Source organism: Sparus aurata, chromosome 1 (genome assembly GCF_900880675.1).
Source record: "Sparus aurata chromosome 1, fSpaAur1.1, whole genome shotgun sequence".
Taxonomy (NCBI): domain Eukaryota; kingdom Metazoa; phylum Chordata; class Actinopteri; order Spariformes; family Sparidae; genus Sparus; species Sparus aurata.
The window spans coordinates 30,527,263-30,815,620 of NC_044187.1; the positions used below are offsets into that span (position 1 = coordinate 30,527,263).

At 42.0% G+C, this 288,358-nt stretch overlaps 11 protein-coding genes, 2 long non-coding RNA genes and 1 other non-coding gene across 41 annotated transcripts; 7 read left to right on the forward strand and 7 right to left on the reverse strand.

The window, feature by feature from the left end:
- Positions 1–13,093: 13,093 nt before the first annotated feature.
- Positions 13,094–15,479, forward strand: LOC115589694 (protein Hook homolog 2-like). Its single transcript, XM_030430767.1, has 4 exons — positions 13,094–13,169; positions 13,316–13,662; positions 13,801–13,866; positions 14,827–15,479. Exons 2-4 carry the CDS (start codon positions 13,606–13,608, stop codon positions 14,956–14,958), a joined length of 255 nt encoding a protein of 84 aa, XP_030286627.1. The 5' UTR covers positions 13,094–13,169; positions 13,316–13,605; the 3' UTR covers positions 14,959–15,479.
- A 2,536-nt stretch (positions 15,480–18,015) lies between these two features.
- Positions 18,016–24,806, reverse strand: LOC115589385 (bestrophin-2-like). Its single transcript, XM_030430231.1, has 9 exons — positions 24,655–24,806; positions 24,460–24,554; positions 23,275–23,508; positions 22,632–22,786; positions 21,468–21,545; positions 19,720–19,872; positions 19,534–19,614; positions 19,186–19,340; positions 18,016–18,951 (listed from the first exon to the last, which is right to left on the reverse strand). The coding sequence occupies exons 1-9, from the start codon at positions 24,804–24,806 to the stop codon at positions 18,177–18,179; spliced, it is 1,878 nt and encodes a 625-aa protein (XP_030286091.1). The 3' UTR covers positions 18,016–18,176.
- A 1,606-nt stretch (positions 24,807–26,412) lies between these two features.
- get3 (guided entry of tail-anchored proteins factor 3, ATPase) lies at positions 26,413–31,814 on the reverse strand. Its single transcript, XM_030431384.1, has 7 exons — positions 31,623–31,814; positions 30,568–30,715; positions 30,053–30,201; positions 29,776–29,926; positions 28,682–28,789; positions 28,025–28,222; positions 26,413–27,935 (listed from the first exon to the last, which is right to left on the reverse strand). Exons 1-7 carry the CDS (start codon positions 31,763–31,765, stop codon positions 27,807–27,809), a joined length of 1,026 nt encoding a protein of 341 aa, XP_030287244.1. The 5' UTR covers positions 31,766–31,814; the 3' UTR covers positions 26,413–27,806.
- Positions 31,815–32,598: 784 nt separating this feature from the next.
- Positions 32,599–34,092, reverse strand: LOC115592391 (noggin-1-like). Its single transcript, XM_030435052.1, is given in 2 exon segments — positions 32,599–32,839; positions 32,842–34,092. Coding segments are annotated over 2 exon segments (861 nt in total). The 5' UTR covers positions 33,635–34,092; the 3' UTR covers positions 32,599–32,771.
- A 143-nt stretch (positions 34,093–34,235) lies between these two features.
- On the reverse strand, positions 34,236–42,778 carry LOC115592383 (target of Myb protein 1). Of its 2 annotated transcripts, none has more exons than XM_030435028.1 (15): positions 42,548–42,778; positions 40,812–40,896; positions 40,342–40,420; positions 39,892–40,041; positions 39,184–39,318; positions 38,924–39,073; positions 38,388–38,504; positions 36,879–37,012; positions 36,734–36,776; positions 36,522–36,642; positions 35,928–35,994; positions 35,252–35,327; positions 35,059–35,118; positions 34,928–34,967; positions 34,236–34,821 (listed from the first exon to the last, which is right to left on the reverse strand). In XM_030435028.1, the coding sequence occupies exons 1-15, from the start codon at positions 42,618–42,620 to the stop codon at positions 34,676–34,678; spliced, it is 1,476 nt and encodes a 491-aa protein (XP_030290888.1). In that variant the 5' UTR covers positions 42,621–42,778; the 3' UTR covers positions 34,236–34,675. The 2 variants fall into 2 exon arrangements, with proteins under 2 accessions (XP_030290888.1, XP_030290897.1); XM_030435037.1 differs by lacking the exon at positions 42,548–42,778 and adding an exon at positions 41,043–41,061.
- Positions 42,779–48,104: 5,326 nt separating this feature from the next.
- Positions 48,105–94,460, forward strand: grk4 (G protein-coupled receptor kinase 4). 2 transcript variants are annotated; one of them, XM_030415890.1, is made up of 16 exons: positions 48,105–48,511; positions 62,175–62,270; positions 68,498–68,610; positions 69,695–69,772; positions 70,873–70,973; positions 77,742–77,834; positions 79,149–79,212; positions 79,550–79,690; positions 84,017–84,207; positions 85,606–85,643; positions 85,901–85,990; positions 86,155–86,363; positions 88,333–88,470; positions 89,213–89,350; positions 89,657–89,834; positions 91,039–91,253. In XM_030415890.1, exons 1-15 carry the CDS (start codon positions 48,460–48,462, stop codon positions 89,831–89,833), a joined length of 1,719 nt encoding a protein of 572 aa, XP_030271750.1. In that variant the 5' UTR covers positions 48,105–48,459; the 3' UTR covers position 89,834; positions 91,039–91,253. The 2 variants fall into 2 exon arrangements, with proteins under 2 accessions (XP_030271750.1, XP_030271742.1); XM_030415882.1 differs by having other exon boundaries at positions 48,106–48,511; positions 89,657–89,788; positions 91,039–94,460.
- On the reverse strand, positions 72,395–74,399 carry LOC115581063 (uncharacterized). The gene is made up of 2 exons (XR_003983985.1): positions 74,250–74,399; positions 72,395–72,686 (listed from the first exon to the last, which is right to left on the reverse strand). It is a non-coding gene; the product is annotated as an uncharacterized LOC115581063 (long non-coding RNA).
- A 645-nt stretch (positions 94,461–95,105) lies between the features above and the next one.
- htt (huntingtin) lies at positions 95,106–127,673 on the forward strand. 12 transcript variants are annotated; one of them, XM_030431452.1, is made up of 68 exons: positions 95,106–95,515; positions 97,505–97,588; positions 98,169–98,301; positions 98,550–98,609; positions 98,703–98,782; positions 98,930–99,068; positions 99,370–99,511; positions 99,679–99,857; positions 99,945–100,149; positions 100,474–100,521; positions 100,818–100,895; positions 101,010–101,413; positions 103,254–103,424; positions 104,287–104,413; positions 104,522–104,637; positions 104,746–104,857; positions 105,285–105,422; positions 106,738–106,896; positions 106,990–107,087; positions 107,164–107,303; positions 107,459–107,522; positions 107,616–107,716; positions 107,908–108,054; positions 108,310–108,430; positions 108,528–108,673; positions 108,854–109,038; positions 109,147–109,367; positions 109,491–109,617; positions 109,721–109,845; positions 109,959–110,069; positions 110,204–110,281; positions 110,828–111,051; positions 111,159–111,237; positions 111,386–111,547; positions 111,630–111,685; positions 111,778–111,926; positions 112,199–112,335; positions 112,436–112,552; positions 112,679–112,801; positions 113,281–113,540; positions 113,669–113,811; positions 113,952–114,180; positions 114,437–114,578; positions 114,704–114,883; positions 115,239–115,415; positions 115,679–115,755; positions 116,533–116,668; positions 116,767–116,889; positions 117,003–117,210; positions 117,401–117,546; positions 117,661–117,838; positions 117,948–118,046; positions 118,210–118,394; positions 118,472–118,598; positions 118,690–118,793; positions 119,062–119,216; positions 119,313–119,452; positions 119,536–119,621; positions 119,742–119,872; positions 119,985–120,117; positions 120,237–120,392; positions 120,492–120,682; positions 121,512–121,626; positions 121,864–122,077; positions 123,604–123,823; positions 124,055–124,217; positions 124,978–125,138; positions 125,256–127,673. In XM_030431452.1, exons 1-68 carry the CDS (start codon positions 95,418–95,420, stop codon positions 125,467–125,469), a joined length of 9,777 nt encoding a protein of 3,258 aa, XP_030287312.1. In that variant the 5' UTR covers positions 95,106–95,417; the 3' UTR covers positions 125,470–127,673. The 12 variants fall into 12 exon arrangements, with proteins under 12 accessions (XP_030287312.1, XP_030287388.1, XP_030287345.1 ...); XM_030431528.1 differs by having other exon boundaries at positions 98,181–98,301; positions 119,539–119,621; XM_030431485.1 differs by having other exon boundaries at positions 123,715–123,823; positions 125,256–125,520.
- LOC115593366 (small Cajal body-specific RNA 14) lies at positions 110,347–110,476 on the forward strand. Its single transcript, XR_003986299.1, has one exon.
- LOC115590307 (uncharacterized) lies at positions 123,962–131,017 on the reverse strand. 2 transcript variants are annotated; one of them, XR_003985743.1, is made up of 4 exons: positions 130,973–131,017; positions 128,614–128,699; positions 124,939–128,381; positions 123,962–124,210 (listed from the first exon to the last, which is right to left on the reverse strand). It is a non-coding gene; the product is annotated as an uncharacterized LOC115590307 (long non-coding RNA). The 2 variants fall into 2 exon arrangements; XR_003985742.1 differs by lacking the exon at positions 130,973–131,017 and adding an exon at positions 130,228–130,377.
- Positions 129,993–180,095, forward strand: rgs12b (regulator of G protein signaling 12b). 11 transcript variants are annotated; one of them, XM_030431538.1, is made up of 19 exons: positions 129,993–130,124; positions 131,323–132,624; positions 132,935–133,174; positions 134,113–135,096; positions 140,119–140,238; positions 163,061–163,082; positions 169,772–169,941; positions 170,476–170,568; positions 170,781–170,924; positions 173,111–173,293; positions 173,572–173,722; positions 173,981–174,069; positions 174,317–174,529; positions 175,580–175,653; positions 175,747–175,873; positions 175,971–176,067; positions 176,159–176,211; positions 177,400–177,571; positions 177,976–180,095. In XM_030431538.1, exons 2-19 carry the CDS (start codon positions 131,545–131,547, stop codon positions 178,578–178,580), a joined length of 4,617 nt encoding a protein of 1,538 aa, XP_030287398.1. In that variant the 5' UTR covers positions 129,993–130,124; positions 131,323–131,544; the 3' UTR covers positions 178,581–180,095. The 11 variants fall into 11 exon arrangements, with proteins under 11 accessions (XP_030287398.1, XP_030287454.1, XP_030287445.1 ...); XM_030431594.1 differs by having other exon boundaries at positions 177,523–177,571; XM_030431585.1 differs by having other exon boundaries at positions 176,162–176,211.
- A 2,810-nt stretch (positions 180,096–182,905) lies between these two features.
- Positions 182,906–186,822, forward strand: LOC115590294 (formin BNI1-like). Of its 2 annotated transcripts, none has more exons than XM_030431635.1 (2): positions 182,906–183,066; positions 184,626–186,822. In XM_030431635.1, exons 1-2 carry the CDS (start codon positions 182,955–182,957, stop codon positions 185,102–185,104), a joined length of 591 nt encoding a protein of 196 aa, XP_030287495.1. In that variant the 5' UTR covers positions 182,906–182,954; the 3' UTR covers positions 185,105–186,822. The 2 variants fall into 2 exon arrangements, with proteins under 2 accessions (XP_030287495.1, XP_030287504.1); XM_030431644.1 differs by lacking the exon at positions 182,906–183,066 and adding an exon at positions 184,226–184,539.
- Positions 186,823–186,997: 175 nt separating this feature from the next.
- LOC115581508 (protein Dok-7-like) lies at positions 186,998–214,945 on the forward strand. Of its 3 annotated transcripts, XM_030416648.1 has the most exons (13): positions 187,010–187,337; positions 187,457–187,502; positions 188,330–188,418; positions 188,997–189,147; positions 191,406–191,606; positions 201,029–201,148; positions 204,140–204,247; positions 204,798–205,681; positions 209,952–210,023; positions 210,575–210,620; positions 211,931–212,083; positions 212,246–212,461; positions 213,529–214,945. In XM_030416648.1, the coding sequence occupies exons 1-13, from the start codon at positions 187,284–187,286 to the stop codon at positions 213,663–213,665; spliced, it is 2,277 nt and encodes a 758-aa protein (XP_030272508.1). In that variant the 5' UTR covers positions 187,010–187,283; the 3' UTR covers positions 213,666–214,945. The 3 variants fall into 3 exon arrangements, with proteins under 3 accessions (XP_030272518.1, XP_030272508.1, XP_030272527.1); XM_030416658.1 differs by lacking the exon at positions 212,246–212,461 and having other exon boundaries at positions 186,998–187,337; XM_030416667.1 differs by lacking the exons at positions 187,010–187,337; positions 187,457–187,502; positions 188,330–188,418; positions 188,997–189,147; positions 191,406–191,606 and adding an exon at positions 195,737–199,821.
- Positions 213,121–223,473, reverse strand: lrpap1 (low density lipoprotein receptor-related protein associated protein 1). Its single transcript, XM_030416681.1, has 8 exons — positions 223,161–223,473; positions 222,216–222,360; positions 219,793–219,923; positions 219,054–219,174; positions 217,761–217,916; positions 216,789–216,871; positions 216,142–216,318; positions 213,121–215,742 (listed from the first exon to the last, which is right to left on the reverse strand). Exons 1-8 carry the CDS (start codon positions 223,320–223,322, stop codon positions 215,674–215,676), a joined length of 1,044 nt encoding a protein of 347 aa, XP_030272541.1. The 5' UTR covers positions 223,323–223,473; the 3' UTR covers positions 213,121–215,673.
- Positions 223,474–288,358: the final 64,885 nt, after the last annotated feature.

Below are 288,358 nucleotides of genomic sequence, written 5' to 3' on the forward strand. Positions count from 1 at the left end.
ATGATCCTTTGGCTTCTCTGCCTCAACTCTGTGACGTACGGAGTGTCCTGAAAGCAACCTGTAACGGCTGCATACTGTAGCTACGAGTTCGCTCTGCTAGCCTAGTGGACTCAGTTGGCGGGGATGGGCCAGAACGTTTCCGTTAGCTTGGCATGCTGTTCCCGTTCGGAGTCGTGTGTGAACTTTGACAGCAAAAAATGCCTGAGTGGTCATGCTTACTTGAATACTTACTTTCTCTAAACAAAACTTTTTGTGACACGCTGGGTTTGGTTTGTAGCTAGCACATGATGTCACACAGCATCTGACAAATTGCTACAGAAACCTGGGATTTGTATTTACAGTTGCGTTGCACTCTGAAACAGCGATCGGATGAAACATGAGTTACTACGTATTGTTCCTTTAAGGGTGCAATACGTAATAATGGTCCACCTTGAATTCATACTCTCAACAAATAGGAGCAGCATATCACCAGAGTAACAGCACACTGCTGCTGACTGTATTCTTTTTGTACATTTATGACTGTAGCTACCGTTAGCTTGTTAGCCCAGTTAACCATGCAGCTAGCGAGACTACCAAGGGTAATGTTGGTGTTGACGGGCACTGGCACAGGAGCTTTTCAGGCCTGGGGCTGGCTGATTAGCATGCTACCTTGAGTGGATATCTTTTCAACACAATACATCGATGTATTTCGCATAACGTCAGACTTGTTTCCTCTTCACACATGAGGTGTCTGGACTGCAACACATTCTGGCCTTTAATTCAACTCAGTTTAAATTTAACCTGCTCCTCCTTGTGTAAGCTAAGGAATGTAGACAATACGGGGCTCACAGCTCCAAGGGACCTTGGAGGCAGCATTCAGCTGTGTGTGGGTCAAAGGTTATCAGGAGACAAGGCCACTATAGGGACTAAAACAGAGCCTGACTCCTATGTCAGGTGGAGGGAGATATCTAAACGTGTACATCTCCAGAAAAGGATAGAGAGATCATTTAGGTAATTTTGGAGTACAAGACCCAAGGAGGGACAGTAACAGATTTAGCCATTTATGGGAGATGAGCAGGGAGGTAAACCACCTCCTTTTCATGTCGATTGGATAGATGGACCCTCAACCCACCGCAATGACCAATTAGGATTAGGCAGGTACAGCCCAAAGGACTTTAAGAAGGCCCCTACGAGGAGAGACCAGAGATTTGATAATATCAGAACGCAGCTGCTTCTGATCCGGACTCAAGGCGCTAGATTCTGTTTTAATAAAGATTGCTTCATCCTTCCACCCAGCCTTGCTTCCGCAGAATCATTTATGATCAAACTACACGCCGACACCTTTGAGAAGAGAAGCCCAGAAACTACACACACTATTCATATTTTTAGTTAAGTTTTGAATGTCTTAAACTTATATTTTTTACATATTGCACCTTTAAGGCAACAATAGAGTGAACTCCTTTATGAACCCCAAGGTTATAATCCTATGACCCTGTCTCTAACCCATTCTTGTATTCCCCCAATTGTCAGGTTTATATAAGATAAAACAAGACAGCAAGAACAAGGAGATGAAGAAAATGAAGGACAAGAAGGCGACTAATCAACAACAACAGCAAAAAAACTAAAACCCCTGAGCCAGCTGGCCCAAATCATGAGATCTGCCATTAATCAGGCTGCCTGTTGAGCATGAACAGATTCGACTGACGCCGGTCCACCTGAACTTCAGTGTGTGACTCAGTCCCACCAGCAGGGGAGTTGATAGAGAACAGATACCATGGACTCTTCCTCGGTGGAGTCAGTTAAGCTGTCAGCGTGTGTGTAATTGGAGCGAGACCCGCAGTCTTGTGACTCAGGTTGCTGCCTGTGAACCAAATGGAAAACCAGCATCATTTCGGGGTTTCGGTCTGTTTTCGGGGGGCCTCTGTCTGGAGTGATGGGAGGAGACGGAAAGATGAAAAGAAAGCGAGAAGGAGGGTTTCATTCCCACAACGATGGTGTTTTGCAATTCGACTTTACAGTAAAACTCTTTTCCTGGCATCATTGCGGGGGGAAAAAAAAAAACACGGCAGAGATTTATTGCAAACACTTCGCTGTGATTAAACGCGTGGCTTTCTTCATGGGTTTGTACATTATGTGTGTCATTTAGCGGTTGTGTGTTAAATGTTCAAATGTTCGGACCATTAAAAACGATAATAAAGACATTTGGCAAACCGTTCTAAAGTAAAGAAAAAAAGTATTAAAAGAGTGGTCTCTCCAGAGCTGACACTACCCACGTGACCTGCGGTTGAACTTAGTAGGTGATAAAAGAGACGATCGCTTTCAGGCAAGCCGCAGTCAGTGAGTGAGGTGTTTATTCAGCGACCGGGATGAAGCACCATCAACAACATTCGACTGAGGGGACCTACGGAGGTTTAAAGCTCCACGTGGAGACATTCAAAGGCGACACGTCTGAAACTAAAAAGGGCCCGTTTTCAAACTGCTCCAGTGACTCACTGCTCCTTCTCCCGGTCTTACGGGAAGTGGAATGTGTTTTTAATTCTTTTTTTCTCCCTCCCCCCTCCTTCTCCTTTGGTGGAGTAGAGGAGGGTCAATGTTTGTCTGTCTGTGTGCATGTTGTGGTGTGTCTGTTTGTTCATGTGTGTGTCTCGAGTCTATACTTTGGGCAGAGAGCCCAAATGATCTCATTGGTGTCTAGAGAGAGAGAGAGAGAGAGAGAGAGAGAGAGAGAAGCCACTCAGACTGAAAGTGAGGCTTCTGTGGGCCTGCTCAGTCCAAAACAGCAAGCTCAACCAACACCGATAGAAAGGAATGTTGTGGTGGGTCGAATAATTGATCACAGATAAGAAAAAAAAAAAATACAGGATGGAAAAGCAGGAAAAGGAAACAGGTGCTTTCTTCAAGAGAGTTAGCTGATAAGGTCAATATCACTCTTTTTTTCCTGTCGGTTAGATATAAAGCTCCAGACAAACCGGATTGCTGTTGCCTCGCCTCTTGTCGCCTGAGTCAAAAAACTGCTTCATCACACCGCAATGTAGCACCTAAGTTCTGCACCTGAGAATGACGGTTGTCTTTTATTGTAATTCGAAAGGGAAACCAAAAGTCCTCTAGAACTGTAGATATACAAATATCATGATGTCGTACAGAGCTGGCCTCTCCTGAATCACGGGCACGATTCAGGGCCTCACTGATCAACACTGACGATGGGAAACATTAGCCTGGTTCTGTCCAAAGGTAACAAAATCAACCCATAAAACTCAATAATTATATCTCGATTGTTAAATCTGTATAAGTATAAAAAAATTTTTTTTGTGTTTTTACAGGTTTGTTGTTGCTTGGGACTAATTCTTGGTCCGGAGCAGTGACTTTCTGAAGTTTTTGCTCGCTCCCCGACAGCCTCCCAGTGACGGCTAAACTTTTACTCTCAGCAAAAACAGTGAGGAAGTAAAGCAGAGGTTTGAAGCCGCAGCACAAGCAATTAAAAGCTTTTTTTTCTGTTATGGCCTTCAGTCCCAAGTCAAAAACATCCATCTGTCCGTCTCAAGGTCTCAAATTAGTCTCAAATGCGGTTAATAGAAAATGGAATATGGAAATTATGGATTAAAATTTGGACGAGACGATTACAGATTTAATTGCGGTTCGCATTTAAAAAACACTCACAATAGGTTGATTGATTCAAGAGGCGAATTTTAATTTGCTGGGTAATCATGAATATCCTTATGTAACGGTTTGGTTTGGTTTTGCCTTGAAAAAATTGAATTACAAAAGGCATTTCTCAGAAGCAGAAAATGAACCCATCTGAATGAAATCTGTGGTCTCATAACAGCCTTGTGATTTAAAAGTGAAAACAGGAACCGAACGGAAACATATTGATGCAACGCAACAACAAACACTCACTGAGATTTGACTCGAGTCGAACCATTAGACCAACCGTCGTTACGGTGGAGCAAACCCAGAATGTGAACTGAATCAAAAGGCCAAAATCACAGCTGTGAATTTGGGCTGAAATACGAATGACTCAGTGGAACAGCTGGATCCTTATTATAACAATGTAAATGTTGATTATGGTCATTTTAGGTGAGGATTGCCAGCCTTTAGTCGATGTCGCAAATCAGCTGACATTGTAGGGGATGCACATGAAAAGCAACATCTGTATAATTAGCCTCAATCAAATACATCAGCCCTCCATCAAGAGCTCAGATTGTTCTGTTGTTCTCCTTGAAGTTAGAATGTACAGGTGTGCTTTTATTGTTCTCCAGAAGAAGCCCAAGAATAATAGGAGCTTTTATTATATCTGCCTCTAACCGGCACCTTGCAGCAGTAAATGCAGCCTCTTGTTCTGTTGCCCCGTGGCTGTTGTCAGTCAAAAGCATCACCTCCGGCCCAGACTGGCTTCCTTGGAAACTCTTGGCCTATTTCTGTTTGGGTTTTTCCAGCCTGAGGTGGCTATTTTGGTCAGATAAATACAATGTTGTTTTGGGAGCGGGGGTTGAGGAGCGAGGTGCAGATGAGATCACCTCTCCTGGCTCCCGAGCGGCAAAACAACAGGCAGCAAGACAAGACAAGAACTGCCACGAACGGAGGCGGAAAATAAAAGGCTTGGGAAATTATTGACATCCCGTCCTGGATTCGGGCCGGCCTGAGGCGAGGAATCGAGAGAGAACCTGCCCGGCTGTCTCTCAGAAATATGGGGAGAAAGATCTGGAAAAAAGTGTTTGAAAAAAAAGTCTGTGGAGAAATACTGGTGATCATAAGAGAAGCTGCCTTGTGCAGCCGAAAAAAGAAGGAAACAGGTTAAATTGCCGCTGAGAGTATTTTAATGCCTAAACCACAGGGCAGACCAGACACGTCTGAGCTTTGTTACATGATTAGTTTTGTTTGTGTGCGGCTCTGAGGCCATGGGAAAATGAAGCTCACCACTCTTTTTTTCTCAAGGGGGAAGGAGCGCACTTCAGTCAAACTCTTATTTGTATGGTGAGAGCGTCTGTCGAACTTGCTGCCTCACTGTCTGTCTGTCTGTGTTTTGACAATGGGGATGACTTGTGCCACAGTTATCTTCTGATCAGTGGCTACGAGTGAGTGAGTGACTGTGTGGGTGTGTGTGTGTGTTGCCATGTACACTCATGTTTGTTTGCAAGTGTGTGTGAGAGACAGAGAGTCAGAGGGAGAGAGAGAGAGAGAGAGTGTGTTTATTGCCGTGCGGTCGTCTGCGGTTCCAGCCAGGTGTGGTGGTGGGACGGGTGTTTGGCGTCGCTGCCAGGTACAACACCTGCATGCTCTCAGACAGCAACAGCTGAAAACAGTGTGCAGTGTGTGTGTGTGTGTGTGTGTGTGCATGTGACCGTGTGCAGCAGTGGAAAGTACATTTATGCAAGTGCTGTAGTCAGGTATTTTAAAAGGTACTTGTGCTTAATTTGAATATCCCATTAGCTGTTTCTTTCCAGATTATTATTTTAAATGCACACCAAGAATAAGCATATAAAATACATTGCGTATGAATGTATTACATTAGTAATTAATGAGCTACGTCTTCACCAATGAAAATAGGACAATGCCAATAACTTAGGGGTCATTGTTTTTCAAATGTGGCAACTTCTGTCTCCTTCATGAAGTTGTGTAGCCTTGTTTTTTAATCCTTTTCCCCCTTTTTTGGCCTTCTCCATGCTTCATTTTGACAGCACAGCTTAAGTGCGACAGGAAGCGGGATGAGAGAGGGAGAGGATCAGGGCCACAGGTCAGATTTGAACCCTGGGCCGCCGCGGGGAGGACGCAGCCTCTGATCATGGCAGACACGCTCTACCGCTTGAGCTGCTGGGGCACCATGCCCACCTTGTTTCCATTTCATGGGTACTGACTCTCAGCTCTCGCATTACCGTGTGATGTACCTGATGTGTGTTGTTGTTGTTTGATCAACCTGCTGCACCGGCACAGCTTCACAGCAGCTGGCACATTGCATCTTGTTTGTTTTCTCCGGACAAAAACCGAACAAAATTTACCAAAAAAAACCCTGCTAAAATGGCGAGTTGGAGTGCCTCTGTAGCCGAAAGGTTACAGGTCTGCCATGTAACTGCAGCCTCTCCAGTTTGACTCCATCTGAAGCCAATCGTTACATGTTATGCACCCCCCTCTCTCCCCACCGATTTTCTGTCGGCTTCTTCACCTCACTCTGCCCAATAAAGCCAAACAATGCCCCTCGATAAAAAGACAGGTTGGGGTTATCTTGACTGCGTAGGGTCACTTCTTGTTGTCCCCAAAGACACAGTCTGGATCGTAGGGTTATCCTTTTTACAGTATTTGTGAAGACTATCAAGCAAGACATAACATCGATGCTAGGCAAAGCTAAGACAACTAGGTGCTGATGGTAGCATCATATTTACTGTAGAGACAAGAGTTACAAACATTTTTCTCAAATTAATCCTGGCAGGAAACCAAAATAAACATATTCTCCCATAGTGTCGCGCTAATCCTTTAAGTAAGATTCTGAATGCTTGACTTGCAGTATTTTTACTCCCTTTGTGGTGCTACTTAAGTGGTGGAGGGCGAAGATGGCCCTGGTGTAATACTTGGATTAAAAAGTGTAAAGGGCCGCTCCCTGCTATTCACATATTTTAGCTGCATTGTTATTTTTACTTTGTTTATTCAGATAATGCGCCGGGAGAGAGAGAGAGAGCAGAAGGCAGTAGTGCGCACATGTTACTAAGGTGTGTGTGTGTGTGTGTGTGTGTGTGTGTGTAAACCCTCATGCATCTGGAGCTCCTTAAAGAGTGTGTGGGCGGGAGGGAGTTATGCGGTAAAATGAGGTCATCATTGCTGTTGATTTATGTGACACACGCGATTACTTACACTCCTGTGACTTCACCAACGTCTCCGCTGACAGCATGAATAATACATGTCCCCACCGAAAGATGACATCCTCCACTTTCTCCCCTCTCATCTGCTGTTTTATAAAGTTTACTTCATCATTACTGACCCATGTCACCGTGGACTGCGCCGCGTGTGTGTTTGTCCCAGTTTCATTTCCACGTCTGCCGCTGTGCTGATTACCTGCCATCTTCCATCCAGTTCAACAAGTTCAGCCGCCACATTGGTAGTTTATGAAATTGCACAACAGGAAGTGGGAAGGAGTGTGTGTATGTGTGTGTGTGTGTGTGTGTGTTTCGATGCCACACCTTGGTTTAGAAGAACTGATTGACGCGTGGTCATCGTTTTACTTGTTTGTGCAACCGATGTCTTAACCCAGGTGTCAAACTGACTCATCCTTGCGCCTGATTTCTTTTGAGTCATGAGATAAGTATTGATACACGCAGCAGAACTCTGATTTAACTTTTTTCAGAGACATGCAGAGGTTCGCCTGCAGCAGAGAAGCACAACAGAGAGTGGTAGTCATGGATGGGTGGCGGATCACGTCCCGGATGTGCTTTTGACAGCCGAGCTCAGACGTTTCGCCCCCTGAGAAGCTCTGAGCCGGGCCGCGGGACGACAACTTCCAAAGCGAGGTCACCAGGGTCAGGGCCGAGAAAGGGGGCAGAGCGAAGGAGAGAGGAGGGATGGGGCGGAGGGGCGGGGGTGATGTGTAGGGGGACGGAGGACAGCCGTTACTGTCAGCATCCATCAGCGAGCCCAGGGGTGACGTGGGAGCAGGCAAGACGGAGGGAATAAAGGGATGAGGAAGAGGAGAGGTCAAGGCGGGGAGTCGGCCCTGGACTAGTCACCCCTCAGCCCTCCAGTACACTTGTTTGCTGTCCCACCCCTCCCCTCCCCTCTCCATCTGTTCTCCATGCAGATGCGTAACCCTGCAGCTGCCGGATTTCTCCACATGTCCTTCTTCTGGGCCGTGCCAGTTGGTTGGCATGTTTTAACTAGAAGTTATGAGCCTTTTATGTCCCCGAAGATGACTATTTGCCAAAACGTATCATTATGGATGGGAGGAAGGAAAAGGAAAAACTTGAATAAATGAGCGGAGAAACACAGTGGACACAGATGCTTTTATTCAGAGCGTGGAAGGTCACTGAAGGACCTTTGTAATGTTAAAATGCTCCGTAAATATGCAGGTTACCTAATTATTTTTCATAATCTGAGCACGTTGGGAGTGAATTTTGCACAGTAAATCAGCCAATAAAGGAACTTGGGATCTTAGTACCATTTTGCATACCAACAATACACGCAGATAAATATTTTTGGCCCGTGGCCCAGAATTACATTTCAGTTTTGTCAGCCCTGCTCTAAAGGCATTGTTTGGCATTTGGTGAATTACACATGCTCAGCACCATAAAGTTCACTTATTAACAAACTATCTCTAAGCAGGAGGAGTCTCCACTGGTTACTTGCTTATCAGCGAGTTGTAGAGGTGCCAGTCGGTGGATCTCGTTACCGCTGGCTTTAAATCCATATCCACAGCACGGACGTGACAGTGGTATCAATCTCCTCCTCTAAGTCTTGGTGTAGTGTATTACCCCAAAAGTGGAAGTATCTCTGTAGAGAATAAGATATAAATATGTCATCTTGGGTGCTTTAATGGACCAATTTTAGTCAATTTAGACAAACACACACATAATGAGCCTTCAAAAGATGTATTTTTACTGTCATCTGTATTCGTAAGAGATGGTTGGATTTAATTTCTGATATTTCTTTCTAAATGTTCATTTTGATATAATTTATCTGAAACCAGTTCCTAAAATCAAACAGAGGTCTAATATTGGAATTGATGTTTTTTAAATGTGATCATAATGATCCTATTTCGACTCCAGTTCACTAACTTGGTGTGGTAGAAATCCTCCCGTGCCTACAGTCTGCTCCACCTTACCCTCAGAAATAATAACATCTTCAGGTTGACTGAGATAATAACCTGCAGTCTGCCTGTGGAGTCTGCCCAGTTTTCAGATCCTCAGAGGGAAAAACATGTTTTGCCGCTGCTGGGCACTGCTGAGGGCTGCAGCCCAGACATAAACAGTGTTGTGGCTGGGCAGAGGAAGCTCGTGCTGCAGGTGGCAGCTGGCACTGAAACAGCCAACATACCCACCACTGCGCTGTCACACTCAGGCATAAACTCACTTTAAACTTACTTTTTAGCACATGGCAAAGAGAGACACCAGGGGATCCAGCATTTATTTGGCTAATCTGGACGGATTCTACAATGAGCTTGCTGTGTGTCGGGGCTTTCATGCCTTTTCATATCAAAGACTCTTCACCTCCGCCCCCGGCTCACCCCCTGCCAAATAAATTTCTACGCATTAAACCATGGAGCCCGTTTAATTAGATTTAAATAATGTTATCCTTTGGAACGACATCTGAGGAGACTGTTGTTGGTAAATATAACTTCATAATTATATAACTGTGAGTTAATGCCAGCAAAGTAAAGAGTGAACCTATGAGCAGATAAGTCCTAAATAGTACATATTGTGCTGATGATTAGGGAGTTAAACACAGTCACTTTTAAGCTGTATCCCTAATATTCAACCTGGAGCAAGTCCTGGGGCCTCGATCATAAAATGTTCTTAGATTTAGAATTGAACTCAGTTGTAAGACCTTGGTTTTTGGCTCAAGGGTTTATGAATAACTACGATTAAGTTTTCTGCTTAAAGGTGCAACATGTAAGAATTAAGTTAAAGACTTTCACCAAAATGAACAATAGAATGTAGAGGAATAGCAGTTTTGACCAGTGATCTCTGTGTAGGCCCACTGTGTTCCAATGTTTAACATGCTTACCGTTTAGGCCCAGCCCCACCAACACTTCCCCAGTGCTCTGAGCTCCCAGGCCAGACCACTAGTTGCACCTACAGCTAACCAAGCTAACTAGCTAACGGCAGCTTCAGTTGGCAGCAGTAAGCGGTTACCATGGTGATATGCTGCCCCCTATTTGTTGTGAGTGTGTGGTTGGTTCTTACATACCGCACTTTTAGGTCATGTTGACCATCGAACAGTGATTGTCAGTCTGTCTTGTCAATGAGGCCCCTCAACCACAATACATACATGTTGAAGTAACTGAGATTTTAAAATGTAAAATGAGAAGGGAGACAGCTTAGAGAGACAGCTTTTGGCAAAAGAAAGTTAATTGAACAGTTTTATATTTTGAGAAATACACTTTTTTGTTTTCTTAAATGTCTGTCAGCTCAACATGAGCCTCGGAGCCGGGAGAGGGTTAGCATAGCTTAGCAGAAAGAGTGGAAACAGTGTGCGTGGCTTTCTCTGAAGGTAACAAATTCTGCAAACCAGCCCCTGATGTTGTATATTGCTTCTTCAATTCGTACAAAAATGGAGGAAACACAGTTGTTTGTTTGACCGGTGTTGTGTGCTGGACTATTTCTTGGCTGGTGGCCCGCCCCGCAAAACTACAAATGGTTGTTCATACACTTTTGTACGGATTAGAGAAACAAAATATTCTGTGTTAATCAGTAAGATTTAGAGGTGCTGGCTAGCAGACTTTTGTAACGAGGCAAACTGTTTCCCCTTGTTCTCAGTCTTTATGCTAAGCTAAGCTACAGTAACCACCTGCTCATGGTAGCGCTATATTTAGAATACAGACATAAGGGTGGTACTGATCTTCTTCTGAACTTTATTGAGATAAACATAAAAAGGACAGTACCAAAATATGTTATCTACACATACACGCACACACGCACACACACACACACACTTAAATAGCGCTCATTAAACAAGTCTTTGTTACTGCCCTCTATCTTGATAACATTACCTTGTCAGACAGACCATTAACAAACAGCTGATTCATTCTGGATCTGACCGTACTGATAAGGTGGTCTTGTTTAAACAAAGTCAGAACAGCAGACAGTCAAAGAGGTAGTGTATGTGTGTGTGTGTGGCAGAGAGGGAGACAGCCAGCCCGTAACAGACACAGCTGAAAGACGGACAGATACACACACACACACACACACACACACACACACACAACCGGGAAGAACCAGACAGACGGGTCCTTATGCACAGAGAGTACTTCTTGCGGAGCTGGGTGTGTAAGACAGGGAGTGCCCGAAACACACGCAGACACACACACACACACACACACACACACACACACGCCAGCACACACGCACACCAGACAAAAACAAATGTGAAAGTACAGGGTTAGGATCAGTACAATAAACACTGAGTGGGGTCGTGTGTGTGTTTGCTCAGTTGAACGAGCGTGTTATTTTTCATGTTTTCGCATGATGCTGAGGTTGTAAACAGCATGCGTGAGCATGCATTTCACTTCACATTCAAAACAAATACTGTCGCGGCCATATTAATGACTTGTTTTTATGTGTGAGTGTGCCGTAAACTGGCATAGCTTTGTGAGAACTTAGATTTTTCATTTCCTTCGGGGAGTCAGGAGACTAGAAACAGAAGATAAGACACGACAGCTATTTGTTTATTTTGCAATGTTTTTAACGGAAATGCAAATTTTTCTGTTTGTCTGTTCTTAGGCCGTTTTCACTTTTAACTGACCATGTGTGTTTTGGTTGTAATTTCCCCTCCCAGTGTTTGTCTCTATTGTATCTAATGTCTTTTTTTAACAATCCAACCCTCTTTCACTTTCAAAGTGACCAACTGCATCCTGCGCCATGATGACACATCATGGATAAAACATTCATGTTTCTTTTATAGTATATTTAAATTAGTTTTAAACCATAATATGACATATTAAATGATTCCATTTTTTTTTCTGTCTTTTATGTAGCTGTCTTCTCTGTATTCTCCATTATTCTCTGTTATCCATCAGTACTGATTATCTGTTTATCTTGATGTCACACTGAAAAGTGACTATTTCAAGGGAATTTCCAGTTTTACACAATATCATAGTTTTGGCCCTTGTTCCTGCTGCTGATAACGACAATCTCTCACAAAGTTAATTGCTCGGGTTTCTGTTACGTCACTAAAAAGTCAGCGATGACCATCAGACAGGTTTTAAACAACCCCTTCAGGTAAGTCTCTGAAGTGGAAGGAGGAAACAGAGAGGAACAATGTTATCACGCAAACTGTCTTTTCTAATCTACCACAATTTAAAGTCCAACTTCCTGGCTCAACTTTGACCTAGTGTACTTACAGCACATGTACACGCACAAAGTGTTACTGTTTAATCAAAGGTTATTACTGATGTTGGGAGTGTGCTCACTTTCAGCTTTCCCTCACAAACAAAATGGTTTAGGTGATGTTTATTTCCCCTGTTGGACGAGAAAGGAGTCAGGGTCATCTTAACCTCCAAAAATGATCAGTCAAAACCATAAGAAAGAAGCGCCGAGAAGACCTAAATCTATCTGCAAGTTGATGCGAGCAAACAGACTGTGACGAAGTGTAAATCTTTAGAATCTGTGAGACTGCAGCTCAGAAAGTACAGCAGTAGGAGGAAGCTTTCACAACAGATGTTCAGGCCCTGCCAGCTAACAGGAATCTGCGACGCCTCGAGTGTCTGTGATGTGCGTCTCTTTCATAACAGAGTCAACATTTGCAGGTTTCAGATGAGGCAGATTCCAAGAACCATCAAAGTTTCTTTTCTTCCCACATTTTGCGTCGCTCTGTTTTGTTTCTTTCACTTTTTTTCCGTTTCAGGAGCGCGTTTCCTTTACACAAAGTCCCGCAAACTGAAAGTACGTACTCGGCACAAGCGCAGGGGGTGATGGGTGGATTGTGCAAACACGTATGTGCACACACTTGCAAACACGGGTTAGCATGTGGTAAATATGGTTAGATCATTTGTAAGGATCTGCACAGTAGATCTGAGTCTTAAATTAGACAGTTTCGGTAAGCTTGCCTGCTGACCTTAGATCTCCTGGTTCCAGAGAAAAACGTACACAAACACAGTTCTATGAAATCCTCCCCCGCACTTGTGCTTTCACACTTAATGACAAAAACATTAACCGCATTTCCCCTGAAGCTGGCGCAAAGACTGGAATGGGTTGACCTTTGTAAAAACTGACTCTGGGAGACAGGAAACAGAGATCCTCAGTAGACAACTGTCCATGTGTGGCCTCACATCTTCCCTGCTGCTTGATCTTGCCTGATATGCCCATACTGCAGACGCTTTGATGCTGGTCAAGTGACAAGTAGGGGAACTACAGTAATTCTGGGTCACTGAAACTGGTAGTGATTCAGCTAAACAGACAAACAAACACGCACGCTAACTCACAGATCTCTGTGCAAACATCAGAGCGTTCTGTGATGCAACTTAAAGAGGAATAAACAGAATTGCACCAACAAAAGTAAACTCGTTCTTGCTTTACGGTTTCCTCATTTCCATGAAGTATGATCCTGAGATACCAAACTTTAGGTACCAAATTTCAAAACAGGCTAACGCTACTGTCAAGCTAATTGCATTGTGTTTTGGTGATTACCTTCTAATCCCCAGCCCGATGAATGACTGCCCGACAGCGAATGTGCCCGAGTCAGCAGGATGGCATCTTTGACTGTGGCGAGGAGCCAGAGCACTTAAGCCTGCAGCACCTCTCCATATTGTTCTGTCTGCCACGCAACAAAACCAGGGCCTCCGCTGCAAAATACAGCCGAGAGCAGCAGTGCTGAGCCGCAGACAGACGGGGCAGGTCAGGGGGCTGATGGTGGACAAGCTGGACAGTCACGCAAACATAGCTTTGGCGAAATTCGGGTTGGATCTGTCTCTGCTGTGATATATCTGGAGTAATGACCAGCAACCAGGAGGCCAGACCCTTCGATACAATGACCACAGCTGCTCCAGAGGTGAGTTACGAGTGCGTCCAGACTGCAACTTCTCTGAAGTTCTTTCTTATTGTGTTAGATATTTCAAATGGATTGTGTTAAAGTGATTTGATAAAAGACTTCATGACTTTTCGAACTCGACTACTCCATAACGCACAGGGTGATAACACAAGGTCCAGAGAGGAACAAGAGGAGAAACTGATCCTGACAGCCTGGCAGAACATGGTGGGTACACCGGGATCCCTTTCAGGAAACTTTCAGTCAATTACAGTTAAGAACAGTTTTTAACATAATGACATTAAAGTTAAAAAAGATTTGTAGGTGTGAAATAATGTCCTGCGTTGCGTCCTTCACTGAAATGCACATGCTATATCACTATAAGTACTTGCAAAGATGAAACAACATCTGTTTTTGTCACATTACAACTCACCAAACTGTGAGCATTTCACAGCTTCGGCCTTTTTATTATTGCTGCCATTACGATGAAGGTCACCTGACTTTTTCCCTTCCTTCATTCCAAACATACAAATATATGAAGGGCAAAGAACTTCAGAGACTGTATTTTAGGAACGGGCCTGAGGAGCAGCAGGCTTTTATTTTTTCGGGATGATGAGCTGTTGGACAAATGGGCTTTCTGTCCAGTGGGACATTCTTTGGACTATTGAGGCATTAAGATAATGGGCCGTCAGAATAATGGGCAGTCCCCTATAAATAAGTAAGTTAAGTAAGATTTTTTTAAAACCTTTTTTAGGCATACTAATTGTGAGCCACTTTTTCTCCCTAATTCGGTATGCTATGGCATACTGCAGTCTTTGTCCACTTTTGACCACAGGGAGGATGTCAACAGCTTTCTGTGATACGGAAGGTATCCTCTTTTTATCTATAAGCAAAGAGCTTCATAGGGAGGGTGGATCGTACACATAGTTTCACATTCCCCCTCACTGGCTTCCCACGAGCAAGCCACTTTACAGGGATTGTGACGCATCTTAAACAGACATTTTATTAGGCGTTTAAAAAAGTTAATTTGCGGAGCTGATGTGGCAAATCAGCCATAAACGTTTATGCTGGTATTGTATAGTTAAAGTAGTAGCAGTAATATTTATTAATATTAGCGGCAGCAGGTGTCAGGTCTGGTTAAATCTGTGTTTCCATGAACAGCTGACATTTATTTTCTGCCTCTTGCAGTCCTCAGCTCTGCAGCAGCACAGTCTGTGTGAGTACTCCACAGCTCCAGGCCCGGCTCAGTCTTTCCTGTCCAAGCAGAGGCAGTCCACCCAGGCCAGGAGGGCCCTGTCTCCCCGGCTGCAGCCCAGGTAGGAGCCTCCACCTACAGGGAGAAGTGGAGGAGTGCAGCCCCCTCATGGGCAGGATGGAAAGCAACACTGTGGCAGGAGTCTATTTTCTGTCATTTTCTTTTCATTTCTTTTTTTTCAGTTTGGCTGAGTTCTTCAATCTCTGTGCTCTTTTTGGTTTGCTGCTATCGCCCCCTGCTGGACAATGTTGATACTGGAATGATATTTAATGTAAATACTAAACAGTCGTTGTCATCGTTATATTAGTCTATGTCTGTAAAATAACTCAATGTGTTTCTGCCAATTATCGCCACATTGTCTGCTCCATCCCTCGCTATATACAATATCTATACATTTCTTTCTGCAGATAAGACACAACTCCCATTAGAAATAATGCATAACCGTGATGTCACTGATGCAGAACTGTAATCTCGTTCATTTCATTGTTTAAATTATGTTTTTGAAAATATACAACAAAATGCATTAGAAATCATCTATTTACAGGGACACTTGTACTAACCAAAGAAATAAAGTGAACAAAGAAAATTATCACCCATTTTGTCTTAAGTTTAGCACCAGTTTCTTCCCCAAACTTGATAAATGCTACAGTACTAGCACCGACATAAGCAGTATGGCATATAACTGGAAAACCCCCAAAAACGCTCAGGTTCACTTCTTTCGTACTCCGGTAGCTTTGACTTAAAGCGAAACTCTCGCCAAACAGCAACCTCGGCTTTTTTGTGAATGTACCCGAGTCAAACCTTCGTGTAAAAGCATAATTACGACAAAAGAGCCACTTTTAAGATTTACCGTATTTTCGTTTTTGGGTCAAACTCATTATCAATGGGAGTGCTACGGGCACTTCTACGATAGCATCAAAATCGCCATTTTTAAAACACTAAGAAGGCTCGACACAACATGCAGCTTTGCTCGTAGTATCACCAGGGTCTCTATATGAACACGAGCATTGAGAACATTGTTAGTGTACACAGAGTTTACTAAGAAGAAGTAAGTACGTTTTTGAACAACTCACGTTAGCAGTTGCTTATTCTTCTAGCCACCGTCCTGCCAGCCGAGAAGTTTCAATCTCGAATGTGACGTAACATGGAGGTGAGTTAAGGTGAACCGCTCCTAAAGCTTAGTTCCATATAAATGCATGGATAATTCATTGTTTTGTCGTTAGCGGAAAAAAAAATTTGGCCTTGAAGTTGAAAAAGGAGCTTAATATAAGAAGCAATACTAAAATAAAAAGCCGGAAAAGCAACGTGAGATATCGCGTTGCGTTGCGTTGCTGTCGGAAGACAGTAGCGTTCCACCTTAACTCTCCTCCAAGTTACGTCGCATTTGGAATCCGATATTTCCCTGCTGGCAGGACAGCGGCTAGTGGAGCAAACAACTGGTAACGTGAGTAGTTCAAAAACGTTCTTCTTAGTAAACTCTGTGTACACAAACGATGTTCTCAATGCTTGTGTTCATGTGTAGATCCCCCTGGTGATACTACAAGCAAAGTTTCATGTTGTGCCGAGCCTTCTTGGTGTTAAAAACAGCAATTTTGATGCTATCGCTAAAGTGCCCATAGCACTCCCATTGAAAATGAGTTTGACCCGAAAACAAAAATACGGTAAATCGTAAAAGTGCCTCTTCCATCCGTCGTAATTATGCTTTTAAACAAAGGTTTGACTCATATATATTCACAAAACAAGCCTCAGTTTCATTTTGGCGAGAGTTTTGCTTTAACACAAACACCAAAAGTAGGGGAAAACATTTTGCAAGCTCTGACAATGGTATCATTCAACAAGTCTAAAGCCCCTTCAGTTGTATCTTCCAATTTTAGGGGAACAAAAAAACACACTGGAGTTGTAATTTGAGGAGCAGCTAGCTTAGACTCTTGAAGAAGCTAGCTTAATTAGCAGTGAAGTCAACTCTGTTCTGAAAGCAGGTGATTCTTAAATGCACCGATGAGTAGCTTGTTAGCATCTATACAAAAAGTGAAAGGTCTCTTCCTCTTTTTTTAAGGAGGCCTTTCTCCCCCATCTCCAGTCTCTGTTCCAAGCTGTACACATGAAACCTGTTTAGCCTAGCTTAGCACAAACATGTTATTCCTGTATTCTCTACGACATTGCTGTGTGACTGATATTTTACAAAAGGCAAGGTAACCTTCACTTCTGACTTTTGGTGATTACAGTGATTTTACATCCTTAGACTGGCAATAGACAACTTTTTTGGCATCTACTTGTCATTCCGAAGTAAAAACTGACTGTGCAGTGTAATGGCTGTAGAGAAATGACACCACCCACACATGGATTGGTCCACTATAAACCTGTCTTTCACTGTGCTATTCAGCCTGACCACCAGGCTGAAGCTTTCCTGCAATAATGGGGCTGAAATAAGGCGTTGCTCAACCAAAACAGAGAGAGGCATCATCATCCCTGGTCACTATCTCAAAGTAATGTTGGAGTAAGAACCCCGCTGATGGAGGAGGAAGAGAGAGCTAAGAAGGTGACTGATAGAAACTGAGTGAAAGCTGGCCATTCACTCGATGGTGGGCGTTGATTTGTTTTTTCTCCTTACCAGCAGGACTAAGAGATGGTTCAAAACTGCCAGTCTTTCTACTAGATCAGCAGGTCACAAAACCTGCCCACTTTAAATACAACTAGGTGTTTTTTTCTGATTTTTCATAGCTCTTAAATCAGATTTCTTTCTTCCTTTTTTTTCAAATTGGACTTTTTATGTTTGTTTTCTTTGCTTTGGACCGTAGCCACACTGCTAGCGGTAGCCATGTCACTAATGCTGTGTTAGAGTCAACAGTTATACCACGGGGAAAGTTGAAACGTCCATTTCCACTTAAAGTTAGTAACTTCATATTTACAGTTAGCTTTGGCTAACATTGGTGCTAAACAGTGACTAGCAAACATTCCTAAAGGTTATCTGAGACATCACACTATATACAAAAATGAACAGTAAATAATATGTGAACAAACATGTATATACTGTGAAAAATGAATTGACAGTCGTAAGGATGACTAAATGGGTTTGGGGCAATGGACAGGCAAGTTCCTCTGATTGTTAGTTTTTGGTACTTTTTTTTTTTTTATAATTCTCCAAGTGCTGCAGATTCAAAGTAAAAGTGGAAGCACAGTTCCACATCTATGACTAATCTCATTCACGACAACGTGCACTGAATCAAGCATTATGGTTTCATACAGTCAAAAGTTCATGGGAACATCACACCCAGTTATCCACCTAAGACCCGGTGAGCTCTGATCCCATGCTCACGCTGCGAAACCGCTGAGGTTCATCGCAAGACGGTACAGTGAGGAAGGACATTTTGTTTCCACCATAGGGAGGTTTGAGAATGGAGGGCACAGCCCTGTTCTGGTTGATCGCTGGCTGGGAGCTGCAGTGCTCCAGACTGGAATGGGCAGCAGGGTGGAACAGGAAGGCAGAGGGATGACAAGAGGCGGTGGGGATGGTGGAGGCCGGTCGGTTGGACGTGTCCCTTGAGGACTGGGGAGGAGGAGGAAGCAGAGACACAGCTTGGGTATCCTGTCTCTCTGCTTTCCCTCCTTCCTCACTCATCTGCCACTCTTCGTGGCTCTTTCCCTCCACTCCACTCACTTCCTTCTTGTCATTCTCATGCTGCCCCCCTCGCCTCTCCTGCTCAGCCGCAAACTCAATCTCCAGCAGAGGTGTTCTGGCGCTCTTCTCCTCCCTGAAACTGCACACTGTGCTCTGTGTTTCCTGCCCCAGCCCTGATGGCAGAGACCCACCTTTACCTATTTTACAACTGTCATCGTCTTCATCGTCGCTGGTGCATCTGTCAATGCTGGGGGAGTGGCGTAGCCTCTGGAGTTGTGCTGAGGTGCGGCGAAGAGCCCCTCCCATTAGGCCAGTTGGTGAAGGGGCAGCATTGAGTAGGCGGTTGAAGAGGGCCATGTTGGGGTGACGACTGCCTGACTCCTCCAGGTTCTCAGCAATGTCCTCCAGGGGCTGGAAGTGCATCTCCTCTTTGGGGATCCTGTCAAGAGATGTTGGGGAAATATATATTATATTGTTCTGAACATACCATACTTGGACATTTTTACTGTTTCTCAGCCTTTATTTCATCACACTACTTCTTGTATTCAGGCAGAACATTTTCACATTTTCTTTCACCCAGAATTTCCCACCCAGTGGGGGGGATTCAAACTGAAAGTGTCACAGTCATAATTCAAGCACATGTAGAATGAGAAAGTAAAACCCAGACACTCACGCCATGTCAAAAGTGGACCCTTGGAAGGAGGGTTTGCGGAGGACAAAGAGAGTGGCTGCCGTGTAGGGGGGTCTGGGGTTGGAGTCGTTCCAGTAGCGATCTCTCTCCATTATCGGCAGATCTCCATACATCTCGTCCACCGCCATCATGGACACCTGCAGAGCCAAATGCAGACAATATGGGAAAGCATTGTAACGCGGCCTCCAAATTCCCATATAGGATTGCGAAATCTCGGCCAAAACAGCAGGATTTTCAGTAAATGTCTTTGGTGATGAATCTAACCTAAAATATTGATACAGACAGAATTCTTTACAGTTAAGAAAAACAATAATTAAACATAGACAAAACCTGGAAATTTCTATCAATCAGCCAGTTGGTTTCAAAGTCGTCATCATCTTCTCCGAAAGGGTTGATCAGCTGCTCTGCAACCTTCGGGACGAAACAGAAAACATAACAAGCTAACTACACGAATCGCTGATATTGTTTGAGCTTCATATTGTGTTACAGTTTTAAATATGTGACCCTCTCTCTGACCTTCAGCCACCCAGCATAAAAGAAGAACTGCAGCAGGGTGAAGATGGGCACGTAGAGGTCGAGGTCGTGGCCTGGGTAGCCTTGAGTCGGGTCCAGGAACTGGCGACCGATTAGACAGACGAGGAAAAAACTGTAAACTGCCAAAGTCACCACCTGCGGGAAGGATGGAGGTCATGTTGTGCTCGTCTTTCAATGCTTCCTCTGAAATAACTATTCTATATTTGTATTTATCTCTTCCATAAACTCAGATAAAATAGGAAGTCCCACAGTGACCGCAGTCCCATATCCCTTAATCTAGTTGTGATTGACTCATTGTTTCAAGCTCAGAACAACCATCATGCATTGCAGATAAGTTTCAATGTCTAATTTATAACACTTAAAGATAACCCGAGCGACACGTCTTTCTCACGTTTTGTCCTTCACAAAAACACAAGTGCTACTAATAACATAAATAAGAGCTGTTTTTAGGCGTGCCAGTATCAGGGCCGAGGGGCTGTGTAAGCTGTCTCTTGCTGGGACAATTAAACAGGAACTGTCGTTATGTCATTAATTACGCCTGTGCCTTTTCCTGCTAGGACAAGTCTGATGCCTGCTGTGATAAAAGGTCTATCAAAGTGAGACTCAGCTTTATTAAGTTGATCTGTTGGACAGGAACGGTGGGGGGAGGACCATGACGTTAACAGCTTTTTCTTAAAGACAATGTGAGTTGGATGGGCTTGACATTTTTTCTGTTATCATGATATGCAAATAGCCTCTGCTATTAAAAAAATAATGATTTGTCAATAAAGAAAACTCAAACTGTGGGACTGCAAAACTGTGTAGTAAACTTTGTCTAGATTAAGGAAGAAACTTCCACAGGCCTTTTTTTTTCCTCTGTGTCCCATGAAGCCACGAAAGTGAGCCAGCATGCACAATATCAGAACAATAATTATTTTAATATTCACACCTGTTCTCTTCTTACTGTGACATGTCAAAAAGTCTGTTTCTGAGCTTAGAATTCAACAGACTTTAAGATATTTGAATCTTTGAATCAGGTAACTTTTTAGCTCTGATTTGTACTATATTTTAGGCTAAGGCTCATGGGAACTGTAGTCTATGTAGACATACATTGATATTTTGTATTTCAATAAACAACTCAGAACACTTTCTGTGTTTAAAGGTACAGTAAGTAAGATTTTTAGTCGTAAGCATTCAAAAGTTAACTCACATTATCAAGACAATGTGAAGGGACATTTTGACGTCTTTGTATTGTGTTGCAGAGATATATACTGAAGTTTGCATGCTAAGCAGCTAGCACCCGGCAGGTCCTGATCCAAAGCTCCTTTGCTTGTGGTGTAAACACCAACACAGATCCTTGTGTTCGGAGTTCACCGTCTTGACTGCTGGCTACACTGCTAAATGAGCCAGCTAGCTAATGGCAAGCCTCCCACTAGCAGCAGTTAGTGGTTACTCCGGTTGTATATGCTGCCCCCTGCTTGCTTTGAGTGTGAATTGGACATGTTGCCAGTTTTTACGTACTGCGCCTTTTAGTTTAAGTCATTAACAATTATCCCTATCACTGCATAGTCACAAAAAATAGTAATTCAAAGGCAATAACCGACAGCTCCACCCTCTTTACCATGAAACAGTTTGATATTAATGTTGGGTGGAGAAAACCAAACATTTTGAGTGTATTGGTGCACAGCCACAGATTTCCACTGAAGTTCATATCAAAGCAACAAGAACATTCAAAGCAGCAGAGCACGTACCTGAGTGTAGACCAGGGGAACACTGATCATGTCATAATGAAACAGCATGCTGCACTTCCCTCTGTACCCATTCAGCTCCTGCTCACATACAGACAGTGTTGGAAACATTACTCAAAAGTCTTGCTCGGGTAACAGTAATAATCATCATCAACATTACTTTGGTAAAAGTGAAAGTCACCTGTGATGGGTATGATTCGTGAGTAAAAGTGTTAAGTAGCTGACATTAACTGTACTTAAGTATCAGGAGTCATTTCTGGCAATAATTGTATCAAAGTATCAAAAATACAAGTAAAAGTAAATTAATACATACTGACAAGTGTGTATACTGAATAGTGTATACAATGGGTCGACTGGCTGGCCATGGGATTCAATATCAAGAATTTTTTAATTATCAGAATCGCTGTTTTTTTGTTTCAACGAATTTCTGATAAAATACATGCATTTAAAAATGCGCTTCTTTGGCTCTGATACAACGTGTAGTCTGCAAAGTAAGTAGTAACAAATGCAATCAAATAAATGTAATGGAAGTACAACTCATGTAAAGTACAAGTGCCCTTAAAGTTATACTCAAAGTGGCAACAGACACCCAGTGTTTCCAAGCGATATTATTGCTGGTGCCATCGCTGCAAAGACAACTGGAACTTTCGGATTTTCCTCAGAGTCACAAATACATTATTAAATAATTAAATAATTTAGTCTATGATAGAAATGGAACGCCTGCTAACTTTTCATTTCCTGGGTGACCGTGGCAGACATAACTGTGCAGAGATAGTGAGGTTTATAGGGAACTGATGGTTTCATTATTCTGTATCCAGTAAATTGTGCAATCAACATTTTACTTCATAATGATGCCCTGAAGCAGAAAACGTGACTTTTGCCACGTTAAATCCATAACTTGAGTGAATGTACTTGGTTACATTCCATCACTGGATTTGAACACAGAGACTTGCTGTGGTCATTGTGCAGCATTTATCCTGGCTCGTCTTTATTTACGTCTGCGTGGATATACATCTCCAACTGAATCTCTGTCAAAACACTAGAACTGAAACCTCATATCACCAGTGGGCCTGTGTAATGATGATGTGTGTGTGTGTGTGTGTGTGTGTGTGTGTGTGTGTGTGTGTGTGTGTGTGTGTGTGCGTGTGTGTGTGTATAATGCTGCACCTCCAGCAGTAGTTTGAGCGTGTGATCGTCTTTGATCCGGCCCTCGCAGCGGGCCACAGCCGCCAGGTTGGTGAACCAAACGCAGGGGATCCAGTATTTGTTATAAGGAGAGTGGAGACCCTCGAACTTCTTCCGTTCATCTCTCGACATGAATCCTACACAAGCAGCAAGGCCAACAGTCACAGATTCAATTCCTTTGTTTCCAGTGCAATATGTGGCAGAACGAGGGATCAATATTCTGTATGATTTCGCTTGAACTTTAACAGGCTGGTGAGTGAGAACTGATTTAATGTGTCAAGAAAAAAGGCCACTGCTGTGAGAATTGCTACACCAACGTCTCATGATCTTATAACAAACATATGATAAACTTCTTTTTTTTTTTTTTTATCACAAGTGAATTTCACGATGTGCCTGTCCTTGTGATTTCTCCTGCTCTCACTGCTGGAGAGAATGTACAGGAGAGGAAACAAGGCACACTCATGACGTTTGTCTGATCACATCGCTCCATCTACAACACTCCCTGAGTGGAGCGCGAGAAAAGTTTCATTCATTCCTCTTTGAGCAACTGTACAATATCATCCCTGGTTCTCTGCAGATTCATAGTGGGAGTTGTTTAATGAGGACGATTCTTGTGCCCACTCACCGGCCTCCACCACATGGTCCATGGTTGGGAAACGTTTGAACACGGCCGTGCTGACGGAGCGCAGGATGAGCAGGGCTGACAGACTGGCGTAGCGCATCATGGTCCGTCTCAGCAGGCGGCCTCGCTCGTCGCTCCCCTGCAGGCCCCCGGACAGGACGCACATGAGCCTGTCAGGGAGCGGGATGCTGGTGTACTGGCTCCACCACCGGTTCACCACCAGGGTCACGTAGAAACCTGGAATGGCAGATTAGAGGGGAGGAGACACAGGGGGGGGGGGGGGGGGGGGTTAGTGTGGAGACACAGATCAGACCTGGAAGAGAGCATAAGGTCACCGTAACTGTGACCTCAGGGGCCCCTGGTAAAACAGAAAAGTGCGTTGCATAATGTCTGCTTGGAGCCTGGATAGTACGTTGCAATACAGTGGAATTATTTTGATTTACCTCATACTGAATATATCAGCATTAGCAACTGTTTTAGTGGATTTACATGCATGAAGGAAAAGGAAAAAAAGTATATCAGAAGAGAAGAGCACCTACATAGTGAATAAAATAGTCTTGAAGAATGGTAAGTTAATGTCAGATCTCTTTTAAAGGACGCCTGTTAAAAGGCATATTCCTAAAAATGACTTTTCAGTACTGGCATGAACCCTTTCCACAATCACTCGCCCAAAATGTGTCAGAGTCAGACAATCAATACAGTAGATATGTCTACATCTACAATGCGGTAATGGTCATGTTTGTTCAGTGGTTCCCAAACTTTACAAGTTGGTGCCCCCAGGAAAATCCGGTTGGCATTCAGAACCCCCTCTCCCTTCTGTCTCTCTCTCCAGCACTGGGACTTTTAACTTATAACAATTATGTAAGGGCCAAAATGAAAAAAAGAGCACACCCACTTTGATTCTGAGATACACACTCAGTACAATCTATTTTAAGACAAATCATTTCACTGATACAGCCAGTGTTATGTAAACCATCTGGCGACCCCTGGAATTGAACTCGCAGCTCCCTTGGGAGGGTCCCAACTCCCAGGTTGAGAACAAATGATTTAGCTAATTGTACCGATTTAGAGTCCCAAAACAAAAAGATGCAAACACCATACATAACAGAGGTCTGGGACACACTGTAGCTCAGTTTCTGCCCCTCTTTCTGTTGTCCAAAAGCTGACGAGATCATCAGTAAAGCTTACCCAGCACGAAGGACATGGGGATGAGACTGGCGTAGTGGTTGCAGTAAATTGCCAGCTTTTCAAAATACCTCTTCTGGTCATCATGCAGGAAAAATCTGAAGGGATGAAAGTGATGCACAAGAATGAGTGACTCAAAGCACCGGACGATTGTGTCAGCCGGCCAACCCTCTCCTGAAGCTGTCCTCTCCGTCTCACCTGTAAGTGATGCTGATGGCCGTGTACATGGCAAAGAAAGCCAGGAACTCTTTGTACAACACCTTGTAGATGCTGCCTTTCCAGGCCAGCAGCAGCTTGGAGAAGCCACAGAAACGGGCGTTGGCAACTCTGGCTGTGTAGGTGACAGTCATTGGTGACAGGCAGATTGTAGGTCCTCAGTGAAAGAGCCGCGTGAGGGAAACAAGCACCTGGGTGATGTTTCACCTGCAGGGGGAACGAACGTGCCCATGTCACAAGTTTACCCGAAACATCTGAGCAACTCGACCGCTCACTTTAAACTTCTCTTAATTCACAGAAAGGGTTCATTCACGTTGCCTTTATCTAATGAAACAAAACAAACACTTATTATTTCTAATGTGTTTTTCTTTATAGATATATATATATATATATATCAGAGAATATCTCCTTACCTTTTGTAGTGTTTTTTTTTTTCTTGATGAACGCGCCAATTGCTCAGCGCATCTCTGTGCGTAATTGGCACCACTGGAGAAGTGAATTCATATTTTCACCTCTGTGTAGTATAGTCCTCTCTGGGCTGCGCTCATAACTCTGATGTCCCCTGGCGTCAGCTCGGTTAACTCGAGGATCGGTCGGCTGCATGGCAGTAATCCTCGGAGCCTCCACGTTGCGTCCAGTGGTCAGTGCGCCCCGGGGTAAATCCCCAAAACGAGGAGGAGGAGCTCGTTAGCGCGGCCCCCGACCGGGAGAGCGCAGCTCGGTGATGGACTACAAGCGACAGGCCGCAGCGCCGGGGCACAAGGAGCGCACAGGACCGTACAGTGCAGCGGACACTTATGAAACAGGAGCAAGTGGAGCATGGCAAACTGTCGTGTTAAGTGATATGAAAACAACAACCAATTTCCCCTGCTACGGGTTTATAATTATTCTGGTTTACAATAACATAAATATTTTTTTTCCCCCTACAATACAAAAAATACAGTACAGAAAACGCGTATTGTGTAATTTGGTCACTCATCATTTAAGATTCCAGTTTCTTCTCCGAACAAGAAAAATAATCCCAGTGCGGCGAAATAATCCCACTTGTAGCCTACATAATTTCTCACCAGGACTTTATTTTGAAAGGAGATCATTTTCAAGACTCAGCAACAACAAACTAAATGACTTGGTGGGAAGTTCAAGCAGTGACACTCACTGTGCCTATGATGTCATGCAGTGGTGGAATGTAACTACGTAAAGTTACGTAAAGGGGACTCGTATTTTCATTAGATGCGACTTCCAACTTCCACTTTATGCTATTTACTACATTACAGAGGGAACTATTTTACTGTTTAATTCACTACATTTAACAGTTGTCAGTTGTCAGATACTTAAAAAATAATGTTTATGAAAAAAAACAACATTATAAAATATAAAATCTCTTTCATATCTGTTATTAAAGAAAGGTAACTTGGAACTTCAAAGAGTAAAATTCTTAAACATTTCACAATAAAAGCCAAGATTCGAGTAAGTGAAAAACAACAATTGAAACACTTTATAACCTTCGTTCATAAATGGTAAATGTATAGTTAAATTAGACTTACAACTGTCTTAATGAACAGTTGTGTCCTGTTTTTTTGCTCCTGAACTGTTGAAGCTTAACTGGTGCTTGGTGCTCAGTCAGAGGCAATCTGCAAGTCTGGTAGGTTTATGTCCATGCGCTTCTGCTTCAGTCTGCTTCAATTACCAGAAGCAGTAAATAAACAGTACACAGATCAGAAGAATGACAAAAGTCTCTCGTCTGAGGCAAGTTTGTTTTAATTTACACTCGCAACATAATTTATATAGAAAACAGATTCTTATAGACTCAAAAGCATTCAGAGAGACAGAGAGGGGGTTATTATGCTTTCTCTTGAGTGTCAACCTGTCGTCTAAATCTGTTGGAAAACAATGAAGCATCAGAATAGCCAATCAGAGTCCAGTATTTCATTACTTTAAAACAACCCCATTCATTTGTTCAACATTTGATCAAGCAACATTCAATATATTTTAATTAACAATGCACTAAATAAGGCTATTAATGTATCTCAATAGTGTTCCCATAAAGTTCTCAGTAAACAGGATGGACACAAAATGATTGAAGAGAGTTGGATGAGTTTTATGAGCACTGTATGGGAACTTGGTACTGGGAGTTCATCTGCATCATAACAAACTCTTTCGGCTGCTCATCACGTCACACATTTTGCCTTTGAATCTCATAAACCTGGTGCCGTCTTCAACCACCTGAAGCAACTACAGTGGCCTAAAATATTTAACACAGGCCGTTAAGACTGTCTAGTTCAAACACTCACAGCCATATGTGGATATAAAGCTTCCTCAGTAACATTAGGTAACTGCATTAACACCAGGATCGCGTGGTGAGGTGAGGTCTGATGATTGGACAGACGGTGATGGACACTACAGACTGCTCTGGGTTGCTTTATTGTGGTAAGGATGGCCTTGTTCGAGAACCAAAAAATGACTAAAAAAAAAACGCAGACGTGTTGGACTTTTTTCGTTTTTTTTTTTTTTTTTAAGTATGTCTCGTTTCACTACCCTCCCGTCACGCCCTGAATCTGTAGAGATTTTGATGTAAGTTCCCGATGTGAGAGATGAATTTGCGTGAAACCATAGTCAAAGTCAAACTGGAGAACGGACACAGCCACCAAACCACACAGAATTAACAAGGCATAAACATCAACCATCTGAAAGCCGTTTTATCCTGGAATACATAGCACCGTCACTGGGAACACTTTGTTTTCACAACTGCGGCTGGACATTGAGCAGGATGGAGGAGGAGGAGGTTTTTGGAGAGAAAAAGTTAAATGCTTTGCTTAGGAATAGTACAACTGCCACACAGAGGAAACGAAGGGAAGAGGAGGTGAACGGAGAGTAAGGCGGGACAGATGTGTACCGTCTTATCTCTCTAACAATAAAGCAGGTTATGCATGTATGTGTGTGATTTTATCAGCTCCCCTTCAGTAAGGGCGTGTGTCTTGTAGCAGTGCTCTGCTTTGACTGGATGACGGGCTGAGGACTGAGTGGCTGTAACTGCAGGGTTTGAGGCTGGCTGGGGGGGGAGCTCAGAGAAGGTGAGTTCAGACTGTATGGGTGTGGTCTGTAGGAGGGAGAGAGGAGGTCCTGCGTGGTGGGATTCACTTATTTGGGGGTTTGTACGGTTCCAGAAGTTGCTTAGAGAACGTGTTGACCTTGTCGGCGCCTCGTACTTCATGGGGCAGCAGCGGTAACTTGACTATGTGGAAATCTTCATACAGGTCCTCCATCTGTACAGAGAAGACAGATTATTCATGAAAACGACGCGAACAACGCAGCTGGATTGTGACAACGCGAAAAACAAACCGCGATCTCTTACCTGGTCTAGATACTTGGACTGAATTTTATGGCGGGCTTCACACATTTTACACGGCCTCTCTGATTCGGGGAAAACGAGTTGGTTGACGATGATGTTGTGTGTGTCGATGCGGCACTTGGCCAGCTCCTGGATCAGCCGCTCCGTCTCATAGAGGGAGAGGAACTCGGCGATGCACACGCAGATGAAGGTGGTCTGTTCCTGATGGATGTGAGGAAGGAAGAAGAGTTACAACACATAAAAAAGCTTTAAATAGGACTCATTCGAGTGTAAAATCACTGGAACATACAGCGCAGTGGAGTGGCATCAGAGGTCAAGATGCAATAGAGAATAGGATGGCTGCATAATGCCATAAGCATCCTACTCCAACAGTGTAGTTATTAAAAAAAAACATTATACAGTGTACTGAAAACTGAAATTTCAAACCATGTTGATTCTCTTCAGTCAGAATAAATTGATTAATTCATTTATTCATTCATTCATTAACTGCTTAATGTGATCTTCACTGTCAACAATCACAAATGGTACCCAAACTCTCTGAGGAGCACATTAAGAGCCTCTGCATGTAGGTACAGACACAAACTCAGTGCCCTTTGATAAACCAGCACTGCACAAAGTATGTGGTAAGGGTAATGTGCTTGGTTTATAACTGCAACTTACAGGATCTTTGAACTGCTCACTGACTGAGCGGATGACCGGCAGGGTCTCCTCGAGCTTAGAGGCCAGCTGGTCCGCATTCATGTCTCCCAGACCGAGCATGTTACACATCTACAAACAGGGAAAGGGAAAAGGAGAGAATATATGTTTCTGTGAACTTTAACAGAGGAGCAATAGAAAACATCCTGACTGGAAACATCAAAAACTGGCCCAGAATAAGTCGGGTCGCGATGGGTAGGCCTGAACGACAATGAGGAAAATCTGTAATGTATGATTGATCAGTATTGCAATGAAAATATTACTTGCGATAAATTAACAGGTATTTAGGTGCCCATATTAGCTCTTCTCTCCTCACAGTCACCAGCAGACCAATTAACCTGAGGGCAGCTGATAGCCAGCTGGGGAGATGGTTGTGGAGATACATAGGTCGACAGTATACTGACATGGAAACTGATGGTGATCGCACTTTGTACAATTGCTTATGTATGGTACTGACCATTCTACTGTATCTAAATCCGAGGCCACAACCACAACCCTTTTGTTTTCATTCCTTTAAAATCAAGTCATTGTGACGACATATAATGATTAATTCTTATTTTAGGCACTGTGTTGCGATTTGTTTGTTGTGCTTGTTCTTATCATCATGACGATGAAAATACAATTTATTAGTCTGCATAGCAACAGGTGGTTAAAACCACACGGACTATTATTAGCACCCATCGAGGGAGCATCAGTGATATCGCTGAGGTGAGATGTCTGCACAGAGCCCAGACAATACTAAAAGACTAAGCCTACCCAGCCACAGCCTGCTCAACCTGCTGACATCTGGCAAAAGATACAGAAGTATCTGCAGCTGTACCCCCAACAGAGCAGCTTCTTTTCTCAGGCTGTGAGACTTCTTCAATCATAAAATATGTATTGTTTATTCCAATACTTAAATAAAAATTACTCTGAATGTTAAATATGAGCTATTTGCCACTTGGCTTTACTGTCTTTCTACTACGCATCTATCTTTCAAGTTGAATTTCAACATGAGCTTCGTGGGGCTTTTGAGGACGACTATCAATGAGCGACTGGATCTGTTTGGTCCTCCTCACCTGAGAGATGAAAGGGCTGATCTGGTTCTTTATCTGCATGAGGCGGCCCAGACCACGCTCCACAATGGTGGGAAAGTTGAGCAGCCGCAGTGTGTGACCGGTGGGGGCAGTGTCAAAGACCACCACTGAGAAGTTCATTCCTTTCACTAACCTGAGGGAAAGTTGTGCTGAGTTAGTCAAACACTGGCTACCATTTCTCTATTATTAGCTCAGCTGTGAAAGGTCAGAAATAGTTTTGTGAACAGTTTTTCTGTGATCTGAGTCTACTTTGTCTTACCTCATGACCTCCGCATAGCTCATGGCCTCGTCAATACCAGGGAAAGCGCTCATGGCCTCCTGCATCATCTTCTTACCCATGCTGAGCATGTTGTCCTCCTCGAAGAACTCATCAGGCAGCTCTGCCACACCCAGGCTTGGGTCAATCTCCTGCAAACCCACAAACACAACTAATCAGCCCATTGCAAACTGAGAGCCTGGCCAACTGCAAATGTTTTTAAGGCCTTCAGCAGTTCACTTTGTGAAAGCACAATGATGGTTTGTGCTTGAGACTCAGATGTGGAACTAACTATCCTCATGACTCTGAGGAAATGGTGACCTCATTTACTTTGTTAACAAACGTGGCTGTGTTTCCAAGTTAAATCCACACATTTTAAAAGGCTGTTTAAATGCTAAAGGTGTTATCTGAAACTATTCTTTCCATAAAAACTGGCTATGACATTCAACTTTATACTTTCACCTTTAGCGTCCTACTGCCCAGGGTTGCGCCCTGTTTCTTAATGTAGTACGACTTACCATCGCAAAGAGGTTGTCATAGCCCTTGACCTTAGTAGGGACCTTTGAGAACTTCTGGTCAAAGGCATCAGAGATATTGTGAGCAGGATCGGTGGAGATGATGAGGACACTCTCCCTGACAGCAGCAAGCTGGACAGCCAAACTACAGCTGGACAAAAGACACAGGAGAGGTTTGTACAGCAGGAGGCGACAGCCAGGACAGAGTGTTCATGTGCTTGATAACAGCACAATATATCAACAACACTTCTTCCACATTGTGCAGCACAGGATGTTTGATTTGTAGTTTGTGTGACAAGGAAAGACATCAGACTGGGAGCCACTGAAAGTATTGCTGATGAGTCCTGGATGTTCTGTGGTCCTGATCTTAATGCTTCGTTATGTAAACTGCCGTGAGCAAGCTAAGTGACACATTTCAATGGCTTCAGCTGTATGTGACGAATGTGTCTATGATGCTTTACGGTTATACATCTACAGAATTGTATATTCCCCTCGATATCGTAATGTTAACCAACAATCAATGGCTTCAAGGACCGCTACAAGAAATGTGAGATATCATCCATCATGCAGATCTGACAGCTAACGCTAGCTAGCCGGTGTATTTGTCGATTAGCTTAGTTACAAGCCAACAAACATTTACCTATTGAATAAACAAACGGAAGAATGTTGTCGTGTTAATCGGGGTAAACGTGTGAGAAGCAGCAGTCTGTCGGTGACATCCTGCAACACTTGAGAAAACCATGAATCCATGTGTCAGTTGGCTAACGTTAGCTGGTGACAGTGCTTGACAGCATTCTACTACCCGGCAAATTGACTACTAGCTTAGCCTAACTGACTTAGAAAATGCCAGAGCAAAAACATTTTAATGCTAGCACGTCTCAAGCTAACAAGCACACGTGTATTAGATGAGCTCGTCACGGAGCAAACACATCTTATTAGATAACTGAGAATGACCCACGTCAACTTATGGCTGGTGGCTAATATAAGCTAGCTTTGTTAGCTAGCGACGTAGGCTGACCCAATAGCACGGGGCTGATGAGCGTTTCCCTTCAACTTACCTACATGTCGTTTTACCAACACCACCCTTCCCACCCACAAATATCCACTTCAACGACTTCTGCTCGATGATATTCTTCAGTGTCGGTTCTAATGGCTCCACATCAGGAGCATCTTCAAATTCGTCTTCCAATGAAGCTGCCATCTTGTCTGTGTACAATGCAACGCAAAGCTCAGGTGGGATGTAACCACACTGCTGCCTTCAGAGCCCCTCGGAAAAAGTCGATAGCTTTATCAGCGAGGATATTGTGCTGACAAAAACAGAGAAGTACAAGGGTTGGGATCAGAATGGGCAGCTGAGTTAAAAATGTAAAATGTGCGTGCAAGTGAAATGTGTTATTCTATGAGAGTATAAGCACAGAAATACAAACACAATTCATTCCAAACACAACTCACACAAGACAAGAATTTCAAACTGTTTTAATAGGACGTCAATCATCATGAATTAATTAACTTCAACCTGTGGATTTATTCATGTCATACAAGAAAGGCAGCAGATACAGGCAGCTATTGATTTATTTAAACCAGCTTGCTGTGTATTAAACCCAGGATCTCCCATCTGTCATGAGCACCATAGATGCTGATAAAACGCTTGCGGTGTATCATCTTTGGTTACTTGAATGATAATATTAAAGACACAAAAGAAAACCATCCCTGTTGCAAAAAAAACTGATGCACTGAAGCCACTGATCCTTGAATTTCCGACGTCCATGAATGTAACACAACCCACAGCAGAAACTATGAGCTGTACCAACTGACAGTTCATTATCACTGACACTGGACTTTTACTTGTCTTTTAGAGAGGCAGGCCTTTAAAGGGTAAACTAAAAGGTTTACATTTTAACCCCTGGACCATCACAGTGTGAAGAAAGTAAATAAGCAGCCTATTCTGCAGCCTACTTTACCGCTGCATAGGCACCTAACTTTGTAGCTCCTTCCTTAAAGGTGTAATTAGTAAAATAATGACAGAATTCAAGGGTTGTTCTATAAACATTTATTTAATTCAGCCAGTAGCATTCAAGTTATATGCAGGTAGCTGTGATTAGGTATGTGAAATCAGTCAACACAATTTTGATTTCATGCAGAACATCAGCTCAGTAACAGCGTAATGTAGGAACCCATCTGTAGACGAGGACAGACAATCTCAGCATTCATTTACATGAACATGCACATGCCGTGACCACAGGGTAAGGCACTTTCTTCCATGCGCACCTTTTATGACTTCGCCTGTCCCCATCTCAGTGCTGCCATCAGGCCTGTCAGCTTTGTTCCCCCTTGACCCCTCGCCTCCGTCTCCGACTTCCAAGCAGAGCCAGATCAGAATGTTAATGTAAGTTGTCTCGGCTGGCACACACTCCATCCCACCAGGGAAGGAGCAACTTCGCTCCCCGTCTGATTTTTCACAATCGGTGTGCCGCAGCCAACGTGGCCAGAGCACAGGACCCGCATCCACCCACTGGTAGGTTAGCCCGCAAGTGGCCGAGCGCACGAACCAGTCTCTGACTAAACTGGCAACGTTTGAGGGCAAAGAACTGAGGTCCAGAGCTTTAGCTTCTTTCTCCAGCTTCTGGCGATGGTTCATAGCAGCCTCTCTCAGCTCTGGGGAGGCACTCAGGTTAAACCTCTCTTTGGCTGTGGTGTATTCGGGTATTTTTGCAGGCAGTGTGTCACCACGCAACAAAGGTTGACCATCGTCATGACCCTTAGAGGCTTCAGACGGCTGCTCTATGGACATCCAAAACGGGTCAAAAGAGGATCCCAGGAGACGCAGGAGGCGAGAAGGCCGTCGATGCCTGGGTTTGGGCATGTAGTGGTAGTCCTCAGGGTCTGTCAGCAGGGTGTATGGGTGCATTGGCTGCGAGAAGGACAGCAGATTGGCTCTTAGCTGAAGTAAATCCCAGCCCGTGTCCTCCTCTTCGACAGCGGTCACATTTGGAGGCTGATTCTGGGTTGAGAAGTCGAATGCCGCAGATCCGTAGAGAAGGACTGACACAGAAATGTACAGTCTCAGCATGGTCTCAGATGTGGATGGTAAAAGAGAAGAATGATAAAATGTCCTTCTTGTCCTCCTCCTCGACTGTTCAGTTCTCCTCTGGGTGCTTCAGGGACTCAATGTTCCCAGCTCCAGACATCCTTGAGCTCTTAATCAATAACATAGTGAAATTAGTGCCTTATCACACAAACAGCAGGCATATTATCGAGTATGGCCAGAGCACACCTGAGCTCGGGCCCTGATGTTTTGGCGAACTTCAATGCAAACACACAGGACATTTCTGAGAAGCTATAGTTTGTGTGTTGATTATTGGAAGCACCAGAATTTTACCGGAATCCTCTGTGTGCTAAATTCCAGTTACGACAGAAACTGAGCCGTCGTCAAGGAGATATTGGCATGAAAAGAAAAAGTCGCTCTACAGCAAACATAAAACAGGAGTAAAGTATCGTTTGACCTCGATTGGGTGGAGCCGTGTCAGAGACCTCAGACACAACATACTTCCATAGAAAGACTGAACTTCAGATCAGTTATAAAATGGACTTCAGGGTGAGTAGCGTCACGGCAGCTTAGATAACGACACAGCGCACAACATTTTTGAAAAAAGGGGGACGGAAGCAGCACGTTAGTAGGACAATGCAGCATTTATTCTCGTCTACACAAAATCAACTCCCTTGGGTCGAAGGCACAAGAAGGCGATATATCAAATATGTTTCTAACATTATACCTAACTGTAAACATTGTTCTCATTTAAGTTTTTGCTTATATCGACATTATAGTTATACAGCTCATAAATACGGTCACAGGAAGTTGCTTATACTTACATAAAGATAACAAACAGCAGAATTAACCAAGACATACAGCAGTTTTGCAATGGGTTGATTAGACAGCAGCTCTGTAGTGTCAGGTGGTCCCGTGTGTGTGTGTGTGTGTGTGTGTGTGTGTGTGTGTGTGTGTGTGTGTGTGCGTGCTTTCAGAGAACACCTGACTTGGCACAGCATGTGAGAGATTGTAGGCACATTTTAATGTGACGTGATGACATATTTCTCTGGTTTGTCCAAAAACTCAAAGTGAAAAAAGCTGGTCATGTGATCTGTCCTGTTGTCGGGTAGACTGAGCCGGCGGTCTGGACGCGGAGGGTTGCGCGCTGCGAACTGGCCCGCTGCTGTGGTCTGCCGCCTTCGCCCGGTCTTCCAGGAACTTATCGAACTCTGAAAGAGACAGGTGGCGGTAGGAGTCAGAAACACACAGGGGGTCGCCAAGAAGTATGGACAACTATTTTTACAGTAAAACGGCAGCAACGAGAGAAGAACGTACCATCACTGGTCACTCCCTCACTAACTGAAGACTGCTCTTCCTACATTTCCGAATACAGCGAAAAACAACACTTAATCAAATAGTTTTTACTTCAAAGAACATCATTTGTAGAGAGACGTGAGTCCTCTTACCATATCACAAGATAACAATTTGTCAATATTGTTCTGCAGAGGGTTTTTCGCTGGTGGCATCTGAGGGGGAAAATAAATCGAGAGCGGGAAAAGGTGTCAGTGTTTTAGCTATATTTACACACACTAGCACACAAATCCTAATGTCACAGGGCATATTTTGCATCAGTTATATAGTTATATGTGATAGACATACCCCTCCTGTGACCTGCAACCTCGTATCCAGAGCTCCAGCAAGGCCCTCCACAGCTCCTGGGTCCTCATACCTCACACTGGGAATGGGATGTATTGTAACTAGGGGCGCCACGATCCTCCAGATCATCATCAGATTTGTATTGATCAACAGACAACTGGTTCTATGCCCTTACAGCTGTCAAACATTTTGAAATTGGTCTTTAAAAGAAGGCCTACGTGGTATCAAATGTGATACAAATGCCTTTTTTTTGTATGTGTGTGTGTGTGTGTGTGTGTGTGTGTGTGTGTGTGTTATTCAGTCAAATCAAAGTATTTTTATTTAATTTAAATTAGTCACTAGATGGCAGAAAGGTACTTCACAACAACAGTTTGAGTTTCTGCACCTGTGAAAATCCTCCAAGTTCAAATACTATCCTGATGGGGTTTTACACATACTCTCTCTTAAAGATCCTTTTTTTGCATGTGTGTGTGTTCTTGACTTATTTGACCATCAGAGTTTCACGCACGTTAGGCAAAAACGAAACTGTAACAAAAGTAACATGAGGATCGCCACTCGGATTGTTAGTTCATTTCACCAAATTCATCTCAACCAGTTGCAGCTTGCCCCAAGGCTACTACAGCAGGATAAAGTCCCCGCAAGTGATGAGGCACCTCTATTGCACACAAAAACGACTCACCTTTTCCTTTGGTCAGCCAGGGAGCTGCCTCTCGTCTGAGCAAACATGTCAAACTCCTCCTCCTCCTCTGCAAGACAGAGGGTTAACTCACTGAATGAAAAACTGAATAAAAAACTGTATGAAAAACAAGTTCATTCATCTTGATATCTAAATTCTTGTGGCATCACAAATTAGATATAAAACCACAATCATCAACCAAATACTACTCCTCTATTTTCATACCAGAATGTCATTACTGGTGATCTATGGAAATCCCTTCTTACTTATTTTCACTGGCAGATTATTCATCACATTAATCTCCACATGCAACCTGTGGCTTCAAAACACATCCAGTGTTCTGACAGAGCATTAACAGTTTGGGGAATTTCCTCACTTGGTAATGTTTCTTATTGTATACCCTTTGTTTTTTTTTTTCATCATTTCCTGCCAATGTGCTGTCCAACCCACAACATCCTTTTTTCTGCCACAAATAAAAAAAAAATCATCATCAAAAAAAAAAAAAAAAAGACTTCCACTTCAAGCATGTCATACGTGTGGATTTGGTGTTTCAACACAGTGCACACATGATGCAGAAGTTATACAAAGTTCACACACTGTGGTTGGGAGATGGCTGTTGATTGGCCCGGGCGCTGACTGCCGGTTGGCTGGTTGCTGTGATGACAGCAGGTCTACTGAGTGTTGAAGGCTCGGGGTTGAGGTCGATGAGGCTTGAACTCTGCCGCAGTAAGAATATATAATCAGCGAAGATAAATAACCTTTACACCTCACAGTTTCCTGACCGCTACGGTACCCAAGATCGTTCCTACCTGCTGTGTATTTGTCATTTGTGCCTTGTTCAGTCTGTCAAACCTAAAACGCAATTACAGCACAATGAATGTTAATTACAACACACTGAAAAAGAACATTTTCTTATGAACATCATCCAGAGCACAAAGCTGGGCTCCAGCGCACCTCTCGTAGCGAATGAAGGAATTGTTGAGGTCGTCGTTGACCATGAGCAGCTCCTCAATGAACCCTTCGTCCATCAGCTGGGGGATGAGCTCCACCACTCGAGTCTGCATGTTCTTACACACCGAGTACAGCTGCTGCTTGGACACACGAGGAGAGAGAGATGAATTCATTCTCATCGCTAATGACACAGATGAAAGGAGAATCAACCATAACCAACAGTAATCAAGTTATCAAATGTAATTGAACTTTTTGGTATACCGAAATCTTGTTATGGTGCATCATCTACTTTTATAACAATCACTGGTTTCCTTCATTTCACAGAATCCCCTTGACGACTAACAGGATACACACAGGCACACATCTCTGCCTCTTCTGTAACATGTTATATCCATGTAAGATGAACTAACGTCACTGAACATGCACAGCGCACACAACAAGCTTTCAAAATCAATCAACATATTTTTACAAATGTAGCCGTCTCAGTTAATTATAAAATCTCCGTATCACCCAACATTCCCACTGCTTTCTGGCATCTCAGAGGCATGAAGGTCACTGATGATACATTTCACTACTTTTGACATGCCACGTATAAGACTGCCAAATCTGAATAAAACGCTCACAAAAAACAAGATGGAATCAGACAGATGTGGTGCAACGTCTCACAAGTAAGCAATGATGGGGTGATGACACGCTTGCGCAACAACTTGGATGATTACAAAAGACAATGTGGAAAATGCACACACCCACACACAATAACACCTGATACTAATAAGCCGATGAGTTAGATCCTTTTTTCATTTTGTTTTTCCACTTGAATCATACTTTAAATTCAATGATTTCCACTGTTACATTCAATTCCCGGAAGGCTTACCCTAACCCCTAACCACTGCACGCCTCATCTTGCACAGCCAGACCGTTCTCCACAGCACGGTGTCAGCGCCGGAGAAAGGTCGGGCTGCACCAATACTCATTCTGGTACAGGGGGAAAAAAAATCACTGGCTTGTTTGGATGTCTTTAAACCAATCACAATCGTCTTGGGCATTTGACCCAGGATGCAGTGACTGTGCCGCTGCAAAACAGTGTCTGGGATTCTTGGTCTGCACGTGTGTTTACTGTTAGTTACAGGTTAATGTTGGAGTAAATTGCCAGTTTCAGCGCGTAGGTTGCTAGCCTAGAGATCGCTGTTGTTGTTTCATGTAGCAATGGGGATGAAAATAGTACACGCAGACAGCAGACAGATTCTTGGGAATAGGCACCCAATGACATTTATACCGACAGTCTGCGTCCAGCGAGTCAAACTACTACTTGCCTGACCCTAACCTGAACATTAACCTAAAACTAACCTTACCCGATGTTTTTACCATGAAAGTAAGGATTTAAGGAATGGGAACTTTTTATTGTGGGTGTGTGTCCCCAAGAAGAAAGGAAACTCCCCACAGTGTGACTGTATAAACAGATTTATGACCCCACAGCATGTGTAATACATGTCTACACACACACACACACACCTGCAGCAGCTCCGTATCATCTCGCTGGCTCTGTCCAGGTGTAAGCTCGTTCAGCAATTCAGACATCACAGTGAGATTTCCCTTCACCAGCGCCAGCTCGCTACGTAGCTTCTGTTCCTGGATTAGAGACACATTTGTCACAAAATCAAAAGCAGTCGATAAAAGCGTGACACAACGACGTTTATTCTTAGTAACTTTGTCGCTGACGGCTTAACATTTTAGTGTTTGTGATACACTGCTGTACTTTTGTATGAAGATGCAGACATAGCCTCAAACTCCTGCAGTGCAGTTGTCACAGGTCACAGTATTACCTTCACAGTATTTCAATGACTCTGTAAACGACTCTGAATTGGCTTTAAATCTATCAAAGACCTATGAAATTTGTGTATTGTATTGTTTTTTATCAGCTCTGAATGGTAATTAGGGTTTTTGACACTGGAGTCTACAATTATCACTAGCTTTGCAACATCCATATCATTCAGTCTTTGCTTTTTTTCAACAGATCTATGCAGTCAAGTGTTTTCAGGCAGTGTTACCTGTTCTGCAGAGAGGGAGGCTGGTCCCTCACTGGATGGGACTGTAGGCGAAGTATTCTGAGTGGGAACACTGGCGGGAGCCTGTGGTTGTGACTGTTGTGTGGGAGTGACAACGGGGGTCGCCTCTGCAGTCCCGTTTTCTGGAATACTCTGCATGAAAAAAACAGCGGTGACATCTGTCACAGAAGTACAGCGCAGAGGAAGATAGTAACGCGTGCATTTCATATGCCGTGTTATTTTCGCTTTGTAGACAGTCTCACCCTATTCGGAGTGTGGATGGGGGACAGAGCATCCAGGTCTGTCATGGGGAACTCCAGACCTCGTCTCCTCAGGTCATCGTATACGTACACCACCCCCGACAGAGAGGGAGAGCTACGAAACGCATCAGCCCATGACTGCGTGTGGAAGAAAGAAGGTATGACGGCACACGATGAGAATGACTGATTTTGTATCGGAGTGCACGGGCCAAAACAAAGATTACATGTGAAAAGAACAAGACGACCAGAGGAGCCACATGCCCGACTCCAATGTTATTGTTCCTGCGAGGTATTTAAATCACGAAGAAGTCTAAAGATAACATTATTGAGTGAGTCTGTAGCCATAATAGAGTCCAACTTGAGTAAACTTTAAAAGCTGTAGGATGTCAATACACCGCTGAAGTCTCTCACAATAAACCTGTATGAGAATCCCAGTAACATAAGCATAAAAAGAAAGAATCCCAATAAAATAAAAATACAATTCAGTGCAGTGCAAAAAGGCCAAACTGTGCTGTCCAGACAAAACAAGCAATTTGAGGACATCCTCTTTGTTTTTTGTAAAATATAATGTGGCCTTTTTGCATAGACTTCACTGATTAATTACATTAGAGAATAAACAGAAGATTAATTGATAACATCTATAATCAGGTATATCAGTATATAAATGTAAAATCTGTAAGATGTTTACTATTATTATATAATATAACATACCTGTATGAGGCTGAGCACCCTGTCATGAAGGGCAGTGGGGGGGTTGTTTTTGGGCAGAATGGAACGAACCAAAACTCCTTCAACAAACTCCTGCGACGCCACCAGAACGTGGAAGCGATGGCCGCAGTTCTTCACACAGGCCTCGAGAACCTGTGAGGCAGTCAAATGGTCCACAGCATGAAAAAGGTGCAAATGTGATTAAATGTCTGTGACGCAAGGTGCTCAAAAAAAAAAAAAAATGCTTATTTTTCCCTTATGCTGTCTCCATACAAATGTTGGTTTAGCTACTTGCGTAAGCACACACAATAAAAACCATCTCCTCTAGGCCACCAGCCAATCGGGACAAGGGTCATTCTGGCCTTCACATTACACTCTCACACCCAACAATCCTCAGGTCATGAACGAATGAAAACAACTTTTACATACAATCACCCACTGATGATTACTCACAGTGAGAGCCAACATGATCTCTCTGAAGTTCTTGTTTCCTACGATTCTCTTCTTAATAGCTTTGACTGAATCTTTGGGCCTGGAAATACAAAGACACATTTGTATCACATGATAAGTTGGCTTGTTTGTCCATCTTGATATTAAAACATGACAAGAAGCAATAAATGTTTTTCTTTTTTGTAAGAAAAGAGGCGCAGAAGCATTAATGAAGGTAGCTCAGTCAAGATTTCATTTATGGCTCATGGGAGTCACTACAAAGAGTGTACATATTGCTACTACAAACTGCATTTGAGGTATGCAGTGACATTCCTCAAAGATTTACAAACCACACACTGCATATCTAAGATAAGTACGTCATTCAGTCGCATGCAACCGGTTGCATGGAAATGATAAAATAAAACCAAAAAAAACGAGGAAGTGACACAGTAAAAGAAGTACAAAAATAAAACGGTTGACTAATTACACCCTACCCCTCATCCGTCTCATTGATGATGTCACATATCTCCATGTTGAGCCCCCAGTCCTCCGACTGCAGAGAGCCGCTGGTCGCTCGTTCTGTCAACGGAAGAGGAAGCAGGGGAAGTTTCAGTTACACAGTAAAGCTGTTATGGGAATAGATACATTTCTGAGACAATATCATTTCTGCACAAAGTCACACAGGTCCATCTTATATAGCTGTTGTGGTGAACACGTTCACAAACCGTTGCCCGTTTACAACTCCAGCAGACGTGGAGCATCTGAAAAATGTAAAGTCTTTATTTACTCTTCCGGCTCTGGCTTTGCCTCACTCCTAGGAGGAATAGCTGTCTGTTTCGCTGCTAAATGCTTTACCATGTTCACAAGAAAACAGCATATTCTGGGGCAGCCAAAAATGACCTACATTAAATAAGTGACTGTGATCAAAACAATGAGCTAAAAGATGCTAAATGAGGCGAAGAGCTGAGGGAACTGTCGAGTTGATCGGTTACTAAAAGGCTTAAGGCAGGGTGTCAAAAATGCTCCCATTTAATGATTGAATTTGCTTCTTGAGGACAGTGTGGATGCGTCTGGATTGGATTCACCTGCCAAAGGTGTCAGCAGATAACACGTGTGATTGGCTGGTGGAATAACCTGCCACCACCTTTATCATAAAAGGCCTCACCTTTTAATACAGAGCAGATTTAATACCCAAAATCTCTCGTGTGAAGTAAGTGGTATCCTCCAGGTGACGGTGTTTCTACAGAAACTCTGGAATTGTTTATAGCATTACGCTTATTGAGAAAACTGGGTTTTTGGCTCAAACATGCATTTCCCTCCAAACTATTTAGCAATCAAAGCCAGCTTTCTTTTCACTCCAGCACTCACGGCCTCCTCATCATAAGTCTCTAAATCCCCTTCATTCCTTTCCACCAACACCCCCCCACATACACAGCTCACCAAACCCTCACCACTGCCTCTCTCAATCCCCTTCTTTCCCTCCCTCCCTCCCTCCTTCCCCAGCTCCCACCAATTCATGTGACTGTCAGCTGCTTCTGTTCTCATCCGCCTCAGAAGTAGCTGAAGCCTCTCTGACATTTAATGGGCGAGAAAGTGAGTGGATGAGATAAGAGGAAGGAAGGCTCTGAGATGGGTGTGGGACATTTTCTCACTACTTATGACTGTCCTGATTATTACACATCTTTTTTCCAGGCATCAGCAGCTGGCCTCAAGCGTTCTTCCAACGCGTTGGCTTTACAGTATTAAGAGTGGTGAACTGCAGCCATCGTGAGGAAACACAGCTGCCTTATGAGTTGTGCAAGATGACACGGGCTTGCTGACGAGCACGAATAACAATTACGCACAAGGTGTGAAACCGTAGCTCGAACAACACATCGGTGATTAAGGAAGTGAGAGGATACAGTCACTGCCTGCTTAATTCGCCAAATAAGTTGTCGCTTTACTTGCAGCAGCCAATCACACGGAAGATAGCGGGGACTAAGTCCCGCCTCTGACGCGGCATTGGCTCTCGACTTCTTTTCATGTTTCTGTCAAATTTGGAGTTCAATATTGAACATTTTAGAATTATTGAAGCAACATTAACAGTGCTGTGAGGTAGTTTTACATCCCTGGCAGTGCGATTATGAAATGCAGCGACGTGTTGCTGACCACTACTATAAGATTAAGTCAAATTAAATCAAACGGCGAACAAATCCTAGCATAAATAGTTTAAAAAGCAGCGGCGACTTACCGATTCTCTGACCGACGGGCGTTGAAAAGGGGTTTCCCATCAGAAACTCCATCTTCTCCCCGAGCGCAAACATCCTCGAAATGACCAGAAGCTCCCTCTACGTGTTCAAAGAACTTGGCAGCCACCGTGAGCTCAAAACTGCGGTGTTTCCTTTAGCTTTCGGTGTCTGCCGCTGCCTCAGAGGCGCACGGGCTCCAGAGGTCACGTGAAAACACACACAGAGGCAGGAAACAGCAGACATCAACACAGCAGACAGCTCAGGGGCTGACCACAGTCTCAGCAGGACAGACACAAAGTGTTAATGTTTAACTAAAGACACCTTAGTGGTTCAGCTGCAGCTCCCAGACCATTAAACACGAGACTCAAAGGTAATCAGGTAGAAAATACAAGAAATATGAACAGACTTTTTTTCACTCAAGTCTTTAAAAGTCAGGTAGCCTACATTAAGTGAAGGGACACAAGCATCAAGTGGCGGAAGATGAGTACCACAGCTCTGCTACAAGTAATAGTCTTTCACTAAAAGTCAACTTGATAAAAGTATGAGTATTATCAACAAATGTATACTGAATGTTAAAAGTAAAAGTTTTTTTTTTATCTAGCAGAAAGGCCCCTCCATGGTGCTTATTATAGGATCTATGTTGCTGGCAGTTGGTGGAAAAGTACCGGTATTGACATCTTTTAATTAAAGGTGCAATATGTAAGAACTTTGGTAACGAACATGAAAAAAAAAAAAAGATTGGGGCTGCACAATTCATCACAAAATAATCAGAATCGACGTGCACTATCCACATTGCAAGGACTACAGTTGTTTTATAAATATTTTATCAACTAAAATCTCATGGTGCTGAAGAGATGCTATAGCCTACAAAGCTTGTTCTCCAGATGTAATAAAAAAAAACCATCTGTTTGGCAGAGACCAGGAGATAATCCACATCATCATGATTTTACTAGTTTTTCAGTGAAAATTGTGATGTAGAATTTAATCATCCATTATAATCATGAATTTTATCCGTCAAAATAATCGCAATATCACTTTTTGACTATATTTTGAAGCCCCTCAATTTTTTTTTTAACAACAATTACTAGTTTAAACAAAAATGATAGCTTTTACGTTACAACGTTTATCTGTAGTTAGCATGCAACCCCGCACGCTCCAGCCCATCTTGGTCTCAGCTCTCAGCCTTGACCACTATCTGCACAGCAAGCTGAGCTAACTAGCTAACAGTAGCTAAAGTAGGCATCAGTTAGTATTTATTCAGGTGATTAGCTGCTCCATACTTGTTTTGAGAATGAACCCAACAGGATGCCAATTCTTACTTACTGGTCCTTTAAATATAGGAGGTAATCGCACGCTGAAAAGAAATATCTCAGTTAAAAGTCCTGGCTGCATTCTAAATCTACATGTACAGAGACTATGTGCACTGACAGTTAAATATGTATTCTATAAACTGATCACCATTTTTCATATCAAATCATGATCTGAAAAGTTACTAAGCCTGTGTGTCAGATAAATGTGATGGAATAAAAAATACATTTCCTCTTAAAGTAGAGAAAATGGAAATGCCTCTTGTTAAATTGATGATAAAATTGGGTGTCTTAGCGGAATATTTTTTTATGAAATACAACCTAATGGACCATGACACACGCTGTGTGTAAACATTACCCATTTTAGTGTCTCAGAATACACACTTTGATCCTAAGAATTAGTATTAAATTGAATTCCCCTGTGAAATTGAGGAGGATAAACTCCAGATAATTACTGACACATTTATGTATTGTGGGTCACTAGTGTACAGCTGTAGGACAGACCCTCTTTTTGAATCTGTGTGAGAATTACAGCCCCTGTAGATACAGAAGTAGAGGTCAGTATGACTAATATGCATATTAGGGGTATTTGCTGTGGTTAGTATGCTGGAATTCCACAACCATCATAACTGAATTGTAAGTGTGAAGGTCTGGTTTAGTTTCGACTGACACTCTCATGTCTCCAGCACCACCTGGTGACGTAAATGTAGCCTGCATCACAACAGAAAGGCAAACTAGAAATCCCAGTTTCAGTTAAAGTTACTTATGGTTTATGACTGTTGTTGACCAAGTACTTCCAATTTGTTTGTTTCTCATCAAGCATGTATCTGTTTCTCTGACGTTCTCGAGACAAAGTGTCCCATAGAGATTGTTTATCTTCATCTTGTCCATTTTTATCTGACCCCGCAGTAAATATCACAACAGTTATCTAGCACTGCTTTCCATACAGCTCTTTAGTGGGTGTGGAAACTGAAACGATATCAACCTGTTTTTACTTCTTTTTTTTTTTTGAGAATTTTGTGAGATGACAAGAAAATGTGCTTAAGTTGTACAAGTTTTTTTTTTTTTTTTTTTTTTTTAAAACCTCAATGAATAAAAATGCTGCCTGTAAAACTAATCCTGTATATCTAATGATATATTTTCTAAAACTGAGTTATTATTACTCAAGTATTATTGTGTAAGCATATCACTGTTGTAGCTGGTGGCATGACACAAAGCTACTATCTGTATCTTTAATGTTGCTGTCATAAAAATATCTGTATTTGTACCTGCATTTAGATTTTACTGGAACTAGAGATACATACTGTATATCTATATTTAGCTGTCAATAAAATTAGATCATATTTTACCAATGGGCCTGGATTAACCTAAAGATAAAATAAATGTAAAGTTGATTGTCGAAAAGATTTTATGAAACCAAGTCCAAATAACAGCTGTGTAGCTTTATGTTCATCAAGGTTTTTCATCATGTTTTGATTTTGGGATTATTCTCTGATTTTTCTTGGTTAAAATTAAAAAAGAACTGTGAGAAATGCTGTCCCAATTACCAAGAGCCCAAAGTGACACCTTAATGATGCCTGTTTTTTTTTTTCAAGCATTAGTCCAAACTGATCAGAAATATTGAAGATAAATTTAAATCATTGAAATATATATATATATATATATTTTTTTTTTTAAAGGAAACCATTACCGAAACAGCTGGTTAATGATTGTTTTTGTCAGTTGAAGTTAAACAAAATGTATTATTATTAGAAGTAGTAGTAGTAGTATTAGTATTATCATCATCATTAATTGCCTGCCTCAGTTTTACTTGTTAATATTGTGTTTAGAAGTGGCATTAAAAGAAAACTCAAGCACCTCAGGTTTGTTCTTATGTAGAGTATTCTAGTATTCAAAGGACTTTTAAAGAGATTTTAGCATAAAGGCATTCTGTATGACTGATATTTGTCATGCTCTTTTGTATTAATGTATTATCACCACTAGGCGGCAGCATTGACTCTACAGTTGTCAGATCATCTATGATAATGCCTACACATGTAGCAAAATTGGTTCAGCCTAGTGACGGTCCACACAGAATAGTTACACTCACTCGGCCCAAATTCGGCACTGAAATACAGTCCACAGGTGACCCAGGTCTGGTAGCCAGAACCAGAAGACCAGCTGTCCTTTAGTCGATCATTCAGTGGAAGGATGAACTGCTGGTTCGGTGACACATCTACAGAGCTGTCCGTTTTAAAGTTGATGTCTCTGTTCTGTCTTTCTGGTCCAACATATTGCCTGAATGGCACCAACTACAGTCAGACAGTTGACTGAGATATGGCCGTGTCCTAGGCCAAATGTTGCCTGTGCTCTGGCTACCAGACCTGGACCACCTGTGGACTGTAACTCGCCGCTGTGTTTGGGCCGACTGTAAGTGTCCTGTCACTGGGCCAGACCAATTTGGCAATGTGGGTAGGTTTTGTTGTTGTTGTTTCAGACAAACAAGCCCACAATGACAATGAAGAACGCATGTCCTGGTAGACCGTAGACTGTGGTGTGTTATACTGAAGTGGTGAAACAGTTACAGTGAAGTTGATATATGGTGTCTGTCTCTTTCTTTGGAAACTACCACAGATGTAATGAGGACTTATAGCCGCAGTTATAGCACCTGCTTGTCTAAACTGTACAAACAAACAGTTCTTGAATAAAAGTCTTCAAGTATATGATATTAAATGTAGTTAAGTAAATGAAGCAATGAATGGCCACATGTATCAAAAGCAGGACTAAAACTAAATTATACATGTTTATATGTAGGTACTTGTAGGTACGATGGGTCACCTGATTACCTGCGTATTCGGATAGGCCTATTGGATCTGATATTCAGCATTGTTCTGATTATCAGAATCAATACTGTAGATAACATAGATATAGATTTATCAATTGATAATCAAAATGCAAAATTTGGCGCTGATGCAGCATGGAACCAGCATGGAGTCAATGCACTTATCAAATAACTGAAGAGTAAAAAGCATAACATTTGCCTCAAGAACCTCAAAATTGTATTTAAGCTCAATACTCAAGTAGATGTACTTAGTTACATTCCATCACTGATGGTGGTTTGAGGAGTGCTGCCAATAATGATTATATATTATTGCTAATTGATAATAATTTCATGGCTGAGGACACACACACACACACACACACACACACACACACACACACACACACACACACCTGTTCACAAAGTCTTCATCATCAGTTTGATTTGAATTTCATCTTACAGAACACGTATCCCACAGCAAGCATGTATAAGATATTGATTGTTTTCCTTGATTAAGTAGCTCTACACGTGTTGTTTTGATAAAATCAGCAGAAAGTTGCTGACCTTTGACCTCAGAGTTCTTCAGCTCCCTGGTGCAAAGACACCCTCAGGCCTCGCTCATAATGCATTTATGACCGTCGTAACAAAGTGAAAAGTGAAATGCCTTCGTTCTCGGTCACTACGTTTAATCTCTGAACCTTTTCAAGAGCAAATTTTACACCTAAAGTAACAACAACTGCATCATCTCAGCTGGCACCCAAGCCTCTCCTTGCAGACTGACACACGGCTCTAGTCAAAGCGCTGTGGGCCCACCTGATCCAAAAGCCAGATTAGAAAGCCCGGCGGGATGCTGGGTCACAGCGTGGCTGGGAAGAGAAGAAAAACCAGTGTGTTATCTCTTTTCTCCAGGCTGTGCGACCTGGCATAATGCAACAACTTGAAACCGCCGCACCATTGTTCACACAATAAGAGCTCTGTCAGGCCTCTGTGGCAAATGGCATTCATGTTTCCTCACAGCGCATGAGCCAGCAGCACATGAAACAGCTGTAAAGCAGGAAATCATGGAGAGGAAAAGTTTACTTATTAGCACATCCACTCATGTGTAGATATCGAGGAATTTGAGAACGACTATTTAAAGGAAACATGTATTTTTCCTCTTCTGGATGTTTCCAGTGGGATTTCTTTTCTGTGGTTGGGGAGAATCTCACGCCTGAAGGGGAAACTTGTAGAAACACACACACACACACATTTTTTTTTTTTTTTTTTTTAATCCAACACTGCCACACAATAAATGGCGTAACCGTCCGTAATTTCAGGAAAACCGAGACGAGGAAATTACATGCATGTACGTATGAAGGCGCTTGTGTGTGAACGTGTGTGTGGTTGCGCTGGTTGTAAATTGATCCCTCCTACTCTCGCTGCTTCGTTGTGCAGAGGAGGGGCGAGGAGGAGGCGGAGGAGGAGGAGGGAGCCGAAGCAGGAAGGAAGGCAGGCAGAGAGGGAAGGGAGGCAGGCTGTGAATGCTAACAAGCCCCGTCGTAATCATACAGCTCCGTAGGTAGGGTTTGATACAAGAGAGAGAGCGAGAGAGAGAGAGAGAGAGAGAGAGAGACGAAAAAAAAAAGAAAAAGCCCGTCTTGCAATGGAGAGGAACGACGACCACTATTAAACACCTACTATGCGCCAGTGCCGCGTTCGCCCCGTGCGCGTGCAGCAGCCTGACCGTCGTCGGCACGTTTGATCAGAAAAACCGTCTTTTTCCGCTGAGTGAAATGTATCGCGACTGCTCGGGACTCACATTCTGACAATGGAGATTGAAAATATCGTGGCCAACACGGTTCTCCTGAAGGCGAGGGAAGGTAAGTAAAGCGGAATGTCTTTTTTTTTTTTTTTCTCTCGTCTTTTAATGAGAAGGAATTAAAATGTATTTTTTTTTCTGTCTCTCCCACCTCAACGACACGGTCATGAACGAGCCTGAGCTCTCGGCCGGCTGTCCTCCTTGGGATTTTCTGCCTTCTCTTGTCTCCCATCCCTTGCGCAGCGCTTTGTCTCCGGGCAAACGCCGAACATATTCCGTTGAAATCAGCTGTTTGTACACTAACAACACACACATTCACCGGGCAGGTTAACATAAGGCCCGAGCAGCGGGCTCCAGATGAACAACGCAGGGAGTGTTTGCAGCATCGCGGCTTTCAGACGGCAGCGTTGCATTAGAGGCTGTCGAGCAAATTTTTTCACACACCGAGCGCCAGTGGTTTAGTGGATAATTACAATTTACGGTGACATAACGAATATTTAATGGTATTCACGTTACATGGTGTTGAGTGTGGACCAAAATATAGCTGCGCAGTGGGGCTCTGGGGCTCAGCACAGTCTCGTCTTACCTGTCACTGTAGGTTTCTGTGTGTTTTAAAAAACAATTAGGAATGTAAAGCGAACGTGTGGTATAATTTGACGCAGATATATGTCACTGCATTGCCGTTTGACTGTTTATTAGGAGCTGCTAGGAGGGAGGAATAATATTACAGTGAAGCTGTTTAGATGCAGTGGGAGGCTGGAAGAAGGCCCAGCATGTACCCCGGCGGCCCAAGCGCTGTAGCCCCGGGTGTGCACGCTGCTCTGTGGGCTGGTGATCCCGCAGCTGCTCACCTGGAGGTGGCAAAGAGGCGAGTATCCATCTGTTTTCCAGGAGATGGCAGAGCAGAGAGGCTACTTTGTAGCCAGTGTGTGGGCGCAGGGTGGGTGTACAACACTGTATCAGCTACCAGAGGAGGGTAGAAAGGTGTTATTACTGCTCAACCATTTCCACTTGTGTGTTTTCTCTCTCTCTCTCGTCCAATCGGATTGGACACCAGCAGAAAGGGCCTGTGGCCTCGGAGGTTCTTGTGCAAGTTGATCCATTTTATTCGACAGCAAAGTCGCTCTCCGTGCGTATGGATGGCTCGGGGGGGTCGCGGTTCAGTGTGCGTATGCAGTGGCCTTCCCTAGCTGCTGATGGTTTGCATTATATTCGGACTGCGTTTCAGTTCAAGACTAAACGCCAACACTGCTGTGAAATGGATTATTCACAGCAGCGGTGAATCCATTTCGTAGCAGCAGTTGTTCCTGACGAGGCATCTGGCTTTCCTTTACCTGCCGTTAAATGGTGCTTGGCTTTGCCGTGAGTGTTACCCCGTGAGGTTATTGTACACTGATCGGATCTACAGGCTCACTACCTGCCAGTGTTTCATCCAAAGGAGCCTGGCGTGTTGTCCATGATATAGGCTACTGGTGGCACATTTGTTGATTTGCCAGTGGGTCATTTGGCAGAAAACTAATTGATAAGTCTGTAATGATTTGTAGTTGTTCATCAAGTTTAAAAAAAAAACAACAGATCTTTGGTCTCATAGTTTGTATGAGCAAATAGGTCTTATACAATTAATTGCATCTTATGAGAAATTTTTTAAATTGCAGTCCTCAAAAGGATTTTAGACATGGTATGGACACTCCTTCACCACGTCAAACATGTTGAGTGTACAGTCAGTATATTTTGTTTGTTTTGTTGTATTTCTCCCTGCCATACCATTCAAGGTGTTAATTAGCACCCAATTAACAAAGATTAAAACGCTAATGGCTCCCAATTTATCCCTTTAAGGTGCAAGGGAGACTAATTTGATTTCAATTAGCCTTTCCGGGGGTGGGTGTTTGCAGCTGTCAAAAGTGTTTCAATATGTCACAACACTGGCATTGTCACGGGCTGTGAAGCAAACCCCACCTTTTTAAAAACGTTGGATCAGAGGTCAGCTGCCTTTTTATTCCCCTCGATCAGCTTCATGCTGCATGGCATCAAAGCTTATGCACACAGCATACAGGGTGCAGGGAGGCAGTCCACCAGCTGCATGAGCTGCAGCCACTGAGTCAGCAAGAGTTTGCCCTGCTGATGTATCCTTGAGCAAGACATTAAATCAGTTGCCATGTAACTCTCTGACCCAACTGTTGAGACGGGAATTGACAAGCAGATTCTGAGCATGACGCATAAACAAATGTGGGTTTAATTTGCCAGTATGGAGCTTTCTTCATCCCAGGATCGACTCTTTAAAACAATAAGATCTGACACTTGTATGTTTGAATGTGGTCACAAGATGCTCGTTACATTTGGCATTTTAGTCAACTTTCATACACCTGTTGATGTGAAACTGGGTGGCCAGAGTGAGAAGTGTTATAGCAGGGTGTGTCCAGTCTGCCACAGTTGAAATGACACGTCAAGGGAAGTGGTTTGGTGTTGTAGAGATGACACTGCTCCCGCCTCAGCCTCTGTAAAAATGTGTATATATACATTCGGCACAAATGCGTTGAAAGGAAATCCAACGCATTTTTGCCTGTTTGCCTTTTACTTTAGGGCCGCTCAGACTATGAGAGGTGACAGTTTCATGTGGTGAACGTCTTCTACTTTCAGAGGAAGTCATTGCTACATCTCGTCTGAGAATATTTTAGATGGTTTTTGAAATAGTGAAGATGCATCCAACAGTTTAACACATGGTCTTATACAGTATAATATTAGGAGTATCTCATCAGTAGTTTTGTTAACAGTCTAAACTCTTTTCACATTAACGGTAACCCATATTCAGTATTTAAGTACAAGTGTTTTACGATCTGATATACTGGAGGGCCTTCGTTGGCAGCTAGTGCAGTATTTATCTCTGAATATATTGGTGCATACATTAGCTGATAGTCACAGAGAACTTGTCATACATAATGCAGTTAAAAGCACTTGAGATAATTTAGAAACAGTGTTATCGTAGTTTGTCCCGCAGACTGCACTGTTTACAATACTGTGCAGCACCTGAGTTGGCAGAGCACCCTATCATAGTGGAGCAGATGGCGGTGTGAAGTCTGTGGAGAAAAATAATGTTTACTCTTCGGCTGTAACATTACATGTATGTGTCAGAGCTCTTTAATAACCAAACTGAAGAGTCCTTTTGATCAGTTTCACATAAAATGACGGTTTGTATAAAACTGGACGGAATAGTTGATACAAACTGATATTTCTTTTGTAGGTGAATATGCACATGTATCTCAGTTAGGGAGTAGGCTGTGCTGAATAGCTCCTGGTCACTTAATATGTGACATATTTTCCTCTATCAGACCTGAAAAGTCAACAGATGCAAACCCTAATCTTAACCATCAAACCGTAAACAATTGCTGAAGTTGTACTTTTTTCTTCAAGAAAAATCCACCCCTGTATTCTCTGACATCGTTAGATATCAGAAGTCGGCATATAACTGATAGAAATAGAATTATTTTGTGAAACTGTTGTAATTTTTCTTTCTGATCAGGCTATAAAGCATTAGCTCTCACACTGCTTTGTTTCGAGTAAAAATGTACCACATAGTCAAGAGGACGATCTGGGTCTACCACCATAGAGCGCCGTGGCAATTCTTAAATTGGACAAACCAGTGAAATCAGGTCAGTTGGTTACACCGATTAATGAACTATGATATCTGAGGTTGACTACATTTCCCAGAGTGCCCTCTGACAGCCAGTGTTTACTTGTTGCATTCAGCTGTGAGTTATAAATATAGTGGCTGCAGAGAGCAGTGGTGGGTGCATGCATGGTCAGAGCACGACAGAAAGAGCTTCTGCAGTTGAGGAGAGTTGCTGTACCCCGCATGATCTGATATCGCTGTGTTGGTGTTGTTCCTACACCTAACATCAAAATGGATGTTGCTCCAGGTCCATCATTGCAACTGAACAATCACATTTCTTTGGTGTCATAGAAAGATAAGCAAATGGAAGAAGTTATCCTTCCCAACACAGGAACATAATAACATAATACAGGATCTTTTCCAAAACCTAATTAAGTATACCTAGTTTAGTTGTTTAAACCGAATCACACTGCAACAGAAATCGAAACAACAAAACTGAAAATAATAAGTCAACAATATAAAAGTCAGTTCCTCCCAGGACACTAACCTTGCACCTGCGGTTGAAAGCCCTGTGATTAACCCATTCATCCGTCACAACCTACTCCTAATATGGACTTTGTCACTCCTTGGTCAGTTGCAGTGATGGTCCTGGAGCAACATTAATTATGATGATCCAGGAATAACACCAACATTACAATATCAGATAAATCTTGCACCCCTTAGTTAAAATGAAAGGTTCAGTGGTGAACAGATTTGAAGGCACACTGTTCTATTAAAACTAGCCAATATTTTTCAAGTTTATATCAATATTCATGTCTGTCAGGACATAATATTTGATCCTTTAAAGGTTACTGTAACTGATAACAACAGGCATAATAATGTTTTACTGTGATACTGTTAAACCAGGATACTTTATGAAATGGAAAAACTCATAAAGTTGCAACCCTTGTTAAAAACTCAACATGTTGGATGTCTACAATGCATTCTGCTCTATTGTGGTTTACTGTCATTGAAGAACCTGGCCTCTGCTCAAAGTTAATACAAGGGGGAACTCAAAACCTGATGACTGCGCATGGTTCCTTAGTTTAGACAGTTAAGCTTTATTGTATCTGTACTAGTCAAGTGTTGATATTACTTTAAGTTTTTTTTTTACATTTGTGAATAAAGAACATGCACTATACAAAAGTTCACCATTGCAACAAAAGTGTTGTAAGATGAAATCAAAATGTAAGAATGTTTTACTATTCAACTAAATAAACTGGTGTTCCATTGTTTTACAGCCATCACTGCCAGATACTAGCTTTGTTTAAAAAAAATAGTACGTCTTTGCCAAGATGCAATGGAGTTATCCATAAGTTGTGTAGCTGAGTGTCTCTTTAAGGCCAACTCTTATGCAGCAGGGACAAGAACCTACAATATGTTCATCCCATATTTCATTTCAACCCACATTTTCAAATTCAAATGTACAGAGTGGCTGTTCATGGGGAGCATTTTGCCTCTTCCCTCTTGTGTCTCTTCCTGGAATCAGATTTCTCCAGATCTGTGTCTACTGTGATTCTTTCATCATTCCTCCTGTCTTCATAAAAAGGAAGGAATGTGGACAGTCCAGTGCTCACTGAAGAGACTTTAATCCTGTTTATGTAAGTCATTTCCACCTTACAAGCAAGAAGCTTTGATTTGGACTTTTTCATCATAGAACATTACAGATGTACCTGGATATATACCTCTGCTGTTGGTGTCACTTACCTCTCTCTGCCCCCTCTCCACCACCCTTCAGACTGTAGGCCTGCAGCAGGTCCTCTCAGACGACTTGTGAGGGTTTTCCTGTGACGTTAGCCAGTGTAGCTTTATTAGTTTTGTGGTCATAGCTGGGCTAACACTTGTTGTCATCACTCTAGGGTGTTTCCTCCAGCTGAGCCTCATAAAACACATTGCTTTGTGACTGTCCCTTGATGTGGGACCCATTTTACAGTTATTACACCCACAAATGGGTTGTGCGGAGAACGAGACGCAGTGTGTTGCGTACGCAGGCACTAGTAGCGACACTTAGCTGGGTGGCTACTGGGATGTTCATTAGCACAGTTTCTTGGCAAGCTGACTATGCATGAAGAGGCACTTTTCAGGTACTTTGTGAACATCATAGGGACGTTGTTCCAGCTGCCATATAAAATGTTAAACTGGTGTTGAGATCCCAGCTGTCAGTCTGATCTTAACAATGTGTACGGGTGTATTTACAAGTTCTTATGGTTCAAATAAAGTTGTTTTTTTTTTCTAAAAAGAGATTTTAGAGGTCTGGCAAAGTCTTGGAGCAAGTGTATTAAATGTCAAAGGTCCTTCACAATTTATCAGTTTGTCTTTTTAAAACATTTTGGTGTCTGCCCTTGATTACATTTTATATCATTCCTGCCTTCAAATATACCTTCAAGGTGTTGTCCTATCAGAGATAATCTTCAAGGAGTAACGTGTTCCACACCCAAGGGCTCAGAGGCAGTTTTTTGTGTGTTCCGGCTCTTTCAGCATGGCCGTGAAATAAGCCAGTGGGCCCTTCATCTGAAAGACAGCTGGAGATAACATATATGATGATTGACCTTTCAGTTTGTCCTCTTGCGCACTCGAACTCTGCGCGTCTGTCTCAAGTTTAGTCTCACCATGTTCCTGCACTGTCCTTCCCTCCCTCCCCTCCTCTCCCCCAAGACACTGTGAAAACAAGGGTCAGTTTTCAAGCACGTCTCGGCTCGATTTAATGGAATATCTTGAATGCAGAGAGATGGGAAGGAGGAAGGAAAGGTCTTGCAAAACACCACAGCGTGCTGCTGGAATGAGAGAAATCGCATGTGCAGCGCGTGCATGTGCGTGTCTCCTCTCTGCTCATGTGAATAATGGCATGTTCTACCTCGTGTACCCCCCCCCCCCCTTTTTTTTTTTCTTTTGCTGCTTTGCTCGTTTGTTGTCATGTCCTGGAATTCACTCTGATGCTGTAATGTTGTTCAGACTTTTACACGTGACCCAGGCCTTCTCTCAGGGCCATGTGGAGGGGGAGAGGAAGGTCTGGCCATAAAGAATTAATGAAGGCATAACAAGAGAAGAAAACTGTTTATATGGGGGAGGGGAGGAAGAGGCTGGAGTCGGAGGAAAAAGGGAAGGGGGCATGTGATAGAGGTGAGTGCTGCCTGATGTTCACATGTTTCTCTTTTTTTCCTCCCTCCCTCAGCTGATGTGTGTCTTTCAGTGCAAGTATACAGACGGATTACCTTACGCAAACACTGGGCCTTTGCTTTGAATAGGGAACACAGATACTCGCAGCTAATGTTTTCCTTATCAGGGGCTACTCCAGCCAATCACACACTGTACTGGAAAGTGACTGGGAAAGCAACAGGCCATTCATTTATCATGACCAGGCCTCCATTGTGCCCATGTGCATGCTCTTGTTACAATGGGCCTAAACTGAACGTGACCCTCTCTCTCGTTTCCTACCATTTGAGTCATGCTTTTTGGAAATTCACCGAAGGCCGTCCGATCCAAACCTCCACCTGCGCGACTGCGGCAGGGTGGGGGTCAGATTTGACGAGGTGTGAGCTGGTACCAAATATTTAGGGTATGATTTCTGTGGCCAAAAATATCTTGGTAAACGGTGTTATCAGTGTTTTGAAAGGTAGGAAAAATTCTTTCGGTGCCAAAATGTAGTGGAGTTACTTCACAGCGTGTTTGGATGTTGACATGTTCTTCCTCGTTTTTCTTTAACTTCTCTCTTCATTTTAAGCCCAGAGGATTTTTTAAGTGCAAACTGACCCTGATCTTTGACCCCCATTCTGCATTTTTGATGTCCGTTCAATGAGTTAAACCCTCTTGTACTGATTATAGGGCCCTAACCAAACTGCGAGAGACACATCGTGTGAAGATGTAAATACTGGCTGCTTGCTGCCGCCGTCGGTCTGTCACTGTCGCAGACGAGCTGGATTTTCTGGCCTTGTGGCTGTTATCCTGAGTGTCAGCATGTGACATGTGTTCATCAGATGGGCGAGTGGCTTCTCCCATATGGCGATGCAAAATAAAGACGGGTTGTGAAGACAGCAGCGCCGCACGGATCTGTGTTTCACAGTAACATCTGAAAAAGCTGGGAATCACAGCAGAGAAAGTTGCCAGTGATGCTGTTTCCCTCTTCCAAGTTTTTCTTTATCTTCTCATCAGTTCTCTCATTTTTCGACTGTATTCATTGATTGCGAAGCAAATAATAGTTTCATGTATTCGTTATATGATGTGTGCAATATATGTGTGTTATGTGCCCCATACAACACTTTGTTTTCTCAGTTAAAACAGAGTAGATTTGAATGTCTCATTTTGAAGGTAGCTACATAGTAATTTAGGGTTATAACTAATGATCCTTCTCTCTATTATTTGGTTAATCATCAATCATGATCATAATCATGGGGGCTTTTTAAATGTTTTGTATTGTTTGACCATTAGTCCAGATGCCATTCCGTTTTATTATCATCATGCAGAAGTGTGAGAACAAGAAAATGTTCACATTGTGAAGCTGGAACCTTTTCTGGCTGAGTTAGAAAATATCTCTGCAACTTTAATTTTAAGTCACTTTTCAAGTGTAAGAAGTTGTCGCAGTTGACATTTTAAGATCTAAAAAGGTTTTAGGAAAATGTGTTTGTGGGAAATTGTGACTTTTTCCAACACTTTTGACTTTACATTTTTCAAACCAAGACAGTTATCCATTGAATTGTCACAATATTCAACAAATTAATCGAAAACAAAAAGAAATTATTCGGTTAACAGAGTTTTTGCATATACATTTTTTGTTAATCGACTCAATTGTACTTTTATCTTTTTGGGGCTTTTATTTACAACTGAAATTGTTCTTTTTGTTTTTTTGTGTTTGACATGGGGGTGGGATCTACCCTACTACTAGGTCCACACAATTTGGTGTTATGATAGACACTAACCACATTGGCTGCCGATCGGGCTACTGTCAAGCTCAACAGGCCAACCTGCAAAGTAAACATTAAAGCAACATAAAAAATGGCCAAACTCACAGGTTCTAAGTTTGAACTCTGTAACGCTTCATCCTTGCGGTCGAGTTTTGAAGCTAGTCCTGCTTTTTATTTTTGCCGGGAAAGCAATCCAAAATAAAATGATTATGCAAACATAAAATAGTTTTCCAGTTTTTGTGGGCATGTTTTCATCCAAAATAAAGAAGATCCACTGTGTCTTCACTTCCTCGGATGGTGGGAGCAGTTGAAGACATTTGTGTTGGTTCTTTCAGAGCAGACAGCAGAGAAATGGGGTGCTTTGTTTTTATCTTCTTATTTTTGTTACCCACACCAGCATTAGCAGGGAAAACGGTAGTTACTGGGTGTTACTACAGTACTATAAGAACACGGTTAGCCCTCTAGCTGTACGTTATCGCACCCACAAAAGGCACATGACTTTTAATAAGCTAAAACATTTAGTTTTGCAAAATCTATGTCATAGCGGAACATGTCACTGTCACATTACTGCATAATGTATGCATTTTTTATAAGGAATTATCTTTATAGTCATTACCATGTATGTGTGAAAGATTTTACAGTTAGCAGTTGTTTTCTCAAACTATGTAAACTGTAATGTAATTACCTCAAACATACAGGTCATTTGATGTTTCTGTGTTGCTTATTCTTGTGACTTGTAAACCGATCTGTTTGCTGGTATTTCTTTAATGAGCTAATATTGGCTTCCGTTTGGAATGATCTGTTCTCCAAATACATTCATCAGATAGAAATCTTTTAAATGTTTTTTTAGGCAAATCAACAATTGAGTCACTAATCCATTGGTGACACAGAAGTTTCCTGTCAATTCTATCAGTATTTCAACTGTAACTTTTGGATGCAGAGTAGGTTGTGAACTCCATTTGAACTGGCTTCTTAAAAAAAATTACAGCTTGAGTTTAAATTTAGGAAAGCTTCAGGAACTCTTAAATGGTGAGGCAGGGATATCATCTCGTCCTGAGGTGATACTTCCGGAGTCTACTGTGTTACCTCCAGTCTGACTCCTTCGTGAGATGAGAGGGGATCGGGAGGACACGGAGAGGAGCATATTTGGGATCGTGTTAGACAGTATTTGGCCTTCATGCCCATTAAGAGCGTGTGAAATCTGCAACCGATCACAGGGGAGGAAAGGGGGACAGAAGAGAGTGTACATCCATTAATGCGCGGACAGACGGAGACGAGCAAACGCCGCGTGAAAACAGTTCACTCCCTCTGGTTCTCTTTGTTTTCCATACTCCCCCTTGATGCGTTAAACCGGTCAGACTTGAAAAGGAAAGAAAACATACCAAAATTCATGTCGGACACAAAGTGACATTGCTGTTGCTGTAACGATCCCAGCTGTAAGACATGCTCCAAGTTAGATAAAAAGTGATGGATGGTGATCACCGGGGGGCTTTTCAATATGTTGTAATAAGACAGAAATGCTCCATCAGATGTGTTGCAGTGATGCCACTTGGCATTAGGTGTCTCCTTAAAGAAATAACAGACTATTAGATTTTAACAGTGCGGAAGACGACAACTTTAGTTGGCTTCAGTTGTTTTAAAGGGGCCGAGTGTGGTGGTGGGTCATCCATTAATTCGTGGCCAGAGCTGTCTGCCACTTTCTTTTATGGCTATTACTTTTTGTGGTATTTCGCTTTTGTTAGATAGTTCACTGCAAAGGCGACAGGAAGCATGTGGAAATAGATAAACGGGGATGATGTGAGGTTGTGTCGGCCAGTCGCTGGTACACGTTTTGGACTGCTGTGTGACCAGGATGACCCCACTGTCTTCAGATCTTTTAAAGGAAAAGGAATGTGCGTCCTTGGAGTCGAGCACACACGTCTCGAGATTCAAGTTTTTCTCAACGTGTTCCTGCTTTTGAATCTCGTCACAGTGGCACATGCGCAGGCCTGTCTCGAGATCCTGCGCGATGATCTCAGCGCTGGCCGCAGCTCGGCTATGAATGAGCGAAACTGCTCTGAAGTCGGTGTTTATGGAGGGCCCCGTTCTCTCGGAGGGGAGAACCAAAGTTAAATAAATACTTGCTCCATCCTGTCTGCATTAAGGGCCTGCACACATGGCTTTGACGTCAGAGTGACATTAAACAGGGTGGGGTGGCCCAGCCAGCTCTGACAGGCACGTGCATACGCGCACGCTCTTCCGTAGCTTGCTATTAAAATCCCTGTCTTTCTTTTCATGTCACATTCTTTGTCTTTTTCCCTCTTTTCGTAAGATTAGTTGACATTTCTCACCCTTGTGTCCTTTTGAACAGTAGACAAGCATTGTCATTTTGATTTTTTTTATTGGGGCTTCATGTCTGAACGCTTAAAATGTCCCTCCAACAATATCAGCGTTTTACAGGGATTAAGTAAATCTCTGACAATTTGTTACTTTTGGTAGAGCTGCTTTGACTGTGTTCATCAATCATCCTGTGTTTTTGGCTTGAGTGTGTGTGCAAGGATTTCTCCTGCAATATAACCAGCCAGGTGCAACTGGTTCTCATCAGACAGTGTGTACGATAGCCTATCCAACTTTTAACTCCAACATTAGTCTTTCCTGCTCTTCCTTTTATTTTTATTTTTTCCTTTCCCTGCAACAGAGAGAGTAAATTTTTGTGCATGGGCCTGTGCGTCCATATCTGTGTGTGCCCTGCAGCTCCACAACAGGTCTGTCAACATGCCTGTCAACATCTACAACCCGAGAGCTGTGGGATGTTCTTAGCTTGGTAAACATCAACTTGTAACTCTCCTTTCAAGCTACGTGACAAAGTAAAGAGATGTGTCCCTGTCTTGAGTGTGTGTGTGTGTGTCTGTTATTAGTGCTTGTTCAAATAAATGATGACAGCTTGTAGTGCTGTTATCTGGCTTGTAAGTGTGTTTTTGGTTGTTATTGTAAACGGGACAAGACTACAAAGTATGATTGTGTAATGAAAGTGACGTGTTGCAGACAAAGAGGAATGGGGATGTTTTTGCAGAGGTGAGAGCATACACACTGTACCGTACAGACAGTGTGTTTGTGTGTGTTGGTGTTTTGCAGGTGTTTGAACATAGTGACCCAACGTATGCGTTAATGTTGCAGCCGTCGCACGTCACTGCCGGGCCAGCCGGTGTCTCGTGAACTTGGGGGCAGAGGATTTCCCTCTCTGTCATCCTCAAGCTATCACAGTCTACATGGTTCACTTGAGTTTATTTACTCAGTAATTTAAAACATGGACTTGAAGTGATGGGATGAAGGATGAGGGTTTAAATCTACTGACTCTGAAACCAGATGCCTGCCTGCAGCAACAGCTTTCTGTCCTTAACCCCAGTCCCTCATTAATTTTTCCGCAAACTAAATAAAAATTATCAATGCTGAAGAGGTCTACTTCCTGTTTTTTTGTGTTTGTTTTAAAGGAGCAGTATGTAAGTCTGTAGTTCAAAATTGAACTGTGAAGAAACGTGTATATGTCGTGTCTATGTACAGTGTTGCCGTAGTCACTGAAGTTGGTTGGCATGCTAACCAGCTAGCCCCAGCCAAATCCAGTTGAGTTGGGTTCCGTTACTTGTGGTGACTCCCTAAGTAGCTAGCGGTAGCTCGCTACAGGGAAGCTAGAAAAAAGTGGTTGGTAACAGGCTTCCACCAGTGTTTTTGGAGCTACCTTCAAAATCTTGTCTGTATTGCAATATACCTTTTTTAAATGGATTCTTAACTGTTTTTCTTTTTAATTTACATTTTATACGTAATGGTAATGATAAAAACCCAGAAAGAATGGATGCCTTGTGTTATTTTTTTAAAGTGAAATATGTTGCATTGACATTGTAAAAAATATTTTCAGATTCTTCATAGAGTGGTTTTGAAATATTCACTGTAAACAGTGCAGCAAATCAGTTTAAAAGCAATGGAAAGGGATGGCATGGCAACATTCACAAATATTCTTACATATAGCACTTTATGCCAAATGGCATCAATGAGTTTAAAAAAAAAAAAAAGTAAAACAGCCAAATCACAGATAGCAACTAAATGTTAAAGTTCAATATTAATATCTTTTGAATTAATTACTTAGTCAAAAGCGATTCAATGATTATAAAACCACCAGAGCCTTATGTTAAAAAAAGAGATAAATCCCCCAAAGGAATTAAAGTTAGTTTACAGTGAGTTTTTAGGAATTACAGTATGAAATCTAAATTAAGGCTTTTTACCCTTTTCGACAGAGGACTGCTTTGGATCCTTGTTGTTTGAACTTCCGAGCACTCTTTTTCTTTCAGATAATGTTTATTGTGTCCTTACCAGAAAAAAGATGATCTTCAGTTTTGATCATGGAGGCACCAACTCGAATGCACATTGACACTAGTTTCTATGTTTTCCTCATCTCTTTAAATATAACTGTGTGTGTGTGTGTGTGTGTAAAGCTCCTATTTAGCAAATCAAAGCAGCATCTCATCAGATCACTCCACTGACTTCTCCATGTTCAGTACCCCCGTCTGTCCTCAAGGAGTAAAATGCCTCAGTTCACCCCTGTTGAGACTATTTCTCTCTCTCACAGACACACACACACACACACACACACACACACACACACACACACACACACACACACACACACACACTGGTGTTGGGATGAGCATTTCAGTAAATATATTGAGTGATCCCAGTCCTCTGAAAGCGCAGTTGTGCCTAGAGGTTGTTCACCCCTCACATCAGGCTCATTTGGTGTGTGTGTGTGTGTATGTGTGTGTGTGTGTGTGTGTGTGTGTGTGTGACATAACTGATAAAATGTTAAAACTCTGTTTGGTTAATGTTTGACAGTGCTTCAGGGAAAGAGCCAACTTTGTGTGTTTGTGTGTGTGTGATTTGATGTGTGTATGCCCCATGATCTTTGAAGCTGTCAACATTCCTCACCACATGCTCTGTCATGATGCATAGAGGCGACTGGTGAGATGAACCAGCTGTCCCTGCCTCTGGTCACTGCAAGGTCAACCCACTTGCGCGCGCACCCACTCTGCTGGATGTCTTCCTCTTCATGTGCTGAAAATGCCAACTGTTGGATGCGGTTTAACTACTCCGAGCGCAAAAACAATGACTTGATTGATGGGCTTATATGAATCTCTCTCTCTGTGTCCCAGGTGGAGGAGGGAAGAGGAACGGTCGCAGTAAGAAATGGAAGGAGATGCTAAAACTCCCCCACATCAGCCAGTGCGAGGAGCTACGCCGCGTTATCGGTAAGAAACTGGGAGTGTGTGTGAGTGAGGTAGAAAGATAACATGCCATGCTGTGTCGTTGGGGTGGGTCTGACTGAGGGAGGAAGTTCAGATTGGACTTCCTTCCTGTTTCTACCCGTCTCCACCCGCAGTTACAGGCAGGGGACAGGAAACAGTGTGTTTATAAGTGTGTGTGTGTGTGTGTGTGTGTGTGTCTGACTCAGGGAATCCATTTGGACAGCCATTTCTTAATCTCAAAGTCTCTCTTAACATTCCATGTGTGTCTCACAATGCTGTCGCTCATATACCAAATCAAAGCGTCTTCACTCCTGCTTCCTTCCTGTTCTCCACATCCAGGTTTGACTTGAAACAGGGGCAGGGTTCTCTGTTTGTGACCCAGACAAATACACTACTCCTAGGCTACACTATCCCCCCCCCACCAACCTGGTCCCTGGTCCTCTGAATGCCACAGCTGTGTGTGTGTGTGTGTGTGTGTGTGTGTGTGTGTGTGTGTGTGTGTGTGTGTGTGAGATAGTGCGTCACAGCTAAGTGCTACCCTCCCCCACATACTCTCCCTCCCTCTATTCTGTCTCCATGCCTCCCCTTCCCACTATCTGTATCTCTCTCCCTCCCTCTTTCCACCACTTAAGAGCAATGTAAGAGTGGCAACACAGCAGAGTTATGGTAAGAGCAAGTGAAAAACGGAGAAAGAGAGAGGCTTTTACAATGGGAGGACAGGAGAGAGTGAGAGAAAAGTCAGGAGTGAAACACATGTAGATGCACGGCACTCCCTAAGGTGAAATCTCTTACTCGGCATCGATTTTGTACCTTGTCGTTTTGTCTTCATATAACAAATCCTTGAATACAGTTGTAATTATCATAAACTTGAATGCATCTGTTGTCAGCAGTGACCACTTACCTGCCTAAAACAACGCATCAACGCCACCTTAAAGGGATATTCCAGTGTAAATTTAATCCATGGTCTAAATCACTGTGAAACGACCGCAAGACAACAATACACTGCAGTAAATGGATCCAAATATAAACCACCACCAAAAAGCAACAAATAATGCTCAGAACTGCACCAAACTTCAGCAACAGTACTAATAGGGTCTCAGCACATAGTCCGGGGGATCTAACCTCCGCTAGCTTAGCTGGATTTCTATTGTGAAGCTAAAAACAGAGTTCAACTCTCCTCCATCAGCTTCCGGGTCGGGGAAGTCCCGACACGACGATTTTGTTCTTTTCCCTGTCCGCTCTTGATAATAACTATTATAAACTGGCAGGTAAGACACATATGAACTTTGATTGCTTTTCCATGGAGTCATAATCATGCATTTTCATCCTTGAGCCGTGGAACTCTACTGCACTCGGTAATCGAGTCGTCGGGACTTCCCGTCAACAGGAAGCTGCTGCAGAAGAGTGGTAAATTTAGTCAGCTTTTCAGTAGAAATCCAGCTAAGCTAGTGGAGTTTTAATGCCCCGGACTATGTGCTGAGACCCTATTTGTACTGTTGCTGAAGTTTGGTGCTGTTCTGAGCATTATTTGTGGCTTTTTGGTGGCGGTTTATATTTGGATCCATTTACTGCAGTGTATTGTTGTCGTGCGGTCATTTCTGAGGTTCATAAAACTCCGTAAATTAGCGGTCTGCTAACTTGATCTCTCGAGAGGGAGTGTAACGCAGTTTCACGGTGTGTTAGACCATGGATTAAACTTACACCGGAATATCCCTTTAAGTGTGAAAAAGCAGTGCATCCGTCATGTCTTGCATGTTTATTGTCATTTGAGTTATAACTTTGCAGAGGATTCTGAAAATTTGCCACAGTATATGTGCCTGCGTGTGTGTGTACATTCAGCAACTGTTGAGGGTTAGATACGTCACTATTACATAGACGCTATTGCGTAATTACCCTATCACACAGAACAGTGGATTAAAATAATCCCCTTTTGCCTACTTAAACACCCAGACGTGTAGGCATGTCGCACACACGCACACGCACACGCACACGCACACACACACACACACACACATGCTTGAAGAGATGCACATGCATGCCCCGCACACGGTGTAGCTGCAGCAGATGGAAGGACACAGTATGGCGACTGATAGCAGTGTCTTTGTTGTGTCTTGATAATGTCAGGCATTTGACCTTAGCCTTGACAAGTGTGCAGTACTTCTAGGAAGCACAGATTACATTATGTGGGCTGCAGCCACTTTGTCTGCCAGCCTTAGGCCACTCTCCCTCTCTATTCCTCTCCCTCTATCTCCCCTTCCCTTTTTCTCTTCTCTGATATCCATCAAATACATACAGAACATGTGCACCCGTTACATTGGATCATTGTGGGCTCTGCATTGCACATACTTACACTTGTGCACCATTCACTGTCTCGCTAACTCACTCAGTGTCTGCCTAAATTGGAGTTTTAATTAAGTTGTAATTGCAGCTTACTTCACTGGCACAGACAGTTACAAGTCCAGGCTAGTTCAAGCCTCAAAGCTCTAGCTTCAACCCTTTTATTTTCCTGTCCCATTTTTCAGTGACACCTTGCTGTCATGGACGTTCTTACTCCTTCTCTCTGTTTCTCTCTCTCTCTGTCGTCTTACTTTCACAGTTGTTTTCCTTCAGGACACAGGAGAGGCTTCTCTTACGCAAAGAGGAAATTTTTCATTGGTGGAATGCTGGCAGACGCTCTCATATTCAAATGATTTAGAGCCTGGAATCGGCTTGGACACACATACATGCTCTCGCACACTGACCCAGAGCCAGGCCAAAGAAACTCTTTTTTTTTCTTTTTTTTCAGGTCTTTGCTCAGCTGCAAAACTCAGGATTCTGTTCCCAAATGTGGACTGTGAACATAAAACCATCAATCTGTAAACTTTATCCAAGAAATAGGCAAGATAAAGAGAAGGAATGTGCAAAGACACACATGTGGTTAAGCATTCTTCTATCTTGACATTTGGACTTTACTGTAGTTAATGTTGTTTTTCTCCAACTCACTAAGGCTGCAAAAATGACAAGCATCTCAGGACTAAAGAATTCATTCAGATGCTATAAGATTCTGCTGTTTTTTTTTTTGTTTTTTTTTAAAGTGCGCATTTATCTTAATTTTACCAATTTCTCTCAGTAGTTTGGCACAGATTGCTTCTGCAGTAGTATGCTGTGTTTTGAGAAAATTGACGTGTTTAGCATTACGTTGCGAAAACATAGATACTAAAATAATTTGTGTGTCCCTGGGTGAGGATTGTTTCCAAGTCCCAGTTCTCTGCGTACCGTTAAATTGTAAACAGATTATAACAGAAAATAGCACAGTATGGACCAAACTGCTGAGACAACTCCCCTCCATTTAAAAACCAAGTAGAGGCCTCGCACCACAGTGGACAAAAATTGCAGCAGATTGTGTTTTTTGTATGTCCAGAGTACAGAGACACTCCTATATCCCTTTGTAAACACCTATTTGTTGTGTGTCTAAAACCGGTGGCCAAACAGAACAGAAAGGGTTCAATTACATTAATTTATATTATAAAACATGCTATCCTCATTTTATAAAAAAAAAAACATCGCTTTTCTTATTTTGGATTATGCTTGTTGCCAACCGAAGACACATGGATCATTTTGTTGTCACATACGTTGCTCAATAGTTCATTTACTTAAACACATTGAAATCAAGGACATTGCTCAATAGTTTCCGTGTGATTTTAGTTACGCAAAGTGGTGTGGGTCACCTCAGAGCGTGAGCATTTTGTGCTCTGATTCAGCAGAGGTTCGGATCATAATGGCCTCTGAAGTCGCAGGAAACATGAGGAATTAGAATAAAACTGCAGCAAAACCTGTTCTCGAGCAAGACAATGAAACCTTATCTGGAGGCTCATTGTATCCCAATGTATTTAAACCTGTTGGTGTAATGATATGTAGGTGATAAGCCAAATTCCTATGAGAAAAAAAATGTTGACTAAAATAAAGAATCTGTAATCTCTAGCTTTTTGGTTGCTGATGAGCAGCCGCCAATGATTCAACTAAGAGAGCAAAACTGAGTTCATTTTCTACGGAACCACAGTGGAAAAATTGACTTTGTTGCATTTGGTTTGTTTAGGTTCACGCTGCCCATTTGCAAACAAACCAGCTCATAAACAGAAGTCACGTGTACTCACAAGAAGCTTCTTTATTGAACAGAGTGTCGATAACCTGTCCAGCCAACACATTTGTTTGCATGTGACGGAAAAAGTAGTCATTGTGGCGCAGTTATTTGATCATACACAACACGAATGGCATTGTCCTCACCTGGCCAGGTGAATCAGACTAAAGGAGCAAATTACCATTTTTGCTGTACGGACACCTTAACATCGCCTTTGTGAGGGGCTTTCCCAGCTCCAGCTCACTGCTGAACACAGCTGATAGGGAAACGCTAAAGCAGGCGTCTACAAACTTGGTGATCAAAGATGAAAGGCAATGTCTGAAGGCTAGTGCAACAGCGCAACACAGTTATAGATCGCTCCGTGAGATTTTCTGAAAGGGCTTTTGTTCTTCCGATTTAAAACCCAGCAGTCACACAGTGGAAAGGGAAGCAATAAAAATATCATATCCCTACACTCTACTGTTTGCTCACCAAAGTGATAACTTTGTTTTTGCGGTCGTATAAGTGGTGAGTTTGAATGAGGAGCGCCGGGCTGCAGAGCGGAGGGGAATGCTGTGTAATAAACAGTGCAGCTGGGAGGGCTGTTGTGAAGATTTGATTTACTGTTGGAGGTTGTCCTGTAGCTGTCACCACTCAGAAATGTTCATCCCATGCATCCCTCCTCCTCCTCCTCCTCCTCGTCCTCCTTCTCCTCTATTCATAGTGTGCATGTGTACATGAATGTGTGTGGCCTATTTTTGTTTGTATGTTTATCTTGTGTATGTGTGTGTCCGTGCTGTCAACCAGTGATGGAAAACGTCCTGGGTCTTCTTCCTCATTTGGTACCAGAGGAAATATGACTCAAATGGACGCCATTAGTCCTAATAGTCGGGGGCCAGCTGCACAGGAGACATATATACACACACAGCTAACAGTCATTGAGCAGACAGAGACATGCAATGTGTTGTGTTTTTATGATGTTGTAGTCTATACATACGAGATTATGAGCAAGGTTTGGGTTGCTTCTAATCTGCTTGCATTAGCTTCTTTAACTGTCTAGGTCATCAGTATTATTATGACCATTAATGCATACATTTTCAGTTACAAGACTATCTTTCATTGTCATGGATAGTAAAAGTTTAGCCCTTGTCTGTTTTGCAATGATTAAACAACCTATTTTGTTAGCCTTCACAACTGCGGCTAAAAGCTATGGGAAAAGCTAATGATAGGTTGTTGCAGGAAAAATTCTAGTTTTTTTTGTGTGTTTTGAACAACAAGTTACACAAATGTAAGTATTAATTTAGCTTGAAATAAGGATATCAAATCAAACTTTTCAGCTTAAAAAAAAAAAAAAAAAAAACTCCTGGAAAATACAGTGATAGAGGCTGACATTGGCTAGTAGAGGTTGAGGACTGTAGCTCATATTTTTTTTGAAAGCAGTATTACAGTTTTTAGGACACGAACTTTTAAAATGATTAATAATCATTCTGATGTGTTTTGTGTATATTTGTATCGCTGAATAAAGCAGCTACTGCTTCCATATACAAGTAGGTTAAGCTAGTGAGCTAGGCTAAACTAACAAAATAACTGCAAACACTGACATTTTTTTTTTTTTTTTTAAAGATTTTTTTGGCGTAGACACCTTTATTAAGCAGTAGACAGATATGAAATATGGGAGAGAGAGGGGGATGTGACATGCAGCAAAGGACCTCCGGCCGGATTCAAACCGGGGTCAGCTGCGTTTATGGCATGCGCTCTAACCACTCGACCACCTGCGCGCCAGCAAACACTGACATTGAAAATGATCCATGGTTAATTTGGTCACTCTGAGCAAGGAGTTTTCACCCAAGCCTCTTGGGTGAGAGATGAAAAGTCTTCAAGAAACTGAAACAAGTTCAGTTGCCTACGATATAGCACATAGAATCACCAAACATAAATATTATATATGTAGAAGAATCGTTTTTGTTATTTCTTCTCAGACTTTTTATTATTTCTTAGAGGACTTTAAGACTCATCCCGTGACTGTTTGACACCACTGTTATAGTATATTTTTGTGTACTGTGGTGTATTTTTTCTGTTAATGACCTTTCTCCATCTGTGTCCCCCCTTGTCTCCTCCCCCCTTGTGCGCTCAGAGAGGGACTACACCAGTCTATGTGAGAAGCAGCCCATTGGTCGGCTGTTATTCCGTCAGTACTGTGACACCAGGCCAGAGCTGAAGCGCTGCATCGAGTTTATGGATGCTGTGGTAAGACTTTGAATGGAACTTCACTCTGCTTATTGTCTGATGTTCTATAGTAAACCTTCTTTTCACTGTCTGTCCTGCTGTCTCAGTCTCTCTTATCTGATTTGACTCTCTGGGATTTTTCCCATACGACTGGTCTGAATCAGGCCACGCAGAGCACTGAGTAGGAAAGGAAAGTCAGTACTTGGTCCTTTGCCATCTCTTGGCAGGAGCATAGGGTGGGCGTCGAGGGTGATTAGCGACTTAGACAGGCTGTCAGAGCAGACCCCTCCCCTACTCCGTGCACTCCTCCATGAGGTCAAGCCCACGTCAGAGGCAGGTCCCCTGGGTGAGCAGGCAAACACAGGCCTGAGCTTGTGTCTTGGCCCCTGGAGGTATGTGAGAAAGAAAAACGGGGGAATCATGCTGGTTCTTTGATAAGACCCTACATTATTTCTTTTAAAGGTAAGCCCAACAGGCGCTCAGGTACAAGCACTTGGATTGACACATACTCACACTTACTGACAGAAATACAAGCAATGAAGCGAAGCAGCATTTTAGTGCGCAACATGTGCAGCTAGTCCCACTGAAGACTTTATGCCTCGGCTGTAATGTGTAGTCACACGGCTCCGTTCCATTCCTTTCTGCCGAGCATGTTTTCAAACAAAACACACGGCTCGAACCAGCCAAACTCCAGACCTTCTCCCTGCTTACAGCCATATTTGACTAACAACACAATCTGTGATGGTGCGAAGGGGTAAATCTGAGGCCTTGTTGGTGACAGATGTAACGGACCAAACGTGAAGAAGAAGAACATGAATGTTGGTTTGCTGCCTTCAAGATGAGATGTTGTGGCACCAGTAAAACTCTATTTGCATGCCGTCCCTCACTTGCCCTACCTTTCTACTTTAATTTCATCCTCACTCTTGTTCATCATTAACCCCTCTACCCCTTTCTCTGTATCTCCCCTACACTTCTCAACCCTCCTCTCTGCAGTCTGGGACCCGTTTCTCTCTCTGCCCTTATTTGGAGAGATATTAAAGATGGCTGAATGAGTATGGCTTCCTACGCTGCTGCGGTTGTTCACACTTCTGTTCTTCTCTGACAGGCCATGTACCAGCTCGCTCCTGACGAGAAGAGGAGGGACTGTGGACTGAATGTTTTAGACACATACTTTAATAATGGGGTAAGACACTGACTTAATAACAGAGCAGGCCAATGTGGACACAAGAAATTATTGTGATATTAGATTAAGATACTATTTGCTCACATTGGCAGACGTACGTCTTGTACTACATTTTCCAGTTCATCTAATTGAACAGACTGATTTTATTACATTACAACTGCCATTTTGAAACACTGTTGTATTTTTGATCTCTGTATTGTTGTCACCCAAAAGTTGGGACGCTGTGTAGAACATAAATGAAAATAAAACGCCATGATTTGATGATTTTCCCTATAATCAGTTGGGAACAGCAGACAGTCAAGACATTAAAAAAGTTATTGTTTGTCCTTAAATATTCAGAAAAACAAACTTTTATTGGGAATCACGGTTGTATGCTGCCAATCAATGCAACTGCATTTATTAATGACTTGTTTAGCAATGATGCCGCATGTATGATATGTGCTAAACTGTATCAACTTTATACTTAATCCAAAATGTGGTTATCCAAAGATAGGTACAAGTGGCTTGTGTGGTTTATCTCCATCTGTAGCAGCATCAAGCAGTAGTAACATCACTGTTTTGGTTGTCTTGGTTGGTTAATTAGCAGTATTGGTCGAGATTTACTAGACTTAAATTCTCATCAAATAATCGTGGCGCACACCTCAAAATGCAGTGAAGGAAATGGGTTGTTCTTAAGAGCGAATATGAAGAAATGGATTTTGTGGATGTACAGTGTAAAGTTGAGTTTTTAACTGTATAGATATTATTGTATTCCGTTGTTGTCTTCTCACCACAACTACACCACAACATATTTATTTTTTAAACGTGGTGCACTATAACACTGTCCCCACGCTACATGAACGGGACCAAACTGTAAAAACAAACTGCAGTTTCTTTGAACCTGGACCCAACAGGTGAGGTGTGACCACAGCCATGAAGTTATGCCCCACTAGCCAGACTGTACACGTTCACACACAGCAATAGAAGAGCCGGTTATATGATAACTTTTTGTACCGTTTCTTAGGCAATTACTGTAGTCATATTACAACATCATCCACTTTGTTTATGTCCCTGACTGTCTGCTTATCTCACCCTCTGTCTATCTTTCTGTGACCCTCAAGTCGGCTGCCCATCTGCCAGACGTACCCCAGGATGTGGTGGCTGGGTGTCGGGAGAGGCTGGAGCAGAGTCCGTGTAAGGAGCTCTTCAATGACTGCACCAAGTAAGTCTGGGTTATCTGGTCCTCTTCATATTCTTTGTGATGATGATCTGAAATGCAGCTCTTCGCTGTGATCAGTCTATTAATGAAGTGCTTGTTTGTTTGAAGTGTACGGACTGTGTGCATTTGTTTTTATTAATTAATCGAGTCTGGCCGTCAAAATGCGGTGGCACCAATAGAATCCTGTTCCTTCAGAAAGCTTGTGTTTGCATGCGTGTTTGTACACTGTGCGGACCAGTGCACTCTGTCACTAGTGATGATGAGGCAGCTGGCACCTGGGCGCAGTATTACACACACATAGACACACATGCAGACTTGCAAACACACTCACAGTGGAGGCGAATGAAAAAGAGCAGTGGGCAGAGAGAGCATCCGGATGGCTGGCATGAAAACAACAGCCACCTCAGTGTTCCCCGTACATGCACGCACGCACACACACACACACACACACACACCCACACACACACACACACACACACTCTTGCAGGTGTTTCTGCTTCCTGCTCTGAGAGCCAGGAGAAGCAAACAGACCAGGGACTATTACCCGAATTCACACACCTCAGCGTAACTTTGTAATAGCCAAATAATTTAAGTCAGTCACAGTTTCTGCTGAATGATATATTTTAGAATATATATCATAAGTTGTCAAATTTGCCTTGGTTATGATAAAAATAATACTTAGTCGTATATGTGCCAGTGCATTATATTGTATTTTATTTCCAGATTTCCTGTCTCATTTGGGTTTAACTCTATGTGTTTTGTGTTGATTAAGTACATTATTAGCAGTTATATTATTGATGGCTGAACTGAACTGAACTGTGTGCTGATCTGTTGGCTGAAGTTCTGGTTTAGTATAATAGGTTGTTGTAGATCCTCTCAGTTTACAAGATTCTATGCAAATTACATTAAAACAAGGTCATCTGCAACACAACACATTTTATTTTGTCAAAGGACATATTATGCTGATTTTCAGCAATCAACAGTTTTCTTATACTGTCTAGTGCCGCAGTCCCGTATTCATCCTGCTGCCTGAGATGCTCTGTTTTTAGCTTCTTTCTTTTAAAGGCCCCCTTCCCGAAAACCCTGCTCTGATTGGTCAGCTCACACAAACCTGAGCCAGCACTGCTCACTTGTGTTTCTGGTAGTCTCTGTGTTTTTTTCACTTTGCAGTTAGATTAACTTCTACCGTGAATATAGGCATAGATTATGCAAATGTGTGACAAGGTGACATATGTGATGTCAAATATTAAAGGTGGGACTACCAATAAGGCGCTTCAGGAACTTCAGGAGCAGTGTTTTCTGTGGGAGAGAGGAGCTCCCGTTGTCATAAACTTTGGTCTTTGTAACTCTCAAGACCTTTTACATGCACAAGAACATATATAACACACTGAAGGAAAGGGAGAAAAAGGAAAAAGCACAATAGGTCTCTGCATAACGCATAAATATGGTTTATAGTACAGTACAGTCCATCCCTCTACAAGCCGGTTGACTTCAGTAAAACAGGCCTATGTTTCCTCAGTTCAGCCAGGAGTTGAGTTGCTGTGAAGTCCCATATATTAGCCACACAGGAAGACCGATTGGGTTGGAAACGCTGCGTCCACCCTCTGATTCACTTGAGCCTTCCCTCGGGGGAATACCGGAATCTGCTAGAAGGAACTCAGGAGAAGTGGGAATCATGGATGGGAAAATACTCAACTGTGTTCTCAGCCTGGGCTCCTGTTTTGACAAAACACATGTAGAGAGCTGTTCCAGACCTGTTGGATTTATAAAATCAATAATCACATATGGTTCAGAAGCTGGTCACACTGGCTGTGGAGAACAGATGATGACGGCGTGATGAATTTTTTTCCCAGGCATGGATAGATTAGTGAAACATGGTAATGTTGGTGTGACATCAGTCTGTTCGTTTTGTCTTATTCTCTTCTTTGTTGCTTGTGTGTTACTACGATTTGCTTCAGAGTTTGGAAGGTGATAAAATAAGCAGTTTGGAAAGATGGTAAGAGGTTTGTGTGTGTGTGTGTGTGTGTGTGTGTGTGTGTGTGTGTGTGTGTGTGTGAAAAGGAAAGCAAACAATCTGGTGGGGGGATTTTGAGGTGGGCAAAGTGGTGGCTTGTATGTGACTGAAACTGGAAGACATCAGTGGTTGAGGTTAAGATGAACACACACAAACGCATGCACACACACAGACACACACACACACACACCTGTCTTCTCTCTTTGGCATCTCAGGTCATGGTCTGTTGGCTCTGTTTCCTTCCCTTCTACCCTAGTATCTCTATTTTAACACCTCCGAGTAGTCAAAGGGCCACCGAAGAGGGCAGAGAAATAGTGTGAGAAAGTGAGACGCCACTGAATTATAGCACTGAAGCTGCACACTTTGTGCTGTGGGAAGAGCAGCATCCACTCCATTCAAAGTTGTCGACTGGACTGAAAACAGACTGCGAAGGAAAGTGATAGGCTGGCAGAAATAAGTTAGAAAAGAGAGTAATCAAAGGAGAGCAAAAGGAAAAGTGCAGAGGAGTGGAAAGAAAGTGTTAAGGAGAGCAAAGTGTACAAACACAGAACAACACAGGCACGTGTTTGTGTTACTGAAAGCAGCAACAGCGCTTCAGATGTTTTTGAATGGGATTCCTGTTCAAGTTGGGTCATCACTTCTTCCACTATCATTATTATTTATATTCCCTTGTGGAATTTTTATTTTCTTTAATTTTCTTATTCCGATATGTAATTCTGACCCTGGGGCTTATTCAGTTTTTCTTCTCGGAGGGAGAGCCTGTAGGAAAGCATGGTACTGCACGTGGAAACGTGACTTTTGGCAGAGCCACACACCCACTAGCAGAAATGCATTAGATCACTCATGGATTTTCTTGTGCTGCAGTGGAACATACGGGTTATGTCATACCAAGAGTAAAGCATGGCCTTCAATGCGTGTGTATCATTGGGTTTTGTTTTTCAGCCGGCTTGACAACGGCCTGTGTGCTGATCTTTCTCTCCTTTTTCTTTTCTTCTCCCTCTCCCTTCATGTAACAAAAGCCATATTGTAGCTGTGTTTATTTCTACTCCCAGTGGTGTCTGTCTGAGGCTCGACTCCAAGCCAGGCACGGCTAGGCTCCTGCCTTTCTGGAGCCCCTTTCTTAAAGTGTCCCGGGCCACTTTTGTCTCGTACGACTACGTGAAGCCAGTTGATCTGATAAGTGAACATGGACGGGAGCCTGAGCTGAAAAGAACTTAAAGGATTAGTCCTCCCAAAAAAAGAAAATTCTGCCATTATCTACTCACTCTCATGCTCGGTGGGAAGTCAGGTGAAGATTTGTAGTCCACAAATTATTTCCAGAGCTTCACAGCAAAACAGCATTGTAGCATTCTGCTAAGCAACTGCAGAAGATGGGAAACTCAATAAAGAGGCTGGTAACAGCCTGTCCAACGTTCTCCGAGTCCCTGGAAACCTCAAGATTCCAAATTGATTTCAAAAGACAATATTTACAGCCTGAACATGCTGTCGAGCTTGTGCAAATGTTTCAGTTGGGGTGTGCGCTAATGCTTTTGGCATAGCAGCTGAAGATTTCAGCTTTCAAAGGGTGTAAAAAACATATTCTCATATTATTTTGATTTTGTGGCTTCCAGAAACTTTAATTGCACCACACAAGCTGTATAGAGTCATATTTCTTTTTTTTTTTACATTGTAAAACAAGTCACCATCTACAAATGCAAAGCCGTTTTGCTGTGAAGCTCCAGAATTGTTTTGTGGGCTACGAAACTTCATGCGACTTTTCATCTGCAAGTAGCTAATGACTGCATTTAAATTTTCGAGGAACTTACTTTACTACTACTTTAAGTCATTTAGGCAATGGTTTTAATGGAAGCTTTGAAACAGAACTTAATGGCATAGTTCATGTTTTTTGAAGTGGGGTCATATAAAGTACATATCTATAGTCGATCTGTTTCCTACCGTAATCACGATCAGCGCAGCCTTAGTTTGGAGAAGTAGAGAGCCGCTCCAGCCCAGATGCTCAGCTTTGTACTGCAGTGAACGGGGTCCAGAGAAAAAGCGAAATTTAACCACCTAAAACAAGGCTCACCTAAAAAAACAGTTCAAATGTACGATGTATAGAGAAAATTCACACCGCTTTACATCGCCGTCAGACCGGCCTTTCTTTTGGCACTCCATTTTCTCAACCATAGAACCTCTGTATCCCTAAGCATTAGCGCAACTGCGTAGGGATACGGAGGTTCTACGGTTGAGAACATGTAGTGCCAAAAGAAAGGACAGTCTGACGGCGATGTAAAGCGCTGTGAATTTTCTCTATACAACGTACACTTGAACTGTAATAGATTTTTTTAGGTGAGCCTTGTTTTAGGTGGTTAAATTTCGCTGTAGGGAACAGATCGACTATAGATATGTACTTTATATGACCCCACTTCAAAAAACCCGAACTATCCCTTTAATACTCAGGAAACTACGTGCTGTATTGAAAACATGGCATGGCATGTGTGGAGTTTACAGGGCACATCACCACTTTTGAGTTTTGATGTACATGCTTTTAGTACAGACCAGTGGCGGTTCTAGACCAGTTTTAATAGGGGGGTCAGTGTTTACAATTTCAGCAATTTTGATTGGGTAGTAAACTGCTGAGACACTTTATTTCTGCCTTTCCCTTCAGAACAAAATCATAGCAAGAAATCTGTCATTGTATTATTAATGCAGACTCACTGTCAGGAGGGCCACAGGGGGGTCCAGACTCAGAGTTACGGGGGCACTGGCCCCTGTTGGCCCCCCCCCTAGAACCGCCCCTGGTACAGACCCCTGTGAGCTCAGGAATCTGCGGAGAACGGACTAATAAGATAGTTACGACACTGCACTTTCTCTGTGAATGATAGATGGACGTTCAGCTCATGTACAAGGCAATTTGGTCTCACGATGACATAATTCCGTTTTCTTTTACACAGCCGAGGGTGCTCCCCTCGTGGAAACTCGCTACTTTCGAGCCTTTTGCCAAGAACAGCCACCCCAGGGCTGCTGCAAACCACAGGCAGCTTTCCTCATCCTCCTTAGTGATGAAGTAATTTCAAAATATGGTCAAGGAAAATCTACTGGCCAAATATGAGCATCTCTTCAACATTTGGGTGGTGGAGGAGGGATGTGTGCTGTAACTTTGGTTTGCAGTCATGTGTTGTAGGCTGGCAGAGGAGAGTTTGATCACACTGGTCAGCAGGAGAGAAAGTAGTAACAGTTCTTGTCAGCCATGGTTCAGTTGAAGTGTTCACATTTACATGTACACTTACTATATATTGAACAAAATTCCAGACTGATTTAGTTTTGTTCTTCTACACCAATATTCAATCATAGTTTGGCCAGATATCTAGTTTTTTTAAGAATTCACTTAACTATTGAAGGCTGTATATCTGTCACAAAAAGTTATTATGTTATATTAAAGTTATTATGATTTTAGTGTTTTGAATCTTTATACCATACGTTTCCTCTTAACTAGACATTTCTGTAATCACTGAAATTTGCTCATTCACTTATTTCGTCACCGAATCGTCCCTTTTCTTTTCACCTGGCTCATGAAAAGGATGTGTGAAGTATTTTTCTGGCATAGAAAATACCAAAAAAAGGGCCAGTATCCAGACCATAAAGTGTCGGATCGACCACTGTGGTTGTCACACCACAGTGGTGGATCCGACTTGGATCCAACTTGTATTTTCCTCTGACATTCCTTTTGAATATGTTGTCTGTCAACAACACTGACAGCAACAACAGTAGATTTTCAAGGCGCTATAATAGACACACCATTTTTGCTAACCTGTATTATTTTTTTGCCAAAGCCCTTGAAGTACCTGTAGACCTGCCTCAGTACAGTTCATTCCATGTCTGTTTGGTACGACCGCGTGAAAGAGGACATTTTGTTTAAGTCAAACAACATCTGTAGTCGAAGCAGTGAAAAAGGACACTAATATGAGAGAGGCTGGCAGGGTCATGTCAAAGAGTCATGTTCTTACAACTCTCAGAGGAGTGACTGTTGATGTATGGTCAGGAGACGGTGAGCCTGTGACCTTTCACAACCCCTTCCTTTCCTCAAAGAACTGTATTTTTGTGTCATCAAGGATGCCGGTTCTCTCAGTACTTCAGCTTACAGCAGGTTTTTCAATGATTGTCTGGCACTATGCTCTGCATAATTATGACATAATCATTGAGAGTCAGAGAGACTTGCACGTGAATTTCATGTGTGAGGTGAGGTTAGAAGTTCCGCTCATTCTCTTGCTCAGTAAAAACACGGTTTCCCCAAAATCCCCCTGTTTCCTGGTCGCATTGAGTGGAATGTCTCTGTTCAAAGGCATTTTTCATTTTTCACGGTGGTGTATCAGCTTTTTCAGTCTTTCCACTGAGAACGGCTTTGAACTGCAACGCAGCCGGCAATGCATAAACACACACACACAAACACACAGACCCACACAAACATACACACATGTGTGATTCAGGGGTTAGTCAAATACAGAGGATGTGTGTGTGTGTGTGTGTGTGTGTCTGTCTGTCTGTCTGTCTGTTTGTCTGTGTGTGTGTCTGTGTGCGCACGCGTGTCTGTGTGTGCGCGTGTGTAGTCATTGTGAAGGTTAAAAAGCATTCTCTTGGGAATGCAGGCCAGCTGTGCGTTTGTCTGAACGATTTGGCAAGAACTCTTGCATACACTTGTGTTTTTTTCTGCATTGTTATATCTTTATTATCTTGTTATTAAATGATCATCAACCCTATTTCTCCCTCCCTCCCTACAGAATAGTTCGTGATTATCTGAGTGGAGCTCCATTTTCCTCCTACCAGGAGTCCATGTACTTCTCACGCTTCCTGCAGTGGAAATGGTTGGAGAGGTGTGTAGTTACTGCAGATTACACACTAAGTGAAGCAGACATGCAAACCATATCTTTGTCTTGCATAGAAATGACGACTGCGATCTTATATACAATACATTCTCTGTTTAGATTGCATCATTCATTCCACTTCTTGGATAGCACGTTTTAATTTTTTTTATAGGATGGATCATTATCTCTACAGAAGAAAAACTGCATATAATTAAGTTAATTAATAATGAATATCAGGATCAGGATAACCCAGTGTTAATAAATGGCAGAAAAAATGTTGACAATGAAAGAAAAAAAAATACTCATGCAGCGTTTTCTCTAAGTGTGTGAAGGATTTAGGTGCATGTATGTGGCAAAACTTACTTATTTTTCAATAGAAAAATCTGACTGTCTGACCACATATGTGTACAAAATGGTTGAAAAGAAAGCTTGAGCAGATAGTAAATAAGATTAAATACAAAACTTGCTAAAGAAGTACACTGGGACCACTACAACCATTATCTCAGGGGGTAACACTTGTGATAATCATCATTAATAAATAGTACATTTACAATTAAGCAACATTATGTAGAAACTGCCATTTTGTGCAATGTGGCACTCCCACAGTTTCTATCACTGTAATAAATCTAAATCCCAGGTCTCTAACAATTTGTCAGATGTAACGTAGGTGCTGACTACAAACAAAACTCCTTACGTCATGTTTTCAAAACTTGTATGTTGAAGTTAATGTCTGAAACACTGTGATCCTGCCCTCTCACTGAAGTTACATAGGGCAGAAACAAGTGACATTATTTGTTAAACTATCAACTAAGGTGTGATTAACAATAAATGTACCATTTGTTGATGATGGTCATTATAAAGTGTTACAAACCTGGTTAATGTCGTTTAAGCTTTTATGCTCTAAACACTGATACACTGATGTATTGCATTCAGGCTAAGGAGGTGCCCAAAATAGATTGGGTGCTGCGCCCAAGCCGTATAATGTGGGGAAAACCCAGCAAAAGCACAAAGTGAAAACAAATATTTCTGTACACAGTATATACAGACCAGAAGTACGGAAGGTGCACCAAAACCCAAAGGTGGTGCCGCCAACCAGGGCTTGTGTGCGAGTGATAAATAATTGATGATCCTTTGCATAATGACTGGGTAACTAAAGCAGGGTGGGAACAGCAGTCATCAGGGTGGATTAATAATATATTAGGGCATTACTCTGTCTGCAACATCACATGGTCAGAGAGAATGGCATAGCAGCTATTTAATGTCTCTTTTTGTCTCCCTCTCTTATCATTTCTGTCTTTGTCTTTCTTCTTTCCATCCCTGCAGGCAACCAGTAACCAAAAATACCTTCAGACATTATAGAGTACTAGGAAAAGGTGGATTTGGCGAGGTGAGTGTCACTGCAGTCCAGATGTAAAGTAGAAATAACTGACAGTGTAGTGTGGTGTTGTGTTTAATAAACTTTTTTTTATGATGGATACTGACCCAGCATTATGTTCCTTTACATTGCAACTTTGGAAATGAGAAGTTAGCGTTAATGATTTAAGCTGCTACAGAGGAGCCTTTAACAGTCAGTTAATGCTGCGCTGTTTATGTCCCCACTCCTGTAATGTTGGGTGGAGAAATCTGTGGTGTGACACATTAACTACCATTAGATGTACTTTTTAAAGGTGTGTGTTTTACGTGCATGTGTGTGTGATCATGTTTCCTCGCTGCTTGTTTTCCAGGTTTGTGCCTGCCAAGTACGTGCCACCGGTAAGATGTATGCCTGTAAAAAGCTGGAAAAGAAACGAGTGAAGAAAAGAAAAGGTGAAGCAATGGCACTAAACGAAAAACGCATTTTAGAAAAAGTTAACAGTAGTTTTGTAGTAAGTACTACCTTTTCTTATTCAACCTTTCAAGAGAAATGTACCTGTTTTGTGTGTGTGTGCGTGTGCGTGTGTGTGTGTGTGTGTATGTGCGTGTGTGTGTGTGAGTGTGGTGTATGTCCTGTGTGCGAGAGAGCATTGTTTGTTGTGGCTCCAGGATCCTGCAAAAGAAATTGAATGGCGTGTTTGCAAAGGCTGTCGATCAGCTGGTAAAGACAGTTGCTGTGACTCGAGTTCTGTTTGTTTAATGACGTCCGCCCCAGGTGGACGAGCTTGTAAGTCGCAGTGGAAAGAAAGGTGATGGGATAAAGCAACAAAGGGGATAGAAAAAAACATGTCACATGATAGTATTAAGCGGTTGCACGTGACATTTGGACAATCCAAATTCATTTTGTTAGTAAATCTAGTTTGCCGTGCAAACATGCCAAATTTGATTTCATTTGGAGCTTGCTGTTAGCCTTTAATTATCTGTGAATGTATTTTGAAATGTGTTTTGCTGTCATACAATGTTTTGATGTGTTTTTGACTCAAATATACAGATTGTTTGTGATATTGGTGTACTTTTTGACAGGTGCGTGTCATAGGTTGGAAGGAAAAATAGCACACAACCCCCCCACACACATGTGCCTCTGTGCCTACTTCGGTTAAAAAAAAAAAAAAAAAAAACCCTGTTTGATTTGACTAGCCTGTTTGTATCTTTTTGCTGTAGCCTGAATACTGTGATGCATAAATAACTTTTAATTGTCAATCTAAGTCACAGCTCATGTAGATTCCTTTAAGTGAGTAAGAGTAAAGTAAGATTCCTTTACTTGACTGGGGTTCATTTGAGGCCAAATCTAATGTTTAGACACTAATTAGACTTAAGCACATCTGTAATCAACTGAGAAGTACATGTCAGGGCAGTGACGTGAGCAAGACATTTGAGGAAGTGTCAGATTTCAGAGATAATTCTGAGAAGCACCACTCTGTACAGCATGATGAAAATGGTTTCCAAAGAAATTCATTAACCATCACACGTACGATCATGCGGTAACACTATTAAAACTGCTCTCCCTGGTCGTCTGGTAATTATTATAGTGCAGTATTGGTAAAATAATGCACGGTGCTTTGGCTAGACACCAAAAAATCATCAGTACCTCAAAACCTTTCAAAGATAATCACTCATTCCTTTAGGTCTTGTTTTGTCTCGCCTCTTGCATTGAATTTTGTGTCTCAATTCAAGCTATATAATATGGCAACAGCATGTAGAAGAGAGTAGTACAGTGTCCTGCTCAGAGCATGTGTGCTAGTCACAAAAAAAAAAAATCATTACCCTGCCACTGTACCACCATGCTTCAAGCTCTTAATGGTGGCGTTGCTCTTGGCTGATTTTCCTATGGAGGATTTTCATAAATCGAGTCATAGTCATGAGTAAGCGGTGTTTTTTTGGCTGGCGCTGTAATGCCAAGCTTGAGCGCTTTTTAGGGAGTCACCTAGCTTTTCATTTCTTCCATAGTACTGAGGGCAGAAATGTACAGTTGACAGTCCATTAACATGTAAGATGATACATCATAGCACGAGTTCAAGAAGTTCAACAATTTCTATGATAGCAGTGCTTTAACTACACTTGAAATAAGGACTATTGACCGTATTAGATGTATTATTACCTTTATAGATGTATTCTTTGTTTGAATACAATATAGAAAGATAAGAAACATGTAAGTTTACTGATTTTAAATTATGAACCTGCATGTTCATGTGTTCTGTTTTTTATCCTGCTGGGCGACACATGTTAACATCAGGAGTCAAACGCAGCTGGAAAACTAGTGAAGTGTGCTTCTCTTTCCATTTCATCCAACTGTACGCTCAAAAAACATCTCAGGTGCTCGGGCAGGAAAAGAAAACTTAGCTTTGGCTCATGGTTTTGCTCCTTTGAAAAAAATGATTGTTCCAAAGACAAGAAAATTACAGCAAGTGCTCATTTAACATTCTTGGAGTGTGGCGAGGACGGCAGGAGGGAAGAGCATGTTAATTTCTGGTCTGTGTGCAGTGTGTACTTTGTATATGTGTACATACTGTAGAACACGATGTTCTACTGTTAAACGGTACAGAGCTTTGATATTGATCTGCAGTACAGTGAGCCTGACTGTAAGAGAGCAGATCCTCTTGTTCTCCGTTTGAAGCTAATGGTTGTGTTTGAGTTGTACTACGTGTTGGATTAGTCGGTTTCTGATGCAGAGTGAGCTATATTGCGCGTCCTTGTTTTTGGGTGAGTCACGGCAGGAGCATGTGTATGGGCATGCATGCACACATATGAACGCACACACACACACACACACACACACACACACACACACACACACACACACAACACACCACACACACACACACAGAGGCTGGAGTGGGCTTGTTCCAGAACCTCAGACTCGCAGCTCGTGTCACCTGGGATTGGCACATGATTGTGTGTGTGTGTGTGTGTGTGTGTGTGTGTTCTCTGTGCTGCAGGCAGAACTGATGACTCTTCATGTGCCTCTCTACCTACGAGAGCAGCTCTGTTGCTTAGCAACACTGACCAAACAGCAGTAGCAAGGAGAAGAGTCAAGTGCTCTCTCAAACCCCTCATTTCTCTCTCTCGCTATTCTTCTTTACCTTTTTTTTGATCAATGCATCATACTATTAGTCAATACATACTGCTAGCTCACTGTATGTTTTAACCAATAACCCATCCACAGATTCAGTGTGTGGGTGTGTGTATATGTGTGAGACACAGGCCAGGATGACCCTGTTCTAGCAGGTGAGACAGAGGTAGAGCTACCTCGCTCTGATGCAGATTTGGCTGCCTATCATTTGAAATGTTTAAATATAAAGGATTCAAACAGTAGAGAAAGTAGAGCTACAACAATTAATCGACTCATCATTAAATTTTCTGTTAATACAAATAAAAGGTGCAATATGTAAGAAGTTTGTTTAAAAACATCCGCAACTAAAATCACCCGCAGACAAAGAATAACAGTTGAACACCTGTGTATGTAAGTCATGTTTAGCACGCTAACCAGCTAGCCCCAGCCAGTCAATGACCACATATCCTGTGCTAGCAGTGTAAACACCAAAACTCCTCCGGTGCTTGAGCTCTCTGTCTGGATCTCTGAGCCAACTAGTAAATGGCAGCAACAATGTGCAGCAGTTGATGCGTATTGTGATGTGCTGCCCTCTATTTGTTTTGAATATTCATTTGAGAGGTGGCCAAATTCTAACACATTTCACCCTTTTAAAGGTTAATCATGGGATCGTAGAATTCCATAAATAAAGAGTGTAATGAGATTTAAATATCTGATAAAAGTTCAAATAAGCACCAACTTCCACTGACTCTCCAGTCCGTTACCTGAGCGGACTAAACTCCAATGGGAGGCAAAGCAGATGTGGTGATGTTATGATTCACCTCATTTGAGTCATTTCCTGTCAACTAACTGCCCTCAGTTTTTTTTAATGTCGGTGACTTTTTGCGTTCTCATAGATGTCACTCATTTGTGGGAATTTGATTGCACAATACTTTGAGCTTCTTTCGTTGTTGGGAGGATTTTGGATATATATTTTCAACAATGTTTTATACATTTTAAATAAGATACCGACAGAGAGCCCGGTGTGAGAGGCGTTGTTTTGTTATGCCAACCAAGATTTGTCCATTGCTGATGAAAAAACCTGATTTTGGATGTGTGCATAAGACTGTTTGCCCTGGCTTGTAGTGCATATTTGTTCAAGTACAGTATGTGTATATATACGTGTGTCTGTGTGTGTGTGTGTGTGTGTGTGTGTTTGTGTGTCCACTTGGCCCATAAGATTTTTCCCATCCCCTCTTGTGGTCTGTCTCTGACTACATAGTCCAGAGCAGATGGGATTCCTCCTGATGGCAGTAACATCCTGCTTGTACACAACGGCACATGCACACGCACTATACCCTGCGTGTCACTGACCCACCAGGGGTGAGAGCGGAGGGGAGGCTGGTGGGAATAATGGGAGAAAAGAGAGATGGATGGTGGGATTAGAGGGAAGGGACATGAAGCAATGGAGTCTGGAGTGGAGAAGAAGCTTTGGGTTTTCCATGTCTGTGATATATCTCTCTTTTGTTTCTCTTTGTATACATTCCTGACATTCCATCGGGGATAATGGATGATTATTTGGGGCACCGAACAAACCATGTGAAACAATCATGTTCTTCTAGCCATCCTGTCTCTTACCGCTCCTCTTCCCTCTTCCTCCTCCTCCCCCCATGCCCACCTCTTCACCAACTCCTTGACCGGTCCCTCACCTCCCTCGTTACCACTTCCCCAAATTTGCCTCCCTCTCCAGGTTAGTCTAGCATATGCCTATGAGACCAAGGATGCGCTGTGCCTGGTGTTGACCATAATGAATGGCGGTGACTTAAAGTTCCACATCTACAACATGGGCAACTCAGGCTTCGACGAGCAGAGGGCCATCTTCTACGCTGCTGAGATTTGCTGTGGCCTTGAGGACCTGCACCGTGAGAGGATAGTCTACAGGTTAGGTCACACGAGGGTTGGACACAATGAAGGAGATGGAACGTAGAAAAAAATGCCATTGTCATAAAAAAAAAAAAATTACATTTTACATCACATGACATTACATTTTAGGACAGTCCTAAGCATAGAGGCTTTAAGAAAAACTTTCAGGGGTATTTTGAGGATCTTTGTCCCTGAAGACTATTATTGTGAGCTTTACATCCCTGAACCACATTATGTAAGCTTGTTGTTGTACAAGAGAATTTGGCTGCAACTGGCTTAATGTCCCTCACTGCAAAAACTAGAGTCTTAACAATATTTGTCCAATTTCTAGGCAAAAATATCTCAATACTCTTAATATAAGACACAGTCACCTGTGTTTTAGTGTTGTTGTTTTTTTTTTACTTATTTTTGAAATTTTTTTTAAAGGGACACTCTCACTTGAAATTCAGCTCACTTGTCATCGCACACGCCACCAGTAAAAAAAGTTGTCTGATGTCTTTTTGTGGCTTTGAAGGGAGCTCTTTAAATCAACCTTGATGATGTCGTAGTGGTGTCATCAGGGTTATCTCCGATTAGGCTTGCCTATAAGGCTTTAGGTGGAAAAAAAGATTAGGCTTGGGATGTGACGTTTTATTAACAGAAAGCCTGTGTTACAAACACGAGTTGTGAAGTTGTGTTTTTTAGGGTCTAATGAATGAAAGATGCTTCCCAGTTGCATCATGGGAAATTCGAGAATTTTAAGCTACAAGTCCAGATTTCTCAGCTTCTGCTCCTTCGATTTTGACCATTTGTTTTTTGTCTCTGTCTCTCCTAAGTTCTCAGATGTATTTACTAACTGTATGCCTAATTATTTATCCCAGCTCTGGTGTTATGTTCCATAGGAGTGTTTGCAGTCATGTAAAATTGGAACAAGTACAAGTAGAAAAGTTCTAGATGATGTTGTGCGGGTTTCACTGAGGTGCCGTATACCTGTCACACTTAATTAAGCCTTAGAGAAATGCTAACATAAACACTGATGCACCCACATACACATGGCCCATGTAGTCATATAAACACAGTGTTCCTTGATCGCTGCATGTGTTACAGTAGAGTCACAATTGTGTTTGAGCTTTCCGTTGGTTAGTATAGTTCCATGTAAAGCTTTTGTGATAAATAATCTGTTTTGGATGTTACCCTCTTTAAGCTGAGTAAGACAGTGAGTTAGCTTGAAAGAAGGTTGGCGATAAATAATCAAAAAAGTAATTCATGCGAATATTGTCAAAGCTCAAGAACAGAAAACACGGAGGAAATAAAAGCCAATAGATGATACAAATATTTTACATTTTATTGTTATATTTTTTGACTCAAATATTCAACTTTCTTACAAGCACAGTATCAACAGAATGGCTCTATAATGTATTATTTTTTTTCTCCCAGGGATTTGAAACCTGAAAACATCCTCCTGGATGATCGTGGTATGTTCACATTTTTTTCTTTCTTATTATTTTTTTATTCAAGTCAGAGTGGGCTAATATGTGGGCACACTTTTTGGCCGGAGAATATGACTTGTTTTCCACCGTTCTTTTGATGTAACCCATACCACGGAGAAAAACAGGCAGTTTGTAACAAGTCCATTTTGTAATGTGCAAAAAGCATATTAACCGTTCGTTTTTCTAAATGTGTACATTCTGCATGATCTCAGTCAGGTAATTCATCCATGGTTCTTGTTTAGGACACATCCGAATTTCAGACCTGGGTCTTGCTGTTCAAATCCCTGAAGGAGAGACGATACGAGGGCGAGTGGGCACTGTTGGATACATGGGTAAGAGTTTGTGCACTCCTCTTCTACTTTGCAACCATTCCTTTTCCTTCTCTGTACAATTTCCAGCTCTCTACACCTCCGTATAAACTTCACTAAATGTCTCTGATTCACTTGATTCAAGTTGTAACTCCTCTGAACCTGACCTCTACTTTCTCCATCCTCAGCTCCGGAGGTGATCCAGAACGAGAGCTACACTGTCAGCCCGGACTGGTGGGGGCTCGGCTGCCTGATCTTTGAGATGATACAGGGCCAGTCGCCTTTCCGCAAGCGCAAGGAGCGCGTCAAGCGGGAGGAGGTGGACCGAAGAGTGCGAGAGGATCAGGAGGAATACTCTGATAAATTCTCAGAGGAGGCGAAGGATATCTGCAGACAGGTGAGAGCCAATAGATGAAGGTGACAGGTGGCTGTGGCTTTTGGCCTTTTAGCCTTTAGGAGAAAGGGTGGAAGAGGAGAGAAAAGGTGGATATAAAAAAGAGAAAATTAACAAGGTTCTTTGAGGTTATTGGCAAATGAGGACATGGATGGATCAGATTTATGGGATGGTGGATTGAGAGGCCTTCAGCAGCTACTTTTCAAGATTAGATTATAATACTGTATTGAGAAGTTAATCCCAGTACGCACTGGTTGAGTGGCAGTCTAAGATATTTATACAGCAGTATATATGTTTTGCATTTATTTGGAGTTGGAATATTTGTGACTTTATGAATGCAATTCCAATTATACCTTCCCCTTTCTCTGTTATTGGTCTATTTATCAGCAAAGTGCTCTGCTATATCCGCCAGCTAGTTGCTAACCTTGTTATATCTGTTATTTGGTGCTGGACAGGTGAAATACTGTGGATTTATCAGAGGCTTTTTGTGGAAAACAGCTGCATGTTGTTGCTGAAAACAAAAATCATTAGTGCAATGACAGTGAATCCACACAGTACATTTTTGCTTCATAAAACCAAAACAAACAGCTGAAAGACACTGCATTGCTCTGTGGGGACGTGCAGAGCTGGCTGATCAAACTGTGAAGTTGTTACTGTTAGCGACTCCTTTTAAAGGATTAATTTTTTAACCCATTGTTAACATAAAAATATTTGTAAGTGCAGGATTAATGGTGCAGTATGTATGTTAAAAAAATAACCAACATTATCAACAGAATGAAAGGAAAACAATAGTTTTCATTATGTCACAGGCGTCTATATATTGTTTTGTCGAGATATCTACTGAAGTTGGCACGCTAACTAGTTGGCCTCGGGCCTTTCTCCCAGCAGTCTTAAGCTAGCACCGTAAACACTAACGCTCCCCTGGTATTTGCTATCATGGATGTATAAACAGAATAGAGTTAGCGGTTACACTGGTGAACTGATTTCCCTATTTGTTGGGAGTGTGACCTCAAGGTGGCCAATTCTCATGTATTGCACTTTTAAGGAGATCGGTTCGCTAACTTGGCTTGAAATATGCTCATTTGCCTGAGTCACCGAGCTGCTCGGCCTCTGTCCAAAAGGGGACAGGACCAGACTGGACGGGTTAGGGACCTTTTTTTTTTTTTTTGTGTGTGATGTGGTGGAACATTCTGACCCGAGGTTCAGCGGATTCTCCCCAGGGAGAGGAGGAGTGGGGGGGATGGGAGAAAGAAAGGGTTCAAAATGAGAGAAAGATAATAAGGAAGGAGGGAGGGAAACAGAAAGAGATGGCTATTACCACAGCCCGAAATAGACAAGTGATCTGAGTTGTCAAGAGCAGAAAGTGAGAGTCCGCTTTGAACCCTGTGTGTAAATTCGGCAGGAGTTGTGAAAGGAAGAGAGAAACATAGGGAAATGAAGTGAGAGTGGGAGATGTGGTGAAACAAAAGGCAAGAAGCCATTGCTTTGTTGATTGTGAAAGCCACCAGCTTTCGGGTGACAACAGGGCCAGTGAGAGCGTCCGCTAGTAGCCAAACCACTAAACAGCACTCATCCACTTCATAAGCCTGCTGCACTGTAGGTGGTGTGGTGGTAATATTATACAGGAGCTCTCATAGAGACAGCAACAGAGCTCTCTAATTCTGTCCATGATGGTGTTGCATTAACCCCTCAGTGTATGGATATGTATCTGTCTTTATTAGATTACACAGGGTCATATACATAAAGGCAAGAGGATTAAATGTAAACTACATCCATGTGTGTGCTTTGTATACATTGAACTAGAGGGATTAGTCATAACGCTGTCAGTGGTGGAGCCCCCTCCTCTCCACCTTTGATAGAGCATTCGAAACATATAAAGCTATAATTCACCTGCCGAAATCATTTGGTCTAACGCAGTGTTTAAATCTCCTCTCTTTCTCATCCTTTTCCTCTTCCTCCTGCTGCCTGTCAGCTCCTGGCCAAGGACCCCAAGGAGCGACTGGGTTGCCAGGGTCGAGGGGCCATTGAGGTCAAGCAGCACCCTATCTTCAGAAACATCAACTTCAAACGACTGGAGGCCAACATGCTGGACCCTCCCTTCAGCCCAGATGTAAGAACAGCACACACACACACACACACACACACACAAAGTCGAATGGGACATACAGGCTCTGTTCACAGCTTGTAGCCTGATCCTGGCGAGCAGCAAATCGGCATACAGGAAATACCATTGTCACAAGTAAACAAACACTTCCAGTATAAGCGAGTTAATCTGGTATGAGCCGGCGTGTGATTTCAGTGTCATCGTTCGAAATTCCGAACTGGCCGATGAAATGGAGTCGTTGCTATTTATGACAACTAAAGCAGAGTTGTCGTGTTTTTATGGTAATCATTACTAATACGTCTAGTGTTGCTTTAATGGTGGACAGTAAATGTCACATTAGAAACTGTCAGGTTTGAATATGTGTAACTATGGACTATAACACAAACCACTACCTAGCCTGGATAAATACACTGTAAGCTTTTATTGTTTGCTGCGCTCATAGATTGTTTCCCTGTACGATTAAACAAAGCTGTTCACAGAGAGAATCGTGACATTTTCAGTGTCATAAATAGCGCGAGTGAGGCAGAGTGACTGACCCGCGAGGTTAAATCAATAGCTGAATGCAGATAGTGTTATCTGCTTTTCTATTTGGGGTTATTCAGGTCAGTAGGGCCTCGCTGAGGAAATCAAGCAACAAGAGTCCTCAGGCGTCTGAAGATTTCCATGTCAAGTATTTCAGCTTTAGTATTCCTACTTTCTCCCAAAATAAACAGACTTTTGTCTCTGTTCTTCTTTCTCTCACTCTCAGCCTCGGGCCGTGTACTGTAAAGACGTCCTGGACATCGAGCAGTTCTCTACAGTCAAAGGGGTGAACCTTGACCCCACAGACGATGACTTCTACCACAAGTTTGTCACAGGCAGTGTCTCCATCCCGTGGCAGAACGAGGTACTGCATGCTCAGTCTGCTGAGATGATGTCATTGTTTAGTCCCACAACCGGCAGAAACAACGCAGTTCACCACTGGTGACATAGAAATGCCTCTATTAATGGAGAACACCTCCTTTTAGTATAATGCAAAGGGATTTATCATGTTGTAAATGTGGATATACTATTGTCTGCTCTCTGAGGAGTGGTTTGTGTTTTAAATAAATGGCACCCACCTTGATGCTGACCCGGAGGCCTTTTGTAAATCTACACCCCTAAAGAAGAGAGTGTTATTAGAACTAATAAGTGGACCTCTCATCCTTTGCAGATGATTGAGATGGAGTGCTTCAAAGAAATCAACGTCTATGAGACTGACGGGACGCTGTGCTCGGACCTGGACGTGAACCGGCCGAACCCTCCACCAAAGAGAGGCTTCTTCTACCGCCTGTTCAGAAGAGAGGCAAGTGCTAGTGCTCCGCCAACTGTCCGAGGGGGTGGGGGCTAAGGTACTTCCTCGCTTCCTTCCTTCCTTCCTTTTTTTCTTCCCAGGCCTTGTCCAAACGCAACGTGTGAAAACTTCACTCCCGTGAGATTTGTTGTTTCCAGTTATGCCATTCCTAGTTTAAGTTGGTTGGAATAAGGCCTCCCTTCTCCTTTCCTCTGGGGTTGAAAAATTTAGTCCCTTGTTAATCCCTTTTCATATTGTTTGCTGTATTTGTTGCTCTGCTACTCGGAAGTTATAACATGAAGAATCTTTTCTTGAGCTGGTGTATGGAGAGATAAAGTGACACATCAGTAAATGTTTGTCAGTTTGTCAATCATCTTTTATTTGGTACAGGATCTACTCAACTAACAGACTATTTCCACTATCTTTCACCTGTTCTTTATAACAAAGGACCTTTAATTTTGTTCTATACTTGTCTGAACTGCCAATGGGGGCAGTGGTGGACATTTCCCCCTCACTTTGCAAAAGCCTGCTGTTTGTCTGCTGCATTTCTTGTAGTTAGACTTTAGTTTTCCTATTAAAAGAAAGGGATTGTCTAACTTGCAAAATGCAGATAAGATTTGCCAGGAGTTGACTCAAATTCAACAACTGAACAAGTATTCAGCTCATCCCTGCCTCTGCATGTTTTTAAGGTAATGTTTTATATTTGCTCAGCCAGGTTATATCGGAGGCCAAGTCTACATACAGAGAGGTGACATGTTTTGAAACATGTTTTTTTGTGTGTGTTTATTTTACTCTCGTGAGTCATCCTTTCGTAGAAACGTGAAAACAAATTTGGATTATTTTTGGCACAGTTATGTCTGATACAATGGGATGTTTTGAGTATAAAAATATGTATTTTACCACAGATGTAAGTCGTCAGAAAATCTAGAAAATGGGGTGAATGAAAAAGGAACATGGAACATGAATCAAAGATGAAGCATAAATCTCCCCACAGTAAAGAAGCAAATACAACATTATTACTGTCTCAAGAATGTTTAATATAATTATGAGTAGAGTCATGCTTATAAAAAAATGATTGAAAGTGCAATAACCAATTTCACTACAGAGTGCTGTTTTCTACGAAACCTTTTTTGGGTTTTTTTTTTAAAACTTTGAAGGTCGGGGTTCTAGCAGAATGTGACATCCTCCTGCACATGTGAGCTGGTGTAGTGATGGAAGTTGCTAATGTCAGTGATATATCCTCATTTTCTGGTCCTCCCTAGGTCTGTTTTAAGAGCGGTTACAGTGACGACGAGATCGAAGAGCCCTCACGACTTTAAACCACTCCCTCCACCTGCCTCCTCCTCCCCGCCCTTGCCGCTGAACTTCACCACAAACTCCAACCGAGCGCAAATCTTAGGAACTCAGTGAATGTTGACCTGTATTTATGAGCTGTATTAAAAGTGTATTATAATTAAAGAAAAAAGTATGAGTTTAAAGATTTTGTACATTTGTACTTGAATTTATGTCTAGATGTATATTTTCACTAAAGGTTGTATTGTACAAAAAGCCATAAAAGTACCACTTGAATGCATACATTACATTTTTATTTCCTGTATATTTTTCTTTTGGAATGAGTTTGGATAATGTGTCTTGGGGAGTTTTTTTAAGAAGCACAGTACCAGTAGTCTTTTTATTTTTCTCAATGTAGCATAAGGCCTTTTTTGTTTTTATATGTGCTCTATGTTTGTCATTGATTTGGCCAATGTGACGTGTTGTTAGCACATCAGATCCAACCGGTCCAAATTAGCCCTTAGCCTCTGCACCCCTCAAGGCTCTGGTAGATCTGAACAAAACGCGTAGATCCAAGTAACATGGGGGGAAAATAAATCCAGTCTAATTTTGCTATGTTGATGCCATGCTGCTAAAGCCTTCCCATTTGTCTCCCAGATCTCCACCTGCCCCCTTTTGACTGAAGTTGGTTTTGGAAGTGATAATCCAGGTCCTTACCTGAGCCCCTGACTAGATGGCATGTGAAGTGAACGGCATTCTTGGCGCCTGTACCAACTTGATCCTAGCAGAGATGGCATGATTTGTTTCTGACAATCTTTTAGTCAGCATGTGCAACAATAAGAATCTTTTAGAATATGATGGAAATATTAGAGGCTTTTTCCCCATTAAAAAAAAAAAAAAAAGGCCTGATAATTATCATTCCTAGAGCTCTCCAAAAATCTCTCATCAGCTACGAAAGGCTCAGTACATTAATTTAAAATGCCAGACTGCGTTTCCAACGGGAACACAGCTGGTAAGTCTGTTACATTATTCACTCAGGCAAATTTTGGTGATTTATCTCTATTTCTCATCTCCTTTTCCTGCTTTTTTTTTGTTCTACTACCTGGCTTTTTTTTGTTTTATTTTTCCCTGATGTGTCCAGTTATTATATATCATGTGCGGAGCTAAAATCCTTTCCTTTTAAATACCAAAATGAATTACCACCCATGTTTTTTTTAGTATACCAGAAAGCCTAGAACAGGTTGACTGGAGAATTATTTGGAACATAGAGACTGATGATGATGATGAGACTGTATCGGAGATCTGACCAGCAGCTGACAAGGGCTTCATCTAGATAACAAATTGCTGTTGCATCGAGCTAACTTCCATTGATTCAGCTGTCAGCAGCTATTAGCCTCGGTGCTGAGTCAAGATACAGCCTGCTTTGGCCTCTGTGCCTGTTGATCATAGATAGCGCGGTGCCTGACGGCCACACATTCTGCTAGTAGACCTTCAGTTTAGATCGTGTGGCTTTAGCTGTTTGCACTAGATGAAAATAACATTTCTTAGTCGTATCAGCGCCCACCTTTAACTCTGACTTGAGACAGTTGCTTGTGTGTGCGTAGACGGGGAAAAATGTGAGGAATTGTGGTTAAAATTCCCGCCTGCAGAGTTCCCATCATCGGTGTACAGTCTGTGTACATTGTACACTCGACCATTTTCAGAACGACAGTTGTTGTGCACTTTTTGTTTCATCGTAAAAGTGTTTCCTTCCAAGTTAACCGATCATGAACAAATACATCTTCTGTTACGTGTTCTCATCAGAACTCATCATGTTCAATGTTTGTTTGTTCTCATGAGCATTTTCAGAGGCATTTGAAGCCATTTTGCTTTTGAGGCAGTTGCTGTTTACTCCCCAACACCTGTTTTAATGCTGTGAATACCCAATCTGGACATGTTAGCTTTGTCTGTGTGTGCGTATATATTACACTGTATGCAAATGCAGCTTTTGTTCAACCTAATGCATTTAAGTACAACAATACAGTAGTTCTAGATCACGTCAGGACTTGAATGTCAACTGAATTTCAAACCTATTTGAGACATTTGAAATGGTACGCATTGATATAATTCCCCATCTCGTTAACTAACCCTCTCTTGGAGAGGAGGCTTGTTTAAAAAATGTTGTCCCCTGTTGCACATTCCATTATCAAAAATCAGGAATCAAACGTGTGCATCTTGCTGTTGCTGGCTTGTCGTCACTTGAGTTTCTGAGTGTCTTTGTTTTTTGTTTTTTTTGTTGTTTTTTTTTTGTTGCTCTCAGGCACATTTTGAAGCTGATTTCTCTTGCCTATGTAGATTTTAGCCTTTTAGCTCTTTAGCCTAAAAAAAAAACCTTGTAAATGATGTATTTCTAACATGTAACTCTAAGCTCTAACACACATTCACTCACTCTCACAGGGAAACTAAACTGTGTTTGCCACCCATGCCTCTGTCATTGTTTGAACTTTACTCTCATACCATCCATATAGCAGTAAAGAAATTTCTGTTTAGTTTCATTGCACTATGGTGTGTTTTGACAATGACTATAGGAAGTGTCTTTAACTTTTTTGCCAATGATACCAAAAGCAACATCAAGTAAATCCAACTTGTTTTGTTATCCAAACAATTTACTGAAGAAAGACTGTCAGCCTTTATCGTATGTGCCAATTACCAACTTAAGTTGTGACATCCCGCCTTTTTTCAACCTCTTTATCATTCCGTCCATTCTGAGAGAAATTCCTTCACATAAAGGAACTTTAAACAGCTCAACAGTTTTGAATGTCCGCACTAAGTGCATTGTAATGCCTGTTTTAAAAAGAAATACATATGTTTTATTACTCAAGCATGTATCGGTTTGTAATACTTCAGGTTCCTTGTATATGTAAATGATGACCTTCTAGTGCCAACATATCTCACTGGTATCTGAGGACAACTTTATAAATGGCAAGGTGACCAGCTGAGTTGGCCCCGTCTGAATACACGACAAGCATTCCTTCTCTCCTGCCTTCCTCCAAGGCGGTGATGGTGAGTCCTCCCCTGAAAAGAGGGACGGCGCTCACCAGCAACGTTTAGAAGTGAGAGATCCTCGGCTCCTTGATGTCACTTGAGTCTAGTTTGGGAATAATTGACTGGAGGTTCTCCGGGGTTTCACGCTCCTCAGTCCAGATATGTCAGATAGGTGATATTTTCAAGGAAGGGAGGAATGACAAATGCATTATTGGTATTCAAACGGTGCCTGGGACTTCTTGATTTTTCTTCTTTTTTGTATCTGTACAGTCATGTCGTTCAACCACTGCAGTCATTGTTAATTCTTGTACAAGTTGTATCACTGGTTGTTGTACCATATCTGACATTTGTAATTATGAAATAATACACTGCCATTTGTATAAAAATACTTGTGTCTTGAATTATTTGCGTCAGATTCATTTTGTTTGTTAGAAATAAATGGGCATAGTAGGGAGGAAATACACCCTGGAAAATAAACATAGAAAAATGGTGTCATGCTGCTAAGATCTATAACATGACCAAGCCATACTACAAATATGCACTGGTGGCATTAGAGGATATTTGCTGCAGGTAGGACTCCATTAAAGCTCTCTACTACCTCCTGCACCCACCATGAAGGAATATATTACAAAAAAGTTATAGATTTCCTCCCACCCCCATTCATTCTCTGCCTCTCCCACCGAATCAAAGATGATGAATATTATAAACTACAGTGTATTTGTGCATGTCAGGGCGAGAACCCGTTAACTTAGATCTCCATCCACGTGTTTTTCTTCTTGATCTGACTCACAGGAAGCTCTCCTATCCTCCTCACTGTCACGCCTCCCCTTCATCTTCCGTGGCGCATGGAAAAAAGGCTCAGCTACAGCATTGGTGTTGCTCAAATATGTTTTCACAATCTGGATTTCAGAGGTCCCGTGACAGCAACAACAACAACAAAAGAAAAAAAGCCGCAGCCACTCATTGGATCTTTCACGTGTCACTCAACATGAACCCGCCATCTGATTGGCCACTGACTTTGCACCCCTGCCCTTTCTGTCAAGCGCTCACATATGCCACTTCCTGGTTTGATTTGTCGGGGGAACGCAACGCTGCATCAAAGATGGCTTATTATCAACAGACAATTTCTTCATTTAGGAATAGCATTGTGAAAGACTAGGAGATATCTTGCACGAAAAGAAGGCGGAGAGCCGGTGGTAGTTGTCGCGAGCAGTGTTAGCACTCTCGTCGCACTACGCACCGCTTGCTCTCTCCGTGCGCTAACTTGTCCCCACTGTGTTAGCTAGTTAGCTCCTATAGTAAATATTAGCTAGCAAAGCTAGCTTGCTTACTGTTGATTGCTAAAATGGCCACCATGGAGAAACTGATGAAGGCCTTTGAGTCTCTGAAGTCATTCCAGCAGCAACAGGGACCACCGACCGCCGAGGAGCTTGTCCAGAGGCAGTGAGTAGATATCTGTCTAACGTAGATTGCATGGCAGGCTAACAGCCGCTGAGCTAAACAGGTAGCTAAGCTAGCCAGCTAACGTTTGTGCCCGTTAAGGTGACCAAGGTTTAATAGCTGGCTTGAAGCTAGTAACGCTAACATGCGAGCTACGAGGGTCTAAGCTACGATATTTAAACTTCTCCGTTATTATACATTTATTACGACATTGCACTAATGCTCGGCGATGTTTGTTCGCCTGACATCATCCACATTTGAGTGTCAGCCAGGAATATTTTTTAGGGGCAGTCAAGCTGAAGGATGGCTGACGTTCAAGGCAACCGCAAATTGAAGCCCACGCACCTGCTAAAAGGGTCAGGGATCAATTAAGGGGTTCAGAGAGAAAAAGAAAGATGATCTTGAAAGAGCAACTCTTAGTGGAAAGCCAGGTCACCATTAAGCATAACAATATGTAGTTATTTGCACAGACAAGTAGACATAACTCCTTTTGCTGATGACCAGGTGCATTAATGTAGTAGCCTCCTGGAATGACGTAATTTACACCTGTCCTTCGCACCCTATCCTGATCAATAGAGCAAGAGGTGCTGTTACGACTGGGGCTCTACATACAAGCCTCGTTTTCATGTGCCCCCGCTCAAGGAACCAAGCTTTGTACTAAAGAAACACCCTCACCCATGACAGTGCCCTCTTTTCAAATGTATTATTCTGCCCGGTCAATCATTTGAAAAAATATCAGTCAAGTTCTAAAGTTATTATGGTGTTCAGATGTTTCAAAGTCCCCAGAAATGTCTGTTTTCACCTGTTGTCAGCATTATACTCTGTAATGGATTGTTTTCTTCTGATTAACATACAGTATAACCAACTTCTAAGGTCTTTATATTGTAATGCAGGGTACTCTTATGTTAAAAATGAAATGTCATTAATCGTTTTAATGTTTTGATGTTTTTATTGTATCGAATGAGTATCAACTTCTGGTCTATGAAACCACTGAAACCTTTGAAAGAGTAGAAGTTGAAACTCTATGTTCAAATTTGGTGAGCCAACAAGGACTTAAAGTAGCTTAGGGGAAAGCCAGCTCTCTCCCAGAATGCTCTTGGAAAGCAGCTGAGGTGCCTGGCTCCAAAAACTACACCTGCTTTGCTCTGATAGAGTTATCACGCTTGGTATCTACAGAAAGTCATGTGAAAGTTGGATAAAATCCTAACGGGCATGCATCGTGTTATGAACACGGGATGATTTTATTTCTGAGGAGTGTGCCATGTTAAAAGGTTGTGCTGTTATGCTTTCATAATGTTGGTAGTGTTAAGAAGGTTCATACAAGGAGGTCACAAGATTTATGTAGCAAGAAAGTAAGTAAGACAAGAAGTATGTAGCCATAGAGAACATTGCTACTTATTTGCAAAAACGACATAGTTTGAGTAAGCTACATAACAAGTATTGATCTTTCAACTCTACATCCTCAGCTTGTTATGGTGGCATAATGGTGATTACATATGTTTTGCAAATGTAATCACTGATGGAGTAAATTATGGAATATTTATGCAGTCCCCCTGAGGTAATTCATAAAGATGCAGAGATATCGACGTGAGTCTCCATAGAAGTGCCATGACACTTGAAATGGACTTTTTTCCCCTTTTGATCAAGAAAATGTATCTGGTCTTAAAGTCTCCACTGTCAATCTTTTCATGTCCCCATGAGGCTCTCTTTCTTCTTTTAGTCTTTCAGTGATATCTACAGTGTGACCAGTGTTGCAGTGTTTTATGTGGTCGCACTAATGTTAAGTCTTCCATCCATTGTGTTGTTTGGCTATTAAGAGATTTAACGTAATTAAGATTCCTGTTTAGCGATAGAATGAAATCAGGCAGTTGAATTCAACTGAGGTGCTACCTCAGTCTCTGAACACAATTGTCTCGCCATCTCTTTCCTTTTAATTGTGCTGCTTCTTGCCATCTGTCCCCTCTTTTAATCATCATCTTTCTTCTTTCACAGGAAAAAGGAACAGGCTACTACAAAGAAGGACAGGGTCACCCACTGCCTGACAATATGTGAAAACATTGTGGCTCAGTCTCTAAGGTAGGCCTTGCTGGTAACTTCACATTTACTAAAGTGTATGATAAAATGACCAGTGGTTAATAAAGTTTGATGTGGGTTGCATTGAGAAGGCATACAATATTCCCAATTCTGATTAGTTATTAATTTTGGTATTGCCTATGCTGAACAGAACAGATGCCTTATTTTAATAGTTTATGATTTGAATTGTGCATATTTTGCTAGAATAGCCTCATCTGGTATATTTATTCTGTTCCACGACTAGCTATTATAAATCCATAAAGTCTCATACAATTTCATTAAATCTGCGTAGCCACTCCAGGACTAATCTCTGTGTGTGTGTGATTGTGTGTGCGTGAGAGAGCGAGAGGCAAATGCAGGATTTCAGGATAGCCTGTGGAAAGCGTGTAATACAGCCTAATAGAAAAATGTCAGTTTTATGGGCATGTTCCCTTCAGTGTTTCATGTCCAAACAATTCAGAATAATGTGATTTAGAATATTTCCAAACAATAATAATAATAATAATGATAAGAATAATAATAAAGATAAGTTGGTTAGATATTTATGTGTGTAATGACATTTGCCTCATTTTCTTCTCTATGGTCCTGGGAATAGAACATCTCCAGAGTTTCAGAAACTGCTTGGCATCGCCATGGAGATGTTCCTGCTCTGCAGTGACGACAGCGAATCAGATGTCCGGATGGTAGCGGACGAGTGCCTGAACAAAATCATCAAAGTGAGTAGGACCCTGTATTCGTCCAGCCAGGCTATTCATGTTGTCCTTTTTTTTGGGTTAAATGATGGGCCAAAGAGTTGATCATTAGTTAATTGTCAGTTGGTACACAATGAGCATATGGTACATTTACAGAGTAATGAGCATAGATGGAGCATAGCATAGAGGGTTTGCTTGATGTGGCAAGACGTGTTATCACCAAAAAAAATCCAAGATTATAAGTAAATTTGTATCATTTGTATTATTTTCAGGCGCTGATGGACTCCAACCTGCCCAGACTTCAGCTGGAGCTATACAAAGAAATTAAAAAGGTAATTACATATACAGTACAGTTCTGTATTGATGGTGTCTTATGTTAGTAGAAATGGTGATGTTAATATGTGTGTGTGTGTGTGTCTCTGTAGAACGGTGCCTCTCGGAGTCTGAGGGCAGCTTTGTGGCGGTTTGCTGAGCTTGCCCACCTCATCAGACCACAGAAATGCAGGTATACAAACTAAAGCCCGGAAATTCTGGTGCACTGTAAACTGAAGAAGCAGTTAAAGTTATCCACATATGGCTGCTTCTTAACATTGCATTGCACTTATTTGTTCTGTTTCCATTCTTATATCTCCCTCCACCTCTTGTGGTCAAGACCTTACCTGGTCAACCTGTTACCATGCCTCGCCAGAATAACCAAGCGACAGGAGGAGACCGTACAGGAGACGCTGGCTGCTGCAATGCCCAAAATCATGGCCGCTTTGGGACACTTTGCCAACGACGGCGAGATTAAGGTATCAATACAGGGCAGGAGCATTGAAATTGTTGAGTATGTTAAATTGGGCTCAGATCATTTTTGTATTCAAATAGTTGGTTTGCTCTTTTGTCTTGGGGAACCTGGTGTTTCTTCTCCTAAGTTTGAGTTAGTTTACCTGGAAGTCATTAATAAAACAAGCTGAAAGTTTGTATTTCCTGTCTTGGTTCCATAAGCATGTCATTATCGAAGCCTGCTCCTTTTCAGCACTGTCAGTAATCTGCACAGGACACCACTTGTATGAGTTTGCTTTCATCTTAGTCCAACTGTTTTGGTCCCAGGTGCTACTGAAGTCATTTGTGGCCAACCTGAAGTCCAGCTCTCCCACCATCAGACGGACAGCAGCCAGCTCAGCGGTCAGCGTTTGCCAACACTCAAGACGCACCAGCTACTTCTACACCTGGCTCCTTAATGTGCTGCTGGGTAGGACACACAAAGACCCACACATACTGGATGTGCACCTTCTTACCTTCTTATTTTTTAACTAGCATTAAACGTAATGGTTAAAATGCTAGTTTGATATCGAACTGCCTTTTGCTCCAGCACCCTGAACAAAGAAACGCACACCCTGACATCTATACTTCCTTTAGGTCTGCTTGTTCCAGTGGATGAGGAGCACCCCAGCCACCTAATTCTGGGGGTGCTATTAACCCTCCGCTACCTGATGCCTCTGCTGCAGCAGCAAGTCAACACCACCAGCCTCAAAGGAAGCTTTGGAGTCATGAGGAAGGAGGCTGATGTACAGCCAACACCTGAGCAACTGCTACAGGTGGAGAGAAGAACGTGATTTTTCATGGGTGTTTTGTAGGATAATTTAAGATCTTGCGCTAAATAGTTCTTATGTGTGTGTCTGAAGGTGTATGAGCTGACCCTACACTACACTCAGCATTGGGATCACAATGTGGTCACAGCAGCTCTGGAGCTCCTGCAGCAGATGTTCAGGACTCCCCCTCCGGAGCTCCTGCACATGCTCATCACTGCCGGCAGCATTCAACACGCCGCCGTATTTCGCCAGGACACTGAGAGCCGTGCACGCTCCAGTAGCATCCTCGAGCTCATTGGTAAACATCCCTTTTGCACCATCAAATGTGAGCTCTAAAGTGCTGTAAATATTCACTTGGCACTTAGGATGCCAGTCTATGTACTTCAGGCAGCTTTTTAACTCATTAACCCTTACTGACCGACTTTGCCAGGTTATTAGTCGACCAAATTGTGGTTGCTCTGCTCTAGTTTCTGCTTTGGTCTGTGTTTGTGGCCTTTTTCTTTGCTTGCTAACTCATTCTCTGTGTTTAAATTATTGTTGTTTCCTACGAGTCTTTCTGAGCTTTTGCGGCTTTCCTCCGCCTCACCTCCTGTTTCTACTTCCTTTTTCCTGCCATTTGCAGCGGGGGGAGGGTCTTCCTGCAGTCCACTCCTTCTCAGGAAACAGAGAGGTGACTTGTCTATTTATCTCCTCTGCTCACCTCTACCCTCTTACTGATGTTGTCAGGGTTTGGGCAAATTTACCTCTGACTGAGTCACTCTTGGTGATTGATTATCTTCTAAATGTATAATATATCATTAAGAATGGACAGTATTTAGTATTTAATATACATATTAAAGAAAAGAGCCTGTTGTCTTTTATGCACTCAGTTAGAGTTGAATTTGCACCACCCAGGTTTAAGTCTCTCTCCCCCTCTTGAGTTAGTGTTGGTGCTGATGGTTGTTGACAAGAAACTGTTGTTTCCAGGTAAAATGCTTTCTGGGGAGGAAGATGGTTTAGAGGATGATGCTGAAAGGACAGATGTCACTACTGGTGCTTTCACAGGTGAGATGCACTCACCAGAAGGCAGATTGTAATGTGTGGCAGATTTGCAATGATACTTAAAACTACATGGCGAAAACCTGATTCAGCAGTAAAAAAGAGTCTGCTTTTCATCAGCGTCTGTGGTTGGTGCGGATGGCTCCACTGCGGCCCAGGTGGATATCATCACCGAGCAGCCCCGTTCCTCCCAGCACACCCTGCAACCCGGCGACTCTGTGGACCTCAGCGCCTCCTCAGAACAGGGCGGTGGTGGAGGCGGGACATCTGCATCAGACACTCCTGAGTCACCCAACGACAACGAGGAGGAAATGCTGAGTCGGAGCTCCAGTGGAGGGGCCAACATTACTCCAGAAACGGCTGACTACACCACGCCTGAGAACGCCACACCGGAGGGAGGGCCCTTAGGAGAAGGCGGGACTCTGCTCAGCACTAATGATCGATCGTTTCCACCGAGTGACTCCTCCCAGACAACCACGGAGGGACCAGACTCAGCTGTCACCCCTTCGGACGTAGCAGAACTGGTCAGTGTGTGTGGGCATGAGAGTGAAGTTTAATTTGGTTGGAGAGCTTGAACATACAGTACTTTACTATGTGTATGTGTGTTGGTGTGAAATATAGAGAACAGTGTGCCTCCCTAGACACTGAAAGACTTAATTACTACGTAATGCTTTAATTAACTATGAACCCTAACGTCCCTAATGGCATAATTCTTGGTTTGTGAATGATGCTACACTTTGAAAGGGACAGGTCCCCTCAAAATCCAAAATACTTACTTTGGTGAGTGTTGTCTTTTGGATATATCGGTCGCAGAGATGTCTGCCTTCTCTGGGATATAATGGAACTAGATGGCATTTGCTATGTGGTGCTCAAAACTGCATGACAAACACACTTGGAAAAACTCAACAGCAACGTCTCTTTTATGACCCAGATACTCAAGATAACCAGCAGACCTTGTTTTTAGCAGTTTCATAGGAACTATTGTATTTCTTCTGAACTACACCCACCATCGAAATCACCATGCAGATGGAAGTGCATCCACTCATGAATGAGAGGCTCGTGCTTGTGTCAGCGTGGGAAGTTGCATGAATGTGTTCTACTTGGCTGAGCTGTTTCGTTAGGTAGCTTTGTTAACTTTGTCAGGTAGCTAACCATATCTGCGCATGGATACAGTTGGCGGGTGTAGTGCGGCAGAAAGAAAATAGCTCCTACATGAAAGTGCTCACAATGAGGTCTGTGGGTTATCTTGAGTAACTTGGTCATGACTTCTGAGAGGACAATGTGGTGTAGAGTTTTTCAACAAGCATGCCATAAACCATTTCCCAAATCATATTATAATGCTTTCATCTTTCTCTCCTAATTGATAGACAGCCATTAACTTAAACTTATGTTGTACAATATGAAAATCAACATTTTATGACAGTACAGTGATTTAAAAAAAGATTGACAGTCCTTTTTGGGTATAATATGAAATAAAAAATATGGTACTCCTATCAGAACTTGTACATCGATGAATATTATATGCAAGCATAAACATTCACAGAGAAAGTTTGCCCTTCTTGATATGGCTGTTCACTACAGGCCCAGTGTACGGTGTGATCCAAAAGATTTGGTAACTTGTGGCAATTGATGTTTGCTATTCAATATATTAATTCAGACAGTAATTAATGGAGTAAAAAGTACTGATACGACCAGTTTTCACATCTTGCATGTGTTGATGAAAGTCAGTTAATCTGATAAGCCCAGGTGAGAAAGGTGATTCAGGATATAGTCAAGTTTGATCGAGGAGAGCATAGCTCAACAGTACATGTGGTAACACAATGCAATAATGCCAGTTCTGAATCACACTTCCCGGTCTGTGACTGTCTGACCTGCTACGGAATACTCTGTGGAAATGTGCTTACCTAAGTCATGTTGCATTTAATGGGAGAATATGGAGTTTGGTCTATGGTGGCGCCAGTGTGTCTCTCCTATGAAGGTTTGGATGCTGGAGGAACAGAATGTGACCTTGGTTGGTCTGGGAGGTAGTACCTTATCTCTACAGCTGCTCAAAACAATCTTCCAGTCTGCAAACACAAAAGCCTTAATGATTATAAAGTGTATAGACACAATTATGACTAGGAATCTACAAGACTTAACATATGGAAATTCGTTGATGGCGTGGTGCATACATAGTGTACTATTTGCTCATTGAAATTCAGATGTGATATCACACACGTTGTTGAATCATTTTGGTTTTTGGGAGGCAGCTCATGTTATCCTGCCCAACTCCAGAGACCTTTTGGTTTGAGTCCGTCCATTCTAATAGTTCTACCTCTATGGTCTCGCCCCCTCTCCTTCATCCTTCTCCTCACTTCATCACAGTCGCACACTCCATTGCCGCGGGTGATTGAGCTCCCCCCACCCTCGCCAACTCCCACTGAGGGTCCTGATGCAACAGACAGCGACTACACCGCTTCTTCTTCGTCCTCTTCTTTCTCTTTCTCCTCTTCTTCCTCTTTCTATGCCACCTCCTCCTCTAGCACTAGTGAAAAGGTCAGCCAATTGGAGACTTTGAACAGATCGGGGGAGGGGCTTGCTCGTCTGGAAACGTTTGGCTTTCCTCATTCTTTCTCCTTTCGTTCGCTTGTTCGTCACAACCCAGAATGCACAGAATTTGCCCTGCTTTTTGCTACTTTCCCCCTCTTGTTGTCATTGAAAGTACATGATGCTCCTTCCCCTTTTCCCCTTTTCCCCTTTTCCAGTGATTCCCTCAAAAATAAGATGTTTTTGAAAGACCTTTGTAACAACAAGCAACCCCAACACCCCTTGTTGATGGCTTGAAGTGAAGAGTTCAAAGTAGAAGCATGAAGGAGATCTGTACCTTCAGATGTGGTTCCGTCTACCTTTTGAAAAGGGAATTTGACAGGCTTTTGTTCCAGCTGGGGCCAAACCTGGAGAAATCATTATTTGTTTCTTTGTTTAATAGTTCTGTTGGGAGGAAACTAGTTCTTTACAAAATGTTGTGTGTATCTAATATGGATAACCAGTGAAAAAATGACTTCAAAGTTGAGTGATTTGGATCAAAAGCTTGCTCTTCCCCAGGTGGATCATGGCATCCACAGTTGTTGAGTTCTCAAGCCTGTGCTTTTTCTTGTGTATGTGTGTAGTTGATTTGCTGTGAATTGCGTAGACCCAAGCATGCAAGATGGGTAGAGCTCAAAGGGGAATGTTTGTTTGACTTGCAGTTTTAGTCGTGGTTGTTATGCTCACTGTTTGTCCTCAATCCAGCAAATCCAACTCAAAAATGAATAAGTGGGGACTCTTCAGGTATTCTTTGCATGCAGATTGTTTGTGTTTCTGCACAGTCCGTTTTGTTCCCCTCTTGAGATGTTTGCTCCGCGTTTCTGTGCATAAGGTGCTGGATGGCAGTGAGAGCCAGTACTCTGGTATGCAGATCGGAACACTACAGGATGAGGAAGATGAAGGAGCAGCACCTCCCTCCCAAGAAGAACCCCCAGAACCATTCCTGCAGTCAGCACTGGGTATGTTTGTGCACACACGCAAGCATAGAAAAACACTGGTTTGGACTGGAGAATGTGCTCTGTGTATTGATGCAAAACTTTGAACAAGCTCATTGTTTCTGTGTGCAGCTCTGAGCAAGCCTCATCTCTTCGAAGGCCGAGGTCACAACCGGCAGGGTTCAGACAGCAGTGTGGACCGCTTCATACCAAAGGACGAACCTGCTGAACCCGAACCTGATAACAAGGTAAAGACACTTGCATGCCAACACGGCCATGCTGGTATTTTGGACCTGAAGCTAAAGGGAGCAACATATAGCATGTTTCTGTGTCTAAATCAACTGCCTGCTTTTTAGCCATCACGGATAAAGGGTCCAATTGGACACTACACAGACCAGGGGGCAGAGCCGCTGGTGCACTGTGTACGGCTTCTTGCTGCGTCCTTCCTGCTGACAGGACAAAAGCATGGTGAGTGTTACCAAATGATCACAATATACCAAAGATCTGGTTAAAAACATGTTTTCCTACCTGCCTACAGATAGGATGATGTAGTCTTAACTAAACACAAGACCAGTGCCTGAGATGCCAATTTTCCATATTTCAAAAGTTACAGATGTTTATTGGTTGGTTTGATCCATGCAAGAAATGTCTATAAAGAAGTTGTAGATAAATTAACTCAAAGTTCAGTAAGGGTAACTCCATGGTTATTAATTTACTGACACTACAATGAACAAAAACCTTGTTCTTTGTTATCATTATCTTGTTACTTTTTTTTTTTTTTTCAAGATTTAGACACATAACCTATATTTTTGATTCTTTATCTGGTGTCTTGCTTGTTGTAGCTGACATCAATGTGTGAGTATATCAATCTTTCATGTGCAATTTTTTTATCCAGGTCTGATCCCTGACAAAGAGGTGCGAGTGAGTGTGAAGGCTCTGGCGGTCAGCTGTGTCGGGGCGGCAGCAGCGCTGCATCCTGAAGCTTTCTTTAATTCCCTCTACCTGGAACCGCTGGACGGCATTCCAGTAGAAGGTAGGGACATGAAAGAAATGGGGGTCATTCCATACCAGCTTACCTCGGACCTCCCAATTCTTGTCATTGGATTTACAAGTTTTTACAATAATTTAAGATAAAACACAATCCTATTTAGATGATGCGTAAAGAGGTCAGTACTTAAAAAGGGCTTATCTTAAGTACGGGCTAATTAAAAAAACTAATATTGCAATAATCATCACTCACTTCATGCCACTGAGTTGAGTTGGTTGTATAAGAAGCGTAATAGAACAGCACTCCAACACACCTGATTCAAATGATAAGCTTGTCATCAAGCTTTGCTTAGGCCTGATAACGACCCTTTCATTTGAATCAGGTGTGTAGGGGCAGGGAAACATTGAAAACATGCAGGGCAGGGGGCCACCAGGACCAGGTTTTAAAAACACTGTTCTGAAGCAACAAAAACAGTTTCAAAGGGGATAAACCATCAACCCTTCATGCCTACACAGGTGCTTGGTGTGCTTATTAAACTTCTGCTCAGGTTAAAGGTGGTCGGAGCCATAATGAGATTCATTGGACATCAGTTGACTGGATCATCAGTAAACTAAGAGGAGAGGGAGATGGTTATCCTGAGAAATGGCCCAATTAGGGAATAAGTGAAAACACCTGTGTGGGTATACAAAGGATCTGTGAGATATCACATGGTGACTTACATTTAAATGTGAATCATTGTATTGTCAAGTTGTCATGATATGACATTATAGATGATAATACTGAAAGTAAAAGCCTGAGGGCTGACAGACTGTAGCTGTTGAGTAATGGATCATCTCTCCAGCATCAGAAAAGTACTACACAGTAGTAGCAGTATTTTAAAGTTTTGTGCCCGGGAATCATTGCAGGTAAAAATGACTTTAATAACACTTATGCTCATTGTGAATGTTTTTGTCTATCTGTGGTCGTCAACATTAATTAATTTGGGTGCAGCTTCACTTGTTTCAAATAAGAACATTAAGCCTTTTTCCACAGCAGCAGTTTGTAACTCAGTTTGTTGTGGTAGGAAAGGCACAGGTGTTACTAACAACATTAACGAGGGCTGTGTTCTATTCAAGATTCCCAATAAGCCAGTACCAGACAGGTATAGTTGATGCTGGACAGTGATCCAGCATCAACTATACCATAACACTGAAACTGAATTGGCTAAACGGAATCCGGCCATCAAGAATTTCTTCACCTGTACTTTCAATACTGTTGTGTCAGAATACTTTTGACAAGTGTTGCAGATGAATTATCAGTCAGTTCCAAAATGCATTACTTGACAACTTCTAACCTCCTGTCTTTGTTTGTCCCCATGCAGAGCAGCAGTATATCAGTGACATTCTGGGCCTCATTGAGCATGGGGACCCCCAGATTAGAGGGGCCACAGCCATCCTCTGTGGAGCCATCATACAGGCAGCACTCACTAAAACACGTTACAACATACACACCTGGCTGGCCAGTGTGCAGAGTGCAACAGGTTGGTGTACAGTTGCTTGTCCCAGTGCTGACTTGTAGAAAGCTTTGATAGTATTTAGTGGTTGTCTAATCTGTCTGTCCTGCTGCTCTGCAGGTAATCCTCTGTCCCTGGTGGACTTGGTGCCTTTGCTCCGTAAAACTCTGAAAGATGAATCCTCCGTCACCTGCAAGATGGCCTGCTCTGCAGTGAGGGTAAGATGGATTTGTAGGAGCGTATCAGTAATCCGCGCTCCATGTGGGTTTGAGTCTGACTTTATGTGTGTTTCAGCACTGCATCATGACAGTTTGCAGCAGCACCCTGAGTGAGCTTGGCCTGCAGTTGATGATAGACCTGCTTGCTCTAAGGGACTCCTCCTATTGGCTTGTCCGTACTGAGCTCTTGGAGACCCTGGCTGAGATGGACTTCCGGTAGGATCCCTTTTCACTTTTTTGGCTTCTTTTTACTGGAGCAATTTTTATTTCAATTTTTTTTTATCTAGGTGCAGCTGTAGACATAAATGCAACTTAACTTGATGAATTACCTGTGATTGCAAATAAAGAGATTCACTCTTTTCTACTCGTAGGTTAGTTAATTTTCTGGAGAGGAAAACGGAGGCTTTGCACAAAGGGGATCATCACTACACTGGGGTAAGTTCTCCATGCTGTGGCAATGTCAGTCTTTGTTCTCAACTGGAGTTGCTGAGACTGTTGGCTCTAAATCTTTCAAAATCATCTACCTAGCGACTGCGGCTGCAGGAACGAGTCCTGAATGATGTGGTCATCCAGCTGTTGGGAGATGATGACCCCAGAGTCCGGCATGTGGCAGCCTCTGCAGTCAGCAGGTACACCTTCTCTTCTCCCATACACTGTTGCCATTGTCACATCTTGTGTATATACTTAACTTTATGGTAGAAAGGCACACTGATTCGATTTCAGTGAAATGTATTAAAACTGTATTTTCATTCACTACTGTCTACTCTCTAATATCTCCCCTCTCATGGAATTCTAACCTCTCCCCATACCTCTCTCACAGGCTGGTTTCAAGGTTGTTCTTTGACTGTGACCAGGGTCAAGTGGACCCAGTAGTGGCTATTGCCCGGGACCAGAGCTCAGTGTACTTGCAGCTGCTGATGCATGAGACACAGCCCCCCTCCCAGTTCACAGTCAGCACAATCACAAGGTACAGACACACTCTTTTGATGTTGCATCCCATTTGCTCTGTTGCATTCTTTTGCTAAGAAATAGTACTGAAGATCAATGCTCAACTCTCACCTACCTACCGTATGTTGTATTGTACAGACTTCTGTATCAGAGCTCTGGTGCTGGCTGTCTTAGCCTTGCTACCAAGATTTCTTTTCCATCTGATCAAAACTACTTTTTTATTTTAAAGTTCAAGCTCCTTACAAAATCAGTTTTATTCTTTTCTGTCTGCCAGGACGTACAGAGGCTTCAACTTGTCCAACACTGTGGCTGATGTCACATTGGAGAATAATTTGTCCCGAGTCGTTACTGCCGTCTCCCATGCTTTCACCTCCTCTACCTCCAGAGCCCTGACTGTGAGCTATCAGACCTGCATAACTCTTTAGCGTATTAAGTTTTTTTTAATTACATTTTTTAAAAATGTGCTTTAAATGCTTTTCTTTTTCTCTGCAGTTTGGCTGCTGTGAGGCTTTGTGCCTCCTGGCTTTAAATTTTCCAGTTTGCACTTGGAGCACAGGCTGGCACTGTGGCTACATTAGCTCAAGCAGCAACTTTTCTTCCCGCTCGAGTCTCAACCGCAGCAGGGGCAGGACTCTCAGGTGTGTGTACTATGTCTTTTGTGAATTAATCCTTTACCTGGACACTTGATGTCATCCTAGGTGCATAATCTGCCACAGAATTTCATGCTAGACATCAAGTGTTCTCGCTCTTCATTTAAATTCTTTATCTTCAGACACACAACCTTCATCATCTTCTGTCCTTTTCCCTCTGTTCTGCAGTATGTCACAGCCCAGCAGCACTGCAGCCTCTTCGACCACTTCCTCATCTGCACCAGAAACTGAGCGGAGGACTCTGACAGTGGGAATGGCCAACATGGTCCTCTCCTTACTCTCTTCCGCCTGGTTTCCACTGGACCTCTCTGCACACCAGGATGCACTTTTGCTTTCCGGCAATCTGCTTAGTGGTGGGTAAAATTATATAAATGTTACCTCAGCATGCTGTTCATTTTCCAACATTCCAACCATTCACTCAAACGATTATTCAGTAACCAGTTTCTTAATCTTGTTCCCAGCTGTGGCTCCTAAATGTATGCGGAACCCCTGGGCCGGAGAGGAAGAAGGCAGCAGCAACGCGAACACCAGTGGAAGCACAAATAAAATGGAGGAACCCTGGGCAGGACTGTCAGAGCGCACTTTAGTGGCCATGGTGGAGCAGCTCTTCTCTCACCTACTGAAGGTCCTCAACATCTGTGCCCATGTGCTAGATGATACACCCCCTGGGCCAGCGGTTAAGGTCACTATTCAGTCTTTGTGGTGTTTAGTTTGGTCAGCTCATAATTTGTTATTACAATTAAAAAATGAGTGACAGTAAAATTTTGGCTAAGTTCACTTTTTGTACTTGTTCCTTACAATTTAGGCCACCCTCCCCTCCCTGAGCAACACCCCCTCCCTCAGTCCTATCCGGAGAAAAGGCAAGGAGAAGGACGCTGCTGAGCCCAGTGTTGCCCCTATGAGCCCAAAGAAAGGCAATGAGGTCAACACAGGTGTGTACAAAACTGACCATGCTTTAGCACAGGTATGTACAGTGTGTGTGTATATCATCTCTCTGAGGATATCTAATGAGATCAGACTTCTTTTTGGGAGCAGGCAGACCAGCAGACAGCACAGGGTCAACAGCCATAAACAAATCGACCACCCTTGGCAGCTTCTACCACCTGCCACCCTACCTCAAGCTCTACGATGTCCTCAAAGCTACGCATGCCAACTACAAGGTCAGAACATCCATATAGTTCAAACAACTTCCTGTCGAAACTTGAGTGAAAGTTTTATAAGCCTAAATGATAGTTGGCAGTGGTTGGGGTTATTAATTGTGTTGATCTCCTAGGTGACATTGGACCTCCACAGTAGCCAGGAGAAGTTTGGAGGTTTCCTGCGTTCAACTTTAGATGTTCTGTCTCAGCTCCTGGAGCTGGCCACACTACATGACATTAGCAAGGTAAAGACTAGGTTCTTGATAATTTTCCTGGCTCGACACAAATTGCGTTTTGTCACGTTCATATAAATCACTGTATAACCATTCTTTACATTGTTAGTTAGTCGATAGAATAAATGATTTTATTTTTTTGACAGTGTGTGGAGGAAATCTTGGGCTACCTGAAGTCCTGCTTCTCCAGAGAACCAACCATGGCTACTGTTTGTGTACAACAGGTCAGTAACCTGTGTTTGTGTGTCTCATTATATATAACTTTTGTCGGATTTATTTTTGTGTGTGTGTGGCAGTCTTAATGGTTCCAGCACTGAGCAGTGTGCTGCAACAGGTGCGACTCCACACAGAGCGAGACTGGTTCCTGCCGACAGGGCCTGTAAAGGCATCGGGCTCCCTGTGCGATGGTCCCATACATCTTTATACACACCGTCAGAAATAGGCTAGCTGTATTATAGAATCTTGCATGTGCCAGATTCTCAAACTGTAATAGAAGCTGGATAGAATCAGCACCGCAAAACAAAGGATGATGCCATCCTCTGCATTGCGTAACGGTGAATATGATCTGCACTGAATTCATTTAATACGGAAATGCCTCCTGGAAACAAATTGGCGGCATTTAGTTTTTCTAAAAGACTAACATTAGCATCCTGGAAATGCAAAATATCCTACAAGACACCTTGACTCTTTGCAGACTATTCAAAAATACTGTAAATGTAAACAAACATGGACTCCTAACTTTAGTGACTGAAGACTTCTTCTTTCTGTAGCTGTTGAAGACCCTGTTTGGTACCAACCTGGCCTCCCAGTACGAGGGTGTCCTGAGCGGACCTAGCCGTTCCCAGGGCAAGGCACTCCGTCTCGGCTCATCCAGCCTGCGACCCGGCCTCTACCACTACTGCTTCATGGCACCGTACACTCACTTCACTCAGGCTCTCGCCGATGCTAGTCTGCGTAACATGGTGCAGGCTGAACAGGAGCAGGACACTTCTGGGTGAGTTGTAGCCACAGCAGGTAGACACTGACATTTCTGTGGATGAACATTGTACACAGAAATAAACCTGTAACATTACATAACCTGTCTTCACTTTCCACATCTAGATGGTTTGATGTAATGCAAAAAGCTTCGAACCAGCTGAGGTCCAACATTGCAAATGCAACACGCAACAGGGGAGACAAGGTTGGCTTCAATTACTCTGCTGCTTTCTTGAGTTAAAAAAATTGTTGTTTGAGAAATGTACTGTTTTTCATAGACTTAGATTTTAGTTTATTTGCTTGAATGAGGTGCTGCTGTACTAAAAGCAGTGGTCTCATCTTTGCTTCTCCAGAATGCCATCCACAACCACATTCGTCTGTTTGAGCCGCTGGTGATCAAAGCTTTAAAGCAGTACACCACCAGCACCTCTGTGGCACTGCAGAGACAAGTCCTGGACCTGCTCGCCCAGCTTGTGCAGCTCAGAGTCAACTACTGCCTACTGGACTCAGATCAAGTAAAACAAAACTTTACGTACAAGCTTTTGCTGAGCCTATCTTCTGAAATTTGGCTCAATCAAAAAATATATTGTGTTTCAGGTGTTCATTGGATTTGTCCTGAAACAGTTTGAGTACATTGAAGTAGGACAGTTCAGGTAAGTTTTCTTCAACATGTTACGTCTCAGGCCTTTCTGTAGTGCATAACTTGTGTTGGCTACATAAGTGATCGGCCTGTGTACTTCCACAGAGATTCGGAGGCCATCATTCCCAACATATTCTTCTTCCTGGTGCTGTTGTCTTATGAGCGTTACCACTCCAAGCAGATAATCAGCATTCCCAAGATCATCCAGCTGTGTGACGGCATAATGGCGAGCGGAAGGAAGGCCGTCACACATGGTGAGAGGAGCACGAGCAATACACACTACCACTTGTACATGTTTCACTTAAGTTTTCTCTCCGTTAAATTCAGGAATTTTCCTTCAACCTAACGCATGACTTCAAAAGCTCATCCTTACCGTAGCTGTAGGACCCAGCATGCTTGTTTCCTAGTGTTTGTCTTTGGGAGGGGACACTGATTATATCCATGTCTGTTCTTCTGCTTCTGGTAATTCTGGAGATTGAAATTGAGTCTGAAGTAATTATATTTGACTCTCCTCCTTCCTCTGCAGCCATCCCAGCCCTGCAGCCAATAGTTCATGACCTGTTTGTGTTGAGAGGCTCAAACAAAGCAGATGCAGGCAAAGAACTGGACACACAGAAAGAAGTGGTTGTTTCCATGCTGCTCAGACTTGTGCAATACCATCAGGTAGTCATCAATGGATTCAAAAAGTCACAACATGCAAATGTAAAAGTATTCCAGTCGGTCTGTTTTCTGCCTGACATTTGCTTCTACATGTGTGCTGCAGGTGTTGGAGATGTTCATCCTTGTACTGCAGCAGTGTCACAAAGAGAATGAGGACAAGTGGAAGAGATTGTCCAGACAGATTGCTGATGTCATTCTTCCCATGATTGCCAAGCAGCAGGTAGGAAAATGCATGCAGGTGTATTGTTTGTAATTAGCTGAAAATTCAAATCACTGCAATGTTAAGTAAGATCAAACATGTCACACACTGACAAACTACACACACTTTTATGTTGTGTCCTCATAGATGCACCTGGACTCTCCAGAGGCTTTGGGAGTGTTGAACACTCTGTTTGAGACTGTGGCTCCCTCCTCTCTTCGACCTGTCGACATGCTGCTCAAGAGCATGTTCACCACCCCGGTCACCATGGTGAGACATCTCATCTGATATCTCAACATGTGCAAAGATCAGGGTTTCTGTAGGTCCTTACAGTCTTAAGAGACCTAAAAAAAAATGTGACTGGTCTATAATGGATTGGGTTATAAAGTGAACATTATAGGTTGTGAGGTTCTGTTAACTTTGGGCTTTTTAAATGTTTTGGGGGGGGAAAAACTGTATAAAAAGAAACTTATAACCGCAGATCTACTGAAGCACAACCAGCTAGTTTTGTGTGTGTGTGCAAATGTGGTGTCTCCTCATTTAAAAAAAAAACAGAAAAGTTAAGACGAGTCTTAAATTGTATCCATAAAGGTTTTATAAATTTGACTTGTTGAAGCCTTCAGAGAACCTAAAAGATCCTGGACAGATTTTTGACTTGCTTTGCTGCTGCACGTTAGCGCCTATTTTTGACAAGTGATTGCAATATATAGATTTCTTGACTTGACATCAAACTTGTGCTTCTTCTTCAGGCATCAGTAGCTACAGTCCAGCTGTGGGTGTCCGGTATCCTGGCGGTGCTCAGGGTACTCGTCTCCCAGTCCACTGAGGATATTGTCCTGTCTCGGGTCCATGAACTCTCCCTTTCCCCGCATCTTCTCTCCTGCCACACAATCCGCCGCCTACATCAGCAGAGCCCCTCCTCAAATGACCCGCCCACTGCTGACATGCTCGGTAACCAGGAGCCTAATGGTGAGGCACAAAAAGCCCTGCCTGAGGAAACCTTTGCCAGGTTAGTGAAGCGCATCGATTTTAGAATGCGATTGATAAAAGGGTTGAGCAATGTTGCCACTTGGGGATGGATGGATGAATAGATTTGCTTTTTCCTTCTCAATAACGGTACATTTCGCCTTGTTCAAGGTTCCTCCTCCAGCTAGTAGGAGTATTGCTGGATGACATTTCCACCAGGCAGGTTAAGGTGGACATTACAGAGCAGCAGCACACCTTTTACTGTCAGCAGCTGGGCACACTGCTCATGTGTCTCATACATGTCTTCAAAAGTGGTGAGCTTAAATTGTTACAATAGTCATTTGTTTCTCAAAGTTGAAAGAACTAGTGTGCAGTGCATAAGCTTTAGGCTGAAATTCTTTCAATACACTTTACCAGTTGCATTTTTAGCTTTTGGTTTTCCTTTCTGTTTCAGGAATGTTTCGTAGGATCACAGCCGCAGCCAGCCGTCTACTGAAGGGTGAGAGTGGAGGTGGACAGACTGGAACAGAATCTGGCCTGTTTTACCCCTTAGAGGGTCTGAACAGCATGGTGCAGTGCCTGATCACCACCCACCCCTCTCTGGTGCTGCTGTGGTGCCAGGTCCTCCTCATTATTAATTACACCAACTACTCCTGGTGGACTGAGGTGCACCAGACACCCAGGTAAGAATAGATAGTCTAAGAATGTCAAGTTCGTTTGTGTAGATTTACACAACGAACTTGTGTCCGTTGTGGGGGGCAAATCAGAACGATGTCCTTTATCTGACGTCATTCCACTCGAAGAACTTTTTATTGAAATTGTATACAACAAAATGTGCAATTTTTCTTTTTTTCTTCATTTGAAAGATGAATCATTTGTACAATCAGTCTGTAGAGCAACAATGGTTGAAAATCAACCTTTTCTCCATCCCTCTCTCAGGAGACAAAGCCTCTCCTGCACAAAGCTGCTGAGCCCTCACTCCTCAGGGGAAGGAGAAGAAGACAAGCCTGAGGCTCGGTTAGCCATGGTCAACAGAGAGATTGTCCGCAGGGGAGCCCTCATCCTCTTCTGTGATTATGTGGTGAGACTCTGAAGCATGTTGTACAATGCCAAATAGTTAATATTTTAACACTGTTGGAATTGATCAAAAATGGGTAATGATTAAGAAATTATGGATGTAATTTTATATTTTTCTCATGTCCACAGTGCCAGAACCTCCATGACTCGGAGCATCTGACCTGGCTGATTGTCAACCATGTGCGTGACCTCATCAACCTTTCCCACGAGCCTCCAGTGCAGGATTTCATCAGCGCTGTGCACCGTAACTCAGCCGCCAGCGGTCTCTTCATCCAGGCCATCCAGTCCCGCTGTGACAACCTCACTACTGTGAGATTACACCTGTTTATGAATAAAATGAGCAATGAGGGGTGATGGAAACACAAAGTACATTTAAAAAGAACCAATATAGACCAAAGTGCTTGACATAATAACTTCCTCCTACTCTACCATGTGTTAATGTTCTGCTTTTCTATTCTGTAATGTTTAAAAAAAGTTTTTTTTTTAGTAATCAGAGTAATATAGACTTGTCTTATTTGGGCCTAGTTTGTTGTAACCGATGTGATTTCAACTTTTTCCTTTTTTTTCCCTCTCTTCCCCTTTCAATGCCCATCCTCTTCACGTCCTCCTCTCACTCTGTCATGACTTTTCTAACTTACTAACTGAATCTTGTCGTCCTTTGCAGCCTACCATGCTGAAGAAGACTCTGCAGTGTTTGGAAGGCATCCACCTGAGTCAGTCCGGCTCCCTGCTGATGTTGTATGTAGACAAGCTGCTCAGTACACCCTTCAGGGTACTGGCTCGCATGGTGGACACACTAGCATGTCGCAGGGTGGAGATGCTGTTGGCAGAGACCCTGCAGGTATAGCTTAGATTCATACAGATAATCTGCTTTTACAAGACGTATGAATATCCTTGATACATATTCGTAAGCTAAGGTTGTCTTTTTCTTTGAAACTCTTATCCCTTTCACACAGGGCAACAAAATCAATGTTTGTGACAATTGTAAGACACAAGGGTACAAAAACAAACAAAACAGGAAGTTGTGAACCTGTTGTCCTTTTCATGAAGCTTACTTGTGATTTCCCTCAAGTTGATCATGTGTTTTGTCCCTCCACCCTGCAGAACAGTGTAGCTCAGCTGCCTGTGGAGGAGCTGGACAGGATCCAGGAATACCTCCAGACCAGTGGCCTTGCTCAGAGGTAACACTCTCTGCATTGCAGCAAACTTCAGTAAATGTTTTGGCATTCTGTTAGACATTGTACTTGTGATTGTAAAGTAGTAACTAGGGATGCACCTGATACTGATATCAGTCTGTGACTCAAAAGATCACGAATCAGTGACAATGTGGCAGATTTTGGAGCCAATTCCAAATTTGACCTTGTTTGTTCTACTTGTGTGGATTGTGATTTTGCTCATTTGTTTGCACTAGTTTATTACCTAAATTTTGATTTAATTACCAAATTGCTAGTGCACTATTATTTCAATAATAACAATTCAGTCACTTTGACTACATTTTGTTTTGAAAAGTCAAGAAAAACTTATGATTTAGAATAATCCCTGTTTTAATAAGCTGTACAATTCATTGTATGAAACACTTATATTGGATTACGTAGTATTGGCATATATCCAAATTCAGGTATCATAATTGGATCGAAACCAACAATACTTAACAAAGCAAAAAACAAGATGCCAAAGACAAATTTAAACTGAACTTATATTACAAGAAAACAAGACATTGCCAACAAAGTACATGCAGGATTTAACTGACTGCCAAAATGATGCATAATCTACTCCCATGTAATTAGTCCTTCATGTTTACATATGGATTGTTTACAAATGTGGTATCTCTGGACTAAGATAATTTGTTGTCCTGTGTTATCAGGGGGCCATCTCTGCAAGGGTTGAAGTATCCATTAGCAGGACAGGTGGTTGTCACATTCAATAAATGTTTGGTATCTTTCCGTTTGTCATTACAGGCATCAGAGGTTCTACTCCCTGCTGGACAGGTTCAGAGCCACTGTTGCTGACACCAGCAGCCCCACACCTCCTGTGACATCACATCCCTTGGATGGAGATCCACCACCTGCCCCTGAACTTGTCATGGCAGATAAGGTGGGGGGATTATAGAATTAGTCTGGTATTACACATCTGTTTTGATCCTGCAAATTAAGGACACATTTAATATGTACATAATTACATTTTGTTCATAGGAGTGGTACGTGGCCCTGGTGAAGTCTCAGTGTTGTCTTCGTGGAGATGTTTCCCTGTTGGAGACAACAGAACTCCTTACCAAACTACCTCCCGCTGACCTCTTGAACATCATGAGCTGCAAGGTGACACAGGCTGCAGTGCTCACACATCAGACCTCAGAGATAAACATTCTCAAACATGGATCAATTAAAACATACAGCATATTGCATCTGAACCTTTTATGTTTCTTCTGTAGGACTTCAACCTAAGTCTGCTGTGTCCATGCCTGAGTATGGGGGTGCAGCGGTTGGCACGGGGTCAGGGGTCACTCCTGTTGGAGACGGCCTTACAGGTGACCTTAGAGCAGCTGGCAGGGGTCACTGGGTCACTTCCTGTCCCACACCAGTCCTTCTTGCCGCCCTCCCAGCGACAGCCCTACTGGGACCAAATTGCTGACGTATATGGTGAGTCATGAAATACAGGAGTCAGTTTTGTGATGTCTTGCACTATCTGAGTCTCAAATTTTGACCTGTTGTACAACTTGAAGTGACTTTGAGCTTGACTTATTCTATAAAGCTTTAACTTTGAGGAGGTTAATGCAGGAGAATTGTTCTCCCTCTGCAGTATTTATGTGTTGGCTGTCTGTTTTTTCAGGTGAGCCAAGTTTCTACCCCAGGGTTTTGTCGCTCTGTAGAGCTCTGTCTCAGTACCTGCTGATTGTGAGCCAGCTGCCTTCCTCACTACACATCCCCTCTGACAAGGAGCACCTCATCACTACTTTCACCTGCACTGCCGCTGAGGTAAAAAAAAAACACACTTTGCACGCATTTTAAAAACACTTTCAAAATTGAATCTTGTATAAGGGATTTTTCTTCACATTCATCTTTCACCCTTGTATGTCTTTCTTGGCCCAGGTGGTCGTGTGGTGTCTCCTTCAGGACCGCTTGCCCCTGAGTGTGGACCTGCAGTGGGCGCTGTCCTGCCTATGTCTTTCCCTGCAGCAGCCCTGCGTCTGGAACAAACTGTCCACGCATGAGTACATCACACACACCTGCTCCCTCATCTGCTGCCTACGTCTCATCATTGTTGCAGGTGAGGAGGTCACAAGGACCATGATTTAGTATGGTCACATGACACTAGTGCCTTTTGGACTGAACGTTTGAGTGTCATTTTAACACTGGTCAAACCTTTGTCTTCCAAGTGGCTGTGAGTCCTGGTGACCAGCTTCTGCATCCAGAGAAGAAAAAGACGAAGGCAGAGAGAGACGCTGAAGGAGACCAAGTGGACTCGCATGCCGACCGTGAGTGCTCAAAGTTTCAGTAAAACGGCTGGATGCTTTTATGTATTTTGTGTTATTTTGGTGTTAAATCTCCCTATTTGATGTCCAATGGTGGCTTTCTCATGAATAGATCTCTGATGGAAAGCATTAGGGGATATATGATGGAATTCCTTCTGTGTTGCAGACATGTTCGAGTGGCAAGCATGTGAGATCATGGCAGAGCTGGTGGAAGGCCTGCAGAGTGTCCTCGCCCTGGGTCACCATAGAAACAGTGCATTCCCCGCTTTCCTCACACCAACCTTGCGCAACATCGTTATCAGTCTGTCTCGACTGCCACTGGTCAACAGCTACACCAGAGTACCTCCACTGGTCAGTGTGTAAAACATATTAAGCATCGAGTTTTTCATAGATGAATATATTGATCTATTAAAATTATGTGTGTGTAGGTTTGGAAACTGGGCTGGTCCCCTCAGCCAGGAGGAGAGTACGGCACAACGCTGCCTGAGATTCCTGTGGACTTCCTGCAGGAAAAGGATGTCTTTAGAGAGTTCCTCTACCGCATCAACACACTGGGTACAGTCAAGACATGGGCTTTCCCTTTATCTCATTCTGATTCATTGGATCATCCTCTTATCTGTCATCTGATTGTTTTTGTTTTGTTTAGGCTGGAGCAGCAGGACACAGTTTGAGGAGACCTGGGCCACTCTGCTGGGGGTGCTGGTCACCCAACCCATCACTATGGACCAGGAAGAGGAGACGCAGCAAGAGGTATATGCACTATATACACTTTTGTTCACATCTGTTAACGTACTGCTAGTTAAGTGCTGATTCGACTACAGAACTGGTCATTCATACAGGCCTGTATAAACACTCACACAGTTGTTTACGTCAGAGAGAGATGTGCAAGAATTTCTGTCTGTTCAGAGAGAAATGCAGATGCAGAGCCACATAGGAATTAACTGTGGGAAACAGTTCTACAGCCCTCTGTTCCCAGTCTGTCTGTCTCATCTTCCTCAATGTGTCCTTTCATCTATAGGAGGACTTGGAGCGGACCCAGTTGAATGTGTTAGCAGTGCAGGCCATCACCAGCCTGGTGCTGAGTGCCATGACCCTGCCCACTGCTGGCAACCCTGCAGTCAGCTGTCTGGAACAGCAGCCCCGCAACAAGAGCCTCAAAGCCCTGGAAACACGGTAGCTATGCAGCCATTTTCCTTTCCCACTGTAGTACTGTCCAAAATAAGCATGCAATGATATTTGGATTATTTATTTTGGTCTGTGTGTTCCCAGGTTCGGAAGGAAACTGGCAGTGATCAGGGGAGAAGTGGAGAGAGAGATTCAGGCTCTTGTTTCAAAGAGAGACAATGTTCATACACACCATCCGTACCACGCCTGGGACCCTGTGCCGTCGCTGTCTGCAGCCTCAGCTGGTAACACAATCAGCATTCAGAAATTGTCTCTGTCTCTCCAATGACTGCACTTCCACTCTCATTTCTCGTTTCATTTGTTTCAGCAGGCACCCTAATCAGCCATGAGAAGCTGCTGCTTCAGATCAACACAGAGAGGGAGATGGGCAACATGGACTACAAACTGGGGCAGGTGAGGGAAGCATGGAAGGAGGATGAGGCGGATAACATGACACTTGAGGAATCTGTGTTTTGAATTCTGAATGTTAAGATTTTCAGTAGCGCACACACTCAAATGCATTTCTTTCGTCAGGTGTCCATCCACTCAGTGTGGCTAGGAAACAACATCACCCCACTGAGAGAGGAAGAGTGGGGTGAGGATGAAGAGGATGAAGCAGATACTCCAGCCCCCACGTCCCCACCGATATCCCCCATCAACTCTAGGTCAGCCACAAAAAAATGCAGTTATGTGCTCTCACACATTTCTTCAGTCTCAACACAGGTCATGTTGTGCATTCTTGTTTTAATACAAACACTGTCTTTGTGTCTTTTTCAGGAAGCATCGTGCAGGTGTTGACATTCACTCCTGTTCCCAGTTTCTCCTGGAGCTTTACAGCCAGTGGCTCATCCCTGGCTCCCCGAGTAACAGGAGGACCCCAACCATCCTCATCAGTGAAGTGGTCCGATCGGTGAGCTGCGTTGCACATACTCGCTTTTAAAGGATTACAGAATAAATCGGAAGTTCTTGAAAACAGGAATCTAGTTTTCCTTAACCTCTCCACTGTCGTCCTCCTCTTCTTCTCTGTAGCTGCTGGCAGTGTCGGATCTGTTCACAGAGAGGAACCAGTTTGACATGATGTTCTCCACCCTGATGGAACTGCAGAAGCTCCATCCGCCAGAGGATGAGATCCTCAATCAGTACCTGGTGCCTGCCATTTGCAAGGCTGCTGCTGTCCTGGGCATGGTGAGCATGGCTGTGAGGGTGGAACAATGTAATTGGATGTAGTGGTGTATTACAAATCTCTGATGTTCTACAGTTTATGAAAACTCTGTTTATCTCTAGGATAAGGCGATAGCGGAGCCTGTGTGCCGTCTGTTGGAGACAACCCTACGCAGTACCCATCTGCCTAGCCGAATGGGGGCTCTGCATGGAGTGCTTTATGTGTTGGAGTGTGACCTGCTGGATGACACAGCCAAACAGCTCATCCCCACTGTCTCTGAGTACCTGCTGTCCAACCTCAGGGCTATCGCTCAGTGAGTATCTTTTGGATTCTCTTTTCTCCAAAACAAACACATTGACCTTATTTCAACATTTAATGAGCTGATGAGGGCTAAAACCCCTAAGTCAGCAACAAACAATCAGCAATCTGTCCTCTTGCCCTTAAGGCCCTCCAGTTAAAACAGTTTAGCGCTGTTTTACACCTCATCACAGGCTTACTAAAATGCTAACACTGTTCTCAAACATGTTTTTGATGTTTCTCTTTTGCCAAAAGTGGATCAATTGTAGTTATGGCCCCTTGGAAATGACAGGCTTAGACAAGAAAAGGAGTATCCAATGAGGAGAAAGTGTGGGAGGCACTGGACACACAGCATTATAATAATGAAACGGGAGTTATTAAATGAGCTTCATGTTATTGATATTCCTGTAGATTGACTGCATTCAAATTTCTTAATTTACCCTTGATGGCTCAGATAAATCCATTCTGTGCTAGGTTTATGCCCTCTTTTAATACATACTGTAAACCACATGTTGGGGATTAAATTGTCGCAGTATTACAAGATAAATACATGATGTCAATATCAGTTGTTTGTGCAATGGTGACACATCCTTCCCCTAAGTGAAAAATCTTGTTAATCAGTATAATAAATCAGGGATCACATTAAAATGTCAAGTTGGGGTCAAAATGTCTTGTGGTGTGAGAGCAGTGTTGTAGTGTGTTGGGTTTCAAGTGTGCAGTGCAAGACTTGGCCACTAGGTGCTGCCCTTTACATTTTAACAAATGCGTGCTGGCCTTTCTGTTTTTATTTCAATGTTGATTTAGTTCCACTTACTGTGTATGTCTCCTGTCTTTGTATCCTGCAGCTGTGTTAACCTGCATAACCAGCAGCATGTGTTGGTAATGTGCGCGGTGGCCTTCTACATGATGGAGAACTACCCTCTGGATGTAGGCGCTGAGTTTATGGCCGGAATTATACAGGTAAACAGTCTGAGTGTAGAAATAAAACATTCCAATACATGACTGATTCTGATCTAAAAACAGAAAACGCTGTGAAATTATGTTTTTAAGTAACAAATTTAAATTTTATTGAATCAGCACTTAGTGATTTTCTTTTTTTAACTTCATGTATTCAAAGAGTTGGTGTGTTGGTCTTAGCTATTCATCTCATCTATAATGCATCCTGGCATAATTTATGCCCCTGTCCCCGTCTGTCAGTTGTGCGGTGTGATGGTGTCTGCCAGCGAGGACTCCACTCCCTCCGTCATCTATCACTGCGTGCTGCGCGGTCTGGAGCGTCTCCTGCTGTCGGAGCAGTTGTCCCGTGTGGACGGAGAAGCGCTGGTCAAACTCAGCGTGGACAGAGTCAACATGCCGTCGCCACACAGAGCCATGGCTGCCCTCGGCCTCATGCTCACCTGCATGTATACTGGTAAGATAGGCACTAAAAAGACTGTTGCACTTAAAATCCACTACAAATGTAATGATGCATTCTGGCTAAATCATTAGCATGGACTGTATTAGGACTGCTTCTTTCATTAGTGCTGTTTGACTTTCTCTCTGCAAACTCATCATGGGATTGAGTGAGGTGGCTAACTCGCCTGCATGGACATTCAAAAAAGTAGTGGGCTATATTATCGTCCGTTGTCCTCGCAGAAGCAGATGCTGCACTGATATTGGTTAAGCTTGCAGACCTGCACCATTTTTCTTTCTTTTTCTTTTTTTACTTTACAATGCCATAGTGCCGTGGCAAGGTTGTGTCCATTTCTTTCCTGTGCTCTGATCCCCTTCCTTCCTGGTAGTATGTACACTAAAATGTGACATTGTCCCTGCTGCAACATAACCCGTCCACCTCTGCCACAAGTGATTTGCACTTGCTATTGTAAATGGCACTGATTCAATATTAAAGTGGGATACGTTCTGCTGTCTTAGGTGGTGTCGCATTAGTTTAGAGCTAATTTTCCAAGCAAAAATGTCAATTTGCTGGTTTCAGCTTCTTAAATTGAATTGGACAAAAGAGAAATTGTTATGAGCATTTTCACATTTTTGGATGAGACTATTGTTTTTAGGATTGCCGCAGTTGATTACTAAATCAACTTGTTACAAATTGTAGCCCATAAGTAACTGACTCACTTCCACCTGATCGTGCATGTCACTCTTGCATGCAGCTCACAGCTGTGCACATACAGCATATTATTTATATTAAGCAATGTATGGACAGTGTCATAAAAATCTCTGCAGTCTCAATCTTTATCATCACTGTTTAAAGAAAATACAGTAGTTACTGTACTTTCTTTAAAACGTTATTACCCTTTCAGTGTACAGAGGCAACTGAAAATACTTTGTTATTCAAACTGTGTACAATGGCCAAGTTCACATATTGGCTGTCATAACACCCACTGCCTCGAACGCCTACTTACTGTGAACCTTTTATTATGGTGACTAATACGACCGGCTTGACTTTTTTTTTTTTTTTTTTTTTTTTAAACTAACCAACCCTTTCATGCTTGCTTCCTGCATGTGATACATATATTGTATGCATACCTCTGATATACCCTACCTCTAATCCCTACGTCGGCCCCTACTAACTATAGCGACTCTTGGCATGCTCTCGTCCATATGGTGACTGGATAATTTGTTGCCAAGAGCTAGCCAGCAACCCCTGTAGATAAACACCAGCTCCGACTCCTAACTTCCTGCATACTTCCCTTTTTTTAATGTGCTGCACAGCAAAGCAAGCTGGAGCAGATTCAGGTCACAGGAGAGGTTAATCTAGTATGTTATGTACCCAAGACAAATCTGATGCGTTAAGCACCAGTCACTTACAGAAAACCTGCTTATTAGCTCCAAGAAATTCACCAATTTTCAGTTTTGAGGTCAACAAAATTGTGATATTGGTGTCCCCACTCCCACTCTAACCTCTCCCCCACTGGTCCAACCCCCCTCTCGTCCTCTCAGCGGTGCTTGCGTCGGGTTCAGACGTGACAGGGGTTAGAGGTCAGGTTGACTCTGGCTCTGCCGTAGCAGAGGCGGTGGGCGTCACGGCGGGTCATGTTGGTTTCTCCTCAGGCAAGGAGAAAGCCAGCCCTGCCAGTCGCCCTGCCCACTCTGACCCTCAGGCCCCAGACAGCGAGTCGATCATTGTTGCCATGGAGAGGGTCTCTGTGCTCTTTGACAGGTACGCACACACATGCCATCCATTATGCAAGGGTTTATATAGTTGTATGATTTAAAAAAAAAAAACAACAAAACAGATTTTAACTCTTAAATTTGCAGCTTTCTTCATCTTTGACCTCCATGGGTTTGTAGTTTCCAAGCTGATTGGATGGTGGCTGCTTTTTGACATACAGTTGTAGCAATTGTCTTATTTCCCCTCGTCATTTGCTCTTCCGGGGTTTCTTGTTTGCAGGATCCGGAAAGGTTTACCTAGCGAAGCCCGGGTGGTCGCTAGGATACTGCCGCAGTTTCTGGATGACTTCTTCCCACCACAGGACGTCATGAACAAGGTCATCGGAGAGTTCCTGTCCAATCAGCAGCCTTACCCTCAATTCATGGCCACTGTCGTCTACAAGGTCAGCAGCAGCACAAATCCATGCAAATGAGAAAGAAAATCACTCAACCATTTGAATGCATTTTATACCAAATAATGGGATTGAAAACTTGGTTACATTAGGCTCACAATACCAAATTGGGTCTTATGTTTCATTCTTTAATATGTAATTGAGTTGTTTGACCATAGAAGAGTTGCAATACTCAAAAGCATTTTTTTTCTTTCGTACCCATACTTGCAGTTTGCTTCGCACAGGGAGCATTACAGAATTTCAATGAAGTCCAGTCTCAGTAAAGTTGCTTGGTCCCCTCTGTTTTTACCACCCCAGCCAGCTCATTTGTTTTACAACCAGACAATAAGTTGTCAAGGCAACATCAAGCTGGAGCACAAACGGTGGGTTCCTGTTATACATGGATGTTAAAAAAACTGACATTAACTCCATTGGAATTTGGAGTAGAAGAAAATGTGAAGCAGCATAGTTCAGCCATGCTTATACTGAAATGTTATCCATAGGCAGGTTTTGCAAATCACTGCATCATGCTTAAGTCTTGCAAAGCTGGTTAACTGTTTTGAGGTAAAATGCCAACTGAGAATCTGCAGCCTTTCTAGCCTGAAATGCCAATATTGGGTGCTAATTTAAAAGATGTTACATTTTCCAGGATAGTAGTTACAATCAATTTTTTTGATTCCAATTTCCAAAAGGGGGAAAAAGGCTGAGTTTCTCTGACAGTCTGATTTCTCACCTTTTCCTGCTTGTCCCTCTTCTCTGCACACGCCTCCAGGTTTTCCAGACACTCCATGCCACAGGCCAGTCTTCTATGGTGCGAGATTGGGTTCTGCTGTCCTTGTCCAACTTTACTCAGAGGACACCAGTGGCCATGGCCATGTGGAGCCTCTCCTGTTTCTTTGTCTCTGCTTCCACCTCCCAGTGGATCTCAGCATTGTATCCTTGCATGATAAAAGCCACATGAACAGGACTGTGATTGGGTTGTTTGTACCTAATAATGTATGTTATACCAAACATTGTGGTATCTTGTCCTTAACCCCTGCTCTCTACCAGACTGCCACACGTGATCAGCCGAATGGGTTCCAGCGAGGTGGTGGATGTCAACCTGTTCTGCCTGGTGGCTATGGATTTCTACCGGCACCAGATTGACGAGGAACTGGACCGCAGGGCTTTCCAGTCAGTCTTTGAGACCGTGGCCTCGCCAGGCAGCCCTTATTATCAGCTGCTGGGCTGCCTGCAGTCAATCCACCAGGACACGTCACTCTGAGGGCAGTAGACTGAGATGGACAAGAAGGCACGGAGAGGCCCAGGGGGGGACTGAAGCATGGGGAGAAAAGTGGATTAGAGAGAGGAAATGTGGTAGGGCGAGAAATTAGATCTCCATGTACACCTCCCCCTTGAGTTGTGATGGAGGGGAAGCACAGAATGTGTCATTAGAAAAAATCTACTGTAGCCTCGTCCTTTCCCCCGTGGGTAAATGAGTAGAACTACTGAAGTCACCACGATAAATTCAGTGGAGTGAACATAAAATACCAAGGGGAGATCTGACTAAGTTTTAGGATGTATGTTAGATGAAAAAGGATTGTCTGAGGAGGGCACCTATATGAAGGACTCTGGCTGCAAAACCCTTAAACTGTGTGGTTCTGCCTACAACCACACAACCCCTCCCCCAACAGACCACTCCTGGAGACGAATGACGGCACCTTGAACACTTCCTTCTACCCAGCACCTTGATTTAAAAACATAAAATAACATTAATCAAACACAAAATTGGATTTATATTTTCCTGTGAGGACTTGCTTGAGTATTGTGATGTCAGTAAAGTAGATAGAGAAAAAAAAATTAGAAAATGCAAAGTATTTACTATATTTAAAGTTTCAATGCGTCTATTTTTCAGTGTGTTTTGTTGAAGAGTGCTTAGGTCTGGTTAGGACACTGACAATGGGCTGACACACGGGTCAGAAATGCCTGCGTAATGTTGTCAATACTTAGTATCTTTGAAGAATTTTTTTTTTTTTTTTAATATATATATATTTAAATTACTTGTGGTCATTCTGACACATGTTAAATATTGTATGTGTATGAATGATCACTAATAGCCATAGTGTTTTGTTTTTCTTTCCAATGACTATGAGAAGCAGGGGATGGATGATGCAATTGTCGCTGCAGGAAGGACAACTTGTTTGCACCTATTTCAGCAAGTTGCTACAATATTTGTCTGTGCAGTGGCCTCTTCTGATGTTGTAATGAGGGGGACAAAGAACTGAACGGGTATATACTTGGAAGTATTTAAAAATATCCCATTTCAAACTGAAGCATAGTTGTAACTGTGTAAGGGTCCATATACTAACACTTAAGCAAGAAAAATACCAAAATTGCAGTGATTTTGTCTTTTTTTTTAACCAGTAGCAGGGAGGAAAGCATTTCCTCTTATGATTTTTATCATTGCTTATATTTGTCTAGTGTTTTTTTTTTTTTTTTTTTTTTTTTTTTTAAACTGCATTCAAGTCTTTGTATGCTCCCCAGTGCACCTGAATTATTCCACCTGTCCATTTCTTGTACTTTTTTTAATTCTCAGGATGTAAGATGTGACTATTGTTGTAATAAGACTGGAAGTGATTTGCAGTCACCTTTAAATGGAGTTACCTTCGTATCTTGTAAAAAGTCATTGTAAAGTAATATGAAAAGCCATGGTGCATGATAAAAATAAGAACTGTGTAAAGATGAGAGATCTCGGAATAGACGGTAAGATAATGTGATGTCATTTTCTTTTGTCTGTCTTAACACAAACTCGCACACATGATGAGAAAAGGAAAAGTCTGTGAATCAGCAGAATGCAGAAAGCTCTGAGCTTATAGTATTTTATTGAAGATTTGACCTTGAGTTGCCTGGGAGCGTGCTGGCTGTTGTTACTCTGTACATACACTTGCCTTAGATAAAGACTGAATATATGTATGTCCTGTACACTGAAAGCTTGAAAGCATGCTTAGCATTACTGCTATTTTCTTGCATAGTCCTTAATACTGTATTTCCCAGGGAATGGTTGCCATGACTGTTGTGTGGAAGAGATGCAACACAATCCAAAGGGAGCCTTGTGACCTTAGTGACCAACAGCAGCTTTGACAAATCAACAGACGAGGACGTGTAGCCTAATGTGACGCCAGGAGGTCTCTGTTTTTGTTGAGCTTTAAATATTGTTTTGTCTCTGTTTAAAGATTGGTAAATATTTCACCATTCATTGTCATTGTGCAGAATATTAAATACACCTAGCACTTAAAAACTTGAAGTTCCTCATGATGTTAGGCGCTTTTTTTTTTTTTAATATGCAATGAGTCCTACAGTACATAAAAGTAAAACATCAGTGATTGGTATGTTAAGTATCTTACCACTTTCCAACCTTAAAAGCAATGTGACTGGCTTCCTTTTCATCATGTTAATGTATTCACACAATAAATGACTGAGTCCTCTGTAGCTGTTATTTAAATTCCAATGAGAGGCCTCCCTGAAGTGGATAAAATGAATCTTTTTTTTTTTAAATTTTAAATCAGACGATCAACAGTCTCATTAAAGTCACTTTGGATTTTCGTGGTGAGGAAACAAATGGAGGATGACAAATCTATCTTTCTTCACTACTTATAAAGTTAAAGGCAGTTATTCAAACCGGATAGAGGGCATGTTCTTTTCATCTTGTCCTTTAGGCTTTGGATGAGCAAAAGACTGACTGACGACCCCTGCAGGGGGTGGTAATACGATTACCCAGAAATCTTTTGTGTTTTTTGGGAGGTGGGTGTGGAGGTCTCGACAAAGGTCATGTTCAACTGATTTAACACGCTTCTCTTTAAGACTATTTTTCTTCCACTTGTAGAATCTACAACTCAGTTAAAAAAGCTGGGATTTACTATCGTTAAACCTCAGCCCTGCCAAGTTCTTTACATGCCCCTATTGACGACTGTCTTTTCTATTAGCATGTTGGTGCTTGGCTTTAAAAGAATACCTCTTTCCCCTTTCCAGAAAAATACAGTTTGGTGACACAAGTGAGATTTATACAATGATTCTCTGAAGGTGTTAGCAGAAGAAGAACTGACCATGAATGATGTGATTCCCCTTCAGTTTCATCAGTCTGGATCCTCACCAGAATCCTGGAGCCTCCTTCACTTTTTCTTTTTTTTTTCCAATAGCCTGTGAAAAAAATATCTTAAGGAGTCTGTGTATTTCTGTTGATTTTAATACTTTAAAGAGATGAATCACTGCATATGGTCTGTTGTAGAAATGAATAAATTATTTAAAGATGTTATCTTGTGTGATGTTTGAGAATTGTATGACTTCCTAAAAAAAATGGCAAACCAGCAGAAGGTGCTTTGTGTTTTGATATTACAAACATGACTGTTTGGCACACACAGAATTCACTGACTGTGTGTGTGTGTGAAGATCCAACCATGATCTGCAACACTCGCTCCGTCAGAAAGAAAAACCTGTCGCCTGCCAACTCCGACTAGCCTGATGGGCAACAAATGGTCAAGCTTAGCTGGGCAGAAACCCCAGAGAGAAAACACAGTTTTACCAACAGTTGCTTATGTACAGGTCTTTTATTGAAAACTGCATTTGAATAATGTTGTCAGACCTCTAACTGAGCTCTTCCATGATCCAGTTATCAAATTTTGTACAATTTCCTTTTTCCAGCCCGGCTGTAATTCCCTTTTATAGACCTCTGCAGTATGAAAGCATATGTTGCCCATTTTACAGCAGCCATTAAGATAGGAGGTTCATGATTAAAAGGTATTAACAAGATTAGCAGACAGCTGCCATATGGTTCATGAAGCGCTGAGCTGAAATCATGATGGCACAGGTATTAAGCAACTGCACGTGGCCAACACTTTATTTGGCTGAACATTAGGAAGGGCTTATCATGTCTGATTGTATGATGTATGATTTACACTAAGCACAGCACTTAATAAAACTAACCATCACATAAAGCTGATCTAATTTTTTTAAAGTTTTATTTCAATTAGTAATGTTTTAGAACTTTTTACAGATATGTTTCATATCTATATTCCACAATTACAAGAACTTTATAAAAGCTTATAATTAACTGTTAAACCATCAGGTTTGTGTTGGACTCTATTCTGCGCATTGCAAATATATTTTTTTAACTTACTACTGTGAACTTTTGCACACTCCTGCGTACGTTGTTTTGCATATTTTGTCATGCTGCGCTTATTGTAACGCACCAATACACCAAAGCAAATTGTACTTGTATGTGAAATCCTACTTGCAAATAAATTCTGCTGTTCTTTGCTGTAACCGGGTTCTTTCTTCTTTTTACAGACATTGTTTTTACAGGTATGTTTTCAGCTATAAAAATGTCAATACTTTATTGATTCTTTGCACAATGCTGATTCGACAGAGACATGCACATTTCTCATTTAAGTAGACTTTTTTTTTTTTTTTTGCTTTAATTCAATGGCAAGAAGGAACAACTGTTTCATTTTGCAGTGTTAACGTGATGTTGATGCTTGTCAAAGTGTGCAGTAGTGTGAGCTGTAGTTAAAGGACCATTACAAAAAATAAAATAAAATAAAATGCACTGGTCAAGCAGCCTACATAAACTTCCGTCCCAGATACACTTTAATAAGGGTTAATGTTTTTTTGTTTTTTTTCAACAAGTTAATGAACTTCATAAAAGCTCTATAATGTCTTTTCTTGCCTTATTCAGACAGTTTTGAAGTTTCCCCCCCGTCCACCCCCTCCGCGTCCCGCTCTAAGCACACCTCCCTCTCCTCCAGTCCTCCTCCTCTTAAGGCTACTTCGCCAGATGGTGCAGCCTTTTCTTTTGTTTACCCATCGTCCCTGAGTTTACCTTACTATCCTTAGCTACCAAACTATGGATACAGCCCGAGCAGCATCACCGTCGGACACGGACAAGTAAGTCATTTTTCCAATGCCACGCCGATTGCACCCGCTAGATCAAACATCTTTGTCGGAACATAAAAAAAAAAAAGAAAAAAAAAAAAGGACCTGCATCCACCTTTTAGTTCGCTGTCCGTGCTTTACAACTCAGACGTATTGTGGCCAGCTGTTGTCGTTTGCTTGACTAGCTGCGTGTTAGTAAAAGACACATCGATACGCGCACGCTGCTTCCAATAACACTCCTAATCATTGTACCAGCGGACTCGAACGGGCCCTGTTGTGACAGAGTTCTGACACCTGTGGAATGAGCTACTGTTCTTACTTTTATTTGTGATTTCTCAAACTAACTTTTGTCAATTTGTCCGCATAACTGTTCGCCCTCTGACTGACAACTGGGAAAACCAATGACAGGATATAAAAGTCTGTGTACACCGCCGTTGCCATAGATACAGACCGACATTCCAAAGAAGTGGAACTCGGGGGGCGGGACTAGAGTTTGAGCATGGGTGGATGCACTTTTGAACAGCAAAGTAACGGCAAGAAACTTTTTTTTTTTGTCGTGGCTAACTCTTCAGAATTGACCGAAAAAAGCATGCCCTTCTGAGTGTAAAGTGACACACACATGGTTGTTTTTGTCTTACAACTGCGACCACTGTGAGCAGCGCGAATGTATAGCTTTACTAGCATGTACGGCTAACTGAGCTAACGGATACTGTTAACGCGTCAGCTAACTTCAGCTAATGTTAACATCTTCCTCCGCTTGTTTCACTTTTTGTGAGAATGGAGTTGTTTTAGACAAACGAAAGCAGCAGTCTGCGTTGGTACTCAGCGATAAGCCAATTAAAATCTCGACTTGAAGTTACCATGAAGTTGTTGTAGGCTGGGTCAGTCTAGGTTTACCTGCATGCCTGTCAGGTGTGAAAACGCTTCTGGTTTGTAACACACTCCCCATTGGACGGTGCTGTACAGACTCCACCCTGCACAGGTCTGGCTGTGTGTAAAGTCCCTTCCCCTTAACGTGCGCTATGAACTGTCAATATGGTAATATGTGAAGTTATTATAATATCCATAGCTTTTAAAAAATAACTTTATTATAGACCAGGCAGACAGCATGTTTGATGGATAAATGTATGACAGAGGCTCAGTTAGAGAGAGCAAAAGCATGCAAAAGAGGTTCAAGTGACTGACTTGGTTGTGTTCTGTTGTTCTGCAGGTAGCTGGGCTTGTGAATTGGGAGAGGGAGTAACACCAGGATGGGAATGCTACAGTAGCAAGGCCGTGCCACAACTGAAGCCACACTTTCACCCCTCTGCTGCATTTAGGACTGCTGTTCACATTTTCGTAGAAGCTCGACAGCATCTTGGTTTGAAGTTGGATGTGCCCCGTGTTGCTGCTTGAGCAGAACTATGGTGACTGATTGACACGTGCATGATCAATGGACAAGAGGAAGTTCCCTGGCACAATGTTCAGGCAAGGGGACTCATCATCCAAAAGACGCCAATGTGGTGGGAGTGGGCTGAACCCGCCTCCTCCATCCTCCTCTTCGAACCAGCAGGGTCGTATCCGAGCCGTGGAAGTGGCGAGAGGACGAACGGGGTACGGCTTTACGCTGTCAGGTCAAAGTCCATGTGTCCTCAGCTGCATCCTGAAAGGGAGCCCTGCGGACTATGTGGGTTTGCGCTCAGGAGACTACATCCTGTCCGTTAATGACATCAACGTCTCGAAGGCATCCCATGAGGATGTGGTCAAGCTGATTGGACGCTGCTCTGGCGTCTTGAAGCTGGTCATCGCTGAGGGAGAGCGTCCCCGGCGGCACCATCACCACCAGCGCACAGCTGGAAGTCGTCACCACAGCAGCAACACAATGGCAGCATCTTACCTGGACTCGTGCTCTAGTGATGACGAGTTGGATGGTTTCTATGACAACAGTGTTAACAACAACAATAACAGCAGGTCAGGAGGTGGAGCCCGTGGGGGCTGGTACAAACCCAAACTGGATTCTAAGCAGCTTGGCATCAACAGGGCGGAGAAAGTTGTGGCAGAGCTGCAGTCTGGAGGGATCTTTAACATGATCTTTGAGAACTCCAGCCACTCCTCCAGCAGCTCAGACAAGGACAGGCCTGGGGTCAGCTCATCATCTAAGCCACGTCCGCTGTCTGATCCGGAGTTCCCGCCATATCGAAACGCCTCCCGTTCTCAGAGCAACCCCAACCTGCTCTCTGAGGAGGAGATGGCCCAAGTTCTGAATGACGACTCGGTCTTTCTAGACTCCGACTTTCGTCATCTCCACCTTCACCACCATGAAGAGCAAGACTTGGATGTGGGAGATGGGGGTGACTTGGTCCTAGAGCCTAGTGAGGGCATCCTCAATGTGGGCATGATTGTTGGCTATCTGGGCTCCATCGAGCTGGCCTCCATAGGGACGAGCATAGAGAATGACAGCCTTCAAGCCATCAGATGCAGCATGAGGCGCCTCCGGGCTGAGCAAAAGATCCATTCACTGGTCCTCATGAAGGTGTGATTGAATGATTTGTGAACCATCTTTTGATAACACATTTTTAATCTTTGGATTTAGTAAAAAAAAAACTATCAGCACCTTAATCATGACAGCCTTGAGAACTTTATATTGTTGAGTACAACCCCGAGATAAATCAAGAATTGATCATACTGCATTTACACTTCAAACTGCTAAAACCAGGAAAAAATTATCAGATTGGTTACTTTATTTTCACTGTATACACACAGTGTATTGACATGGAAAGTGTGTCATGTTGTTATTAATGATACCTGCTAACTGTTACTGTCTCATTGCCATGTCCTACCAGGTCATGCATGACAGTGTGCGGCTGTGCAGTGACAGAGGTCAGGTCCTGGCAACCTATCCTGCAGAAAAACTAGCTTTCAGTGCCTGTTGTCCCGACGACCGCCGATTCTTCGGTCTAGTCACAATGCAGGCGACTGACGACCTCGACGACTGTCACTTCAGCAACGGACGAGATGAAGAGGGCGGTTTAAGGACTTCCTGTCACGTGTTCATAGTGGATCCAGAACTGTGTCATCACCAGGTATGAATAAAGAGAAAGTGAAGAGATGAAATGAGGTGTTACAAATCACAATGAAAGGGAGATAACACTGTTCAGTTCATCACAACATTAAATCCACTATTATTAAGAACTGGGTTTTATTTTCTTTTTACACTATTTTGCAATAAGAGCTGGTAATCCCAGCACAACTCCAAATGCAGCAGTCACACGATCAGTCACTGACTGCCAGGCACTCTTTAAGATAAAAAAACTGATCACAGAAGTTCTTCAGGCAGGGCAAGAAGAAGAAAAAGAAAAACCCAAATAATGATATTAAGTAATAAAAAAGTAATAGTATAAAATAAAGAATACATGTAGATGGATAGAAATAGAAAAAGAAGGTTATAATGAAAATAGAAATAAAAGAAAAGCCTTTATTTATTCAGCCTTATTCATTTAAAATCCAGACTGGTTTCAACCTCACAAGATCGTCCTCAGGGGTGGAAATGGTGGAAAATTGTTCCGGGAATTGTTTATCTTTCTTTTTGAGTACCACTGCCAAAACAATATTGTGGTTTCTATTCTTTTTTTCTCAGTGACTTTGATGGAAGAATATGAAAAATGTTGAACAAATTATGCCATACTTTTCAAATGTGATTGTGTTCAATTTTGTCTCGACACAAAACCGTTGATGACACAAATAAATAAATATGGTCTGAAATCCCCAAATTATGCTTTGAATAAGGAAATACCTGATACTTAGCCGGGATGCTAGTTAAAGCTTTAATTAATACTGATTATTTTAACAGATGGTCTAAAGTTGTTTAAATCTAATGTAAATTATGCAAACTAGCTACCTTTTATTTAACTTTTTTTTTTCATCTGAAACAGATAGCAGCAATTCAAATAATTTCCTATTCAGTTTTATTGTTGTCTCCCCGTCGACTGACATAGTCTCATGATGACTGTTGTTTCTTCAGGTACATTTAGGTGTAGCTCGGAGGTTTGGCTTTGAGTGTACCCCGGACCCAGACACAGGAGGCTGCCTGGAATTCCCGCCCAGTTCTCAGCCTCTCCTCCAGTTTGTCTCTGTCCTCTACCGGGACATGGGGGACAACATTGAAGGGGTCAGGGCCCGGGCCTTCCACGATCCAGACAATGACGCCCAGCAGAACCACAGCACCAGCAGTAACAGTGACAGTGGGATCGGCAACTTTCTGCCAGAAGAGAAAAGCAACAGGGTGCTTCTAGTCGACCTCGGGGGTCCTCCTAACCACAACCACACCTCTGGGCCACGCCACTGGGACAGCCCACCTTCGTCCCAGCAGGCCTGGAGCCCCATCCTAGGAGCCGCGGCCTCCCACCCACCTCCTCCTCCTCCTCCAGCTCTGAGGAATGGCCACTACCGTCACGATCCACACCTGGCTGACCTCCCTCACCCTCTCCCCTTGGCTCACCCTGACGTCCCTGGCAGGCACTCTCGAGGGGTCCACCCACACCACTACTCACCAGGGAAGCGGGGAGGAGCTGTGGGGGGAGGAGAAAAGCGAGGGGGTGGAGGAGTAGCAGTAGGGGTGGAGCAGCAGCGGTGGCTGCCAGTCCATGTGCTGAGAGACTGGCGTCAGCAGCACCACCACAGCCACATCCAGGGCCTGAGCAGCGACCAAGAGTCATACGCTGAATCCACCGACGGATGGTCATCAGCTAACTGCAGCACCCTGCCCCCACCCATGAATAAGATCCCTGCCGACCGCTACCGGGCCCCGCTGGCCCCCGGAGACCACCTGCCACCACCTGGAGGGAGCCAGCCTCCTCCTCCTTCACATCCCCACTCACACACCCACCGGCTGGCTGTTCAGAAAGACGAGTGGGCCAAGAAACTGTTTGGAGACAGGGATCGAGCTGGAGCAGAAAGGAGTGAAAGAGAGAAGAAACGAGGGAATGCGAAGGAGGGAGAGAAAAAGGTGCGTTTTTGATAAAGTTATAAATGTATTTTAATTAGAATAACCCTTGATTTTTTTTATACATCTCTGAAAGTATTTTATCCATTTCTATTCAGAATTCAACCTCATAGATCTGTCTTACTACAGTGCTGCTTTCTGCTAGTTTGTGGGCTTTTGGAAGAGTTGTGTTAAAACTGACCATGAGATGAGAAGCGCGGGCAGCAGGTAGCATCCCCCATAACACACCCCTGCTGTGGAAATTTACTCTGACCAGAGTGTGTCCAAGACTACAGTTTATTGAGGCTATAAATCCATCTGTGCTCATCCCTCCGCTCTCCATCGCATTCTCACGCTCTCCCTTACGAGAGACCCAGCACTTAACCTATTCGGTCCTTGAACAAAGTTACTTTCTCACTCAGATGTAAAACTTTCCAGTGGTTCTGAAAGTTGCGAGGTAGTTTCTTCAACCAAACCAAACATTGACAACACTCAAGTTGGCTCTCTCCCCAGACTTGGTACAAGTGGATTGATAAGTTATTTATCCCCACTGCTCCAGTATCAGATCATGTATTATGCACCAGCCAGGCATCTGCCTTCACCTGAAAACCACCTGTTTCCCAACGTAATGAGACTCAATGCAAGCAGAGCAGGCTTTAGACTTATTTTAAAGAAGAAAGTGTAAAGGTTTTTTTTTGTTTCAGTTAAGGCATCTTTGCACACATATGGATATTATGACGATTTAAATATGGTTACATAAGAAATGTGAGAAACAGTTAGATGAAAATTGTCCTTAACTAATTAAGATGACGCTACACTTGAATTCATTGGCTGCATTACTTTGTGAGAATACATATGCTTTTGTGTTGGGATACAACACATTATTCACTGACTGTTTTTTTCCCCAGCCAATAGAAAGGAAGATATTTAGACAAAAGCTGAAAGATCCAAAAATCCAGCCTGACAGGATTCCTTCTGCATTAATGTCTCTACAGCGCTATTGTGAATTACTTATACAGAATCCTAAAACCATGTAGGAAACAGTTGCGTTGCCCCTGTCTACATTTACATATTAGAAAGCTACTGGGGCTATACTCTTGTTTCCTTAATATTAAAGGAGTGTCGGGGCTTCCCCCATCAAAACTTGCAGCAGACAGGCTCCCAGGGACCCCCAGGGAACAATCAGAGGAAGTGTTTACAAGGCCAGTGGCAGGGTAGAGGCTGATGGTGACAGGAAGGTGGATGTTAACCCCTCTGAACAATGACCTCTGACTGGAGACACTCAGCTTGTAAGGCTGTGGGTGTCATGGTAAGCCATCATTACTGGTAGGCAAAATAAATTCCGATCCTGCTGTGATGAATGAAGCCTCGCTGTATCGATGTAGAAGTTCTTCTGTCTCTCATAAGTCATTCTTTATTATAAGTATACTGTGTAAGTTTTAGAACTGAGTTGTTACCCAGTATATAGGTGATAGAGTTTATTATGCATTTTCCTTAATTAATTTTTAGTGTTTGCCACATGGTGGCACTATTTCACTATTTACACTTCCATAAGCCTCCTACATGCTCATGAATATCCATGGGAAACATAAATTTCATTAAAAAAGACCTAGAAATCCATTTTGGTACCCTACGTTCGCTGTCCACAGAACGCAGACAAGATTGGTCTCCTTACGTGACGAATTCTTGACCCTTGAGATGTGATAAAGTGATTGTTATGATTTTCCATGAGTTGTAGAATCAAAGAGAACTATTCGATTATGATGACTTCATCTGCCTTCTTTTCTGTGACGTTGATAGTTTGCGTAGTTTGCGTAGTGTGTGTGTGTGTGTGTGTGTGTGTGTGTGTGTGTGTGTGTGTGTGTGTGTGTGTGTGTGTGTGTGTGGGGGGGGGGGGGGGGGGGGGGGGGGTGTTAGTGTTTCTCTGAAAAAGCTCAGCCACACCCAAAACAACTGCAGCACCACAGAGTCCGATCAACACTTCATCATTTCCTTTTGAGTCCAAATCTTTTAGTTTACTTTCAGCTTCACTGCCATCACAAATTCCTTTTTAAAATGACCAGGTTAAACAGGGGTCATGTGGGAATGTTTTTATCCACGTAATCGAGTGTTCAATTTGTGTTATCTGACGCACACACACACACACACACACACACACACACATACAGACGCATGGTTGAGGCAGTATCCAGGCAACACCACTGGTCATCTCCTGATGAAATGCGGACAAGACCTCCTCCTAATCAGCCAGTCACATTCAACATGTGTCACAGTTTGGCCTCTGGAGCCTGTCAGCATTGATTAATCACTCATTAGTATCACTTGTTATGCGCTCTCTCCCGCAGTTTGAGGACATCCGAAAAATGCCATCTGTGAGCGTAGGGAGCGGAGCAGAATATTTCTGTTGTTCTCAAAAGGACAGCAGTATTTAAAAAGGCAAATTGTAAACTTGTTCAGGCAGTGTAAGACTAAGCTTTCTTTCCTCTTTGGTTTACAGCACTACTTAGTGGGGTTAAATCACTGTCAGATGGTTTTGGACAATAAATCTTGATCACCCGATGACTAAGTAGCTTGTGTGCTCAATTTTAGGCAGCAGTTTATGGCTTCATGTAACAGCTGGCCAATTTAAAGTTCATTCCAGTGACTGGGTTTGTACTGCTGTATTTAATGCAAAATTGTCATGCCATCTAAAATGTTCTTTGTATATACTATTATTATTCGGTGTAAACTAAATATGGTAATAAAAAACACCTGTACCATGTCATGCAAATCAACGCTTATGACAAAGATATGTAATGGAGGCAGAATATTAACAATAAAATGTATCATCTAAAACGACACCAGTGCATTTAAGCAGTAAACTTCACTAGGGATTTGATCAATGTAAATTACCCCAAGCATCTTATTCTGCATTATAATCTCTAATAAACGTTTTCATGTTGTCACATATTGGACAACATGTACACCGATATGATTAATCTGCGATAGGCCGACATCGATTGATGATATAAGCTAATTGATATATTGGTCAGGCTCTACATTGCAAGAGAACAACATATACTTCTTCACGTAAAGTGTTTATTCCATTTGTGTGTTTCTGTGCAATGGCTGAGGTTGAGGGGTTGACTGGAGTACTATCTGTCACTGCGGGCAGAATCACAGGACCATACATGCCTGTGTCTAACATGTGGAATTTAACATTTAAGTGGAAAAAAAGAAACCCGTCTTACATGGACACACACGTGTAAGCTTCTGGCAAAGCTGCACAAATCTCTTCATGTAGGCTTCCATGCATTACTGTCTATGTTATGTTGTGTCTTTTATTAAATCGATACATATATATTCAAACTTCTGTGACATCCACCAAACTCACACTCGCAGGCACCATTCATAGGGTGTTAAAGATGGTAGATAGAATAGATATTATTTATGGGCTATTTATCAAAACCTGTTTGGACTGTATCCTTATTTTGATCATGTAGCTTTGGATAGTGATATTTCACAGTCTGAAAATAAAACTCTGGTACTGAATTCAATGAATTGAAAGACCTCAAACTAGTTGAGTAATTTCTCTGACACTTAAACAGAAGTTTAGTTAAACTAAAGTTAATCAACTAGTCTAAAAGTAAGAAAAGACCCAGAAAACAGTTCTCAGTTTAGCACAATTTAATATGTAAGGTTATAACCAAATTGAATTCCAAAGACTGCAGAAATGCGCGGTACATTGCACTATGCATTATGGACATTGCACTTCATTATTATTAAAGAATATTGACAGGTGGATGCATGACATCTTCGACATAACAATTAACCAACATTGTTTGCGTTAGTGATGGATGCTTGTTTTTTATAAATTGCCAACAAATTGCGCACAAGCTCACAAACTGACAAACTCATAACACAAATTTATTTCTGCTTTACATGGACTTTAAACACATATTAAGTATTTTGTACAGATATACAGTGAGGTCCAGCAGTCTGAGATACTGACTATTTTTATGTAAACTTGGAATAATTAGAAAATCTGAGGATTCAGAAAAGAAGTGACAGGTGTCAGAAGACAAAGCGAGTCTAAGCAAAGAGGAGCTTTCTCTGTGTCCATTCATAGGTAGGCTTAGGATTTCTAAGGGGGCAGTGCATGTCACTCCCAAACACCTCTCGGATACGGGATCAGTTGTAACCAAAGTGCGATCATGCAGACCCGACATGACCGCACAATCAGAAGGAAAATACATCAAGCTTAGTTCCCTGAAAGATAGAAAGCGTGATGATGACCGGAAAAACATTTTTTATTTACTGATGAATTCAAGTTAGAGATTTATGGCAGTAACAGAGACTGACATGGTACAGTAGTGCTTCAAACCCCACAGTGAAACATGGTAGTAGGAATGTTGGAGTCTTTGGACACAGCCAATTCATGTACATTTTTTTCCAACAAGATATAATTTTTCACTCAAACTTTGAAGCTTATGTTATCATTTGTATTGAAAAAAAATGGTGTTACATAGTTTTTTTGGATTAGCGATCTCGGTGGTCTTGGTTTCGGACTCTACTGTATCTACCACCAGCTAATATTGGCTTATATTTTGGTCATGCTCTAATTTCTATATTCATGTCTTTATTTTCCTGAAAATGATGGCCAGTTAAGACTGACAGAGAGTATGAGGAGAGGGATGACACATGATATAATACGTTGGCCCGACAGAGACCCAAGACTAGATTTGTTGATCTATATTTAAGCTTCTCAGACCACCAAGGAAAGCTCCAGCATCCATCAGTGCTATGTCATTATTTTCACTGGAATTATTCAGACTTATTCACTTTCACACATTTACTCCTGGGAGCTTCCTATGAGTCTTTTGCTGGTGGTCCCTGAGGTTGGAATGAAGTGCTCGGTAGTAACTGTTAAAGGAAATGGTTTCTCACCTGCTCGGTTGATTAGACCCAGCATCATCACTTTTAGGCTACTGCCACCCTCACCTGTATCTGTATGAACTGTATTAAAACTAGCATGTGCGGTAAACTTTGTGTATCTTCTGTCCTCAGGGGGGCCGGTTCCGTGGTCTGACCATGGGCTTCCCTCCTCTCCCCCAGCGCTCGTCAGCCAGACGCTCCTTTGGACGCTCCAAACGTCTCAGCCTGGCCCGCTCTTTGGATGACCTTGAGGTAGGGGCGTACACCTGTGCACACACACACACACACACACACCCAGCAAGTATCAGATTTTACTGCAGCGCTCCAGCTCGTTCTGACCACTGTGTTATTTGTCACATTTGATCCGCACATGCACCATCCATCTCTAATAATAGCAGCTCATGCGCATCATACATCCTCACATGACACATCAAGCCCTTCACGCGAATCACCGTGGCAACATACACACAGTGAAGGACAGAGCCATTTTATGGAAAGTGGTCATACACATTCACAGGCTGGTATTTATGGATTCAGGCTCATCACTTCGGTTACTGCTTGATGTACTGTATACAGCCGTACCTTTAGCTGCAGAGGTATTGCGTATTCTGCTGATTGAGCGCAGTATCAATACACAGCTGCAAGAATTCTACTTCTGCACTCATTTTTAGCTGCAAGAAATGACCCGATGCATCCAGTCATTTGAGAGCCATGAGTTTTGAAGAACAATATGCCTATTTAGTTCTACTTTACAGCATTTCCAAAGAGAAAGTCTGCGGCAGCTGCTTTTTATCTTTGAGTGAAAAAACACAGGTATCTAAGTATAAAATTGCATTGTACATTTAAGGTAAACTAAAGTAGTAAATACAAAGCGTTATCCTCATCATGGACTGCCTGCCTCAATGTATGCATGTGTGTGTGAGTCCAAAGCAGAGTCCTGCTGTTTGTGAACACTTGTAACAGTAGTTTTGGTCCTGAGATAGCGATCAGAAGAAGCTAAATGTTTCCGTTGTTTAGTGGCTGCTGAGGCACCCAGGGAGCAGATAAGCAGATTCCACACTGTTGCTTCACTAGAACATTTTTTCAATACACATTTTTGGCATTTTTCCTTTACTGGGCGGTGCAGTACAGCCAGGCAGGAAGTATGGGGAGCGAGAGACTGGGACTGGAATCAAACTTGAGATGTTTTTTTCTTAACTGATTTTTATGTGAAAAAACCTTTATATCGTTCTGTCAAATCCCCTTCCTAACCACAAATCCATTGCTGTTTGGTTTCACCTTAAACATATTATATGATTATTATTAATATTATTATATCATTGTATTTATATGATTATTATGAGGGAAAAAAGTTTTGTCATCAGGTGATTTTAATATCATCGGGAGCAGTGCATTTGAATTGCCCTTCATTCTGAGTGTTTCAAACAGGGGTAGCGCTTTCTCTCTCTTTGCCAGACCATCCCATGCCAGGGTTTCTCTGTTCTTCGCTCCCCATCGCCCTCCCCCCGACCCACCATCCCCCTCTATTCTACCTTTTTCTTCCGGTCGTTAGGCCTTTTTCTCTTGCTGCACATGCAGTAATGTCCACAAACAGAGAGGGCTTTGTGTTGTGAGAGGGGGGGAGAAGAGAGAGATTGGTGTGTATGTTTGTGTTCGTGTGGTGATGGTGGTGGGGGGTAATGGGGTTCGAAGTGTTAGCCTGCACTTCTAATGAGCTCTGATGAGCAACAAGCTGACATTCCCCTCGTTAGTGAGGCCTCGACACAAAAGCACATACAGTATATAGACACACACACACAAACACACGGAGCGCTGATACACACACACACACACACACACACACACCTACACACACACACACACACACACACACACACACACACACATATAAATGAAGAGCCAAGCATGTGCACACACAACCCTAAATGCAAGTCAATAACACACAAACACCAGTGCACAGAAGCATTTTTGCACCATGATTACACACAAACACACACGCACACACACACACACACACACACACACAAACACACACACAGAGCTCTCTGCTATCTTGATAGCTGTGCCATCCGAGCTCCTCCAGCAGCTTTCAGACTTAATGCTGCAGTTAAAGTGCATGTAAGAGTGTTTGTTTGTGCATAGTACTGTATGCTTACAGTGTGTGAAAATGTCTTGCAGCTTATCTTGTGATGGGTCTGATTGTCAAGCTTACCCATTACACACTCGCACACACACGCAAACAACAAAACAAACAAACAGACAATGTCTTATGACAGCAATGAGGGGAAGGAAGTCAGGCTGTCGGGCTCTGCACTCCTCCAGCTGTGTCTGTCTTGCTGTCAGCTGTCTGATGAACTTTTCTGCCATATCATTTTCCATTTAGTCGCATAGACATGCAGGCTAAGAGACACTGTTTAAAAAAAACAAACAACTTTGTTTGAAAGCATTAATGTTTGAAACCACAGAGAGCTATTTTGGAGACAACCATGAACAAGCTGGAAAAAGCAGCCCCACATGCAGGACACAAACAAGGGGTCTTCCAAGGTTAAAATTTGAACAATAAGCTGACTGTGAGTGGTCGTATCTGTGTTAGCCGTCTATTAAAGTGCGACTGACAAATGAATGGACACAAACAAGCCTTCAGAGGTCGAATGCTCAGATATAACTACATACTAACCATGCACACAACAGGCCGATTGCCATGCTGATTGCTGCTGTTTCCTCCATGAGCTGCAACATAATGATAGGTGGAGGAAGACGCAGTTTCACTCCAGTAGAGCTCAAGTGTTGGTGGGAGAGACACGTCCACCGACAGCTCTGCAGCACAACAGAGATGTTTTACCAGGGCAGGCTGTGTTCTCTGTATATATTTTAGTCTTGGCATCAAATTCTAACAAAGCAACAGTTTTTCTTAACTCTGGTTGTAGCCAAGTTGTTAAACCTTTTAAAAATAAATTGAATTCTAGAAGACTTGACTTTGAATGATTTGTTAAGAATGACTTTGTTAAGAATGATTTTGTGGGGACTTTGATGTCATTTACAAACAGCTTCATGTGAGCTTCCACTGTTTAAGTAGCCTTCTGCTATTTTTAAAACAAGTAAAAGAGGGATTTTGGTGCCTTGGTCAGTTTTAATCTTATTTGACACATTTTGAAAGATTTGTTGGTAAACACGATTAAAATTCAGATAATTTTTGACTGCAGCAGAGGGATATAAATGCTGAAGAACAAAATGATTCTTCCAGTGAGCATGTGCTGGGATTTTTATTTAAGTATTTTGTAGTTCGCATTAGGTCGACAAAAAGTTAAAGTTGAAGTATTTGCACTATGTACCTCTCTATACGTACAGTAGAGTTTGATGCTGGCGGAGGACTCACATGGTATCCCAACTTTGTACCTGCGTACATGGGATTTACCGGAAATTATCTACTTACTACTCGAAATGCAGAATACAAAAGCACATCTTGATAGAAACGCTCAGGTTGACCGTTGTGAATTGCCAGGATTGGTATAATTATGAATATCCTTACATGTATAACTTGAAAAAGCTGTATAGCTTGATAACGTACTGTTGTTTATTGTTTTTTTCGGATTTATTTTGAATTATGGCATCTTTCCAGTTATTCCAAAATAAAAAATGTTTTTCTTTTAACAAGTTGCTAGGTAAAGTGATTCCAGTCTGTAGTATAATTTTAAGAGTTTGATGCTGTTTTGATGATTATCTGCATTATATTGTGTATCACAATTATTTTGGCCAGGATAACCGTGATATGACATTGTCATTTGGTCCCATGCCAACGTCTGACCATAGGTGTTGCCAAATCAATCTAATCTGAATCTTTTAAACTGTAAATTCTTATTCTTAATAGTGATAGGCATGAAAGGAAAAAGTGCTGCAAAATGAAGAAAGTTAGGAAATCCTTTCCACGCTGGATCTACAGATTTACTTGGCTCTTCAGCCAACTGTGCAGTAACTCGTGATTGCAGATATTTTGTTTGTTTTTTATTTTTTTGCTGGGTATACTATTACATAACACTTGGGGTTATCTCAGTTTGCATCATTTTTACACATCAAAGCCAGGCAGTTACCGAATCCATCATTGTCACCAACTATGTAGAACTGAACTTTTGTTTGATGTTTTTATGCGTATATGCCTGTTTTTGCCTAACCATTTGCACATGATTTTCCAAATGTAATTGATTTAGAAGTCTTATTTTGGCTACTTCTCCAATGAGACAAATGTAGTCTGATTTTGGGAAGGATGGGAACTTCCAACTGATCTCGCACACAAACACGTATCAGGGCCGTAACCCCAAGACATGCACCTGACTGTAGCTCTGAGGTTAAGTCACCTTAAAGCAGTATTTGTACTGTTGGAACACTTTTGGTTCAAGTTAAGGATCAGCCAGTCTCCCAAAAAACCTCCATGTGATCTAGTGTCACCATTAGTATTTATGATCAGTTATCCTCAAACTCACCATATTATTATATTAATAATTATATAGTATAGTATAGTAATGGTTTTATATCTGCTATTAACTGATCCTTTCCTAAGACAATTGCACACTGTAATACTGTGCAAAAATGTATTCTAAAGCTCATCCAATGCTGATACAGTATGTGGATTCAGATGTCTAGGTTGATCTAAAGTCTTTCTCCAATGTCATTGAAATTTAAGTTCAAAGTTTCTCCTTTCTGTTTTGACATAATATTTTCTTTCTTAGCTACCGGGGAGACACAGTGACAAAAAGTACTAAAAAGACCCTTGGAATGCACTTTTTGCACAGAATAAGGAACTGTATCCCCCGTGACTTACATTATTGTATTAGGAGGTGATCTCTCATTCTTTCAGTATGAACAGAGGCAGTTGTAAAGCAACCAAAAAACATGTATTTATGTCCTTTGGTATATGAGTATTGTTTTAGGACATATGTTCTTGAAACGTTGGCCTTGTTTTTTAAATTTTATTTCTGAAAAGAATACTTATTCATAAGTCAAGGACCAGGCAGTGGTGATGGATAAATATAATTTTATGTAATAAAGGTCCAGTGTGTAGGATTCAGGGAGAATTATTGGAAGAAATGTAATATAATATTTATATTAAAAAAAAAAGAAAGCTTAATCACCTGAAAATACGAACCGTGTTTCGTTACCCTAGAATGAGCCTATTATATCTACAGAGGCAACAAGCCCTCTTCCACAAAGTCTGTCATGTTTCTACAGTAGCCTAGATTGGACAAAACCAAACACAGGCTCTAGCTGGGGCCTTTTGTGTTTTTAACATTTTAATTGTCCCTCGTCGTTTTTCTTTTAAATGCTTAGTATGACAAGGTATATTATGTTCACTGCAAAATGTAACCCCACTGCCAAATGCCACTAATTCCTACATACTTGACCTTCAGAGTGGCTCACTTCCAATTTAGTATTGCACTTTCATCAAGTGTGGGGACATATAAGAGAAAGAATAATCAAAGAATGGTCAAATTGAAGCAGCAGAGGCAGCGATATGTACAGTTTAAGTCTGGCTATTAGTCATGGTTCTAAAACACTGGATCCTACAATTGGTAGCATGTAACTCAATAACATCTTTTGTCAGGCCCACCACATGTTTATTGTCAAATGTTTGAAGTCTTGATCTCAAACCGACATAACCCTAATGACATTCTCATGGTTTCATGAGACTTAAAACGCTTCCTCACAGGCATTATCTTGCTGTTTCTACAGTGTGAGTAGCTCAAACCATGATACATTTACTAAACTTAACGTCTAAAATTGGTTGAGCTCTAGTAGTCTAGCTCTAGTCCTGTTTTTACAGGTCTTGAGGAGTTCTACTGCATATGTGAACAAAGAAGTATAAGGCCTTTTGTGGCAGCAGAGGAAGCTGTATGGAATCTGATACATTTTCTCCAGATATGTCACTCAGTGGCTAAGTTGCATTGTGGGTAATGGAGGTTAGCATTGCACTCCTATAACACTGTGGGACTCATTATGGACTATTTAAAACAAATAATTCAAATCAATACAGCAGAACCATAGATTTCGCACTTTTCATCCCTCAAATTCTTTTCCGTTTTCAAAACCTGGCACCTACATTACCCAAAATGCAACTAAGCCACTAAGTGACATCACTAAAAGCAATTTATCAGATTACATTCAGCTTCCTCTTGACCCGAAAGTCTTTATATTGCTTTATTCATGTATGCAGTTGCACCTGTAAATACATACTGTACAATGTGTAAAATAGGCGGAGTTACCCTGAAGACAAAACACAAATATATTCTACCAAACTAGAAAAATACTGTAAATCTCGTGCTGAAAAAGACACAGGAATGAACTCTCAATCTGTCGTTGTGCAGAGCTGCCGGTTACAGTACATTATTCTTATTTAAAAACAGGTCCTGGATAGCCTTTGAGAGTACTTCAAAACACTTCCTGAAGCTGTTTCAACGTGACACTGTGATTAGCTCTGTTGTTCAAAACATTGTGTTCCTGTGGGCTGATTTTTAATGTGGTGGCCTCCAGTCTTTATAATGCGCTCTTGGTTATTTATCAGTGCTGAGTGTGAGTGAGGTGGTGCTTCACCCGCTGTCCTTACCCCTGGGCCATGTGGGGGACTGGCAGGAGGTGTGTGTGTGTGTGTGGTGGTGGGGGGGAGAGTACCTCCACTGTGTGTCAAGGCATGTTGAGGAATGCAGCTTCTTCTTAGTTCAGTCATAAACAGCCTTATTATCGCTACAAATATCAATCCCCGCTGTCAACTGGAGGATCTCCCGGTTTTCCACAAATATCTGTTTCTCTGTCTTCCTGTCTGCTCTGCTTTTGCCCCCTCCCATCATGAATGTCAGTTTCCTCTCTGTGCTCCGGACATGCACGGGGCATACTAAGCAGATGACATAGGAGGTCTGAGGGTAACGTATTCAACTCGGCGCTGATTTTATGTGTGGGTGTGTGTTCCTTAATGGCAAGGGGTCTCCCTCTGCAGCCGTGCCTCCGCATTCGTCCAAGTGTGTGTGTGTGTGTGTGTGTGTGTGTTTGTGTGTGTATGTCTCAGCCCACAGCAGTGTGGGTGGAATAGAAATGATCCGACGGTGGGTGGAAAAGCAGAAAAAGAGGAGGGGGGAAACGGAGAGGCTGGGCCAGGGAGAGGCGATACAGAGGGAGGAGGAGGGGGGATGAGGGAGAGAGGGCGAGAGGGAAGGGGGAATCTAGCGACAGCGACATTCTGTAGCGGTTTGGACATTTGAAAGCCGTCAAGCTTTGCCGCTTCGTCTCTCTGCACGCACGCAGGCACACACACCCACACACACACACACACACACACCCACACACACACACACACATTCAACAGCTGATGACAATGTGTGCTGAGGGAAGGTCTCACATGCAGTGCTGAGGATTACTTGTCTCTTCCTTCATGGAGCAGCAAACTTTGAGCGTGGATTCTGAAACGGCTGCTGATCCTGTGAGTTAACGAGCTGTGTGTGTGTGTGCGTGGGTGCATGTGTGTGACCGTGAGAATTTGTGTGTCTGCGTGTGTGTGTTTGCTCTCCCTATATTGATGCAGCCTATATATGATCCCCCTGATGACTCCCTTGCTTCTGTCACATATAGCATGCAGGCAACGTTACACAATCGTGACTGTTTTAGACCTACAGTGCTCGAGCGGATGATTCTTTCAGCCAAACAAATTCTACAGATAGATGTATTGTCATCTTAAATTTGAAACATTTTCAAGCTTTATATGTCAAACAAAATCTCATCAAAGTCTCCTGGTTAATGCCAGGGCTCTCTTTTTTTGTTGCTGTTCCTGCAGAGCTGTCAAGTCATGCTGGTCATCCAGTACATATTTATTTTGGGTTAGGATGAATGAAATGTCCTGAAACTTTTTTGCAAGGCCTATCTCTGGAATGACAGATCATGTGACACGTGCGGGCCAATCAACAGGGTCTTTTTTTAGCTGTGTTGAGTTAAAGGGAAACCTGTTGATTCTTTGGTTATAAAAGTGTTTTTTGTTTTTGTTCCATGGGTTTCAGGGAGTATTATTGTGATGAAGATGTTCGTCCGATGTGTTAATGCAGTTTTCTTTTTAAATGTGTGTCGGTGTATGTTCAATTACATTGTAAAAATACTTAAATTAATTAGTTGTCAAATGTAAAGTCACTTGCCAACTATTTTGACAATTGATTAATGGAATTTGTAATTTTTAAGTAAAAAGAGTCATAATTCTCTTATTTCAGCATTTCTGCTATGAACATTTTCTGGTTTCTTTACTCTACTATGACAGTAAACTGAATATTTTTGGGTTGTGGACAAAAGGAGACATTTTAGGAAGCTTCTTCTTCGGCTTTGGGAAACACTCATGGACATTAACAGCCCTCTCCTGAAATGTTACAGAACAAAAAAGTAATTGATTAATCAAGGAATTAATCAACAAATTAAGTGATGGTGAAAATAATCATTAGTTGCAGCACTTCCTCTAATAGGTCAGTAGTGGTGTGTGGATTGGTGTGTGAGCGTATGCAATTCTGCAGGTTTTTTAACACTCTTGTGGAAAGCAGCACAGGACATTATTTCACTAAACACAGCAGTGAGAAAAGAGCAGCCTGCGAGCCCTTTGACCTAACACAGACACACACACACACACAGACACACACACACACATACACACACATAAAAAACACTCATTCACATACTGAATAAGCACACCCAAAGATAAGAACCTGCAGACACATTTACTCCTCTGTTTGTGTGTGTGTGTATTCTCACTGTGTGTGCTCCTCGTGATATACCCTGGGAGCAGAGAACGTTGGGGAAGGAAAATCAGATGATGGGACAGGATCAACGCTGCTCCTGTACACGAAAACACCTCAGGAGGCCAGGAGTCATATCAGACGTAACTCTGATTTTAAACAAACACAAGCGCTCCTTTTTATCTCCGTCGAGTGTCAGATGGGTACAGTTTACCACATCAGCACAATCAAGCTATGTCATGTGAGTTGCAGCACTGTGTATCAACTTAAAAAGTGGAGACAAAATGGGAGAAAAAAACGTACCAGTCTGAGGCTGTAGTTTGCAGCAGCTGTTAAGCAGACATCCTGTGAAGTGTTTTTCACTCAGTCTGTGGGTGAAGGTCTGCTTCTGACCACTGTTCCTCTTTACTGCTGCAGTTTTCCTGTTTGGAATGAGTCATCATGATTTTCAAGATTTCTCCTCTTTCCTTCTTTGCATAATTTTGCAGTTTGTGGCCGGTGCAACCCCTGTAAATCACCGCTTTAACACATGCAAGTCATCTTCAGTTGAATATCAAACAGCAGCATGTGTCATCTTTGATGATGATCTGACAGTCGCCAGTTTTATAAATGAGCATACATGAGACAGCATACACAGAGAGGCCAGATGTTCACTGCTTGAGTTAAAGGTTTTATATGTTGATCTTTTGAATAAGATTACAGGTGTGTGTGTGTGTGTGCGTGTGTGTGCGCGCGCAAGCTGGGGCCCTTTGCTGCATGTCTGCAAGCCTCTCTTTCCCCCATTCCTTGCCACTCTTACCCTGTCTTATCAAATAAGAAAGGAACAAAAAGCTATTTATGCTAACGCACAGTATGGATCATTACTAACTCAGATCATCTAACCCATTACTGGTCAACCATCTCATGATGATTCGTGGGTCTGTAGCAGAAATGGAAAAGGAAATCAGAAGTTTTCTCCTCCTTTGCTCTATTCAGTGCCTTACCTCCATCCTGTAAGCAGAGGGCAGTGTTGAGTTTTGTTAAATCACAGTGGTTGCGTTTAAGGCAGAGAAACAGAGAGATGATAAACTATTTTCTGTACGGAAAATATGGTTCTTTCGACAGAGCTGGGTTGAGAGTGAGTTGATACAAGCCCCTCAGTTTCATGTATTTATTTTTCGTTTTAATCGTTGGTTAAACCTTTAAGGTAAACCACCTGTTGATTCCTCCTGTGTTCTCTCATATACTTCATTGAAGACCTTGTGTTCAGCTCACTCTTTCCAAACATCTGAACTTTTGGATTGTTCCACATTGTGATAATGATTTGCAAAAGTTAAAAAAAGACTTAAAAATGTGTCACGTACATAGGTTGGACAATATGTTGATACAATGAGATCATAGAAATGTGAATTTGGGGGAATTTTGCTGACTGTTCATAGCCAGTTAGCTAAGCCTGTTATCTGTGGTTGTATTAGTCTGTGGCGAGCAATGTTCCGGGTATAACCGAGTCTAGGGTTGCACCAATATTCTTTTACTCATTAATTAATTAATTAATTCATTTATCTAACAATTAAGGTATTGATAATTCTAAACATTTTTTATACTCAATTAATATAACAATTAGTTTAGCCCAAATAAACATGCCAGTCACATGTCTCTGTGTTCCTATTGGCTAGTTTCACAGCCTCCACATCTGTTTTTTGTTCTGCGCGACAACGGCAGTTCAAAATGCAATTAAAAAAATTGGAATTTATGAATACAGAGACAAAAGTGCGGTGTTTGTCAGTTAGTAGTTAATACGTGATTTATTGACTGATTGATTTACAGTACTGGGCTGCTAGTATTTTCAGCTAAGTTGTGGGAGCTTTTGACAGGCTCCACGGTTCACCATTGCTTTAAAAAAAATAATAAGATATGGTCGATTGGAGTAAGTGGAGATGACGCAACTCAAGAGCTCTTGTTCTGCGTGCGTGCCTTTGCTTCCCTCAGTCAGTCAGAGCCCCGAAGCCCTGCCCTGCAGTGATGCGACAATGCTTACAGTATATCAAAGGGGCCCTGCTACACTGTCAGATGAGTGGCTTGTTGTTTGCTTGTTTATTAAAAGTATATGAAAAGTGCTGTGTGCGAAACAACTTAACACTCGACATTGCTCCTACTTCAGCAGTCCTCAGCAGTACACTTGCAAAGTAGGACATAGATAATATCAATGGTTCTCGAGATATGTGAAGGATAGACAGAAAGATAGACAGACAGACAGACAGACAGACAGACAGAGAGAGATTTATTTCTTTATGGTAAGATGATAGTAATAATAAACTTCACTAATGTAGCACATTTCTTAACAAAGCTTCAAAGTGCTTAACAAGAAACAAAGCCAGACAAGGCACCTAAAATAGGAACAAAATGAAGATCGATTACACTGAAATAAAAACAGTATAAATACAAGCGTGTATTAAAAGAGCAAGATGAGATTTTATAAGAGGCTAGGGACTCTTAAAGCGTGTCTCAGTTCATTAGGAGAGTTCCATAGTTTAGGGCCCCTTGTAGCAAAAAAACCTAATCATCCTCTTATACTAATTGTGACAGGAGAATAACCAGCAGGGCTCCATCCGCAGATCTCAGCCGTCTACTCCAGAGGGAACATAGAAGATCAATAAATCAGAAATGTACATAGGGGCAATGACATTTAATGCCTTAAAAGTGAGCAAAAAAAAGTGAGAACATTTTAGAATCAATTTGAAATCTAACAGGGAACCAGTGGAGCAAGGCAAGCATGAGGGAGATGTGTTTATACCTCTGTGATTTAACCCCTTATATCTCGTCCCAGTGAGACATTGGAGGGAACCCCGGCTGATTCCCCGAGTATAGTTATTTTATATATTAACAGTCTGGAAAAGAGTCACAGCTTATGATACCACTTATTTAGTGTGTCAACATGTTTCCAACACAGACAAATGGCATCTGCAATGACGGAAAAACAGTCAGAAAAATACATTTTAACCATGTAAATCGTGGCTGGTTTGCTTAAAATGGCGGTAGAGAAATGCACACCAGAATTGCTCAGTGTTAACTTTTAACATGTGTCGTACGTGTGTGTGTGTGTGTGTGTGTGTGATTCTGTGCGTAGTCCTGTTGTAATACTGTCATCTGATATCTGCAGAAGAGAACATTTCCCTTTTATGTTGAACTACCCTAGAAAAGGCCGTGATCTTATGTACACGCACACACACACACACACAAAGGAAACAGAGCTGCTTGGCTAGATCACAGGAATGAGGGCTAAAGAGTGGAGCGAGATATGAGAAATCTCCTCTCCTCTTTTTTCTTCCCCTTTTCTCCTCCTCTGCTCTCTTCCTCTTCTCTGCAGGATGTGGATTTAGCCAACTTAAACTTTGTCACATCCCTCTCATCCTGTGCTGGCGCCCGGTACCTCTCTCTACCCCCTCTGTCGACTGATGTGTTTTGGGCTGAACTTGAGCCCAGGTTACTCATACACCACTCATTGTTCTTCCTGCCCTGTCAAAGATGTGTACAGTAGACCAGTGAGCTGTTCTAGAATTAAGAACCCGAATAATGTAGCTCTCGAGGTACATTTGATTAGAATTGGTTCAACCAGGCAAACCTTAATGTGTTAAAACTGAAGGCTCCACTGGGCGGCCTCCTCAGCATTAGAAGCCCTGGTAATTAGGGCTTTGGCAGCGCTGTCCGACTCACTGTGTGTGTGTGTGTGTGCGTGCGTGCGTGCGTGCGTGCGTGCGTGCGTGCGTGTGGTGTGGTGTTAGTGGTGGGGGGGACCGATGTTGCTATGATACTGCGACGTGAAAGGTTAACATTAACTTTAACAACAATATGGCACTGCATTTGAGGTCTATGGCCTCGAATGGTGCTTGTGGGGCTGAAAAGAGGCCAGGGAAAATGTCATGTTTTGTTTTCAAAGTGACACTTTTCATTAGAAATACTGAGAGAAAATGGTAGGGGACGTACAGTAGCTCACATAGGTCTGAAAGTTTACTGGTTGTCTCGTGTTTTGAGAGGTTCTATGATGTTTTTGCTTCTTCTGGAATAAAACTTCAACACACTGTTTATTCGCAATTGAAAAACATTCATTGCAAGTCCAGCTCAGAGAATAAAGACAAGTGGAAGTGATCACAGTTTGCCACGGTATGTGAGGAGTATGGCACACATACAACAGTGTTATGAACACTGATCAGTTGATTCTTAAAATGCTGCGTTGCCAACTTGTAAATGTTAAATGTTGAATTTATATAAAAACAAAACTAATGTAGAATTAATTCAGCGATCATATTTTGGGGGAAGTTGTTGTATGCCGGCCAAAATGTGTAGTTTTACAAGATCATAAGCTAACCTTAAATAACTGGACGTGGTGTCGCATTATAAACCACTTGACTTGAACACTGCATATCTCAGTAAGAAAGCTTCATGATGGAGACAGAACAACAGATAACAGGTTCTATGGTAGCAGGTGATTTGGTGTGAAAGCAGCATCCTCAAAAAGCTCAGATGAACACAAGCAACGATGGTGGGAGGTTCACCACTTTGTGAAACGCGTGATATAAAGGATCATGGGTAAATTGTATTATTATACGGCTTGGGAACAGTTTGTGTAACCGCTGTCGGTAAATGCAGTTCAACACAAACACAAACATACAAATGCTATCTGCTATCTGCTGGCCCCAGACCAGATCAAACAGACATTTTTACTGGATGTGTTTTCTTGTCACTGTGTTTCTACCCGTGACCTCATCAGAGTCATAGACAGTGGCATCAAAAATACCGACTGTGGAGGTACTGTATGGGAGAAGGTGTAACAGAAACACTTAGTCTTCTTTGCCAAAACAGGAAATTAGGGGGAGCTAGGTGTAGGCTCAAGGCCATACAGACAAATTCAATTGCAGCCTTTGTGTGTGTGTGTGTGTGTGTGTGTGTGTGTGTGTGTGTGTGTGTGTGTGCTGAAGTACGCAGGTCTGTCCTGTGAAGTGCCTTTTGTTAGCTTCAGTTGACCTTTTAACAAACCTGCAGACATTTCATTGATGTTTTCAAAACTGACACTGTAGATTAAACCCTCTCTTCTTCCTCCTCGTTTCTCTTTTTATCCTCCTTCTTTGCTTATAGTACACATAGCAAGGACGACAATTTATTTCATAAATCATTGGAAAACATTAGATCAAACCTAAACCTCTCTAACTGTGATTTGAACGGGGAGGAGTAGGAGGTGGGTGGAGAGGTAAAGGCTGTGCTGAAGCCTGATTGGCAGACTCACCTTTGTTCCTTCCTCCTTCCCTATGACTGATGCCCAATGGGGGCGTGTCACTATGGAAACAGTGTGTGTGTGTGTGTGTGTGTGTGTGTGTGTGTGCGTCTGCGAGAGAATGGAACTTCCTACTCAGTCTGTCAGCTAAGTGTGTGGAGGAGTGTGTGTGAGAAAGGGAGGGAGAGGTATATGATACAGTCAGAGAGAAGAGTTAATTTACCGAACGCAACTTTAGCACATCATTCTTTCGGGGTGTGTGCGTGACAGATGTGCTGAGGCATGGCTCCGTGCAAGTCAGCGGGCTGCGTGAATTTCCTGCCTTAAATAGCTCTGTCAGCGAGAGCACATGCGAACGCGACTGTTTTCATGTGCGTTTTGCGTGGTCCAGATATGTAGAGCGAGCAGTCAGTGGGGTTTCCTCCTGTGTGAGAGGAGAGCAGAATGAGCCTGAGGAAGAGGCTCTCCTTCAAGCGGGTCTGGAACTTCAATACAGTGAGTAGTAGCCACACACACACACACTTGCAAGAGAGTGAGAGTGCATAACCTGCTGGACTTTTTTTTTTTTTTTTTCCTAAGCAGGAGAGACTTACTTACTCATGTACGTATGTCTAACTAACACAGGGTTTGAAATATTCCAACATTTTCTGATTGAGTCTGGCTGTGATGCTGCCAAAGTGCCACAAGTGGAAAAAGTTAGCAGCCACATCAAAAATTCAGCAGCAATTTTTTCTGACATTAATTTCCTACCCGGCTTTCCCTCTGTGCAGTTACTGACAAAAAAAAATATCAGAGGATGAAATGGCACAGGGACAGAGAAGTTACGCGTAGTGAGCACGCAATTCATTGCAGGTGACAGTGCATACCAGTGTTGTTGGACTCACTGCAAACGAATACGACAGGGTCAGATGGAGGAAAGAGAGGACTATTACCTATAGCAAAGTACACAGAGAGAGAGAGGAATCCATTACCTTCAGACCATCCGAGAGAGGGAAAATACAGAGATGGGAGGGGAACATGTAAGACAAGTGGAGATTAATGAAGACAAAATAAAAGAAGCGGAGAGGGCGAGAGGAAAGAAACTGTCCGAAAAGTTATAGCGAACAAGTCTCCCTGAAAGAAAGGACACGGTGGCGGTGGCAGACTGGGAAAGTGTGTGTAAAGGTGAGACAGAAGGAAAATGAAAAAATGGAAGACTAACAGGAGTTTGAGACAGCTCTGGGCTGTTTCCCTTCCTCTCAAAGCCAGATGTGTTTTGGGTCAGAGTGAGAGATGTAGAGAGAGAGAGAGGAAGAGAAACAGAGGTAGAGACAGAAGCCATGAGACAAATGGAGGCAAAGAGAGAACAGACCTCTTTTTTTTTTCTTGCCTCTGTGAGTCATATGGTTTATACATTTAAACTCAAAGCTTGTCTGGTGTGTGCGTTTTGTGTTCGAGAAAGTGAGAAAAAAAAAACAAACGGCTGTGAGACAATGGAGAGGTGATCTGACAAGGCTCTTCCCTTTTATTGTGGAATTTCACTTAATTTGGCGCGTCGTCTGGCAGATGTGAGTGTGTGCAAACAGAGGTATTTGATCAGATTTGTATTGTGTTTACATCTTGTTCTCCCTCCCCGTGTCTGTGTGCGTTGAAGGCAAGGAGCCAACTAAAGCAAACATTTATCACCGGCTCAGCCTCTGAGTCACATCTCCTGTGTGGCTCTATTGTACGGAAACAAACATTATCTGCATTCCTTCCTTTCATAGAGAGTGGATATTGATTCCTGAATACACTGCAGGGATTTAGGGCCTTTATCCCAGAATTCCAAGGACGGTCACAGAGGGTTTCACTCTGGAAAGAAATGAAGTTTTTAAATGTCTCTGGGAACGGTGAGACTGTGGACACACAGGGTCCATTGACACAGAGTTTGTTGATCGTTGCATGTTTGTTTATTCCTTGATTTTAGTCAGTTATGTTTTGAAAAATCTTCCTGAAAATCCTCCCTTTTTTTTTGTCAGGAAGTGATCCGATCTGTCTTCATCTAAGGGTGGCATGCAGGTTCGTCACCCATGCTCTCGCCTTGCGTAGCCTCATGTGCCTCAATTTTGGATCGTTTAACTTAATCAGCTTGTTCTCCTCATCCCATCCTCTCCAAGTTAAGCTAACGCTAAGCGGTTTCATGGTTGCCAATCCTGGCAGGGTGACTCCACTCTTCTCAATGGCAGCCACTATTCACCTCATATTCAAAAGTAAACACCCAGGCACGCACACATTGAGACTCCTGGCGCAACAGCTTCCTCCTCAGCTGGAAGCGCGTGCGTGTCGGTGTTTGCGTGCGTGCACTAATCTGTGTTGTGAATTCTAAGTCACCTTTAAAGGATAGCATGTGTGTGCTAGTTGTTCAGTTATAGGTGTGGTCTGTCTCTAGTCATGCCAGTGTTCACAGGCACACTTGGAAGGAATGTTCAGTGTCCCTCCATATTTCACTTCATAGTCATCCTTCACCTACACACATCAGATGCGAAGCTCATTCCTTACCAAAGGTGGCAGTTACAGCTGCAGTGATGGAGCCAGGAATAAGGTTCCTGTGGTACAAACAGTCTTGTCTTTGTGCATGTGAGTGCATATGTTATCCCTGACGGTTTCTACCACAGATAGACACTTTTTATTCACTCTGTTGAAGTGTTACTGGCTGCTCTGTGTCTCATCTCATGAAACAGAGTGTCATTTTCCGGGAAATGTCGTCTGCCTAGACGCACAAAAACAGTGAGGGAACATCTTGGAAACTTGAGATCGTAAAGGAGACTTTTTTATGGCCTTTAAAGTATTAATATTATGATAATGGTGAGGACAAGCGGCTGTAAATTGCACCCTGTGTTTTGCCATATTTTGAACCCGACGTCCAGGCTTCATAACAGATGATGTAAGCCACCCCTCTCCCACTTGTCACAGCTAATAAAGCATTTGGGACCTGTACTCACTGTGACCAACCACTCTGTACAGACACACATAAACACACCATTAACAGGCCAGGCATGTGGCTACAAGGTGACATTTTATGTTCAGGGAGCTGAAAGGAGAATGATGTAGGTTGTGCAAACATGTTGTGACCTGTTAGCAAAAAAAAAAAAATCCTGTTTTTAAACTGCACAGAATCCAACAGGTCACTACTGATCAACACAGTCATAATTCAGCACGACACCTAGGCCCCACTGACACCTCTGTCTTGTTGTTTTAGTGGAGAGATCCACATGTAGCAGCAGCAGTGATGAACTAAGCATGAAAAATGAGGCTATAAGATTTATTCACACAGTGTGTGACGACATGTGATTCAGCCATCTTATCTTCTGTTAAAGTGGGTGTGAAAGTGGTTTGTGTTCATTGTATAACAGTCCACAACACTTCCACTGTTTCACTGGTCACAGCACAGGATTTCTCAGAAGACAGAAAAAGTTCTAATGAAGTTCTTCACAGACTTGATTGTATTATTCTGAGATAAAAGATGTAATTCAAGATGCGCCAGCACCCACAGACTAACTGAAGCTCGAAAATGAAGCAACTGCACGAGTTACAAATGGGGCGTCTGAAATGGTTTGACGGTAACACCTTTTACCAACCATCATTATTATCATGATTAAAAAAACAATGACGTGCTTTGCAAACCATTTGTTGGCAGTTGTTTAGGGTTTATAAACATTAGTTTCAACTTTATAATGGCCGTTCAAATAAAGTTTATAGATGAACGACACAGTATTTATTAAGCATTTACAAAGGGTTCTAAACATCAGTAGCAACTTTATAATAAACAGTTGTCTAAATAAATGGTTTATAAACCATTTAATCGTTTCTTAACAGTGAAATAACTGTTAAGTAAATTGACAATTAATTTGATAGATTTACTGATTTTCAATTGCTGAATATTTACCCGTAAGTGCTGATGAATGATCAATTGATACATCAATAGACATAACATGTATCAATTGATGATAAACCCGTTTCAGTCATTTATCAAGCAAAATGTTCATGGTTCCAGCTACTCAAATGGGAGGATTTGCTGCATGTATATAGTTGAAAATATTATCTCTTGAGGTTTTTGACCATTAGTTGGACAGAAATAACATTTTGAAGGTGTCACCTTGGGCTTTAGGAAATTCTAATGAGCATTTTTTTTTTGCTATTTTATAGATTGATAAATTGCCCTGATTTTTAATTCAGTATTGTTCTGTAATCATTTGCCTTCCACCGTATGTACAGACAGTACATACCGTATTAATACCTAATTTCTGAAAAATAAGTATTTTTACTACTTTTTAAAAGTATTTATATGTCCTTGATGTCCTTGATTAATGACAAAACAAAATAAAGATTGAAAAAAAGGGATCCTTATCCAAATATTGGTTTCTGTTATGGGTTTATTGTAAAAACAATTATGAATACCCACCAATATACTGTATATGATGATCAGTATTAGCCATACAAATACAATATCGGAGTATGTGATGAGTATACATCAAAGTATAAAGCATAGAATCTTCAAACACAGCTCTGTGCTGCGGTGGGGGTGCAGCTTCAGTGCTCCAACTTCAGACTGTATGTAGTGGTGCAAATGTCATTATAAACAGCCAGACTACATGGAGTGGAACACCATAACTTTATGAATTTTGCTGGGCCAACCTGAAATGGCAGACCACTGCAGTAACAACTGAACACCTAAATCAGAAAAAACATCCCAGCTCAGCATGTTTATCCGCGTCAGAGCAACAAAGTCAAATAAATGACTGAAGTACACCTCCTAGTGAGGCAGTGAGTACTGTGACATCATTACACCTTTCCAGTTGTTTCTTATAGCGGACCTAACTCCAATCCCACTCGATTGCTGAAAACTTGATCGTAAGTGCAGGATTTTCTTTAATCCACATTCTTAGGTCTGCTTCTTTTATTTTGCCCTAAAATTCAATGCCAGTTTGGCCAATCCTATACACCGAAGTGTAATAAAGATATTCCTCCTAGAAATGGCTGTCATGCACCATCATAACTGACGGTTTGGGTGCCAAACAAATAATGTGCTGAGATATTAACTGATAAGAAAAAGCCATTAGCTAGAGCTCTGTTTGACTTTTAAGACAAAATGTTGTAACCACACACACATTCTGAGGTTTTACTCAGAACTCTTTTTTTCTACCAACCTTAATCACAGCTATCAGTCATGTGCTAATGTGTCACATTTTGTCTCTGCTGATCTTATCAGTGCATATAATGTCTGATGACGACATAAAAGCCTCATTAGTATGTGTCATCAAACTGTGGACAATAACCGCTGACAATATTGGGGCTTTAATATATCAGAAAATCTCCCACTTTCAGCTACAGTGAGGTTACTAAATTGGAGTGGAAAGTATCACACTTGGGTGTATAAAGTGGCAGGACTTCTTTGTAACATACTGTGCAGGATATTTTGGATATTATAATTTTCTATCATCTAGACATTTTCCAGCTGCATGCTTCAATGTGGACAGGGGCCTTGGGAGACAAGCTTGTGGAGGGAAAGTCTGGAAAACCCCAGTCATTCCCTGTGGGTTGTCAGGAATGACCAGGATCTGCCAGGAGAGGAGGGGGAACACTGCTGGAATGACTGAGGAAGGGTTGAAGGAGGGAGGGAGTGAAACTTGGTAATGAGGGACAGCAGAAGAAAGAGTTGGATGACTGCATGGGGGGAGAAGAACAAACAGAAGGAGGGAGATTGAAAATGGGTTAGAGGGAAGCAAAGAGAGGGAAAGGGAGAGGGGACTTGGGGCCTCGACCAGGGGCCAAACCACTCCACTGCAGAGTACGTCTGGAAGTGATCACGCCAGAGCCGAATAGGGATGGGGAGGGGGTGAACACACACATACATTCACGAATGCAAAATAACACACTCTACATCCAAAAACATCTCCAACAGATGTCAACCACATGCATACAAAGGCTATATAACACACATGTAAAGCACACAGGCACATCAGAGAAGGAATACACGCTGCTGAGATGTGTGACATGTGAAATGTGTGGGGCTCTGACGGACGTACGTATCAGGTAACCAGTTTCCACTGGTGAGGTTTCTGCCTCTGTCATCTTCTCTTGTCCTCTGCGGCGCTTCGACCACAATCAGCTGCTATAAAGTCACATCAAATCTCTTTTCACGCGCCGGTGCCAACCTCTGCTCTTCCAGGGACAGTCTGAAATAGCTAATCCTGGTGATTACGTTTGCTGTGCCATCTGGTCAGGACAGCCGGGCTCGAGTGAGGAAATGGCCAAGACGCACATGAATCAAAGCAGCACATATGCTGCATAGGGAGGGTCAACTTCATTAGATTTGATTAGTTTAAGATGTACATTGAATCTGAGTCAGGACACTACAGGATTTGCTTAACCACAGTGTATATACGAGTGAAGAGTCACTTTGTGAATGTGCACTAAAAGAACAAGTCACTGGAAGAAACCAGGTTGTGATGGAGAATCTGAGTCGGCTTTTACTGTACATTGAGTAACAAGCTTTTGGTCTGAAGGTAGTTCCGTTTTTCCCTCGCAGTTTGACATTGTGAATGTATCGGATTGTACAGCCTACTCTGCAGCTGTGGAAACTGATTATTTAAACCTACATGAAGCTTCTATTTTTACATGTCTGCCAGTTTCAGTTCTAGTCATGTCATTGTGTGTAACACAAAGATGTACTCCCACAAGTAATGATCTTCTCTTTAGAAATGCTTTCAACTCTCACTCAAAATTTAACATTTATTATGTTTGAGCTTCACTGTGAAGAATGATGTATGTGCAGAGTTTGACAGTAGACGGCTATTATCACATCTGTTGCGGAAATATCCATTGTCTTTGTGTTCGTGGATCTCCGATTTTAAGAGGCAGGCCTACGGGCATGATTTGTGTCATCACAAATAGTTTGGAAGCCAGTTCAGGCAGGCCAGTCGGTATGGCCAGTATGACTTTCATATTGGGGGGTGGAGGGGAAGGTGTTGGAGTTGCATGCAGGAAAAGGCTGGCATGCCAGTCACAGCAGTTTGAGGCTTTGTTTCAACATGTTTAAGGAGACCTCTCGACAATTTACAGCCACGTCGGTGTCGAGAGAAACCATATATTTTAGATGATAAGTTGGGACATCTCTAGCTGTGTTTGTTGTGACCAAAACAGGTATTTTAAGCTCAGATATGGTCTTTTCCAACCCTAACCAAGTGGTTATTGTGCCTAAACTTAACCAAACCATAAACACAGTGTCTGTCACAACATAAAATAGAAAACTAAGTCTAAAGAAATCTCAAGTTGCAACATAAAAAATACGAAGTTACAACACTTCATGGTTTGCAGAAATGTTGCATTGTCACCATTTGTGCTGAGGTTGGGTTGATCCTGATCCAGTATTAAACACACGCAAGTGTGATATAAAAAAAATGAAGCCACATACAATGAAAATGACCTTTACAATGACATAGGAGACATCTTGTGTACAGCAGTTTAATTGCATACATGCATATAATATGTAATCTTAATGAGGGGAAAGCCGTCTTGATTTGGTTTCGTTTTGATGAGATATTGAAGATATTTATGTATACACACGGTCGAGAAATGAGCTTTTCCCCTCTTACCAGGGTTTCTCTAATGTTTTACCATATCGCTGCGTGTAAACTGGTCATTGTATATATATTGCATTTTATTAATCAGGTTACTGCAGAAAGCTGAAAGCAAACATGTTTCTTAGGTTCACAGGTTCAGACTCTGCAGATAGACTGGCTCTATCTACTACAGTATAGTGAATTGAAGGCAGTTGCCATGACACCTCTGTCTGATTTCACCCTGTGGGTAACGACAGGGTGTGGACACATCATCATGAGCACCTGTGCAAATGCAGCTCAGTGTTTGGTTTGAATAAAATATCTTCATCTATCTTTTTTTCTGTTAAGAGTTTGCAACAACAAAGCACACACAAACTCTTATTAAATGGCTGGTAAGAGCCCGTCGCATTGCAGTGATAATCAGTGACTGTATTAAGTGTCATTCAACGTACCAAACTGATAGAGAAACTATGTGTTTCCTTTAAAAGGAAGTTGAATCATTTCTAACTGATGACCATACGATAACCCCATAGAAACATCAAGTCATCCAGCAGTCTCCCATGTGTCTGTGCTGAGTAACAATGAGATCATTCAAAGTGCAAATGAAACAAAGAAAATACCCCTCGCCTAGTCTCTCTGCCTATCATATGTGAGTAGTGAGCATAACGCCTGTCTTGAGCAACATAAGTGGTCCGGTTAAACCCTGAGACAGATTCACAGCATGGCTGATGTTAGTTTTGTATTCTGTCTTTGACAAACAACTCTGTCTTTAATTGCTGATCAGCCCCCCTTTCTCATCTCTACCCCGTCCCTCTTTTCTTTCTCTCCCTCTCCCCCTGCCTCTGCTTTGTCTGCTGCTTTCTTTTTGCGCTTTCTGAGTCACAGAGTGTTTCAACTGTGTTCCAGAGTTAGCTACATTACTGATGTCTGTGTCGAATGATCTCATCCCAGCTCAGCATGTCTGGGATAAAAATCACTGCATTGTGTGTGTAGTGTGTGTGTGTGTGTGTGCTATGTTGTGTCTACGTTAGTGAGTTCTGAGTGTCTCATTTCCCTATCTTGACTGGTTTGAATACGTGTCTGTATAAATATCTCTGTTTGTGATTAAATAAGATTCGCAGAAACATTGCAATCACTTCCCTGTGAAATTGGGGGCAGGTAGGCCTCAAAAAGTTCCTCTCTTCACCTCTTCACACGCAGTAAGCCCCACCCCTGTGAGGAGGTTTTCTTGCAGAGCCAGCAGAGCCAGTTCACAGATGATTCAACCCACAGACAAGACAATGAGTGTGGGCGCTAACCTGACTGTGATGTGAAAGTGTGTGTGACAACGGGTCAGGTCCTGTGAGAAAACAGTCAGTTTGTGTCTGTGTCTCCATGTGGCCTAAAGTGCGTGTCTGGGCAGCTGCCTCTTGGCTCTAGTGTGCTGTGTTATTGCGGTTGTGTCATCTGTGTGATGAGGGAAATCCTAATCCATGTTTTTCTGTCTTCCTTTACAGTCTGCTGCAGTCTCCGATGGAGGTGAGTAGATTTGTCCTTACAACATCTGACATTCTCAATATTGTTTTATAGATATGACTTATATTCCTATTTCCTGACTTTATACCCTTGACCACGCTTTACTTGGTTTCCCTTATCCTTCAGTTTTAGAAGCATTTAATGGGATGAAATGATTGGTTTACATTGTTGTCCTCATCTGGCCATGTTCATGTAGTGTACCCCTCATTGATGGATGCTTTCACTACATTCACACAAACAACAGACAGTCTGGTTTGACCTGCTCAACTCCTGCCCCACCTCTGCCTCTGCTCTGCTGAGGTTTTACAGGCTCTAATCCTGACATAGATTTGTAAACATCAAGGCTACACAAGAGCTAGCGGTGGCAAATCATGGATGGACACACAGCAGTGTGGTTCAGACCACATAGTAAAAGGTTAACTGCGTGGTTCTGCATTTACTCCGCTTATTTATACTAGCGATTGTATGAAATAGCAGTGATTGTATGCAAACATCAATTGATGCAACTGATAAGTAGACAAAATGTCTTTATTATCTTGTGTTTTGCTGGGTATGTAGATTAAATTAGTGGTTCAAACCTTTCAGGCATTGATTTTTAATTGGACTGTGTCATATTGGGTTGTTTTTGATGTAAACTGTTGGCGTCCTTTGCGTAATTAGCACGTGCCAACAATAACGAAAGGTCTCCCATTTAGGAGACTTCTAATGGTGCTTTAACACCTTGCAAATGCACATGAAAGACAATCTGTGGCAGACGGGAGATAAAGGGAGGAAGAGGAGGTGAGAAACAGGACAAGCGGGCATAGGATCCATTGCAGACGGGTTTCGAACTGGCTCCAAGTGTTTATGGCCACTTATTCACACCGCATGTCACTGGGTGAGAGGATAAGTTGTTAGTGTGTAAACTGTAGAGCGTGCTCACCCTGCTCACATTTATGTGAATGTGATTTAGGGAGCATGGTAAGTAGTCAGTAGTAGAAGTGTAAATTAAGAGTATAGTAAATGAAATGAAGCCCAAAGGCAGCAAGCTTGAGGTGTCACTCTGTATTTACTGGGCCCGTATTCACAAAGAATCTTAAGGCTAAAAGTAGCTCCTAACAGGCGAATTTAGGAGCAATTCCTCCATCCCATAACGGGCGTGTCAGTCGTAACTTTAGGACTCCTAATTTTTGAAAATAAGAGTTATTCACAAAACATTTTAAGCCTAAAAGTAGCACCTAAATCTGGGAGACCTTAGAAGTATTCCAGAGGACTCCTAACTCGCTAAGACCTGGTCACAACCGAATGTTTTGGACGCTAAATGACAGGGAATTATTAAAACGATGTTGGATGGACTGCGAAGGGATTGAAGTTGTGGTTGAGTTGGTGAGGGATGTAATAATGTTCCCAACCAACTGAAACAATCCAATAACGCTGAGTTAAAATGTTTGGCAACACTCCGATATTTGGCTACGGGGAAAATGCAGCTCTTCGCACAGGACTAGTATAACCTTGGGACCTCAAGTGATTTAGAAATTACCCCACTATATCTGTGTTTCGTGTGGCGCATCAATACACAAATTGTCTTTGACGCATGTTACAATATACTGGACATTGTTGTGAAATGGCCCGGATCAACACACGATTCCCAAATTTTAATGGAGAGTGGTTTGACGCAGCTTTTCAAGCAAATGCCTCTCTTATTGGCAATTCACGTTTTTCATCGCAATCTTCTAATTTGTCATTTTTGTCCGAAGCGTTTTTATTTTGGGGGGGGGGTGTCACTTAATTCTCCTCATAAATACATTTCTTTATCCAATATCTTTTCATAGGCTTTGTCATGGGCTTGTAGGCAACTTCCTAATTTTCACTTCATGCATTGCGTAGCCTAAAGGACTTTTCAATGGGCTGCCCTGTCACTCAACAACCAATCACCGTTGTCACCGCTTCTAAGTGCGTCCTTATAAAATGACATCATCCATAGCAACAGAGAGTTACTTCTAGTTTAGGAGTTCACTGTTTTCATAACAAAAAGTAGGTCTCAGCGGCTTTGTGAATTACTTTTAAGAAACGACTCCTACATAAAAACTTTTAGTCCGATTTAGGAGTACTCCTAACGTTAAGATAAAAGTCTTTGTGAATACGGGCCCTGGTTTTTAACTCCATTATGGGGATTAAAGACGAGCAGTTCCATAAATCCTTTGCTGCTTTGTTATTGTCATTCTTAGATAACGTAAATATATGTTAGAGAAAAGGGACAGTGGTCTGGCAGTTTTATCATACTGCACACTGAGTACAAGAGTCTAGGAACTCATTAACTCAGTTAAGGGTACATGATTCGGTTTTCTCGAGTGTCATGTAAGCGCACTGTTATCTTAGCATGTAAAGGGACCCTGCTCATCTAACAATTTTATGCGAAAGCAGCTCTGATGTGCTTGAGAGTGAGACACACAAATCCAACACAATACGATGGACGAGGGTCTTAGCTTTAATAATCAAAGAATTAAAATCAACGCCAGTAAAGTTGTAATTCTTACAAAGACTTACCTGCCAGTGCCTGGTATGACTATGATTTTACTGTCAAAATACTAGAGATTATGAGTTATTTTGCGAGAGCCTGGATTGGGGGTGGACATAATATGTGATGATATTGATATTGAAGAATGCAGGCAAAAAGCTGTGCAGCATAATCAGTTACACTTTGGATAGTTTAGTATTGATTGGACTGATTTATTGAAAGCAGCTTAATGTGTACAACTCTACTTAAAGCCCACTCACAACTTCAGTGTTCATCACATTCCTTAACTGTTTAATGTTTGACTTGGAACATTTATTTTGAAGTATTTTACTTGAATATTTCCATTTCATGCTTCCTTATATTTCTACTCCTCGCCATTTCAGATGGAAATACTCTACTTTTTACTCAACAATATTTACTCATTTAGCTCTAGTTATTATTAACAAGATTGTTAATGCAAAGATGTCAAGCAGCTTATACATTAGATTGTAGTTGAAATTAGCTCCTCATTCACTGGCTACAATGAGAGATGCTTACACAATAACATGTCACTCATTTTAATCATGTAATGTAATCATTACCTTATTTTGAAATGGGCCATTCCACATCGTGACTGTTTTTACTTTTTGGGTAATGATACTTTTGTACTTTTACTTAAGTACTGAATGCAGGTAGTTTCCTTGAAATAATTTTTACACTGTGGTATAGCTACTTTCATTAAGTAATGAAACCACATGCTACATTTTTATGTTATGTGCTATGTTGTTCTGCCTCATAGACACATGGACACCAATGGAATCAACTATTTAAAGTTTTACCTATTTTATTCAGTGTTGATTTATTCATTGAATAAAAAGTGTTCCTTAAGAGCAAGAGTATTTGAATTGTGCCTAATGTGATCCTATCTCACAGATATTTATTTTATGATCCTTCACAAAAGTCAAGTCGGGGAGAGGCTAACAGATATCTGTCTTGTTCTTTGCTTCTGTCCGTTTGAGCGTATAGCTGTTTGGGGGCTACAGGCCTCATTAGTCTCAGCAGTGGCCTTCCTTTAACAAGCTCCTCATCAATACTGCAGTTTATGAGTGTGTGCTTGTGTGTGTCTGTGTGCACATGTATCAGCCCCCACCACCCTCAGCTGTGAATAATTTATCATCTCAAGGCCTGTGTTTGCTTGTATCACTTACCTACCTGGAAGCCAATAGAGGTGTGTGTGTGTGTGTGTGTGTGTGGGTGTGTGTGTGTGTGTGTGCGGGTGTGTGTGTGTGTGTGAGAGAGAGAGAGAACGTCCAGGCAGGTGCATGTGTGTGATGTGACCTGACTCTCTGTGGTCTCTATGGTTGTCAGCCAGGTTGCTCACAACCAACAGCCTCTCTCTTTCTCTCTTCTTCCTTTTATCCCTCTCTCTCGCTCTCGCTTCCTTTCTGTGATGTTGTCAGATATGAGTGTGTGTATGTGCCCCCTCTTGGACTGTGTGTTCGGCTTGGTGTGTTTGAGTTTGCGAGGGGCCCTGATAGGGTGAGAATGGATGGAGGGGCTTGGACACCCCTCAGGATTCGCTACTTCCCCCGCTGGCACCACACAGGCTCGTACCAACTCTACACAGGTAACTGCTCGACCAAATGTAGATTTTAGTGCACTGGGGAGCAGTAAATCTCACAAACTGACTGTGGAGGCTCTGACGTTGAATATCAGTTTAACTTGAGTTTAATATAGTCACTGAATTTCTTTTAAAGAGTTCAATAAGAGTCAGCCGATCATAAGATCACATGGTTTTATTAAATAGAGGGTTTTGTAACTCCCAACTGCAGGGTGTGCAGGTGTGTTAGGACAGCTGTTGTGCTCAAAAGGCTTGATGGTTAAGTGTTGTTCCTTTGAACTGAATTTCAGCTAAGAACTCCTCTTGTATGTTTAGCCAAATGTGCTCTTTTTGAACTGTAGATATCAACATTTACTAAATAATTGTAATCCTACTTAAAACATCCGAAAAATTGTCTGTATATCTTAAATATTATAAAACATTAAATATTCATGACTGGAAAAGCGCCAAACAAATCATTTACTATAATTTAAGAGTTTAACAGAAAAAAAGGATAAACATCATCACAGTTGTCATCAAGTTTAGATTCAAATATCGCAACATCCGTCTTGGTAAGCAGAAGCATGAGGCCTTTTCCAATTCAAAATGTAACTCCTTGAATATTTCCATTTCATTCCAGTAATGAAGGTGGCAGGAACATACATCTCTAACTGTGAATATCAACCTCAACCTTTCTATACTAGCAAGAATTTGAATCGTTAGTGTCTTGGATGAGTTGTAAAAAACTAGAAAGATCATTTCCTATTAAATAAACACACTTTCAATAACATGACCGTCAGCCCACACAATGAATATTACTGTTGTGATGCACCTTTGTAGTGTTGGCCTTGTCTCTCGTGATAGACTTGTCATCTGCAGTATATAAGATGCGTGTTGTAAAAGGCTCCAGTCCTTGTGACAGTAAACAGGATAAGTGCATAGAAGAAAGGATGAACTGATGTTTGCTTCTCCTGCACAGTAACAGATTCACCACTCATGACCAGTGTTTGGTTCATTACTCAATATAGTACTGCATTACTTTACTTACTCACTCCATATATTAACGTTATTTGTTACAGTACTCGTTATCTTACATTTGCATCACTCCACAAACATTATCAACAGAGTGTGAAGAAACGACAGTGTTGATGTTCTGTCATCTTTGAGATAACGTCAACACTATTATCTCTGCTGTCTATGTATTTTGTTGCAGAGATGTCTACTGAAGCTAGAATGCTAACCAGCTAGCCCCGGTTCTCCTTATACCACTGTGTACTGGCACTACTGCATTGACGACAAATGTAATGTGATTACATTAATGCATTACTTTGTCACACGTTACACCCACAACACTGTTAACATTTTTGTTTGCAATGCAGTTTGAAACTGAGTGAGGGTAAATGAGCTGAACAGTTTGGAAAACAGATAACATCCTCCAGTAAGACAATTGTCATTAAATTATGAAACTGTGTGAAAATGTGCAAAAAACGGAAATGACACTGGAGCAAACCATTAATAGCCAAGGACTTTAGCTTTGGGCAGCATACTGCTCTTTGAGTCTATTTACAGAATCTGCGTCGTGTTGGCCACCTGACCGGTGATGCCTTCCCTCTGGCTGTTTTTGTATTCTGTTTTATCTCAACTGAGCCTCCCGCTTCCAGTTCATTGGGCCTGAGGCTCCATTCTTCTGGTTATTCTCCGCTTCTCTCTGTGCCTTTACTCTGCTGGTCTTTCTAAACATTAGGAACAAAGAGCTCTAGTGGTGGGGAAAGTGATCGATTCTTAAATCCACTCTATGGATTCTCTGCGGACCCTCTATAGAACGATGAAGCATTCATCCACAAAACCCTTTAATTAAAATGTGAAATTAGTGCTTGAAGGGTAAGACTTACTTTTAAGTGATTGTTCAATTTGTTAGGAAAACAGTTTAATACTGTTGGGAGTTGTTTGAGATTAAACTAAATAGGCTCTGACACATGAACTCTGTGGGTTGTTAACACACTTTCATCAGTGTGGAGCGGCAGGGATACCTACAGCTGCTGACAACAACTAAACTAGTTTTTGTTTCACACAAGTTTTGCCTGATGTAATGCTTGAAAGTGGAACGCTGAACACTTTATTGAACCACAGTTTTATAATTGCATATGGGGTTTTGTGTATATTTCCTATTTTGTGTATCCAGTGTATATTTAAAGTACTTTTTTCTACGGCAATGATTTGAAAAACAAATGGGTAGATTAACCTGTATGATCAGTATTGTAGGGACTGTATGAGTGAAGGTGTGCTGAACATAGCACTTGCAGGGACACTTGATGGTAGAGGAGGTCTCACTGGACTGAGTGCTGCTCTGTCCTTATTATCCCCATGGGGCACACCTGGGACACACGGGGCCCAGGTGTACAGCATGTCACTGATAGTGCTGCCTTCAGGTGAAGCATGCAGACAGAGAAAAACAAAGCAACAAACAGGGCAAGCAAGCAGAAGGGGAAAATACATACGCTATATTCATTCAACCCTGAATCAAATCAGATTGGGAGGTACCTATAGATCCTCAGCCGGACTGAAGTCACAACAACTATTTGATGTGTGTGTTTGTGTGTGTGTGTGTGTGAGCAGAACTCAACAGCGTGGAGCTGCAGGGCTGCAGCAGCGACAACAGTCTCAACAGTAATGCCAGCCTGCCCAGCGTTCAGAGCCACCGGCGCCACACAGAGAGGAGAGTGGCCAGCTGGGCTGTAGGCTTCGAGAGACTGCTGCAGGACCCCGTGGGAGTCCGCTACTTCTCGGTACTAGAGCAGCACATGACTGGTGTTTGCCACCAGCATTCACATAACAGATAACAGGCTGTGCTTTCTTTGAACTGTCAAAAGGACTTTCAGGAAACTTTTTTAAATAGAAAGTGTCGAAGGTAAAACAGCAGGAGGGTTTATTGTTGTCTTGTGCCAACCAGTGTTGACCATATCTCACACTGCCTCAGAAATGGCTTTATATACTCGAAAATTACGTAAAAAATCATTATTCTGTTGGCCTTTCTGTAGAGAAAAGTCACAAGCAGTGATGAAATGCAATGAACTACAAGTTCACTGGAGAACAATTTTAAGGTGCTTTTACGGTACTCTAGTATTTCTATATATCGATAATTGACATAATTGACAAACACAGAGTTATAGTGGTCATAGAAGTGGCAAATATTTTTTAAAATGTCAAACAAAATAAAATCTCAAAAATTGCCTCTTTTATTACGAAGAGATGTTTGTCTCTTGACTTAGGTTGCCAGATGTGTCCTAATTTTTGACCCACATTTAATTCTTGTGCCTCAGGAGTTCCTTAAGAAAGAGTTCAGTGAGGAGAATATCCGGTTCTGGCAGGCCTGTGATGTCTTCAGTCAGGTCCCTGAAAATGACAAGAAACAGGTAGCTGACTCTTTTTGATCACACACATGCATCCATTTACGGGGACAACTGTATGTGTTAATAAGCTCTCTTCATTTCTGATCTCTTTCTCCGCTCTTTCACCGCTCTCTTTCTGTCTAATCACTGTCTTTTTATCGAAACCTCGACCTCTCCTCCACCCTCCTTCCTTCCTCCCCCTGCCGCCACTCATTCTACTCTCCCTTCTCTTCCAGCTTTCTCAGCAAGCCAGGGAGATCTACAACAGCTTCCTGTCCAGTAAAGCCACAACACCGGTCAACATAGACAGTCAAGCTCAGCTCGCTGACGACATACTCAACGCCCCTCGGCCTGACATGTTCAAGGAGCAGCAGCTGCAGGTACGGTAGACACCAAAACACCACCCATTTCTTGAAATCTTAATGAGATAGGCAGCTACTGTTGTCTCACAGGAGGCATCTGCCTCAGAAGCTGTATTTAGCTGACACTGACTTATGATCTTCGTCATGAGGGGGATGTGAACGGAGGCTTCCTTTGAAGGACTCATTAGTTATTTTACATAAAACTGAATCACATCAGGCCTAGAGGTGGAAAAAAAAATCGATATTGCAATATATTGTTGTGCTCTCTGTCGCAATAAATAATCAATATACTGACGGCAAATATCGATATTTAATTACAACACACAACACACATTATGGATTTACCCCGTTGTCGCCGTCAGTACTTAATCTCTCCTGTCCTGTTTGTGGGGGCGCTAATCCCGTAAATGAGGGTAAAGTAGGCGTAAGCAGCGGCCGGTGAAGAAGACGAGTTAATAACAGAAGAAGAACACATGCAAGAATGGCGGAAAATACGAACTACGAGACAGATGACGGGAGAACACTGGTGCGGTCGTTATCGACGTCAGCGGGGGGGCGTTCGTCCGTCCGTCCCCCGACTCCTCGCCGTCAGCCGGGGGACGGACGGACGAACGGACGCTCGTCACCGTCAGCCGGGGGGCGCTTTTTTTAACGAGAAGACCGCGGCAGCCCACTAACACCCGCTATGAAGCAGCTAACATTGAAAATAAGTATAGCGGTTCCACCGTCTGGAGAGAACCCTGAGCTGCCTGGACACATTAAAGTGCATGAACATTAAAAACATGTCTTATGTAAACCAGGACAGTTCTTTCTGATACTGAAAAGTCAGTAGCAACTTGTTTTATGTAAACTTGGGCCCGTTTTAGTTTAACAATAGCTAAACAAGATAAGAATAACATAAAAATTAAAATATTGGGCACGTTTCAGTATGCAACCAATTATGTGCAGTTATGTTCACCCATCCAGTACCTGGTAAGTGGGAACATAATAGTGCTTTGGGTCAACCTGGACACATCAAGGCATATTAAATTTATAGAAAATAAAATAAAATAAATGCAATAGATGCATATATGACGTTTTTCTTTTTCAGTCACATCGTGATATATCGTTGATGAAATTTCTTGCAATATATCGAATATTAGATATCGTGTATCGTGATATTATCATTATCCTGGGCCAAATATCGTCACAGTATCGAATCGTGAGTTACCCGTATCGTCCCACCCCTAATCAGGCCCCTATTAAAAATAGACTAGTATTTCAGTGCTGGGTGCTCACACAACATAGGGTCAACTATTCATCTTTGCCTGCTGCTGAGCATTATAGATGTGAATGGCTTCTTAGATGAACATGTCGTGAAGGGGCGGAGAGTTGCTGAACAGCTCCATTGATTTCAAAAGCTGAGCTCAGATCTTCAAAGTCTGATAAGAGTCACAAGGCAAGAAGGATATCCTCGCTATCACCTTCCATGTTTTTACACATCAAACATGCGCACTTGTTCTCCGAAAGAGACGCACACAAGCGCACACACACACACACAAACACACACACACACTTTAAAGCCTTTTGTGGGGCCATTCAATTTAGATTTTGTCCCAGAGTTAATGTGGAATCAAACTTGCATTACACTTATACATCCAAACTGGCATTCCCTCAATCACTGCCTTATATTTTGGCCCACTAGCTTTACTCAAAAAAACAAAAAATCTGAATCTAAGCTGCAGATTCCTATAAAACTCACGGAGCACATTCCTGCTCCCCAAAGGACAGACATATTAGATTTTTATGACCTTTATCCATTCTGTGGATAAATGTTAGATTTTAGGGGCTTCGAGGAAATAAAATCATTTGTATGCTGGTAGTCATCCGTTAACATGGAAAACCTCAAGGGGGCTGTTAGTGGGAAATCAGACCTTTTTTTCTTTAAATTTGACCTTTCTCTCATGCGCTTTCAACTTCTGCCTCTGCTTGAACTTGCTGTTTTTTTTCAGTCTTTCCCTTTGATATACTGTATGTGGCCATTCTAAATCCTTCCAAATAAGTTATTTTCTTCCTTCCTCCTTTCATCTTCTATCTTTCCAAAGGTGTTTTTTTTCCTTTCCTTTTTATTTCTTTTTTCCTACCTGCTTTCTGCTTGTTCATCCCCCCTGCATTGTCTGTCACTCCACTGATTACTACTTTCCTGCCTTTCCCCCCCTTTTTAGATCTTCAACCTGATGAAGTTCGACAGCTACACACGGTTCCTCAAGTCCCTGCTCTACCAGGAGTGTATGCTGGCAGAGGTGGAGGGGAGGCCCCTGCCTGACCCCTACCATATCCCCAGCAGTCCCACCTCTAAACACAGCACCACTGGCTCTGACCGCTCCAACTTCTCCACACCCAAGAAGGTAAACACAAACACATCCGTGTAGCTTTGTCTGATCACTGATCTCACAGTATTGGTGTCAGAGCACACAGTCACAGTTAAACCTGGCAGAATGAAAATGGTCTATTAGTTTTGATTGGAGAAGAATTAAAGAGTTGCTTGTTCTTATACTTAGACCCTTGAAATCCTAATTATTCAAGAGCTGCAATGATTCTGGCTATTGCCATCTAGTAGATCTGATAATACATTTCTGTGTGGGTTCTCCAATGATGTTGCATTTATCTTGCTTGTGTCTTATAGGAGGACAAAAAGAGCAAGTCTGGCAGATCTTTAAATGAGGACAGTCGTGATGATTCGGGAGACCGGAAGAAAGGCATGTTTTTCTCCTGGTCGCGCAACAGGAGCTTCGGCAAAGGCCCGAAGAAACGAGAGCTGACCGACTTCAACTACAGTCAGTAGTTTTGACAATTTTCCTTGTGTTGAAAACTTAACCAGAAAAAGATTCTTCCTGAATAATAAAATTGCTATTTCAGTAACACTGATTGTTAAACAATGATTCTTTAAAGTTCTTGTACTTTTTTTTTTTTTTTTAACTGCTTCGCCTTTGGGAGTAATTGTGGAATTCAGTTTAAACAGAATTTTTCATGTTGCTCATCCTCGGAATAATTTCCTATATTCCAGACACTGCTGACAAATTTAATGTTTTCAGATTTCTCAGGCAGCAATGGTCGCCGTGAGTCGCAGGGTTCTCTGTCTTCAGGAGCCAGTCTGGAGCTTGGGACTTCGGGGAGGAATGAGGTCAGTCTGAGAGGAAACATCATCACATGATGAGTTTAAACATGAACGTAATGGGCACATGGACATTCATTTCATCATAGAGCAGCTTTATCTTCACCCTCTCCCTCTCAGTTTGCAGCTTTAAAAGACACAAAAACACTGTCTGTTTTTTCTCCTCTCTTCCTCCATTGCGATTGTCTGTCTTATTTGTTAAACTCTCCCTTCACTGTCTCCTCTTCCCCTCCCTGTCTCTTTTTTCTTCCTTCAGGGTGATGTTTCCCGTGGAGCAGTATCAGTGTCAGCAGAGCGCGGAGGGAGCAGCGCCCCCTTGAGGCAGTGTAACATAAGTTTGCCGGATGGCTCATGTTGCTCTGTGCCACTGAGAGCGGGTGTGTCCATTAGGGACCTGCTGCTGGGGCTCTGTGAGAAGCTCTGCATCAACCTGGCAGCTATAGACCTCTTCCTGGTCGGAGGGGAGAAGGTACAGTAGAATACAAACTGATGTGATGCTGTTCTAAATACCTTTTTGAATTTGGGCTTCAAAGCTCTTATACAAAATATCAAACTTAATTAAGGCTGGGTTGGTTGTTAGTAGTTTGGGAACCGGACAGATCTACAGAGGTCATTAGCTCTGGCAGATGGGTCTCCCATTTTAGACAGATTTACATCAAATACGGTCAGTATCGGGACAATCACAACCGTTTTTTTCTAAGATGGGGCGGATTTGATTGATGACTGACGGTCACATGTCAAACATTTCACAGTTCTGATTTGTTATCCATCAAGTCTGAAAGTTCGTCAAGCGCAGCAACAGGCTCACAAAACTCAGATCAAACTGTCAAACTTGAATAAACAAACTGTTGTTGTGCCTGTTTGTCACCTTAAATATTATCAGGGACACAATTTAGTGTACTATTAGTTGTAATATGAGATCTTTTGAGACCAGGTTGTCATTTTTTTTAAAAACTACCTCAACTTGCATGTGTCACTCAGCACTGCGTTACACATTTTGATGGCCTTTCTGGAAGTAAGTGATGAATGGAGAGGGACCGGACTAGTCTGCATTTGTAAAGTACTCTGTGATGGCAGACTAGGTTGTTACCCAATAAAGCCTTACAAATGAATTTAAAGAAGCACTGATCAATATTTAATATAAATAATCGGCAAAAGGACTGTGTTATGTGAAAGATGTAGCCATGAACCCACAGACTTGGCAGTTTCTCGTCTTTAATTGTTTTGGTTTCATAACTTTTGTTTCAGTGTCGGGTCACAATATGTGTGAAATGTTTGATTTTCAACTTCTTGCATAGTTCCGAACGCAGCCTCCCAAAAAGGTGGATGCCGCTTTGATAAACGATGATTCCAATTTTCCATAATCACGCATTTCATATCAATCTGGGGTTCAGCGGGCAGAAACTGTCAAAGCTTTATGAAAACGCTGTTTTCATTTCAACATTCAGTGACATTTGGGCATCTTTCTAGCAGGGCATCGTTCATGATGACTTCTCTCCTCTGTCTTTCACTCTCTCAGCCACTTGTTTTGGACCAGGACTGTATGACATTGTCTTCTCGGGATCTTCGACTAGAAAAACGCACTCTGTTCAGGTACAGTAAAACGCAGCAAGAAGTCAAAGTTAATCCTGGTCTTGAAATGATGCGGTTGCTACAAAATCCTAATTCTTTTCTCTCATTTTCCAGACTTGACTTGGTGCCTATTAACCGTTCGGTGGGCCTAAAAGCAAAGCCCACCAAGCCAGTGACTGAAGTCCTCAGGCCTGTGGTGGCCAAATACGGCCTGCACCTCTCTGAGTTGGTGGCACGCATAGTAGGTCTTCCCTTCATTCAGGCCTCCTTTAGATGGACAGACGAGCAGTGTGTGTGATGATGAACTAATTTCACATGTGTGTGTCTGTGTGATGCAGAGCGGGGAGGTGGAGCCATTAGATCTAGGTCTTCCTATATCCAACCTGGATGGGCTGCGAGTGGTATTAGATTTAGCAGAAAACACTCCTGGAAAAGGTTAGGAACACGCACTCTGAAGAAAAACCCATATATTGCTTCTTAATTATTATCATTTATGCGTCTGTATCTCTACATGTGCTCCTTTCAGCAGACAAACAGAAGGTAGTAGTCCCGTCGACAAGCAGAAACCAATCAACAACAGTAAGACCTCTTCCAGCTTTTTATTTCTCATTTTTCTTTTGCTCTGGAATGTTCCATAACCCACCGAATGTCTCAACTTCCTGTTTGATGATGTCACGCTACTAAGTGTCTCTCTCGCTCGTCTTCAATCACCCATGTCTGTTTGCAATGTGTTAAAAATGTGCGCAGGTGTCTGATCTATGTCTCCTGCAGCGTTCAGGCTACTCTATATATGTGCACTGTTGCAGTGTGGCCGAGAGCCCCGTCACACTCTTGAGGCTCCTAGTGTCCCACTATTGTGGTCTGCCTGTTGGCCGAATGCATCATCGACTTCTCTCTCTGGTTTGCTGGTTCTCTTTCTTCCAAAACAAAACCAGTGGCTGGGCTATCGTAGCCTAGCGGAGAGTTTGCTGGGTCTCACAACTTCTATAACTCCCTCTGTGCACCGGGAAAGGACTGAGTTGGTGGTGGCAGTAGCACTTTAGATTGCTTTCTGGATTTTCTTGTCTATTATTGAGGATTAAATTGGAAATTGATTGCTTTCTGAGGAATCTGTCATTTTCCCACTTCATGTGCGGTATTGTGGCTTTAAGTAGTACTAGAAAGTTTCTCCTTCTGGTGTTGTGGTGTGTGTTACTCTACATGTTAGTAATGTTTAGTACAAACAGTGTTGGTTGTCTGAATGGAACATCCCACTTATCTTTTAATTAGAATTATCAACCGTATATATATCTTTCTAGAATTATTTTTAGTGCATGTTAGGGCTGGGCATTATATCGATATAACATCATTACCGTCTTTAATTTTGGATATCATTCAGATTTCAGTAAACTGATGCAATTTTCTGAATCTGATTTACTTGTTCTGATAATTGCCAATACCTAATAAAGCATTATAAACACATGATTATTGATAAAAAAAATACCATAGTGTTAATATTTTATGGAAGCTCCAATAGTCCTCCCTACAACATTGTCGCAATATCAATATCAGGGTATTTGGTCAAAAAAATTGTAATATTTGATTTTGTCGCCCAGCCTAGCATTCATCATCATCATCATTGCAATTTGTGCCCCCCCCCCCATCAAATTGTTCCACCCTCCTTTCCATCAGTAGCTGTAGTCCCCACGTGTTCCCATCACCTCTGCCCCGTACTTGCACCGTCATGAGGGCTCTAATGCCCCGCTCCGCTCTCCTTGTGGCCCCCAGGGGGAGGACAGGCCGTCAGGGAAAGCTGGTTCAGCCCACCCCCATGGGGAAAACGGCAAGGCTGGGCCCAGCCCTGACACAAGCAGCCAGCCCTTACCCAACCACTCTGTCTCTCTCCATAAGGCTCCGGAGAAAAGAAAGCAGAAAAAGATTAATATAGACGAAGCTGAAGGTAAAGACTGAACGACCTCCCTCTCTTTCCCTCTCTCTCTCTCTCTCTCTCACTCCCTCTCTCTGTTGTTTCTGTAGCTTTGTTGCCTGAACACACTAACCCTTATGCCTGTCTGCAGTATTGCAGAAGCAGCACCAAATGCTTTCAAAGCTAGCTAGCTACATGTAGCACAGTCAGCCTCTGCTCACACTGTATGTAGCTTTGACTTGTCTAACTGATTAATACACCCTCTGCTGCACGTTTTCTGAATTACAGTGAATGTGTCTCATGTCATTTTGGACGATTATTCATTTTGTGTGTGTGTGTGTGTGTGTGTGTGCACATGTGTATATACGTGTGTTTATGTGTGCTACTGTGTGTGTGTGTGTGTGTGTGTGTGTGTGTGTGTGTGTGTGCACCTTCAGAGTTCTTCGACCTCATATCCAAAGCTCAGAGCAACCGAGCAGACGACCAGCGAGGCCTGCTAAACAAAAGCGACCTGCAGCTCCCGGACTTTCTGCGCCTGTCGCCAGTGGAAACCAACCAGGCTGTGCCTCCTTCCTACGACCCCGAGCCCAGCTGCTCCACCCCAAATTCCCGTAACCCCAACAACGGCAGCTTCCCTAGCAGCGGTCGCAGGGGCAATAAGGCGAACATCAGTGACAGGGGAGGGGGAGGAGGCAGCGCCCACTTACTCAACGCGAGCCATCAGTCCCAGAGCTTGGACTCTGCACTGGGCACTGAGAGTGGAGGGGGGAGGAAAACCAGACCGCCCCCTCCGTTTCCTGGCACCATCTCCCCCATCCATCTGTCCCAGGGTGGCCAGCGTTGTCTCCTCCAGGACAGGGGAGAATCGGTCCAGATGCTGGAGGAGGACACCCTCTCTGATCTGACTCTTGTGGGTGAGGGGGACATTAACAGCCCCAGCCTCAACTACGTCACTCCCTCAGCCCTGCAGTGCAAACGCCAGCCCCGACCCCAACAACAAGCACAGGACGGTCGGCCTAGCTCAGGTACCTTCCCCGTGTGAACCCTTGAACTTTTGAACTGTCCCTTCTTCCTTCACCTGACTGCAAGCGGGACCCGGAGGCCTGATAAAGTCCTTGTTGGTCGGCCTTTGGTCTGTGGCCCAGAATGCATCCAGATCTCCTCCCTCAATTCCAGAAAACCACTTTCTACTCTCCAATTAGAATTGCAGAACGTTTTATTCCACATTCAGGAGTAAAATACAGTAAAAAAAAAAAAAAAAAACTGAGCCGAGATGCATCACGTGCAGTAGATGTAAGTGTTAATTTAGTCAAACAAAGGATATAGTAGATGATATAGTGATGTACAGTATGCACTCCCCTGCACCCAGCATCTAGTGCGAGTCATTCATGTAAAATAATAAAGTAGGTCAGACGCACGAAGAGAGGAGAAATGGATGCATCAGGCTCAGACAGAAACTGTCCTTGGAATTTCCCTGCGTGGTGTGTATCTGTGTGAACCTTTGAGCCGACTTGCTGTGGATTTCTTTCTGGAACTAGAGGACGAGCGCAGGATGATTTGGTGATGACCAGTGCCAAACTCCCTCCTCCACCCCCCCACCCCCCCAGTGTACAGAATCTAACAATGCACTTTAGCCAATTACAAACAAGACTTTACACATCTTTAAACATCTCTCTTTTCCCCCCCTTTTTTATTTTGTACTTCAACCTTTTCACAGTGTTCATTTCATGCGTTTAGGTGGTTGCCATGCGTTCACAAAACAGTTGGCTAACAATCACCAGCTGTTCCAAAACCCACAGTGCTCTTGAAGCTACATTTCTGCACTTCTAACTGGACCGTGTATTATTTTCAGCTTTATTACATGCTTTTGAGCACACCGCGTGCTGACACGTCGCCCCTGACCCCATAAATACAAACGCATACGGCAATGCCATGAACACACGCATTCGCTCGGCTGTTCCTCATCGACTCAGAGCACAGTGCATTCTGTGCTCCCTCCGCCGTCCTTTCACCTCAGGCATTTCTCGTGTCATTCATGAAGACAAGGCTATAGAGAGAGCGCGTACACATGTAACCACGCTCTCCGACCAAATGATTCAGAGACCTGTGCACTGACTGTCCATGAGCGGTTTTTCATTTCATGCGTTGCACTACATCAAACAGCAGCATCTGTGTTTTTTTTTGTTTTTTTTTTATTCTTCCCACCGTCTCGGCAAATAAACAGCATCTTCAACCGTCTGTCCGCGCAGTGATTCAGCTGGAAAAAAACTGGTTCTATCAAGTCAATCTCACTATTTAAAGGTTTTACTTTACTTCATCCCGTGCTATTAATTTATCCCACCTCCTTTTCATTTTTACGATCTATCAGTTAAAAGTATTAATTTGTATATAGTCAACCTCGTGAGAGCACCGTATTGCTGTAGTCATTGTCGAAATGCAACGCAGCCATGCTGTTTCTTCAGTTGTATCACAATAGAAATCAATTCTTCTCTGTTCTGTTCAGTTGACTGTACTGTCTGTAAATAGATCAAATAAATGTTTTAAAGGTTGAACTCTGTCTGCAGGGCCTCATGTGAGCAGCCTCTTTTCTTTTGCCTCTTTTTCTTATTGCCCTTACTTTGTTCTGTGTGTGTCTTAAATTATGGTCCTTAGCAGGACCTGAGCTGAGATCAGTGTTGAATGTAGTTTCTTGATCTGATACGCATCTTCAAACCTTGAATACAAGAATACAGAATGTCACCATGGAATACCCTTCATCCTACTTCAGTAAATGTGTGCACATTAGCCAAAGACATTTTTAACATACTTGTTGTTACTGACAGCAGTTTGACAAAAGTATTCCTGAGCCCATGCATTAATATCCTTTTATACAGTCATGCATTTCACAAAGTGGTGAGCCTCGCCCCATCCTCGCTTGTAAACAACTGAGCATGTCAAGGATGCCCCTTCCGACAAAAAATATAAATACGCTTTTGTTTATTTCTCCCATTTTTCACAGGTTGATGTAACAGACTTAATACTTTTTGTATGCACACAAGAATTACTTCTCAGATTTTGGGCACAAATGTTATTTAATCTGAATTTATCTTTTATTTCATCTAATCCATCCACCTGACATGTGTGGCATATAAAGATGCTGATTTAACAGCAGGATTATTGCACAGGTTTGCTTTGGATTACAAAACAACACAACACAGCAAAAGGGTAGCCTAAGATGTGCAGTCTGAAAAAAAGACATTTACTAGGCACTGAAATCACGGGTTACAGATATTTTCTGCAACATGAGGTGAAGGTGGCAGACAGATGACAGAACATTGAGTGTCAGGGTCTTGTCGCGGTACCACAGAGCTTTCAAATTGACAACAATAAAATGCAAGTGTGTTCTGGTGGACATTTCTGCAGTCAGCCTGCCAAACTGCACGCTCCCTCAAAACATGCAACATCTTTGGCATTGTTTTCTGTGATTTAAAAAAAAAGCCACATTTCATTTTGGAGAGGCGAAAGTCCACCTGTGCAGTAATCGTGCTGCCTCATAAGCATCTTGATGTCACACACCTGTCAGGTAGATGGATTATATTGGCAAGGAAGTAGTGCTCATTAACATGGATTGAATTTTTGTTTAGTGTATAGCCTGCCACTGTTACCTGTAGGATGTTCCAAACAAGTGTTGTTGGAGACTTAAGAGACTTTCCACAACTTTCCCCGTCCTTTTGTTGCTTAGCGAATTATCACATTGTTTTTTTTGTGTTGCACGGCATCTCAACCTTTTTGGGATCGGTGTCGTATAATACGTTTTTCTGTGGCATAATGAATTATTTTACTTTCTAATAGTACATTGGCTGATATATTTCTGTACTTCACCTGGGAAGGATATTCAATTCTCGACTTTTTCTTGGAACGGAGTATTTTTATATTGTTTTTACTTAACGATCTGGGTTCTTTTTCACCACGAGTGATAACCATAACTGGCACAATCTCAGATTATCAGATTTATGTTTCTTATGCTTAAATTGATCAACAGCTATGATAGGTATATCCTTTTTCAATACCATCTTAGAAAATGCGTCATGTTTTCGCTGTTTTTGACCTGTGACCAACTCACTCCATCTGTAAAACCTCTCTCCTATTTATCTTACTTGATATTCCTCTCCTCTCTCTGTTGCCTCTTCTCCGTGTGTGTGTGTGTGTTTGTGTGTGTGTGTGTGTCTGCAGGACAAGGCTTTTGTTTTGGGGTACAAAGGCTTTTGGGGGTACTGGGCTATTAGCTATGCATGGGTTCCCCTCTGCTCAATGCCTTATTAGGAAATCTTTGTCATGCTGGGCTCTTTGGTAGTCCACAAACAAGACTAGGTTCTGTTTCCTCCTCATCCTAGAGCACACACACACACACACAGTTACTCATTTCCACTTTCCACATAAATTCTCGTGCTCGCATAGAGCCACAGAGCATCTACATTTCTGTGTCTCTTTTGCATCACATGATGTTATGCTGTAGCAGTTTTCATTAGAATAATTGCCTGTGTCTTTCCTCAGGGACTGACATGTGACAACAAAAGCATCTGTATTTATCTGGTCCATATGATTTAGCAAAACAGAGAGCGAGATGAAATATCTTTGCCTTTTGCAGGCACACTAAAATCTTCCATGTCTGGCTGTGATGTATGAGTCTGTGTCTGTCTATTCATTTTTTTAAGGGTTCACCAGAAGGCCCTCTCAGGACAATGTCGAAAACATAGATCGAAAAGGACAAAGACAAGGATCTGTATCTGAGGACAGTGGAGTTTTCTCCTTTTGTAGTATATGGTACATTTTTCAGAAGAGGATCAAAGTAGTGCTTTATGGTGACCATAGCTACCCATGATTAGAATGTCAAGTGCTGAGTTTTCCTTAAAATAAACTAGTCTCTGGGTGTGACTGTCGTTTCCATGCTGCAGGACCCAGTGAGTTACCTTATTGTTGCTGTAATTGCATGGGAAAACCTCGCTCGCAGAAGCTGTTACATGAATACAGTTTTGGCTCGGTGTTCCAATTCACTGGCTCTTGCCGGGGCCATTTCCCCTCCCCGCTGGCCAACAAAATAATTAGAGCATCAGCACAATTTATCTTCCCATCTCAACCAGCCCCCTCTGCTGGAGAGAGAAGGAACTAAAAGATGGTGGACACGGGGAGGGAAAGCGTATACGTCGCCGAGCAAAAGCAAACTGGGTTGCACTGTATTATATTCAGGGTTAAAGGTAATGCATGCTAGTTATTGAATTAGGAACTGGCTTTTAAACATTCACATGTAATTGCATCATTACATTTTAAAATCAGTACTTCTACTTAAATATTTTGTCCTGTAGCTCTACTATGTTTGAGTAGTCAACAGTTGCACAATTAAAGGCTCTGCACACCCACACAGGTGTTTCCAGTAAAAATGGTTAACGATTTAATTTGTCTTAAGAGAGATCCCAATCAGGCGCACTCACACAGTCCTGAGGAAATCGAGTCTGATCAGGCAGCAAGTGGAAACACCTGGAGACCACAGAGTGAGACGTTCCTTATTTCATTTTCTCCAGTGAAGCTAATCTTGAAACAAGTCATTTTACTTGCAGATGAGTACAGTCCAGCAGCAGCACTTAGCATTTTTATCCTCGGTATGTTCACCCTGCTGCTGTCTGACAAAAGAGAGGTATCCACTGCAGACAATGGAGCATAAAAGAGACTACAACTTTTGTGTACTGTCTTGAATGAAAAAACAAACAAACTTGAACCTTTTAGAGTGTTCCTTTATCCTTTTTAGAACGTTCTAAATTCGCCTGGCACCGAAGCTGGCGGGTATATAAATGTTAAGGGACGACCAAAGTTTTCAGAATCAGAATTTTTTTATTAGTCCCGCAAACAGGGAAATGTGTGTGTCACAGCAGCCAAAGGGCACTTCAGTTTCAATTTCATAGTTCTTCCTGAGGGGAACGCGAATGTCTGAATCTAATTTCTCGGCAGTCCATCCAGTATTGTTCAGATAATTCACCCAGAAACCACACATGTCAACCTTGTGGTGGCAGAGTGACATTACAAATGATGCAGCCACACAAACACAATGTCCGCACCAGGAAATAAGGGGCAGATCTTAATCTCCATCTTCCATTATTCCTCCTATTACGTCTTTGTTTGAGATAAGTGTCACAGCAGCCAGTTTGACTTGTCTCACGGCAGGAAGAGCCCAGGTGATACCGATCGCACAACGATGGCTGGGAGTCCACCTTTGCCCTTAATTACACCTGTCATACGTCTACAAAACAAGACGATTGAATCTCGAAAGAAAAACGAGACGGCAGATGCAGCCTGAGGTCAAAGTCACGCAGTTATTAAGGATAACACAGCTGTGTGAGAAACCAGGGGGCCAATCAGAAGAGGGGAGACAGAATGCGTTTCTCTTTCTCTCAGCCAGTAGATGGCAGCAGTCTGTATTAAGATGTGGAGAGAAAAGGTCTCTTTACACACACACACACACACACACACACACACACACACACACACACACACACACACACACACTTTCTTGGTACCAGCTATCCCTGTTTCCCATGATGTCATAGCCAAGAGCCAGCATGGGAATATCTGTCACATCCACTTAGTTTCCTGCTGTGCGTATCTGTGTGTGTGTGTGTGTGTGCGTGTGTGTGTGTGTGTGTGTGTGTTGCTGTATCCATGGTGTTGGAACACTTGGCTACTGTATATGCTGGCCATGGCTGTCGAGAGTGTTCGTGTCTGAAAGAATTTGAGAGACTTCAATGAATCAATCTTCCCTAAATTTCTCACTCACACCTTCACACAAACGCACCGAGGGATGAAGATATCTCCTGGCTCCAGCTCATAATCAGTATTCTTGTACTTTTTTTTTTTTGCTTTGATTTGTCACTGCATCACAGACTTTCGCCAACAATTGCAGAACATTTTGCTGTTATTTTGTGTTTTCTCTGAGTGTCCTTGCATGTGGATTTTTTTTTTTTGCAGTGATGGTGAGTGCTTTGTCATTTCTTTTGTCTCCTCTTTTATTCTCTCGCTTGTGTCGCCTGTCTTTGTAAAGCCGCCTCTTCCTCCTCAGGTAAGGACAGAGACAGATGGAGAGGGAGGGAAAAGGGAGGAGGAGGTTTCAAAATGCCCGGCAGAAGAACAACTTCTTCCAACCCAGTCCTTCCCTCCGCTCCTCCTCCTCCTGCTCCTCCTCCTCCACCACGGCCTCCTCTTCGCTCACGTCGCAAATCCAAGTCACCTTCATCCCGCTCCAACCACCCGACCCCAAAACGAGCCTTGGATTTGGACAAGATCGGGGTCACCACTGACCCGGACGACAGCAGGCCAACCCGAAGAGGGTCCAGAGACCTCCGGAGTTCTCAGGGTTCAGATCTGGACAGGAAGTGGGAGGGTGTGGCCTTGGAGCTGCGTTGCCGTGGCAGCAGGATGAGGTCGGCAGTGTACCAGAATTCCGACTTGCCCTCCATGGTCAAAGCCAAGAGGCAGCCGGAGCAGAGTGGGGGCAAAGGGCAGATAGACCGGAGTAAATTGAAAGCAACGTTTGTTTGAGGGGCCCGATGCTCAGTTGACTGGCGCTGTCTGGCCTGCTGATGGCGTCCGTGTGACTCTGACCGCAGCGATGGTCTCTGCAGCAGCTGAAACATTGTCTGGGTTCCAAGTCGAGACGAAGGGCCCGGTGTCAACAAGCGTGCAGCTGCTCCCAGACTCTCCACGGAGAGATGCTATTACAATGTGGCAGGCTGAGATTAATCAAACACTGTGCCCCAATTCCACACTGCATACTCACTCTCAGTCTTCACTGTGTACTGTCACAGTACATTCACGCATGTACTGTACCCAAGTGCAATTTGGGGGACTTGTGCTTCACCTGAGTATTGATGCCACTTTGTACATGTTAGAAGGAAATGTTGTGCTGTTTATTCAATAACATGTATTTTTACAGCTTAACATGACGAATGCTCAGATGAAAATGTCTAACAGTTATCATTAACAATATAAGTAAATGTGAAATTTAAAGGGCCACGCCAGCGTTTTTATCAGAGATCCTCCGTGATATTGTGGCACTTGTGAACAGGTAAGAACTTGAAGCAGAAGCTGAATTATTCACTGTTGTTCAAGGGATGAAAATGCTGGATCCTACATTTCCCATGATGCAACTTCAAAGCATCTTTCATAAGACCCTTCCTAAACACGTTTCCTTACCTTGGTTAAAAATCTTAATGGGGTAATGGACAGCCTTGAAGAAGAATTGATTGTCAGGGACTTTGGAAAAGACAACAGAGGTGCTAAGACAATCAGACTCAAGGTGGATGTTGTGGGTCTGCTGTGGCAAACCTTGTGTTCCGAAGACGGACTGCTTAGAGCGCGTCTAGAACTTCCCTTTAATCATTTTACAACTGCAGCACATCACGTAGAGAGTGTGCCTTTGGGTTTAACACGATGTTGAAAGTTCAAAACATCTAACAATATTAGCTCTCTTTTTCCCCCCTTCATAATTAATGGTCCAGCACACCCTCTGCTAAAAGTGATAAGATAGGAAGCAGTGAAGCATCTTTCCTTGGCATTTAGAGAATTCCACCAGCTCCTGTCTGCTATTATGTCTGGCTCATTTCACACAGATTGGAGCCTTCCCATGAGCAAAAAAACACACCCCCAAAAAACAGACGACTGCGAAACCACAACACCAGTGAGCATCTCATCATCGTTGGGCTTTCCCAGACTGAATGAGCTCCACCAGCACCAAAGATGAAATGATACAGCTGTTTTCACATGCTGAGTAACAGTCATCATAGGGCAGATAGATTTGTAAAATCTGTGGAGTGCTCCTTTAAAAAAAAAAGTAGGCAAAATAATAAGTGTTTGAAGTTAGTTACAGTTATTTATCTGAATACCGCCTGAAACACCATTAGAGTAAGTCAGCTGTCTGCAACTTTTTGGCCAGCTGGTGAGTGAAAGATAAGTGTTTGTCATTCTGTGTCCCTGCACTCTATCAGACCAGTCCGGCCACTGATGTAACCTGTCCACCCAGGAATAAATCCTCTGGAACGTACAGAGGCCCTGGAAGAAATTTAACCCCCCCAAAACAACAAAGTGGCTCGTTGCAGAGTTGAGCAACATCACTGTGAGACAAATCAGGGGGGGAAAAAAAGCAGCCAGACACATCATGCTCACACAATAAAGTATTTTCTTGACAAGTAATCTCGTATAATCGTTCATTCCATTCTGCTCATGTTGCATCTCTTAATTGGCATTATTCTCCGGGCAGCTTTTCAGGATTAAACTGGCTTTCCACAGACAGAGCCGAGGCTCCAATGATCAGCACTAAGGCAACGTGAATCCCTGTCTGACACCCGGCAAAGAGCCAGACTCGCGACTTAAGTGAAAGGCGCGCGAGTTATGCGCTTTTAATCGAGTTAGCTCCACTGTAAACAATCAGCACCTGACGCAGGATGACAACTGCAGCAAGTTGGCAGGAGCCGGCGGGGGGAGGCCGCTGTCTCCGCCCGGCAAGGTGGTCCGTGTGTCCGGGAGAGAGTGCAGTCTGCCGCCGGGGCCTCGGATCTGAAGGCTATTTTGAAATATGACCCCCCCCCCCCTCTCTCCCTCTCCCTCTCTCTGACTGGGGGAGAGAGGTGCGCACACACACAAACACACGCGCGCGCGCGCGCGCGCACACACACACACACACACACACACACACACAGCTGCTACGGAACCATGACAGAAGATGACGGATACAGTTGTCGCGGAGGGACAAGTCAAGTTTAGAGATGGAAAAAAGGTGATTTTTTTTTCAATATTCCTCCGATTTTCTTGGCTTTGACATGTATTTCCACACTTCAGGACAAACTGCAGGGATATTCTTTGTTATTGACCGGTTCTTTACAAACTTGTCCACAGTGGAAGACTCGGTGGGTCGTTCTTCGGAAGCCCTCCCCGGTCGCAGGTATGTGGCACGCCGCTTGTGCGGTTCTCAGCTTCTGCCGCCTCCACTCAGAATGTGCACATTTTCACGTGGACAGAGAAATGATCGGCTCATTCGGCACTAATCGCATCATTTTCGGCACTTAAACTAATCACAACTTGTCAAGTGGCCGCTTGGCCGTGCGCCACCACGGGAGCGCGTAAAAACGCAACACGTCCGCGTCGTCAGCACGTGAAAATGTCACGCAGCGCAGCGGCTCAACTGATCGAATTTGCGTCATTGGGATCGAAACCAGCTTGAAAGTGCGCTGGGAAAACATTAGCGCTGCCTGTCCCCGACACATTCAGAGTCAGGATGTTAAATCTTAAAGGAGGGTTATGTTGCATGGTGGATTTAAGGTTCATTATTTAAAAGCCTTTTGGCTAAAAAAGACAGTATAACTGACGGAGGTTTTCTCTCTGTGAGATTGACTGAGAAACAAAGCGACCCTTCTTCAGTGAGCTTCACTGAGCTGCTGTGAGGGCAGACACTGTGCCTCTCAGCAGAACACACAAACATGCGGCTTAAGCTGCGCTCCACTGCTGCATACTTGAGGAAACTGGGTAAAGTGACGGGAATAATGTTGGCTACTCTGAATGTGTCCAAGCCTGTGTCTGGACTTTCATCATCAGCTGTGCCAGCCTATCACTGCTTTGTCTCACGGTTTGCTATGACAGCTGTGCCAGAAACACACGCAGGCGCACAACAGATATTATCAGAGAAGAGTGACTGTTGTTGTTCAGCTGAATTCTGCTTTTTAATCACACCAATTTGACTTTTAACCCTGTCGCCCCGTGTGTCTGCATCAGACTGTCTGTCTCTGCAGGTGTATAAGGAGAAGAAGAAAGGGAAGGAGAAGGGCAGCGGGCACAAGGAGAGGCTCAGCGTGACACTGGAGGTAGGTTCAGCTGCAGGAGACCAAAAGCTCTCTGTGTCTCATCTCGAGTGCAAGTGAACCGCACTGGTGGCAGCTTTATTACAGCTCTTTAGGGGTGTTGCATCACAGAACCAGCCAGGCTGTCTACTGCTGTCATTAGACTGCACTCACATGTCCCTACGGTTAGGGCATTGGTCAGCAAAGTGCAAGACACAGAAAAACGGAAAAGAGGAACACAAAACCTGTCTGGGGTTGACCGCATGTGTGATCCAGGATATCATCATCATCTTTTATCTGTATGGACTCATTCCGAGGAGCCATGTGATCGACTCTCAGTGCTGCACCAGACCAAAGGGAGCCAGAGTCACAAGGTCTGGTGCAGCATTAATGAGCCTCGCTGATGTTTGAGTTTTGTGTTTTGCTCTCAAGTTTTCAAAAACAGACAAATCCAGCTGACCTCAATCAGGGAAGACAAAACGTTTGATTTAGGCTGATAGGACGCTGTCACAGTAATATTTTGCCTTTCCTTTGTGATAATAAAAAAGACTCGAGCATAAAAGGAACTATCAGTGATAGACAGATCAACTCTGCTCCCTCAGGGGATCTGTGGCGTGGAGCCGGGGCCCGGCTATGACGGGGTATCCTACACACTCTCCATCCTCTGTCTGGCGCACACGCTGGTCCTGGGCTTCAACAGCCGAGACGCCCTGCTGGCCTGGGATGCCCGCGTCCGCTACAGCCTGGGAGAAGGTCAGTGGTTTGGCCTCGCGCAAATGCTGCAGTCCTTGTTCGAGGACGTGCCGTGTGAAGGAGAAATGTGCTGATGGGGGAAAATGATCTGCAGTTGGTTAACACACATCAAAGAATTCAGCGAGTGGTTTGAATATCAAAGCTGAGGAGTGGGGTGTTTTTTGTGGATCAGCAGTACTCTTATAGGGAGTTATTTTTTTTATCTAAAGAGGGGATAGAATTGGTATTAGTATCTAAAATATTGCTTAATAAAGCCTTAGGATGAATTCAGATACTCCATTACCTTCATGACCCGAGATCAACCAGTCTTGGGACTTGTGGTGACACGTAATAAGAGCTTTTATTCCTCACTGAATCACCCTCCTACATTAAGATCTTAAGCTGACTAGTATGACGGGAGAAGTCCTGTAGTTTATGCATCTATTGATTATAGAACAGTGTGCAAATAGAAGACACTCCAAACTCTTTGCAGTAAATGCTAAGCTAAAAGCGTTAGCACTTTACTGTGCATTGACGGTGTAGATAACGTTTTTTCAAATCAATTTGAGGTCTGGGGCTTCTTGAGACATAGATAACACACGGCGAGCTGTATTGAGCCATTTTGTGTTGGTTTTTATTTTGTTGGTGTTTTTCCCCTTCTACTTCAGTGCTGTTTTGCTGTGAAGCTCCAGAAATGTTTTGTGGACTATGAAACTTAATAATCTCAGTCTAATGTGTCCTGAAGGTTAGATTTTAGGAGATAATGTAACTGAAGATCAGCGCCGGTTTAGCGATTGCAAGAAAAGTACAAAATCCTGCTCTGATGACACAACTACAGCCAGACGACCCTCAGAATTACTATAACCAAGCATTTTATTTATTGCTATAAACTCAATTATAAGTATGCAGCAGTTCACCTAAGAATTCTATCCCACAACCCTCACAAAAAACTTTTTTACCCACTCTGTCCAAACTTTTTTTTTTGTCATGCAGAAATGTACCTATACCACTATGAATTTTGATAACATATTGAAATAACTTTAGGCTCATTTAAACAGTGCTTCAGAGCCAGGCTGTGAGCTGAATTGACATGAATTTGGGCACCATTCGGCAGTCCTGTCAGTACCTAAAGTATATTTCTTCTTCCTGCATCACCTGCATAAGATTTACATCTTAATCGTATAATCCACAAGCATTGCGTTCCTCCGTCACCTTGAGAATGTCACGCCATTTTATCTCCCCCTCAAACCACAAAACACTTTCTCGATATGAATAGAGATACTGCTAAGAGAACGCTTTCCGTCTTTATAACAGCAGCTTTGAATAGAAAGCACACTCAAGATTTAACAAATATCCAAGGTGGGAATCTTTTGATTTAAATACAGAAACACGGGTTTTGCAGTTAGGCCTTTTGTCGCTGAGAACATTTTGAATACACCCACCATCTGACTATACTGATTTCTTGCCCTCAGCGCAGCCACTGGTATCACATCATTGACACAGTTTAACACTTTCTTGACCTCCGTGGACGCAAACACAATGCATGCTGTCATCCTCGGCAACGTCTTAGACTTTTTGGCTCCCTGCTGTCCTCCAGTTTGTTCCAGTCTGAGCCGTGGAGGGAAATCTATTAATACATCTCTACGTCAAAGTCATCAAGCTCAAATTTGAACTCTGAGATGTCAAATGAAACGCATGCCACCCACATACAACGGTAATCAACAGAAGTAATCTGAACGAAGATAAACATCAGGATTGTGATTTTTTTTTTTTTTTTTGACTGTTTTTTTCCACTAATCTGAAATAAGACTTGTTATGGAGGTCAGATACTGGCCCCAAATCTCTAAGTACACCAGTGCAAAAAAAAAACCTGCAAATACTTTTATATTGATGATGATTATATAATTCCACTCATGGTGTTCTATGGGCACATACTGTGTATATAGTATGCACACTATATAATGTTGGCTGTGAGAGGCAGCCACAGACCTTGGCAGTGATAAGGTGCCATCTGCACCCACTGAGTGATGACAAATTGCACCCAGCGGAGCTTAAAGAACTGCTTAGTCCTCGATCCCACAGCCATCGGTTAAACTGTACATGTGTGTTCATGTGCTCGCGCGTGTGTGAGTGACGCGCTGTTTGTTTTCATGTTCCGCCACATTTGCCGTGGGATTGATGCATTGTGTGAGCAGCGACTCTTCAACAAAGCCGTTCTGACTGAGAGTACGAGAAAACCGAACTTCCTCTCTCCTCTCTTGTGTCGTTCTCTGCTTCAGTCCACAGGTTCGGTGTCAGTGTCGAGCCAGGTACCAAACTGGAAAGCGGCGCCGCCTCCCTCCACCTGTGCAACAACCTGCTGGTCCTCACCAGAGGCGTCCCTCCTGTCGTCATTGGACACTGGAAGTTGTCGGCGCTGCGTCGATACGGCGCTGTGCCAAATGGCTTCGTGTTCGAGGGGGGGACTCGCTGCGGATACTGTGAGTAACTTCCCGTAGTGTGAATTTAAACACTGCGGCCTGCTCAACACAGTAACACGAATAGATGAAGAACAGCCGTGGGCAAGAGCACCTCACACGCCTCACTCTGTTCTCATGTTGGTTTGTGGGTAACTGTCCAAATGGAGATAAACATTAGGCCAGGGTTATCTTTACCCGAGCTACAGTCGCCTTTTGTGGCTGAATTTGCAGAAAAAAAATAAATTGATCATCATCATATTTTGATGTCAGTCCTCAGTTAGGTTCTCATTTACTCTAATTTTCAGACAGCAAGAATGTAATTATTGGAGGCAATAAGACATGTTGCGTGTTGTCCCTAAAAGCTCTTTACGTGTCTATAAATGAGAAATCAACAGATTTCTAAAAGATGCATTTGGTCTTTGTGAATATTACCGAGCACTGGGATTCTAGCTGTTGTTTCCCATATACTGTAGATATTACACCTGAATGCGACACAAGGTATCTTTGGGTTGGATGCTCGCGTCCCCCGACAACCCAAAGTGTCAGCATTTGATGATCTGAGGAGGAGAGTCAACAATCAGCCGCCTTCCTCCAGAGAGTTACATGTTGAGAAAGTGATTGTAACCAGAGGAAAAAAAAAGTTTGTTTATTAGTTGTTCTGGAGCTTTTCGATCATATCACATGACCTTCAATCATGATACAGCATAAAAGAAGATAAGATTGTTTTCCCAAAATAAACGACATGCCCGTCCTTTAACGACTGTGCTGGGATGTTGTGTGAAATGCAGACGCTGCTGCTCAGTGTGGGAGTAACTTTTTAAGTCCAAAAAACAAACCAAGAACTTATCGGACCGGTTACTTTGTGGCTGATATATAGTCGCTGCAGCGCAGTTTGTCTACCAGCTCTCTTAGATAAAGAAACGTTCCCTCTCTTTTCTCTCTGATGCCTCCGGCCTGATAGAACTGACCCGCATTAAAACCTGTGATTTATTGCAGGTGTTTATAGAGTAACTTTATCCAGGTAAGAAAATTACGTTCTGTGTCTGAACCCAGCACACTGTACGACTGCCCACCAAATAATGTTGTGTGTGTGTGTGTGTTTGTGTGTGTGTGGTTGCCAGGGTTGAGGTATCCTCTGAATGCCGGGTTGACGTGGGCATGAATGCGAAGAATGAGAGGCAGCTTTATGTTTTCGAGTGGCGATGTGTGTTGATTTGCCGAAACTCGCTGCGCTCCTCACTTAATTACAGCACCTCGGGGTTTATGTTTGCTAGTCCTCCTGTTTATCTCCTCACTGTTCATTTGTTTTTCCGAGCAGCGCGAAGAGAAAGCTCCTGTACGCCTCTTACGTGACGTCTGTGTGAGTGTGCGCCTCTTCAAACGGACTCATGGTTCCTACAGGAATAACCACGAGGTCTGCAGGCTCTGGTTTCACTGTTCTGATGGGCAGTGTCTATAAATACCAGCCTCCCCCTGTAGTGGTCACTCAGCCAGTCACATAATGCCTGCTGGCTAGACCACCAATCACACTTTCCTCCTTTACCTCCATCTACATATTACCCAGCAGCCACCGGGGCGGGAGCGAGGGGCCCACTCGGCTAGAGAAACAGACAGCGAGAGTCAAATGTGACATTCCTTGCGTGAGTGCGAGGTAAAGCAGCGTGTTGGTTTACATTTTTACATGTTTATTTGTATTTGGTGAGGACACGAGACACATACCGGCATCCAGTCATTTTAGGGTCTTTCATATTTCAGGGCGCTTCCACATGAATTATGCTTCGACTTGTTTCAACCGTTCGCACATTACCAAGAAATCAATGCAAACACTTCGATCTCGCAGGACATCGATCGCCCAGAGACAGTCAGAGGAGTTTGGGAGTGTTTCTGTGCACTTGTCCTCAATCGAGTGCAGTGCGGCACGGCTAATTTACTGGATTTTTCATGCGGAAAATTTATTGCAAATACCACGATGGCAACAACATGGCTACTTCTTCATGTTTATTTAAGGAATTAGTCCAAAAAGAAGGACATAAAAAGCTGTTTGCCAGCTAGAAGCTTCATTAAGCACTTTCATTAAGCATAAGCAGAACAAATGACACTGTTTATCATTACACTTCTAATCTTGTACAAAACATTATTAACTGACCCTGTTGGTGATATATGGCTCTATTTTCTTAGTAGTTTTACTTTGCTTTCCTCCTTATCTTTGCAAAAACTTTAAGCACTCAGATGCCTCACACATCAGCAGCCTTGTGTGAAGCTGTCGGCAACAGAAACAAACACCGGCCGCACAACTTAGAGAATGAAATCCACAGCAGCGTGGATTTTTACCACAATGCTGTTTTTGCAAATCTGTCTATAATAGACCTTTTTTCAATGCAGATATTAATGTTGGTCATAGCACAGGAATAGCACAGGAATAACTGATACCATTGGTCTGTTCTGACAGAAAAGCAGCTTATGTAATAACAAGAAAATCTGATGTTTTTATTTCAGGAGAAGCTGTCTAGCGACTGATCTCGGCATATTTGTGAGAAATAAATGAGGACTAGGTCCAACAAGGCCCCTTGGTGTTCAAAACAAATGAAAAATAGGAATGCAACTGCCAAAGAATGTGAGAAAATTACAGAAAATAGGGAAATACTGCTGATGACTACCAAACAGATCCCAGTATTTCTCTCAGTAACCCTGGGACATGTCTCTCTTGTTTAAAAGGCTGAAGAGAGAATCATGTTCCACAGTTGCTTACACGCTAAGAAAACTTCAACTACAAACTTACAGAATGAAATCCACAGCAGCATAGATTTCCCCATAATAGGTGTTTTGGCTTCTGGCCGGATCGGTCCATAATAGGTGTTTTTCACAGAAGACATTTTGGCTCGTCACAGCGTAAAAAGCACAGGTTTGGTTGATCACATTAAAAACTATTTCCATGTAGTTCCTACTCACTCACTGTGGCTCACTTGTTAGAACTACACAGAGTATGTCATCAGTGCTTCTCCTTCTCTCCACTTTTCCTAAAATGACAAGTCATAAAGTCTTGCTGTGAGAACGGTCCAAAGTCTTTCTCCCCAGCAGCTGGCCTTGGATTTATTGTCGAAAAGCTGCTTTATTTCCCTTTAATTGTCATTTTGTTCAGCTGAATTGTGGATCTGTTGGTGCTGATGTAGTGGCTGTTGGTTCGTTGAAGCTGTGTACTGTTCACTTTTTTTGTGACCGAAAATACATCTGACAAATGGACATGTGCACTAAAGGCTACAATTGATTAGACAGAATTAATAAAGGGACTCTAAACAACTCAATCAAATCGCTTACAGGCTTGCATAGGCAAATCAGAGAGATGGGGACGGTCTTATTATTTACATCACATCACACGATCTGCTCATATATGGCCAATAAAAAAGTGATTAATGCATGTTAATTACTACGAATTTTAACATGGGGCCCCTTTTAAATAGTCCTAAATAGTCTGGTTTAAATAGTCTATGGAGTGGACGGATGTGTTTTCAGTGAGAGAAAAACAATGTACACCAAAAATATTATTAAAATCTGGATAAAAGTATAAAATAACATCTTATTTAGTGGGAATAAAAAGTGAAAGGATTGAACAGTTTTCATAACATTGATGCATTAGTTAATTCATTCTCCTTTGAAATAATATATTTATAAAAAAAAGTAATTTGCATGATTTTTCACTTGTTTAATAGTAAAAACAAATATTTAAAAAAAGAGTTGTTTGTGACTTGATAATACTTGAAGCACAAAATAGCCATCACGATCATAGACGCCATGGTACAGCGTAATTGTAAAAGTTGTAACAAATGGGTCTTCATTAGGCTGCACTTTTTGAAGACTGGTCTATGAACTGATGTCTTATAAAATGACTCCTTCAGCCTCTCAGCTCCCTAATTTCCCTCGAGGCCTTTTTTTGTTCGAGCAAATCAGTGCACGGGTCTCTCGCTCATCTAATGTTGCTGTGTAAAAATATTTTACCCTTGACTGCCACAGTGCTCTCCGCTGCAGCTGCACTTTTTAAGTCAGCTGTGACACGGACGATACGATTCCTGGCTGCAGAGCTAAGGACGTGCAACCACAGTGACATGACGAGCCTTTTTACTGCTGTGCACACAAACACACACACATGCACACACACACGCACACACACACACGCACACACACACACTCGCACACAGTGAGCCGACCAGTCCTATGGGATAGTGGGCAGTTGTGTGTGCAAAGCCTTTTATCAGCGGTAATCAGTGTTGCTGGGATCTTCGTGGATGTGTGTTGGGCTGTTGGTCACATGCACACACTGCAGCCGTGTGAATCAGTGATATCAGCACTCCAGCTTGGTGATAATGAGGCCACGGTGTCCTGTAATCGATGATGCTTGGAGCAGAGCCTGTGTCTTAGCTGGACAGGTGTTCATGTTGACCCTCTAGTGAACACACACACACGCGCACACATACACAACACTTACACGCAGACACAGTAATAAACAATCCTCTTCAGAGTTTGGATGGCCCGTCAAGCCTTTTGATCTAGATAAAAGCAATTTTAAGCTCACATACTATGTCAGCAATCTTTCCATGTGCCTCACCGGGCATACACACACACACACACACACACACGCACACGCGCTTCATATCATAGTACAGTAGTGCATCACTGCACGTGTGGGCGTTTTCTTTTGTGGTGTTTATTACGCGGTATAACGTATTACACAGCAGTTATCTGAAGGTTCCAAGGAATCAGAGGCAACTTGCGCTACCCTGATGTCATGCGACATTAAGGTGTGAATGAGCCACAGAGGTTAAAATGTTGCTGAGTCTCCACCTGTCATCAGAAGCATTGAAGCCTCTTGGTTAAAGCGTTGTAACTTCTTCAACACAAAGTGGCTGTTGTCTGACTCGTTACTTCTACTGAACACTTGTCATTATAACACAGACTGCCTGCTAAGTAATGTCAAACAGTGTGGAGGATGGAAGGTGCCGGTGTGAATGAAGAAAATGAGCATTGGTCTCAAGCAGACATAAAGTCGGTTAGTAATGTGAAATGAAGGAGACTTCTGTCTAATATTATGTAACTGCTACAATTGGAGAGCAGGATTGAATCACTAAGCAAATATGAATGTAGATGAACTATCAGCATGTTGATGCGTGGCTTACTGTGATCGTCCATTCCCTCTACTGACCGTCAGAAACGACGGTCTCCTTCAGCGCCTGAGCTCTGACAGATCCTCTGCAGGAAATCTGTTAAAGAGGAATACTGTGTACTGAGCCGACAGTGGCAGCAGAAAGTCATGATGCAGTCGCAGTGAAACCGTTCCAAACCCTGGTTAAATCAATACTCTGAAGAAGGCCTTTTGTGTCAGTTTGTCCTACATACATCGCCGGTGTTTTGAAGAATTTGACCATGAAATAGCTCTCTGATTTGAGCTTTTTGCCAGCAGTGTGCCTTGGGGGAATTTTTACGTTCTGTTTTTTGAACTTCTGTCTTGGTTATCAAAGAGCACCTTCATCACATTTTTGTTTGAGCTTCCAGACTCTTTCCTTTCCCCCAAAATAAAAAAAACAACTTTATTATGTGACTCAGATTTAAGTAATCTTCTGCAACTCTCAGAGGCCTTTAAGAGGCAACGCCATGTGGTGCAGCCTAGAGGTCACTTATTTAATCTACCATGGGGGCATAGGAGGGGGCAAGCTTTACTCAGTTAAGAGTAGTAATTAAAACTTTGTGAAAATTAATTTACCTTTTGCAACGTTTAAGCTTAAATTAAGTTTTATTGTTTTTCAGATTAAATGCAGCTCCCTTGCAGCCACAGAAGGCTTAAAGGAGCATCAAAACACACTAAATCATAATTTGCACATTTTTTTTTAATTTAACTTAAGATGTCAAACATCATCACATTGATGAATTATACACAATATAACTGAATAAAGTTGGTGCCTGGGAGCACAGACAGTAGGGTGCTGAGAGTGGGTCAGTGGTCTGCTGGGTCCTCGTGGGATGTTTGGCTGGTTGGCGTCCTCTCTCAGCTGCTCCAGGCACACCACAAACACAGAGGGGTCCCTGTGACACTGAGAAACAAGTTAGGTACACATTTTGAGTTTGTATACATTTTAGAAACAATGGAGTAATGTTCAAGAAGGCTCCTATAATAAATATAATGTACGTCTTCATGAGGGGATCACTCAGTTAGCCCACTGACAGAAAGGTGCCCACCACCAGCTGCTCCTGTCGTCCTCCATCCTTCTCATCTGGTCTGTATCTTTTCAGTCGTCATGGAAATCAGGGATGTCTCGGTCTGCCACATCGGGCAGGTTGGTGCAGCGTCTGTAAAGACAGAAAGTGAGCAGAGTGAGTAGATAAACATTAATTGAATTACCTGTGAATGAGAGGAGTATTTGCAGGAGACGTGTCATTGGGCATGAACTTTCCTTCGTGTGATGTATCCATCTGTATAAAGTTTTTAATCATGGGGTGCTCATCATCAATGCTTTATAAGTGCTGGAATAGGATGGAGCGCCATCAATGCGCACGGCTCTATCTATTTTTCCATTCGGAGAAAATGCAATTAAGCAGATAACTGCGCAACAGGGGAAACAAGAAAACGTAGACAGGAACAGGCAAAGCATCCTGCAACTACCATACGGCGTGCAGTGCACCACATGTGCCATTACGCGCAGTGATCCGTGGCTACATTGATTAATTTATGCGCAACCAACAGCAGAGCTTCTCCAAAGTAACCACAGTAACCTCTGTGCAGACCGAACTAGAAGTTTATCACTCTTTATTCTGACAGCTTGTGTGCTGCACATTGCGTGGTGTGGAGGACTGTGTGGGGTCCCGGACGCAGCGTGCGCACATATTGTACAACAAACATCTGTTCTTCATCCTAATTTAAACTGGTGATAACATGCAGGGAGCGTTTGAATCTTGTTTAAATACCAACATGTTAAGAACAAGGTGTGTGATGATGAACACGACAGATCAGGCTGAAGGTCCAGAAACGGTCAGACATGGTTCATTTATCTCCCTCACGTCTTGCAACAGGTCACAGGTCAACTCCTGCCGAGCTCCAAGTGTAAAAAAGGGGAATAAGAAAATGTCAGAAGCCCTTAAATAATGTCTGACCTGGGCACCATTCTGTTGCCATGACGATCACTGACGTGCGTGCGCGGTATGATTTCTTTCCTGATCTCTGATGAATATATGATATTTTTTATAGTTTTTATAGTTAAAGTATATAGTATTTTTTTCAGTGATTTTGTTTTTCTTTCATGATATTAGAGTTGTTATGTGGTAACAAAGCATCAGATGTGTTTCTTTTTTCTGACATTCTGAGTTGGAATCACATTTTAAACTTTTATCACATACAAGATACTTCTGCTAAGATTCCCTCACACTGGAAAAAGTACAGCAGCAAAGCTGCCCTATAGGGAGAAATTTAGTTTGGTTAACTGAAGCTAGTTTTCTGCAGCAAGTTCCCTCTCATCACAGCCTATACATAAACCAACAGAATAATATATAAATATATAAACCGCTGCCCTAGAGTCTAGGTGAGGGTAATGCATCGGGCAGAATTACTCAGTTATCCACATAACTCCAGGTCTACCAGGTCTAACATGGTGTCCATAACAACTAAAAAGATATATGAATATGGATGCCAAAAAAAGTGAGAAGATTACAGAAAACAGAGACATATAGCTTATTTCATCCCAACAGATTCTAATATCTTTCTCTCTTATGTGTGAACATGTCTCCTCTGTTTAAAAGCAATGATGAGACTGCTGCATGAAGGCTGAAAAATGTTCCAACGTTGCCTGCACACAGAAAAAAGCTTCCCAATGCCTCTAAAGAGTTTTTTTTTGTTTTGTTCACAACAGCTGAAAATAAATGACTGACTCAACAACCACAACAGGTGTTCGGCCTCATGGTAATTATTGAAAGTGTAGTTTGTGGTGCAGTTGCTCATACTGAACACACATTAGGAGATATTTAATCTATGCTTATTTATATAATTGGGGCAGCCAAATTGTTAGAAAACGCCAACAGTGTGTTTTCACATTACTGACAATCCATATTTAAGCATGACTGTGTGCAAAGAGAGTCGACAGTGATGTAGAATTTCATTTGGGCCACTGAATGTTTGGCTATTTGTCAGCCTGGAGATCCATCTGGGACTCGCACTGTCTAGAACCTGGAGTTGTCGGTGCTGTTACAGTTGTCGAAGGTGGTTACAATGCTTGGTTAGCACCAGACTCTGTAATGCAGTCCAAACCACAGCCTGAGAAACGTCCTTGACCTTGATTTGTGAACTTTTTTGTTGCGAAGCTTAATTTCAGTGTTCACTTTCAAGGACATCTGATCTTTTGTCTGAATGACTTCAACATGGTTTGTAGCCTTGTTACTTTTCTGACAATCTGTTCAAACCTGTAAATTTACAAAGGTGGCATTGATTCATTGACTCACTGTGATTCTGTTAAAGGTTTCAGCTCACTTCAGATTAATCATTAGGATTAATATAGCAGAGCACCTTTTGGCCATTGTTATTTTTCATTTCTCATGTTGAGCACGATTATCCACGAGTGTGGTTACTGACTTCATCTCCTCCTGCTGTGAGTTGATCTGCAGGCCAGGCATTTCCACTGACTCAGGGAAGTCTGATAATATACATAACGGCTAATGAAGCTAATGGGCTTCCATTACACTGAACGCTCAGTGATGATTCAAGCGAGAAACTCTTTAATTATTCAGCTTGAAGAACTAAATGGTGCTCCGAGGCATATTGCAATAGTATTGAACGGCAAACTTAGCGGTAAGTTAAATGTTAAGTAAACTTTAGTGATTAAATTCCACGAATGCAAAAAGGATTTTCAGTACTTTAACGAAACAGCAGCAGTTTTTTTTAAATGTGTTGCTTGAGATCACATTTTGCTAACTGGCATTACTCAATGACTTCTATGCTCCATTTTCTTATTTGTTTTAATTATTCATAGCAAACTCAGTTCCATGAGAACAAAGATGACTTGTTTTTGACCCGACCTCTGAGTAAGGGCTCACATTGTGGCTGCCTTTTCAATCCCTCTGAGATGGGCGATTTGGATGTTTCATGATTTATTAATTTTTTTGCTTGTCTTGTGTTTCCACAGACTCCCACATCTGTGTGGGCTTGATAGGACAGTGGGGGCTGGATTGAGAGACGTTTTATGTAACCTTTAGAAGAAAGAGCAGCCTTGCCTTTACAACAGCCTTTCGAGCCTCACTGAATATTGGATGGCCTTGCTCATTTTTTTCTTTCTTACTCTATATTTCAAACAAACACATCTGCTTCATGTTATGTAAATTGATGATTCTGTAATTTTCCCCCATTCCATCATGTTTTTTTTTTCTTAGAAATCCATCATATACTTTGGTCTCTTTCCCCTTCCATCTTCCAGGGGCTGGTGTTTTCTTCTTGTCCTGTTCAGAAGGAGAGCAGATCAGTTTCCTGTTTGACTGCATTGTCCGGGGCATCACCCCCAGCAGGACCCCTCACGGCCTAAGACCTTCACTGCCTGGTGAACACACATGCATGCATGAATATAAGCATTTTAAACGAAGTACATACAGAATATGCTCATAAACATAAAGGATACATTGTTATATTAATACTAATATTTTTAGTAGTGATATCTCCAAAAGAGACCCACTGTTCTGAACTAAAACAATCAATCACGTAGGTATGTGACTCGGTGACTTCCATTGTAAAGGTTTACTGCCTGTTTAGTGAGCAAGTTTAGCATTCCTGCCAGGCGCCACATGCTAACGGAAACACCACATGCTTAAAGCCCCGAGAGTCAGGCTGTGGATTAAGGGGTCGCGCCGTTGTGTGTGACTTGTGCGCTATTCTAAAGTACTGCTAATTTTCACAAGCATTTCTGAGCCCATGCACAGAGAGTCATACCGAGGATCCGACGACTCTGTCATACCTCTGAATAGACAGAGACACAGGGCTGACATGTCTCAGGTTCTGATTTTGGTTCTGGACGTAGAATGCACAAATTATTTAAAAAAAAAAAACTTTGCTGATGCTTTAGATTGATTTATTCCAATGTGGAGAAAAGTCTACATTAACTCCTTCTACTGTGCTGACTATTTTCACCCGGACCCAGATTTCGCATTCATTTCCATCATACTGAAAGTTTTCGACTTTCCTGTCAATAGGTCTCTGTAGAATAATTTATATCTTGGTCGTCAGGGAGTTCTCTACGTGAAGTTGCTGGACTGCAGAAAGAAAAAGCTTCAGGTGGAAAAATAAACCCAAAAACTTGTCTTCCTTAACACTTAGTTCGCTCATCCTGTAAGCTATGCCTTAGGCACCTCTAAAAACTTCGACTGCCGTGATGGAACATACCTAGATTTATTTAAGCCCTGTGGAGTTTTTTTGTAAACAATCACATTCTGTGTTTCTCACTAAAACAATTGAGCGCCTCCCTGAGGTCTCACAAATGTGATGAAAGAGTTTTCTTCCTCCACAAACATTTCCGAGGACGACTTTTTGAACATTTTGAGACCTAATTTGTTGACATGCTGGCACACTTCTTGGCTGGTGCACAACCGCCATCTGGAGACTAGTCGAGTAACGTGAAATCATAAGCAGGAATGTAAATATACATGTGCATGTGGGTGCATGAGACTTAAAAAAAAAATGTGCACACACGTAAAAGCATTGGTCCGTAGCATGACAGGATGTTCCTTTAAGTACCATTTTGAGCAACTTTATTTTGCTTCTTGTCGTTACATTCAGCTACATTTCAGAGTGAAATATCCATCACAGTTATCTGACAGCTATCAGTACAAGTTACACTGCAGGTGAAAAATAAAGGAAAAATAGAAAATATACATGCATATATTACACAATGATACAGATGACCCTGTCAGACAGTATATGAAGTCGTTAAAATTACCAATTGACCAACTTATATCACAATGCACATTGTTATAAATAACCCAATATTATATTTGATGATGTTACACAGACATGAGCTATTCTGCTATGATTACTTTTACTTTTCATATTTAATACTGTGGTTGCTAATATATTTGTACTGTATTAGATCTGAATTGACATTTATACTGTAATTAGAATTTGTGTGATTGCCTCTTTTGCCTCAGTAAAAGATCAGATAAATCTAACTTTAGAGTGGAAAACAGAAAACTTTCCCCCCTCCCCTGGGGGAAAGTTTCCAGGTATTATCGTCAGCACTGCTGCTGCAAAAACAACCAGATCTCTTTAATATTTTCTTCAGAGTAGCGACTACCATCAACACAGGGCAAAGCATGAGTTGATTCAATTATTTAGTTGAGGATTGAGACATAAGAGCGGATAGTAATTGTCGCCTGGCTGCCAGACTGGATCGGCAGTCGGCCTTCATTTTCCTGGTAGATTTCGTGCCTGGTGGCAGACAAAATAGCAGTGAAAGTGAAAGAACTCATCTCAGTATCTATTTCAATCACTGTGCAGTCAACATTTACTTCATGCATTTTTAAAGCGAAATCTATTTCCACTCTAAGAGTATGTGGTTTGTACACGTATTGCACGGTACATGTTGCAACGTCAGCATTAATATGCAAGTTCACATAGGCCTGTAGGACTGGATTAGACCGACAAAAACATGGCAATAGCTGTATAAGTGGAGAAAGGCAGGTCACAATAAATCACATTGATGGAAAAACATGGAGAAAAAAAAAGAGCATTCAGCTTGAAAATGTCCAGAGTTTAACTTCTGCCTCCCCGCAACATTTATTCCAGTGTGAGCCAACCTGCGTCAGCGTGCTCTGAGGCCCTCTGTAACCCCGAGACATTCAGCGCTGTGAAGCGGCTATAATTAACTTAGAGCAGCAACGTTAGCATATGTTAGCTGACACCTCACATAGCGTAGTGAAGAAACTTGGCATCTGCACGTTAGCTGCTGCAGGGCCAGCCGCAGAGATCCAGGGGTTAGGTTGTTGACACCTATACACACAAACACTTTGAGTCCCCATGTGGCAAACACACACACACACACACACACACACACACACACACACACACACACACATATGGTATGTATATATAACAGGCATTAAGTGCATAATTGGCAGGGTTTTACACTAAATTGATAGGCCAACAGATAGTCCAGGCGCCTATAACCTCCTCAGGGAGATGTTTCATTTACAGTGTAACAGTTGGAGACACACTCACACACACAGGGGAGACATCTTAACGAGGAGGCTGATGCATACAGTAGCACTCTTACTACTTGCACCTTTCCATTTGTGTTGGGATACGAAACTGGTTGTAATTTACACCTTTTTAAATGTAGGTCATCTGGGCACTACCATGAAATATTTCTGTTTCGGATTTTCATTTGCGTCCAATCAAAACAGTCGTGGATTCATTCACTCTGGAGGCTATTTAGGCTACAGTCAAAAGGATGATGTACAGCTAAAATGTGTTTTGTCTTTATTCTCTTTGTTCACACACTCTAAGCGTCTTCTTGTGTTTGCATCCACTGATTGAACTGCAGATCTCAATGCTGACCCAGCGTCGGCAGAGGAGCGAATAAACCAAGAGGCATCAGATCTGGAGAAGCGACTCAGCATGTTGTCTCAGTGCAGCTTAGCGAGCAGCACGGGTATGTTATTCTGTTCACTTCACTTCCAGCTTTTTGTCCAATATGTAACTCATTAGCGGTTCGTAATGTATCAGGGGAATAGTACGCATCATCTCAGGACCTTCCAGTGCAGATGTAGTCTGTCACGACCTTCCGAGATTTGCGGTATTCTTGAATCTCTTACTCACCTTGTATGTTGTCTTAGCCTTTGTCCAAACGAAGGCTGAATCACTGCTCTATATTTATAAGGCCAGTCCGAGGGAAGTTTGTATTATAATATTTTTTATGTGTTAGTCAGAAATGTGAAGCTCAGTGTAGACAAAGTTCCAATGATTCATTTTTGCTGACAACCTGTAAAGCTCAGCAAAAGTTTGAGGAATCATGAACCTTGATTGCTTGAACCATGGCTCAAAGAGGCGGGTTAATTCTGATAAATCTGGTTTTACTGGGTCGTAACATTTTGCAGCCAGAGCCCAATTAAAGACATGATTTTTATAAAAATGATCAAATGTATTAGTGTTGGTTAATGAATCGCATCATCAGGATCTAACAACTTTCTCGCTTTCCTCAGCTTCCACTTACAGCTGCAGCACATCTGTTGCCGGGGACGACCAAAGCAGCATCTCCAGCTCCTCCTCCAGCCAATCGGACACGAGCTACGGAAGCAGACTCCCATTCTGGGTGGAGCCCTCAACTAGGCAGCACCTCCCCAGCGACACAGCGTCCAGCTCCTCCACGCTGAAGGCGTTGACCAGTTCAGATGACCGACTCTACGCCGCCGTGATGGGGAGCTCCGGGACCCGCCCATCCTCCGCCCAGCTCCATCCTCGTGGTCTCCATGACAGCGGGCGGCAGAGCTCCCTAGACAGTGGGATCGGGATAGCGACAGGCAGTCAGTCGTCTTATTCAGGGAGCTGCTCCTCCTACACGGGGAGTCTGGACACAGCCAGCCAGGGAGGGGTGGAGGAGTTTGGCTCGGTGGCAAGCCTACCTGCTCCTCCTTCTTCACCTCCCTCTGTTCCTCCCCCCACTCCTCCCCCTCCTCCTCCTTCTCCCTTTCAGTGCACACCTACCCCAGACCACAGTTCTGCTTCCGCCTCCTCCTGCCCTTGTGCCTCCAGGTCTAGCTCCTGTGCGTCCCGGAGGCACAGCGGGGAGTATCAAATCCCTAGCCTGCTCAGACTGCGGTACGATACCCCCAGAAGCCTGCTCCAGACCCTGTCCCTGAGGGAACCCTCCACCCAAGAAGGCCAGCCTGAGCCGGGCAGGGACAGTAGGAGCAGTTCTGACGGAGGGGGAAGTCAGGGACAAACGTTGAGCATCAGCCCTTTAAGACTTGCTCAGCGTCAGGCCATGATGCAGCGCTCGCTCTCCTGGGGCAGTGAGAGGGCGCCCTCTGTGGACAGTGAGGGGAGGTCCACACCCAGACCCCTACTGGTGCCTGGAGAAACACAGGTACCGGCAGTCTCACACTCAAACATCAATAAACCAGTAAACCAACCAACCATAGGCGTGGATAACCCTCCCTCAATATTTAGAACACACAAATGAAACCATCAGCTGCTTGCCTGAGAATCTAACTTGATTATCTTGAGTTATATTTTGAGTTGTCACCTACATTGTGTTTTCCTTGACATAAATAAAGATTACTTTCTTCCATAAATTGATGCAGAAAAGGGACAAAGTGTTTATTTAACCCTCAAAGACCAAGAACAATTTTTTGGGTGTCTGACTCTCCTGTATAAATTGGTTTTGTCTTGCCCATTCATGCAGTCAGCATCTGATACCATACATCATTTGATCAGGAGAAACTTACTTTTCAGTCTGGCTCATTGAAAGTCCCAATTTTACATTAGTGTTGTCTGAGAATGGATAGATTTAACAGAATTTTTTTTTTTTAATTGGTGTAAGTTGTGCAGTCCAAACATAATGTATAACACCACTGAAAGGCTCAGAAACTCTGCTTCACATGACTTTTACAAGCATGTGGATACTGGATTAGTGCTTCAAAAGCTATTAAACGTTTTAGAACAATAGTATGTAGTTTGTATGAATCCACCACCTGTCAAATTCAAAACTAACAGAGGGGAGCATATTGCTAGAGTAACTGTTAACTGCTGCTAATTGTAGCTGTCCATAGCTAGTTAGCTTAGCTAGCTGTGCAGACAGCAGTCTAGCCTGGTTAGTGTTTACACCACTAGACTGGGACAGAGGCTAAGTGGTTAGCACGCTGACTTCACTTAATATCTTTTTTCCATTAAAGTTTTTACATATTGCGCCTTTAAGAAAAATCACCAGAATTTAGGAAACAAAGTGTTCGACTCTTTCCTGGCAGAGGACCCTCTCTTCATATTTGTTCACCCCAATATTGAAACAAAACCTACTCCCCCGCAACCAACGAAGCAGAAAAAAAGAGGGAGTGTCATTAAATAATGTTAGCATCTCTTTTAGTCTGTTTGAAAGCCTGCTCAGGAATTGGATCACATCAGTCACACAGGATGTATTAGTGGGACCAGAGAACATATGGTTTTCATAAAGATTTCCATAATACTAGAGTCTAATCAACCTAAAGAGATTTGGTTAATCACATTATAATACAGTTCAAACCAGGAAAATAAAAACAGCTTTTCATCATTATGTAATTGGAGCTCAGTGCTATACATAAATTCCCTGTTTTCTTTGGGAGTTTCGTTTCCATGCTAACGTTTGCTTTTAGTATGCACTCTCAATGAAATGTTTGCAAATCATCATGCTAATCACTCTCTCCAGCTCTTGGGCTTGCTCCCACAGATGCTAATCTCTCCTTAATGTTCCTGCTGGCATTTATTGAGCCCACAGTGATATTTCTTTATTGTTGTGCTCATAAATGAGATCTTATATAACTACCCCTTGTGCTTATATGAGCTCCTTGGTATAATTGTGCTTGGATGGTAAGGGATGAGAAGAGAGGCATACTTACAACTGATATCACTAAGGTTAACATGTTGGCACCTGCTGTCACAGATGTTCAGCTGAATCAGTGGAGGTGCCTCAGTGAGACACTGCTGGAGACTGATGTAAAGTATAGGTGTCTTGTTTTGCTCTCACCAGGCAACAAAGTTAAAGACTTATATATCTCTGCAGCAATAGATTTACCAAGTACTCCAACTCCTGGGGACCTGCAGTGCTCAGCTGTTCTAGTAAACAAGATGTGTCTTGTCCTGGTTTTACTATAATCATGGGGATAAACACATTTAGGCTCAGCCTTCGGTTCAAGAATTACAAATTGAGGTCTAGCTTTAGGTCACCGGGCCTAAAGGGGACATTTCAAAGCTTTAGATAACATCAAATAGAACAAGTCTGTCTCATGTCATGCAATTTTATATAATATTAATAATTTTAAATGTTAAAATCTCCAATTCCAGCTTCTTAATTGTGATTATTTTCCGCTTTTTTTCGCTCTTCTAGGACAGTAAACTGAATATCTTTGTGTTGTGACATCATGAGCTTTGGCAAACACATTTTTCACCAATTTCTGACAGTTTAGCAACTAAACAACAAATTAATTCATCAAGAAAACAATCGACATAATAGTCATCAATAAAAAATATTGTTAGTTACAGTATTAGTCCCATGTGACAAATACCTAGGAAGCTCCACAGATACAGCAGCCTAATAACACAAGACCAATGCCAGCAGTTTTAGGCCTAGGCCTACTTAAGCCAAATGCTAACACCCTCACTATTAATGCTAACAGGCTGATGTTTAGAACGTTTTCGACATATACAGTATATTCTTCAGTTTAACATGCTAACCTTTGCTAATTGGTGGAAAGAAAAATCAACAGACCAAAATCATTACCTTTACCACTAGCATGGCTAAAAGCTGAAGTTAATCCTATTCTGATGACAATCTGGAATTTGGAATAACCCAATAATGACCCAATTACAGATCAAAAGTAATGAATGTAGAGCAACAACAGGAATAAAGTGCAGGATGCTTGTCCAGGATTGTTACTGGAACATTATGATTAATGTAGCTCCAGCACCATCATTGCATCTGACTGATTATCCGATTATATCTTTGTAATGACATACCGTAGCGACTTAAATGTTTTTTTTTTGTATAATGTATGAGATGTTGATTCAAGTTAATGGTGGCCATAGGATGGAATGTTGTTCAGCAAATTGCCCATTAAGTGTCTCGAGTCTTGGTGAGGGTCCTCTTTCTGATGCATTCTTCCTCTGTTTCGACCTTTGTAAGTCTTGACTCTTGCCCTTGCAATATTACGTAATGTTGCAGCTTTTTTGCGACTGACAGTCCATCGGGTCAAGTAGCAATTACCTGGCCTCTTCACACACACAGACAGACACACACAGACACACACACTGCTACTTGCTATTCACCCTAATGACTCACTCGGGTGGCTGCCTTTGTAATTGTGATTTACAGCAGTCAGTGGTTTAAAGGCTCATGGAGAAGCTGAAAGTGCTGAGCAGTGCGTGCCCCGGGAGCAGAAAAGCAGCTAAATGTAATAATTTCTGTATAAAATATACATGCTATAATTCGGTTCAAACTGGGGATCACAAGCATCATTAACCAGTACCGCCACACAAGAGCATAGGAAGTACTTCTCTATCCATTTGTTAGTCTCTTTCTCACACCGTACACCAGCTCATTTTCAACTGCAGTGTATCCTGCCATCACAGCACGCCTCCTCAGCTTCTTCCATATGGGCAGTTTAGTCTGCAGTCCAAGTGACTTTGCATGTCTTTGGTCTGAAACCCACAGGGTGTGAGAGGACTCAAACACCGAACGGAGGCAAGTGTGAATCAAAGCCAGGTTCCTCTCAGTGTGAGGCGACAGTGCCACCCGCCGAGGCTCCAAACAGCTAAAATAGAGAAACGTTAATTGTAAATAAATTAAGTGTGGGTTTCCGTCAAAAAGCTGTCTACAGCCGCTTGTTTTCCCTTTGATACCTTTTGTCTGAAAACTCAGCTCGGAAGAGACTTCTCCACATTGTCTAATTAATTTTCTGATGGGTTGTGAAAAGCGCCTACCGCCTCGTAGCGAGCAAATTATCATCGGAGCAGGAGAGGGAGCAGCGTGTCTTGTGATTTCTGACAGCTTGTGTGGGAGTGTGTGTGTTCATTATACATCGTGTGTGTGGTGGAGAGAGAGAGATAGATAGAGGGGGAGCAAGAGGGGACCGAGTAAGTTAATGAGTAGTGATGAAACTGGCGGAAAAGCCTCAGAGAGGACAATCCTGTTGTACGAAACACAAACGAGTTTCCTTTATTCATCATTCCTCCGCTCAGATGTGTCAGCGGTTCAAAGTGGCGCAGACCACACGTCCTTCATGTCGGATAATGAGACGACGGCTGATTCTGCAACTTGTGTCATGTCTGCTGAAACAAACTGTGAGACGGATAATATTCTCCAAGCTTGAGCCAGCTACTGGTTATTTGCTGCTGTGGGCAGGAGAAAATGATAAATTGGGATCCCTTGTCAGAGACTTCTCATGTCTGAGCCGGCCACCCTTTTCTCTCTCGTCTGCCACCTCCTAAAGATGTCGGCTCTGTCCTCGCAGCTCTGTATCTCTTCACGTCATGCCCTCACACCTCCCCTCTTTGTTCTTTTTTCCCTAATCAGTGTTGTTCAAAGCCTGTCTCCCCTCTCCATATCCCCTTTTTCGAGTACAATTAAGCCCGTCTCATCGCTAAGCTCTCTTGTCTCCCCAACCCAGTGCGCTCATGGATTGGACAACTACATTACACCAGAACAGTGGCAGTCAGCGAGGACCAGATGCCCGACTCAGGTAGGATTTTATCTGCCTATTTTAAGTCTGGGGACTTCTGGAACCATAAAAACTTAATGAGTTTGTGTAGGCTCAAACCAAGACATTCAGAAGAAGAAATGACACACGCTCTCCCTCTGTCAAATGAGAAGTTGGGCCCTTTGCCCCAACCAGTCTATTTTGGGTGTTTACAGGGGGAGATTTCAACCGCTACCCTTTGTAACTGCTCCAAGCTGGAAATTGGAAATGGCATTGATAAAACACACCATTGCTCATTCCAATACAATCAGAGGCTCCTTACTCATTGTGTCATTGTTGCACTACATTCTAACTCATTAGATGAGCATGATATCTTTGACTCAAGAGAATACTGGGGAAATACATTGAAACTTGAAGTGCAATTACCATACGATGACTGCAGTTCAACGAAAGTAAAGTAGTATTTCTTGAAATCAAACACGGCAAAATCTCATTTCTTAGAGCTGATATTGTGAATAAGTAAGCTTTGTGTATTTTAGCCAGATCTAAAGTGCTTGGAGATTGAATCATTACCTTTACTCTTTGTTTTCCAGGTTGCCAATCCACCATCAAGCCTGTCACCATCTGCAGATACACAAGGTGTGTTTGGGAATGCAATTAGTGTGCTCTGGTCATTCTCAGTGGTGGAAAGTAGCTGAGTACAGTACATATGTACGCATTTGATGTGTTAAAAAAGTTTAAAATGTGTGTTTTATGCCACTTTATTCCAGAGGGACACATTATAATATACAGGGTTCGTACACATTTTTCAAGGTCAAATTCAAGCACTTTTCAAGCACTTTTAAGGGCCTTTCACAAAATTTTCCAGCACCTTATCGTTGGGGTAAAATACATATCTACAGGAATATATATACTCATGATTATTTTTTTCACTTTTTATCACAATTATGTACATTGTATTATGCTGTAAACATCTAAAATGATGTTTCATGATAGCAAAAACTTTAGAAATTAAAGGAGAACAAAAAGTTTTATCCAAAAAAAGGGAAGCCACTTGGCGTTCTTCAGGTACACTTGCACCGGGACAAAGAGAGACCTGAGAGCACCCTGTAATTTTCTTTTTTGACATAAACTTTTATAAGCTTTTTGCTTATTCATCAAAGTTTATTAATAATGAACGTGTCATCAGTCCCAATTGCATCAAATTCACCTTCTCCTCAGCCATCCTTCTCTATTGCTACCAGGCTGCATGTGTAACGACACACACACACACACACACACTGATTTTATTTCTCCTTGTAATAAGAAAACTATCCAGTCTGATCCCAATGTTGCCAAGACACAGAGTTATAATGTCAAGCACTTTCAAGCTCTTAAACTAAAATCCAAGCACTTTTCAGACCTTGAAAACACAACATTGAAATTCAAGCACTTTCAAGGATTTCAAGCACCCGTACGAACCCTGAATATATGACACTTTTCATAGATTAAACTACCTGGCACCATAAAAAGTTGTCAGAATTAGCTTCACCCTGTCCGGCTACAACATCAAAATGCTGCCAACATGTTTGTTTTTGTAAGTAATACAATCATATAAGTTTTTTGTTTTGTTTATGTTGTTTATTATCGAGCAATGATGTCACCCTTTCTGCTACATAATCACGAATATCACTTTTGACAATTTCAATATATTTTGAAGCAAACCCTTATACTAATGCATACCATCACAGATTCTAGATTTTAAATGAAAAACTTACCTGTAATAGAGTATTTTGCTTTCCAAAAGCTCAACATTTTGTATCAAAAGTATATTTGTCTAATCTCTATCATTCGGTGATCTCATTACACGTCATAGAGGGCACAGTCACCTAGAAAGTTATATTTCACTGAGATAAATGTGACATCTTTACAGTTGTTCCAACAATATTGTGCTTAACATGTGTTCCCAGATCCTCCTCTCTGTGTGACAGAGGAACGTGATGACACTGGGGATGTGGAAGATGAATTGGCAGGTCTGAAGAGGTCAGTGCCCTCTCAGCGACCCTCTGCCCCTCCACCTCTGCCTGCTCCACTGAGCATGTTCAGGCCAACATCAGCCTGTGGTGAGAAAATGACCCAATTACCGATAATTGAGAAGTGAATGGTCATATGTGATGTTTTCCAGATATAACCCATTTGTGTTGGTGTTTGTGTATTGACACATTATCCTGCTGGTCCAAGATCAAATCTGAACTCAGTTTAACAACTTGCTTTTACCCCCTCAGGTATGTTTCAGTCTGTCAATCCGTCGGTGTCCCTGGACACTAGGCTCCAAAGTGACAGCGCAGTTAATTATGTTAACATCCCCATCAGCCACCTGCCAGCTAGACCTAACAAGGAGCTGCTCTACACGGAGCTGGACCTGCAGGAGCCCAGCTCAGCTCCAGTCTGCAGTTCGTACAGTGCTGTCAGAGATAACACTCTGCTGCTCTGCAGACCCAGTAAGAACACTGAGCCTTAGACAGCCATTTTAAATCTCTATTTGTCTTTTCCCCGTTGCTGCTTTCTTCTTTCCTATCTGGCTTGTGCAAGAATGGTTTCAGCTTTTGCATCCCATGTCTCCACCACACATAGGCCCAGTGACTTATTAGCATGCACTAGTGTTTTTACTGGAATTTCTCTGATACAACACATTCAAAACCATACTGATATACAATACAAAGGGGAAAAATTGAAAATCATTTTTGTTAAAATGATATATATATTATAAAAAAAATATAACAAGGCTTGTGTAGTGTCTGTTACGAATAACAGCTTTAAATATAATTTACTTCTAGAGAAAGTGGGGATATGTAGGCGCTACACAAAGAGCTTTCCTGTCCTCCATTCAGCTTTTTTATGTATTTCCTTTTTACTGGCAGGGTGGTAGATTTTTTAGCTATTCCATAGGTATGTGTGCTGATTATTACAAATGTACAACCAAAGAAAGCGATAACAATGCTACATTATGACAGACTAACAAAACTACAAAACAGGTTAGGAGAGCGTTGTGCTGCTGTTGCTTATTTTCCCAGTGCTCTGTATTTATCGGTTTTATTGAAAAAAGTGGATGAGGATGTTTTCTGTGCCATTCGTTATAAAGCAGGAACAAATCGGTGCACTGGTTTGAACCAATTTATTTATGTAAAACATACATGAATTAGATTTTTAGTGCAGGTTAAAAACTGAATTTATGGAGTTTAATCACACATTTTTGACTTGTGACATAAAGCAGATTACAAACAATCTAAATGTATTAACATTGTCAGCTGTGAGTTGGCAATTTAAAGAGGACATCTTGAAATAACTGTATGCATATTTACAGTCAGAGGGACTGAATGGTTTAGTGGTGCAATTCAGCACCACCAATGAAGAAAATGTCATTTAAAAAAACGTATGCGTCATTTTCTACAGGGTCATTTGAGAGATCACTGCGTGTTTGTCCTGCATGTGAGTATTTTTAAATGAAAGAACACAAAGCAGAAATGTTTTCTCTTTTCTTCCCCTCTACCACCAATTTCCCAACCAGAAGAGGGCTCCATCAGATACGCCCACCTCGACATCACTGCCATGGAAACGGCTCAGCGAGTGGGGGCGGAGCATGTTCAGGGCAGGGAGGACAGACTGACTCAGCTTGAGAGCAGGCGGCGAGGGCCACCAAACTGACACTGCAACGCCCAACTCCATGACACTTCAAAATAGTTTTCACTGCTGACTCTCTGGATCTCTCTGAATAAGCTGAAGCGCTCCACTGCAGTTGTTGGTCATACCAATCGTTGTTGTACTTCAAACACACCCACAGTTGTCCCGGTGTACAGCAATTTCCCAACAACAATCCATTCCACTAAGAAGAAAATAGGAAAAGTCTGGGAGAGTCTCTTATGCAGCTGCCATCTTGGTTTTGTTTTGTGTTCTGTTGTAATTTCTCTCATTATTGTACTTAATTAGTGATTTCCTGTGTCTCTCGATGACTTTTACCCCAGAAATGTTACTTTTTGGCTGCATGGCACTTATGTCTGCTGAGGTCAGAGGACAAGCTATCTGCCTCTTCAAAGATTCTCTCAGGAAGACTGTTGAGCATTCATATAAACTGCCTTAATTATGCATGAATGGCACCAAACAATAATGTTTACCACCTTATATTACAGAGACAAAGATTTGCTTTGCTTGGCAACAAGTTGTGTTTTATTAAGCTTTATTTCCTCTGACTCTCTGGGCGTGGCTCTATTTATTGTTACTTCTCTTACCAAGAGGTCACAGACTGCCATTATTTAAATTGAAATGATTTATTGCAGCGTTCAAGCAGAATATTATCAAATAATGAGGTCGAGCCCCCTCTCATCGCACTGACACCTCACAATCGTCTTTTAAGAGTCCCAGCTTGATTGGCTATCATTACACATCAGAGCTTAAACGCATTCGATTGAAATAAGCAGCTTAGAGTTATATCTCAGGTGCAAATTACATTAATCCAGGCCCATGTGGCCAAAGCAGGACATGACTGAGTAATCAGCTTGCCAGTAACATTATTCATCACGGTAATCAATGTCTCTGCTTCTGCTCTGTGAGAGGGCAGGAATTGATGAATGGTAAAGCACAGTGTGTGTGTGTTCCAATTTCTCACCTCCCTCTTGATATCATCAAGACAAACTGTCCAATATTTGACACTAATTTATTTTTATGGTGGCGGCTCCCCACCAGTGTTTCTGAGGCGAAGATGACGAGAGAGAAACAACTTGAGAGTGAGTTAGAAAAACTTTTAGTTGAGACTAGCTTGCTAATGTCACTACACGGACTGCTGTTCTCTACTCAACCTGTAAATACTGACTGCTTTTATTTATGCTAAGACAGTATGAATGATATGAAACTATATTTTTAAAGTATTACTGTTTGTATGTTGTTGGCACCCGTACCATACTGATTATTAAAGATTGCTGTTAGATTTTCACGTTTCTGGGTTTCAGTGCTTTTATCCTGAAGTCTTAATGTAATGCTGATTAGACAACAGCAGTAACATGACAATATTTCAGCCGATTAAACCATGATGTACTACAGTGGTAACAGCCAATCTGATGGAGCATTTATTACTTGCACAGCAAAAGACAGACGGGTTTGGACAAATTGTTTAACCGCCACTGAGCCAACATTCTGACTGGATGAAGTATTCATGCAGTCAGCTGGCTACTCCCCAAGACTGGAACCGTCCCTCTGCAGCTTAACTACATCATCTGGTTTAGAGTGACTCAACTGCTGCTCCATCCCTCTCCAACCACCCACAGTATTTGGCTTTCTGCCACATTCTCAGCCTGACTTTTCTTCTACACCTGCCTGCCATTAGTTCTACAAATAAATGTTGCTATAGAGTATCAGAATACTTGAACTATTCCACCTTCATGTTATCTGTACTGTGACAGATAATTCTATCAGTTATTTATCACAAAAGGTCCAGCTGATTTATAAGAAATCTCACATATGAATAATATGTACGAACAACCCAATAATTCATTCATTCATTCAGCTGTTTTCAGACAAATCAACAACTAATAACACTAGAAAAGTAGAAAACATTGATTTCTTTGTACAGTAGTTGAAGGAGAATAGAGGAACGTCGTGTGTGGTTGAGGGAGGAATTATTTGAGTTCATTCAACCTTCACTCGTGATGATCCAAGGCTCTCAGAGCTCATTGTGGTCGAGTCCTTGACGAGAGATCTTGTTGGACAAGTCCTGCATGTGTTTCTTCATCTGGATTCAGACAATACAAGACAGTAGTTCAGTTTGTGTGGTGGCAGAAAAATGTCCAACAAAACATGCTGTACTGTGGTGCTGATAGAAATAGTCAATGCAAATTCAGAGTATCTACTGCTATGTTCATGTTACAGAAAAGGAATCTGGAACTCCCCTCTGGCTGATTTAATTTATATCATAATGTTATTGTTTGTTGTACTGTATATAACTGTCTGGAGTTGAAGTCACAATGCAAGTTAATACCGTGTGGTACTTTATGAAATATAATGCTATATTTGAACAAAAAAAAAAAGTAAAGCCTTTTCGTGACATAATACTTTTTTACTGCAGAAGTCAGCTATTGGACAGGGCTGGACGAGCAAACCGACAACCTTTTTGTTTCTTGTCCTTCCTTACCTTGTAGCCTATCTCTCTTGTCTTCTCAGCGAGTGTATAGTACTTCTCCTGTGTCTTCTTGATGTGCTCTTTGTCCCCTAATGCCTCCACATGTTGCAGCTTCTGGTGGGAAAGCTCCAGCTGCTCCTGGTAGTGGCTGTGCTTCTCCACCTTGGTCTCAAAGTGCCGCAGCTCCTCCTAAATGAACAAGGAAAAGAGGGCAAGTGTGCAGAGGGGTGCAAATTCAGTTCACCTTCAATTACATGCACAACTGCACAGGGACAGCTGATATGCATCACAGAGAAGAGACTTGCTCAATGTTTCCCCACTGATACATCTTATCTTGAAGCCAGATATCTTTAACAAGAATTGAAATTTAAATTGAGTTGTTCGCTGTGAATCTCTGCTTGTGGGACAAAAGGTGAAAGGATCACAATGAGAGATAGGAAAGGAGAATACTAAAATGTGATTATTATTATGTGTGCTCTAGGCTTTAAGGCTTACCATACACAAGGAGTACTTAGCTACCAAGGACCCTATATGAATTAATACAGCCGTTCTCAAAAGAGCACTTGATTAAAAAGTTTCTAAGAGCAGTAGCTGAACAATACGTGTTGTCTAGAAATAGAGCAGAAGTGTCCAAACTGTCATAATGATTTAAGAGCTACCTTGAGAGAGTCCAGCTCATCTTCGCTGAGGTTGGCTCTCTTGGCAGCCTCCCACAGTTCAATCACACGGGGCTCCCGAAACTCTGTGGAGGGATAATCGAAAGGGAGGGAAAGATGTAGAGATAAACGGCCCAATAGTCAGTTTGGAGCTCCATCCAATACGTGCACACTCAAGAGGGACAGAGCTTAAAAGAGAAGCAGTCACAGCAGATATTTTCTAAGATACAACCACAACAACTAGCTGTCCTTGCTCAATCATTTAGTAAACACACAATATTCAAAGGGAAGGAATTCACAGCTCAGATTTGGGTGCCGTCACAGATTTCTAAAGACCTGCACTGGTGGAGAAAACTGGGATGAGGAGATTAAGAAAGTTTTGAGCAAGATGAGGCAGGAAGTGAGGGGAGGATGAAAACAAGTGGCTGAGAGAGAAACATCCTGGAGGCAAATTAGGAGAGCGGAAGGAGCCAGTGTGAATCAGCAGCAGGAACATCACCTTCATCTAAACTCCCTGACAGCCTCCCGCTGAAACCTGCACAATTGAAACCCAACAACAAACTCTGCAGTACACTCCAGCAAAAAGAGCCGAGTACGAGGGATAAAAGACAGTAAACTATTCAAAAATTAGATAACCAGAGAGTACTGGGTGAGTTAAATAGCACAAGGACAAGCTGGTTTACATCATTGGATGGATGTGGCGATGTGAGCTTCTTTAAAAAACTCCTTTCTGGTACTTTCTCTTTTTCAATTTAGAGACATATTCAATTTGAAACTAAAAGCACAAAACACTGGAGTTAAGCTGTTAGCATATCAATGCCCAACTGTGATGTGAGAGAGTAAGTGTGTTATTATGATTACAAATCCCACTGATTAAGCTGATGAGATAAATGTGGAGTGAGGCTGAAATGCAGACAGAGACGAGCTGTTTGTGTGTGTGTGTGTGTGTGTGTGTGTGTTCTCTCTCTCTCTCACCGCTGTCTTCACTGAAGCCCTCATGGCTGAGCTTTCGGAGGCGCTCAAAGCCCTGGTTCAGGTCTCTCATTTTATGCTTCAGGTCCGTGTGCTTCTGGTGCAACACATGCTCTTTGGTGTCGCCCTCCAGGGGAGAGATCACATTCTTGTGTATCTCTGTTGAGGTGAATGGACAGAGGGAAAGAAGGAGGGGATGGTTAGGAGTCAAAAGTCGATGGGGTTGGGTGGTTCAGACGCCAGTGAGAGGAAATGAAAGAGAGATGAAACAAGAAGCCACAAGGAGTAGAGAGAAGAAAGGGAGCACAAAATAAAGAGAGAAACAAGCAATATAAGGAGAAGGAAAAACACAGTTTAGTAGTAGCTAAAAAATAACCTGTGAAACTTTTATGATAGTAGTGGCTTTTGCTTCATACATCACAATTAGTTTTTCATGAGAACCTTCAGTAGCCTTATGGCCTACTGGTTAATACAATAAGTGTGCTTATGAAATACCTGCCTGCCTCACCATAGAAAAAGGTTAGGAGGTAATGTGCGGACAAAGGCCAACTGGAAAGCACCTCATGGACTCAGTGATAATGGCTGACATTTGGATTGAAAGTAAAAAGGCAACACCGGGATAAAAAGAAGACTAGGGAACCTTGATGGGCAGTAAAAGCTTGCACGGATGGAGGTGGTGGTATTGTGGGGGTGTATGGAGTGTCCCCTTAAGGCAACATGTGATTGGCTCAATATTTAAATGCATCAGACAAGCAGAAAAACACCCCAGGCTCGCTCGGTAGAGATGTAGCTCTGTGGAGCGCAAACGGAAAGTTCTGGCAGGAAACAGCTGCAGAGTGTCAGTCACGTCCGAGGCAGACGTGGCTGTCCTCCCCGAGTTGTTCTGAAAACACAGCTCAGCTGGGTGTGTGTCAGCTCAGCTTAAAACTCACAGCTTGATGTGATGTGACAAGCATTGATAAGAGCACAGAGTGGTGGGTGGCAACATGTGCGGTCTGATACCTGCCACTTACTTACATGACCACAAGACTGAACAGAAAGACAGAGAGCACCTCACACTGATTTTTGGATGACTGATTTGAGCAACAGCAGAACTGTAACAGCCAAATAAGGGTGAAGAGGGTAAGAAGGTTTACTGCTTTGCATTCATTTACTTGCCAAGTCATACAATGTGTAGAAAACACTAGAGAGGAGGACAGAGCTTAAAGGCTTATACACTTGGCCTTAAAGATACCAACAAATGTGGTGCGACACTCCTGCTAGTCTAGAGCGATGGGACTGATGCATGCAACTCACCCTCCGTCCTGCTGATGGTGTCCATGAGGATGTTGTACTCATGAACCTTGTCCTTGTGATGCTGGAACTCCCTCTTAAGGCTCAGCAACTCCTCATTGGAGAACTTCCCTGAGCTCTTGGCCTGGCGGGAAGGGAGTCATCAGAGACAGAAAGGAAAGTTAGTCTCAAAAGCAGCTGGAGACCATTAAGCCATAATTTGGATGAATGAGAAAGGCAGTGGCTTTCCTAGTAAGATCACTACATGTTGCAGTTCCATTCCCTGACTAGATTTTATGTGAAGGCATCAAATATGGCATTACCTGTAATACACACATTTGATAATCTATTAACTCTGGTTTTAGTAGAAAGTTATTGCTCTGGTCCTTTAGACATAATTTTGGAAAGAGCCAGAATAAAACTTTCTATTTCCTTCTCTAACTTGCTGCATACTTCCTGTCAAGGTTCAAAACAGAGTTGCCAAAGCATAAGCTTTTGAAAATAACAAAAAATAACTTTTAGGTACAAGAGTGTAATTACTGCCTTGACAGATTACTGGTAGTGCTGAGTGAGAACCTTGTAACCATGACCTAAAAAGCTTTTTTGGTAAAACATTGGGTGCACCGGATCTCATCCATCAGCTGCAATCGGGAACCATAATAGTTAAACCCTAACATGAAAAAAAGATGATGTAAAATGCAAAATACAAAAAAAAAATGTATTTCAATATTTTTCTTCCTCCGTTCTCTGTACACATTCACACCTTGTTCCAGAGTTTGTCCAGTCTGGGATCATCAAATATGTCTCCCTCTTTGGTGTCGTGATCCTTCAGGTAGTTGTTCTCGAGTGGTCGAGTGTCTCTTTTCCCATCCATTCCGTACTTGGCCAAGATCACTGCACAACATAACAAACAAATGATCCTGACATGAGCATGGAAGGAGGAACAACTGGGGCTGTCATGAAAGGAAGCTGTTTGATACACAAGAGATTCTAAAGTGACTAAGACATGGATAAATTCATCATTTAAACAAGACTCTAAAACGTTTCACATCAAAAACGATCCCGAGGACCCACAACCTTTGACAGCAACTCATCAATTCTAAAGTCACCTGCCTTTAAAAAGGAACAGCAAAGGGAGTCGTATCTCTACATGAATGAATGAGCCACTGAAAATAGCAGAAGGGGCCAACAAACAGAGTTTACAGTCTGGGAATCTGACAAGAGCTTATCAAAGCAGACTAACTTCACTTTTTTTCTCGACACAAGTAGCACACGGTAGGTGAAATCCATGTGGTCTTTGTCATGCTGCGCCTAACCTGAAAAACTTGAAGATGAGATCGTGAGAGAGGAAGAGAAAATGCTTATTAAGCCTCCCACTCATTCACTTAACAGAGTCCAATACGGAACATACAAAGAAAACTAATGCAGACAAAAGTTTAAAAACATGATCTAAAATGCATCCAAAGACTTGTTTCCTGGACAAATAATGTATTATGTTACCACATATTTGAAATTACTGTGACTCATATTGTTAGTTAAGTGCAAAATATACTGAGCAATACAATATATAATAGTATTTAATTCCTGTCTCGACATTTCAGGCTGCAGCGTGACAATACAAAGCTGGACTTGGGTCTGAAGAAGCTCGCGGCTCATTACTCTGCTCTAGTAAAACTGTTATTGCAGCAGCTGATTCAGCACCATCTCATCATATTGGTGAACCATCAGTGTCAATTATTAACTACTGATACATTTTTAGGAGTGTCTACATGCAGAAAGCAAGTTTAAAATCCTCATAAACAGCATGCAAGACCTTGTAGAATATCTCTGCAGCACTTTAGGGTCGTATACTACACATTTTACAGTGACCACTGTGAGTGGCAGAGTGTTAACCAGACTGCTGTGTGTGATGGGGTCATTGACTACAGGCTCTGGGGCAAACATCTCTCTGCACATTCATCCACCAGCTCCAGATGTTATCTGGATAGGATTTAGCATTTGATTGTCAAAATATGAGAAGAAATACCTCTACATTAAAAATGGGTAGCGGTAGTTTGTCTTTTCTTAAAAAAGGGGGGAACCAGAAGTCTCAGGAGTTCCTGATAAACAAACTGCTGTGAAGATAAAGCAGCATTGTTGACACCAGTCTATCTAATATAGCCACGGAAGAGGGAGTGGCAAAAAATAAAGTGAAATCCTGATAAATGGTTAAAATCATGTATACTACAGCGACAGGCTCAAGGGGCTTTTGCTTTCTTGTTCTGCCTCGCCCATTATGGTGGCAGTGGTATCAAAACATTGCTAAAGAAAAAGAGATAGAAGAGAGACAGAGATATGTAGATGCTTAGTGCTGTTGATGTGCTGCTTCTTACCCAATCATAAGGTTTACTCAGTGAGCCCTGACTGCAAAGAATCATTGGATGTTTTAATCCTCTACTGACCACAAGTTCCATAATTATAAAAAATATTTCTTTACCAGCATTTCATACTGATCGTACCTTTCTTGGACACGCTAAAGCTGCGTGTTAACACTGCACATTATGAATTTTGCATGCTTTTTAGTGTGACAGCTACAGTCTTCATTTAAAATCAGGTTTATGGAGATGTTGGCAACAGTCTAAGCCTTGATAGAGATGAGGAATCATATCTCCTCTGAGACTTGGCCAATGCTGTAGAAAGCAACCCGTTAGTTATTCTACCAGCCAAAGGGCAGAGTTTATGTAAACTATCATATTCACAGAAGTGTATTCCTGTGCATTTGCATTTACTACATGATCCTGATGGGTTACTGTATTACTCACCCTTTACCAAAACATTTTTTTTTTAACATAACATTTAATTACACAGAAATAAACTCCCAAAAAATACGAAATACAGACCCTATTGATTCATTAAATTTAAACTCATCCTGCTGTCTTAACTGATCTCTTTAATCAAGTGGCAACATATAAAGTTTGACACCTGACAGGATCTACACTGGATTAACCTTCAATCTGTCAGGAAGGTGCCACATAGTCTCTGAATACAATGTGCAAGACACAAGGTTTTGAAAAAACAAAATCAGCATAACTCGCTCATTGCCAGCATTGCCATTTTGGGCAGAGTAACTCTACAGTGAATTCAGGACAAAGTAAGGACATGGTTCAACCTATCCCTCACTGCACCTGCAGGCATCGATAGTCTCACCATTGAAGTTACGTCGCAGCTGGGCCTCCTTCTCCCCATTCTCATCCAGCCCCTCCACCTTTAACTTCTTCCACAGCATCTCATCTTTCTCCTGGATCTTCAGGTCACTGTGCAGCTCCGCCTGCCGCACAGGGGACAGCTGCATCTGTCAAAACCACAAACAAGAGACAAGGTAACATTAGTTAGGGAGAACGCTTTCAGGACATGGTGACAGACACTCTATGGTAGCTGCAAATTCAGAACTGTTAATTTTAGGTCCATTTGATAAATCAATATGGAAAATCTCAGTTCCTGGATAAATGAACTGTAAATACTCATTTGTACTGATATGGCTTCTTCATGGCCGGTACAAATTATAAGAAATCAAGGAGACTGAAAACTGATATTTGGGAATGGAATATTTGGGCTATTTACTTATTTGCAATTCAAATCTTAAACTGAACCTCTTTGTGTCACCATTATACACAACCAGCGATGGAATTAATCAAAGTATAATTTATTAAAGTGCTGTTCTTCAGTACACATTTCACGTACTTTTACTTGAGTATTGCCACTGTCTGCTACTTCATACTTCCTCTCAAAACACCTTTGATACGTTTAGTAACTATTTACCTTGCAGATTCCGATTATTCAGTATTGATGGGCTGTTAATTTTGACATGTTACTGATCAGATATTGATGTAGACGAGGTATTGTGTGAGAGGCTGTTGCATGCACTACATGACACACCGTGAATGTTTAGGTTGGCTGCATTTGTTACTGAATATTCGGACTGTCACGTTGCTTTACTAATAAACTGCAATGGTCAAGCTCGGACTGTAACGTTGAGGCTGCTTGGTTAACCCCGCTGACCATTAGCTGTGTGTGGTCGTGCTAATGACAGCTATATACGACTGCGTCATGTTAACAGTACATAGTACAGTTTGTCTCATATAACATACGTACCCTTTTAGCTTTCTCCCACACCTGGTTCAGCTTAGCTATCCTGAACTCCACAGTCAGTCCATCACTGCTGCTCGGCTTCTGCTCGTTCATTTCACGGGAGTATCTCCCGGCCATTACACCCACGCTGCAGCACACAGCTACGACTAAACACTGAAGATTCATTTTAAATAACTACTAATAACCAACGACAGGAAAAAAAGCGCCGAAAAGATACCGGCTAGGCTAACATTTAGCTGGGCAATACTACAGAAATTTCTGTTGTTGTGGCTCAGTTGAGTACCACAAGTCATGTGCTTAAAATGGGCGGGCACTTCCTTGAAGTATGCATTATAGGATATGTAGTTTCTTGGCTCAGTCTGCGTGTTGCTAGTAACGAGGATACGAACTTTTTTGAACTACATATCCTGAAATGCCCGCTCTGCGTTGTTGCCTGGCAACGATGGCTAAGCAAATAGAAAGCTTCCACGCGTTTTAGCGGCTGGATGCGGGTCACATCCATGATGGTACAAAGATGATGAAGGGCTGTCTGCCACACACATGAATGTGCTGTGGTTACATACAGCAGAAGTTTAAAGGCAGTTTCTGGAGTTCTCCTTTGGAAGTGTGAGAGGTGTTTAGTTATTTGTACACACTGTACTTCATGTTATGTTTTCTATTTGTTTGTTTGATCATTCCATTTAATCACTATTTTAACTATTATCATGCTAATTTTACATGTATTAGCATTTATGTTAGCCTGTTGCTTTTTTTTCTTCTCTTCTATTTTTTAATGCACTCAGTTGGAAGTATAAAATATCATCAAAGCTGAACTATATGTTTTCATTTGGTTGTGTTTATGTTTAATCATATGTTAATGACTGACCACATGTATGCACACTGTTTGAAATTGACAATTGACATTGAAAACAAAGATTTTTTATGACAGTGCATTGTTATAAAAATGCCTTCCTCCAATCCTGTCAGCCAATGTATGTATATGATATTTAACATGCTAATATTACTAAATATCTGTCAGATACACCACCTATCTAGCTGTTGTAAGGATGTTAAACATTCATAATGTGTGACACATAAAAGTTATGGACCATATAGGAGAATGCATAATAATCCATAAAACGCACACGCACACACACACACACGCACACACACACACACACACACCTATACACACACACACACACACACACACACACACATACACACACACACACACACACACACACACACTTTATAAAGTGCCGATTGATATTGTATTGTTCATCAAATATTCAAGCCGACCAAGCTAACTGAATTTAGTAGGAGACTGAATGAGAGCAGGCATTCTAATATTGATCTGCTGAATGTCGCTTTGACAAAATTTATTCATACAGCATTCATGCCAATAAACAACAATGACTGAACTGAAGTCATTAAACAATATTAAACTGGGAGATGGGGAGGGAAAATCGAGACAGACAGACAGACAGAAAGACATTATATTGCACTCTGCGAGGGAGTCAATATTGTTTTGGTACTTTTAATGCCAAAAAATATCATTCGGCCAAAACTAAACTTAAATTAAGCGAGAGAAAGAGAGAGGATGAATAATGGACTTGCGGGTGAGTGTCAGGCAGCAATTTACATCTACTCAACAAAAGACCAAAACCACAAAGCCCCCAAAATGCCTCGTTATTTACCTGAAAATAGGAATCAATTAGTTATTTAGTGTTACTTAAAAAGGGATTTGAATGTAAAATATATATGTTTAAAAAACAGCAATCATTCCCAGGATGTAGTCAATTTAATCAATAAAAATTGATTTTACTTAGGATATTATGAATTTCGGACAGAACACAAATAATCCAGGTGTTTTATATTCTATAAAGGAGTGCTTTGTTCATTTACCTTGGAGCTCCATATACAAACTTTAACTGTGGCAGTTATTGGCTCTGACAGAAATTTATGTTGACTTGATCAAAGACAAACTATGAGGACAGGAGATGGGTGAGCATTTAAATCTCTGCCAACTTGTTATATTAGAATTCTACTACACTGAAACTTCATTACTAACACATACATAGATATTTCATGGTCTGACAGTTATATTGAGTCATGCTGACTCTGAACAGTCATCCTGAATTAGTGGATCAGTTGGAATCCAATCTGTGGCTCTTTGCTGTATGTCATCCCCTCTATCGTATTCTGTTTCCTGTCATTCTTAAGCTGTCCTGTCAAATAAAGCCACGACAGGCCAGATACATATTGAAGCTGGGACTTTTCTTTTTCCACAGGAGAAAGTCACAAACTACCCAACTGCATTAAAATAAACAGCATCAGTACATGAGGATACGCTCTACCAGCTGGGCTCCCAAGGCTTACAAGTGGTATCATTGTTGGCAGTGCTGTCGCAAAGACAAGAAGATCACTTTCTACTTTCCTCAGAGTAGCAACAACCAACAACACAGGACAATATGTTAGATTATTCATTCATTTAGGGTGACGATCTGATGGAGCAGGGAAAGCAGATGATGGTGCCTGACTGGATCGCCAGTCAGCATTGATTTTCCCGGGAGATTTTGTAATCGGTGGCAGACAAAATAGCATAGCGAAGACGAGGTTTCGATGGCACACCTCTAAATGCAGATGGTGTCATTATTCTCTAGCAATTTCATTGTGCAATCAACATTTACTTCATAATGATGCATTAAAGCTAAAGCTATACGCTTAAATAAAGTACCTGAGTACTTCTTCCAATACTGTTGAATGGTTACATTACAGTAGGCCTTTATCTAATAATGTCAAACTTTGTTAACACCCCACAGTTTTGTTTTGAGAAGCTTTTACCTACAAGCTCTCTTTGAATATTTTAAAGTCCCTGGGGTTATTTGAGGCACTACAGATATAGTAGAACGTTTTGGGTGTTGATGTTAGCCTGGCTATGATTGGGTGTGAGCCTGCACAAATATGTGACAGTCTGTGGAGTGGGAAGCCAAGTAGGAGAGAGAGCGACATTAGACCAGTGGGAGGTTGCGGCACAGCAAATAGCCCACAGTGCCATGACTCTTACATAAACCACGTTTGATGATGGCATCATTTTGTCTGCCTTTGGCTTCCATTAGGTGTATAAAGAGAAACTGAGTAAGGTTTGGGTATGAGTGCAGTGAGACATGGAGCAAAGACAAAGCGAAAGAAAGCAGGAAGGAAAGAGAAACGACAAGATTGAGATAGCAGGTGTTTCATCAGCAGGTTGTGCTGTCCTGCGGGCGTTAGGTAGGGAGAGACGGTCATAATGAAATAAAGGATGTATTCAATCACTGACCATGAACAAACACACTCATTATGACTAAGTGAATGCAATAAACAGGCTTAGATCATCTTATTACTTGTGCTTGTTTAACTGCAGGGAACAACAGGAGCAGACGTCGTATCCACTTGGCTCGAATTAGCTCCTCACTAATAAAACTTTCGTCATTATAACATCTAACACATGTTACATGGTACTTTCAACAGTGGTGGGAACAGTTTCAAGTGCGTGTTTTTTAAACAGAAGTATGCTTACATTTTGCAGTAGCTTGGTGGCAGCAAAAAAGTAAAAAAAAAAAACTGATGCATATTTAACAACAACAGATATACAGAAGCAACTATTTTTGCTCATAAAGCGAAAAAGGAAAATTTGTTTCCCTTGCTATTTATTTTTTAATTACATTTCTCCTTAATTATCGCTTTGCATCAAACAGGCTTTTCTCTAAACTTTGTTTTTTTAGTTTGAATATTGGATTAATTAAACATCATTTGGTCGTGAATAGTTATTTGAATGAAACCGTTTGAGAGGTTCAAAGAGGAAATGTCTCTTTGGTTGACCTTTTGATAACTCATTGACATGTGTTTGTTTTATTTAGTTTACTCTAAAAAACTTTAGAGCTGGTTTAATCTTTGGAAATGCATTGTAATGTAAGAGCTTTCATATGTTTCCTTTTTTATGATAGCTGTCAGATAAATGTATGAGTAAAAATGACATCCCTCTGAAACATGGTGACGCAGAAGGACTAAAAGTAGTTCACCTAGTAGTGAGATAAAGTAAGTGCTTGAGTAAATGAACTTTAATTTCCACCACTGAATACATGTAATTTGGATGCGGTATAAATGACAATCTATACCTACCTACATGACTTATTTGGTTCGTGTTAAATTCAGGCTAAAATCTTTCTTAAATCGTACTCTGGCTGAGTGAAATGAGCATATGTTTACATGGACTTTATGACAGGTACAATCATAACAAATAGTAGGAGATGTTTTGTGCAGCTGCATGATGTTTTATGATACTGTAGACGCAGATGTGCAGTATAATGTTAAACTCAGTGTCTGTCTCTTCCCAGACTCCGTTACCTCTCTCTCTGTGTACCAGCCCGACCTGGGCCTTTGAAAAACATGAAGAAAATCCCAGAAGGAAAAAAAAAAAGAGCAAAAAAATAAAAATAAATCCATGTTGGTGAACAGTCGCTGCAGCTAGTGAGCTGCACTATGAGTCACAATTGGACTCAATGTGCCAGATGTCCAGGTACTGGAATGGACTCCTCTCTAAGCAGGGCTCATGTTCTTCATGTTGTTTTCATGACTGGCTCTGCTTTATCTGCTCAAAAGGGCTCAGGATTCTCCCGGGAGGGACCATAATATATCCCTAATTATAGTGAGTCAGAACACACATTTGGACCACATTCTTTGTACATTTTGTTCTTAGGTTTTTCACATATTTGTTGTTTTATCCACCGCCTTCTGCTTCTCCTACTGATCCTTTCAGTATGAATATATCAGGTTGCTTGTCGTGAGCTCAGCAGTTGGTATCCAGGTATTATTTACAATAATAGAATATCCAATGATTGAGAGGTGTTTATTTTAGAGCCTGGTTTAAAAATGAAGGAGCTTCTATTTTTGCATACCTACAGGAGGGAGTTTTCCTTGATGTCCGCAGTGTTCAGATTTGCGTGTCCTCATTTTGAGCATTAGAAAAAGTCCTTTTCATTATTTTTTCAGTCTATCAGCAGAGGGGACCTTTAACTTATGACATCTTTGATGTAGTTTCCTGTCTGAAATGTCAGCCTGAAATTGATTTTTCTTTTTTTTCTTTCCCAACAGGCAAATGATTTGGTGTTGTCAGTTTTTGAAGAGCTATAAATTGCCATATTTACTCATGGAGAGACATTATACAAAATGTCAACATCATTCAAGAAATGTAAATATAACCTATATAGGGTTGTTTAAGCTTGTTTCAACAGGAAAGAAGTGATTAAAGACTGCGTATATCTGCCATCAAAGTTCAGCGCTTAATTTATTACTTAAAAATGTTTTCATTCTAACACCATGTGCTATCACAACCGGGATCATTATCATGGGATGCTATTTTTTGTTTAAAGAGGACAACTAAGGACTTTTTAAATGCACTACAAATACTTTTTTTTTTTAAAACACTTGCGACCCAGACTCCACATCAGCCTTTCAGCCAAGATCTTCATTTTAAAACTTACTGGCATGGAAAGGCTGTACATTTTTAATGAAAAATGGATATGGCTGATGTGTCAGTCATGGTATGTGTAATATAATGTGCAGCGCTGCCAGTAACCTGTCCTTCCACCTCACTCAGCTACACCGGAGTCGAAGATAATCATTCAGTTCGCTCACAGCAGCAGACGTGTTAATGGTAGCTATACTTCTCCTTTTTGATTTTCTCTCGCAGGTCCACATTCGGATCTGCCAGCATTTTCTATGTAAGAATAAACTCAATCTAGTGTGATTACTCACTGTTCACACTTCAGAACCTGACGCCTATCATCCCAACATGCTTTGCACGGGGGAATTGTTGCTTCTAATTAATTAATTAATAACACAGCTGCCGCCTTGCTCACTGAGTTGGACGAGCACTGTGATTAGTCCTCCACTGTGTTTACCATCCAGTGTTCAGTGACTGCACACCAACAGTTTCAAAGCAACAGCAGACAGACAGATGTTGGACAGCCATTGAAATAGTTTGACGTTAATTTATTTGCCGTGTTTATCTATTTATTCATCCACATCTTCTTGGCAAACAAAGCATTATTTCCCTTTAAGAAAATGTCACGTTTCTGACATGGAAACAACGAGAGGCAGCTTAAACACAGAAACATGGTAAAGATTACATGAGAATAACACTGATCTCATGTTTGTCATGGTAAACTTTAAGTCGGTTTCACTCACAAACTTTATAACGGAGTAAGAAAGTGAAAACTTCAGGTAATGGCGGATGAAATCGTTGAGGAAAGGTCGAGGTAAAGTTTTAGTCGAGGTAAATAAGAACAACATCGGAAGGGAACTGGACATCGCCGGCTACAAGGTCGACCTGGCCTTTTGTTACGTTGTGCTATTTAAATGTCAAAGTGTGGCCTGTTGTTGGTCATGTCTCCTCCTCTTAATGCCTTTGTGGTGGGGAAATGTATTTTGCTCGCTGACTGTCATACTTACCGTGCACAGAGAACATTACTGATAATTACAGACATCATGGTTATTCTATTACACTTCAAGGACAATGTGAAGTTAAGGTTGCTCTCTCTGTGGTAGAGACAGAATATGGCCAGACCCATCAGAGATCCCAGACATTTCAAGTTTCTTATGTGTGTGTCTTATGTGTGATACACATGTACGAGGTGAACGAGTGCGCAAACAGTTGAAGGAAAAGTACAAACCAACATTAGCACTCACATGACGATGCACGTCTAATCACTTTGATTTTAGTTCTATTTTTCGGTCTCTACCAACTCCTTAGGAAAATATCAGTCTCTTTAGCTGCTTGCTGTGTCCATCTGCCATTTTGGTGCTGACAAAATCCATGTTAGTGGGTTTTTTTATTGCTTTTTATAGCTATTTTTTCTTTTATAGCTCATAGTCCACCATATAAACATTTTTTGTTGCTCATTTCTGTTGACACTCACTTCTCTCATTACGTAGTGACTTTTTGCATTATAGACACATCTGGGCCACCATACCAACCAAAGCAACGAGCTGAATGAAACTAAAACACTCCGAGGGGGTGATAGGAACAGCAGAGTCATGACACAATTATCTGTGGGTTCATCAGTATACAGTAAATGTCCCCTTTTGATCACAAGTAGTCTTAGGATCCAGTATTAATAAAAAACATTGGTTATAGGAGCTTTAAGACCCACTGAAATGTAAAAAGAAAAAAGACACAAAACAGTTTCATGACACGTTTCATAAATCTCACTCTCCAGTCCAGTTCTGTCACAGCCTGAAAGACACTAAGAAAAAATCTCACCCATTCACCAACATAGAAATATCCACAATGGATTCACACGATGCATTCAGCTAAAACAGATAATAATTTTGTACAGGTGAAAGAAAGAAAGAAAAACAACCACAACAAAACAGGCAACTAATCTTTTCACCGTCTCAAAATAAATCGATAATTCCACTTTCTGCAGCACCGCAACAATAGCTGTAAATATTCCGCTTTTTTGTTACCTGTTAAAACCCAACTGAACCTGAATCTTTGCACAACAAAGAAATGAGTACATTTCTTTCTTCATATTTTTCTATTTTTTATGCTTATTCATCAATAGACATACTAATAGGATACGGGGGGATTTTTTTTACGATAGAAACATCTGCTGGTCTGCAAGTGTGCGTGTGTGTTTGTGTGTATGTGTGTGTGTGTGTGAAAGAGGGAGAGTGGTGTCGGTGGTGGATTCAATATTCATTAAATGTTCTCAGTCTGCTGACCTTTTCCTCCCTCCCTCCCTGAGTCCATGCTTCATTTGATTCAATAAGAGACGTTAATTTTCAAAGCAAACCTTCCCTTACAGATTTATTCCCTGGGGAAATTGCTTTGTGTACGGAGAGGAGAGGAAAGAAGGGGAACAACATAGATCAGCTGAGCAGACGGATGGTGGCAGAGTAAGGGCGAGGGAAGAAGAAAGGCGTGGCTGAACAACTTGTTTGATGCAGCAGGACCATCTTTAGCTTGTCATTTGGAGAGTGGGGGGAAAAAACGCCAACAGTCTGTCTTACGCTCTGACGTGAGCCTTGACACTATGCAGGTGTACAGATGTATTTTTACTCTACTGGAGAAGGTATTCTTGGTAAAGAGCTGGAAAGTAGGCTAGGAAAAGTTTCAAAAATGCTCCTTATATAACAAGAACATAGCGAAGGATTATGATATCGTTGCTGAACTGAGAACAGTGCATACGTGCACAGCATGTTGCTGCTACAATTCACCTTTCGGCTCAACCGGGGTGGCAAAACAAAAGAGCAACAACAACTGTCAGCGATGTTTACTGTCAAGTATGATGTTTATTCTCTTAACCGGGTTTCTGTCAAAGTAGATGCTCCTTCTTATATCAATGAGACTTCAATTCACTCATGCATCAAGAAATCCATTGAAACGCATCAGAGTGAAATTTGTAACTTGACTGAGGATGTTAACGCAGGGATAGACATTCATGATTTAACCCACAACTTGAACAGAATTGAGTTGATTTTTGGAAGAGAAAACTAAACGCTGTGCTGTGTGTGTGTGTGTGTGTGTGTGCTCGCACGTGTACTTTGCTCATAGCGAAAGGCCGAGATGCTCACTGACCACGGCCAAATGTCTTCACTGCAGTGGGTAGAGGGCTGTATTCAGAGCTGACACAACAGAGGAAGCAGGACAAGACAAACACAGCCTGACTGTTTCTCCAAAAGAGCATCTTTGTCCACAAAGATCTTTTTCTGAAAAGGCCAGCTAAGGCCCGGGGCTGGCTCCACGGACCCAGCAGCGAAAATCTGGTTTCTCTTGTTACCTTGCAGACCCTGCTGCTTGTGTTGACCTGAAACCAGCAGGGTTGCAGGCAGGCGGCGGGGATGTGTTTCTGTGGATCAGCACAGCAACATTATCATGGCAACATTTAGTATTACATTTTTGTTGTTTGGTTTCTGATATAGATAAACATGGGTCGGCCATCATGAATAATCAAATGCAATCCGATTACTTAATGGATAACAAATAAAACAACCGTGTGATAAATGCTGCTCTTGGGTAAGTCAACTCAACACTGAGTTGTGAAAACACTGTGTTTTGTTAGAAAAAAGATCATGTTTTGGCTTTAGACACCTGTTTTGGCCCCCGCAAACACTGTCGGAAACTGTCCCAAGGCCTCTCCAAAAATATGCAGTGGTGTCGCAGCGGCTTACAGATGTGGAAACCCAGTCTCAGACTGCAGTCACTTGCTTGGCAGCCTTCTCGCATAACTCCACCCACTGATATGAAAATTCGGTCATACAATTGTAACATGAACATGATATGACACTCATTGTAGAAATGTCGATATGGTACGTAGGCCTGTGACATGTACAAATGTACACTGACGCTGATACTGCTGTGAGAGAGTGAGCATTAAGCATCGAGGCTATCAGTGAGAGAAAACTGAATAAATCATTACGTGCTCGCATTGTGCTCCGTGCATCCCCCTAATGTCTGTGAAGGCTGTTTGAATCTCTGGAGAAGTGATCGCCTGAGAAAGTTTAATGGATATTTTAACCAAATCAGCGATGAGTCTCGACGCTGTGCTGTAAAGTTATGTTGTTTTGGAAGTTTGCTGAGACTGACCCAGGTTCATTTGTATTTCTCACTCTGGTCTAGCCTCTCCTCTCTCTGCTTCAGATCACTTTTCCTTCGTTCTTCCTCATCTCGTTTGCACCCACAGTCACACTTGCTCCTCCTTCCAGCTCAAGACTCCTGACTGGGGCAGGCTCAGATATCCTTCTGCAGAGCACTCTGCACCACGGAGTCAGGCTCTGCACCAAAACTTCCTCAATAAATCATGTTCATTCCGTATTCATGTGAAGAGGTCTCTTTGAGTCGAAGTTGGTATTACCCTCCACCCAACACATTAGCGAACCACCGAAACAACTCACAATTTAAATGATCGTGTTAGACAAGTATTATTATACTGTGTCGTCCCCACCAGACGTCACTTTGGCTGCTCCATCCTGAAGGTTTCTCTGCTCTCACTCACTTGCTGCAGGTGTGAACTGCCTCCTTCATGAAAGATGCAAGTGTCGTAAATGTTCCGTTGTAAATTCAGGGATAATCAAATTTATACATTTTTTTTTTTCCAAATGAAACTGGTATGCCAGTAGAAGGTAATAAAACGGGTGATTGGTTCAACACGATTTTCAATTACAAATTGGCCATCTGAGGTTTACCTGGAACTTTTTAGCATGTTTGAATAATTCATACTTACTTGTAGCCTGGAGGTAACGAGTCACATAATTTCCCTGCGATATCTCTCGCTTCAGAATTGTGGGTGGATAAATGTTTAGTTTCATAAACTACTTAAAGAGTGCCATAGGAAATTTACATAAATTGGACAAAAAACGGCCAAGCCAAATATGAATAAAACAATAATGAATGAATAATTGAACATGCTCCTCTTAAGCCGGCTTCCAAGTGCTTGGGGCACCTGTGAGATGTTTTTCTAATGACATATTCGGCACACAGGAGCCTTTCAGAATATCAAAATATTGTTTTAATGTCTAATGTCGTGACCAAAATTCAAATCAGCTACATCTCTGGAATTGGAATGGCATTTTGTCAGATAAATGATGAAGCTTGTAGAAAACATACATGGGGCCGTCCGCTCTGAAAAACTGTTGGGATGTGATCCCAGCGTGGTGCCACCTGCACACGCGCTGCCGTTTACATTTTTCTGACAGCAAAAGCCTCAGGTATCATGATAAACCACGGATCTCATGTGCGGAGGCATACCACGCTATTTACCCAAGTAATGCATGTGAATAAACAGTGCTGTGCCATACACCTGCCCTTGGAATTCAAAAAAGAAGGAGAAAAAAGAATGAAAGCCCCCCGGGTCCTGGTGAGCCACCTGGTGCCAGATAAGCAAAGGATTGGAGCTGTGGAGGGTTTCTCTGGGGAGTCTGTCACCGAGAACCAAAGACTGTGAGATCCAACGTGGAATGAAAAAAAAAAAGAAGCTTTTCACTACCACGCAAAACATGAAGCCTATGCCATACAGCTCCAGAACAAGATACCCTCAAGTATTAAGTGGGGATAGAATTTCATGAGATGAGGATGGAGATCATACAGACAGCATTCTCTTCTCTCTCTCTCTCTACATTCATTATGAGTTGCCGTTGAGTTGTAATCTCGTGATGAATGAGATAAAAGTCTCCGAGAAGCGCAGGATGAAGGGAAAGTTGAGGGAGGTTTAAAGAGCAAGACGAGAAAGAGAGAGAGTGTTCTCTGTTTGGAAGGAGTCCAATCCATTTTCATGCTGCAGCGGAGCTTCGGTCTGAGAACAGAACTTATTGAAAAACTTATCATGCCATTTCATTTCAAAGACAAGCTCGAAGTATTCGTCTGCCTCATTCATTTGCTCTACTGTGCAAATATGCGCGCTGCCGCTGGAAAAAAAACAAACCCTCAGCTCTTTCAAAAGCTCACACAATTCAATATCCCTGTTTATTTCTCATGGATGTCGTCTCAATGAACATTAGATGCTATTTCAGTGACCCAACTACTCACAGCGGTAGAGAAAATTATCATTTAGATGCTAAGGTGTCTAGAGAATTGCGTTTTTGATTGTGTGTGGGAGAAGTCTTGTATAAAGTGTGTGGGAAATGTCAAAGATCACGCGGACTACAGTTGGAGTGAGGAGAGAGTCGTCTTTAATTCATAAGCAGCAGGGCCATCCCCGAGCATAATGTTGCAACGAGACAGAAACTGAGAGGGACGAACAACAAGGGTGAAGGAGGTAAAGGACGAGAAAATGAAGGCAGCTCAGCAGTGGGTGACCTTGTTCAAAGAGAGGACAGGTAGACCTGTCACTTGCTGGGCTTCCTACAGGGTGAGGTTGTTTCTGTGGAGTGTACACAACATTTTTTTTCCTATTACATCAGGATATTCTGCATGCTTTCCTGGTTTGAAGGGGCACTCTGCTGAAGTTACACAGAAATATCAGTTTACTCGTCATGAGGAGTAGCTTACCACTGAACATGTATAAACAATTGTATAAAGTCTTAAATGGCTCTAGAGCTTGATAAAATCTGAGAAATTGCCCCTTATCATTTCGTCATGAGGTGGTTTAAGAGAAATATTAACAGTGTGGCAAGAGATTAACATGGGCCTGATTTAACCACAAAACAGTAGCATAGATCATTATTACCAATACTATTATATTATCAATATCGCCTTGGAAGGGCAAGTGAAGATGTTCTAACTCAAAAACCTGACATTATTGCGGCACAAGCAAACGCAATGAAAAATAAATATCTACAGGTGGCATTTGAAATCAATAACCAGCTTTATTTGCAAATCACATATTTACCTTCAGACACTCTTTTTTTCATTGAACAAAAGCAGGCGATCTGGAGACGCTTGAAAGCCCCGGTGAATATTTGGGTTCAGTCAGGTTTGATCTGTCCTTCACACAATTGAACAGAATTACTGTTACTAAACAAAGCATGCTTCATCAACAACCCTTCCACTATCCATCTGTGGCCATTCTGTACATCTACTATTGGAAGCTGGCAACTATACACACGCTATAAGCTATACACACAACAAAGCCATCAGCAGTCACTCTGTGCACCTGAGACCGGTAGAAGCTGCACAGAGATCTACCAGGGCCGAGAGAAAATGGAGCTGCATACCCAATGCAGTGACAGCTAGCGGCTGCAGGGTGAAATCGGCCTGAAATTGGTCTGAAATTGGCCTCCTTTGTGAGGAACCTCATCTCTTGCTGCATTAGCTTGCACTTGTTCACAATATAACAACCTTGCATTACAAACTGGTGGTGTGGAGCTTTACAAAAGCTTGATTCACCTCAGGAATTAAAGTCAGAATTTATCAACCTTTGCTACATCCATTTTAATTTTGTTCTCTAAGGCAGAATGAGTAGGATGTGCGAGTAATAATGCACGGATCACAGAAACGCAGGCTTGGCAATACAAATTACCGATCTGATAAATAATAAGGTGAAACAACAGACCATAAAATTATGATTTACTCACAGCTAAATTGTTTTGAGGAAAGCAGCCATCCTTCATATGATGGAAATATTAGAAAATATTGGAAGCAGCCTCTCTAATCATTAAAGAAAACAATAATACATCAACATGATACACAATAAAAAGATAACCTGTGAACTGCTTGACAGGATTTAAAAGATAATATAGCCTACAGGGACCTGTAGAGGTGGGGTGAAACATCCATGCAGATGTGGATCTCTAAATAGGAGAAAATAATTGATTTAGATGGCTGGCATCAGATGACCTGTGTAGCACCGCTGTACACTGTTACTGGCCAGGGGACCTAATGAACATAGCAAAATAAGGAAATACATGCAGAGGCCCTGCCCTCTGCATGTACATACAAATACATACACCACTGCACATTTTTAGTTGTTCATAAGAGAAGATTATTCATACATTGTTTTTTTAAGAATATCCTACTCATTTTGTCTTTAAACTTGTATTCTTTTAACCACCTCAACTTAAATTGTAATACCAAAGTGATGGCATTCCCTTTGAGTAACATGCATACGCATGGAAAATCTCCCGATATTTTTGGGTTTCTAATTGCATAATTAAGAATCATAGACTACTCTAAATCTATTTCTAATAGTGGTGGTTGATCATTGACCGGATTTGCAGTCATTTCGTTGACAAATACAGCCAAATGTTCAGCAGGATATATGTGTGCATTTACATATTTACTGCAGCGAGAACAACATGATATTCCACCCACAGCCTGTTCCTGTAATCATTTGCGTTCTTTCTTGTTAAATCTCAGCAACTTGGCATGCTGAGCATAACTAACGCGGCACTGTGACTCTGTCACCAGTGTGCTGTAATGTAGCCATGTGTTAGCCCTGAAGCTATGAGCAGCCTTCTGCAAATAACATAAAAGCACACAGTTGGGTTCTGCTTTATTCCATAGGCAAACTGATATATGCAACAATAAAGCAGACAATACCCAGTTTGTTCTCTTTCAGTTTCATCCATAATGTCTCACTATTGTACGTTTGTTCTTGCTCTACTTTGTACAAAGTTTCTCATGAGGTGACTGGCTAAAAGTTTATTCCAAGAAGTCTTAAACCCTTGGAAAAACACATTGTTGAAGATTACACACAATGCCATGTGATGCATGAAAGAAGATTTGCTGTGGACCAAAACATTATAGTGACATTAAATCATAAAAAAAACAAACATTCACACTTCCATCTATATTTATGACAGTTGGCAGACACTCAGCTTTCAGTGCTGCTGAGTATTTATAAGTAGGAGAACACCATTAAAACAACTGAGAACTGACTCTTGGCAGCAATTATTCATTCATCACTGCAAGAAGTAAAATACAACCAGGACATCTGGACACATTTATCTTTGACAACTGTCAAATTACATTTTTACAATTAAATGTCTGATCACTGGTAATGTTGTAGAACTACTAAACTTTTCTCTACTAAAACCATGCTCATTGTTAAATCACATAACAGTCTAAGTCACCTACAGTAATATTATTATTTAACTCAGTGCTCCTCAGTGTATACCCAGAGGTCCCCGAGGAGGTCTCTGAGGAGGACCCCCCTGCGAAAAGGGGATGTGACAAAGTGGGTGAGACCACACCATTTGTCCCTTTACATTTAATTTCTATTTGAGTTAGTATGCTTGTGTAGTTTGTTTAACCAGTAGTCCATCTTTGTTCAATATTATGCAGACACATCCTATCCCGGGTTTGGTTTGAGTTTGCAGTACATATTTAAGTACAGATCATTTACATCAACGTGTCCGGATAAATCAAACACAGTCAAGTAATGTTAAGTTAAATAAGTTTATTGGTTTAATTCAGTTTATGTGCAATTAAGTAATCTTTACAGATGCATTGTTTTGTTGCTTTTGTTTCATACTCACCGTGTGGTCCATTGGCAAAAGGAGGATAGGGACATTACTTCCTGCTTTTATAACCTGGATGACATCATCAGTGAGGTCATCGGGCGGTACCATCTATGGGGGGGATGCAGATTGTGTGGGAGTGCGAAATGTGCATAGTTTGATATTATGTGACATATTTGAGCACAGATGTGTGTGTGATAAAATCCTATGTGAATTCCCATTGTGTGATGAAATTAAGATTAATAATATGGATGCTTACCGGTTTTTAGAAGGGAGAGAAGGCTTCCCTGCTGCTTGGGTGAGTCCAGGTGGATTCCTGTCTTTGGCTCCCAGCATGCAGACGAAGTCAGACGAGTGTGTGGTGTCAAAGAGAGAGGACACCAGGTGTGCAGGAGAGTGCACAGTGTGTCTCACTGTAACATTGAGTTGAGTTATTTTCAGTTAAGCTGAGTTAACTGTTTTTTTTCTTTGATACTTTTTGTAAATATCCTTTTCGTTGTTTGGTTCACTGTGCATTTTGGTGGCACTCTTTGTAAAAATTAAAACTCTATTTCGATACTTGAACCCTGCGTTGAGAGTCTGCCTCCTACACTCCGTTCACTCAGGCCAGCCCTACCACAGGGGAATAATTCATTTTACACTAAATTCCATTGAAGTAACTCAATGATATGATATATGACAATTGTGGTAATGGGTCTCATACATCTGATACAATAACTGGCTAATCTGTTAATCGGTAAAAATAATATTCCTGATGAGATTGAAACTGTGAAAGTGCTGGTTAACTTTTCTATAAATTTGGACGAGAAAAAAGAGATTCAACACAAGTTCAAATATAGCTGCTAAATCTTTTTGAGATTTTCCAATAGTTTCAGAAACGTCTGTAGTGTCAGTTATTAACAAATGTTGTCATCATGGTAAAAAAAAAAGAAAAAAAAAAGGAAAGCGAATCTGTCCACTGCAGTTTAGGATGTTACGCCACTTTATGTTTTTTAGACACATTGCACTCTCTTTGAAATAAAAGCAGGAATCATAACTAAAAGCATCATTTCAGAGCATACACCGCACTGCACAATAATTAGGGCATGGAAACTTCCTTTGTTGTTGTGTCGCTGGTGGTTAAATGATTGCTCTGGGTGCTTTGGGTGTTTTTGATGTTTTCTATAAGCAGCAGTATGACCTGATTGTAGATAGAGGCAGCTGTAAACCAGGAAGATACAGTGCCTGTGTATGTATGCATCCAAGCTGCGCACACGGATCATCTTGGACTTCACATGAATGTAAGCTATTATGCCGTCGTGTGTTCGGGGTTTTGTTTCCCGTTATTGCAGCGGTGTGTCAGTATGTAAATGCGTTAATGCAAAAAACAAGGAGATCAAATACACACAATACACCCACCCACGATGTCAAATGTTTAAATGCATGATAGGAAGAGAATTAAATCAACATGATGTTTCAGTTTGTGTTTCACTACCTTGATTGTAGTGCTATGGAGGGCATGAAGAGTCTCATAGTTACGGTTATTGTAAGCTATGCTGTAGTTATGGTACTTTAGTTGTTTTTCTGCTACAGCCACTTACTGCTGATGAAGATTCTCAGTCATCCAGGTCATGGTACCTCTAAGTGATGTATCATAGGTAACTGGATATGTCTTGCAGACATTTTACCTCTCATCCAAGAGGCTTCTTCAGTTTCTAATTACAGTTTTTCTCAATTGTTTACACACAAAAACTGGTACTTGAGACACAATGACCACAACATGTAACTCATGCACCAACCCCCTGAACCAGTTCTGCTAAACTACAAGCACAATTCCTGCTTTACACTCAAATTGCAGTTCTAAAACCCACTTTTTTCAAAACACTACACACAATTCTCCGCATTTGGCACAATTTTCATAAAGAAAGTCTCTTGTTTTCACAAGGAACACACGGTCATTCAAAATTCTAAAGTTAATTGTCCTACTATGCGTACTGACTCATCACATGGGCAAACACCTGGACACCCTACACAACACACTCATTCCACCAGATCAGCTCAGGTGCGTTGTCATTTGGGACAACGTAAGTTTCCACTGGGCTGCTCTGGTTCGTAACTGGTTCACTGCCCACCCACGCTTTATAGTTGTTTATCTCCCTCCATATTCTCCATTCCTCAGTCCTATTGAGAATTTTTTTTTCTGCCTGGAGATGGAAAGTGTATGACCAAAATCCACAAATGTGTAAACCCCTTCTCCAAGCTATGGAAGATGCATGTGGATATATAGCAGCTGGTGCTTTTCATGGCTGGATTCACCATGCTAGGCGATATTTCTCTTGCTGCTTGGCCAGGGAAAACATTGCTTGTGATGTGGATGAGGTGCTGTGGCCAGACCGAAACAGAGGAGAGCATGCTGCACAGTTTTTTTAAGTTTTTCTTTTACTGTAACTGTGTACAGTAAATTCTTCTGTTGTTTTGTATGTAGACCGTATATTGTTGTATATGCAACTTTGTGTTGGTTGGGATGAACACTGTGTACATTGTTTTTGTGGGAAAATAAAATATATCTGTTACCGTGTATTTGTGTGTTCTGAGTATAAAAACAATATTCTCAAATATTTTACCACACATTTATGTATGTACTGACTGTAGTAAGTGTAACTGAACAAAAAAGGCCTAAGTCAATATGATGAATGAAGAAGAAGTGTTTTCCATTCATTCAGCACATCAGTGTTCAACTGGTTCTTATAAATGTCTATTCATTTGATGGTTTGTGTGTGTCATTTGAAAACAAAATACAATTTTGAGAAGAAATAACATTGTTTTGAATTTAAAGTTTCATTTTGCAGGAGAATTGAGGGGTTTTGCCCGTTGTGTGTGTGATTTTTGATTTGTGTGTAGAGTTCTGAGAGTATGAGGCATGCTTTCAGAAAATGTGTGTAAACAATCTAGAAAAACTGTAACTGGAGGGGAGTTTGCAGGCTTACTGCTGACTGTTTGTATGAGGACAAAACCTTGTTAAATACTTTCAGTATACAATGGACTGGAGTTCCAGTTATTACAAATCACAGAATGTCAGACAGCGATCATGTCCTTCAGGATAAATTCCAGTTATAATCACAGAGAAACAGAAAATCTAATACTACCAGTAATTTTGAATCTAATGAAAGGTTGTTTTTTATATGTATAGTGCCATGATACAATGCTTCAGGTACACGGGTAATTTCAAAAGTACAATATGCAACAATTCCACATCCAAATGTCCAAAAAGGACTAGGGCCATGTTTTACATTTTGTAGAGATGTGTGCTTACATCATCCCAAATTTCTCCAACAATGTTCCAACCCAGAAAAATCTTTATTCACAGTAAAGATGTGTTTCATTTGGTATTTCTATTTTTATTTTTGTGGTTGTTCAACAATGAAGACAAGAACTTCCATGATCCCGCACTAGTTCACAACCCATGAAACACCATCTTTTGATATGGTTTTGATTGAGAGACCTACAGGGCTGGCAGTTACACAGTATGTGTTCAATATCTACTGAAAAAGAAAGTGATGCTTTAGATCAATTTTTAAAACATGTTTTATTAAATGCTAACTGATGTATGAGCTTGACGTGTTCATGTGTTTGGGTATCAGTATTGTTGCAGGTGTGAATGCTACACATACAGTTTAATGTTCTGTATATCTGAGTGTTTTCTTGTGTGTTTATGGACAGAGGTTTTACCCATAGATACACATGCAGTGATTGTAATTTTGAAGTTCACATTAGATAATAACACACTCACAATACAGAGAAGGTTATCGTACGATGCATACTGCAAGAGGTTTATGGGTTAGCCCACTGTGTGTTTCCAGTAAATGAAAACATACCTTTGGCCCAGAATCAATATGACCCATTAGTGGACATAGATACTTTTCATATCCATTTCACAAGTGCAGCACAGATGCATCTGTACCATGTTTTCCATCATGGTTATTACACATAAAATGATCGAACAGGGCTACAGCAGCTCCTGTAGTCTCCCTGACTCTGACCGGCTTCAAATAGCCTGGTATGTTAATTTAAGCACATGCAGTGGTTTGATGAGACTGTGATTCCCCTGCGGCACACAGAAGTTTCTCTTTCTGTTTAAAGAGATGCTAAGGGACATTTATGCCAGCGGTGGAGGAGGCCTTGATGGAGGATTATTTGGATCTAAAGCTCCAAGGAATAAATATAATCTATCATCTTTTGATACAAAAGAGTTTGTGACTGATCAAGAGATGTGTTTCTTTATGCACTGTAACATGCAAACTGACAGCGTAATAAACAAAGTAACAGTGAAGGAGGGAAGGAAGAGTTGAAGGACAGAGTTAAAGAGAGAGGACATGTGGACTACATGAACTGAATTTTCCCCTGATGCTCTGAAGCTCATAATTGTAAGACAGAGAGGATACTCTGTCAAAGGTCGTGTCGTGTCACAGATTGAGGAAATAAACAAGGGAGCACTGCAGTGACTGAATGTTGTGAAAGCATCGGTTCATTCCAGTGTCCTTCTGTCCTTCATCTTAATAACTGTGTTTACTGTAAATAAATGCCCATTAAATCGATTCCTGTATAATTGCTGCACCAAATAATGACGGTAGCTGCTGCCAAAAGTGATTCAGTCTCTCTCTCAGGGATCAAACTAAAGCAGATTAAAGCAGCCTGATCTTGAGATCAGACAACAGCAGACCTCATTAGCATCTAATAAAGGCTAAATAATCCAACAGAATCAGATGGCAGCTCACATTGCTAAACAACCATGTCAAATTAGTTCACCAAATTTCACCCCAGAGAAATTCATTAAGTCAGTTAATGTGGCCACTTTTTGATTAAGAGGTCTTATGGTCACAGGGGAAAATAATTGAAAATAATAATTAATAATTATGGTGATTAAGTTAGGGACTCTTCATAGTACATGGTTCAGCTTTTATACCGAGCATATTAAGTGCTTTACCTCTGACAAGCTCATAGATGTTTTAGTCATATCACCAAAGGTGCAGGTCTCAGAGCTGGAGGCACACAATTAGGAGACGAAGGTAAAAATAAACAATGTAAACATAGTTCTCTGCATTTGTATGGAGCACAGTTGCTAGTTTCCCATACTAACTGAGTAATGCCTGCAGAGGTTCCTCTTGGGCAGCATCTGGCTGCAACGAGCTCAACCAATCAGAGTGTTCGGACAGCTTGTATTTATCCCGAGAGAAAAGAAAAAAACCCCAGTAAAGCACTCACTGTTTTCTGATTTGTCCTATGAGTAAACTGAAACAACCAAGGACCACTCTGAACTGTTATGGCATTTGAGCAGGACATTGTTTTGAGAGATGTTAAAGAGAGAATCAAGGTGAATCTGTAAAGGTGTGGGCATCTTTCCCAGCTACATTACACCCTTGGCAGTAGTATTATACCAAAAACGTGAGTTGTACTCCAACCAACTTAGTGTTACACTCCTACAGCATAAAATTGTTGAAGTCATGATGGGCAGTTTAAGCAAGTATAACAATGTATGTCTAACGTAGACTCGAGTCTGTAGCTTCATGCAGAGATGAGGAGCAGGCTGCAGAGGTCTGTTAAGGTCTTCTCTTCATCCGATTTCACACCAATCAGTGCAAGAAGGCCCGATGCAGTGCAGCTCCCCCCATTTACATGATTTCTTGGCAGTGTGTGTGTGGCTTCGCAGTGCCTTCCCCTTTGATGATTCCTAAAAAATTCACTTGAGTGAGATGATGAAGCTGATGATGTGGGTGGGTGGGTGTGTGAAAGCTTAGCCTCGAGCAACCCTTTCTCCTTGAAATTACGCTTGTATCTTACAAAATTGTCTTCACAATTACATTGTGGTTGAGGACTTTAGGTCATTTTGATCTGCTTTTTACATGCATTCTATGTTAATGACACCGGTTATTACTTTGGAATTTTTGTGACTCAGCACTTCATATGTTATTGGGTGTCTTTGCCATTTATTAGTATGCATAATTCTCATTTTAAATCAGGAAAGTGATGCTGCTCATCACATTGTAAGGGCATGTAACGAACCGTGCACCTGAAATAACTTCTGTCACTTTATATTAAAAAGGACACACCATGATTTACATGTTTATTACCTCTAGCTCGATGCCGTCTCTGTTCACAGTGGAATTATTGAGCTGGGATCTGAGGACAAATCTAAGAAAATTATAGTCTGGAGCTTATCGCCTGGATCAGCCCTATGGTTTGTGTGTATGTGCAGCACAGTGCCATGTACTCCCACTGGCCATCTGTACCTGCTGTTCTCTCCCTCTGAACCATACAGGTAGAACGTGGCGAGCAACATGACGCTTGCCAACCCAACATGGCTACCTGGCTGAGTTGTGCTTGTCCTCAGAAACACATGCTCACAGACATGTTTTTTTTACCTTTATATTTAGATCTTATGAACAACAAATGCTGCTCTCTGAATGTGCTCGACTGTATTTCAGTCTCCTCACAAAACCAGCCAACATTTTCACTTTGTTCACTGTGGGTTTTTGCTTGAGGCAGGTGCCATGTTGGGTTATACAGGTGACAGTGGCGCCACGTTGTTATGACGAAAATGTCATCCACCTGTCTGGACCGATGCACTGCTCACTGGACTGTCACCGGTCTTTTTGGTCAAAGTTCTATACATCGAGGTGAGAGTGGAAATTTGCACAAATCGGAGGTGAGACACAGGTCACGCTGATGCATAATCAATGGTTATTTCATATCAACACGTAATCAGTTATTTTTTTGCCAACTGGGGTCAGCAAAAACAAGCTGTGAATGCAACACCGGCAAACGATCCCCCTTTTAGCAGACAATGCTGATAGCAAACAGCTGCCAATTTACACATCCCGCAGATACAGTATGAGGCAACATTAGCATTGATTTGAAGTCACGTCTCTGGTCACTTGATGAGTTTAAGATACGATAAGAGAGGTGTTTATTGATCCCCAGAGGGGTAATTCAATTGTGGCAGTAGCACAAAGACAGAAGGAGGTACCATTTGAGCGAGGATTTAAAAATAAAGATTGGACGTAGGAATAGGAATACAAATTGAAATTATACAAGTAATTAAAGACGAAATGATTCATAGCAGCAAGTCCAGTCCATGTGTGTATGAGTACACCAATTCTGTTACTGTCTCCACCAACTCCTGAGAGAAAATGTCTGGCTCTTAAGGCTCCACGATGTTCACTAGCTACTTGCTAACTTTGTCTGTCCACCATTTTAAGTAACAGATCGTACTTTGGATGTTCAGGGCTTTTTAACTGAAAACGGCTGCCTGCTGCAGCTGAAACCATGAGAGAGAACTGAAACAGTTAAGGTGGGGGCATGGACCATTCAAACTTATGAACTGACATCACAGGTGAGGGTCCCCATGTTTGTAAAACGCTGCAAAAGTTCCCCTTTTGTGTGCCCCTTGGTAGACAAAGGGGTACAGTGGGGTACCTTTCTGGGGGAAAAGTGCCCTCTTTTCACTACAAATGTATCACAACTCTCTGCACTGCTGCCCCACAGCATACAGCTGGTGTCCTTTTAATTTCTTTCACCCCTGCCCCTCAAATATCCCAAGTCATCCACTGCCTTTCACATACAAGAGGCCACGATCAGTCACTCATGTATAAAAATATTGATTGTCACTTTAATTGGAACCACTGACCAGTCATTCAGTCTTCCAAAACTCTAATTTTGGAATACTGATTAAGGATTGTTCTGAGAGCATACGATCGCGCTGATAAATATAACAACCATGATAAGAGGGTTAATGAAAGTGTGCCTCGGTGTGCCTCTCACCCATTCCTCAGCTCCACTTCCCCCCCCCCAGTCTCTCAACACCGGGTCTCTACTGAGCTTTATTCGTGCTGAGTACACATAAATCGCATGCTGATCTGCAACAGTTATGTGGTTTGTGTGTGCAATTGTGCAAATGTGAGCGACGGATGAATGGATCTCCAACACAGAGATGATAAAGGGTGAAACCAAATAACTGCAAAATTGGATGAAATGTAGAGATGGAGAGTAAAAAAGGGGGAATGGATCCGAGAATGAAAAAAGAAAATAAACAGCGAGAGAGACAAAAAGGCAAGAGAGGCAGAAAGAGGCATTTTCGATTGCCGCAGCTCCTCTCTTAACCACATTTCTCTGCCTTTAACGACTCTCTCATTCCCTTCCCCTGGGTGTAGATGATGCAAAATTAATTTTACGCTTTTCATTCTCTGCTCATTTACAGCAATCAACCCAAGCTTGTTTTGTCAACTCTCGGATGAATCCAACTCTAATTCATTACGTATGCACATTTGTGTGTGTGTGTATGTGTGTGTATTCCCACATGAGTCCCCTTGCATTCAAGTCACACTCTTTTATTGTCTTTTGTCGTTTCATACAAGGCATGTAAAATCCTTTGTGGGTTTCTGTGCGTGTGAGTCTGGAAGGAAATTTGCGAGTGCAGCATATCAAACAGCTCCGCCGTGTATTGTACTTTGCACGTTCCCGTCCTCGCTATTCCCTGACCAAATTATGTAATCATATGCATCAGAGACCTGCAATGAAAGTGTCTCAACAGGATCACATCGCGGGGCTGAACCCTGGACTTCAAATAAAGATATTACTGGAAAAAAACAATCTAAAGAATTCACTGTACTCACAACTTTTTAGACAGTTAAATGAATATATTAGAAGTTAATTGTGTTTTATCTCCCCCTCGTCTTTACTTTATACATTTTCCCTCGGAGGAAATGCTTAGTCGGACAAATGCTAAGCCCCTGTGTGGCGTCTTCACAGAAAACACCTATAACTTCTATTTCCTTTATTTCCCCCGTGACCAAGTATTATCAACAGCCGTGCACTCCATTAGCTTCGTGTGAGCAAAAAAACAAAAGACGAATGGTTTGCAGGCTGTGCTTTTTAAAAAAACACTCCACGCAGGGTTATTCCGGCTGCTTCTGGAGTGCCACTCCAGCTTTGAATGCAGCTGCAAAAAGAAGAGGAAGAGGAGGAGGAGCCGAGGGGGGATCGGAGGAAGAAGGCTTTGATTGAGTGAAAAGGTCAACGTATGCGACTGTGCTCAGAAATGGAGGTTTCACTTATGGGTTAGTGAGTGTCTGCCATTCACTGAGGCTCAGAGAAAAACCTTGATGTACATACTGTAAAGAAGGATTTGTGGTCAGTTACAGTACATTAGGCTACAGGCAGCAGAAATGTATCTCTCTGCTGTCCGTGTGCTTAAATTGCAAAATGTGTTGATCCCCCTTTTTTCTGTTGAGAAGCCCTTTTACTGCAGGCTGGAGGTTAAAGGTGGAGCCAGGCTGCATTACAGCCAGGGGAAGGTGACTTGTTTGCAACTACAAGCTAAAGTGACTGATGGCTTCAAATCACATATAACTCATACACTCATGATTTGAAATTTGTTGAGATTAACTCAGATTAGCCTTTATGAAATTCTTTATAGAATTAACAATATATTAGTTTGCGATGCCTCCACTGCCTCACAGTGACAGGATAATGTTTCTGTAAGGCAGTTACATTTTAGGCCTTCAATTAAACCAAACAAACTCTCTCTTCTTAATTCTAGGATTACTCTAACTATGTTGTTGCCAACAGATGTCTTCCTTAAAGGAGCTCTATCTTTTTTCTTGTCTTGTCTTGCCACATTGCAGCCATCTTGGCCACACCTCAGGGCAGTACAAGACCAGGCTCCCATCTAAATAAATGGAGAGAAAGCCAGAGCTTCACATAAGGTGGTCATCTGGGAAAAAAAAAAAAAAAAAAAAAAATGCATGTACACAAGTCCAACTTTCAAAAAGCCTTTTTTTCCCACAAGTTATACTTCTTCTTTTATGGCTCAATACAGCGTAGTGTGCTGCAACTGGAGGGATGGAGAGAGCTGTCAGCTCATCCCTCCAGAGCACTTGAACAAATGCGAGTTTAATGTCTAATCGCTGAATAACCCCTATTTGCTTGTTAATCACGTGCATCAGCATGATATCCTCTTCTTTCGTGCTTAATAGAAGTCCGACACCAAATCGGTTGAGACTGAGGGCTCCTGCCAGTCTAACTATGCTATTGGCTGATATCTATCTGCAATGATCAGCTTTTGAGGGGGGAAAGAACAGGATACAGTATGTGTCATACAACCGCTATCTCTGGCGTAACGCTATTAGACCGTAACAGTGTTTTCTATTCAAAATTCTCTATGAGGTCTGTCTGTTTCTTGCGTCACAATTTGTAGCAATTTACATTCATTTCACAATTTTTACTGGCCATATGTGACTGGAGTAACATGACATGAAAAGTCAGACTTTCTGCATCTCTCGTGGTCTATACAAGCTTGTGGATGACTTGCTGAAGTTGTTTAACGCTGCTGCCTGCTGGACTGTGGATTTCTTTGGGAAGGACAAATTTTCCTCAACAGTCCAGAGGATGTGACTTTATACACGGTCTCTTGTCACAGTGCCTCTCTCCGCTCTCCTAACAGAGAGCAACAGGCGCTAACATTGAAATGGATTAAACTAACAACTGGCTGCCAGCCATGTTCATCCGTTTAGCATCTCTCATCTCTCTTAGCATTTCTCCATTTTACATAAGCAAAGAGAACAACAGTCGCCTACTATTGCTGATAGGGTGACAGGGCATGCAGTGGGTGGGACATTTTAGGAACGCCTCTGCTGGTGTACAAAGTCACAGACTTCTTACAGTCGTGTACTCCACAGCCCACATAATTTGAATTCAAACAGAGCTTTACAGATTAAATATTAAATCTTTTTACATGATTAGTACTTGCGACAACCCTTGAGGGAGAAGTGCAGGGGAGAAGATTTCAAAAGAATGATTAATATTTAAATGTTATGCAGTGTTCCCCCAACATACAGTTTAATTAACAAATGCATTTCCTCTGGCTATGAATAGTTTGAATTTTTTGGAAATACTTTTATTGCCTCCTCGCTCTCACGCACAATAAATATGAAACTACAGCCAGAAGCTTAGCCAGCTTAGCTTAGCATAAGAAACAGGAAACACGAGAGGAAAACAATGCTTTCACCTGGCTTCGAGTCTTTATGCTAAGGTAATCTGCCGCTGGCTGAAGCTTCATAATTAATGGAGAGATAAAGTTGTTTTCAGTCATCTAACTCTCTGCAAGAAAACAAAAAAGTTTATATTTCTCAGAATGTTGAACTATTCCAAAACACACGTTTGACTAAAAACTTGGAAGACTGGAAAAACAAAATAGAAGCAAGCTCAGGAAGAGGAGCCCACCCTTGTGATGGTCCTGACCTGTACTTGTTTAGATGTATTGACAGCATGTGTTCAAACTTGTTAACAGAGTAGTTTTAGTCTGATTAATACCCAGAAATCATTTGACGCTGTTGTGATGAGTTCATAGCTGCTGGGGGGGACTGTGGATGGCTGGACTGCACATGTACTCCAGGCCTGAATGTGGCTGAGCACAAGCTTCCAGAACTGTGTGATTTAGGATCACTGCTGTCAGCCTTCACAGATTCTGCTGACAGCAGCAAAACTAGATCGCTGCCAATGGGAACACATCAGGAATGAAGAGAGAGGAGACAGTTTGGGTTGCTGTGAGGCCTGAAAGATTTAATAAGCATCAGTGAGGTCACATGCTAGAGGGATCTGCAACCGAAACTACCACAAGGTGATCCTTAAACACTGATAAATGGTGCCTTGTAAGAAGAATCAGGATTACATATGACCAGTTACTACTACTGAAATTAATACGTTTCTTAACTATATTATTGTATGTGCAGAGTATTGCGTTTGTTTGCTTTACTTTCACCCAAATAATCACAGAAGCAGGACTTGGCCTGGACGGATTCACTGCAAAAACTGTGCTCTGATTATTGCACAGGTGTGCCTCAGGCTGGCCACAATAAAAGGCCACTCAGTTTTATCACACAGCACAATGCTACAGATGTCGCAAGTTTTGAGGGAGCATGCAAGTGGCATGCTGACTGCAGGATAGTCGACCAGAGCTGTTGCCCATGAATTGAATGTTAAATTCTCTACCATAAGCCGTCTCCAAAGGCGTTTCAGACAATTTGGCAGTACGTCCAACCGGCCTCACAACCGCAGACCACGTGGAACCACACCAGCCCAGGACCTCCACATCCAGCATGTTCACCTCCAAGATCATCTGAGACCAGTCGCCTGGACAGCTGCTGCAACAATTGGTTTGCATAACCAAAGAATTTCTGCACAAACTGTCAGAAACCGTCTCAGGGAAGCTCATCTGCATGCTCGTCGTCCTCATCGGGGTCTCGACCTGACTGCAGTTCGTCGTCGTAGCCGACTTGAGCAGCACGTTGGAGTGGTGTTCTCTTCATGGATGAATCCCGGTTTTTCCACTGCTCAGTGCAGATGGCAGACAGCGCGTGTAGCGTCGTGTGGGTGAGCGGTTTGCTGATGTCAGCGTTGTGGATCGAGTGGCCCATGGTGGCGGTGGGGTTACGGTATGGACAGGCGTATGTTATGGACAACGAACACAGGTGCATTTTATTGAAGCCATTTTGAATGCACGTAGATACCGTGACGAGATCCTGAGGCCCATTGTTGTGCCATTCATCCACGACCATCACCTCATGTTGCAGCATGATAATGCATGGCCCCATGTTGCAAGGATCTGTACACAATTCCTGGAAGCTGAAAATATCCAAGTTCTTGCATGGCCAGCATACTCACCGGTTATGTCACCCATTGAGCATGTTTGGGATGCTCTGGATACAACATGTCTACGATACGTCTATGATACGTCTACGATACGTCTACCGTATGTATACGACAGCGTGTTCCAGTTCCTGCCAATATCCAGCAACTTTGCTCAGCCACTGAAGAGGAGTGGACCAACATACCACAGGCCACAATGGGATGGGATGGATTATCTCGGCAAAGGAGAAGTGCTCACCAACACAGATTTAGACAGATTTTTGAACAATATTTGAGAGAAATGGTTCTTTTGTGTACATAGAAAATGTTTTAGATCTTTGAGTTCAGCTCATGAAAAATGGGAGCAAAAACAAAAGTGTTGCGTTTATATTTTTGTTCAGTGTATGTCTCCTGTTGAAAGACGTTTTGTTTTTGTTTGCCGACAGAAGCACGTAGACAGTGAGCGACGGACTTCACAGGACAACATTCACAACTTGGATTATATTGATGAAATATACATTCTGACTCTTTTGATCAGTCAACCCATATAGCCAAAAGGAATACACATTATGGAGGCGTGGGCACAAATTAGGACTTTATGACTGCTTCAAAGGTATTCCAGTGTTCCAAAGCTGGAAACATGTCTAGGAACAGAAGCTAGGAGTAAGACTTGTTATCAAGAAAGCAAACGCAGAATACGTTTTTTAAATAGAAACACAAGTGAAGTGCACGAGTTCTTGAGAAAGTTATTCAGTTTCCAAGATTAAGTACTCACAGTCAGAAAGAACGTGTTTTTTGGTTGCTGCGGATAAGCACAATTTAAATGCATGACATGTAAATGGAAGAGGAAGAGGATTATAAAAAAAGGGCTTTGTGGAGTCCAGCTGGTGAGATTTTTAACTTGTCGAAGGGGATTTGAATCCTTCTCTTCACTTTTTAAACTGCAAATGAAATTGCACTGAAATCACATAAATCGAAACACATAAAAAAAATCTAGTATAATATAATAAGTATAACACAACACACACGTACTGTACCTCCCCGGTGCTGTCAGTTTTAAGCGAGGCCGGGTATGATCCTCAGAAGCACAACGCGAGTTTCATATTCGCTCCCTCATTACATCGACCATTACGACATTGCCATGTGTGAGCAGTCCCTTTTTCATGGCGTGGTGTGACTAATAATACCATGGGATGGCTGGTCAGTGCCATTTTTATGTGTTCTTTATCTCCTCAACTTATCTTGCTTACATGAAAACTGCACACATCTATCATTGTCTGTCTTTTACACACACATACACACGCACACGCGCACACACACACACACACACACACACACACCTTGGGACACATCATTTGTCTTGTTCACCACACTTGATACACAGTATTATCGGAGAGAGCAATCTTTTGGGTTTTCGTGTGTGGACATACTCATAATATCGTGTGTGTGTGTGTGTGTATGTTTGTGAGTGTGTGTGCGCACTTAATTTGTAGGGCTTGTGCATGGTGTTCGCTGGGGCAATGCATTATTCCAGTCTAATCTCTTGCTTTACGACATACAGTGCAGGGCAGCGTGTAAGCTTTAAATAAGATGACAAATAGTTAGAGAAGGACATTCCCACTTCAGCTGGAATCTACATTTGTGGCTCCTTCGACATACGTCTAATTAGCACTCAGGCAAGTGCCGACTGCTGACATCCTGATGATCTGATGATTTGAGTGTGTGCATGTGTGAGAACAGGAACTGATAATGTCAAGTGAAGGCAAACTGTTAACTTCAAAATCCAATTATCTTAATAGAGAAAAATAATAAGAAAATGGAGAGGAGAATAAAAGCCTTCCAAACACTGTCAGTGCCATCGACTGCCTGGAAAAGAAGACATAATTAAGGAACTTGGCTTAAGTCAACAATCTAAGTTATTAAAAGCATTTCTTTAAGGGCCAAATTTTTCAGAGCCAGATTTTTAAATAAAAAACAAAAACGTATTTAAGCCATGTACAGATGCCAGAAGCTGCAGTGTGAACCATCTCATTTGACTGACTCTTCAAAGCTACATCTCTGGCAACCGAGGCTTGTCTCTCATTATTGTATATCCATCCTCTTCTGTTGACACACAAGGGTGGCATTTGCCATGCTCTTTTGTTTTTTAAGCATATCAGTTTAACCAATTTTGTTTTTGTTTTTGTGACTGAGAGGTTTTGGATGTTATTAAAAGTGATCATTGTAGAGTGTTGTAGGGATGACGCGGTAGGTCAGCGTGTTGTTGTTGTTCGCATTGCCTTGGTTTTCTTGGATTTTGGAATATCGCTGCAAATTAGCTTTTTTTTTTATAATACTTACATGATTTGTTTGGTAATATAATCTTCACAGATGAACAACACTTTTGCGATATTCAAAGTGTAAATTGTATCACTAGCTAATGTTTGGCTATGAACAGACAACATTTCGGTCAATGACTTTTGCGTCACCACTGGGGGGGGGGGGGGGCGTCAACAATGGAACAGTGATTGATTGGGGTTTGGCACAGGTATCTTTCCCCATCACTGATTGGTTAGTCGCCACCCGCAAGGAGAGATGGGATAACAATGGCAGCATCAACAACATGAACAGAACATGCTGCTGCATGCGACTTGCCTAAAGTCCCCCCGCTGTGTAAAGCCACTTTTGACGGTTGGAGATACAAACATTACTTTGAATTTGTTGAACGTAAGGAAAATAACTTGACTGTAAGGTGCACACTTTGCCGTGTTGGAAACTTCTCTCCACCGCAGTTAACACTACCTCAGACTTAACGAAGCAGAGACAGCACACACACACAAAGCTTGTTGCTAAGGAATCGTGGAGAGCAACATGAATGTAACAAGTAATGTAACTAGTAATGTAACTACTTTCTTCAGGGAGTAATCATGTAATGTAAGGCATTACTATTTTTGAGAGAAATGTGTAATGTGTAATATATGACTTTTTTGAGTAACGAGCTCCAACACTGGTTACGTATCATATCAAAACCGGCTGAGCTCGCTTGCAGTGCTGTAAGTTTCGTTCTTCTGTTTTGAGATGCTGCTGCTGTTTGAGAGGCTTTCACGTGAGATCATCGTGATGATGAGACTCCACCTGCGCGAGCTGCGTACTCATTGAAGTTACTGTGTGACTACTGTGCATTTGGGTGGCTGTAATTCAAGGCAAGAACACTATGCTAACCGAGCCAGGGGCACAAAGGCCACTGTGGCCGTACGATGATTATTTTTTCACGGGACATCAAGGCCAAAGTGCGGGGCAATTCCCACCCTGGTCACCACCACTAAAGTCTATAAATTGATCAAACAGGTTGTAAAATTAGAGTTCGAATAGTTTGCAACTAAAGTCTACCTGTAAATAAGTACAGGTAGACAGTAAGTTGATGAGTCTTCATGATGATGTTAATGTCTGTAACAACTTCTGTAGTCTCATTTAGCCACTTGTTAGCAACCAGCATTTTTTAAGAGATGTAAGCGCTTTCTAATTAAATCATGGGAAATTTAGTGATGTAGTTTATGTTGTAGAACCAAATAAATAAACATCTTAAGTTTGCAGTCACTGCAGACCTGTTTTCAGTTATTTAAACGATAACCCATAAAAAAAAACCCATTGACTTTGAGATGAAGGAACTGGAAACGCAAAAATAAGCTTAAAAAAATTAGCTAATTAAGGGGAGACACTACAGGTGAAGAATAGGGACAATTTTTTAACTATTGTGTATCACCATGAAACTTCCCCAGTTGATTACTTACATTAAGACAATTATTTTTTGTATTATGAGTTTTCTGAAATTGTATGTTTAAATATGCAAATGATGCACTGTCTAATTAAATATGCACTAATTTGCATACATTTCCAGAACATAAATCTAAACACTGGATAAAGCCAGGTTCAAAATTCTTGTTTCATTTTGTTGACATATTATAGCCAAAGGTTTTTACAGAGGGAATTTTGGATAGCTCTTTTCATCACTCCATAAATCAGAAAATACTGTCAACATCCATAAAAAAAACAATTTTCGCCCTGTTTTTAGGAATATCTATAGAAGGGTGGAGGAGGGGGGTTATGAAACATTCAGCGCTTTGGGATTTCTGGATATCACAAACATGGACTTAGACTCTTAGATCAACTTTCGAAGTTAACTAGAAGCAAAATTATAGCCATTTTCAGTTTCTTGCGATTAAGGGGAAACATGGCAGGCAAAAACATTGTTTTTTTTGCACTGTCAATTTTGTGATTTTGGGTTATTTTGCTTCCATAACATGTCTTCTTTCAGACTAGTGGAAAGAAAACATCCAAAATACACATTTAGGTGTTCATTGTACTTTAATTTGTCTATTTCCTTCTATAGATTTCTTATACAACACATATCTTTAAAGACCGTTTTCTCAAAATGAGTTTTTTCTCATACTCTGAGCCAAAAATCTCCACTTCAGTAGCACTTATATAGACCAAACTTTCCAGTTTTATTCCTGTCTATATTCTGAAGGTTTTAACAGAGGGGTTTGATCATATATCATTCATAGCCTGATTTATATAACATTTTATTCCTAAAAACAGTATTTTCTGATTTATGGAGTGATGAAAAGAGATATCCAAAATTCCGTCTGTAAAAACCTTTGGCTGTAATATGTCAACAAAATGAAACAAGAATTTTGAACCTGGCTTTATCCAGTGTTTAGATTTATGTTCTGGAAATGTATGCAAATTAGTGCATATTTAATTAGAAAATGCATATTCAAAACATACAATTTCAGAAAACTCATAATACAAAAAATAATTCTCTTAGTGTAAGTAATCAACTGGGGAAGTTTCATAGTGATATATATTAGTTAAAAAAATGTCCCTATTCTTAACCTGTAGTGTCTCCCCTTAATTAGCTAATTAAGGGAATTACGCAAATTGCCCAACATGCAATTTTCAGCAACCAAGCTTAATCTCATTTGCTAAACCTATAGATGACATTTTGATATAAAAGTTCATAGGAAACCACATTTCTGGGTTTAGTATGGGCCATATGGGGGTTTCCAGTAGACTATAACTGTTTTCCGGGTTTCAGGACTCTTAACTACACCACTCTTTTGTGCATGTGAATAATTATGAAATGAAATGTGAAATAAGAGCATGTGCAAAAATAAATACAACTAAATAATAAATGAGGACCTTGAGTTGGTCCATACATGAGTCCATACTGCATGAGGATGCAGTGCAAGCCGCATTCTATTTACAAGAGGCAAGATTTAATTTCAGCTTCACCTGTTCTCTGTCACTGCTATTCAGTGCACAAAACAAGCAATGCATGTAATGTAAAGCTTTGTGAGTGAGGAAGGCCTGACTGCTGCATTAGCTTTTGTAGGCTACTCCCTAATAATAAGAGGACAGCTGTATGTATAATTTCTTTAGAACCAACAAGTAGAACACATACGGTGTCTGGGGACGGTAAATCAATTCTAACAAAATAATTTTTATCAGTTGTTTTAGGGGTTGCTTTAATACAGGGCGCCAACTGGTGCCATGCACTGTGAAGATTCAAGCTCCCTATGCTAATCATCATAATTATTAATATTTCCAATGATTTTCTCCTGTGACCATTAAACAGTTTAATCAAAGCATGGCCCTGTAAATTGACTTAATGAATTACTCGGGGGTGACATTTGGTGAACTAATTTGACATGGATGTTTTGCCATGTGAGCTGCCATTTGATTCTGTTGCCTTTTTTAACTTTGATAAGATGTTAATTAGGTCTCCTGTTGTCTGATATAAAGGCTGCTATAATCTGCTTTTATTTGATCTCTGAGAGAGATTCTAAAACACTTTGGGCACCAGGTACAGTCATTATATATGGATTTGTGTCTTGGACACTGTTGCAGTTAATACATTTCTCATTAGGGATATTGGCTGAGGACCTTAGTTATAGAAAGAGCCACTGCAAATGCTTTTAAACCATATATATTAGAGAGATTAGCAGAACATGCAAAAGAAGTGAAGACAAATAAACAAAGGGGTGAGGAAACAGAGTGGGCAAAGGGTTTAGCCGTGACAATTCCATGAGACCGAGAGGAGCTGCAGATCCTTGACCTCGAAATGCTCTTTACTTTCCTCCCTGGAGATTTGATCAGTGTCCTGTAGGTTGGAATGCTGGAGCACATTGTTGTGACAGAAAAGGCCATCGGTTTGATTCCCTCGAGGCATTAAACCCTAATGCTTTATTAATAAATGCTAAAGAGTGGCTGAGAGCATCGTAGCAGCTGCTAGACAGGAACACTGTTGTGCATTTCCAAGAGAAAAAAACAGTTTCCCTTGGACATGTTGTTCTATGCTGTTATGCAGTTGGCTATACTAGCACCAGCTGAGCCTAAATGTCAGCATAGAATGTGACATTACATCTGTAAGAGTAAGACTGAGTCTATAGGCATGCTGGCAGCTCTGAGTCTGTGCTTTGAGCTGTACTTGAACTTTAAACTGCCAGTGGGAATAAGGACCATGTCAGTCCTTGATTAAAAACTCTGCGTTGGCCGTCCACTTTTTCCCCATCTCTACTCCGTGCGTGTTAGTGTGTGTGTGTGTATGTCTGTCGGACTCGAGCCAGAATCCTTATTGGGAGTACACCAATTTGACCGACTGAGAAGTGACACATCACACACAAAGTTTTCTCACAGTGCCATAAACTACAAATGCTGCACATTCACTCTATGAGTTAAGGGTCAGCCTCTGGATAAGAAAGTGACCGCAGGGGTGTTAACAAGGGGGATGGCCTACTGGTGTGAGCAGGCATACACTTGGTAATTGGCACTTAAAATCTACACAATGTACAGGGATGGCTGTGAAAATGTCACAATATCTTGACATAAACCAATAGCATGAATGTGTGTACCAAAGTCAGTGGGATTCATCTCGTGGGGACCTAAGAGTCATGGGCCGAGTGACGAACTAGCTGACATTGCCATCCTACAGTCATGTTGCTAGCAAGGCTAAAAATGTGCCATTCTAAAAGCCTAATTTCAGTTTGACATGAAACTACTTGGACATTTTTCTAATTCGATTTTTAGGGTTGTAGAATACAGCAGAAGAAAAAGGAAAGGAAAACCAAACAGAAAACCCCCATACAGAAAACAAGGTGAAAATGCTGCTGTTGTGCAACTGACTGCACAAACAAATATAGAGAACATTCAGGTGTTAAAGTTGTTTTTCCACTGTTAGTTGGAGCGCAAACACAACAGAAACAAATTGCAGATTGCTGCAATTTGGCAGGACCTTTTCCCCGGTTTGATGTGTTGCAACAAGAGAAGCAGAGGTCTAATTAGGAACGCTAATGATGCTGGAATTCATTTTGATCCAGCAACCTGCACATGCTGGCACACTGGTATGGACAATTAAATGGAATAAAACCACTGTTAATGCAATTATTACACCTGTGCTTTCCCTGCTATGGAAGGTAAAAGTATCTACCTGAATGATGCTGAATATTGGATATTAGTGTCACAGGTACAGTATGGGACTTTTTTTTGTAATACCTGATACAGAATGTCCCATTTCTGCCTAAATTTCATCCCCTGCCATTCACTGATGTGCGCTTTACATTATCACAGCTCTCGTCATCACAGCAGCCTTTGCAGGTCTGTTTTGTCACTCAGGGTGGGTGTGAGGAAGTCTGTGTCATGTGAAAATGTGGCATCAATACCTCAAGCAGACAAAGAAGGATCAGGACGTTGCTGCACAACCTGTAGACAGATGTGCAGTGATTCATCTTTATACAGTGTGTTAGCATGCTAGACTTTGAAATGGGTTGCAGGAGAATAAAATGCACGTGATGTTATCCAACAAGATCATTTCATTGAATCAGATTTTTCAGTTTCTTCCTTTTTTCCTGAGGGTCCCCTTTCTCATGCATGCTTACATGCAAGTAAACACGAACACGGTGTTGCAGTACACATTCCTGGCAGTGATTTATTTATTTTCCACAGATCTACGCAACAATGTGCCAGAAAAAGGCAGACATACAAGTAAACATGCATTCCCCACAGTCTGAAAGTGAGTTGTAAAGTAGAGTAACAAGCATGATAATGATAATTGCATTGCAGGACGGTTTTTCAAGAAACAGCTGACTGAGAGAACAAAGGGCAAGATTAGATATAACGACTAAATTTAGACTCCCTCAGCTGAAATGGAACAGTTTAAAGTCAGGCTGTATCCACTGTCATATTCCTGAGAGCAGTTTTTTTTTTTTTTTAAGAACAGTTCAGGCCTTTAACACTTTTCAATACGCAAGCAATCTAAAAGAAATCTGTGAGCGAATACATGAGAGACAGTGGGAAGGAGGGAGAAACTGAGGTTGAGCGAGGCCACAAGAGAGACAATAAGAGAAGTTCACTGCCAAACACAAAAATAACAGAGACTTAGAAACTTTCCCAAACACCAATATCATACAACTTATTGAAAAAATGATTGGCAGCCCTGTTTTTTTTAATATAAATACTACCTCATCCTGTTGTCATCATACAACACATACCTGCCTTATCTTTTCTTAAAAAAATCACCTGAAATGCCCCGCACATAAACACACCGCTCACCATTAAAAATAACAATTGAGTAATAATTTGTTTGCAAATAAGGTGCTCTCTATCTTAAAGGTCACAGAAATGTCAATCTACAGCCTGGTTTTCATTACACCTGAAATAATTAATTACAGCAACGCTGATTTGCATACAAATGCCCAACAGTGAGCAGGCAAAATGAACCTCCTGTCAGTGTTTAATTAAATGTACGATATATAGAGAGAGATAATGCTGTAGACATATTCTATGCACGCATGGGCAAGTGAGCTCAAAATAAAACACACATGTGATCTGACATGCAAACATACACTCAGCTCTCCAACCATGTCCCAGTGGTAGTTGTTTTCTTATCTCTCTCCTTCCCTCTTGTTTATTTAGTCATTGAGGTTCCCCTGCGGGCGACTTTCTCTCGCCTGTGCCGCTGTTGTCTTATTATTTACAGTGATGCTCGTTATTACTGTTTTTTGTCAAAGCGACAAGGGGAAGGCAGCCACATCTGCCTCCCCCTGTTGACTCGGTAGTTTGCGATGCTGTTTTTCTCATTCTGTTAAGCTGTTGTGTTGGAATTTAGAACGCTCACAGAGTAATGACCCACTGAACCGAGACAAACAAAACATTCTGTTCGTTTGTCGTGTATGGACTGTTGACTACAGACATCCTTTATTGATAATGCCACACTTCTTCAGAAATGTGTTTTCCTGCGCTCGTACATTTTGTCATTAAAATAAATAATTAGGATTGCAACAAACCGATGACTGGGTTGTTTAGATACAGCGGATTAAGACCCTTTAGAATGCAATATGTGAAACAGTTCAGTCCTTACATTGTATCTGTTGTGAGGAAAAAGAAGAAGAAAGATGTCTTGTTCTAGTTACAGAATTAAAGTAACTTTTATATAAATCACTCAGAGAATATGTGCTTTACTTTGTACTTATCAAGTTTGATAAAATGTGCTATTGCTCAGGAAAAATTCAAATTCAGATTTGACTTTAGGGCTTGGCTGCCTAAAAATAGCTGCAAGATTCCCTTAGTCTAGTCCAAGACCAATGAGTTACACACAGATATCGAATATCAACATTTTGAAAATTGCCAGTTTGTCCCAACACAACATGACAAAATGTGACCTGACTTCAATGACACTATAGAAATATATATAAGGGCTGTTGAGTGCTGTAATATTAAATGTTGCATCTTTGCTCTCTGTCTGTGAGATTTCATTGTACATTATTCATGTTGTTCCTCTGGAATACTGAAGATGTTAGATGTTAACTTTGGGGTTACATTCAATGGTGCCTCAGACTCCTGTGCAGGAGTGTACTGTCATCTTTATCGTCGAAAAAGAACAATTAAGTGAAGTTCAGTTGTTGTGTGTAGTAGCCATGGGAAGTGCAAGTACAGTGCATGGAGTGTTTTTGCCAAGTTACTGTAGCGGTGAAACGTTCCAACCAAACTACTCTAATCTCCTGGTTTAGTAATGATGTCCTTCATCAGAATCTACAACTTTGTTTATGCATCAATATTAAACAGACACTACAAGAGTCAAAACTCTGCAAAAGAGGACATTTCTGACATTTTTCTTTGCGAGTTGATTTAACTCAGAAAGTGATTTAACACTAAGTTGCCCTCTGGAGCGTAACCATCTACAGTGCGGTGTGATGTACTTCACAACCAGTAGCTTTGACAACTGTGTGAAATAAGTAAAAAAAAAAAAGAGGATGTTTAGAATTAAAAATGGATGAAAAACTGTAACAGAGTAAATAACAAAGAAACCCTTTAATTCACTGCAACTTAGTCCCCAAGTAGAATGTTTGTGTTATTGCAAAAGGGATGCGGGAGACCACTGTGTGAGGCAGCGCTTCTAACATGTATAGCATAAAACCACTGACGTTGGGACAATATGTAGCCGTGCCGTGACGGAACAATGTAGGCCTAAACATGATCTCTTCCATACGCTAACCAAGTGTTATGCCTAAACCTAAATAGATAGTCATTGCCACTACATAAAATTGAAACTAAAAAGATTTCAAATTGCAACATAAAGAAATCTAATGTTTCAACCCATCTGTGTTTTGCAGAAATGTACTATGCCAACATTTATGTGAGCAATTTGCTTGTTCTGTGCCATATGGGTCAAGAGTGATTGTCCAAAACATTAAGTTGCATGTTAAAGCCACCATCTGGCTGATCGGTGCAGTTGTGCTCTTTTGGCTGAGTTGTGGTGGAGATGTGACATCTATCTACTGAATCTGGTGGCTCAGGCTTTTTGATGTCTCTGTATGGCATTAAGGCAGCAGGAGAAAAGCTGTAAAAAAAGCCTGAAGAAAACAATTGCAGCGATATTTGGAACCCTAATGGACATCTGTAATGTGCCATCTTCAAAAGAAACTGTGGGTTTGCGTGCTTGGTAACAGCAGGCAGAAATCCATAGTCTGAATGTGTGATATCATCAAGACTCTGGTGCTTAGATCTGCGTTCGCATCTCAAAACAGTGTGGGTGCATGCTATTATGGGATGGGGCTGTGATCGTGGAGGTGTGAGGAGAAAGCTAACATTGCGCCAACTTTTACAGTAAACACCCAATAACTCCAAATTAGTAGCTCCATAGTTTGCCTTTATTCTAAATATAATACCAACTTGGGAAAAAGTTAACTTCATACTGTGTGATGTGTTCTGGGCTCAAAGCAAACTCCTAATTGTGTAAAGCAGCCAAGTCTGACTTTAATCTACCCACCCTCTTCTCTTTATGTCAACCAAACCTTATCTGCAGACCTTTGTCTGCAGCCACCCCATCTATTTGGATGCTTTAAAGCCTGATTATGGTTGTGCAGCACGGTGCATAGTTTTTATGCTTCTCCACGGAAAGCAGTTACATAATCTTTACACAGGAGACAGTGATGCACAATAACGGTACAGGGAGTATTGCTTTTTTTGACATTTATGGCTGCTGATTTAGCATTTCACACTCTTAAAGATAATCATTAGAATGCTCTCACAGTGTGCAGAAACTCCAAGAGTCGTTTTGCCATTTTCTCTTACATTTAGATGAGAAGCACAAATGTTTACAGTGGCTAAAGTCCTGAACCAATCTCTTACTGACTCAAAAAACTGTCCTGATCACTGGCAATCAATCAATTTGTTAATAGAAAGAATGCACAGTAACAAACAATCTGTCCACACACTTTGACACTTTGAGGATCAAGTCGGCACGAGGGTGTACTGAGAAGTGTGAGCAAAACCACCAACGGCTATCCCTCTGATCTCTTGTGACCTCTTGCACACAGCAAGTTGAACTAAAACAGCCCTGGGTGATTATGGGTAATTACTGGGCCAGTTGAGGGAGGCCACAGGCTAAAAGCTGGGTTATGAGGGCCTTCATGAGATTGGCAGGTGAAGCCAGTAGGTCAGAGAAAACACGCAATAGGAATTAGAAAATGTTGAATAGACTTCTGCCTTTAACTTTGTGTTTGTACCAAAATTGGTGTCAAAGACATCATCATAAACCCAGGATCATGGTTTTAAAACTAGTTCTCCTTTAAATAATAGCTTCATTAAAAAATCAAATGGATCAAAGTTGTGCTGGGAAGGAGAACTTGTTTTACCAAGTCTCTGCAGAGTTACACACTTTGTCAAGCTCCTTCCCACTTGGTTTTAGGGTGCTAATAACCTTTGCTTCCAATTTTCTTCCTGGCAGACAGCAGCAAAGAACGAGACATGCATACAATTTGAACATATGTGAATTTAGGCATTCTATAAGACAGTTATTAATTAGAATTGGAAGTGGGGGAAGCTACTTAGAGTGCCCTAGATTCCAGATACAAGTCCCATTCATTTTCTCCATGTACAATGTTACGTGACTCTCAGGTGGAGCACATCTGCAGCTTGGCATTATATCTTCAGTACAAATATGAATTTCAGCATAAAATGTCAGGTTTATTGGCAAAAAGTAAAAAGTGCAAACCAGTGGATATAAAAACTTTGTAGGAGAAGTTAACTAAAATCCGAGTGATGCATTTCTGCTGGAGAATTACACTCACCCAACTTAAAACTGTGTGTTGTGTGCAGCTATCAGCAGGTGAAGGCTAAAGCTAATGGTGTTCAGAAATATAGTACTCTAGGGAGGAAGTGTTCCCTTGACAGAAAGCCTGAGGGATTTTTGAATTGGATATTGGATATTGGATTATTGCTCAAAGTAAAGTCTCTGGCAAAAATAAGTTTGTGATACTTACTCAGCAAGATAATTGCACGTTAACACCATTTTTTTTAAACCACTTTTACTTCACCACCAGAAGTAAAAAGCCAACGTTAAGGCTCCAAACAAAGTACAATGCGGTCGCATGACTTCAGTGTGATCGCATGCGAGACCTACATGAGATTCTATGAAAACATGTGAACACGTCTTAATTCAAACATGGGGTATTTCCTGACATATGTTATGTAATTGAACAAAACCTGAAATTATCTTAAGTTTGTGTTAACCACAGGCCTTATTTTAGGCATTCATTTGAAAAACCCATTCAAAAAACCTGTTGACTTCGAGAAGAGGGAACTGGAAGCACAAGTAAGGCTAACTTATTTCCATGTTTGAAGACACTCTATGTTAACAACAAGTAAAAGCTAAAGCTTACATTTTTTCTCCAGGTTCATTTTGACATTTATAAAGAGAGACTTTACATTTTTAATTTAGAATTAAAAAAGTCAAGGCAGTCCTTCTTCTCAGACATTATCACCAAGAACAAAAATAATGCTCGTGCCTTGTTTGCTACTGTCGACAGGTTAACAAACCCTCCTGTGCCAGTAGCAGCTGAACATCTGTCTACCAGGGCCTGTAATGAATTTGCATCATTCTTCACTGCCAAAATTCAGAACATTAGACAAGCGGTCAGTGCCACTCTACCAGGTACTGGAGGTGTGTTGTCGTTTTGTCCACCTAAACCCAACTCTAATACCCTGACACAATTTGATCCAATTAATGACAAAAACCTTCAAGACATTATACAGCATTTGAAGTCTTCCTCCTGCAGCCTGGATATTTTACCAGCAGGGTTCTTCAAAAAAGTTTCAGACTGCATGATTCCAGACCTGCTACAAATTGTTAACACATCTCTTCTCTCAGGTGTCTTCCCCCAAGCCATTAAGACAGCAGTCATTAAACCACTCCTGAAGAAGAGAACTCTAGACACATTAGTAATGAATAACTATAGGCCCATTTCAAACCTCCCAATTTTAAGTAAAATAATTGAAAAAGCTGTCTTTAAACAGCTGAACAATTACTTAATAATAAATGGCTGTTTTGATGCTTTCCAATCAGGATTTCGACCACATCACAGCACTGAGACGGCCCTCGTTAAGGTCTTCAACGACATTCATTCAAACACAGACAGCGGAAAAATCTCAGTCTTAGTATTACTGGATCTCAGTGCTGCGTTTGACACAGTCGACCATAATATACTACTGGACCGACTGGAAAACTGGGTTGGACTCTCTGGTACAACACTAAAGTGGTTTAAATCTTATCTAAATGAGAGAGATTACTTTGTGTCTATTGGTGACTACACATCTGAACGGATGAAAATGACAAGCGGAGTACCCCAGGGCTCCATTCTGGGGCCTCTACTATTCAACATTTACATGCTCCCTCTAGCTCAAATAATGGAAAACAATGAAATTTGCTACCATAGTTATGCAGATGACACACAAATTTACATAACCATATCACCAGGGGACTATAATCCCATACATACCCTGAGTAGATGCATTGAACAAATCAATGATTGGATGTGTCAGAGTTTTCTTCAGTTAAACAAAGATAAGACTGAAATAATTGTTTTTGGATCCAAGGAAGAACGACTTAAAGTCTCTGCTCAGCTTCAGTCTGTAATGTTGAAAACTACAGACCAAGTCAGAAACCTTGGTGTGACTGTGGACTCAGACATGAATTTCAGCAGCCATATTAAGACAGTTACAAAGTCAGCCTACTATCACCTTAAGAATATATCCAGGATAAGAGGGCTTATGTCTCGGCAGGTTTTGTAGAAACTTGTTCACGCATTTATCTTCAGCAGACTCGACTACTGTAATGGTGTCCTTACAGGACTCCCTAAAAACTCCATCAGACAGCTGCAGCTGATTCAGAACGCTGCTGCTCGAGTCCTAACAAGAACCAAAAAAGTAGATCACATCACTCCAGTTCTTAGATCTTTACACTGGCTTCCTGTCTATCAAAGAATAGATTTCAAAGTCCTGTTGTTGGTTTATAAAGCATTGAATGGTTTCGGGCCAAAATACATTTCTGATCTGCTGCCGCGTTATGAACCATCCAGACCTCTGAGATCGTCAGGTACCGGTCTGCTTTCAGTCCCCAGAGTCAGAAGTAAACATGGAGAGGCAGCTTTCAGTTACTATGCGCCACATATTTGGAACAAACTCCCTGAAAATTGCAGGTCTGCTCCAACACTAACCTCTTTTAAATCAAGACTTAAAACATTTCTTTTTGCCACTGCTTTTAACTGAAGCAATTCAAGTCTTTGAACTGCATTATTACTCTGAGTTTTTTTTTTTTCTTCTTTTTATAATGCATCTATTTTTAATGTCTTTTAAATGAAATGTTTGTCTTTTAATGTAATTTGTGTGTGCCTGTAAAGCACTTTGAGTTGCCTTGTGTCTGAATTGTGCTATACAAATAAACTTGCCTTGCCTTGCCTTGCCTTGGTCATTTTCTGATAAACGTGTCATTTGTAGCTCCTTGTTTTGCTCAAAGATTCAGCAACAAAGTGTTTTGAAATTACAAGTGCTTTAATTGTGCTCCTGACTGATTTTCTTTCCTTGGCAACCATGACCAATACTTAAGGTCACTGTATTGTTTTGAGTCATCTGCTATACCAAACTGACAGCCGACAGGTGATTTGACAGAAATTAAGTTAAAATAATTAAACTGGTGTTCATAATGTAAGTCCACATGATCATCAATTGTCCAGGAGTCCTGTGTGTCTATGTATTTTAACATTGAGAATACCTAACACCAAATAAACCCTAACACGGAGTTGCCCTGTGGTTACAATAGAGCCCAGAGCAGGTATGATATGGAGAATACCCTGTAGCAGCTCAGCTTTCAATCTTGTTGCAAAGTGTACACGCTGCTGCACCATTTGAATTAAGAAAAAGAAATGCCCAGTTAAGGTTTTCTGTGATTTGTGTGCCCAGGAACTGAAATTTACAGACCTTTGCTGCAGTGCTGTTTCTTTTGTTTTGCTGACAGTTAAGGCAGGTGGTTATCAGAACACCTTATTACAACTTGTTCAACAGTGCCTCATCCCTGTACCATGACTCATGTCTAACAGATACCCCCCCTCTCTGGGGGCATGACAGTTTGTGATTGGCTGCTGACTCAGAGACCCAGTTATTTAGGGAGGTGTTATGAAATTCATCACAGACTCAGTGGATGTTCTTGTCTTTGAGCCCAGCTGTAGTGCTGAGCACAAGGTCATCTCCGCTTGTTCTAGACAGACAAATGGCTCAAGTGTTGCACAAAAGTAGTGCAGAGAAGTTGCTTTATCACCTGATCCTCCTGTGTATGTTCTAAGGACACACCTCTCTGAGTGGTGACTCTTGGCAGTTCTTTTTGCACATCAGCCTCTCCTCTCAGTAGTGTTCTCCTATTGCAAGTCCCAACTTGCATTTACCAGTAGAGCTCAATAGAGCTCATGCCTTGAGAGTATGTGGCATTTATTAGGGTACAGGTCCACTTTTGAGATTTCAAGAGTTTTTAGTTTTTACGAGATCAGGTGAGGCATACATCAGCCTCTAATATACCATACCATAGTACCACAGAGACAGCTACAAATGGCAGAGAAGTTTTTGATACCTCTCCCTCACTCTTGGAGGCTCTCCTGGCCAACCTGAACCGCAGGCAATAGATTTAAATCGGAGGGCTGTCAGCTGATTAAGCAAACCTGGACCCTATGGGCTTCAAGAGCTGGCCCATGTGCTCACTCTGCTTCGATCCTCTCACAGCTTTCATCCAAGATGCATCACTATATTTACACTGCTTTCATTGCTGACATTGCCCATCGACAATCTTCATCCTTAATGTTAATAAATCACTCTTGTGGTTTGCATTGCTGCTGTCCTGTTTTTCTTGAATCAGCTGGGGTGTGAGGTAATTATTTCTTTAATCATGTGGTTGGGTAGACCCACCAAACCCTCCAATAATGTGTTATAATTAGACTCAACCATCATATCCACCATCACTCAAGTTTCCATCTTATCTTTAACCAATATCGTGGTGTTGGCTGACTGAGGTTTGAAAAGTCTGCTGAGATTCTTATTTGAATAGTGAACAGTCGTCCTCTATATTTTTCTAAGTGGCAGGAAAGCTCTGCCAACTCTGCAGGTGAACGCAATCTTGAAACCTAACCTGGCTCTGCACTAACAGCAAAACAGGAGGCAAATTGGAATTCAATTGAATGAGCTCCAGTATGCATTCACACACTCAGCAAAATAAAAAAAAAGTTGTGAATATTGTTGTGCAGCACCTGTAGCAATACACCCCAGCAGTGAAGCACTACAGGTTTTTATAAGGGAATTCATTCTTTTTAACTACCTTTAACCTTCTAAATAATAATGACCAGATGATATTCAGCTATGCCTTTGCACTTGAAGTTTTTGCATGTGTTTTCATCTTGTGCTGTTTTGTAATGGTTGTCAAAAATACTCCCACATTGTCCCAGAGCTCAAGGTGAGGTCTTCAAACATTTTGTTCCGTTTAACAGCATTCACAAACCCAAAGTATATATATATATATAAAAAATATAAATAAAATAACTGGCAAATTCTTCAATCCGAGAATTTAAAATTAGGAAAATATTCAGCATATCTGCTAGATAAACAACTCAAACTCTACATTAATTTCAGATTAACGACATTTGTTCATTCTCAGATGATGCTCACGGCGGTATAAACACACAGCTCCTGTTATTCTAGTGCCCTCTCTCTCTTCCTGTGCTTCTCGCCCCCCCTCTGCCTTCATCTGTCCACTCTGACCGGCTTGAACTCTTTGAGCTGTGCTTACTGTGTTGAAATTCTGCTGTGTTGGCGAGGAACACCAGTTCATCGGAATGCTCCTTTTGAATCCCCTCCAAGCTCATTTATGCTGAGTACACTGGCAGCAGGCGTGTGCGCACACACACACACACACACACACACACGCACACACACACACCTATACACACACACACACACACACACACATACACACAAACAAACAGTGAGCAACCCTTTTGACAGGTGATCCCTCACAGTGCGGGAGAGGGTGTTTTTTCTTGAATGGACAGATCCATCAAAGACTGGAAGGTGAAGAAACTGTCAGAAGGAGGGAGGGCTGAGAATAGATGCATGTTTTGGGAAAGTTGGCGAAGAGGTAATCAAGGGAGCTTAGCTCGGGCAGGGAGGCTGTTAGAGTTCAGAGCCCAAATTATTATCACTCATAACATTAAACCATACCCTGCCAGAGCTATATGATTTGGTGATTCAGCGTAATTACTCTGCGTAGCTGTAGTTTTGAGCCTGCCTCCACAGTGTCAGCACCATCTTAAATCACCTAAAAGTCTTTCTTGTTAAGTTATTGGCCCATTTCTTATCTGGGTTCACAAAGCTTCAACCGCAGCGCTATCAGCAGAGTGAACTAATTAAGAGTGAAATCAAAGCGTTTTCCCACAATGGGTGAGGTCAGTCACTCATGACAAATTGCTACTGCCCCTATGAGGCCAATGCTTTCTTGTCTTTTCCAAACGCCAGTTTCAGTATTTAGACAGACACATACGGTACATTTCTTCAGGGGCCAGACTTCAGCAATGTGTACATGCCACTGAATCGAACGCAACACCTTCACGAAGCATGAACAGTTGCAAAAGGAGGTGTGTGTGAGTTACCTTGATCAATACTACGGCCGTCTATCATGCTGACGGGCTCTCGGCGCATTGTTTGAGAGACACTGACATCGAGACGTCTCTCCTTAAGACCCAAGAATCAATAACCTCTGTTACACACTGAAGGGATATTACACACCCACTTACACATGCAGTGCACCTGACCTACAGTATTCTGCTACTCATTTGTGTGCACAGGGTGAATTACAGAGCAGGTTTTCAATTCAAGCCCTCGTGCGAGGAAACCGAGCAACACGCACGCCTCTCATGGCTACAAGGATCATTATAACGACGACTTCAATATGAGTGTGCAACAAGCCGAGCAACTGTTTAACGCTCTGGATCCACAGAAGAAAAAAATGAGTCACTCTCACACCATCTTATTCACCAGATTGAATGCCAATGTCATCCTCAGCTGCAAGCGTCAGTTACTCCAGAGCAGGCGCCCTCTTGTACCCTGCCACTGCTTGTAAGTTGAAGGATAAATATAATTAATATTCTTCACAGCTTTCTTGTAGTGATATAATTCTGAGTCAAACACGGACACGATTTGTAGCCCGCTTGTTGATGAACGAAACACATGCACTCACGCACAAGTGTACACACAGTCCAGTGATGCTTCTGTGATTTAAGTGCAGTTAAATCATAATAACCTCCCTCTTCTGCCCCTGTGCAGTCTGTCCTGTTAAAATGGCGCCATGTCAGGGTTGGGCTTGATCTTTCAGCCGCTGTTGTCTTCCTGCAGAGGGACTGAGTAGGTGTCCAGAGAGTCCAGACCACTTTAACAGAGAGGAATATTAATAGTCTTGTTTTAAGGTCAGGATACAGAGTACAGCCACCAGAATATGCATCGACATACAGTGCTAATTTTGATACCGGATTTTCATTCGGTTTTATGGGGCTTTTCCGTACATATGTGGATCGACTTGACTTGATCTGACTCTGCATGTCAGCTCGACGTGGCAGGGGTTCTAGTCTACATAACAACACTGCTACCCGCTTGAAGGTCTACAACAGACGATGCACTTTTGTCTTGAATAGTGGTCAGTGAAGCGAATGTAAATACTCACCCTCCCGACAGTATTACAAAAAAGAAAGCCAGCAACAAAGCTCTGCTGATTCACTGACAAATACATTTCATGTCCTGTAAATTCTTCACTTGGGTTTTCACTTCAAAAACAGCTCAAAGCGGACATGATGAAACTGTAAAACGGAGCATATGTCTGAAAGTACAAAACAGGGACTCAAACTAAAAAGATTCATAAAAGCTACAGCCACTGACTGCTCTGCTTCAATTCTGAACTCTGAAGTCACTTTTCACTACCAGCAGCCTCCCAGTGAACACCTCTGGGCCGGACTGTATGCATTCTTTTGTTCTGACCATCTGTCTTGCCAAATGGAGTGAACTGCATTGAAATGCTGTTGAGCACAATCATGTTGACGGGCTCAGTTTTCTGTATTTTTCATTCTTTCATATGTCACTTTGATTTTGAATGAGGTTTTCTTTTGGAAAAGAAAAGTTTCACTTGAGCTACAAGAGTATATCAACTGAAAGCAAAGGCAGCTGTGGATGACAGATGCTGGTAAGAATCAAAACTTACCTTTTGACAGTCATGCTGGCATTATTGCCGTATTTAGAATATCATTTCAATCCTGCTGTTTATTTTTGTATTCATCTTTGCCTCCAAAGTGTCTGCTTTGAATTATTTATGGAATGCACCAAGGACCATCTGTAACTGGTTGTTTGTTTCGAAGTTATGTAGAAGTTTCTCTTCTCTGCTTATTGGATAGAAAATGTCAAAGCCTATTAGGATTCATTAGGATCAGAGTCGTAGATCACAGATGTAATGCAGCTATAAAAATGGTCTGGGTGAGTTTGGCTCATGTAAAAAAAAAACCCCAAACCCTTTAACAAATTGAATAACAAACAAAACCTTTAACCTTACAACTCTCCTTAGGCCCAATTCAGAGGCTGAATGGGAAAGACAGGATGTCTGCAGAAAGACGAGACATGAAAATGAATATTGTATTTCTTTAAAGATTGTTATTGTTATTGTTTTTTGTTATTACTGACTGTCTCATCACAGTGACCACTGATGGGAAATGATACATCGGGGAAGAATTGATGTGTTTTGCAGTATTGCTGAGTGTAGATCGATCAAAACTCTAAACCACTTTTTAATTTGAAACTATAAAAAATATATTAAACAATATGAAATTGTGATCGACTTTTTCCTCAAATTGTCAAAAGGTTTGAAGCGTTACCTGCAAACAACCATTCTGTAACCTTAAAAACCTCACACGTACATCTGTCACAGGGGAATGATGCAACAGCCTTTGTCTCACAGAGGAGACGGTGTGTTTTCGGCGGGTCAGGGATCAGTGTGGCGGAGGAAGAGGAGAAAGATTTAACAAAGCTCACTTTCTGAATGATAAACAGCCTCCGTGACTTGGCCGGGTGATGCGTCAAAAGAAAATAACTTGTAAAAGAACATTTTACTCTTCAACAAAGCTTTCTGAAAAATACAATACTCCGCGGACTCAGGAACATATTTATTAAGCCCCTTGGCACTTTGCTTGTCACACTCCCTGGAGAAATGCTTGTTATTTAGATCAGTTTGTCATGTGGAGGCGCCAGTGAGAAAGATCAGTCAAATAACAACATCAGCATATTTAATTTTATCTTATCTAACTGTCCGAAAGTCCAATACTTACAGTGAACATTCTCAAGCCTTCATGAACCCGACCCTACCTGAGACTGTGAGAACAAAAACAATGAGAGGTGTGGTGCAAATGTGCTGCCATGTACTGTATGCAAATCTTTCCTCTCCTGCACCTGGAGGAATTGGCTTTCTGCACTATTTTTGCATTGACATTGTTTAGAGGGTGATCATGAGGTCAATAATCGGGTGTCAATATTCTCAGGCTCCTCCTCAGCTGACGCGTCCTCCTCTGAGCATTCAACAGCGTCTTCTCATGCCTCGTTCTCACCTCCTCATCTCCTGACGGCTCAATGTCAAACTCTCCCTCAAGTCATTTTTGGCTAAATCTTTTCTGCCTCGCTCAACGCTCTGTGGCCTGAGGTGAGGAGAGAGGTTGAAAACAGTTGGACATGGGTTAAAATGTGAAGACCCAAAGGCTTAAAATTAACAATATTTCTTTATAAATTTGATCACTTGTTCACGTCTGAATCAGGACTGAAATGGACCGGATTGTCTGGTGATTGAAAATCTTCACTGCAATAAAACATTAATTAAAAAGTGGAGCCTCTTCTTAAAAATGGGATAAATGCTTAGAAATAAATGATACCACTTATAACGCAGGATGGAATTAAAGCGCTGGGTTGATGAACTGATGAACTTTTACACATGTGGACCTATTCAGCACACACACAGGGACATACAGCACACGCAGACTGACAGCACCTGTTTGTATCAGTGATGTCAGCTAATCAATAGTCTGTAATTGAAGGATTATTGGCTGGACTGACACAGCTTGGTAGAGAGGACAGTGGAAAGCACTAATGAGTCAGAGAAAAATATTGATCCACTGCTTGAGCCTCATATTGTAAAGCTATAGCTGTAAGTGTACATGCTTGTTACATAAGGCTCATATTGTCTCAAACAACTTCAGCGTAAGATATACTGAAAGTGGCATGTGAAAGTTGGTTGTATACAGTATATAGTCATCTCTAATTCACATATTGTTAATTGCGTTGCTCTGTTCAGATCCAAACGTTTGTCCCACATCTTAGCAAGTGTTAAGGACAACCTGCTGACAAGAGCTAGTTGGTCAATATGGATGTCTCACAGCAGTAACACCCACGAGGCAATGTATAATGTAATTGTGGCAACAGTAGTGAATTGATGTACCCGTAATTGCAGTATAGAAATCCCAGAGATAGAAACCCACAGAGACAGGTATCCTCATTTCCATGGTTATTAGAAAGGTTGACATAGAAACCAGCTATTATGGCAGATAAGCTTGGTTTAATGTGCTTTTGCTGATCAGATTGCTTGGGCATTGGGTCAACTGGTAATAACAACCTTCTAATATATTCCAATAAAAAGATATAACAATTCAAACCAAGGGCCATTCTATAATTGTCTTTTAAGTCAACAAGACATTAAATAACATCCAGGAATACCTGGCATAGAGTTTAAGCGATGGGATATTTTGCTGATGTAAGAGATCAACTGTCATGTTGGTTTTGTGATTCTGTTATTTTCTGTTTTATTTTGAAATTGTGCCCTCAGGTGTCCTGTGTTGCTTTTCAGTTCCTCCCGCTGTGTGATTTACTGCCCTTTTTCTGTCTTCACCTGCGTATTGTTTGTCAATCAGCACTGTGTGCTTTTAGTCTGTGTGCTCCCTGATGTTTTTGTCAGACGGTTCCATTTTCTCCTGCGTGTTTCCTACATTTCACCTGACCATGTTTCCTCCAGTGTCTCCAAGTTTCTCCCCATTTTTTTCCTGGCTTTATGTCTCGGTTTAGCTCTTGTGATTAGTGGTTTGAACTGTGCTGTTGGTTTTTATTTTGTTTAGCCTCCTGTGTTGCTGCTATGTTTTTTTTCAGTGTCTGCTCCTGTTTTTTTTTGGGATTCCTGTCTTTTTTTGGTTATTTCAGCTTTAGTAATTACGCCTCACCTTTTGTTTCTCAAATCCTGCCTGTCTCCCGTGTGCATTTGGGTCCTCACCTTCTCAAAACTGTGAAATCAACTCCCTTCCCATGTTCAGTAGAGACACAGGTCTATGTCTTCAAAATGGGCCCCTTGTTTAAATAGTTTTTACTTGTCACATGGAAATAAAAATGAGATGTTCTCTTCTGAAAAAAAAAAAAATAATAATAATTTTTGCTGCCACAAATGAAATAAATTAATTAATGGTGGAATAGTAAGCATCTCCTTTCACTTCAGCTACAGATCAGGGAGTCATCTGTCAAGAAGCAACATTTTTAATTTTAACAAACAAAAGAAAATTCTTCCAGCTGCTGCAAAGAGCCTGACGAAGGTGTGCCTGAGTATGTGAGTGAAAAGCAGAGTGAAAGAATGCCTATTATGAGCTGCACTCGCTGACATACTTGAACTCACAGCGGTCAGATTTTATGTTTTATTAACAATATATTTATTAGCTGAGGAAAAACTTTTGAATATGAGGACTAATGAATGAGTTTGGAACCTTTGGTAACCTGACCTCTAGCCTTTTATGAGAGCTATTATTTAGCAGAAACCTCTAGAAAATACCAAACAGCTGAATCCACTGATACTGCTGTTCACCCTGAAGTGGTAAAATGGAAAATGTCACCACTGCTGCTAGTCTATAGTTGCTTGTGGTTTCGTGATGGTGAACTAATTAAACACTTTCAAGTGTCAGCAGGAATGTTGAAAAATGAGGCTGAATCACATACATTTCTTTTTTTTTACTTTTAGTACACACTGCAGCTTTAGTAAATACTGTTGCACGAAGTATGCATACAGTTGGAACATACTACTACATCACGACAGTGCCAGTAACACATGCTCTGCTTTGCAGAGGATTGTGGGTCAGAATTGTCAGAAAAGCATTTTGGCTTGCTTACTACATAATGTGACCAGGACAAGACATCCTGGTATTTTTGGCTTACTGCATTTCACATACTTCATATTACCACACACTAAATCTTTTCCTGGCATACTTAATAGTATGGTTGTATGGTTACATAACACAGGGACAATGTGGTGTAGCAGCGGCAGTGTTGGGAAAGTTCACTTTCTACATGAACTAGTTCAAAGTTCAGTTCACAAATTTTTAAATTAACTAGTTCAGTTCATAGTTCATAATTCAAAATTTTGAACTAAATTCACAGTTCCAAATATGAACTAGTTTGTAGTTCTTTTTTTTTCAATATGTTGATGCAAGCTATTATTTTTCAAAATTATTGCCACAGCCCATATAGAACCACAGACGGCTATTATTCTATCAGTTTTAACACTTAAACTGCAGCTCTTCGACAATATTCTGCAAAACCAGGTTGTCCAGCTGCGTCTGGGAGATGAAGACAATGGAGCCACTACTGTATGCCATTAATGCAATTTGGGTGGTAGAGCATCTGTTTTGGCTCGCCGTTGCCGTGTCTTTTGATTTTTTATTCACTTGCACATACCTTGAAAGGCTAGCGGGGTGCTTTAGTTCAATGTGCCGTTTCAGGTTTGCGGTACAGGATAGAGTACAAATTAAAAATAAAATACATAGATAAGTAAATAAATAAATAATTTTAAAAAAGGAGAAGAAGAAAGGGAAAAATAAAATAATAAATAAATAGATAGTTCAGACAGTGGCTTCAGGGAAAAACTTTTCATAATGACTCAGTAAGGTATTTTTGTTATTTAACAAAATCAGAGATTTAAGCAAAGAGCTCAGTTCCAGGAGAAAAGAAGGCAAATTTAGGCAGTGATTTTGCAAATTTTTGTTTGTGAATAAAACATTTTGCATAGGATAACAAAGTTCATCATGTTTTCAAGAGCATTATCTTCTGGGTTAACATAGTAAATAACATGTTTAAGGGTAAGAGAATGGACAGAGTTAGCAGCATAAAAAAATGAGATTCAACAACATCACTACAACACTTTTTAGATATATCACAATAAAAAAAACAGATGTGAAAAAAAACCCAAAAGCCTTCATTTGTTTTTGCCTCCATGCTTAGCACATGGATGACGCATTCGGCGGTGCGACTCTGTGGTGGCTGGTGTTGCCAATGTTGTGTCTGTTCAGGATGAATTCATCTGTGTTCGTTTGGTAATGCCTCACTGCATGTTTGGTATGCAGCTGTTTCTGTCTGAAATAGTTAATTTTCGTTTTGATCGAAAGTAAAGCGAGTTGCACAAACCTCTCGTCCAGCGTCCTTTTTATACACAACAGCCTGTGAGAACGCGCCGTTCACAAACGCCAGAATGAACGCGTTCACAATAACGTTCATCAGGCAGAAATACAGTGCGTTCAGTTCACGTTCGGCCAAAATATGAACGCGTTCATGAACGATTGTTCATTGAACGCGTTCAGGCACAACACTGAGCAGCGGTGCTATCCATGGTACTGAAAAGCAGTTATGACTATTTCATGCTTCATTCAGAAATGCACGTAATGGCCTGTGCGCCATTAACTGCATGAAACAACTTAGTTTAGAAATTGCTGGACATACTTCTCACTGAACGTGGAGTTTTTTAAGCAAATCCATGGAGCAGTTTGATTACCTCATTATCTAATTGGTGAGTAAATAGTAATTAAGTGGGTATTAGGGGACTTAGCAGAGAGCATTTTGGTTGTACCTAACTGAATACATGTGCGTATGATGTGCAGGTTCTGTACGTGAGTGTGTCTGTAGGGGTTCAGACGAGGCTGAGAGAGAGACACAGAGAGAGCGGTCTGCAGTACACCTGCTCTGCTGAATCAGTGACCAGAGGCTCTAGTTGTTATCTTTCAATCGCTCCCCTCATGGAAACAAATCTATTGTATTACATTTTCTATCTCCCGCACACACACACACACACACACACACACACACACACACACACACACACACGCACACACACACACACACACACACACACACACACACACACACACACACACACACAAGCTGGAACATGCTTACACACAAACTGGGGAACCACCATTTCTCCTGGGTTAATGGCAGTCTGTGTGTAGAGGGGAAGTAAGGCAGTCAGAAATGATATTATCTGTTTCACTGCCTGTGTGTGTGTGTGTGTGTGTGTGTGTGTGTGTGTATGAGTGAGTGATAGATAGTGTGTGTGTTCTTGTGAGTCAATCCCTGGTATTTTCACTGACCCTCAGTTTGATATCAATAGTAATCTCGTGTTTATACTCACACTTTTAAAGTGTGTGGGTACATGCACATACAATATAACTGTATTATATGTGTACTGTAAAGTCTTCATCTTCCACAGCTTTGTCTGAAATTCACCCTCCACCCAGCCTGCAAGCTGTCAATCAATTGCAGTCATCAACACACTCAGAGTCTGAGATAAAAAGGAACATTTCTAATATTTTCCACATATTTGCAATACAGGGATAACTGATTTTAATTTCAGATGGACGTCCAGATGAAGAACCGATATGTTTGGCACATTCCTTTAAGGTTTACAAGGAGTAGGTGTCTCAGTTTTTGACATTCGCTTCTCGCAGTCAGACCTCTTCTGACAGTTCTTCCTATTTGCCCAAATTTGAATGATGAGATGCAAATCTCAGCTTAACAATATCTCATGAGTTATGTCACCAGCTGTCTTTCACGATCCATACTCCCATCGCTGTAAACCACAGCTCAACATTACAGATTTCTGAGTGTATAAGCAACCTCAGTTTTCTTGTATAACCATGGACAAAAGGCTTTTCAGCATGCATATCATCTGTCTATTTACATACATAAGCTGTCATTCTTTGTTGTGCTTTCAGCAGTGTTAAGATAGAAGACAAGTATGACAAGCCTCGCCGTTTCACCCCTTGTTCTCATCTCATGTCAACTCAATGTATTCATCTTTGAAAGCAGAGTTGCCATGGTCTGGATTTATAGTGTAGTCAAAATGAAATGTTTCACCCGGTGCACAATAGAACACATACTGAGAAACAAAGAAGATAAGAGGGTTCCACCGATACACTGGATGAGTCTGAACATACTTTAAAGGCAGAACATGGCACACAAAGAGAGACAGACAGGTGAACAACTACACACAATGGGCGGGTTTCCTCTCAGACTGTGCGGTCTAGCAGAGATTTCCCTGACAGCCACTGCCAGTCAGTCTCTCTTGGGTCTTTATTGGGTTAGAGCTATCGCAAAGGAACAGGTGGCCAACGAGCTGCAGGCAGTCCACTTCTGGGAAGGGCACACACACACACACACTCACACACACTTTCTGCATACATTCATGCACACAAACAGTCACCGACTCTACTGCACTTTTGAAAAGGAGGCAATTTGCGGTTCGATCTTGCTCCACTCGCCCTCTGTGCACATCAGAATATATCAGGGACGCGGTGAGAGAGATGAAAATGAGGACCGACCCGTGTCGATTTGGCTGAATGACGACAGCCCTGTTGAATGATTCTCCCAAACAACTTCGTTTGATTAAACTAATATGTCACCGAGGCAGTCCTTCTTCCCTTGTAATCAGAGACACTCTCCCCGTCTCTCTCTCTGTGTGTGTTTCTCACTCTCGGGTGTCATTTTGACTATTTTTCTCCATCTGTCTTGACGTCTCCTTCCAATTTTTATGTCCTGCTCCCTTATGCCTTTTATCGCCTCTTTCCCTTGGAGGCTTGCTCTTGCCTCTGCTCTCTTCTGCAGTCCCCTGCCTCTCTCTCTTTGTGAATTTAACAAGAAACAGTCTTAACAGTGTAATTCAGTTAGTTCATTGCATTATTCAACGACAATAGCCATCGACTCCCTAAATCTCTCTTCTTAGTAGGATATCTTTATTTTTCTGCTACTTTAAAATAATCAACAGTGAGATGTTGCAGCAGGGCACACAAATACACAGTGTTGGAGGACACCGATAACTTTGTTGTAAGAGGTAATGTAATCAGTTATAAAATTGGTTTATAATTCAGCAATCAGTTTCTTTTAAAATATTAGTGTATTTGTTGGTCTCTTAAATTGCATGTTTGTTGAAACATGTTCTACTGTAGGCTACATGAGCCACTGTTATTGTTTTAATAGAGACTTGCTGTGCCTACATGCCTCTTCTCTGTCAGATTGTTAGCAGCCAAAAGGCTCTACAGGTGTCCCCTGTCATTAGGCTGCAACAACTGGTCAACACAGTCGCCAGAAAAAATGTATGTTTCTGCAAACCACAGGCATGCTGGAACTTTGTTCGTGTTTAGATTCAGTTTTCCATGTATGCTCATGCTCTGGTGCGGTTTAGGTTTAAACACAAATAACGCGAGGTTAGGGTGAGAAAAAGGTCATTTGTTTGGCTTCAAATACCTGTTCTAGTCGCCACAAACATGGCTGGAAATTTTCCCAACGTCGCCTCAAATGCTGCTGTGGTGTCAGGCTTACAGATGATGAAAAACTACGACCCCTAATCAAATCCACAACAAGTTACATTATATTTACTTTTCAGTGGCAGAAATCTTGTAATATAACTGGTTTATTTTCAAAGAAATGTTACTGAACACAGTTTAAACATTCACTGCATCTTTACACTACGTTCATGTGTATACTAGAGGTCATACCAGGGTTGGGTGAAATTCCATGGTTTTACCTTTCAGATTGATACCATAACATCCTAATTTATAATAAGAAATGGATAATGTATTAAAACATTTTTAATACCAATATCAAGTTAATGTTACATTAGAAAACAGTTTTTTTTTTTAAGTAGGGTTAGGTGATTTTGGTGACACTACACTGAATATTAGTGAAACTATTTTGTAGTATCTCTTTTCGGTGTTGCGCTTTGTAGGCGGTCTCTGCGCCCTCGTCTCACAGATGGCTGACCATACAGACCAATGTTATTTGTCCAGCCCGGAGGAGCGCTCGTTTTGATGAAAATATGGTTGTAGCTCGTTGTCTACCTTACTATGGTATGAAAAGAGTCGTTGTTTGTGTTTTAACAATGTTTCGCTTATGAGTTATTGATCTGGGAAGTTCAAATCTTTGAATATATTTCCAACTTTACCAAACTGAATCCTACCACATAAGTCAGTTACGTATCATATCAAAACCGCCTTATCTCACTTGTTTACCTGTGCTGTAAGTGTCGTTCTTCTGTTTAGAGATGCTGCTGCTGTTTGAGAGGCTTTCACGTGAGATCATCGATGTGATGAGACTCCACCTGCACGAACCGCGAACCCACTGAAATTCTATTCAAGGCAAGCCCACTACGCTGCACTGGAGCTTTTTACATGGAACTTGGACAGGGCCAGGGGCACAAAGGCCACTGTGGCCGTATGATGATTTTTTTTTCACGGGGCATCAAGGCCAACGTGTGGGGCAACAGGGGCCATGGCCGCTGTGGCAGCCGTGAAATTCCCACCCTTGGTCATACACTGAACCACACAGACCATACAATAATCTCAAGAATGATATAATCTTAAGTTTCTCTGTCTCCCTATCAAAATACAGTAAAGCACATTATAATCCTTCCTTGAGCCATTTGTTATGAATGCAGAGGAATTGCATGGCAGAAAAATAATGATAGGAGCAAAATAAATAATTCAAAAACAAGGTAGACATGACTGAAATGTCTTAATGTTTCATGAGTCCTGAATGAGCCCCTGAGGTGATGTGCTGTACGACTGAGCAGTGGTATCTTGTTTCCTGTTTAATGGCGCTCTTCTCAACTCTGAATTGCTTTGATTTCTGCTGCTCTTTTATGTCTTTCCATACCGTACTTCTGTTTCTCGGTCTCTCTCTTCCCCCTCCTCCTCCTCCAATGGCAGAACTGAGTACCTAATCACAGGCTTGTGACTCGGCAGGAAATATCTATTTCCAGTTCAACCTTTGGCCACGGTGGTATAATGAGAGGATTAGAGCAGAGAATTGGAGAAGGACAGCGAGATAGGTGAATCAGCCAAGGTCAGATCCCAATTTGTGTCCAGATGGTCAACTCAGTTCAACCCGGTGCTTCCCTCTTGAGTTAAAGCCATTTAAACCTATTCACCACTTCACTGTTGCTGCTGATGGCCCTTCTGCTCCTCTTCCCCCCAACAAGATGAAGGCTTGTCACACGGGCATCAGGCAGTAAAGCCCCTAAATCCAACCTATGCTGGAAAGCTCCTTGATCTCGAGCCACCCTTCCCACATTCAGTAACCAAACCTTGTTCTTGGCGCATTTCCTTTAAAGGCTTCTTTCATGTGATCTTCCCAAGGGGCCCTCAGCACCTGCACGACAGCAGTGCTCGGTGGATTTAGACAAGAGAACCATTCCTAATTGCAACATGCTGAAAGGATTTCAGTTGTTTTCTTCAGATCCACAAGCAGGTCTTTGTTGCTCCCTGGCTCACACAAAGGTTGGTATGTTTTAAGGGAATCTTCCATTCATAGCCTGCACAGACGGCTTTTACCAGTGACCTTCAAGACTTGATAATGTCTCCATCTTTATCTTCCCTCTCCAGTGCTGTGGAGCTAGTCATAGTATGCTCCAGGGCTTCACTTTTAGAGCATAGTGGATGTGAGTGTTTGACAAGCAGGAAACTACATTTGATTATTCAAGTATGGTCTTACTGTCAGGGGCCGTCCAGACGGGCGAAAACGATCTTTTTTTCTCCGTCTTCCTCAGCATCGTTTCAAGAATATTTGCGTCCACGTGGATCCACTGAAAACGACCGAAAATGCTGTAGTTCATATTCCAGGCCTCTAGGTGGCGCTTGACATTCACCAAAAATGGAGAAGAAGACACAGTGCTTGCACAGTAAGCTAGCGCGCTGTAAACAAACATACAGTAGACGGAGAAATGGAACACAACAAGAAGAAGATGAAAATGGCTAGTGCAAGGAAACCAGAATGGTTTGTGTGGACCGTTAATGTGGTCGAACTGCTGCTGCGACTCACACTCAACTACAAGGCATGTAAGTTGCAAGAAAGGCTCAATATCTTTCGCGGCACGAACACAAGCAGTAGTCCGCCATATTTGTTGTTGTTGTTGTTATGAGACGTCGCGGGGTTCAGAGGTCAGAGGCAAGAGGTCGAGGGGTGGGGCGATGGCGTCATCGTTTTGGAAAGTATGCGGATTCACTGTCCACATGAAAACGGGAGGGCTGTGTTTTCGGATTTCACCACCCTGAGACCCATTTTCAAAAAAGTGTGTTTTCAGGATCCGTATGGACGACAGGCCAAAACGATGCAATACGTGTGCATTTTTCGGAAAAGAGCGTTGTCGTCTGGACAGGGCCTCAGTAATTAGTTGGTATAGACCTAGCTCAATTGCTATCCACTAACACCTGGTATTAACGTGATCTGCATGTAAATACACCATCGTGATAATGACATCTGGTCATGGGCTTTGGCATCTTCACACGGTATTATATTGCATTCACTTGCTCCTTGCATAGTCCAAATTTTTGAGCTGGGAAGTCCCTCTTCCAACTTTTGTGTGTTCATGAGCCTTAAAGTCATTATGTGGAAACAATATTTAGGCTACAGGGGAAACGTGAGTGCTCTTCAAATATTCCCACAATACTTTTGGATTTTGCTATTTTATTTTTAAACATTGTCAACAGTCCTTTTTGCCTCGCTTTTCCATCAATGCATTTTCAATGTCTGTTTGTGTCTTTCTGTAGACAATGTAACATCCAGTCAGTCAATCTACAAACTCAAATACTTAAATATCATAAAGCATGCATAAGCTCACATTTGCCAATGATGCTGCATTGCCTGATAAGGCCACATTAAGAAGCAAGCGTGGATGGCATTGTTTCCAAAATCTCTGTTTTGGTCCGTCCAGATATAAACACTGAAAACTGAGTTTGTGAATATCTTGGTAAGAGTTTTCCAACAGGTCCATTTTCAATCACCTAAAATGTCATTTATGTGTGTTAAAGGGCTAAAACTCATAGAATAAGCTTCATTTTAAAAGCTATCAGCACTGTTGTTACAGCCCCAGCGCTGTGGGTGTGTGTTGTGTTGTGTTTTCTTTGTCCCATTCAGGTGACACCCTCACCCTCACCCTCACCCTCCCCCTTTTCCTCATCGTTGTGTGGAGAGCCACACCTGAGGCTAGTTGCCACTCAGGCCGAGTGATATAAGTTGCCACGGATGCCAGTGGGCTGGGGGCGGCCATGATATGCAGGAGCCAGAGAGCCTGAGCTACAGCCTGCATTATGATGACGATAGCCGTCATGGCTAATAAGCGTTTTTGCTGGCTTAAATAAAGCAGTTTTTGAGTGACTGTTATCCATTGTTTCTTCCCCTCCTTTACACCCGGTTTATTATTCAGCTATGTTACCCCCTTCATCCCCTAGCCATTCGGGGACGTAACAACTGTCCACATACATATCAGTGTATATGAAGACAGTGCCTCTGATGATAGAAGAGAGAAATGACAGGGAGAAAGATCCCCATCTAGTGCTTGCCATGTCAATCCCTTAAGCCATGAAAGCAACATAGTGTCAGCTATTTTATAATAACTTGTCGGCTGGTAGCTGGAAGCTACGTGTACTACATGCAGATTTACTTGTGGAAGTGAAATGTACAGTGTTCTCCTCAGATAAGATATCCAGGTAAGTATAACGTGGCAATACAAGAGCAAGTAGCTATCTTATTCAAGTGTCTATCTAAGCAGCATTAAAGGATATTGTTTATCTGAGTGTTAAAACCATATCCTGGAAATGGTTTTATACAAATTCAAGGCAAATGGTTGAGTCAAAATGCATCAATCAAAAGGGAAACACTTCAGCAAGCCATTGTTACTGGCAGCCACTTACAGCCTCTGTGCCCATGATAATGGAGCTGAAATTATGCAGGAATTAGCCTTCATTCTCTGTCTAATTAACACATTGGGATTTCAACACATACAATGCAGAGGTGGCAGTTGTTGGATTTATCTGATCCCTGATCAGTTTAACCACTGTATGATTGGTGGAAGTGAGAGCCTGTATGAACTTAAATTCTCGCATCATTCATGGTTCATACACACAGTACTGTTTGTGTTAGTTCACGTACTGCTTAACTTGACCGCTGAAGTGCATAAATTATCATTCTTTTTGTTTTGCAGCTACCAAACAGCCTCATGTTCCTAACCATCACTCTCTGGTGTAGCATGGAGCAGTGCCGACCCTAATTTACATGCAGCATAAGAATCCAAGGGAGACTGTAGTCAGATATGGCCAAAGGACACACACTGATGTGGCTAAGTGTTAGTCTAAGTGTCTGGATACAAGACAAATTGAAATGACATGTTTAAATGGGGCCTATGTCCCTGGGGATGTCTGCCAATTCTTGTATTCACATAATCTTTTGATTTCATGACCTCTCAGCTTGATATATAACCCCGTGCAGGGTCAGCGTAAACTCCTGTATACGCTTCATAAGCAGAGCGATCAGAGCGGATCTTGAACCAAGGGTGGTATTTAATCAGAAAGATGAGAAGCAGACACATGCAGGGCGGACAGAAGTGGCTGCATGCCAGCTGACTGGCAGCCTCCGTTTGTCTGCGCTGACATGAAAGTATGTCTTTTTCTACTCTCCTTTTTTTCTTCTTCTTCCTCCTCCTCTGCGCTGTCCTCCCTCCCACAGGACGTGGGACATGGGACTGGTTAACTAGATAGTGTATTGACCCACTGTCACTAAAGCAGAACGCCCACAGGTCGAGCAGCATTTGGAGGGAACACACAGCTCTCCTTTCTGTCCTGGCTGGCTCTGCTGCTGCCACTCTGATTTAAAAGGCTGGTCAGAGCTCACAGTAAATGTGTGGTCACGTCTGCCATCGTGCAATAACAGAATAGACTGTGGTGGTCAATGCCGCAATTAAGGCAAGTGACAAAGGAGAGGAGGGGGAGAATTAAAGAAGAGGAGGTGATGAGGAATCTTCACCTCTCCTGTGCAGGTATGACACAGCATAAATCACCAAGGCATAAATTAGTAATGCAAGAATCTGTTTCTGTTAAATATTTTGTATAACAAATAAATAATGTTGACTTCTATAGGCGAGGGGCGTTTAGTGATTCTTTCATCGCCTGATAAAGAACTACGATAAAGGGAAAGTGGAGCAGGGACTGCTGGGGACAAACACCCTTGAAACAGTCTCATCAGATTTTGAAACATTGTGACCTTACTCTGACGGCACGGATTTGGAAAAATATATAGAAACTGCAAATGTACGTATACTGTTTCTAAAGTGGACTGTAGTTGTGCCAAAATTTGTAATCACCTCAAGGAAATCAGCCTCTGTGTATTGGCAGCTCAAACTGGAGAGGGTGGAGAAAGACAGAGGAGGGAGGGGTGAATTGGTGGATAAATGCTAAGAGGAAAAGAGATGAGAGGAGGGATAAAGAAATGTGAAGAGGACAGGGAAATTAAATACAGATTCATGGACAAGAGCTGGCCAATAAAGGTTCTCTTAGAATGGACGATCTGAGAAGTCACGTAAGAGCCCCAGTGTCTTCACTATTTAATGGACACACAAGCCAACCCCCCCCCCCCCCCCCCCCAAAAAAAAAACAAACTGCAGATAGCTTTTTTGAATGAAGAAGCACACAATAAATGATAGACCTTGTAGAAATGTACTGGTGTGCTTCATAATAAGGATATCCTGGTGTTAGTGTTTACATATCCCAGATTTTTCCTTTTACTCTGGCATAGCTATTGATGAATTAGCCTAAAACAGATTCACACTGTACTTGGAGACTGACATGAATTCTTCCAGCAGCGGATTGGATGAACACACCAATCACTGGGCCATCACTGGTCTTACCTTACCATTTTTAAATGGGAAAAAGATGGCTGTTGTTCTGGAAAGAGAGTACGGGTTGACAGCACAATATTGCTACATTTAGTTAGTTACTAGATAATCAAAGTATCAGCCAGAGTCAATTTCTTTAATAGCAACTATATATCAAATGACAATGTCAAAGCAGTGCAACAATGTAACAGGACTGGAAAGGTCAATGAAAACAACTTTTGGGTTGTCACCTTGTGAAAAATCCCTATAGAATGGATCATTTAGCTACTGCTAACATCTGCAAATGCAGACATGATGAATTCAAGCCTTTATTGAGGGTTTATATTATTACTGAAAAAAAAAACACTAGCCAAATTAAGTTTTCATGAACTGGCAACCCAAAAATATGTATTAATTGATAGTCAGTAATATGACTGAGTACCAAAAGTAATTGTGTGATTATTTTAACATGAGTACAGCAACTTATAAAACCCTTGATAACAGATGAGTCATAGAAAGTGGTTCTGTGTAATTATTACTCAGTTTATTGAAATGGAACTTGGGGCAGGATCGAGAAATAAGACTCGATAGTGATACGACGGCTGTTGGGACCTTTAGGGTAACTGCAGCCATCAGCCAAGCCGGCGTTGGAGCGCATGAACACTTCACAGCAGTGCAGCTGATGCTGTGAAACTAGTATTCCACGGAATGACGTTGGTATTGGGGGACAAAAATATCCTCTCTGATATGGTATTGCTGTGTGTAAGTGACTAATGTTACTACACAGACACAACAAACCGTTAGCCCGTCACCTCCCGAATAACAGGTTGGGCTTTCAGTCCCATATATAAAGGGACATATTTCTAACTATTTGGTTTCAGACTAAAGGACCATGGAAAATGCTCTAACTAACTAATGTTCAAGCTCCAACAATGGCCTGTAATGTTTTCTTACCTGGTTACTCTCTGTTTTCAGTCCCAATTCAAGTTGAAGCTGGCTCCGTGGGTCGTACACATATCCGATGTTTGTTCGGCTGCCAGCCTGGCTTTGGTCATAATTTAGTTTTGACTCACGACATGCCGCTGATAAAACCTTTGTTTTCTTCTCAGTATGACTTTTTCGTGGACTTTGTCCGGTGGTTGGTCGTTTGCTGGCCGTAGCAGAATACATCACTACCCAAACACTAGTTTGGGTCCACCGTGCTTGTCTTACCTGTATCCAAGTTGAAAGCCGCAGAGGACGCGCATGTAGCGCCACCTGATGTCACGTCCGCAGGACTGCGCAGGAGATTCTGACCACAAATTGTAGTACATTATGCAGCACACAGCCTGATCGAGGCAATGGAGAGATACGCGGGTGGGCTCATTCTTTTTGGTTTTGAATGCTTCATCTCCCATTAGCATTAAAAAACTTAAAATGCATGTTTATTTTTTCACAAATCCTGCCCCATTTCCTTTTAAGTACACAACGTGCTTATGTTTCCTGGTAAAAACACAATAATATGGGAAATTGCTGGTTTTGTAGGTATTAGCATACAGGATGTGCTAAAATATACAGAAGTCGATAAAATATTCATTTGGCCAAATGTTAGATATAAATTGGGATACTATTACATAACTACATTTGCTATGAACCAAGACAAACTTTCTGCATGAGTAACTAGTATATCATGCAGATATTGCCTGTTTTTAATTACATCGGTAGCAGAGTTATTTGCAACGGTTCAAAGTTTTGTATTTTAACATTACCAGTTTACATAAGTTCATGTTTTTATACGCATATGAAAACTACATTTTGCTATACATTCCAATATAAAGCAAATAGCAGATCTACCCATTCCTCTGAGTGGGTTGTGAAAAAGCATATTCATAGCTGTGCAAACACATGAGAGTATTACATGCAGAGGCTGGGACAACAATCATACTATCTGACAATGCAGTGTCTAAATCCCTCATGTATTGTGACATTTCATCTGTTTAGAAAAACAATTACATCAAAACCACAGCAGAAGGCCCTGCCAAAGAATTAAGCAGTCACCACAGTCTCAAAGTCGCACCACTCTGATGCCTCCTTGCATTAAATCAAAATTAAAAAAATTAAAAAACGCTCTGAAGATAGACAAAATGAGGCATCTTTACCTGGGGAAACACTTAAAATTCCTCAATTTCATTATACATGAAAAGCCCAATGTCCCTGAAGAGCTTGCATCATAGAGGACATGCTGCCGCTGCGGAGCAATCCCCTGCTGACTCCCTTTGGTGAGAACTAACCTTGAGGCAGCCTTACTTGAAAGGCACATCTGCATTCATCGCACACAGTTACTTTCCACATCATACCATCTCAAGGCCATAACTGTTTTTGTATGTCTTTTGACCAGTCAGCAGTGTGTCTTTGTGGTGACAGAACACTTCCAAGCAATCAATGTTGGAAGTTAACATATACTGTAAGCTTGTGTGTGTGTGTGTGTGTGTGATTGTTGGTGTGTGTGTGTGTTTGTGAAGTGAATAAAAATTTTATACAATCTTGATACAAAAATAACACGCCTGTCATTCTCCTTCTCCCCCATGAGCAAACAAACAGTACACACCCAGGAACACACACGGGCCTTCTCTCAACGCTATATGGAGGAATTAAAATCCATAGAAAGGCTAAGCAATATGAATGAGGTTAGACCATGAGAGGATAAAGTCCATATGTGGACGTACTGAACTTTCAACACAAAGAGGCTTCCTACTGTGGGGCAGCTATG

Excerpts from the sequence above, each read along its gene's own strand:
- LOC115589694 (XM_030430767.1), top strand. The coding sequence starts at position 13,606 with ATGACCAGCAACCAGGAGGCCAGACCCTTCGATACAATGACCACAGCT. Across the intron at positions 13,663-13,800 it reads TGACCACAGCTGCTCCAGAG|GGTGATAACACAAGGTCCAG; the intron begins GTGAGTTACGAG and ends CATAACGCACAG. Across the intron at positions 13,867-14,826 it reads TGACAGCCTGGCAGAACATG|TCCTCAGCTCTGCAGCAGCA; the intron begins GTGGGTACACCG and ends TGCCTCTTGCAG.
- LOC115589385 (XM_030430231.1), bottom strand. The coding sequence starts at position 24,806 with ATGACTGTCACCTACACAGCCAGAGTTGCCAACGCCCGTTTCTGTGGC. Across the intron at positions 24,555-24,654 it reads GCCATCAGCATCACTTACAG|ATTTTTCCTGCATGATGACC; the intron begins GTGAGACGGAGA and ends TCATCCCTTCAG. Across the intron at positions 18,952-19,185 it reads GGGTCCACTTTTGACATGGC|GATCCCCAAAGAGGAGATGC; the intron begins GTGAGTGTCTGG and ends ATCTCTTGACAG.
- get3 (XM_030431384.1), bottom strand. The coding sequence starts at position 31,765 with ATGGCAGCTTCATTGGAAGACGAATTTGAAGATGCTCCTGATGTGGAG. Across the intron at positions 30,716-31,622 it reads GTTGGTAAAACGACATGTAG|CTGTAGTTTGGCTGTCCAGC; the intron begins GTAAGTTGAAGG and ends TCTTTTGTCCAG. Across the intron at positions 28,790-29,775 it reads TCAGCCCTTTCATCTCTCAG|ATGTGTAACATGCTCGGTCT; the intron begins GTGAGGAGGACC and ends CCCTGTTTGTAG.
- LOC115592383 (XM_030435028.1), bottom strand. The coding sequence starts at position 42,620 with ATGTTTGCGCTCGGGGAGAAGATGGAGTTTCTGATGGGAAACCCCTTT. Across the intron at positions 40,042-40,341 it reads AGATCATGTTGGCTCTCACT|GTTCTCGAGGCCTGTGTGAA; the intron begins GTGAGTAATCAT and ends ACTGCCTCACAG. Across the intron at positions 34,822-34,927 it reads TGAGGGAGTGACCAGTGATG|AGTTCGATAAGTTCCTGGAA; the intron begins GTACGTTCTTCT and ends TGTCTCTTTCAG.
- grk4 (XM_030415882.1), top strand. The coding sequence starts at position 48,460 with ATGGAGATTGAAAATATCGTGGCCAACACGGTTCTCCTGAAGGCGAGG. Across the intron at positions 85,991-86,154 it reads GGGCACTGTTGGATACATGG|CTCCGGAGGTGATCCAGAAC; the intron begins GTAAGAGTTTGT and ends CTCCATCCTCAG. Across the intron at positions 89,351-89,656 it reads CCATCCCGTGGCAGAACGAG|ATGATTGAGATGGAGTGCTT; the intron begins GTACTGCATGCT and ends CATCCTTTGCAG.
- htt (XM_030431452.1), top strand. The coding sequence starts at position 95,418 with ATGGCCACCATGGAGAAACTGATGAAGGCCTTTGAGTCTCTGAAGTCA. Across the intron at positions 116,890-117,002 it reads TGAACATCATGAGCTGCAAG|GACTTCAACCTAAGTCTGCT; the intron begins GTGACACAGGCT and ends TTTCTTCTGTAG. Across the intron at positions 117,839-117,947 it reads ACGTCTCATCATTGTTGCAG|TGGCTGTGAGTCCTGGTGAC; the intron begins GTGAGGAGGTCA and ends TTGTCTTCCAAG.
- rgs12b (XM_030431538.1), top strand. The coding sequence starts at position 131,545 with ATGGACAAGAGGAAGTTCCCTGGCACAATGTTCAGGCAAGGGGACTCA. Across the intron at positions 170,925-173,110 it reads TCAAGGAGCAGCAGCTGCAG|ATCTTCAACCTGATGAAGTT; the intron begins GTACGGTAGACA and ends CCCCCTTTTTAG. Across the intron at positions 174,530-175,579 it reads TCCTGGTCGGAGGGGAGAAG|CCACTTGTTTTGGACCAGGA; the intron begins GTACAGTAGAAT and ends TCACTCTCTCAG.
- LOC115590294 (XM_030431635.1), top strand. The coding sequence starts at position 182,955 with ATGGTTAACGATTTAATTTGTCTTAAGAGAGATCCCAATCAGGCGCAC. Across the intron at positions 183,067-184,625 it reads AAACACCTGGAGACCACAGA|GTAAGGACAGAGACAGATGG; the intron begins GTGAGACGTTCC and ends CTTCCTCCTCAG.
- LOC115581508 (XM_030416648.1), top strand. The coding sequence starts at position 187,284 with ATGACGGATACAGTTGTCGCGGAGGGACAAGTCAAGTTTAGAGATGGA. Across the intron at positions 187,503-188,329 it reads GAAGCCCTCCCCGGTCGCAG|ACTGTCTGTCTCTGCAGGTG; the intron begins GTATGTGGCACG and ends TGTCTGCATCAG. Across the intron at positions 189,148-191,405 it reads CCGCTACAGCCTGGGAGAAG|TCCACAGGTTCGGTGTCAGT; the intron begins GTCAGTGGTTTG and ends TCTCTGCTTCAG.
- lrpap1 (XM_030416681.1), bottom strand. The coding sequence starts at position 223,322 with ATGAATCTTCAGTGTTTAGTCGTAGCTGTGTGCTGCAGCGTGGGTGTA. Across the intron at positions 216,872-217,760 it reads GGGCTTCAGTGAAGACAGCG|AGTTTCGGGAGCCCCGTGTG; the intron begins GTGAGAGAGAGA and ends ATCCCTCCACAG. Across the intron at positions 215,743-216,141 it reads CAAGAGAGATAGGCTACAAG|ATGAAGAAACACATGCAGGA; the intron begins GTAAGGAAGGAC and ends GTCTGAATCCAG.